This window comes from Tenebrio molitor, chromosome 1 (assembly GCF_963966145.1).
Source record: "Tenebrio molitor chromosome 1, icTenMoli1.1, whole genome shotgun sequence".
Lineage (NCBI taxonomy): Eukaryota > Metazoa > Arthropoda > Insecta > Coleoptera > Tenebrionidae > Tenebrio > Tenebrio molitor.
The window spans coordinates 30,663,296-30,876,180 of record NC_091046.1 but is presented as its reverse complement, the minus strand read 5'-3'; the positions used below and the strand labels follow the sequence as shown (position 1 = coordinate 30,876,180).

The following is a 212,885-nucleotide window of genomic DNA, read 5'->3' as shown; positions in this document are numbered from 1 at the left end:
TAATTACTCAAACGATTTTAATTACACTGTTTCTATACTAACTTGTATCCATAAACTGAGAATAAATACTTGTACAAAAATAATAATCTTAATACTACCTTACAGAACTAATAATAACAACACTGCACAAATAGGCATTGTTCAAAATAATAAGAAACGGACGATGAAATATATTAACAAAAAAAAAGATGACATGATGGAATAATTTAACACTGAAAATAAAAAATATACAAAGTTATCTTAAAAAGAAAAGTGTTACTAGTTATTTTACAACGGTTTCAGTAAAATTAAAGCAAACTTTTTTTATTTAATTATAAAAAATATGATTTGTGCACAACCATTAAAACTAAATGTGTTGTCAATTATTCTTTATGGAACACTGACAACATATTTTGTTACTCGATATATCAGAGCAAAAAAGAATAAAATAAATGCGTAAACAATATTTCGGAAAATAAATAATGTATAAAAATAAATAAACCTTTCTTTAATATATCTGTATAATGCATACAATTTGATAAAAAAAGAACATTGAACGAAAAACACAATACATACATGAAATTAAAACAAAAAGTTTTTGGATAAAGCTCTGATTTGAATTTTAAAGTTACTTTTCTATATACAGTTATATTATCATAAGACTTTTATAACAATTTTAATATACAGATACAGAGCAATTCTTAGATTAAAAAATCTCCAGAATCTGAAAGCATTACAAATGATAATAGTAGAAGTATTCTGTAAAGACTTAAAGTTAGTGAATATGTTTAAATATTGCGCGATTACAGTAACGTAATCAATCCTAATTATTACAAGTTTTAATAACTAAAGAAAAAAATTAGGTACTCATTACAATAAAAAGAATCTCAAGTATGAAAACTACAATAATCAGTCGTTTGACTTAACAAAACTTTCCAAGTATCTTAAAAAAAGACGTAATCCTAGAAAAATTGCTCTTACACAATACATTTTTAGAGATCATTAAATTTCTTCTGTTTCACCATTCACACCACTATGTAGCTTGCACGCAATAAACCCTAGAAGAATGCACCCTGAGGTTTCAAACATACACATACCCACACACATTTCAACAATTGTGAATTAAAAAATACCACGAAAATAAAACCATAAACTATGAAAGTGAACACAATTCCTTTGTTATACATAAAAATATAAAATGGCTCAAGTGAATAAATAGTCAACGTACATTTACATTTATAATTACGCTTAGACTTTATAACTGAAATACAAAATAGAAGTAAAACTTATACATTCATCCCTTCATAATTATTCAAATGGAAATACGACGCTACGATTGTCCTTTAATGAGGGCATTCATTTGTTAAATAAAATGTCATTAGTTCTTTAAAGTGTTACCAAATGAATGCGACTTTCTGAGTTTACATTTCCGCAATTTTTAAATTATGATCATCTTTCATAAAATATGGCGATAACGAAATCCTTAAGAATTTAACAACAAAAACAAATTAAGTAGTGAACTAGAATTGATTACTGATTGGTTCACCTTCCGACTCACTATCCGAATTACCCGAACTAGATGAACCTTCATAGTAGCCAAATTTTTCATCAGGATCATAATAAATTTCCGCACCAGGAAAAATATATCGACTGGGTTTAACTAAATAGAACGAATGTGATGGTAAACGATCTGCAAGACTTTTCTTAATTTTCGGTTGCCAGAAACCTTTCAGATCTGAAGTGTTTGTACTCTCAAAACATGCTGAATTCATTTTGTTGTCACCATTTAAAGTATCATTCGATATGTTACTAAATTGAGAACTAATGTTATTCTCTGATGTATTGTGAAAATTACTCTGATTAATCCTACATGTATTAAAATCATTTAAGTCCGGATTTTCATCCGACGTATCATCATATTTCGTTTCCAAATCGGTAAAATTGGAATTGTCACCAATACCGGAATCTCTGGCTGAATCAACAGACATGTGGCGTTCTTTAACAGTTTTTACATCTAAAGAATTGACAAGTTCTGTATCCAACAGGGATTGCTTATTAATAATTGACGTTTGTTTGTTGTAACTTGCACTACACATACAATTAAATTCTACGTCTTTAGCTACTGTTAAGGAACTACATTTTGTACTAGCATTATATTTGCATATACATGGCTGTCCTTCTTTTTCTAACTTATCTGTACAATTTGGCTCGGTTTTATTTGTAACACTACCTTCAGGAAAACAAAGGTCATTGCTTATACTAGTGGTCGCTTCAAAGCCCGTTTCTTCCAGAGGAAGGAGATGTGATGCCTCTTCTAACATATTTTCATCAAAAACGCCTTCTTTCCAAACTCCGCCAAATCTAAAATATTCGGCACATATTAAAATATAAATTTAAAAAATACACAACTTACAAATGGCACAGATGATTTATAATAACATCGCAATCACCCAATAATTCAACATCAAAATGACAATGTGGTAGAGGTTCTCGATTAATTAAAATTTGTGGAACATGTGCCGGCAATGAACTTGGAATTAGAGCTACTGGTCGAACTTTTAATGAACTTCCTATGACCAACAATAAATCACATTGTGTTTTATCTTCAGCCATCGCTTCGTGGAATGTGTCTGGAAGTCCTTCACCAAAGAACACAATATCTGGTTTCATTATACCTGAAGACACTAGTTGTTTATAATCTATTTCTTCATTGTTTTCTTTATGTTCGTCAGAACAAGGAACAGAAGATTTTCCCGGATGACATTTTTCACATAATGGAATTTTTTGAGCTAACACGATTTCTCGAATAGCATCTGCTGTGACTTTGTGACTACATTTTGTACATGTAGCAGTTGCAAATGAACCATGACATTCAATGACTCTCTCTATATTTGCAACTTTTTCTAGAGTATCTATATTTTGGGTGTAATTACGCAACAATTTACCATATTTCTCCAATATCTTTATAAACCTACAAAAAACAATAACTATGTACTTTATATTTTCTCAATGTATTTTTTAAACATTACTTGTGACAAGGACTTGGTTTGAATTTGCCTGGGTATATATCTCTGGCAAATTTAAAAAATGGTCTGGGATCTTGACTAAAATAACTGATATCAAACATCGCTTGTGGATCTGGAAGATCTGGAAAATCTATTGCCAGTCGAACGTAAATACCATCTCTAGATCGGAAGTCTGGGATTCCACAAGAAACAGACACGCCTGCTCCTGTCAATACGATTATATTTTGAGCACCTGCCAAAGGTAAATGTTAAAAAAGAAACACTTCCCATTTACAAAATCGACAAACCTTTCACTAATCGAACTACGTCGTCCAAAGTATTAACATGTCGCAACTTGTTTCTTCGTGGAGGTTCCGCCAACATATTGATGATTAACTTCCACAGAGTTACTTCTTCAACATATTGAGGTACTTGGTCTAAATCAACACCCAAATCACTTAATAGCGTACGCGGATTGACACCATTTTGCATTTGTTTCTGTATCTATTTAACGCAAGAATGTTATAATTTGCTGTAAATGATATACAAAAACATACCCAAATCATACTTCCTGCCATTGGCTTCCAATCTTGTCCCGAGAGTTCAGATAATCCACTTATTTCACTCACTGTAGAAGCATTGTCGTCGTCGGCTTCGATACTGTCTTGAGATATATCTGCCTGATCCGTTCGTGAGGGTGTCAAAAATATTTCTGAAAGGCTTGATAAACTCTCCGGGACATCGCCTGGGTCTGTGTGTGGTGAAGTTTGATGTGAAGACGTGGGAATAGATTCTAACGTTGATGCTTCATATCCTGAATCGCAGTCTGCTGATATTCCTATAAAATAGATTGATTAAATTATTAAATATGTAGATCAAAAATTTCATCGTTCAATGACATGTATGTACATATACTGTGTTTAATCTTTTATAATTATCAACACTAGCTGATTTTTTAACAAAAAACTTAATAGAAGGCACAATATTAGGAAAAGTACAGGTCGCAAAACCTAGCTTGATACTTGAGATGCGCAGATAGAATGAGAAATCCGACTTGCAAGAAAGATCTAAAATCCTCCCATGGTTTCATTTACAGAGGGTCTCTCCCCACTACTTCCCACAATTTCACTGCGGATCCATTTACCAAGTATCAAGCTACGTTTTGCGACCTGTACATACTTTTTAATTTCACAATTAAAACTGGCAGTAGCTCATGATCAAGGAATTTATGTTGTTTAATATGTAGTCGTAAATTTGTTGATACGAGATGTATACTAGGCTCAAAACTCTAACGTTTTACAATAGGCAATACTAATAACGAGAGGATTAGTATTTGACATCTCCTAGTGAGAAGACGTGCACTTCGTCCAAGAGAGACTACCTAGTACCGTCTGCCCTTGAAGGTATGTTTATTAAAAATAAAATTCCTTAATAAGAAGTAGATACCTACTACTCACATGGTTAAATTTCGATATTTCCATATCAACAAAGGAATCTTGATACCAACAAAGCAATAAATTAAAAGAACGTCCAAAATGCACATTTTTTAAATTAAAAACCCTCCTAAATAAGTGCATAATTAAAGATTGGTAAAGAGGGATTTGAGGATTAATTGAGTAGCCTATGCGGTCTCCCAATCTCACTCCATTAGATTTTTCATTGGCCAGCTACAATTGAGCAACTGAAAGAACTGATTCGGAATGAAATAAGGCCGATCCATCCAAAAACTCACCAAAATGTTCATTCTGTGTTTTAAAAACGTTAGCGTACACCCAAGAAGAAAATGGCAATGCCTTTTTTTGTTGGAAGATTATTCAGATTCAAAAATGTGCATTGTAGACGTTCTTTTAATTCGTTGTTTTAGTTTGCTGATGTCAAAATTAATTTGCTGATACCGAAAATGTCCATCGGAATTTAACCGCCAACGTATTTTGACCTTTAAACATCGTTATTCTCAGGAACCATCACTCCAAAGATGATATACGATACACGGCATAATAAAGTGGTAATGATATAGAGCTTCTAGAAATAAGTGAGAACAGAGTCAATTGCTTTATTGCGCCGTAACAGCTGGGTATCAATACCTAACCATTTTCCCAAGGATATTACATCCATAAAGCAATTGACTCTGTTCTCACTTATTTTTAGAAGCTCTTTATCATTGGGCGAAGACGGGAAGGGCCAGAAAAAGAAAATTATGAAAAAATGTTTCCTTTAGAAGAAAAATGAATTTGCCTGTCCGAGATCTTTTCGAAAAACTCAACGCGAAAGAAAACACGAGCCTCATTTCATACTTTTGGCACGCACTGTATAATAATAAGTGCATCAGACGACCGTAACAAGTGGTTGTATATTGTATTATCCCATTTTGTAAGTACAAAATGGGATAATACAATATACATATAAATTGACTAATTATAAAATTTGGTGACACCAGTCGTTTAAAAGTTGAATATGATATATCCACAAGCTGCTCATCATTCAATAGAAGCGTTAGTCTCGATAATCTACAAACTGGAAAATTATATCCGTAAAGAGTTCTACAGCGGGAGATTCCTTGTTGCATTTCGAAGAGATAAGTACTTAACATCCAACGAGCAAAGCAAACGGGCATAATAAATTTGGATACATTTTAGTGGCATCACTTTCTTCTAATAATTCTGTACAAGAGGGATCAATTCTAAGTAGGTGTAACAGTTGTTACAAAAACTGTTGCATATCACAAACTTTTGCTGCAATGACTATCCTGTTTTTACTTTTATTACTTTCTACTGGGTGCCCCAAAATTCGCGAAACAACTCAGTAGGGAAATGTCAACTTATATTAGAGATTTATTTGAAAAATTAAAAAATTCTATGTCTTTTAGATTTGAAGATATGGGGGCTCAAAAGGTGCAGCTTTGATCTCGTTTATTTTAAATATTAAAGAAAATTTAGACTATTTGTTTTTTACTAGCCAATGCTGTAATAATTCTGAATGATTGTGTGATCAGGTTTGAAATTATTTACTTCATTATTTCCAGCTTTTCCAAGAAGTGATTTTATGTTGGTTGTGCCTCAAATAACGTATGGCAACATGGCTTTGATTTTTCTGTCTTATTTCCATGGATACAACATGTTATGTAGTTACTTTCAGGATGAGGACGGAAGGTTTTCCAACCCTTGGCGTGGGGTGGGTGGCTACCTGCTGCTGCAGACTATTAGGATAATAGAATGTTTTTAAATGTTGCCACATTTAGTGTAACAAATAGGTCCATCCATATCTTCTACAAAAAGGAAGATTGATTTTTTTCATCATTTTTACCTGATATTTTAATCACTATTTAACAACGTACTGCTAAGTTGTTGCGCGAAGTTTGGGGCACCCAGTATAAAAGGATTTCCAAACCACAACGCAATAATACTGCAAATCCATCGATAGTGGGATTGTTACGTTGACATGTGTGAAGATCACAATAGTAATAGATGAACAAGACAGTCTGCGACGAAACCTAACATTTTACTCGCCTTGGAGGTGAGTCACTGTCCAGCGAGTAAGTCAACTGTCTGTCCAGAGTCATTCCAATATCATAGCAGTATGAAACATTTTCTAGTTTTGTGTTATTTACATGGGAAATGTAAATAAATAGCAGTGGGCATTTGTTTTGCAGCTAAATCGCACGATCATACATCATACATACATACATACATACATCATACATCATACATCAAGTTGCTAATGAATTTAGTTCATTGTACAGATTGATGGATTGATCAGACGTACAGTGGCGGCCATTAATTTGGAAACACCAAGATTTTTCTATTGTAAATTGTTTGTCACTTTGACAATGTTACTGACATATCAATTTCGGCTGCGACAGTCTGTTGAATGCGCTCAACGATGACATAAGTGACATGAGTTCATGACATAACGCTTACATTATCAAATATTAGAAATATCCAGTAAACTAGATTAGGCCGGTGTTTCCAAATTAATGGCCGCTAGTGTGCTTATTTGAAATGTGAGTAAATTTTTTCAAGTCATCTGCAAAGAGAAAAATTCTGCTAATGATGAAGTCGTCTTTAATATAGTTAATAAATAACGAAAACAATGGCGGACCGAACTGTGATCCTTGGGACACCTCAAATAATGTTTCTATGTGGTTAGTAAACAAATCACAATTGTATCTATTCTTATTTATACTATCCCTCCGCCATCCGGCGGCACGGCAATTTTGCCGGAGTACATACATTATTACTATCAAGTAATAGTGCAGTGCTTATTATTATTATTTATTACTACTATATCTTCTTTTTTTCTTACTTCTTTTATTGCTTCATTAAAAATATTTCACAACTATAGATACAGTAAGTCGCACTTAACGTGAAGATATTTTCGTTATCTTTAGGTTGTCAACCCAGCCGCTTACGACCTCACAAATTGAGCCAATTCTCGATATTTTGCTTCGCAATAGAAACACCAAAAGAAATTAGTACAAACAGTTGTTCAGAACCCAATTTTAATCTCATGTTGAATTTCAACGCAAAATTCATAACATATAAAGAAAAAAAAACATACATTCAACAAAAATTTAATAAAAACATTAGATCAATTTTTTTTTCATTTACACACTCTTGTATAATGTTTCCCCGTTTGTCTTAGTTTTAGAGATATTAACGTAAAAGGTCCCTATTTTCAGAGGGTGATTTCTTTTTCACATATTATGCATCTGACCAACTAGTTTTTGTGAGGGTTTAAAATTTGTAACGAAGTACAAGAAAATTAACCTAGGTCCCTGGTATAGAGTAAGATCCGGACCTTTATTGTCATTTTTCCACTTGGTAAATTTTTTTTTAAACGTACACCTATGATTCACATTTTTCTAGTAAAATAAAAAATTCCAAAATATATATGAAAATGACAACACACTGTACTCCTTTTACATTCCCAAGGTTAAAATAAATGTAATTTCATAAAATTATATCCTTCAATCTTCACACTATACCGAATTTCTCATCGTTCGTTACTAAAAAAAATTAATAAAAACATAAATATACCTATGGAATAAGCTTAGGTAACTAAAGCTTCATTCTGAAAGTCACTACATCTACGACTAGGCAAATTGAAATAAATTATTTAGTCAATTTCCTTGTTTGTAGAGTTCAGAACTACACGTGATTTTGACACAAAAACAAACTTAACCTCTTCTGATTATTAACTAACAAGTAACCAACAAATTCTTTAATTTATTTTTTGTATTCAAGAAGTCGCATAACATCACAATTATTCAGCAACAAGGAAAACGTTGGTGTTAAACTTATTAAAAAACTTGTGTGAATTTATATTTAAAAAACTACACGAAGGGAAAATTCCCTATTCTGACCTTGAAATAAGGTAAATAAAACCACTAAATTTAAAAAAATGATGGAGAATTTATTTCTTAATTTTTTCCACATAATCTTGACAAAATGATTAACCATGACTGGTAAACGTCTGACATGCAAGTAATTTTTGAAAATTATCAAAAATAAAAGCGTTCAGACTTCAGACATTTCGATCCTATAGCACCACGCCTACAAAATGTCTGCTAATCGCCTTTGTTCTCGTCGCCATATTGGATGAAAAATTTTCCCTAAACAACCAAACATATTTTACAAATTTTACCTTCAGAAATGTCAATCGGGCCGCCTGTTGTTGTGGAAAAACTAGAAAAATCTCCCCCATTGCACAATTCACCTATATTAGACTCTCTTAGATCGAGTTTTATTCTTTTCGCACTGGATTCGTGTTCAGCAACGTCAGGATTGGTATCCATCTTTGACACGAATAAAAATCTTTTCGAGAATCAAGTCGCCGGAAGAAGATCTTGCGCGCGCAGCCAGCGCCTACCCATAATCCTTTGCGTTGCCTGAACATCACTAGCCAGCAGGCAGGCAAATTATTTGTGAAATATTGCAAGTCGTACATAATTTTTTTCGAATTCAACAGTATTTGGAGTTATTGAAAAGCAGTCTCAAACATGCCGAAAAATAAAGGTAAGTTTTTAAGTTTCGCGAAGGACGCGGTCAGTTTGTAACGCATTTTTGAACACTACACGTTTCAGCTTTTTACTCATTGACACTTACTACATATTTTACAATAAATAATTATTGCAATAATTGCACATATCTGAAACTAAAAATATTATTGTAATAATTTCAGTTGATTTACTATATTTAAAGTTATTAATGTCAAGTTCATTAAATGACATTTAATTTTTCATGAACATAAGTTATAAAAATATCTTGCAGGAAAGGGAGGTAAGAACCGTAGAAGGGGTAAAAATGAAAATGAAACAGAAAAACGTGAATTAGTTTTTAAAGAAGATGGCCAAGAATATGCTCAAGTCACAAAAATGTTGGGAAATGGTCGATTAGAAGCTATGTGCTTTGATGGTGTGAAAAGGTTATGTCACATACGAGGGAAACTTAGAAAGAAGGCATGGAACTCTTGACATCAAATTTTTAAGGAACATTTTTTTCTTATTTCAAATTTCAGGTGTGGATTAATCAAGGTGATATTATTCTGATTGGCTTACGAGATTATCAAGATGCAAAGGCAGATGTTATCTTGAAGTACACACCGGATGAAGCCCGTAATCTGAAAACATATGGTGAATTCCCAGAATCTGTAAGGATCAATGAAACAGTTACATTTGTTGAAGAAGGATTTGATGAAGACATTGAATTTGGTGATGATATTAGTTCAGCAGATGAAGCAGATCCAGTTGATGGCGTATGTTTCTTTTATTAATTTGTAGAAATTCATAACACTAGTCTTTTTTAGATCTGATGTCCACATGGGTCAATAATCTTCCATCAAATAATGTCCAGTTGAATTTGTATGATTTCAATTGGTCTCATTCTTAGGTATAATTTGTTTATAACTGTTAACACTAGTGTGACATCCATGTACAATTTTAACAAGTGCTTTTTTGTTATAAATCTGGATTTTGTGCATATTACATATTTATGTATCTCAACATTATAAAAGTACTTGTTGGCATCAATTATATCTTTATTTAAAAGTTCTGTACATTTTATATCTTCATTTTTACAATGTGAGGTTTTATTTTCAAAGAAGCTGCAAAAAATGTAAATGTTGAACAATAAAAAGAAATTGCGATAGAACTGCAACAATTTTATTATTAAGTTTTAGTAGACCTATTGAATTCATTTGTATAAAAGCTGAAGAGTACTCATGACTAATAAATCACTGTTCGGACTGATTTAGGCTGGTCTAGTAGTGGGGGTCGAATTTCTGATTGTACCAGAAACTGAATTATAATTGATTCGAAGTTGTCGACTAAAGGGCGCCGCAAGACAATCCGTTCTACCCTGATAAAGGGCTAGGGCCGCCGCTGCTAATAATAAAACCAGTGCAAAAAAAAAATTAAGCCACTTCTCACTGTACTTGGTACTGAAGGTCAGGATGGTCAGGATACTGCACACTAGACTTTTGATCAGGCAACAGTTTAGTTGGTCGTTAATAACTCATTAAGCAACCAACTAAACTGTCGGCCGATCAAAAGTCTGTAGTGACCTGTGTGAGTAGGCAGGTGAGGCAACGCATCACCAAATACTTTACTAGCCAAAATCTTTTTTGTATTTGTACCTACACTTTTATTTCGTACTTTGAATTGATTATTTTTATCGAAGAATATAACTGTTGCATGTCTTAATTTGATTATTTGGGTTTGGTGCGTTTTGCATTCAGCGCCTTCGCTTCGGACTGACCACTGGTTGTTCTCTGACTGTGGAGCGTAGAGCCCTCAACGGCGTAGACGCAACGCAAAATTTGCCTTCATTTTTCCATCTAAGCTGTCTGCACTGTGTGGTGGTAAGAACTGAATACCATCAACCCGTCATACACTTTTATGGGTTCCAAAAGTGCAGCAACTGGAGGCAAGCGACGTCGTGTCGCGTGTTGTCGGATAGCATGGAACAAATGAGTACGCATTGCATTCAAATCTTTGTTAAATTTCTGCACATTTCCGTCGCGTAGCGCGTGTAGCTTAGTGTGACATGGCGTGGAGCAAGTGGGTTTCCGGTGTAAGCCGATTGCCCCTTACAATGGTTGGTAATTGTTCACTTTAACTACTTCTGTAATTTTCGCGTTTTTTCTGGATAGACAGCCTCAGGGCATCCTCCTAGATCGTGTCCCACCATTCAAACCTTGTGCAAATGCCTTTTTTTCTCTTTTGTTGTGTTTCAAGGTCGCGCCAAGTCTTAGTATAACTGCAAAGGCTAAAGGGTAAGGAAAATTTTCATTTGCACAAGGTTTGACTGGTGGGAAACGATGTAGGAGGACGTCCTGAGGCTGTTTAGTCGGAAAAAACGCGAAAATTCCAGAAGTAGTTAAAGTGAACAATTACCCAATGGTTTATGGCTTGTCCGTAAATAATACCGGATATCGGTCGCATCGGCACGCTCCGAATGTTTGCAGCTTGATGGTCCGTACTTGAAATTTTGTAATGTGTAGAGACCGACCGCAGTGAATCTGACAACTGTAATCTTACCAGCATCAGCAGTGTAAAGGGTACGCAATTCAATTCAAATAAATTAACTGGTAAACTTTATATACAAATTTGCAGAACACCGCTTTATTTCATCACGAGCCGCGCCTGTTTACAAGCAATAACTCCGTAAAAATGGAAACTTCGTTCTCTAGCCTCTAGAATGTCAACTCTATTCATGTCTCTTCAATAACTGAAAGCGATGTTCTCAGAGCCATAAAAAGACTGTAGTCCACATGGACTTGATTTTATTCCTGCCTTTCTGATAAGAGACTGTGCTCATGTTTTCTCGACTCCCTTGTTAATTCTGTTCAATCAAGTTTTCAAAACGTGCACATTTCCTAGTCAGTGGAAAATCTCTCTATAAAAAAGGAGAAAAATCCTAAATACAGCGTGTTTATAAATGTCTGTTATCACGTTGCCTTTGAAAAAAGCTAATTCTCATATATAATATACCAAGGGACAGATATATTGCCGGAAATTTTTTCGAGCAGTCCTGACAGACGAGTGTTTGTCGCAAGAAAATTACACGAGGGCTTCAGCCCGAGGGTAATTTTGAGCGACAAACACGAGTGTTGGACTACAAGAAAAAATTTCTGGCGATATACAGGTGTCCCAGAACTCACGGATCAAATTGAAACTGTATATTCCTTGATGGTAATGAAGGTAAAAAACGTTTAGAAAAATATTCAGGGTGCAACAGCTTTTTAGTTATGAATTAATCAAATTGACCAATAGAGCTCGATCTAATTTTCCCTTTATGAGAAAATTAAGTACCTTCCCTCAATTGCCAAGCAACGTATAATTCGATGAATAATAAAATTATTTTCAATATTTGTCTGGTCAACTTGTCGAAACAGACGTCAAAAGTGACAGCTACTTTTGAAATAACCAAAAATGGGAAATTTCGCCAAAGGCAGGTGAACAAATGTATAGAATCTAAATCAGGGAACGCAAGAAGTTTCTTCTTCCGAAAATGAATGAAATAATATGGTTTGTTATGAGTGAAAATTTCCAGAGCAATTGTAACCTTGAGGGGTATGGGAAATTGACGAGAGGGATATGATGAATTGAACCTTTGTTGATGAAAGGTAAAATGGCGACGTAGCGTCAAGTGAGTAAGTAATATTACTACCTTAAAAATCTTAGTAAAAAGTGAAATATGCAGGGCCTGTGAAGTGAATCGGAATCCCAAGAAATTTATCCTGACTCCTGTGCATACACTCTGCATCTCCAACGTATTAGCGCAGCTATACACGAGCGGGACTTTTCATCATCGAAATGAAAGAAAAGACTTTTAGGAACATTCTTGACATTGCAAAAAGCTGGAGTTACACGTAGTTTTTGAACAATAGATCAAGCACAGTGGCAGTTCTGAAAGAAAGAAGACAAAACTGGATTGAACTAACCTATTTATTTTAGCATCATTATTAGTAAAAATTTAAGGTCAAATTTTATACTTAACTAAATGATGTAGAATGCAACAAATGAAATAAGAAACATGCAAAATAAAAAGAATAATTTATAACAAGTGTTCAAAATGACCACCTTTACCCTTGCCAGTCTAAGCATATTAGGAATAACAGTAGCCAGTGTTTCGTGAATTTGGTCATTTAGTTCTTCTAAAATATTGATAGGTTCGCGGTAAATATAGTTCTTCAAATATACTTCTTCTACCGTCGTCATCAAAGGACTGAAGAACAGCATCTTCGGTCTCTGGCGTTCTAACTTCTCGCGGGGGACCACTAATTGCTTGTCAGGTAGGCACCAAGGACCCAGTGTCTCGAGCACGGTACACCAACCATAGAAATACGTTATAATTTGGATGTGGCAAACGTCGTGGAAAACGTATTGCATATTCCCTTGCATCCTCACTTGCATTGCCCCGGCACTCTTCATAAATTATGAGCATTTCGGCATACTCTGCAGCTGTATACATGATTTCAATACGAAGTTTGACAATTTCGAATCAAATTATAACTTGACGTTGTCAAAATCTTCACAGTTGCCCAAACATTTACTTGAAATTCCATACCATTCTTACTAGAATTATGTTGCTAGGCAATTCAAACCGTTGGCTAAATTTACGTGAAATTCAAATTAACAGCGTCCTTCTGATTGGTCAACTTTAATTATTCATTACAAAAAATCGGTTATACCCTGTCCTTTTTTTTCAACGCTATTGCTTTCAGTTATCACCAAGGAAAACGCACTGTAAGTTTGATCCGCGAGTTCTGGGACACCCTGTATATCTGTCCCGAGGTATATTCGGAAGAGAATCGCCCGAAAAAATTTTTCCCTAGGGCAATTATATCGGAAATTTTCCCTAGGGAAAATTTCCGCTTAATTAAATTGTGATTGGTTGCTATTCAAACAATTCGGAGTTGTGATTTGCCAATATAAATCATGTGACATTTGAGGGCGATTCTCTTCCGAATATACCTCGGGACAGATATATATCGCCAGAAATTTTTTCTTGCAGTCCAACACTCGTGTTTGTCGCTCAAAATTACCCTCGGGCTGAAGCCCTCGTGTAATTTTCTTGCGACAAACACTCGTCTGTCAGGACTGCTCGAAAAAATTTCCGGCAATATATCTGTCCCTTGGTATATTATATATGAGAATCGCCCGAAAATTTTTTTCCCTAGGTCAATTATATCGGAAATTTTCCCTAGGGAAAATTTCGGGTTAATTAAATTGTGATTGGTTGCTATTCAAACAATTCGGAGTTGTGATTTGTCAATATAAATCATGTGACATTTGAGGGCGATTCTCTACAAAATCGTGAACTTGACTAGCAATGCACGTCAAAATAATTATACGTCAAGTAGACAGATTGTGAAAGATGGAATTCGAACAAAATAAATTCATTTTAGAGGTTTATTTTAGGAACGGTATAGATAACGATGGTGTCTGGGCATACTCTGTCGAGCCTTGTCTCGATCAATTCCGTATCAGATTTCCAGATTACCATTGTGACGATCATTGTCTACGTCAGAAAATCAGACGAACTTTAGAACGCATTCAGGAAACTGGGAGCGTCGTAAAAAGCAAGTCTTCAGGTAGGCCACCAGTTGCTCAAGACATTGTGGAAGATATCCGCGAAAGAATTGAAGATAATCCAAACATTTCTTTGCGGAGATTGGCACTTCAGTCTAAATCCACTGATCTGCTCCTCTACTCTCGTTTGCTTTTCTGACCATTCGTATGTTCATCTGGTATTCCTAAGCTCTTCTAGGGTGCTATCATCGCGACCAGATGAATCCTGGTTTTTTTTAGAGATGGTTCCTCCTCTAACCTTCATTCTTTTTCAACCTGGCTTAAGACAGACTTGACAGAAATCAAATATGCCTGAAATGGATAAGTCTATTTCACGTTCACCTACCACTTATACTACGGCTATCACTTTATTGGTAAAAGGGTAAAACATTGATGGCATTGACATTTTGCACTGACATTTTTTGTCAGATTACACTTAACCTCAAATTTATTATAGTACTGGTTACCATTTGTATGAATCTAATTTCATAGCAAACCGCGATCACAGACATTTATAAACACCCTGTAGTAGAGTTAAGCCGGCCTGAGATATGTCATTTGGTGGGGGAAATCTGCGCGGACAAATCACTTAAATTACTCAAAAAACAGCTAAATGGAAACTTTTACTCGTTCACCGGTCACTGAAAAAATCAGCTGATTTTTAATCTGTTGAACACCCCTATTTTACGAAAGATGGACTCGTCCGACTGTTTTCCGTCTTCGCGCACCCCCACCAAATGACATATCTCAGGCCGGCTTAACTCTATACCTAGACCAATAGCGATAATTAACAATTTCTCAAAAATATTTGAACATCTGTTGCATATTATGCTAATTTATAATCATGTTAGCGCAATACTATCGCCTAAACAACATGGGTTCATTAGAAAACGTTAAACCGAGACAAATTTTGTTACCATTTCGCAGTTTCCGTCTGAAACCTTAGATGATCAACGGCAGGTGGACGTGATTCTTCTTTGTAAACTTGAAAACTTTGGGCTTTCTGACTCTCTCATAAGACTGATTGGTTCCTATCTTGTCGGTAGGTTACTCTTTTCGTTGGTGTGGGAGGGCTTAAATCCTGCTTGTTTAAACAAAACTGTGGTGTACCCCAACGCTCAGTCCTAGGTCCTCTATTTTTTAACATGTTTATAAATGATATAGCTGACGTAGATAATCGATGTTTCCACTCTCTTCTACGCTGATAACTTGAAAATCTGCTGCAAAATTGAATCACATCAGGACTGTGTACGTCTGCAAAGTAACCTAGATGCTATTCACTGCTGGTGCACTAAGAATAACCTATTTTTAAATCCACCTAAGTGTTATGTGATGTCATTTACTAGAAAAATACAACAACTCAGCTACAACATCAATGGAACTTACCTCGAAAGACCTCGAGTCATACGTGATCTTGGCGTCATCTTTGACCCTAAACTCTCCTTCAAAAATCACATTGGCACCATTGTATGTTCTGCGTTTAGGTCCTTGAGATTCGTTATACGTAATGGGAGAGAACCACAGGAGAGAACTTAATGACGTTGAAACTTTAAAACTTCTGTATGTCACTTAGGTCAGATCTCAACTTGAATATCCTTCTCTCGTATGGTCCCCCATGTACAATGTTTACATTTCGGAATTGGAAGGTGTTCAGCGGAGATTTTTAAAAAGTGCTCTATACCTGACCGAAGGAACCTATCCTCAGAGAAGTTGTCCTAAAGAAATATTGTTGAATAAGGTTGGTTTAACCTCTCTTATTACAAGAAGAACAGAACATTCGGTCTTGTTTCTGTTTAAAGTTTTACATGTTGTTCAAGAATGTATTTCCCTTCTTCAACAAATTTCTTTAAAAGTTCCAAGGAGGAACGCGAGAAGCTCTAACACTTATTATTTATCAACCTCTCAGACTAATGTCTTGATCAACTCTCCCCTAAATTTTATGCTTCGCAGTTATACCTCCATAGAGAACGAGATTGATATATGTATTTGGTTGCACTTTAGGTCACATAAAAGCATAGGTACTTCCAAAGTTTGCAAGTTTAGATTCCTTTTCAACCTCAATTTTTATTCTTTGCTTTCATTCCTTGTCCTGTAATTGGGTTTTAATCTCTGGTTTTAATCCCGTTGGACATTGTATCAATAATAATTTAAAAGTGGTTTCGATCCGGCAAGGCTGTTGCCTAGTGGTTGACCAAGCAATGGTAAAGTTCGCTAAACGGATTTCCATTATTTTTCCACAGTTGCAACTTTATTATTGGTGTGCTGCTTTTAAAACAAGCCGACTATGCCGAAAATAACAAATTACATATTGGATTTTCCGGCACCTACGTTGAATAGCAAACAAAAAATTTTAATGTAAATTTGGTGTTGGACGATTAATTTTTAAATTATTATTATCAAAATTGACATTTATGGTAACTCTAATCGGTGCGACCTATTTTTTTATAATTTCGCAAAAATTGCAGAACACAAAAAAATGCATTGAAAACCCCCAGTTAGAAATGTTTAAATACAGCCCATTTCTGAACCTTCAATACGCAATAGCAACGGGCTGTCCCAAAAGTTCCAAGCCTCATAAAAGTATTAGTACCTAGGTTATAAAGACCTGCATAAGACATGTCCAATATCTTGTCCTCCAACTATACCTACCATCTACCATCGCTGACCAAAAATTGCTGCTGAGGTTGGTGTTGATAAACGTACCGTTTTATTGGTTAAACAAAAAATCAAACCTATGTCTACATTTACCTTTATTAAAAAGACAATGTTTACACAACTCAAATTTTTAATTTTTGGATCTGTTGTTCTGTCATCTGTGCCCAGCGATAGTAGTGTACAAGTAGTGAGCACAATTTTGGCTAGATTGCCATATCGTAAACCTATCTTTTAATTGTTGTTACTTAGAAATCTGTAACAAAACCCGTGATGATAGCTGGATTTGATCGATGTATTCTTCAGAGATTTTAATGTGTATACCTAAATGTTTTGCCTTATTTATTAATTATTAGGCAAGTATTTACCAATTACTACACACACAATTCAAACTTTTACTCACAAATTTATGGAAAAAGGCAACTCTCAACAATCTAACAACAATTTAAAAATTTATAAAAAACAGTGTTCAGACATTTGACATAGGTTACAGTTGCGGCCGTTGAAAACTCAGACACTTTGACAACGCCAAACTTTTGGCTTTGTAAATGGTATTGAAAGTGATGTTTCTCAAAATGTCACTCAAACATTATCCACATTAATTTATCTCGCAATGGCTCTTATACTCACACCGTCCCTCAGTCTAACACATTTTTGCAAATCAGATAATTGCGGCATTTCAAAAGTTACGCACGATTCTGACCTAATATGTCAAATACTGACACTGACTTTATAATCCTTGATGAAAATCCTGTTTACGCTAATCAAATTTCGGAATTTATACAGAGTGTTTAAATCTTTCCTGTCTGAAATTTCAACGGCCGCAACTGTACATACAAAATGTCAGTAATACGTTTTCTTGGAAACGATTAATTAATTTTATCCCCATTTACAGTAGCCCTCAATACGTGTACGCTTTTTTTTTTAATAGAAAATAGAAGTGTACGTTGCGTCGGTTCAGCTCGAACAGTAGGTAGTCGTTGAATGTTTTTAAACATTGCCGATTTATATTTTTTATTAAATTGCCACTTACCGTTAACCCAGGTAAGTGGTAATTTAATAAAAATTATCTCAATGGCAAGTACCAGTCAAGAACAAAAGGCGGTTCCTGTTAACGTCGATGTTAGAAATTCGGAAAATGTTGATTTTTTGATAAATAATTGCCGGTATTGTAAACCTTCCCTGGACGATTACTGGTAATCGATGAAATCTTGTATGCAACACGGCAGTAAAGTGTCTATCGAACTCATTTGCTTGTCGACTCGGCTCCACCTCGTCTCGTAATCAGCAAACTCGTTCGATAAAGTGTCACTTTACTGACTTGTTACATAAATAGCTATTTTCATTAAGGGTGTCTAAAAAAACTTTTTTGTTGGCCATTTATTCTATTCGTTTTCGTGACTAAATATACAGGGTGGTCCCGATATAACCTGCCAAAAAAATTCTGGGTCATTAGAAGGATCTAACAAGTCCAAAAAACCCCATTTTGTTAGGTCCAAAATAATGGGGATAAATTAACCCCTATCCACACCCATTCGACGCTGCTGACCACAAAAATACGTACCTATAATGTATTCCAACTTTAAAAAAACGATGCTGTATATCTGAATAAAAGTTTGGTTAGGAATTTTGAAAATTTTGAAGGCACAGTGTTGCCATACTTATGTTCCGCTTTTTTGCGAATCGATTGAAACTGTATTACAAGAAATTAATAGAGAACCCAGCATTTTTTTTATTAAAAATAGCAATTGAAAAAAAAATACAAATCAAAATGTAAACATCTGGTGGAGGCTTTAGTCGTTGAATGAGTTTCAAGAACGCTTGCTTTAGTTTAACAAGCAGAAAACGGATAAGTTCTCCAAAATGGAATCACTTTTTTTAAAAGACATCTACACTTCAACCTCCTCCATTATTTCATCTTCAGAATGAAATTAGATTCCGAATCATCTTCTAATGTTTAGCCCACGAATAATTTCGTTCAGATCTCTTTTAAAAAAATGGTTCCATTTTTCTGATTTTCCTCTTTTTGTAGTTCTAGTATCCTCCAGACCCTTTTTTGTAATTATGCAATATATAACAGATCTTCCCACCTATAAATTAATTATACAGTTCAGGATTTCATCGAATACAAATTCATTGTTCTCACATTGAAGATATCCATCCATCAATCTGTTAATAATCGCATCATTACTTAGATCGGGCCTATCTCGTTTAAAATGTGTCTAGCCCTTCAACACACTACGTTTTATCTCGACAAACACAACTTTTGGCACTATGCACTTGTAGTAAACCCTTTAAATTATTACTTTGTGTTGTCTAATTTAAAATAAATTGGAAAAACGTCAAAATGACATTTATTGATAACTTTATTTAAAGTCCATTCACGTTGGATTTTCCCTGCCAAATTGTTGTCATGTTGCAATCCTGCGCCTCCTTTCCTAGTAATTTTTACATTATCGTGTTTTATTCGTGATAGAGCGATTGAGAGCGATTTGACGTCTTTAATTTTGAATGTTAGTTTGACGTGTAAAATAAAGTCACAGATTTTTTAATAAAATTCTATTCCTGGGTGATTTTACCATGGCGAAAAGAAAAAAGGTTAACTTTAAAATTGCGTTAACCTTCCACAACTGACGTAATGTGACGAAACCCGCAAGCTAATACGGACTCAAGAAAAAATAGCTTCAGTTCGAAAATTAATTAGTTAGAATCCTTTAATATTTAATGTATTGTATGTATTAACATGATTATAATCTGTTTACGACCTTTATTGGGCAGTTTTAACAATACAACGTTATTTTAAAGGTAATATGTACTTAATTAGAAATTAAATTAGAAAAAAATCATTAAAAATCAAAATACACCTTTCTTTTGTGGTATGCAATTGCAACAATATATTCTTGAAACGTCACAACCACAATCAAAACGTATAAGTGTCTCTGAATAACTGAAATTTTATTGCCAAATTTGTTCCATCATTTAGATCCATCGCTTCCAATGAAAGAAACTTCACACAATTTCCTGTTCATTTCTATAACTTATTCTGGTTCCTCATCACTCATGTTAGTCGCAGAAGGTTAAGTAAATGTAGTCTTTAAGGGTTTTTTCACTTAATCAACAACGCAAGCAGAAAAATACAACACCAGTAGGTAGGAGTTAGGTATCTATTGTATGTTCCTAATCCTATCATACCGATGAACAACTGACACTATTTTTAGTGCAAATGATTACAAAATGTATGTATTATTACCTATTATCCTCTAAAAAGTTTAAGAACAATATTTGAAAAATGACTGTTTCTTTGCTGACAGCGAATAACATAACCTCTACAGTCTACAAATGACTTGGTTTCTTTATCAGCCCGTATTGGTGACATACACAGCTAAAGCATTTTTGAACTAAAAATCACACCGCCACAATATTGAATTATTTGACCTTGACTAGGAAAATCCAACGTGAATGGACTTTACTTTTTGTTTTAGAATCATCTTGCAACATAGCACTTCAAATTTAGTTACAAAAGATTTACAACCAAAATAAAATGAAATATAACTACTACTTTCCTCAGTACTGCCAATTTAACAAAATTAAAGCATGGCAACCTATCGTTTTTTTAAAGATGGAATAGATTATACCGGGTGATCAAGAAGGACTGTTTAAGTTGGCAGTACAATTAAGAAATTTTTTAACTTCGGTTATTTATAACACTGCAACTGGATATGTTTTGTTGGTTTATTTTACAAATATCTGATATAGGTATAGCATTAACAATAACAAGCCACCAACAACCGGAAGTTACTCCTGTTATACGATTTAAAATACGATCCAGGGTTACCAACTTAAACAGTCTCTCTTGATCACCCCGTATATGCCATTCACGATGTTTTGGCATAAGGGGAGGCCATGGAAAAAGTGCATTTAAGTTGGCAGTAAAGCTATCTGTTGAATTAGGTTATGTTTTTCTAAGTTTGAGGTTATAAACTGCGTCATTGTCAAGTGCATTGTTGTCAGTTTTACTAGTTTGCAATATAACAAAACTCACACATTTTTAATCCAATTTAACAAAACAGGAAACTGACTTGAACAAACTACAGAATAGTAGGGACCGGGACCGAAAGACGAAGTGGCTCCTGTTAATTTATGCACCACTTAGATAACCCACCTATACAGTGTCTTAACCAACCAGTTAGTAACTTCTCAATGAATTCTTCATTTTAACCAAAACATTCCTAGAACTAGATTGTATAAAATCTTGTACCTACTTATTAAGCCTTACTTTATTCGAATCTTTCTACAAAATATTTACACATCCATCGTCTATGACAAAAAAGAACAAAACTATTCAACTTCCATAATTTCATTATAAAATTCTGGATCATCATTACCTGCTTCAAAATCCCAATCAAATTCCGAGTCAGATTCTCCTAATGAAATTATTAAAGGAAAAACGTTTTCAAATGAAAGATTTCACATTAATTTTGCCCAATCTTCCGAAATAAGTTCTTTCCAATATCTACAAAAATATTGGCAAATTTCAGGAATCAATTTATACACAAAAAAAACTTGACTTCATTATAACTTACTGAAAATATGTTCTGCAGTCTAATACAAACACCATCAATACGTCTTAAAGTCGCTTAATTATGATTACGGTAAATTCGGCAATATGTTACGTTCATTTTGATAGGTCCGCATGTCAGGCACTTTCGTGACAGCAGAGATGACAGAAATCAAACATGTATCCAACGTTAAAAAATGAAATCATAGCCTCCCCTTATGCCAAAACATCGTGAATGGTATATAAAGTCTATTCAAAAAACATCTGGACTGTCAAAATCAAAATTGGAGTTGTTAGGTTGGTTAAATCACTAGTTATTTTCATATTGCCCGGTCGGTATCTATGATTTTTTGATTTTTCAAACTAATCATTTGTTTAAATTGACATTGTCAAATAAATTGCAAAATTATTTACGTATATTTTGTAAAAACGTCAAAATGGACAATTCAAAACGAAATATGGTGGCGCGAGAGAAGAGGCCATAACAAATTATTATATTATAAAGCCATACCTTCAACAAAAAAACGATTCTAATTTTAACCCAACTTTAGAGAAACAGCATTTTGCATTGTGAAAATGAAAACCTAATTAAAACTGATTGGTTAACTATGTGGGTATTAGAGATGTTCCACCCAATATATCCTTAGCGGAATCTGACTCAGACAGGTATGGGAGGCGATTTTCAATTTTAGTTATTGTTAGTTTTTACCTGTTTTCAGTTTGTCTGTTTTTTTTTTGTGTTTTTTATAAACTTGATGGTAATCTTGTAGTTTACGTCGCCCAAACTGCGCATCGCTTCGCGCACCGTGCTGAATGTGTTACAGCGTTGCCAGACTTATTTATTTGTATCGAATAAGAGAAAATTCACAATTAACATCATGTGACGGTGATTTTAATTATACAATTATATTCTGTGCAGGAGCCCCTCTACCACCCATTGTTTCTAAACAAAGTTAAAAAAGTACCAAACACAAACTAAACCAGGGAAACAGATCAATTAACAAACGTATTGGAGTCGTACACATCCAACTAAAAGATGCGTTCAATTCTAATTAACATCTGGCAACAATGCAGAGTCTATGGGGCTGCGCGTATGAGATGCGCAGTTTGGGCGACGTAAACTACAAGATTACCAAAACATAACCTAAATATCTTTTGTAACTAGATTTTGATGTGGGTACACTCTAGTGAAAATTTTTTATACCCAAGTACAGTCAAAACAAGCATTTTATTTAAAATGTAATTCTGACAGTCCAGGAGTTTTTTGAATTTACTATACTCAGGAATTAATTGTTGGTGTTCGTAAGTGTGACAGTATCTAAGCAACATAGGTACCTGAATCGTTTATGACAAATCTCAAATCTGACAAACTAAATCAAATTAATGACATTTATTGAAAACGCTGTACCGACACTGTGTGCGTTAATTCACCAGCTTATTTAGGTACAAAAGCTGATTTTGTAGACTGAGATGAATGAGTAATAAATAAAGTGGTGTTCCTCAATGTGTAAATAAATGTAGAGGTAGTGTGTGCAAAATTGTGGAAGAACTGTGTAACAAGAGTATCGTCTTAATTGTGGTTAAATAGCCAAAATAATGTATTGAATAAATTTATTTACACTTTACATATTCGTACTTTCAACTCTAACTGAGAATATCTACTAACTAATGAAAGGTAAACTAGACTAGAACAATTATTTTATAATAAATGTTCTGTGTGCCTTCCGTTGGCATCTAAGCACATTTGAGTACGCTGGTACCAATTTTAATAAACAGAATTCAGCATTTCTGGGTTTTTACGAATCTGGTTCGCGGCGTCTGTTACGCGTTTCTGGAGTTGGCCTCCTGTATTTATTTCAACTTCGTATACCAAATCTTTCGTGTGGTCCCAAAAATTAAAATCCAGAGGGGTTAAATGGAGAATCGGGGACGCCATCGTATTGGAATCAGTCAGAAATCATGGTCAGAACCAACCTCACATAAATACGGATGTAGCTCCACAAAAGTACAACGGGACGGAAGGACTCCTTCAGGAAAACGCTCGCCGTATGGTCGCCTTGCCGGTCTTGAATTACCACGTGTTTCGCCATAGAGTAAATGCAAATCGGCGTATTCTTGTTTTGTGAATTTCATAACCTTTTGGAGGATTCGAAAATTTAAAATTAAACTTGACAAATGTCATAGGTGTTGCAGGTACCGTTGCTAAAGAAATTGCAGCCAAGTAACCAGAATTACCTTTTTAAAACCGATTAACTCATTAGCGTACAGCAAATTTTGACCAAATTTTCAATTATTTTTATCTCGAAAACGAAAAGACTTTTATTAGAAACTTTTTTTGTGTATGAGTTCTACTCATCGTCACCTATTACTGGATTTCTTTTGGCAGGTTATATCGGGACCACCCTGTATAATAAATATAACTAGAGGTCGCCCAGCGGTCGAAATTCGACCGTTTTCATTAAATTTTTAAGTTTGAACGTTACTAAGATTTTTTTTATCAAAGAGTATACCTCTATAATAATCGCATATAATTTTTTTGAATTTTGTTCTATTACGTCAGCTGCGACCGTTTACAAATACGTCATTATGCACTAATTTTCGAGTTATTTGAAAAATACGAACGATAGGAAAAATGAGGTATAGTTTGGCTATGCCATATTTAAACAATAACGCGTTTTTTGACATTTCCTTAGGTTTTTTATTGCTATACTGGCCAGGTTTCACCAAGGCTGCACAGTTAATCTTTTTCTTATCTTATCTTTTTCAAATTATATAAAATTGAAATAAAAAATTAATACAAAAAATGAAAAATGAAATAAAGAACACGTGTTTCGTATTTTTTATACCTATATTTTTTATTGAAACAAAAAAATCGGGCGGTTAAAAAAATTAAATGTTTTCCATTGAACTTAAAATAAAATTTCATCGTTTGCTAAATGCCCGTGGCCGTTATTTCGGAAATATAAAATCTCAAATCATTGAATGATCGAACTCTACTTGCTGCGACGTACAATTGAAAACTGGTTGCCTCAATAAAATTCCAATTTTTACGAATGTTTGTTTTTGAGACTTATTTATTATCATCGCAAATGCAGCTATAATTAGAAATTGACTTCTTTGAATCAAAATTCTCTTATTGATGCCTATTCTTGTTCCATAGACTAATGCTTCCTTTGTATTTAAGTTTCTGATCAGTAAAACGTGCAATTAACTTTCAATACTAACTTATGTGATGGCACACCACTAATAGTCAAAGAATTTTGTATTTCACTCCGAAGAGTTTTTTTTTATGAATAATCTAAATAAATAAACTCCCTCTCCGCATTCGCTCCAAATTCACTCCGCATTTACTCCACTAATTTGTTACAGTGTATGAACGTAAACAATGAATGTTTTGATATCTGTAACACACAGGTGTCCCCGAAAAAGAAGATGAGTCCATAACTCCTTTATTTATCGAAGGATTTTAATGATTTATGCACCATATTAAATGGCTCTAAATAGCCTATACAAATCCCTAATAAATTCACATATAGGTCCAAGGGCTTCAGGGCTAAACTGTCAAAATATTTTTTTCAAATGCTAACACATAATTTTTTTAACACTTCTGATAGAGATTTTTATTCTAAAAAGAACAGTGTATCACAAGTGTACACTTACCTACCCAAAATACAAAAAAAAGTTTTAAAACGCTACTGTCGTCGATGCTTAAACTGCGCTCTGTACGTGCAATCCCAAATGTTATTAGTTGTTACATATTTGTCATTTGTTTTTCCAACTAACTTAATTTGGTTAATTTATTACATTGTAACGCAATGAATTTTGATAGCTTCTCGTGCTCGTCATTTGTTTCAAAATGTAGTGTTATTTTTTTTAAGTTTTTTCTTATATGGGTTACAGATGTCATACATTGTTGTTTTTAGAATAAAAATCTCTATCAGAATTACTAAAAAAAAAGTATGTGTCCGTATTTGAAAAAAAATATTTTGACAGTTTAACCTTGAAGCACATTGGGTTTTACGTGAATTTAGTACGCCATTTTGTAGCTTATTCACAACCATTTAATTTGGTGTATAGATACATAGTTAAAATCGTCCGATAAATAAGGGAGCCATGGATTTGTCTCTTTTTTTGGGGACGCCCTGTATATTATAAATAAATTTTATCTTTCTGCACTCCTTCTCCGCATAAACTTTAACTGTGCCAAATCTCACACTCCTCCGTGCGCGCAATTTGCTTAAAAAGGGGTACAAAGGTTTTCCTTGATTTTATTCGCTTTTTCATTAAAATGTCTCAATTATTATTTATTAAACATTTTTATTTTTTCAAAACTTTTCAAAAAACAAATAATATTTTTATACAGCAATGTTTAGAAAAATAGTGACTTTAAAAATAAGTAATGAAAAACATATGTCACAATTTAAAATAAGAAAGTTAAATATCACCCCACTTAAACTGCTTCTTTAAAAAATAAAAATTGTATGACAGTTCATAGTCCCTTAAACGCCTTTTCATTTGATATACCCCTTGTTGAAATCGGAAAAGTTTGGACTAGAGAATTGCATTAGAGTTTGCATTAGAGAAGCACAATAAAGAGGATATTGATTCTGCTTGTAAATTCGTTCTGTTCGGTAAACAAAACATTGCCACCGTAATAGACACCGGTCGGCAAATGGAAACAGGCAAGTTTAATAATAATGTACGGGAAAATTGTGAAATTATGGAAATTATTAAGAGTCTAATTATTGCGTCTTCTTTTGACATTCGACAGCAGTGCATGGTGCTACCAATATTTGAAAATTTATGTTAGGAACTTAGATAAGACACATCTGATTACAAATTTCAATTTTTGTTTTTCAGAACTCTTTTCATCAGATACCTGACGTAGCATTAATAACGACAAAAATACAAAATGTTAGGTTATGAGAGTAAAAATTAACGGCAAAAACAAATCAAAGTTGGAATTCGGAATAATAATCTAAAAATTAACTAAAGTAAATTCTCAAAGTGCTCCCCATTTTGCTCTAAACATAAATTAACTCTTCTCTCGAACGATTCACCAGCATGTTTAATTTAATTTGAAATGTTAAATTTGATTTGTCACTCATGCGGCCGTCAACACCCGGAAGTTACTCCAGTTGTTCCATTAAAAAATAAAATTCAGCATTACCAACTTAAACAGTCCTTCTTGATCATCCCGTACATAATAATTACAATCTGGCAATAGCGCTAGCAAAATGTGCGTGAAAAACGTATGTGAAATACAATCATTTGCGCATGCGTCAGGTTTGTCGACCTGAACTATACGTATATTTAGTTATTTACCCAAAGTCGTTTTTTCTAATTTTAGTATATAAGTGAATATATAGGTATGTACTAATTATGTGTGCAGTAAGTTTGAATTTTCACAGTACTATAGCAAAATTATGTTATGAAAAATTTTGTTCTTTGCCCAAAAATGGAAAGCCAAAAGAAAATGAATGGACCATTTTATCATGTATTATTCTTGAGGAGATAAATACTTTTGAAGTAGTTGCCCTAGGTACAGGATCAAAATGTATTGGACATGACAAAATGAGTCAGTATGGTGATGTTTTAAATGATTCTCATGCCGAAGTTGTATGTCGAAGAGCTTTCATAAGGTATATATATGAAAGCATATTATCCCAAAGTAGTGACAAGTTTATATTTGATACTGATACCCACACTTTTAAATTGAAAGACAGCATAAAATTTCATTTTTTTTCTACTCATGTACCATGTGGAGATGCTGCAATATTTGCAAAACAAAATGCTGAAGATTTTGGTGATTTAATAAAAGATGAAGATTTTGTGTGTGCACAAAATGTATTAAAGCGAAAAGGAGATACCTTAGATGATATGGGAAAGAAAAAAATTAAATTACAAGAAAATACAAATGATATTTTTAGAACAGGTGCAAAGTGCCTAAAATCAGATATAAAACAAGATTTACATCAAAAGGGTGTAGATTTTCATGTTACAGGAGTAGTTCGAACTAAACCTGGGAGAGGGATTCCAACATTATCAGTTTCATGTAGTGATAAACTAGCAAAATGGTGCCATTTAGGTGTACAAGGAGCATTACTCAGTATTGTGTTAAGCAAACCAATATATTTAAGCAGTGTCACAATTGCTGGTGGTACACCATATAATGAAGTTGCAATGCAACGAGCCCTATTTAACAGATTAGGAGATGTTTCTTTAGAATCACCCTATTGTGTAAATGAAATAGTTTTTGGACAAGCAGATCTGCAATTCCTACATGAGAAGACACATGAGAAAAAGCCATGCTCAAGTAGTATTGCATGGTTCCAAGGAGATAACATCTCAAGGTAATGTATATAAAGTTGTTTTTTTAAATTTGACGTCAAAGTTGGAGTTGGAGAGTCGATTGAGAACGCAAAAGCGTAAATTTAAACAGCTGATCCGTGATCCGAATACTGCAATCGACTCTTCAACGCCTACTTCGACGCCAAATTTTAAAAACCACCCGTTATATTATATACATACAGTTTGTCCACGGATTGTGTTACAATGAAGTATGATTTTTTGAATTTGAATTTCATATTTGGGGATTAAGCCCTGCTTGGCTTGAAACTAATTTTTGTAGAAAGTTTTTTTTTTGTTTACAAATTGCATAATTTTCAGACGGCCACATGAGAAATTGTTTCTGGATATTTTTCGTTACATTTGTTGATCACCTCACGATAAGAAAGATCGCCAGTACCATAATACAGAATTCAGTACTTACGTTCTCTCTTGTAGACTTAACATTATAAGAAGTTTATCAACGCCCGTTCGCAAGGTTACATTTAGATAGTTGCTTCGCAAAAGGACAAAAGTTGCTCGTGCGCGGCTTAAACAGCTAATCCGTAATGCGTAGTGCGTTCACAATCGACTTTTCATTTGTAACATTTCAAATTTATCTAGTGTTTAAGAATACGTGGGAGGACTAGGGCAATTATTTTGCTTTCCAAGAAAAATTGTGGAAACCCCTATTCATTTTTGCTTTGTTTAATAAAAAATGAGCTATACCGGGACATGTTTTTAACTCTGAACATAGTCCATACTTATTCCCTATGTTCAATTTAAAAAAACACAGATCAATGCATTGTGAGTTGCTATGCAACCAACTATACCGAACACCAGAGATTTTGAAGTAATGTTAAAAATTGTTCCGATTGATGGAATTGGTCTATCATGTGTTGCATTGGAAATGTCACGCACATTTCTAATGCTCTGATTGGCATAGAATAACTGCATTATGTGTATTTCTTCTTCAAACAACTTGACCATTTTGTTAATCTGTCAAGTACTTACTTTCGTTACCTTGGTTACGTGATTACATACATGCATTGACCTGTGTTTTCAAAACTGAACATCTATATATACAGTGAGCGGCAAAAGTATGGAATAAATTCCTTAAAAATTAAACAACATTTTTTTCAAAAAAATCTTTGGACAGGTCAATTTTAGTTTATAAAAATACGTATTTTAGTACCAAAGAAAATTCCAAGCGGTCATTTGTTTTCGAGTTATGACGTCATCGAAAGTTTTTTTAAATGGAAACCCCATATTTTTTTTCTTGATTCTGATAACCCTTTTAATTGTCTAAATGACAGTATAAAAATTTTGTTATCTTACATAAGGAAATTTTTGAGAAAAAAAATAATAAAGTTAGAAAAAATAAATTTTATAACGAACAAAAACAAGTCAAAAAATCAAGTAGGTATATCAAACAGTCAAATGTTACTGTCAATTTCATTCGTATGTGTTATTTGTTTTACAAAACGTTTTCGAAAATGACTCATTTAACAGAAACAACGTATAGAAATTTTAATTTTGATTAAGTGCGGGGATAAAATTAGATAAAACTAAAACAGGGGGAATTTCTTCATAAACTTGCTTATTGTCAACAAGCTGGGGGATGGAAATTCGAACATTTAATTCCATAATTTTAAATACTTACTAACACAATTTTTGACTTGTTTTTGTTATAAAATTTATTTTTTCCAACTTTATTATTTTTTTTCTCAAAAATTTCCTTATGTAAGGTAACAAAATTTTTATACTGGCGTTTAGACAATTAAAAGGCCTATCAGAATCAAGAAAAAAAATAGGGGGTTTCCATTTAAAAAAACTATCGATGACGTCATAACTCGAAAGCAAATGACTGCTTGGAATTTTATTTTGTATTAAAATATGTATTTTTATAAACTAAAATTGACCTGTTCAAAGATTTTTTTGAAAAAAGTTTGGTTTAATTTTTAATGAATTTATTCCATACTTTTGCCGCTCACTGTATATATAGAAAACTGAATGTCTGTTTGCATATTTTGTATGCAAATCTACAGTTTTACTCCGATCTTGATGAAATTTTGTACACTTGATCTTCAAAACAAGAAGAAAATTGCTGTCTACTTTAATTTTACAAAAACCAACCCCTACTACCATTTTCAACCCTGTTAAGAAAAAAAGACAGTTTTTTCGAGTTGGAAATACCCTCACCTTCGCCGCTTCACCCCTATTTCATCCTCTGAGTATATCGTCACCTTCGCCGTTTGACACCCACAAAAAGCAACCCCTGTTATCATTTTTAAGCCTGTTAAGCACAAAAAAAGTTTTTTTGAGTTGGAAAGCGCGTTTGCATGATATGTTCAGATGTCATAGTTACATTTGGTTGTGTTTTACCGGAAGATGTCTTAAATGAAGCAGAACAAGCTTCAAATAGCACAATAACGGAAAAATCAAAAGGCAGGTATCTGAAATCAAACGAGACAATCAAAAAATAGGAGGATCTAAATAAGGTTACAACTGAAAATAAAAGTGTTATGTTGGCGTATTTTCATGAATTGGTAAGTGATCATAGTGTTAGTTTCTTATGGTATTGATCTTTTTTTTTATACAGGGCAAGTCACATAAGGCTTATTTCTGAATTTATTTTGTACGCAACCAAAAATACTAATGACGCTGACCACTTGATACCGTTTATAATGAGATTTAATTTAGTAATCAACGTAGGTATATAATTTGGCTAAAAATGTCAAAATGACAGTTAATGAATGTAATTTTTGATTTCATTAATCAGAACAGGATAACGTCATTTTGACATTTTTAGCCAAATTACATACCTACGTTGATTATTAAATTAAATCTCATTATAAACGGTATCAAGTGGTCAGCGTCATTAGTATTTTTGGTTGCGTACAAAATAAATTCAGAAATAAGCCATGTGACTTGCCCTGTATAGTCGAAGAAAAAAGTAGTCTACAGTAAAGTTTTAATTATTCTTCGTAAAAAGACAAACTTCATATTGAAATTACTGCGTTTATCACAATACATGAAAGTAGAAACATAATTTTAAAACATTCTGAAATTTGCGGGCGAAGCCGCGGGTAAAAGCTAATAGGGAATAAGTATGAGCTATGTTCAATGTTAAAAAAATGTCCCGGTATGTAAATGTTTAATTTTAATTTAATAAGTTCATTTTTGCATAATTTACTCTGTCCCCACTACTCTTCCATTTGTCTCTGCGTTTCTCAAACTTCCTAACTCTCTTTTACATCCTATCAAAACAAAATCTAACGTTACAATGGACTATTGTATAGATTATTTCATTCATCATCGTTTTCGACCAATCGTAAGGCTTTATCTTTGGATTATAGTGATAATTCGTCTAGAAGGTTTCTCAGATGTTTTCAATCCTATTGCTAAAGTAATAAAATAAATACTGTTGTCAAATGGTATTTACTATTTAATTCATGAAATAATCAACCGAATTACACTCTAGCTCTTGAAATGATCTGTTTTAACACTCAAGCTCGCAAAAGGTAACCACTCGTGCCACTGACATAATTTCCCTCCAGCTTCGGTGTCGGGAAATTAATACTGTCAAAGTGACACTCGTTGTTACCTAGGAGAGCTTTCGTGTTAAAAATCGATAATTTCAGAGCTCTCGTGGAATTACAACCGATAATTATTATTCACGTCACTATACAAAGTGATTCACATAACTTTACGACCCTAACGAAATTTAAATACAACCAGTAATACGTTATTCAGTGATAACTTGATACCTTTATTTACTATGAAATCTGGACCCTCCTGGCACTATTGACTATCAGTTGACAGTTCCTTTTTGTATAATTCTGAAATAATTTTGTTAAATAAAATGTGCTCCAATGATGAAAGGATCGACATGATAAATGATATTGGTATATGATGAGTCAGTTTCTTAAATAAAAAGAAATATTGTCGATTAGTTATTGCGATTTAAAAATTTTTGTATGTAATTGAAACTTTTATAAGGAATGTCCAAACCTTACGAAACTTCAAAATAATTCATGTTTTTGGAATGAAAAACGTATTGCTGGCTGCATATACATTTCGTTACGGTCGGAAAATTGTGTGAATCAGTCTGTATACATACATAAAATTCTTTTTTCTATTTTGCACCTATAACACAGTCAGTACGACACTCAAACGGGTTTCGAAACGGAGGTCTTTTCGATACTCGTTTCAGGAACATTTACTTAATTTTTAATGTTGGCAGTGACTCACAGTGGGTTGTTGCTACATGGTCACTGCACTTCACGACACTATAAATTCAAAACTTACAATTGTTCGTCTGGTTACCAGCGTTACCAAGCCTTCTATTTGCCAAATATAATTTTCCTAACATTATGTTTTGAACTTTTTTTAAATTTTAGGGGCAAAATAGAAAAAATATTGTATTATACTCGTTTTTAAGCCATTTTGTCGCACTTGTTTTCTTTATAGCACTCGTCGCTGCGCTCCTCGTGCTCTAAAAAACGCGTGCGACAAAATGGTGTCTTATAAAACTCGTATAAGTAATTACTATTATCCACAATCACCTTGTAATTGAAGTTTTATCCATACTTATGAACCGTCTAAAGTACCACTTTATCCACTAGTAGAATAATGAAATTACTTTATTCCACTAGTGGGATAATGAAAAATACAATCTTAGATCAATCACATTTTATTTATATATCGCAAGCCCTTGTCAAACATTCTTCCACCTGTGCTCTTTCCACTCTTTCCAATACTGCAGCTTTCTTCGCCTTGTATCCTCTCGACTCACTCTTCAGATCAGCAGTGAGCTTACTATATTTTCCAATGTCTATGTTTTTATAAACCTTTATATGGATGAAATTGCATACTTCTTCAAATTTAAGAAATACGATAACAGGACTTCCTCATTTATTGTCATTAGTACCCCCAGTTTTTCCTTCTATTCATTAAATTCAAAAAAATACCAATTCATAATGTTCCCTGGACGTCGCAGGCAATAATTGGAGAGTTGCTTCTTCAGCTTCCTCAAGGATTATCTCAGGAACAGATTAACTTTCTTGCATTTTTCACCAACTTCACAAATTTTTACTAAGTGATCCTTTAACCCTTTCTGTCTACTTTTTCTACGACCAAATGAACAATGCAAATATAGCACGTAACTTCTTTAATTAATTTAAACATAAAATTCGAACCTGATAAACCTCAATTGACAAGTGACAACTAGGTTCATTTTGAGTGTCACATGATTTTTGCTTGTATTAAGAAAACCAGAGCGTGATTAAAAAGCCCGTTGCTAACTTCACCTCGTGATTAAAAGGCACGAAGTCACATCTTGGCAAGGTATATTTAATATACCAAGGTGGAGAAGTTCATGATTATAGCCAGAGCGCCAAGATTAGAGGCGCGCCGAGGGTTGTAAGGCGCGAAGGCTATAAGGGACTTGTCTACCGTGGTTTATATACTATGTTTTTCACTACTAGATACGTTAAAACCCTTTCTGATTATAATTATTAATCAAATTATTTTGTCGGATGCGACGGGTCCGAGTTGTCACTTCTTGACAGTTGGTATGAAAATCGTCTACGTTAACCAATGAAATAGACGACAATCTTTCGTTGCTAGGTGACGGTTGTTCCATTATTCACCACTGGTTAATAATGAAAAATTATTTACCTGTCACTGGGCCAACGTACAAAAACGAAACTTTTCAGTGTTCTATGATAACCGATAACGCTAGACTTTATTACTAGTAGTGAAAAAAAGATTATTTAGCGTCATGGAAACATACGCGATAAATGGCGTTTTAAATATAGGGGTAGAAAATCACATAGCTGACATCTGACACTGTCAAAGTACTTGTTGACCGCACGGTATAATCGTTAAAATGGATTTTTGACAAAGAACTGTCTACTTCACACCAATTTGATGTACTGTCGCGAGCAATAAATTTTGGTCGTCACAAATTTAAAAAATTTCTCTGCTTGATTATGCGCATGTCAACAAAGTGTAAAAAAATGACAATTAATGTCATACAACATGATGATAGGTTATGATATTTAAGACTGTTTTACAATGGAACATTTTCGATTGCGTCCAAGAATGACCTTGACGACCAAAATTTATTGCTCGCGACTGTAGGTACGGAAAAGTTGTCGAGGTTCATCAAAATTTCTGAAAAATTAACAAAAAAACTGACTAGGAGCTGTACTGTTTTTCCACTTAATTTTGTGTGTAATAATAAGTTAATTTATAGTATTTAAACGACTGTTAGTTATTGTTTACGAGTATATTGAATTTATTGCATAACGTAAGTTTAGAACAAGTAAAGTAGCACCTGTCATTTTATGCTTTATGTTCTTCATTGGTAGTTGGTAGGTTCAAAGGAGGTATGTAATAGATATGTGCTGCATAACCTTTTTACTGTTTGCTTTGCAATAATTCTGTGGTTCGTATACACATCTATACTCAATTTCATATAAATGTGCATCTAAGCAAGCCATGAAAATCTGATTTTCTGTTGGTAGTAAAGCTAAAGCTAGTGACTTTAACTTTCAAAGTTGCTTGCTCTGCGCGAACCCGATTTGACTAATTTTTTAGTTTTTGTTCATTTTAACATTGCTGATTTCAAAAGCAATGTTACGTCTTTTTACTGATTAAATTAAAGTAATTCTTATTTGTTTTTGTCTTTGTATTTTTACCAAGTAAAGATTTATTGGACATGACCTTCATAAATGTGACTTTTGTAATGTAACTAAATTAAAGGTGCTTTTACAAATGCACAGCTCACTTGATGAACATTTATTTGAAATCAATTATAGTAGGTAAAGCAGGGCTGATCTTAGAATTGAACAATTTGAGAGGCATTTTTTTTGGAATTGTACTGTTCTTTCACTCACCGTTTCAATTATTTTATAAGAACTTTTGTTTAATAGTTGTCGCTAAACAAACAATTGATGAGGTAAAATTTGCCAAGCACCAAGGAAGTTGTATGGATCAATAGGTATAATTTCCTTCCAAAACACCTCATTGTGAAATTTTGAAGAAACGATTTGGAAAAGTCTATTTGGCGACAGGTTGATCTTTTTTTCACAAAGTGACCTTCGCTTGCTGATTTATTAAGAAATTATGAAGCAAGAAATGTGTTATAACATAAGTCTGAAGTAAATGCGTTGCACGAAAATATGTAATCACTTTTTGTTAAAAACGTGACGATTTTGTAATACTTAATGTTTTTTAAGGCAAGTTGAAGTGGTGATCGACGGAAGACGACAAGGAACAACAAAAAAGCAACTTAAAACATCGGGAGGATTAAAAATATGTAAAAGAGATTTCTTTAAATATTTTGTAAACGTAATAAAGCATTTCAAAATCAAATTAGAAAATATTGACCCCTTGGATAAATTAAGTTATAAGGAAGCAAAATTGAACGCAAAAAAGTATCAGAAGGCCTGGACAACGCTTAAGAAATGTTTCAAAAATTGGACCGTGAAAGACGAAAGTTTTCTAGACTTCTATTTGCATATTTGATATGTAGAATGAAAAATAAAACACTGTGAATTGTGTCAAAGAGTTTTATTAAATTCCATAACTATCAAGAGCAATGTAAAAAATCTGTTTATTTTTTTAAATTCAAAGAAGTACCTACCTAACTCAATTTAATTGTATTGTTTCGGTACTTCCGTACAAAAACTGTTATTGTCGGAAATTTTATTTCAAATAACTAAAACTATCATTCGGATGTCAGGTGTCCTCGTGGTTGCATATACTTGAAAATGTCAGTATTTGTTTAATATTTAGAAATAAGAAAGCATTTGCACCTACCCTACCACTCCAATATAGTAGATATTAGCCTACAGTGGTACAGATTATGCTCGAAGTTGAGAATTAACATCTAAAATAAAATGGATTGCAAAATGATGAAAACACAACTTCCCAGTGGAAATTATATGCCTCTAATTGGATGTACAGTATTTGTTTTGTTTATTCTAAAATCAAATTCTTAAACACATTTTTAGTTGGCACATTCCAAATTCGTGGCCGCGCCTTGATTAGGAATGTTCTTGATCATGCCTTTGCTGCAGGATATCGACAGATAGGTGTGTTATTTATTGTTTACATGAATGTGTCTATATAATTAAAATTTAGACACGGCAGCAGTCTATGGGAATGAACAAGATATTGGCACAGCTTTAAAAGAACTACTTCCCAAATATAACTTGAAAAGGGAAGATATTTTTATAACTTCAAAACTATGTGAGTAGTTGAAACTATATTAAACAAGAAAATAGTATCATATATTTTACACAGCACCTAGTGATCAAGGAAATGCTGCATTGAGAGCACTGCAAACTTCAATTAAAAATCTTGATTGTGGTTATCTTGATCTTTTTCTTATCCATTGGCCAGGGGTACATGGTATTCGTGGTAGCCATCCTGACAACCAGAAATTACGTTCATTAAGTTGGGAAACTTTAATAAAAAGTGTTCAACAAGGTTTAGTTCGTGATATAGGTGTTTCAAATTACACCATACCTCATTTGACAGAAATTGTGTCTAAGAATTATAATGTTAAAGTAGCTGTTAATCAAGTTGAATGGCATCCACATTGTCATGAAGAGGATTTAAAGCAATTTTGTCAAAATGAAAAAATCTTGCTTCAAGCGTATTCTTCCTTGGGAGGATCTAGCAATCTAAAATTGCTTTCTGATGCTGTTGTTGTGGATGTTGCTAATAAACTAGAAAAAAGTCCTGCCCAAGTATAAGTACATTATTCATATTTAAACATGAATATAACTGTTTTTAATAGGTTTTATTACGCTGGGCTCTGCAGCAAAATATTGGAATTATACCTAAAGCTAGGTCTAAAGAACACATAGAAGCAAATATTGATCTCAACTTTGTAATTCCTGAAGAAGACATGAACAAACTGAGTAATTTGAGGACAGTAGAAAAGTATGCTTGGGATCCAAAATCAATATCGTAATTTAATTACGACTTTGATGGAAGTTTATTCTTGTTACAAACATTATTTTATATTAAAGGTATTATATGGATTGCTAATAAATGTTCAACATGAAAAGAAAGTTTTAATTCTAGAACAGCAAGTTTATAATTTTAATGGTTCTTATTTAATAATCTTGAGATTGGGACTTGCCACCGCCCTTCCCTCCTGCGGGGGCATTTCCCGTCTTCTTGGGCAAAAGTACAGCCTGAATATTAGGCAATACTCCTCCTTGGGCGATTGTAACACCTGACAACAGCTTGTTTAATTCTTCGTCATTTCTTATGGCCAGCTGAAGATGGCGAGGTATGATCCTTGTCTTCTTGTTATCACGAGCGGCATTTCCTGCCAATTCCAGAACTTCTGCTGCTAAATATTCCATAACGGCTGCTAGATAAACGGGTGCTCCGGCACCAACTCGTTCTGCATAGTTTCCTTTTCTCAATAAACGGTGAATTCTACCAACCGGAAATTGTAACCCCGCTCGGTTAGATCTAGACTTGGCTTTTCCTTTAACTTTACCACCTTTACCACGACCAGACATTTTAACTTCACACTTTTATTTTTGCAGTATCAACACAAATGTTTAATGTTACCACTTGCAACCGTCTTACTAACGAAAGCTCTGGGAATAAATGCGGAACGCGGGAAACGAACAGTGATTATCAACGGTCACCCACCAAAAAAATCAATGCTACCAAAACCATACCCCAACTGATCCGTAAAAACTAAAAATCACTAAAGTAAAGACTTACTAAATTTTACCCCCTCTTCCTAACAAAATTCTGTGATTCTGTACTCTGTGACTACTACAACATTATTGACATTAGAACTACCTAAGTGTAATGTTGGAGCTACAATTCGTTTTCTTTGTTTCAGTTTCATACCTGTGTAGATAATCTTATCTGCTTATTGTGCGTTTTCGCCGTTTTCCGTTATTTCCTTGTGTGATATGAGAGACGCGTATACGCTGTGATTTTATTACATAAAATTTGTGCAAAATTCAGAATTTCTAGCAATGGAGGACTCGTTTGCAGAAAATAAGGATTTGAATGTTGATTTACCAGACAACAATCACGAAAAAGATTCGAAAAATGGATTTGAACAGGATCAGAATGATGCATTGCCAGATGCCTTGGGCAATACTAAGTAAGTTTCATGACTTAAGCCAAATTGAAATTATTTAGTAAAATGTTCCCAATGTATTATAGCATCATTTATGGCAATAACTTCGCTCGTATGACAACAGAAAAATATGCTACACATTATAACATGAGTCATAAATCTCGTGGTTTAGCCCTAATCTTTAATCACGAATTTTTTGATATTGCTAATCTAAAACAAAGAACAGGCACTGATCAAGATCGTAAAAATTTAGATGATGTTCTAAGGAAACTTGGTTTTGAAGTGATTGTTTTTCAAGACTTAAAATATCATGATATTGAACGGCAAATTAAACAAGGTAAATAAATTTAGATTTATTCTATTTTATTTTTATGTATTTATCACATTAACAATAAACATTATTAGAAAAATTAATATGAGTAAGGTATATTTTTGAAAGATAATGCTCTAGAGTTATAGATTACATACTTTTTATCTTGACCAGTAAATTAAGTGTTTATTGACTCAGGTAAATAAGATAACAGATATAGATATATTTTATCAAAATAAATTAAAAGTCTTATACAGGGTTATTCTAAATGATTGTAGTCAAAGTAGGCCATGCCCATGTTATTACATTTTTGCCGCTTTCATGTGAACTGTTAGTTTTGTCGCTGTCACTGTCATTTTTCAGGTGAAAAGTGCGGTGATGAGATTTTTATTTATTTTTGTTAAATTAACGATTGAATCCAGTAATATTGAGTTGTTTTGCACCCAATTTAACTCCCATGTGTGTGTATTCACTTATTCACATCATTTTGATGTTTTTTTTTATGTGGAGCGACATCCATAAATTTTACATTCCGTTTTCACGCCTACTTCGACTACAATCATTTAGAATAACCCTGTATAAAGAGCGATCAAGTTAATTTGTAATCGAATTATCCAACTCCACGCTCCATAAACACAGCTTGCAACACAGGTTACATCTCGACATATCAATCGCAAAAGACATACAGATTCAAAAAATACATGGATGACTCAATTACAAATTAATTTGATCGTTCGATATTATAAACGTGTCAAAAATAAATTACTCCCTAGGATTTAGGGATATTCGTTACTAGGTTGCCATAAATTTGGTTAGGTTGGTGGCTGTGTGGTTTCTGGTGACAAACCGAAGATATCTCAAAAATATAAGGCAGCAAATTCCTGGTCACGGTTGCAAATGGCTAATTTCTCGCTAACTGTGTTTGGTAAATATTGCTAGGGCGGAAGAGGGAATGTCGATCAGATTGTTGCCCAGTGCTATAACATTAATCAAAAAACGGAATTAATGTGATCAAAATATACAACACAAAATACATAATAAACTATAGTTGACTCAAGTTGCAAAAAACCACTTTGCCGTCCTCGATATTATAAATCGCATAATATTCTCGTTATATTAATAGCTATAAAACTGTACTTGTATGGAAAATTTTCGCCATTTTTCAATGTTACTCCAGTTCATCCTTAACATCACCATCACCATTATTGTGAACGGTTGAACGTTTCACCAATGTTCTGAAGATTAACATTCTGGCTAACACTAACATTAACATTACCATTAATACTATTGTGACAGATACATTAAATAAGCGTCACATTGACGTGTGTCCAAAAAAATAGAATTGATTAGAATAACGTTTATTTAAAATCGTTTTATTAAAATTGAAAATACACTGTTTTGTTTTCTTTATTCCTACCACGCAATTCGGCAGGAACGAAATTTGCGAATTTGGGGACCTACTTTTGTAAGTTAGGAATTTTATATTGAATGAATTTAATATTATATATAAATATGTGTGTATTATAAATGTAATACACATTACCTTAAAAGATGAAATTATTTTTATTGAAAGGACATTACTTACGGTGGCCGGCAAAAAAGGTTAGCCATCATTTAAATGTCAGTGTCATTAAAGCATTAATTGCACATTTGGACTTTGACGTGACAGAAAAGTGATGGGTAGTTTTTATTGCCAGCCATTGTACAGATAATTTCAAAATTATAGAGTATACCTAATTTTCTACAGTATGAATTGCACTTACATTTTTTGTCAATGATCAATGTCAATTTTGACAAACAAAATGCCTAATCTAACCGAAAACGCGAAAATGCGCATTCTTTCCAAATTAGAAGAAGGATGGTCGACCCAGAGGTAGCTCGGTATTATAACATCGCGAAGAGCATCGTGCAGGGGATAAAACAGATACTAATATGGTGTTCTAAAATATCAGCGACATTTTATGTTGTCAAACTTACATAACCTATATAAAAAATATGACGCTCAAATTTCAAAAAGGCATGTTTACATGTGGAAAAAACTGTAATAAATCGACTTCTTGATTTTTGAGGTGTACTCGATAATTTTGAAATTAACTGTACATGTACAGTCGGTTGCAAAAAAATCGAGTACATCAAATTTTCTATAGTTTAATTCATCCTTGTTGTCAATTTTGAGGTTAAGGTTACCGAGACAAGCAAAATGTCAAAACTTTTTAATTTCTTACGTCATTTCTTGTGTCACACATAACCTATTTGAAAAAGCATGCCATTAAAAGGCAGAAAAGCCAGATTTACGTGCGTTAAAAATAGGAAAATTCAGTGCTTTTCATTTTTATGATGTACCTACTCGATTTTTTTTACAACCGACTATAAAGGTGTTTTTTTTTTTAAATTTGGCGTTGAAGTAGGCGTTGGAGAGTCGATTGAGAGCGCACCACTCGTGTAAAAGCGTAAGATTTAAACAGCTGATCCGTGATCCGTAACCTGTATAGTGCGTTCACAATCGACAGTTCAACGCCTACTTCGACGCCAAATTAAAAAAAAAATCACCCGTTACTTCTTTTAATGGTATGTTATATTCTTTACTTATTTTTTAGTTGCAAAATATGATCACAGTAACTGTGATTGCTTGTGCATTTCTGTGCTAACGCATGGTGATACTGGAATTCTTTATGCAAAGGACACTCAGTATAAACCGGATATTCTATGGAATAGTTTTTCTGCAGACCGCTGCCCCACTCTAGCTGGTATGTTACTATCTTGCGAAAAATGTTAACGTTATTAGAGCTAAAGTCAAAACGAAAGGGCGGAGCTTATGATGCGCGCTCTCCAATTTACCGCTGACAGAGGCGTATCATACAGTCGTCAGTTTAGGGGCAAAAACAGAAGCAAAACCAAAACTCAATTTTCTTCATTTGATAAAAGAAATTCTACACCGAGGTCATCTACTTTTGTTGTAGAACCTCTAATAGAAGACTAAAAACTATCTTCATCTTCAGAACATTCTCCTAACACCCTCTATAGCGTAAACAAAAGAAAATTTTTGACTCCGCCACTGTCATATACGTAAGCTGGATTCAACTGATCTACATTCGTCTTCTGCGCAAACCACGTGATGTCATGTTTCGTTTTGACTTTACCTCTAATGAGCTTCCGTACAAAAATTTAAAAAAATAACGTGCGAGATTGTTTTGTAGACTGGCCGCACACTATAGACTTTTTGATCGGCCGATAGTTTGTTTTTCTACTGAAGTTTGGAAAACTTTAACATTGTATGTAATACTAATTTGAGTTAGGAAAAGTGAAAAATTTCCTACTAAGGGCGAAAATACATTTCAACACTAAAAGTTCAATTTTGGTCGTTTCCTGGGATACGTAACGTAAAAAGTGGTATTTAATTGAGAGAAAAGCTTAAACGCCTTCACAATTTTTCATTACTAAATTGTTTCTCTATGGTAACGAAAGCAGAACAATTTTGATTTCACTTTTTAATTTAGAAAGAATTAATAGAATATTAAAAATATCCAAATTTTATGTATTTTCCAAACTCCAATAGAAAAAATCATGTGTGCAATACGTAGAAAATCCATTTTTTTCCGTACACGGCATGTTTTTGATCTCGACTAACGTCTCGATCAAAAATCCCATGCCTAATACGGGCAAAAATTACATTTCCCAACTTATTGCACAAATAGCTATTTTTGTTAATAACTTAGGGGGTCATTCACGAAACTCAGATAATTTGCAAATCGTTAACGAAACAGCAAATGCAATGCTTCAACAATATCAGTTATCACGGTTTTGAAGCCTTACCGGGTTTCGTGAATGATCCCCTTAGGAGGTTTTACATACAGAAAAAAAAATGGAGGTGAAGTAATTACCTGTTTATTGTTTAAGGGAAACCAAAAATTTTTTTTATGCAAGCCTGTCAAGGAGATAAATTGGATAGTGGAGTGGTCATGTCAAGGACAGAAACAGATGGTCATTTAGATATTAATTCTTACAGGATTCCAGCACAAGCAGATTTTTTAGTGGTATATTCAACAGTAAAAGGTAATGGTGCTGCCATTTGTTTTACTAATGAGTCGCGTTACTTGTGGTTGAAGATAACATAATCATGATAAAAGATAAATGTATTTTAAAAAAACGTATAACTTGGTATATTCCCTGATGCTTTTAATACAATTTTAATATAAAACTTGAGAGTAAAGGTCTTTTTTTTTAATTATACATATTACAAAAAATATATATGTGCAGTATGGTAATTTGCTTCAATTTAATGTTGCAGGTTATTATTCTTGGCGAAATACCACTCGCGGATCATGGTTTATACAGGCATTATGTGATCAACTGAAACACAGAGGCTTTGAAATGGACTTGGTTACTTTACTAACCTTTGTATCACAACGCGTGGCCTTTGATTTTGAAAGTAACTGTCCTGATTCACCAACAATGCATCAACAGAAGCAAATACCCTGTATAATGAGCATGCTCACGAGATTGATACAGTTTACAAGAGTGAAAGAAGGGTAGGACTTTATGTATTTAAAATTTACTGTAACGCGTATATCACACCCCTTTGGTAACTTTGCAACAATGTATAGTGTTTATATTACGATAGTGGAGTATTTTATATAATTTTCTTGTGTTTATATAGAATTTCGGTTTCATCATGTTCAATATATTTTTTCATATTCTTAACCAACTCATCCTTGCTCAAGAAACAAATATCATATGCCAGTTCATTAAAAAAAAATATGTGATAATGATTACGCAAATTATTGTGTTCTTTAAGACTGCCAAATCTGACTCCTATAATTGAACATAATTTTTAGATTGGAGGGTATTTCAAAAACGATCCAAAAACCAGATAAGTCTAAAGGCATTTTTAAAAGAAAATTTGTTAAGGGTAAATATCCGCACAATATTACTTAAAGCATTCCTAGTTTTTAGTTTAATTTTTAATAGTGTTTATAAGTTTTCTAAATTTGTTGATTTTTTAAACTGTTGGGTTATGACAAGATAATTTTAGATATGTACATTTAAGTAAAAAATATTGAGTTGTATAATAGCAATATTTATGCAGTAGTGTCTCCTAATTAGATACCTCATGCACTCGTATTACAAAATATTAAGTGTGCAATGATTCTTGTATAATTTGTATAGATATATAAATTCACTGTACAATATAATAATTAATTTGAATGTTTGATAATTTCTGGATTGAATGAGAATCTATTTCTTCTTAACTATAATCGCGAAATACTTAGAGCAACTATGTGCATCACTTACTTCATTTCAGTTTGTAAATGAACAAATTAAAAGTGTTTTTGAATTGCTTTCAAAAAATTAAAATGAGGTATGTACTTTAATTGAGACACAGCATCTAAATTTTAATTGTAGTTAAATTTTTAGAAAATTATTTAGTATAGTGGTTGCAATATTATGAAACATGTGCCATTGTCTTTCAAAAGTGTCTTATGAAAGTCAAGTGTGTTATGCAGTATATTTATAAGGATATCAACAATTGATCAACTGTAGCTGTGTATACATTGCCATTTAAAAATATATTCTTGTATTGATTAAAAAGATCCTTATACATGAGTAGTTTGCTGTTTGTATTTTTAAATGTATGGATTTTACATTGATATACACCTTTACGTTTTATAAAAATAGATATGTATATGGAAATAAATTGTCCTGTAATAATTATGCTTCCTATGTTTTTTATTTATGTCCTTGCCACAGAACTATTCATGATATGGCCTTTACTTACATTTTGTCATCAATCCTCTCATGTTATATATGTCATTTCTTTGTCAGTATTTAAACAGTAAACTAAATGCTGGAATTATATATATACAGCCTGAGTCAGCTAAAACAGGTCAGTCGTATAAAACAGAAACTAAAGAATAATTTGAAAATTTTTTGTGGTAAATTTAATGTGTGGTACACTCTCATTGTATGCAATTTTTTTTTAGGATTCTATGATAACCCTGTTAGGAGATATTAATTAAAACAAGACAAGAAAACATTTTTTGTGCAAATTTATATCTTTGTGTTCAGTTAAAAGAAGATTTTCTTTTAATAACGCTAGTGCATTTGTTTTGGTAAAAATTAAACAGATTTGCTCAAAATAATCCCTTATTCTTAAGAATTATTTCAGCAATGTTGCTCATTTATTCAAAACAAAAGACAACAGGATCACTACTTGATTCTTTTGAATGCAAACAACATGGCTAGAATAATTCTTGAGAATAAGGGTTTATTTTGAGCAATCTGTTTAATTTTTACCAAAACAAATGCACTAACATTATTTTAAAAAAAATCTTCTTAAACTGAATATAAAAAGGTAGGTATTTACATAAATTTGTACAACAATTTTTTTCTTGTCTTGTTTTAATTAATATCTCCTAACAGGGTTATCATAGACTCCTAAAAAAATGTGCATAAAATGAGAGTGTACCACACATTAAATTTACCACAAAAAAAAATTCAAATTATTCTTTAGTTTCTGTTTTATACCACTGACCTGTTTTAGCTGACTCATCCTGTATTATAGGCCATATCTAAAATGCGTGTCAGTGGCGGCCGTGGGGTAGAGCATAGAGCGAGAAGAGCGATCGCTCTAGGCGCCAGGTGGTAAGGGGTGGTAAAATCCGATTTTTGAAAATATTTTTATTTTATTACCAGAAACTGAATTATAATTGATTCGAAGTTGTCGACTAAAGGGCGCCGAAAGACAATCTCGCTCTACCCTGATAAAGGGCTAGGGCCGCCGCTGATGCGTGTGTTAATTTTAGCACGTAGCAGAGCTTGTTAAATGAAACGTTTTTTTCTATTTGAGTTTTACGAAACTGCGTTGAAAATTGATTCAAAATATTGAATAAATTAGCCATCAAAATGTATACCCGCTTATGGGTAAGGGCGAAAATTTTCTGTTGTGATAGAAACGGAACCTTGTCAAAAAAGTTACATTGTTATAGAAAAAATTGAAATTCTCATGGTTACAAACAAACAACTGTTGAGAATTTTGCAAAATGTATTACATAGGGAAAAGTTTCATAAATTGGCGAGTTCTTCCACAGGTTAAAATTAACACACGTATTTTGTATACAGTATGGAACAAAATGATTGTCATCTAGTTACCTTTGCATTACCCTTGTGAAAATACGAAATGCCCCTCTACAAAAAAAGGGCTAAGCTCAAAATATACAGTACGTTCGTAAAGTTCGGAATAAATTTGATAAAATTGTATTAATTTCTGAGAAAAATCCTCGAAGAGGTCAACTTTGTTTTTAAAAAGTGCATGTTGTACAGTACGTTATTTAAGGTGACATCTCTAATAAATCGATGTCTTGTCAACGTCTTCTCAACTTTTTGGAAATCTCTCCTGGGTTGCCACCATAACTTCTGACACATCCGTCTCTATCAGCGAAATAATTTTTACTCTGTTAAAATACGACATTGGGGCCATAATTTTGAATGTTTAGAATAAAACTTTGACAATTTTTTTTTGATTGACGTTTTATTGACTGGCCCTAATTAAGCAGGAATTTTTTTTAATTTGTGACAGTAGCGGGAAATTTCAAAATGACGCTGCAAATAAGATTTAATGCCCACGACTGTACAATATTTTCAGAAGTTCTATTGTACGCTGGTACATTTAACCTACAAGTCGCTATTTGTATTTGTCGTTATTTAAGTTAATTCGAAAAGGTGGAAGAGGTCGCTCTTTTCGGGTTGTATATGTTACCGTCAAAATGGTACGTAAATTTATTTTTTAAAATCTTGGTCATCTTGCGGTTATTTTGTGGAAATTTAATAGAAATATGTGAATTGTTGTAGTGAAAATAAATCTGTATAAATATAATTTGCAATAATCTAGTCATACATCGATTAATGTGATTTTTCATAATGTCGGAACATGGTTCATATCTAATGTAATTAAAGAACATTATTTTGTTATATTGTGTTCATAAAACGAAGACGATGAAATAAATTGTGATCTTTTATTGTCTAAAACAGCGAAGAGATGTCCCAGTTTTTTTTAAGGCGTTCTTGGTATAGCATGTTTTCAACATAACCTAAACATGTTTCAGACTGAAGGTACAGCAACAATTCGTACTCGCAAATTTATGACCAACAGATTGTTGTGTCGCAAACAAATGGTTGTAGACGTCTTACATCCAGGTCAACCTTCTGTTAAAAAGACAGATATCAGGGAAAAATTAGCCAAAATGTACAAAGTAAGTATTTCTTTTGTATATTATAAGTATGTATTATTCAGTTGTGTCGTCTTGCTGAGAGAAAAGGTTATTATGTCAAGCCAGAAAGTCATACCTGAAATTAAAACAGGTCAATAACAGCATATCTAAGGGTTAATAACAGAATATCTAATGGTTAATTAACAGGTCTATTTTGTAACTCTCAACGATCATCATTACTAAAGGATCCCTCATTAGTTAGTGATTAATCGGAATATATATTTGCGCAGTAGTGACAGTAAAAAACATAAAAAGTACATGAACTGTCATGAACATATAGGTACTATAAAGTTGGCCGTTGTGCTAATATCCAACCTAAAATTGTAAACTTTTGCCATAACGATGGTTATCGAATTATAATCATAACGATAGGATTTAAGAAATACCAAATATGCTGAAATCGTTGTAGTTCAATAGCGACCAGTGCTTAACGAGCATCACTATCGGACGGATAGTTGTTTAACGATAAGTTACAAAATAGACCTGTAAGTTACATTGAATGAAAACGTCTTTTTCAACACAGAGGAAGACTTCACATTAAAATCAAAGAAGATGCAGAAAAAATATTTCCTTTTTTTTTGAAAAAGTGAAATGATAATTGAATATAAAACTATTCTACCGGGTGATCAAGAAGAACTGTTTAAGTTGGCAGTACAATTAAGAAAATTTTTTAATTTAGTTATTTATAACACTGTAACTGGATATGTTTTGTTGGTTTATTTGACAAATATCTGATATAGGTATAGCATTAACAACGACAAGCCACCAACAACCGGAAGTTACTCCTGTTATACGATTTAAAATACGATCCAGTGTTACCAACTTAAACAGTTCTTCTTGATCATCCCGTATTAACTATGCGCCGTTTTCTGTACATAATTCAACCCTGTATCAAAGTTTAAGCTTCTGAACACCCATGCCTGATACATAACTATTGGGAAAATTTTCATTAAATTTTCTTATTATGTGACCAAAACTGGTCCAACATTGGATTAAATAAATTCTTTGTTCTAAAGGCAACATTTTGAAACAGTAATAAGTTGTTTGTTAAAAAACCAGGCCAATTGTAATAAAATTTATAACATAAAAGTTAAGTCCAAATTTCAACAAAAAATGTTAATTTAAGAATACAGTGTATCAATACTGAGGTTTTAATAACGGAAATAGGGGTTTCAGATGAACCAATAGTAGTTTATTTGACGAGTTCTTGTGTAAATTGGAGTTTTTTGGCACGAGTGGACCAGTTTAAAACGCGACTGAAACGAGTGTTTTAAAGGCCCACAAGTGCCAAAAAAGCCCAATTGACACACGAACGAGTTGAATACAACGTTTTTTTGTTCGACGAGCCCCTTAAAGGCTTCAAATCGCTTAAAATCTTTAAAATTAGCTTGACGTTTCGTTTTGACAAGTGGTGACATTTATCAAAATCCGTTCACATAGGAGAAAATTCCCAAATTCTGACAGTGTCGAACAAAAAAAAAAGTTATACCTCTGAAGTTTTTACGTAAAATAAAAAAAAAATTGTTTCCTCTTGTAAATTCAGTCCGGGGACATACTGTAGATACAGTATACAGTTGGTGCCAGTTGCAACTGTCCAGTTGGAAACGCGTTATGTAGGCTAACCTGATAGTAATTTTTGTTATGACTAGTTGGTGCAACTGTTTGTCATTTAATTGGGATGAAATTTTAACAAACAATTTGAAATTTGTTTTCTCGTTTTGAATATGAACAGAACAAGATCACTTTTGATCAAAGAAATGAAAAAAGCCCTTGTAAATGTCTTTGATGAAATGAAGGTCGCATATCCAGACGCCTCCAATAGAAATTTATAAAATAAAATTAAAATATTTTTTGGTAGTTACAGGGTTATCACTTATTATAAATGATTGTAGTCGAAGCAGGCCATGCCCATGTTATAAAATTTTTGCCGATTTCATGTGAACTGTCAATTTTTGTCGCTGTCATTGTCGTTTTTTGGATTTTTTTTTTAAATTAACGATTGAATCCAAAAATATTGAGTTGTTTTGCAACCAATTCTAAAAATATTCAGTTGTTTTGTTTCCTGTGTGTGAACGCTGTGTACTTATTCACATCATTTTGATGTTTTTTATATGGAGCGGCAGCCATAAATTTTACATTCAGTTTTTACGCCTAGTTGGACTACAATCATTTATAATAACCCTGTATAAATGGTATAGGAATAAATTAGAAAATGTACTCATAGGCGTTTTTTGAGCTTACCTTTATTTATTCTTTATAGCATTAAATTTTTTGTTCTAGGTTACATCTGATGTAGTATTTGTATTTGGTTTCCGTACAAATTTTGGAGGTGGCAAATCAACAGGTTTTGCGTTACTTTATGACACATTAGATTTTGCTAAGAAATTTGAACCAAAACATAGGCTTGCACGTCATGGTTTGTTTGAAAAGAAACAACAAACTCGTAAGCAGCGCAAAGAACGCAAGAATAGAATGAAGAAAGTTCGTGGTACAAAGAAAAGTAAAGTCGGCGCTTCAGCTAAAAAGGTAAAAGTAAAATTTCTTTACTTTGGTCAGGTTTTGATAAAAAGTTGTCTGTAATGCATGCAACTATGTATGTGCAGGCTCATTATAAATGATCGCATTACACGTTGGTGCCATAGCTGAATGTGCCGCAAGCCTAAACATGAGTGTAGGTGGCGCTACCGACGGTAGTGGAAATCTATCTACTAGTTTATCTAACTTTACGAGGCTGGCGGCCAAAATTTGTGTGGGTTTTCAACGCCAACTGTGATGGGACAATAATTTATAATGACCCTGTATTAACTTGAGCGTTTTTCTACACTTTTTTTGTTTCACATCAAAGTGTGTGTTATATTGGAATTCAAATTTGGGTTTAGTTCCTTTCTTAATGGTTTTATTTTATATATACATTATTTTCAGGGTGGAAAGAGATAAATCTCATCTCTATTGTTTCCATTTAGGTATATTTTGGTATTGATTTTTAGCTTGTTGTGTGTTTTTTTTTTTTTTGTAAACAGTTGTGATGCTTCTTCAGGTATAGCATGCCATGCAAGTAACGTGTGTTCAAGAATACGATATTATCAACAAAAGGGGCGGCTATGGAAAGCAAAATTTCTGAAAACGTGTGGCTTAACTTAATAGACTGTCACATGTTCAATTGTCTGAAGTTTTTACACGAACTTCCTTGTTCGTTAGAGTGTAGGATATGATTTCATCGTTGATGTTAAAATGATTGAAATGAAAATTTAATAGACCGCTCGTTCTTAACAACTATGACTGACTGCAAGTCGCAAAACGTAGCTTGATACTTGAGATGTTTTCAAAATTTTGTTTTCTATAGCCTCTTTTTTTGTTGATTGTTTGACACCGTTATTTATTCAGCGAACAAGTAGCGACGTGAATTAAACTATGCTAACTAAAAACACAGTGTTTTTAAAAGGCAGAAAACAACTATAGTATAATTCAAAATAAGTGGCATCGCGGTAGGCGTTGATTCTCTAAAGTGAGCTTTATGTTAAAATTTAGTAAACATGTGAAACCGTCATTACTTTATTCTGAGGTTATGCGTTACATAATTTTAACATGGTTTTCACCCACAGCAGAGATAACCCCCAGACAAATAATACACTTTTCATAAATGAAACAAGGAAATTCCAAATACTTATAACAAGAAAATAAACACAAAACGATTCCAATGATAATATCAAGGCCAAATTAAAAGCGAAGGTTACCAACAGCATCGAAACTAGGGTATTATTAGCAAGAGTCATGCTGCCAACGTAAATTTGAATTTCCAACGCCTACCGCGATGCCACTTATTCTGAATTATAATATACATGAAGTCTGTTTTTTTTTTATAATCAATTGTCAAAGTGTTGTCAGGTTGGCAGAAAATTCGAAACAGTGAATTTTATAAATCACGTTTGGAACATTGATTTTTGAAATTGTCACCGATTGTCACATTTGACAATTTAAATTAAACACGTGTCTCAAACTCATAAACATACAGGTGATTCTGAAATAAGTTTGGCAAAAAATGTGGAGTATCCTTCACACAAATTAATTCTGCGTAAATGACTTTTGGAGGTGAAGTCAGAAGGATGGAAATTACCCTATGTTCTTGTATTTTCAAGGCCTATGAATCGGGAAAATTTGTCCGAATTTGTTCGCTTCATTAGCAACCATTGTTACATCAACTCCACAATAAAGTCATAGGTGCAAGCACACTGTTTTGGTAATGTTTCTATGGAAATGATCGAGAGGAGTTTGTAATTGACGGGCACCTTTTACCTTTCATTATTATTGTTGCTAAACTACCAAGATCATCAGGTAATTACCTTTAACTCAGCAGCGTACTAGCAATTTTGACCAAATTTTCAATCATTTGTATCTCGAAAACGAAAAAACTTTTATAAGAATTTTTTTTTGTCTATAACCTTTTCTCGTTACCACCAATTACCGTTTTTTTTTTCAAACTTATTTCAGAATCACCCTGTATGCAACATAACCTCAATAATGATCTAGGGGAAGTCTAGGGTGAAACTGAGATAGAACTGGACCGAATGTCAGTGATTTTTTTTAATATACAGTTTGGTCTTTTACTGTATTTTGACATTGACAATTGATTATAAAAAAAAACGGACTTTACCTGCTTGACCACATGTTTTATTTGAACGCTCGTTATGTGCTATTAATTTGTGTTTTCAACTGACGTAGAGGATAAAGTCTGATTTTTATTTAATTTGTGTTTTCAACTGACGTAGAGGATAAAGTCTGTTTTTTATAGTTCCAATTTTGGTATGTAGTTGTTTTTTTTTTTTTCATAAAAGATTATTATTAGGACTAACCAGAAAATACGTCGAGTAAAAAATCATCCACCAATATTTTTTTTCTGTAAATCTATTTTCTCTAGAAGCGCCACATTTTAAAATTTCGGACGTAAATGTTAATCGTTGAGAATAACCAAATTTTAAATGTCAATTCAATTATTTATTTGAAAACATTAAATTTAAACAATACAAATTTAATTTATATAAATTCAGTTTGTTGAATCATTTGTTGAATCAAACAAACTGTAAACAAAACAAAAAGTAAAGGAATGTATTCGCATTTACTGTAGTTTCAATTTGGTTGTAGGTCGTAAAATTTTATTGGATATTATGAGCGATTAACGGGCACAATGGTTGGGTTTGAAAAGGTTGGGAAGCGGCGCGTGGCGTTTGCCGTACAATGCAAATATACCAAATGTACAATACAACCCTACTTAAAATATTACCTGCTAGTGGTAAACTAGGATTTATAAGCCCCGCAAGATCTTTAACTTAAAGTACCATAAAATTTTACGACCTACAACCAAATTGAAACTACAGTACGCTAATGTTTACCATCGTAATGCGGCATGGAGAATGCTTAATAATTTAGATAATATTTTGGTTAGAAGGTCGGTTATTTTTGTGTGATTTGAATACTTTAATGAACCTTTATGAATTAAGTTTAATATACCCAAAAAACTGGGAGCAAGCTAGAGCAAATATTAGTAAGAATGATAAATTGTTATTTTTTGTTGAAGTCGTGTGGAAATGTGGGATAGTTCTTTATTAATGAAAAAAAGTTCTTAATTATATATGGCTATTATAAATTATTGTCCTGTCGCAGTTGGCGTTGGTGACATAGTTGAATGTGCCGTAAGCCTCATAACATGAGTGAGTCAAGTATCGCCGACAGGTGGCAATACTGGCGGTAGTGTAAATCTGTCTACTAGTTTATCTAATGTTGCGAGGCGGCGGCACATCCAAAATGTGTGTGGTTTTCAACGCCAACTGCGATGGCACAATAATTTATAATAATCCAGTATACCGGGACATTTTTTTAACTCTGAACATAGTCCATACTTATTCCCTATGTTCAATTTTAAAAAACACAGATCAATGCATCAGCGGCGGCTCGTCAGGGTAGGCAAGGTAGGCACCGCCTACCCAGACTTTGCCAAAGATATAAATTTATTCAAGTTAAAATTTATTAATAAATATAATTTAATAACTCTGAAATGTAATTTTTAATTTTTGTTTGTCTACATTATCGAATGTTGTATCCATTAGCAGCGCGCAATGAATCTCCGCCAATAACTTTGCACTGTCTACCAATACTTTGGCTTGAATCATATGTGCTACGCTATCGTAAGCGAGGGCAGGCGACTGCACGCCTAAGCTAAATTTCATCTGAATTTTGCGAACGTGAGAGATTACCCTCTCTCTCTCTTTTCTCTTTACACTGTGTCAGAGTGAAATTGACGTGAGGGCAAAATATGTCAATATAGCGTTTAGAAGGCAACTGGATCGGTTGCCTTTGAGGCTTTCCCACCGATTCGTTTTCTACCTAGTCTGGGGTGCATGAGTTGTTGCTTCATTTTCTTCAAAATTCAGATGATTTTACAGATGTTATAATAAGTACATTTTCATTTATAAAGAATAGACATTTACAAAAAGTAGGTAACTTGGTATTGTTAACTTGTATAAACCTCGTGACAAATTAATCAAGGAAAGAAATAAAATCAACTTACTTTTCATTAATAAGCAAACTTGTAACTTGTAACTATTAGTATTATTATAAGTTACTTATAAGTTAGTGGTTTTGTAAACATAATTTTTGTGACCAAAAACATTAATTAATATCTACTGGTGGCAAATTATGTACATAGCCCGTTCGTTAGAAACTTTCTGATTTCCCAAAATCGTATTAATATGAAAATTGGTGGCCGACTATAATCGACTGCTCCAAGCTCAAATAAAATATTTTCAAAATGGCGACACTTCCGGAAATACCGGAAATCGACGTCATCTTTGTTTTTTTAAATAGAAAGGCCCCATTTTAATTATAAATTTGGATTCTACGTTAAATTTTGAGTTTAGAACGTCCTTTTGTTAACACTTATCTGTCATCGTTTTTGACCCACGTCATCTTCTTCTCTAAAAAGCAGGGTTACATGGCTTCATTAAAAAAATATATCTCCTGAACCATTGCAAATAAATAATTGTTTTTTTGTTTATCGAATTCCTGAAGGTTTGGTCGATCTTTTGCGCTATTAGTGACGTTTTTTTAATGTTTCATTCGCCGACTGCAATTTTCAAATTTATGTATTGCCGCCTACCCACACGAAGAGGGTACAAGCCGCCACTGCAATGCATTGTGAGTTGCTATGTAACCAACTATACCGAACACCAGAGATTTTGAAATCATGTTAAAAATTGTTCCGATTGATGGAATTGGTCTATCATGTGTTGCATTGGAAATGTCACGCACATTTCTAATGCTCTGATTGGCATAGAATAACTGCATTATGTGTATTTCTTCTTCAAACAACTTGACCATTTTGTTAAACTGAAGTATTTATTTTCGTTACCTTGGTTACGTGATTACATACATGCATTGACCTGTGTTTTTTAAAACTGAACATAGGGAATAAGTATGAGCTATGTTCAATGTTAAAAAAATGTCCCGGTATATGTAATGTTATATCGGGATATCAGAAATTATCTTGGTCAAAGGTGGTCATGAATTTTCAAATAATTTGTGTCAATCATTTTTTGAATGTCAAAATCTGTCAGACAGTTTTACATTAATGCTTTTAATTAAGTAATAACCCACTTGAAATACATTTTGCAATACAAAATTATTTTTTATTTCAAGTTGGGATTCTTTTTTACATTCCATTGATTTATATATTTCTGTTCCAGTAATGGTCCAAGGCGTCGTTCTTCAGCACTTCATTGTGTGGCATGTATATTATATCAAAGATTAGCGTTGGTTTTGTATGTGATACACAATAAACATCTAAGTGCCGAATAAATTGTTATGGAATAACACCTTTCCGTATGCATATTATTTCTAAGTGTTTTTAAATAAATTTAATAGCATCTTGTTCCTTTTCATTTATTTTAACAAATTACATACCAAGATAATTTTATTTTCAAGTAATGTACACAACTACAATAACATAACATTGTAAATATGTATAGTCCAACTATGTATTCAAAGTAGTGTACATTTTTTTTTTAATGAAAAACAAGTATTAGATAATGCATGAAGTACAGTTAATTTCAAAATTATAGAGTTCACCTCAAAAATCAAGAAGTCGATTTATTACAGTTTTTTTCCACACGTAAAGATTCCATTTTTGAAATTTGAACGTCATATCTTTTATATAAGTTAGGTAAGTTTGACAACATAAAGGTAGCGTTTTTAAACTCATCAACTTTTTGCGGGGAATTTCAACATTGGTGGACTGTCAATCATAAGTTTTTTTTGTGTTGTGCAAAAATGTGGTGAATTGGGAAACGGATTTGGTAGAAAACTGATGACTGTGCTGACTGGTGCTGATGTCATGACACCTGAAGTGTAAACATAACCTAAACATTTTTTCATTTTCGGCGATTATTATTATTATATGAATAAATATGTGCGACATTGGTCTTCTTGGGACCATAATATTGGTAAAACGGATTACAATGCCTTTGGAAGATTCATCAGATGATGATTTATTAACTTCCTCTGATGAAGAAATTATTTTAAACAGAAGAAAGACTCATGAAAAAATTAGAGGATACGTGAATAATGTTGCACTTTTCCAGTTTTTCCCTCGCTTTGCTTTGACATTGACAGTTTGACTTCGACAAACTGAGAGCGTTTTTAAATTCATCGATGGATCAATCGGTGGAATCAGTTTTCTACCAAAACGTTGTTATATTACTGTTAGATTTATGTTGAGCTTAAGAAAACACGTTTCTTTATTCACCAAAATTTTCATGTTGGGCTCAACCAAAATTCACCTTTCCCATCTACAATGGGAGTTGGTTGTTTGGTGGACGAATAGTGGGGAAAATGTCAAAATAGTTTGTCGAAGTCAAACTGTCAATGTCAAAGCAAAACGAGGGAAAAACTGGAAAAGTGCAACATTATTCACGTATCCTCTAATTTTTTCATGAGTCTTTCTTCTGTTTAAAATAATTTCTTCATCAGAAGAAGTTAATAAATCATCATCTGATGAATCTTCCAAAGGCATTGTAATCCGTTTTACCAATATTAAGGTCCCAAGAAGACTAATGTCGCACATATTTATTCATATAATAATAATAGTCGCCGAAAATGAAAAAATGTTTAGGTTATGTTTACACTTCAGGTGTCATGACGTCAGCACAGTCATCAGTTTTCCACCAAATCCGTTTCCCTATTCATCACATTTTTGCACAACATAAATGTTCAACACAAAAAAAACTTATGATTGACAGTCCACCAATGTTGAAATTGACCGCAAAAAGTTGATGAATTTAAAAACGCTACCACTATTTTGACATTTCCCCCACTATTCGTCCACCAAACAACCAACTCCCATTATAGATGGGAAAGGTGAATTGCCCAACATGAAATTTTTGGTGAATAAAGAAACGTGTTTTCTTAAGCTCAACATAAATCTAACAGTAATATAACAACGTTTTGGTAGAAAACTGATTCCACCGATTGATCCATCGATGAATTTAAAAACGCTCTCAAACTGTCGCTAATGTTTTATAGCACCATAATATTGTCTGTTTTATTCTCTACACGGTGCTCTTCGCTATGTTACAATACTGGGCTGTGGGCGACCCTCTGGATCGACCACGCTTCTTCTAATTTGGAAAGAATGAGCACTTTCGCGTTTTAGGTTAATTAGGCATTTTGTTTGTCAAAATTGATATTGATCATTGACAAAAAATGTAAGTGCATTTTACACTGTAGAAAATTAGGGTGTACTCAATAATTTTGAAATTAATTATATCAAGGCGATCTACATTTACTAACTTCAGACCGCCTTGATGTATAAATCTGTTTCAAAATCAAAAATCCACCACCTGTTGAATTATGTTGGCAGAAAAAAAGAAATCCCTAGAATAAGTTTCATTTTTCTGGGTTGGCCTAACCACCTAACCTTCCGCCAAAATTTGACCTTCAGTGTGTCACAAATATCAAATTATAAAAATGCCTCGAAAAACAAGGAATCTTTTAACCGCTAAGTTAAAGCGAGCGTTCATTAAGTGCTTCGAAGAATTTAAGAAACGCGATGAACTACGACCAAAACGGCTGTCAACAGTTTTATTTCATAACCCCACGTTTTTCTGACACTTTCAAACACACTAAAAACAAAAGTTGGCGACGTTGTCGGTTGTATTTTCGAGGTAGAATGCAGTGTTGGTGGATTTTTGATTTTGAAACAAATTATAAACTCGGTACAGGTTGCAAAGACACACTTGTCATTTGCAACAGCATTTTTTTCATATTTCTGAACCAAATAAAGGCACAAACGGACCAGAAAGTCATAGTTTGGGTTGAATATTTTCCATATAAGACGTATATAAGTACAGTTTTAAAGTAATTTCAAATGACTAATGCCATAAAAGTGCTGTTGCAAATGACAAGTGTGTCTTTGCAACCTGTACCGAGTTTATTATGTTGTTCACGTTGAGTTGACAATTTCAAGGTCAAATAATTTTATTTTTTGGCTCTGTAATTATGTTTTGTAAATAGTGACATGCAGGTAAACACCGTTCACGTTGGACTAAGCATTGCTAAATCCCATAATGTTGGTTAGCTGCATGTCACTATTTACAAAACATAATTACACAGCCAAAAAATTAAATAATTTGACCTTGCCATGTTCAACTCAACGTGAACAAGGTTTATAAACCTAATATTTTGTTTTACAATACAAAAATTTCCGATAATGCGGAATCTGGAAAAGTGCCCCGAATGCTTGCAGCGTTTCCACGTTGAATGGCAAGAGAAATCCTCTCTAAAAGGAATTCTTTGATTTTGAATCGCCTGATTCCGCAATACGTCGGTTTCCGATGACATTAATGAAATGGATGGCTTTTTGCACCAAGGGCCTAAAGTTTCAAAGGCTAAACCTTTAAATTTATGTAATTTGACAAAATAATCGAACTATGCGTTTGCAAGCCATTTCAGCGGCAAAACCTGAAACTTCTGGTATTTTTAAAACGTAAGTATCTGCAAGTGTATCTATAACAGTGACGTCCCAAACTAAAGGTTTCGTGGTACTCAAGTCATCCCATCTGGGCGTTTTCCATCATCCCCAGACAGTCCGTTTGGTTTGGTTGAAGATAGGAAAGCAGGGAGACAAATAGCGGAAATGCCGCTAATTCCCAGTCCACCAAATTCAATCGGTAAGCCCGACCGCACAGTCAAACTTTTTGATCTGCCGACAGTGTATTTTTTGCTTAATAAATTATTAACAAAAATTAGACTGTCGGCCGATCAAAAGTCTGTAGCAAGTGTGCGGCCAGTCTAAAGTGGACTGACACCATTGTAAATCAGTTAAACGTAAATTAAGTATTCTTTCTAAAGAAGACTTTAGAAGAATCGATTGAATTAACATAATTAGAACATTTCCAAAATGTGAAACGTTTATTTACATTTATGTACAATTGTTTGGACCGTACGACCGTACTCGAGATGTTGGATAAATGACTTATTGACTTGTGACTGTGACTGTTCTACCCTGAGTCCATCTCGGTACTGTGGACTCAAATGTCTCTCATTCACCCATGCAGGGGTGGTTCTCGTTCTGAAAGGAGGGGGGTGGCTCTACGCCCCGACAGTCGGCTTTGTGTAAAAGATTTTCAACTGTAATGATAGTTTTTTCAATGGTGTATTTGAAGCCTCGGTCAAAGATTGGAGAGCCTAAAAGAGATAAACTTCCTTGGTCACAAATTTTAATACCTGGTGCTAAATTCTGAAATTCCTTTCACTTTTAAATCTAAATCTAAAGTTGAATTAACATGAATAGAAGTCAAAGACCGGTTGATAGTAGAATTAATTTTAGTGTGTCTGGAAAATCTACCACTGTTTTGGAACAACTTAGACCGTGGATGCCAATTTCGTCAACTTTCGCATTGCATTTGAAAATATGAGGTGTAGGGTGTAGGTACAAAGATTACAACCCAATCTTAAACTAATACAAACTTGGAAGGAAGTGTTATCTTAGAGAGTACCTACCAATATTAGGAGAAGGTATTGCATGTAACCAAGATCCTGATTCTCTGCATTTCAAAGCCGAGGTTCATGTGGTATGAACTGCTGCTTCGCATCCTACATAGTTTAGTTGCCACTCCAAGAATATAATACAAGGCACAAAAATTGCATAGCGAAATTTAACATTTTAAAACATTTTTACCATGTCGTCGGAATATAGAGAGAGTTGAACATAAATAAATCAATTGAGTTACTATACTACTATAGGTACATGTTACAGACGTATAATAAGCTATTTAGGGAAGAATATAACATATAATTAGTTCTGTAATATTTAAGTTTGAAAGTGGGAACATTTCTAGCAAGGAATTGTGGTAGGTACATAAAAGTTTAGTAATTCAGTCAAATCTAAAACATCAATTAGATTATGTAGAATTTAAAACATAAAACACAGTGCAAAATATTTCCGTTTTACATCTAATGTGACTAGACCGAGATAACACAGACTTACACCATAGCTATGCGAAATGTGTGTAAGAAGCTTCCACCTTTAAATTTAAAACATGTATTGTACTTTTTCCAGTCTGTCAACATGTGTATTGTAATAAGGTGTCCAAATAACTGAACCATATTCTAAAGTAGATCTTACTAGTAACATATTACTGTTATTAAGGTTGATAAGTTTGAAAAATATTTGGCATAACCCTTCACGCAGCCCAATGCTCTATTTGCTTTGCAAATAATAGTGTCGCAATGTAACGTAAATGTTAGGTTACTGTCGAGCAATATACCACAGAGATATATAAAGTAAAGTACTTTATATATCTCTGTGAATATACTCAAATCTCTGACTACGGATTTCAATGGAATGGGACAGTTGTTTAGTATATAAATTGGAATGGTTGGGGAAATTTTGCGACTGAAATTTATGACCTACCATTTGGCTACATTTAGAATCACGTCATTATTTTCACACCAAGTACCTATTTTATTTTTAAATCATTAAGATCTAACTGCAATTCTACCATGTCAGTTTGATACCGGATAATTCTCTATAGTTTTAAGTCATCAGCAAATAAGCAATGAAGGCTTCTAAATTTTAATCCAGTGTCATTTATAAAACATTTAGGTATAACAACAGTGGGCCGATGGTATCGAATAGAAGAAAAACAGTTTCCTGTCTCTACCTGTTGTGTTCTATCGATGAGATAAGAAGTAAACCACAATAATATAGTGCCAGTTACTCCATAGGCTGATAACTTTTGAATTAAAATTGAATGGTTGACTTTATCGAACGCCTTGCTGAAATCTGTATACACTGAATATAGCTCCAAGCCGTCACCTAAGGCATTTTGAATGAAATTGACATAAGAAAATAAGTTTGTTACGGTGGATCGGTTCTGAAAAAAGCCGTGCTGATGACAGGATAATACATTTTTGAAGACTGGGAAAATTCTTTTGCTTAAAATAGATTCAAAAAGTTTGCTTGCAGTTGACAAGATTGAGATTGGGCGATAGTTTTCAATATTAGATAATAAACCTGTTTTATGAACAGGAACAATATAAGCATGCTTCCAAAAATTGGGAAAAACACCCTCATTAAGAGATAAATTAAAAAGAATGTAGAATGGTAGCATCAGGGATTCACAACAATTTTTATAAAACGTGGGAAGTATCCCATCTGGACCAGATCCTTTGTTCTTATCCATTTTTTTGATAGCACACTCAACCTCTTGTACACATGTCTTGGGACAAAAGTAGATTTTATCTAATCCCGTCGGATAAATGACACTTATCCCACTCATTTGAGTGGAATAAGGAACTTCATTACCGGGCGCATTTCATTACTCCACTCAGTGGTATAAGTGACCTTCATTACCCCACTCAGTGGGATAAGTAAGTTATTATTCCACTGAGTGGTGTAATGAAACTGGCGGAAATAAATAAGATTTACCTTTTTTTTAAATTCGGGGCGGTCTTAGATAAAATTTTGTACATAACACGTGGGCTAAAGCATATTACAGGAAACACGTGTGATTACAGATGAACTCGGGCTAACGCCCTCGTCATCTGCAATCTTCACACTCGAATCCTGGAAAATTGCAATTTGGTTTTGCAAGTAATAAATGTGTACGTTTCTTAGAAGCAGTTCATATTAGAGGTAGGTACCTACTTCAATTTTTTTTATATGCTTTTATATGCTTATTCAATGACTTATCAGATTTTTCTGCTACACTGAAAGCTCTATAAGAGAAAAGCAAAAGATTCTCAAAGGAAGAGATAGATTTGGTCGAAAGTGTACAATAATTGTACTGTATGAAGTTTTCGCAGTGAATTATGTTATCAACAAATTAGAAAAACGCCCCGAATTGACCACAGTTCCACCTCATTTGTTGGATGTTAAGAAGTTACACGGAAAACATAGTACTATGTATTTAGAATCTTAAAAATCTAAAAACCACATTATGACTAATAAGGATTTATGTATTTAGATAGGTATATTATGGATAGTGAAAAACTGGACACTGAAAATAAAATAATATTTCATGAATCTGCAATTTGGTGTCAAATGAACCAACCTGTTTTTGTCTGGACAGACAGTCTATAAATTGGGCTGCAATTTCACAAGTAGTTTGCTCTCTTATCTCATATTTATCAGTGCCATTACTGTTATGATTGTCAACTAGATCGGCATAAAAGTTTTTTTCCTGCACTACAAAAAAGAATTAATTCATGTGTTGCTTCTAGTAACGCTAATAATGAAAGATGAATGGTGAAGCAACAAATCTTACTGATTGAAGTATGAAAAACGTGTCAGTTTATTCCTTGTTAATTTCGTCCACTTCTTTAAAACGTGTTAATTATGATTATGGATCTTTACTGAAGTCACGTTGATGCCATTACTTAACTTTATCGTGTAGTTTTGTTTGTCGAATTCAATAATAACGATTTACAAATATGTATATAAATCCACAACTTACTTGTGCTGTTGGTAAGCGCTTCATTGCACTTGTCCAATTGCTCCATTAGTCCAATTGCTTGAAAATATATTACGTATTTTTTTATCCATTCTTTTATATTTTCGAATGCTGGATAGTCGTTAGCATTTAACTAAAAATAATTTTGTTGATGTTTAACAACATGAACATAAATATTTGGCACAAGAACTCTAACGTTTTATGATAGACAATATCGTTATAAAGTTAAACAGCTTAACTAAGAATTAGGAAATGGCCGTAAATAAACAGATCTTTAAGGGTGGGTCTTTACCCTGGGGGCCCTGGAGAAAGAGGGCAGATGGTATGTATAGTTTTCCCATTTATAATTTGGTTTTACTACCAGCCCTGTTGTCAGGGAGTTAAATGCCCCGACAATAGGCAACTACCGCCATAAATCCTAGGACTGTAAAAGAAGGTCTGTTGTCTGACCAGGTTACAATATGTTCACTATTGCCAAAACCACAACCCCAGCCCCTAATAATTGCACTGCCATAAAACCAAATTATAAATGGGAAAACTATACCAGGTAGTCTTTCTTGGACGAAGTGCTCCTCTTCTCACTAGGAGGTGTCAAATACTAATCCCCTCGTTATTAGTATTGCCTATCATAAATCGTTAGAGTTCTGGGAGTACCTACTATACCTACCTACTGTTAGGTATTTCTAATAAATGTGTTGTCTTACCAAATTTAATTGCCTGAGGATGCATACGTAGTACTCACACTATAATGATTCTTTGTTAGATTCATTGTTATATATTTTGAAATTAAAATGATTGTCAAACCTTTTGATTACTATTTTCTTCTTCTATAATAATTCCTAATTTTTTTTTTGCAAAATTTAACACATTTTTTGACCGTTGGACTATTCGATCTACCACTTCAACTTCCTCGGTCCAACAATATTCCTCTTTGAGTTTCAGTTCAAGAGGCGTTTTGCAGTCTTCATCACCGAACTATGAACAAATATAATACAATAGTGGTGTATTTATGTCAATATATGGGGTTCTTACCACAGATACCACAAACAGGAATATTTGAATCAAAATAAGTTTCATATTAACAAATATAATTAATTAAATTTGAAACGGTGATATTTAAAAAAATATGTTTGACAACGTTTGCACAAATATTGTTTTAAACAATTATTGTATTTGTCTCTTTATACGCGTTTGCGGGCATTTGACCTTACATTTTTTAATCATATGTAATTTTATTTGTCAGTGGATGTATAATTTGTAAATTAGCAGTTTTAGTCTTTTTTTGTAGACACTAGATATCTCGTTTCCTGTTATATTTTTGTTTTAAATTAAATCTTAGAATTTATTTAATAAAGGTTTTTCATAACCTTTAAAGTATGGAATTAGGTGTACCCGCATAGAAAATAAGTGAACATCACATTGAGGTATGGATATTATTCAATTGTTTGTATTATCAGCATTTGTATTAATCCATCTACGTTAATGTTAGTCAGATTAATTAAAGGCGGCCTTACACCAAGGCAACAATTGGCAACATGTTGTCAAAACTATTGTACAATACACGTCCGTTAGGGCCTTTACAGCCTCACCAGTATTATTCGACTCGCTCTGCGAGCTCGTCTCACAAAACCTCTCGCTCGGCAGTAAAGGCTATCCTAACGGACTTCTACTGTAAAATACTATAACCGCTACTGGTGCAAACGGCCATTTTAGAGTCGTTAGACAGTTACAAAATGTTCGACAAAATTTTTATGATCGTCTTGGTTAGTGTGTTGCATCCTATGGAAGACAGTTTGAACAATTTATGAAATGAAAATTCAAAAATAATTAAAATAGTTTAATATTGTTGAAGTAGAATTTTATTTATTTTGATGTAATTATGATTTCCTATGTTTTATGTTTATGAAATAAAACTGCACATTTTTCAAAGTCTATCCCATTCAATCATTTCTTTATTTGAAAAGGTGTGCATTGAAAATTATTACTGTTTGACGTTTGTTGAGTGTAATTTACGTCAGCCTACATGGCAACTAATGGCAAGCCACGTGGTAAATTTAATAAACCTATTTTTGCTCTAATTCCGTGATTATTTTGTTTTGTACGATGGGCCGAACTGAAATTGATTTATAAAATACTAATCTAATATCCTAAGTACCTACCAAATTTCACTTAAAAATTCTTACTCAAAAGCTCATTTAACAGGCCCTAAACTTTTTAGCATGTAAATCCCTATAGCCAGCGTTAAAAAAAAAGTTGGCTCCATCCTGGTTCCTAGGGGCGTTTGTCGATTGATAATTGAGATAATTGGCTGCACTTTTATTGTCAAAATTGTCGTTATCTCCGTTTAAATAAAATTGCTAGTTAAGAAAATGTTTCTGGAGTGAAAATAAAATATAATGCGACGTTAAAAGCACTCCGCTACGCGTCGTGCTCTTAAACTCGTCGCGCGTGCTTTAAAGGCTTCCTTATAAACTTGTAACATAATATACTATTATTTTAAAATCTTTGTGATTACAGCATGCGAAATGTATTGAATCTGTCACAGTGACATTTTGATTTTGTCAATATTGTGACAAAATGCCTTGTTTACTCAAACATGGAGTTAACAGATATGGTCCTCACTTACGGGGAAGTTGGTGGAAATTCAACCAGAGCTAACCAACTTTACAGGGGGCGATTTCCCAATCGAAGAATTCCAGTTGCTAGAACTTTCGCAAACACCGTTCAACATTTACGTGAGCATGGTTTTTTTAAACAGCAAGCACATGACCGCGGAAGGACACGAACTCGACGAGTTTTACTCATTGAATCCCAAATTTTAGATGCTGTGGAGGCAGAGCCTGGTGTCAGCACCAGGAGACTTGCACTGCGTTTTGGTGTTTCCCAGTTTGTAATTTTGCGGACTCTAACGTGAACAAAGTCTACATCCTTATCACGTGCAACGAGTTCAAGCATTACAACCAGGAGATAGGTACTCTTCGTCGTCAAGTTTTGTGTAGATGGGTTTTGCAAAAAGTCGATCGAATTTTTTAAATTGTCTGTTGTCAACCGATGAAGCCGGTTTTACGACGGAGGGAATCTTCAATTCCCATAATACCCACATATGGGCAGATGAGAAAATGTTCATTAAATGTGTGGGCAGGAATTGTAGGTGGTCGTTTAATTGGACCTTTTATTTTACATCCTCGTTTAAATGACACAGAGTACTTGCAATTTCTTAACAATACGCTAGAGGACCTTCTAGAAGATGTTACCTTAGATGTACGGTCGATGGACAAATAAAACTGGGACACTGAAAATTTAAGCTATAGGCCGTGCCAAACCCAAATAACCACCACCTGTTGAATTATGTTGGTGAAAACAAAATTACACTAAGTGTATAATGGCAATTTTGATATTACTAGGATGCTAGACCAATCAAATCTAGGTGTACAACGTTGCCGGTTGATTTTTTGGGTAGAATGCAGTGTTGGTGGTTATTTGGCTTTGGCAAAGACTATATGTAAATCACCCTGTTGAATTGTCAATATATTTGTCAGTTTGTATAATGTCATACCAAAGTTAACCTATTTGTGATAAAGCCGTCATTAAACGATGGAAATTTGTAAATTTTGAATTTATGTGATGGTCATTTTTGTCCCAGTTTTATTTGTCCATCGACTGTACGTAGAGCTATGTGGTTTTCTCCACGATGGAGCACCAGCGCATTATCATCGTGAAGTAAGAATGTGGTTAGACAATAATTTCGCAGAAAAGTGGATTTAAATGTTTGCGATTACTTATGGGGACACATGAAGCAATCGGTGTATTCCACTCCTGTGCACACTCAGCAGGAACTAAGAGAGCGTGTGAAACAAATTTTGGAAACCATTCGCAATAGTCCAGACATTAAAAGGGCACAATGCTTCGTAGGGCCCAAGCATGCCTGGATAATAATGGATTGAATTTCGAACATTTGTTATAAATTAAATTTTAACCGTATTTCTGTTGTGTCGATTAAATTAACCTAATCCAAGTCTCCTGCCTGTAGTACTTTACATTACCATAGTTGTTGCTTTTTTAAGTCAGTAGCGTCGAATGCGTTCGGATTGAGGTATTTTTATTCATCTTGTTTGGGATGATAGAAAATTACGGACAGGTTCCCTTAGGCTCATAGATGCATCCATTTTTTTATTTGCTCCTATTTCAAAATCACCCTGTATACAGGGTGCTTAAAAAATGACGAAACAACGCTATACCAGACGATTCAGGGACACCCCCTGAGTACTAGAAAAATGTTTTAAAAAAATTCTACCTCCGGAACCGTTGTGGGCAAGATTCCGTGTCCGGAATAGTACTTTCAGCAAATTTACAGGTATAAAACTTTCCCAAAATGGTGAATGATCGCGATCTTTAATATCTCCTCATTGTCAAATTGGTGATTGCATTGCATCAAAAGCAACCTACAATAATAACACTACCCGACATTTTTGAATTTTTTTTTTATAACTGCTGTGAAAACACCTAATCTGGGGTAATTAAGGTCTGTTGATTCTATAAACGTCAACAGATTTATTCCAGCACGTCTAGATTCCGAGTTAGGAATAACATGTGACAACCCATATGCATTAATGTTATTTTTATTAAAACAGTAAAAAAACTTAAAAACTAATGATAATTCTATTGCAAATTGTTAACAGACTAAGGACGATTAAGTACCAGAACAATCCAATACAAAACAAATTTATTTTTTTCTTTTATGCGGGCTATCATCTTCCTTTTGAAGAATCCAACAAGAATCACCCATCATAGCGGGATACCATATGCCAAACACAACTTAAGCCTACTTAATTTTGCACCTTCTAGTGTACTCTTCATCCTTGTAAGCGAAATGAATTTACAATGAATATATTATTATACACGAGTACATAAAAAATGTTCATAGGTGTCTGGTTCGCAAACGTGACGTGATGGAATATGGAAATCGGGTGTCATATAGTTCTAATAAATGAAAGGTATAAGAAATTCTCATAGTTGGGTCAGTTAGAAAAATCATGTCGGGTAGTGTAATTTAGCGAACTCAGAAAATTTACCTATGTATACTTTTCATCAGGAGCAACTATATAGAAATCATACACTTTTCGCCTGGGACTATAATCGGATTAGATCTGCATTGAGTTTGCCGCGATCTGCATCAATTCTGAAGGCGTCGCCATGCATTTCGGTTTCAATGGCATCGGTAGGTGTAGGTACTATTGCTGTTAGCGCCAAGACGTACCGCATTACGTGTCCAAGTGGTGATTCTGCATGGTAGTGCTAGTCTTGCACATTCTTGAGTGCGGACCGCACCCCAGCAGATTGACTACGCGCCTCGATCAGTGCGGACGCATTATTATTTAAGCTTTTAAGATTAAAAGCTAACAATTGCGATCAAAAAATTTTGGACACTAATGTCATCGTGCATTTTAAAACGTCCCTTATGTATTAATAACCTCAATTATATTTTAAACCGGTGTCAAATTGACAACAATTTCATCTTTCATGTGACAGTTTCAATAAAGCATGGTTTAGAGTAATTTTTTTAAATGTGACAGAAGTTTGATGTCCAAAATTTTACGATCGTAATAGTACTCCTACTTCAGATATGCGCTAAATATAACAAACATTATCGAAACGTAAATAACAAACGATCATAACTTACAACTGTTTACTTATTAACACTAAACGGCAATTTTGCGCTATTTTTGATATTTGACATCTGATCATGATCTGAGATCTGATCTGATATTCATGGACACGCCAACAGGCCCACAACGGGCGGCTCGTCTTTAATTTAATCACAGTGGAACCGGTTAAATTTTGGATAATAATTTCCTTATTTCGCTTTTTTAGAGGCTTTATATTAGTGGGAAATAGTTATTTACATAAAAGTCAGGAAAATCTCACATTACTGAAGAGGAGCTAAATTGAAATTCGAGGCATTTTGTGCCGAGTATTTTAAAGCTCCGAGTCAAGTAAGAGATTTTACTGACGTGTTTTGTATTAAATTTTTCCGGAAATCGTAAAAAAACACGAAAGTTACACATTTTAGAAACTTTTTTAACAAATTCCACAAAAATCAAGTTTGTGAATTTTGGTAACTATAGTTACAAAGTAAAAAACTTCGAAAAAATTTATTTTGCGTCTTGTAAAGTCTTTGTTGCAGTACTAGTCCGGAAAATTCAATTTTCCTGCGCGTAAATAAGCAGGAAAATGTTGTTTCCAAGACTATTTCCGGAAAAATGTATTTATTAAATATTTCGTGTAATTGATAATTAAATCGTAACAAATGTTTCACATGACCTGACATTTGACTCGGTCGAGCCGCCTATGGACACTTCTACTCCTAGGACTTGAAGTAGGTACTTACTTCTACTTCGCTCAGAAAAAAAAGACAATTTAACCGTCTGTATGGAGATACACAAAGGCGCGATTTTCGACCGCTTGAAGATAATAGTGATTTATTAATACATATTAACAATTTTTTTTATTGTATTTTTTATCAGCTTGCCAACAAAACGAGAAATTTACTATTTGTGATACGATTACTTATTTACATAAATTATGGTGACAGGACAATTTTTGCGACTATCATCTGCGATGTCCGGCGGCGTATTAGACATTTATTCATCACTTTCGCTGTTGTATTACACATTTCTTTATGACGCTGTTGCTATCGATTATATTATATGAACGTTCATTTTCTTATCATGCACCAAATAAGCAGCAGAAATTAACGATACAACACCAACCAACAGATGGCGCCATGGTCCCGGATCAGCAAAGTGCGGTCGAAAAAGTGCGACCGAAAAAGAGTTACTTTTCGTCAGCTTGGGAGTACGTAAAATTACCTTTTTCTACAACCGTCAAAAAAACGTGACATTTATGCATCTTTATCAAGTCGCAAAGTATGTCATTTTTAACAAATATTTTAGCATCCAAGGAAAATTTTACAAAAATTAAAAAATCCAAAAATTTTAAAATGCGGTTGTAGAAAAAATAGCGTTTATATTTCGTGCGAAAGATGATTGTTTTGTTAGCGCATTCGAATGAGTTTGAAGTCTCGACCCGACGGTCTCGACCAAAAACTCATTCTCATGCCGCAACAAAAAACAATCATTTTGCGTACTTAATACAAAATAGTTATTTTTATATTAAGTGCGTGAAGAGAGTGTTTTTTGCGCATGAAAAGGTCTTTTACGCCGAGACGAAGGTCGAGGCAGTATAAGCCTTTGAATGCACAAAAACATCTTCACGCACGAAATATAAACAATATTTTTTCTATAATTGATTCAAAAAATTGAAATTAAAAATTCAAATTTTTGAAGGAACTCTGAAGTTTCAATGCAGTGACCATGTTGCTAGGTAACTAATAAAATACAGTGCGTGAAGTGAAACACAGAAATAGTCGTGTGCGTGAAATCGCATTTCACACACTGTTTTGTATGGTTTCTATGGTTTCGATCTTACTAACAATGCAAAAAGAAATACACGTTAGAAAATGACCCACTTCAGGCACCGATAACTATGCGTGAATTTCAATTTTTTGAATCAATAATAGAAAAATAACTATTTTCATTAAGGGTGTCTAAAATAGTTATTTACGAACCAAGTGCGGAAGACGATGTTCCCACATGAGCGCATTTTTTAAAGCACGATCGACGAAGGAGCGAGTGCCTTTAATTAATGCGCGAATGAACGGAAGATGTCTTCACACAAGTGGTTCGTACAATATTTTTTGTACGAAAATTAAATAATTTTTTTTTGTTTTAATACATTAAACATAAACGAACATAAAACCAAGTAGGCAGTGATCTTTGGTTATTGGAAACAATTGCTTCACTTGATATTTCAATTTTTGGAATAATTTGTGAATTTTGTAGGAACAATTTTCAACGATTATAAATCTTTCCGTAATTTTTTAATGGAGGAAAACCCAGGGAAGTTGTATTTTATGAACTAAATTTTATTATTATGAAGACAGATTTTTTTTTGAATGCCTCAAAGGGCCAGTGTTTTTTGCAATTTTTACATTCGAGTCGACCGAGAAGCACTCGTTTCGGAGCGAGCGTTGGATGTTGGAAACGTTGCTTTCAAGGCTATGAGTACAAAAACGTCATTTTTGAGCTTCGTTCAGGACTATAACTTTTGTTTTTCACAGGCGCCCTTGATCATACATTAGTTTTGAAACATGCTACAGATTTCCTACTTGCCCTTTCCATTAGATGTATCGAGCGATCAAATTAATTTATTGATGGATTTGAATCCGTATGTCTTTTGCGATTGATATGTCGAGATCTAACCTATGTTTCAAGCTCTGTTTATGGAGCGTGTAGTTCAAGTAACGACATACGATTTCGGATTCATAGATAACTCGATTACAAATTAATTTGATCGCTCTTTATTTGAAAACATGTTGTGGTAAGATCTTTTTCAAATAAATTTAACCTTTGTTGTTTTGTAATTAGTTTTTTATAGTGGTAGTTTTATTGGGGTGGTAAACCCCAACCGTCAGTCGAATAATAATTCTTTTTGTGTTTTTCGTTATAATCGCGTTATACCGAAAAGATAGCGTGTAATACGAAATTCACATTAACAAATGCCGTGAAAATGAAAACACATTATCTGAAAGTGCCTTAAACAAGGATTACCTACATTACGCAAAAGTAAAATGACTTAAGTATTTATTTTATATAAAAAATTTTTATTGTTAAAGTAGCAACTGAAAATTAAAATTATCCAAAGAGTGCATTCAAAATGTAAGCTTTAATTGTTTCCTTAATTCCTGTTTTAATTGTCCGAATTAACCCATTTGAGAAACCTCTGCAGGACTTCCATCACAAATTTGGCAGCTCGGTCAAAAAATCCCTCCTGTTTAGTAGTTTCTACATCTTGCTCAGGGGAGAAGTCATCTTCTTCAGCTTGTCTTATGCTTCTAGACAATGCTCGTGGATCATCAAAATTTATTTTTCCTAATAAAGCAGATAATTCTTTATCTTGTTGTAAAAATTGGACAAAACTTTTTTTGAGATCCTGTTCCTTTCGAGAATTCTGTGGGGCCTAAAAAAGTTAATTTTCCTAAATAGAATCGACATATATTAGAATAATTTCTGTTTGATTTTTATTTACATTTTATTTGTTAAAATAAATAATTATAACAAATGAGATTTATAAAATAAATAAAAAAATATATAAATCATATTAATGACGAGATTTAAAACATAATACGAACAAAAAAATCAAATAAGTAATAAAACATACCGCTAATGTACATTCCAAAATGATGAGTACCAGGCAAAAGAAGATAATAACTTTGCGAGCCATTGTAAATGAATTTATTCTTATGCTAGATATAACAAAATAAACTATAAAGGGAGATAAATTGTTTATATACTACCTCTAATATGCGCATAACCTGGACGCATAAACCACCATGACCGTGAAGGGTTATATAATCATGAAAAATCACATGTTATATTGTTAGTTACTTGGAATCAAATGAACACTCTTCCGGTGTATTATTAAATGTGTTCGCAAATTGACATTGAAATTGAATGTAATTTGTGATAAATATTGTTCTATATAAATTCATTATGTGTAAATTGGTTTGTACTGTTTGCATTACATAAAATTATATTGCATGGCAGCATGGCTCATATTAACATATAGAAAAATTTGAGTATTATTAACTTAACCCTCCACTACCTGGCGGCACGGCAATTTTGCCGGAGTACATACACTATTACGGATAATACTATACTTGGGCCAACCAACAGATGTAGTAATAAAACCGCCCCCTAGTGCCCGCGTATTTTAAATAGCAGCTTCCAATTGGCTTATTCAAAGCGTGCGCAGATTTTCGAAAGCCTGATGTACATCCACAAAAATTATTGACGGCATCCGGCATCTCATTCGTTTTAACCTCGCTTCGGGAGTTTGATCACGTGTTTATGTTTGTTTGTTTTCCTTAGAATTTTTCGATTTGTATTACAAAATAGTTTTTTTTTCAAGACTTATAAGAATGACAAATGGCAAAGAACCTGCTTCATTGTGAAACAGGCTTCGGCGTATATCGTTCTACGCAACTAGGCCACATCCCCTTTTTTTATTACTATATCTGTTGGTTGGCCCAAGTATATCAACTAATAGTGCAGTGCTTATCAACATAATTACCGGCGTCTCGCCTCCACATTTTGACTTTTTTGTGTTTTATGTTCTGTGTTAATGTTAAGGAATTTCCTCACGATATTTTTTTTTTTATAATAATAATAAATATATTTCCTACAGGAAGCACCCAATTACAGGAAATAATGTGCTGAGAGCACGGTACATACAACTAGATTACAAGCTAATAAGTCATAATAATGATCAACTTTTTAAAGACAACAGTCGGTATTCTACAGCGTCAAGAATTATTTTCAAAGAGTCAAAGTGAATGTCACACCTTGTAGCGAACTGATTAAAGTTGTTACACATTAAAATAATCGGCGACTTAAGCAACACATTTGTTCTGTAGCTTGGAATATAAAACGATATGACAAGAGTATAAAAATATACCTTTTTGAATTTCAACTACCAATTTGTTCTCTAAGGCCAAAATTTTTAAATTTTTAAAAAGTGATTGCGGTACTATTCCCGTTGCTGAAATTATAAGTGGTAAAATCGAAACTTTTTCTAAACACCAAAGATTTCTCATAGCAACGGAGAGTTCTAAATATTTATTAATTTTTGTGTTATATGTCTGTGTTATATTATGTGAATGTGGAACAGCTATATCTAAAAGATATGCTTGCTTTTGTTGTTTATTTAAAATAATAATGTCTGGTCTGTTATGCTGAATATGAATGTCAGTTAAAACTGTACGATCAAAATATAATTTGTAATTGTCATTTTCCAAACAACTTTCTGGTTTATAAATAGTTATTTATTTAACGAGTTCGTGTGTAAATGTGTAAAAACGCGAGTGAAACGAGCGTTTTAAAGGCCCACGAGTGCCAAAAAAAGTCCAATTCACACAAGAACGAGTTGAATACAACGTTTTTTTTTTGTTCGACGACCTCCTTCAAGGCTCCAAATCGCTTAAAATCTTTGAAATTAACTTGACGTTTCATTTTGACAAGTTGTCACATTTATCAAAATCCGTTCACACAGGAGAAAATTCTCAAATTCTGACAGTGTCGAAAAAAAAAAATTTAAAAGACACGAAAGAAAAAGGTAAACACGACAGCCTTAGCTCGAGCTGTTTACGCTTTTCTTGAGTGTTTTAAGCTAATAAGACAACGAATGCAATACAAAATTTTATCCACAACCGATACATTATGAGGTCATAATTCTACTGTTTTGAGACGTCTTATGGGATTAATAAAACACTAATGTTTTATATTATAAGACACTATAGCCTTAAAGTCAGAATAACTTTATTTAGATCTACTTAAGATTTACATTAATATTCACATTAACAGACAAAACATTGGCGTTGTTTCCTTTCCAAAAAGAAAATATTTAGTCTTTTTTTTGTTTCATTGGCGAAGACAGATTAACTGCAATAATAGATGTAACTGTAGTTTCACCAGAAGTTTCGGTGTACTTTCAAAGTTGCCTTTAACATAGAGACATTTGTCTACGACGATGAAGGTACATTCAGTTTCTGCAAGTATTTCCTCTGAAATATTCTGAATCTTGCCAATATTTTCTATTTTTCAAAAATGCAAATTGTAAATGGGGTCAACAAACAAATAAATAGCAATAGCATGACTTCCTGGTATAAATTAATTCATCGTAAAATGACAAACGTCATTTAAAAATGTCAAATAAAAATTTTCGAAAAAAATAAAGAAAAAACGTGATTCTTTGTACAGTGTGGAATAAAATGATTTACATCTAGTGACCTTTGGAATTTTTGCACATGTAAATTTTCCTGTACCGCTATACTTTTTTTTTTTGAAGTGCCGAACTATTAGTTCTGTCAATAAATGTCATCAATCGAATTGACAATTGTTACAATTTACTAAATTGAATTAACAAACGTTGGTGGCCACTTTCAACACTAGCTGTGACTTGCTTTTGTTAGCTCCTTTTTAATTTCAATCTCTACTTTGCATTCATATCATCCCTTCGCAATAAATCACATTTGGAATTTTGGAATATTTTGAGGTTAGGCTTTCTTTTTTTTTGTAGAGCGGCATTTCGTATTTTTACAAGGGTAATGCAAAGGTAACTAGATGTAGGTAAATCATTTTATTCCACACTGTATAATATACCATTCACGATTATTTCAAATTCGGACTATCTATTCAATATTCAATAAACATCTGGACTGTCAAAATCAAAATTACAGTTGTTAGGTTGGTTAAATCACTAGTTATTTTCATATTGCCCAGTTGTTATCTATGATTTTTTAATTTTTCAAACTATTCATTTCTTTAAATTGACATTGTCAAATAAATTGCAAAATTATTTAAGTGTATTTTGTAAAAAGGTTAAAATGGAAAGTTCAAAACGAACTAGGGTCTAGGGTGGTTCTATTGGCGCGAGAGAAGAGGGCCATAAGAAATTATTATGAGGAACCGTAGAGGGATATCCCTCTACGTGAGGAATAAACAAAAAAGTGATAATAACGGGAAGAAATTACAAATTTGTGCCAAAGCCGGTCCAGTATTGTTAACTAAGAATTGGTGTTCGTTCTTGTGATTCAGAAATCAAAATTTTGGAGAGATAAGTGTTAATCAAGTGTTAAATAATAAATGAAACAGATTAGTTTATTTTAGATGATTCTGGTTGTTGTTTAATTTGTTAACTGTTTTCATTTTGTCGCGTGTTTTCTATAAACTTATTAAATTGCTCTAATTCATTTAGTTGCTGCATTTCGCTTCAAGTGTTCGAAGCAATGAATGATTCAAAACATTTTTAGTTCAATGATTAAAAATGAAAACATAACCTAAATATATTTTGTAACTAAATTTTGATGTCGGTACACTCTAGCCAAATTTTTTTATATCCAAGTACAGTCAAAACAAGCATTTTATTTAAAATTTAATTTTGACAGTCCAGGAGTTTTTTGAATTTACTATATGAAAATCTGACATTTTAGTTGGCAGTATTGTGATGTCTTAATAAATCTATTTTAGGTTATAATTCAACCGAACACTGCTCCCAAGTTGTTACATTTTTTAAATAATTGAACGCATTAGGAACAATAATCGTAAAATTGTAATTGAAATGAAACATACATATTTGTAGGGCAGTTCTGGGTAAATTCTTATTAACTAAATTAATGACGGAATTGACAACAATGCGAATATTTAAAAATGAAACGTCATATGACAGGACCTGACGCCAATCTAACAAAAAAATATCGCGGCCTCCTGCGTGTTTAAAATAATCGTGAACGGCATATACACTGTTCTAAACGGTTTAATTTTTCCAACGCCTACTCAGCCCAGGATTTCATTTGAACGCCCGATATAAGCTTTGTTGCGTGTACGCACTTAATAAGGCTTATTGAACATAAAAATAGAAAAAAACAAGTTCCACATAAAGACAAAGACACATCCATAGTGATGTTCTGATATTTTTTTAATGAACACAACTGTACTGTACCTACGTACTTAGTTTATGAAGTCATCATTCTAAATGTATGACTTCACATGTAAAATTAAAGGTCTATTATATACTTTATTTTCGTTGCTGTTTATTCACATCAAGCGGTAATTACCTCTTTATTTTCATAATTTCAAAAGTATATTATATATTTTTCAGTTTTTTATAGCCAAATTTTAATATTGATTTTTAAACAAAAATAGCGACTTTGCCCAAACCTTCAAAAGACAAAAGTTTGCTGTTTCCATCTCGTAAACAAACAAAAAAATAGGGTCATTGTTCACTTTAGGTCCCGGTCGCCTTCGACATTGGGATAGGCCCCAACGTGTTCTACGGCGTCTCCTGATCATCCCCCATACCTTCAAATAACATATCGAAAAGTTACGACAGAAACTGAAAACGAGGTACGAGAATTAACATTTACATTATAGATAAACTCGCAGGCTTGTGCTTGTGGGGAACGAATGCACACCACACTCTACGTATGACACGACTACATAGTTTTAGTGTATTCTACGGCAGAATATTGTTGCCCTGTCTGGAAGAACAGTACACACCTGATTACCTGAACAAAATAGATGCTCAATTAAATACCATACTTCGAATTATAACGAGTACTTTAGAATCTACTTCAATACCGTAGTTACATGTCTTAGCACACATTATTCCGTACGATATTAGGAGAAAATACATCACAAAACGCATTTGGGATACATTTCAAAATTCACCCAACATGTATTATACCCCATACCACAAGACACGGCAAATTTACCACCCTATAGATTAAAATCACGTAAACCACTTTGGAAAGAAGAATTTCTCATGTAACCATTTTCCACATCTGATTATTGGAAAGCAGCCTGGCAAGACGTAGATATTTTCATATACAGGGTGATCCAATTTTTTTTTAAATGATCTAGCAACTTTATTTCTTGTCCGATTTCAATAAGCGATATATCAAATGAAAAGGCGTTTAAGGGACTATGAACTGTCATATAATATTTATTTTTTAAAGAAGCAGTTTAAGTGGGGTGATAATTAACTTTCTTATTTTAAATTGTGACATATGTTTTTCATTACTTATTTTTAAAGTCATTATTTTTTGAAAAGTTTTGAAGAAATAAAAATGTTTCGTAAATAATAATTGAGAAATTTTAATGAAAAAACTCTTGTTGCTTTGTGAGACCTGTCAAATAGAGCATTTGTTACGCAAAGAATTTGACAAGTTGTTAAAATTGCAATTCCTCGTAATCGTGAGTAAAAATGAATACCTTTGAAGAAATGACCGACATGGTACATACAAGCGTATTTTGAGTGTGAAAAAAGTGCACCGGCCGCTATTTGTCTTTACCATCAGCGTTTTCCTAATCGGGCAGTTCCCTACCACATAAAATTTGAACAGTTAGAGACAAATTTTCGCATTTATGGTGCGTTCAAAAAGCCAAAACAACAATATCCAGTTCCCAGACACGAAAACGTAGAACTGGATGTTATGTTGAGCATTGAAGAAAACCCTGACACTTCTATTCGTCAAATAGCGTCTGAACAAGGAACTTCTATGGAACAGTTCAACGTACATATTTAAAAAAAAACAAAGTGAGACCGTACATTCCACAAAAAGTTCATGCCATAGAGGCATAGAAGAAGGAGATCCAGGAATGCACTTTCTCAAATAACGGAGTTTTTAATCGCCATAATCATCGACACTGGGCACGTGAAAACCCCCATATTACTGTCCAAACCCATTTTCAAAGGCGCTTCCTATGGTATGGTATGGTGTGGTTTATTTGGAGATCGATTAGTTGGACCTTTTGTCATCGAAGGGAAGTTAAATGCCCAAAAATATCGTCAAATTTTGCTGTATGTAGAAAATTTTGTTGAAGAATTACCGCTGGCACAGTATAATAGGATGTATTTTCAACAAGAGCAAGCAAGAGCATAATGCAAGAGTAAATGCGAATTTACTTGATACGATATTTGGTGACAGGTGGATTGGTACTTACGGACCAATTTGATGGCCCGCGAGATCACCAGATCTCACCCCTTTAGATTTTTTTCTTTGGGGATATCTACAGAATCTGATACACATTACACGCCCCAACAGTGTAGAAGTTTTGAGAGAGAGAATTGTTAACGCGTGTAGAGAAATATCAGCCGATATTCTTTTGAACTCTGCACTGGAGGTTTCACGGCGATGCCAAGTGTGCATTGAACAACAAGGGATGGCTTTTGAGCAATATTTAGTATAAAATAATTAGTTTGAGAATCGCCCTCAAATGTCACATGATTTATATTGACAAATCACAACTCCGAATTATTTGAATAGCAACCAATCACAATTTAATTAAGCGGAAATTTTCCCTAGGGAAAATTTCCGACATAATTTACCTAGGGAGAAGTTTTTTCGGGCGATTCTCTTTCGAATATACCTCGGGACAGATATATGTATATCGCCAGAAATTTTTTCTTGCAGTCCAACACTCGTATTTGTCGCTCAAAATTACCCTCGGGCTGGCGCCGTCGTGTAATTTTCTTGCTACAAACACTCGTGTGTCAGGACTGCTCGAAAAAATTTCCGGCAATATATCTGTCCCTTGGAATATTATATGTATAGTTTATCTCAATTCTAAATTTCCACCACCTGTTGAATTATGTTGGCAAAATAAAAATATTTCTAAACTGGCGATTCTTAATAACCAAAGTTGGCAATATAATTATTTCACAAACATGATTCGAAAACATTAAAATTAGTTCATAAGTTTATTTTACTTTTAGAATTTGATTTTCCGTCTACTTACTTGCTGCATTTTAAAAAAGGTTTTCGTTCTTTTCCTTTATTCTAAAATTTTGAGTTGTAAAAACGGAAATTGACAGATAACCTAACAAATACAATCTGACGCATTTTTCACCAAACATTGTTGCCGGTTGTATTTCGAACGTAGAATGCAGTGTTGGTGGAAATTTAGAATTGAGACAGACTTTATATGAAAATCGCACGACACTTAAAAATAGCCAATAGAAAAACAGAATTCGGTGTCGTTTCTATAACAATATAGAAATTTCCTGGAAATTTTTTGCACCTAGCTAACCCAACATGAAATTAATAAGTGGAAATTTTTTCAGCCAATCAAAATCATTTATTAAAAATCCAAGAAATTTTGTTGTTGTCTTGGTTATGGCTCGTGAATAAATTTTTCTATTGGTCTTTAATGTACGATTTAAAAATTTATAATTTAAGAAGCATAATGTCCGTGTCGTTGCGATTTTCTTACCGAATATGCCCTCGTGCATTGATTAATATCCGGAAATTTTATTCTCATGCATTTCCAAAACGTAATTAGCCCTCGTGTTCCACTCGGGCTAATTAATACGTTTTAGAAATGCATTCGAAAAAGTTTCCGGAAATAATCAATGCACTAGGGATATTATAAGTGAAAATTTTTACTTGTTCTGTTGTTTTTTGTTTGATAATTTTCACAATATAAATATGATTTTTTAAACTTTATTTTGGATTTCTGTGCTAACCTTTTCTCATGATATAGAAGGTAGCCCCGCTTATCCTGGTGAGGCGCTCCGCAAAAACGAAAAGCGCTAAAGTACAGCTAGAAAGCAATATAATGCAAATACGACTTAAGAAGTATCTTATCGCAACCACCGTCAGTGTACGGTCGGGGCGTTCGCTCAAAAAATCCTGGTTGACGATCACAGGAAGAACGTCTATGTAGAATTCTATAAGAATTACAATATCAACAAGGAGTTCAACAAGATCAGGAACAAGGGGTTGTTTGACTCGTGCAAGCCTGACAATTAAAGGACCCGCTGTTTCCGTACCTCGAATGGAGTTTAGATTTGACATGTAGCATGTCGGTCATTTCTTCAAAGGTATTCACTTTTACTCACGATTACGAGGAAATGCAATTTTAACAACTTGTGAAATTCTTTGCGTCACAAATGCTCTAGTTGACAGGTCTCACAAAGCAATGTTGCTGAGCATAAAATCATGTGATTTTATTCGCTTTTTCATTAAAATGTCTCAATTATTATTTATTAAATTTTTTTATTTCTTCAAAACTTAAAAAAAAACAATATATACAGCAATGTTTAGAAAAATAGTGACTTTAAAAATAAGTAATGAAAAACATGTCACAATTTAAAATAAGAAAGTTAAATATCACCTCACTTAAACTGCTTCTTTAAAAAATAAATATTATATGGCAGTTCATAGTCCCTTAAACGCCTTTTCATTTGATATATCGCTTATTGAAATCGGATAAGAAATAAAGTTGCTAGAGCATTTAAAAAAATTGGATTACCCTGTATAATACAATAAGTGGTATAATTTTTTCCAACAAAATTTGTCATTTAAGGCATGAGTAGCTTTTGCAACGAAAATTAATTTTGTAATTTTCCAAAAGCAAAAGCTACGAATGTCTTAAATGACAAATTTTGCAGAAAAATTAGACCACGAATTGTATTCGACTTGACAATCCACTTGACTTAATAAATTAGACTTTTCATTTTGACATAAATTTTTTCACTTATAATTACACGAGAGCTTTTTTTTTTGTCGAAGTAAACTTGACATTTCAATCCCACCTCCACCCGGCGGCACGGCAATTTTGCCGGAGTACATACACTATTACGGATAATACTATCAAGTAATAGTGCAGTGCTTATTAACATAATTACCGACGTCTCGCTTCCGCATTTTGACTTTGTTTGTATTATGTTCTGTGTCAATGTTAAGGAATTTCCTCACGATATGACATGAGTATAATAATATACCTTTTTGAATTTCAACCACCAATGTGTTCAAAATTTTTAAATTATTAGAAGAATCCTTTTAATTCAATAAACTATTGACAGACTTTTTGTTTATATTTTTTTTTATTCAAACTAAGTATTTTATAATATTCATTTGTTTTTATATCAACCAAATATAATTTAATAGAGATATTTTCACATTTGGTGGCGGAAACAACAGACTGAGAAATGTCACAAATTTGTATTGTCAGTGTCAAATTTCTCAAAGACGTCCGTGATTGCGACAGAAATGCAGCAAATTGGCAATAAGAAAGCTATGCATCGTCGAACTAGAGAAATAATTTGTAATACGTTTGATTATATGAGAATAACTTTTCCTTTTGAAGCACTGACAAAAACTGGTTTCCTTCGAATTTGTTTTTTCAATCTATTTAGCGAAAATTTAAATTTACCTAGACATTCCTTTTTACGGCGTTTATGAGAAATTTGACACTGACAATACATTTTTGTGACATTTCTCAGTCTTTTGTTTTCGCCACCAAATATGAAAATACCTCTATTACAACAGCCCCCCTTAAATTTATTTTTTGTTCGACACTGTCAGAATTTGAGAATTTTCTCCTATGTGAACGGATTTTGATAAATGTCACAACTTGTCAAAACGAAACGTCAAGCTAATTTTGAAGGTTTTAAGCGATTTGGAGCCTTTAAGGGGCTCGTCGAACAAAAAAACGTTGTATTCAACTCGTTCGTGTGTAAATTGGGCCTTTTTTGGCACTCGTGGGCCTTTAAAAAGGCCCAATTTACACACAAACTCGTCAAATAAACTACTATTTTTCTTTATTCTATACAGGGTGTCCCAGAACTGGCTCCCCAGAGAAAACAGGCATGTGCCGACAACAAAAGTGACTCCAAATTGACTAAAATAAATTTTCTGCTAGCTCAAATTACCGAGTTATAAAGTTTTTAATTTCACCAATCCCGGAAGCTCGTCCTCAGGTGTCACTAAAAAAACCCGATCGGTTGCTAAACAACAACAAAAAATCTCTGATATCGCACAAATCAATAAAATGTTTGGGCAACTGGAATTTTGACGTTTACCGATATAAAAATTCGTTAACGTTTATCTGTCATCAACATCAAGACTTGACAATTGCAAAATTCGAAATAAAACAATAAAAATGGCGATTCTAAAAAGAACCATTTATTTAAATAGGTAACAATGTTAAAGCAGATGTTCGAAATGACCACCATTCATTTGTATGCACAATTGTGTTCTACGTAACAAACTTCTTGTAGTAGCGTTACGTTATCATTTCTTCAGTAACTGAAACAAAGCCCCCTGAATTCGAACTCTCAGATCAGCCTCTGAATTTATGGGCCGCCGATAAATGATTCAGATCTGGAGACCTGGCAGGCCAATGATGCGGTCCTCCTCGACCGATCCAGCGCTGTGGATATTGGTTATCCAAAATTTCCCGAACGTTTTTGCTAAAATGTTGGAACCAGTCATTTATGCGATAAGCAAGAGGTACAATTTCAAGTAAATCAGGTAGCTCCCTGCCAATGAACTGAGCATATCTTGCCCCCGTTAATCTTGTGGGGAATTCAAACGGTCCAATCTAGAGCCGGGGATTCGAAATTTTAACAAATGGAAGGATCCACCACGCTTATACTTGCCAAACGATCGCCCAATAGCCCAGTCCACAAATTAACAGAAAACCTATGTTGAAAACCTCTGGGAAATAATTCCCTTGGATTTTCCTCTGCCCAGATATGAAGGTTGTGATAATTGGAACAACCTTACCGGCAAAATAGCGACTCATCAGAAAACAGTATCCGTGACAAGAAGTGTGGAGCATCGTTTTGGTTTATTAACAATAGATAAAACTCTCGCCTAATTGGATAATCCTCTGGGAGAAGATGTTGTACTCCTGTATAGTGGTATGGATGCCTCCTATTATTATCAGCTGGAACTCTCTGCACCGAACTCTTGGATAAACCCATTTCACGAGAAACTGTTCGAATACTCCGGGTGCCGTCTTCCTCAAAGACATTCAATACGGCTTCCTCGTGTTCGACAGTCCTTACATTTCTTGGAGCACCCCCAACTTCTTCTTCGAACTGGCTGCATCTGACCCGTTTCTCGACCTCGAGCGATTAATTTCAGGATTGTTTCATGATCCGGATGACTTTGTATTTGTGGAAATTGTTCACGGTACAACCTTACTGCTTCATGTGCATTGTTCCCACATCGCGCAAAAGTAAGAATCATATCTACGTACTCAGAGGAAGAATACATGTTAAATGATACACTTGAATTAAATATCGCAGCGAAATTGTATAACAAATGTCAAACTGACGTAAACAATCACTCTAATAAATGTAGTGGACCAAATCTAATGGACAGAATTATAGAGGTTTACGGATAAAAAGGAAACCTAGGCAACGCAAAATTGCGATTATTCCACCTTAATGATGCTCAATTCTAAATGGTCAACTTCAGAATGTCTTTTCTCGGTTATGATTTGAGATAGGACTTTTTTTCTTCAAAATACACGTTAATATATTCGCCCTAAGGCTCCCTTTTTTCTCTGGGGAGCCAGTTCTGGGACATCCTGTATTCTTAATGCCGGAATTTTCCAGGCAATAGTTATGTTTGAATTTTGATAGGGGCTTCGTTAAAAAATCGGCGAGCATATCACTCGTTTGTATGTATTTAATTTATATTTCTTTTCTTTGCAATATTTCTCGTATAAAATGATGCCTGATATCTATTGGGCGATTCAAAATGATTGTGGCCGAGTATGGCAACTATGTACGAAAATTTATGTGGCAACTGTGTGGGTGGAGTAGAGTTAGCATTTGTATGACATTTCATAAGCGTGCATTTGATTTTTTAATACCATTGCACATTGATTTGACAATTGTCAAAATTGCGCGCCTATGAACTGTCAAAGAAATGTCAACTCTACCCTACCCACACAGTTGCCAGATAAATTTTCGTACATAGCTGTCATACTTGGCCACAATCATTTTGAATCACTCAATATGTGCTTGGTTCTGGAATGTTGAATTGGGTTTTGTGCGAGGCTCCTTGCACCTTGATTATCGTTCATTATTTGAATTTGTTTATCTATGTCCAACACCTCCTTTAAAAAATCGTCGTAAATAGATGGCTTCTTTTGTTGCATCGGATAAAGCCATATATTCTGCTTCTGTACTCGAGAGTGCTACTGTTTGTTGCTTTCTTGCTTCCCAGCTGACAGAACAATTTGCAAAAATAAAAATACAGAGTCTATTAGAACTGGCGCACCAAAATAATACGGTGAAATCATCATCTTCGGGGAACAATGGGAAAAATATTTAAAAAAATCCATCCTCATTGGATTTTAAAATAAAAGTCATTAAAAACGCTTAATGTTTGCTTCTTCAGAATATTTTGATAAGTATGCTTGTCTTATGTGGACAGTGTTATGAGAGTGCCACAGTTGTTGCTCAGGAGTACGCAGTTCGTTTTCCCAATAGGAAACATCCTAGCAGAAATACTGTAACCTGAAAAATACTATAACCTAAAAACGTCCGTCATTGCACAAACAATGCGGATACCCAACACTGCATATGCATAATTTGAAATGCATCCATAGTTACAAATAAAGCAGGAAAACTAATTTATAGGTATATAACTTAACTACCTAACATCAACAACAGGATTGGTCAGTTTAAATTGCTTCTTTCCTAATCACTATTTAAGAAAGATTTTTTTGAACATTTTTCCTATTATTCCCAGAAGATGATGAATTCACCGTATTATTTTGGTCCGCCAGTTCTGATAGATCCTGTATATGATCCACGAAGGCGATGAAAATGTATAACTGGTTGCGTTTCAATGTTTGTAAGGCCCATTATTACTCGTGAATAACCCTGTACAGTATAAGTCAATTGTGGGTTATTTCTGAAATAGTCTTTGATGCAACCAAAACTACTAATTCATTGTTCTGAGAATTGTCAACCTTGTCTTGACAGTTTTGCTAAAACTTGGTTATGAACGATTGTGACTCAAACAATGAGAAAATGGACATGTTTCTCATGTATGGGGTACCTACGTCGTAAAAATGCCATGGTCGTTGCCGACCTGTATTTACAGAGGTATCCAAATCGCTGACATATTTTTATTTTTTACAACAGGGTTGATGTGTGTTTACTCCAAAATTTTCTTTTTACGTCGTCATTTTGCTGATTAAATTTCCTGCATTGTCATTTTGACATTTGTAGTCAAAAACGCAATTTTGATTCAATTTATTATTTAAATTATCATCAAAGTATCAAGTGGTAAGTGGAATTAGTATTTTTGGTTGCATCTAAGAAAATTTCAGAAATAAGCCACAATTGACTCATACTGTATACAGGATGCCTCAGTTAAGACTTTCAAGACTAATATCTCGGTTATTTGCCAACGGATTTTTATGAAATTTAAAATACTGATATTTTAGACCAAGATTCAATTAGTAATAATAAAATTACCTCAAGTTAAGAAATGTAATTTTAAGCGCAATTATTATAAGATTGTTAAACATTAAAAAATAGGTGTCTACATAAAGAATTAACTAAATCACTTGTCTGATTCAACGAAAAGATTAAATTTTGTTGTTAAAAATTTAATCTAAATTTTGAAGGCATTTGAGCAGTAACCTTTTGAAACAATTGATGAAAAGTTGCCGAGCAACATTTTGTACAATGGCCGGCAGTAAAAACTAGCCATCACTTTTCTGTCACGTCAAAATCCAAATGTGTAATTAATGCTTTAATGACACTGACATTTAAATGAGGGCTAACTTTTTTTGCCGGCCACTGTACATCCCTTAAAATCTATCAAAAGTGGGCGCACTTTATTAGAAAAGTCAAATTGTGTTAATTTATTGAAAATACTCAAAAAATAGACTACAATGGCATAAATTTCAATATTGTTGAAAAAGGAAACAATTTTTGTCAATGGAGAGTGTCGTTCAGCCATTCCATTATGACGGACGGGACAAATCGGAAACATTTATTCAAAAATTCTTTTTTTTTTAAATCAATTAGAACAAGATTTGACAATACTGTTCAATGTGATCCAATGATTCATTTTATTGCTAACTTTTATCGTCTTTATTGTTTACTTGTTTTTTTTTTTTAATTGCAAAGTAGAATGACGGACGGGACATGAATATAATGTTAAAATAAATTCTAAGTGTATTATCTACAAAATATGCGAATTTATTAATAAAGCAAGTAGAATTGATATTACACTGATGTAATTTTTAAATCAATGAAATGTAACAGTCACGTTTAAGAAATGGTGAATGAATAAGTGATTATTGATTTTTTTAAATCATGATGGACGGGACAATAATTACTTTCAATTTTAATAGACTTTATTTTACCAACCATTACAATAAACAAGTACTTTTAAATACAAAACGAACAAAAATAACATTTTATAAACAAAGTTCAAAATTCAAAAATCGTAATAAGAAAACTTTCTGTTTATGAGTAGGTACTTGTCGGTAAAGCGTTTTTAACTTTTTTGAAGGCTTTACTCAATGTTTGAGGACATTTCCACGCACACAACTGAGAACCTGATAATTTCAACTTTTCCTCCTGCTTTCTTCAACTTTTTCCTGAATCTTCTTTTACGAGCCCTCTCAAATATTCTTTTCTTGTTCGATAAAACAGCATTACTCTTCAATGAAACTCTTTCTCCTGCTCTTTCTACTCATTATTAACAAATCAATTTTAAAAAATAGCTAAATTCATTTTTTGTTGAAACGGTTTCATTTATCGTGGAATGGCTCCGTAATAACTTCAATGACACAGTTAGTTTTCTCGTGGAACAACATCCGAATGTAGACTTTACAAAATTTAAGGTTAAGAGAGTCCTCAATTTATTTGAAGAGACAGGAAGCGTACGTGAACTAAATTACCTTGCTAAAATATCCCGATCGTGTTTTAGTCCTTTATGGAACAATTAAAGCATCCAGTATAATAAATTACATCCAAATGTTGTCTTTAACTTTGAAAGTGTTTGTAAGGTTAGCAAGATAAACGTCAAATATGTCACCTGCGCTTCTGTGAAAAGGGATGACCAAAATTCTGCAAAACTGCCCGTTTGTTTCATACGCGTCTACGTTTTTGCATTTGCAGCCACGTTTAACACAGTTTTTTGCTTTTTTCTTGCAAACCAGATGTCTTTCAAGGACGAGTTTTTCCCTACAGCATTTTTTATTGATGATCAATTTTTTATGTAAATCTTAATTGATTCAACATTTTAAAAAGGCATGTAAAAATTACGTTTTTAAGACTTGGGTGATTGCATTAACGGGATTTTATTCTTCACCGTCTAAAATATCTGCATTTTAAATTTCACAAAAATCCGCTGGAAAATAACTGAGTTATTAGGCTCGAAAGTCTTAATTGAGACACGCTGTATATGCATGAAAAACGTATTGCTGGCTGTATTTTGTTAGGGTCGGAAAGTTATGTGAATCAGTGGGTATACTTTCGTATTATGTTCTGTTTCAAACTTATTTATTTAAAAAATGAAACGTGAAAATATACCTTTCAAAAATGTTGAGAATCACTCATAATCTACGCGTGCGCTGAAGTGTACTGTACTATCAAGTGATCATAGACGAACTCCAAACAGCCACAATTGTAAATACGCAACAGAGATAGTGCATGTCGCGCATGTCATTTATAACTTCAATGCGTGGAAGGGAACAGTGGTAAAAAAAAATCATATCAAAGTTGTTGTTCGAAGCGTTAGTATCGGTGTTGGGTTGTTGGGTATATTCAAAGTAAAAGGTTCTCTTATCGAAACAACAACAAATAATTGTGATAGAAGTCAGTTCGAATATGGTTTAAGTGTTCTGTGAGTGCTGTTTCACAATAATTCTGCAGTGACATAGTCAAGGTGTTATAATTCACAATGGCTTTGGGCAACGGGAACACTCCAAATGGGGGTGTTACCCAGGAAAAGGCCCCTGTTGTCAATGGGACCAACATGGAAACATTGCCCAGAGCTGGAAAACAGGTAATTTCCGACAGATGTAGCGAAAGAACCGCAGCAGTTCGCTAGCTTGCATTTTCTGCTGTTAAGTAGTGATGAATGCTTTAATTGCTGCCATAAATGGAACATTACGTAAACTTCATATATGAAGTTTTTTTTGTTTGGAACGGGAAATTTTATGTTACATTAACAAAACAAGACGTTTAAATGGTGGTAGAAATGATCAACAGTACGCTAATTATAATAGTGGATGATGCCGTGTTTCGTGTGTTTGTAAACGCGTCATTTAAATAACATTAAAGTTAACATCTTCCATAAAAATCCTTCAGATCTCTGACAAATAGATATTGCTTATGTTTATATCTAATTAAATTAACGATCAACGTAAATATACAGTTCGCCCATTTTCAAACGGCCAAGGTCATGTACATATATCAATTATATCATGAGTACCACAAATTACTTCAAACATTCAGATACCACAAAATTTTTAAGTTTTTATTTGATGCACCGGCAGATAAGTAAAAATTTTATTACATATCTTGCAATAAGACAATACCAAAAACGAATATTATAACTTATTTATTAGATACTAGAGACTATGTGACACATTTGTTTATAATTAAACTTAAAGTTATGTAAATAGACATAGAGATGGCAGTTAACTGCATAGTATGTATTAGTCATTTTAAATTATTTAATACTTAATAATAATTAATAATTGATTCAAATGCATTTATAAGTAATAAAAAACGAGATTTTTACGTAAGTTAATAAAGCTCACGAGTTATTGATAACAAAAAACATCTGAGTTCCTGATGTTACGATATCGAACGTGAATTGTAAAACTAGGTATGTGCTTATTCGAATAACGAAATTGTAGCATTAATAGAGATTATATTATTCTTTCAGTTTAATTAATAGTTTTATCTACTTTGAGTTACAAATAGGTTCATTATTATACCGAAAACAGTTTAATAATGAAGCATAATTATTATTAAACTGTTTTTGGTAACTTTTAGCATTTGTTATATTGGTAACATCAGTCGTTTGACGTCAGGCGTCAAGGTAACGAATGAAGCTACGCGGTAAATTTAGTAAATATGTATAACCTTACATTTTTGTGAAAAATGTCTATTACCAACCCACGCGAAAGTCCCTAGTCTAATATGAAAGCTTGAGCAGCCGAAATTTCTGGGATTAGTAAAGTAAAGTAGATAAAATATATATGTATTATACTTGTTTAATAAGACGTATTATCACATTCGTTCCATTAAAGCACTTCTCGCTACGTTCGTCGTGCTTTAAACACTACACACTCATGTGATAATAAAGCGTCTTATTAAACTCGTATTATTTGGCGTTACCAACATATTACGGTGCAGTTTTGCTTTAATTTACAGTCGGCGTAAGTTAAATAAGTAATGTCATTGGTTAAACTGTCTTTGGGAGATAGATATTTGGTTCAGATCTGTTCTGTTTTTTTAGGGGGAGGTCAAAACTGAGGTCTCTTTCAAAAATGTGTACATTTGATTTCAAAAAAATTGCGCGCATCTAATATTTCCCCATGTAATGTTAGCTTTGATTCCATGGTTACATTAACATTAAAGTGACAAAAGCCCGAATCATCACTATACTACTAGGAAGGTAGCGTATGAAATTCATGTTGCCTGGAAACAGTTTATAGCGGGCCATTTACACGAGGAAAATTTTACAAAAATCCCTCTCAGCACTTGTACAGATGCGGAAATAAAGTTTCGGGCAGTATTGTCAATGTTATAACAAACTCTAAAACAACTTTTACATTAATAACCTCACTTTTTTACTCTTGTCATGTTTTTGTCTTTTGTCATTTGCATTCAAAAAATTGTGATTTGTGGCATAATAACGGGTAGGCAACATTTCAAAGCGATTATTTAATTACACTCAGTGCAATGAACTCAAAATTCAAAAAATGTCAGCGTGACCGACACAGAGAAGTTTAATTTTTGAATGTCAGTCACCAATCATCATAAGTCATGACACTAAAAGGTGGTTTACAAAGATTTTGTTGAAGTGACAGAAAAATACTGCCCGAAATTTTAATTCCGCAACTGTACGCTATTTTTTTTTAAATCAAGTGTATGTGCCAACTGCTTTGGAAATTATTAATCAAATGCAAAATTAAGGTGAAGATCTCAGCGTATATGCCACTGTCAAAAATGTGTGAAATTAGCGGCCTCAAAAATGTTAACGACAAGAAGTGTCTTTCTTGCTAGTTATTTTTAAAATAATTAGTGTGATCCCGTCTTAACAGTATTCAAAAGCAAAATGTCTAATACAATATGTACTTTATGTTCCGGGTATTCAGTATTATTAAAATATGTGGTTTGCAATTTGATTTCGTAAAATGTATGTGAATGTTATTTATATACAGGGTCATTATAAATGATTGTCCCATCGCAGTAAACATTGGTGACGTAGTTGAACGTGCCGCAAGCCTCATAACACGAGTGAAACTAGTATCACCAATAGGTGGCGCTCCTGCGAGGCTGCGGCACATCCGAAATTTGTTACAAGGTCGCTAAAAAGTATGAATACAGCTAAATATTTTCAGAACGGTTTAGCAGAGTTCGTTGAAATTTGGCATACAGTTAGAAGTATTTAAATTCTATCATCGGAGATTTTTTTCAATTTTTTAACACCATTTATTTTGAAGATGCAAGGCTAACATAATTTTTTTAAATCGCAGTATTGCTAACCAAAGAGGAAATGCTGCTAGTGTTTTGGGAACTGTGGCCAAAAGCTCAGGACTTGAAGTTTTTTATTTGTTTAAAATTTAGTTTACATATCATATAAATATTATACATTTTTACTAATAAACTACTTTAAAGTTCTCCCAGAGCTGCAGCGGTTTTATGGCAGGGTACCATTGTATAAACGTTAACAACACCGACAATAGGTTTAAACCGCAAGTACAACCCCTAATCGTAAATTCGTCCAAGTACTACCCTGTAAACTGACAGGTATAGAACGAAAATGATGATTGACAGGGGTCTGTTTATGTCGCGTATCGGCATCTCAACAGGCGTAATAATTACTATTGCCCTGCCATAAAACCGCTGCAGCTCTGGGAGAACTATAATATGTATGTATTTCTAACTGTATGCCAAATTTCAACGAGCTCTGCTAAACCGTTCTGAAAATATTTAGCTGTATCCATACTTTTTAGCGATCCTCTAGATTCTAGAACTAGATCAGTGTGTGAGACAGTAATCACAGGTAACCTTGAGAGATGACATCGAGGTAAGTTGAGTCAGACGGCTCGGACGTACACATGAATTGTTTTATTTATGTTTTGTTCGACACTGTCAGAACTTGAGAATTTTCTCGTGTGTGAACGGAAGAATAAACCGGCCCTTAAACAGCTGATCTGTGATTCGTAACCTGTATGGTGCGTTCACAATCGACTCTTCAACGCCTACTATGAGGTGAAATTAAAAAAAAAAACGATATTAGGTATACTTCGTCCAGCGAGAGATTGGAAGATTTTAAATTGTAGGCTTGTAACCCAACACTAAAAAATGCACCAGAATACCTTAATTAGAGCATAATTTCAGGGCAAAAATGTTACTGCTTGACGGATATAAGCATTTAAAATTTTACGCTAAGTACACTGGCTGTGCAGAAAAATCGCGTACACCTATTTTTCGCTGTTAAGTCAGTCTAGATTGGTTTTGACGTTTAATTTGTCAGTGTCAAGCAACTGTTACATTTTCCTAATAACAAATACATACATAAAATAGTGACAATCTCACTGACAGTTTATAACCTATTTACAAATATAATGTCAAAATCCACATTTACAAAGCACAAAATACTGGAAAATTTGATTGCTTGATTTTTGAAGTGTACGCGATTTTTCTGCACAGCAGTGTACTATTGCGATCAAAAAATTTTGGACACTAATGTCATCGTGCTGTCCTACATTCTAAAACGACCCTTATGTATTAATAACCTCAATTTTGATTGTGTCAATTTTGAAAATGTGAATGTCAGATTTACCGAGAAAATATTCAAAAAGTTGTAAAAATCAGACAAATGGAATAGAACGAGGTTTTAATTAATAAAAAATATAAAACAAATACCCAAATGTACTCGCATATTAAAAAAATTATATTTTAAACCGGTGTCAAATTGACAACAATTTCATCTTTCATGTGACAGTTTCAATAAAGCATGATTTAGAGTAATTTTTTTAATGTGACAGAAGTTTGATGTCCAAAACTTTATGATCGTAATAGTACCTACTACGTAGAAATTAGTGATTTTTATGTCAACCAATCTTTCGCTGGACAAACTATACTAAGATTTTTTTTTATTACAATAGAAATTTGTCTTATTTTGATAGCACCCCAGTAGGCGGTCCTTTGCTATTGTTCCAAAGAAAATAAATATTTGTATTAGTTTTAAAATAAAAAATATGCGATTTTGAGCAATAGTAGATTACATACCGAGGTGGGAAGTGTTTCATTCCTGTCGAGAGCTAAGATAGTTTACCAAGGCGTAGCCGAGGTGAACTAATGCTCGAGACAGGAGTGAAACACATTACCACCGAGGTTTGTATACTATTTTATTCGGAATCATTACATTTTTAGCAAATAAACAATTAATTTGATGCAGTTTCATTTCTACTATTTTTCGACTTTCAGTAAGTACGCCACTGGAAAAACCTTACAATAGGGCGGAAAGTGGCCTATTACTGACCAAGAGAGGGAAGTAAATATAAAAAGGAATGGTTAACTTTCCGCCCTCGTATAAGGTTACGAAATATGCATATTACAATACGATTCCGAATAAAATTGTTTTTCTAACTTGGCAAAATATTTATAAGGATTTATTAATTATTTATGTTTCATCTTTTATTTATCAACCATCAACGAATTTCACTGGTTTCTTGAAATTAACAAAAGTCCAATCAAAAATCAACCGATTTAAAAAATATAATTATTAATTATAATTACATGTGTACTTTTTTTTTAAATTTGGTGTTTTACAATCCCAATGTAAAAAACTGTTGGAAGAATTGTTAAATTCTAATATTTTATAATATAAATAAGCTTCAGGCCTTTACCTTTAACTAATATAATATGTAGTAACATCATAATATGAATTTCCCTTGCTAAACATGAAATTTTGCCGTAAATGGAGCATTGTGAAGTTTTACTGTAATTTATTGGTGCAATAAAAACCCGTATATTTTTGATCATTTTAATGTCAAAAAATATAAAAAATTGAGAATTCACTTTGATAAGTGTTAATAGAGTGAAACGGTACTTCATTGCCAATACTTTTACGAATTCACTTGTTTGATGGCGATACAGTCTGATGCGTCCATGGACTACAAATTTTTATACTTAATCATTAACATTTTTTGCTTTTACCTGTTTGTTGTAGATGTGTTCGTAAGGTTTTTGTAAACAATTAAAATGTGGGTATCTATCTCAAGAAACATTTAATGCTCTTGTTGATTTAACAGTAGTATACATACAGGGTGTAGAATGGATTTTGGTAGTATCGACTAGCAAAAAAAAAAACTGGTACAGTATGTTACTATAGATACTTCCAAAACTCACATTTTTGATTGAGTTTAGGAAGTGTCTAAAGCAATAGCATGTACCAGTTTTTTTGCTAGTCGATAGTACATAGGCACTTTACGTGTAATAGTGAAAATCCTCTGATATTGGCTCCCCTAATTATTTTCCAACAAAACCTTCAACGCAAAAGTTGTAGAGTAAACAAAATTTTTTACCTAAATCCTTTTCTAATTATTTTAGATAAGAAAAATTAAATATTAAAAATCTACCGATAAAATAGTAATAGCTCCCGACAACAAGGAAGTTCATTTTTTTACAAACGTAACGAGTTTGTTGACTCCTCAGAGAATGAACTCTTTTAACAAAGAAGAAAAAGTTAACTTCGTAAAATGGTATTACTCCGGATTGTCTTTTAGAGACATGCAAGCAACATTTCCTGTATTCTATCCGGAGTGACCAATTCCAAGTTTAAGGATGAACTGGAGTAACATTGAAAAATGGCGAAAATTGCTCAAAATTGGTACAATAGTCTTTCTATCCATGCTAAAGTACTGTGCCAAATTTAAAAAAAATTGATGAAGGAATTTTAAAGTTATTACCTATTAAAGTTTCGGGATATTTTACACGCGTTCTAATGAGAAATCGATTAATGCTCGTATATAAATTTTTCACACATAACGTATCGATATCGTAGAATTTTCTAATGAATTTACAAAAAAAAGTTGGTCGAGGATTTTCCATGTAATCGCTAATTATATGTGAAAAAACACGGTTTTTGAGGTTATGTACCTGTTTTAATTTCAATAAAAAGTGAACAAAATGCATATAATTGACGTCAGTATGCAACATTACACTCACATCGCACGTTTTACTGCAGTTACGTTAAGAACTTTAACAGAAATCAATGAAAATTGAAATTCAGTGTGCTTTTGTTTACTTTCACGTACAGTCTTAGTCAAAAGATTGTAAAATTACATGTACTAATAAGTAATTATAATTAATAAGTAATTAATTTAGATAACACATTGGTAGTTGAAATTCAAAAAGGTATATTATTATACTCATGTCACATCATGAGGAAGTTCCTTAACATTGACACAGAACATAATACACAACAAAGTCAAAATGCGGAGGCGAGACGCCGGTAATTATGTTGATAAGCACTGCACTATTACTTGATAGTAATATCCGTAATAGTGTATGTACTCCGGCAAAATTGCCGTGCCGCCGGGTGGAGGTGGGATACGAAGTAATTATATGCCGTTCACGATTGTTTTAAACACGCAGGAGGCCACGATATTTTTTTGTTAGATTGGCGTCAGGTCCTGTCATATGACTTTTCGTTATTAAATATTCGTCTTGTTGTCAATTCCCTAATTGATTCAGTGTAATTCAATTATAACCTAAAATAGATTTATTATGCCAAATCACAATATTGTCAACTAAAATGTCAGATTTTCATAGACAGTCCGAATTTGAAACAATCGTGAACGGATAATATCTAAATATCAAGAAAATAAACACAAAATTTACTTGCAACTGATTACAATTCGTTTCCAAAAATTAAACACTTTTTTTTCAAATATTGATTCCTCGTAATAAACGTTTCATAGCATTATAAGAATTCCGCAACTTTTTGCTGAGATTGTTACTCCAGTTCATCCTTAACATGTCAAATATCATCCATTGTTATCTTTGGTTGTCACCTCGGTTACACTTCTCAGCTATTGCTATTGTGACAAATCCTTTAATTCTTTTTTCCATTATTGTGTACTTCCGGAAGATGTTAAAAAACAAAACAAATAAGAATTGTGAACCATTTTTACAACTCTACAATTTTTGTATTTGAGGGTTTGTTCTAAAATAATTAGGGGAGCCAATATCCGAGGATTTTTACTTTTACACGTAAGGTACCTATGTACCAAAATCCACTCTACACCCGCTATGTAATTTTTTACAGTTTATTAGGTACTGTTCACAAATAAAAAGTAAGGCTTTAAATTACCTTCTAGGCCCTTTCTGTTTTGTATGGTTGGCAGTGTGATTTAAATTTGGTCATCGTGCTGACAACCAATTGATTTTTGTATGTTTGAGAGTTAGTGTTAAAACGGCTCTACGCGACCAAATGTGGTAGTTGGATACACTTTTCACGTTGTGTGTAGGCCTGTACGGCAAATTTAAAAACAATCTAAAGAGTAAACCAATGTTGGCATTGACCGAGGTTCGCTGTAGAGGCAGTAAATAGATTACACGTCAAAGGGAACGGCTGAAGTTGGTGTGGGCGTATGAATACATTGGGTAGCTACATCCGCACAAGTTAGGGCTCTGAATTTTTTTTTTATTTGTCGGAGGTTTGGTATTGTATCTGTCAGTAAATCTGAACCACTGTAGACTGTATTTACAATTAAAAAAATCTCATTTGAGAAACTTGTTAAACAGTGTCTATTGTTGTATTATAGTGTCTGTTGTAGTTAGAAAATAATATGTAATGAATTAATGATATTGAGAGTATCGTTGCTTATAGTTTGCCATTCCTGGCATGTGTCGTGGACGTACCACGTGGAAACATCGTTTTACCAATGTTCAGCGCCCCATACACGCCCCGGAAAGCCTCAGAGGAAAAACCGTGCAGTCCTGTCCTTAGGTATTTCCGGATTCGGCCTGAATACCCCCTCCGCCATACACGATCCGAAAATGTTGCTTTAGGTTGGTAAAATTTAAAAAACCCTAGGTAGATATTTTTTCATACTATGTTGGTAACTATAAAAAATTATCACATTTATTTGATTCAAGATAAAATTCAATTGCTTTGAATTCAATTCACATTGTTTTATTAGCAGCACGTTTCATTTATTTATTGATTCTTTTTATTTTTACTTAAACATGCTCAGAAAAACAAGACATTTAATAAACACTTAACCTCAAAATTACAATTCTCACTAAATTTTACACTAAACAGCGTTGCCGATAGCAATTATCGAGGAAAATGCGACGTTGGTGGTTTTTTGATTTTTGAATGGACTTTACGACCAAAACGACTGTCAACAGTTTTATTTCATAACCCCACGTTTTTTTGACACTTTCAAACATACTAAAAACAAAAGTTGGCGACGTTGTCGGTTGTATTTTCGAGGTAGAATGCAGTGTTGGTGGATTTTTGATTTTGAAACAAATTATAGTTACAAACATATGTAGTATGAAAAAATATCTATCTAGGGTTTTTTAAATTTTACCAACCTAAAGCAACAGGTGGTGGTTTTTTGATTTTTGAATGGACATAATTTTGAATTTCTAACAGCCCTTTCACAATGGCCTTAACGTTAATGTCAACGTTATTAGATCTAACGTCTAACATATAATTAGTTACATGTATTTCAGTACTTTTTATAAATTATTTCCGTTGGCTAATGTTAGAATGTAACGTTAAGAATCCAGAACATTTCTAGAACTAACGTTAACGCTAACATTATCATGCAACATTAATTTTCATCATAACGTCATTGTGAACGGTCCACAATGAAATACATGTAATTTTGAATTTCTAGATCTAACGTTAACATTAACGTTTTAACATCGACGTAACGTTAACGCCATTGTGAAAGGGCTGTCAACCAAACTGAACTTACGGAAGGTCACACACACTCCGGTCGGCATGATATGTACCGGGATATCAAAAATTATCTTGGTCAAAGGTGGTCATGGATTTTCAAATTGTCGAAGCTTTGTGTCAAATAATTTTTTGAATGTCAAAATCAATTTGCGATAGGACTTCCCATACTTTGCAGTAATGCCGAAGGATTTTTGTGGATGCCTTACAACTTGTGTTGGTGTGTTTTACGAAACTGGCTCTGTGACTCATAAAAAAAGTACTGGTAGGCCAATCGTTCGTACCGAAGAAATCGTCAGTCCGCCAAGTCGGCACAGTTTTCACACACTTTCGGGAAATACGGAAGGCAAGGACTACGAATGTTGGTTCAACATTCGTTAACTCCACATTGACCCAGCTTTGCATGCCGTGTGGAACCACAATTAATATGTACTGTCGCGAGCAAGAAAAACTGGTCGTCAAAATCATGATTTTTTGACACAATGAAAAATGGTCCATTGTAAAACGGTCCTAAATATCACAACCACGGCTTCCTAGATTAATAAGCGTCGAAGCCTCTAATACGGCTGGTCGAGTTCATCAGTTGCAAGCATTTTTACTGTTCCTGAGAGGGCGCCACTATACATTTGTGTATTTGGCTGCTTAACGGCGTACAAATCTCATTTTAAAAAGAATCGTAATTTGTATGTTACATACACTACTTCAAAAAGTAGATTATTGATAGAAAAAAAAAACATTAATACGATTTTTCATTAATTTAATTTAAATAATTTACGTTTTTTGGTAGAGGGCGCTACTATACTTTTGGCTTTTGAAGGAACAGACAGTTCAAGGAACTCGACCAGCAGTATTAGAGGCTTCGACTCTTATTAATCTAGGAAGCCGTGATCACAACCTACCATCATGTTGTATGACATTAATTGACATTGATTAATACATTTTTTTGACATTTTGTTGACATGGGCATAATCAGGAAGGGAATTTTTTCAGATTTGTGACAATCTAACCAAATTTTGCAATGACATTGACGACCAGAATTTTTTGCTCGCGAACTGTACAGTTTGGACGTTCTAAGTTGGCAAAAGTAAATGGTGCGCACTAGTTCGGTTGTGCGGGAGGGAGAAAATTTTGGCGCGGCGTCTTTTGACAATATCTCTGTCAGTGGCGGGTGAAAATTTACATAAGGCAGAATATAGCCTAAGAGAGTCCGTTTCGGCTCAGGGACGCGAGGGTCGCGGTTTCAATTCCGACCCAGGGCGAAATTAAAAAAAAAAAGGTTGGTCCCGGTCTATTGAGTTGGTGGTCATCATGCCCCTCATAGATTTGTAAATCAGTCCTGAGTCCTAGACTGTGCAACAAATTTTAATTTATTTTTATAATTTGTTTAGAAGTATATGATAATTGTATTCAAAACTGTACAAAACTTAATATATCTATATAAACTTCACAGCTAAGCTCCGCCTACAGGTCCTTCTCGCCTGATTTTTATTCTACGTTACGCCACTGGCTCTTGGGATTCTGTATCCAGCTATGACGACTAGACACGAAGCTCCATTCGGTATGCGCCGGAATTTGCCAACTAAGAATGTCCGAGATGTACAGGCTTTAAGTCGGTTTTTTATTTAAAAGCCAAACCGGCTTTTAAATAAAAAACAGGTACTTCTGGCTTCTGTCTTCATGATCCCATTTGATGTTTATGATATTTGACAGCGTTTTATTCTCAATAGATTTTTCACCAAACATAACTTACACAACAGTTTTGGAAAGTTTACGCTAGGGTAGTGGATGAGTTTATCTAGGACTGACCTCGGGCATATCTAGTTTCCTGTATGTAATTATGAAATATAATGTTACAAAGTTGAAATTTTATTGTTAACTCTAAGTTCGTAATTCCAAATTTTATGTTTGTGAATGAAATCCCATAAAATGCAATGGTGTGCCAGGTTTTATGCTAATTTCACAAATTATTTGTTATTTAAGTATATTTGATTACAAGCCTATATAAAAATATCGATGTTCAACTAAAAGATAGCGTTATAAATGTTACAATTTTATCATGCAATAGCTAATATTTAAAAATAACCCGATAACATAATAATTTATGCATATTACTTTCGGTGACATCATTGTAAGCATGTATTAGCATTTTAAAAAGATAAACAGCTATACTTCGTAGTTGGTTCGGTATGCACACATAGATGTCGATGTCAAATTTGCCGTTGTACCGGTTGCAGCGATGTCTTATTAGTCAATAGTTTTCAGTCATAATCGCTCTTTAAATGTTTTAACTATGAAAGTGATCGTACAGTTGGATTAAAAAAAGAACGGGACACGTCAAAAAATTGACACATTTTTTTTTTTGGTTTTTTAATAGTGTGAAACCGTCTTACGAGAGATAGGTTAGAATTTTGGTCAAAATTCAATGACATCTTTTATAATTACTTGATTGGTAGACAATTAATTGACAAATGGACAAAACCAAATTTACATTAGGAAAAGATTCATGTCCCGTTTTTTTTAAATCTAACTGTACTGTACTTGTGTTCTAGTATCAAGAAAAATGCTGAGACTGCAGAAAATGTAAAAAGGTCTTTTTTATTGTTCTGTATTTGGAAAGGTTTGGCCGAAGGGATAATATAACATTGTTCTTACAATTGGCAAATTACTGTCTGTCTACTGTGTGTTGTTGCAGTAGTTATGTATGTATGTGATAGATTTTTTCTTTGAGTTGCATACTTGCATACTTACTGCAATATCGAAAAGGTTAAACAAAAATGTATGTCAAAAATGCGTGGATGTCAATATTGTGAATCGTGTTTAAGTTGTTTAGTTTTAATGCTTGGTCACATTTTTCGATAGGTACCTAAGATTAATAATACCTGCCCATAAATAAATCACATCAAAAATTTAATCTGTACAACTTTTGACTTGTTTTTTCTTTCATATTTAGTAAGTAAATTTCACAGAGTGTGTAACAGACATTTTTCATCAAGTGGCAGTTAACTTTGAAGTGACACCATTTCGTGTTAAATGAACATTGTTCTATAAAATGGAAAAAAGATGGTTACCATATTTAACAGATGTGAGACACATTGAGTATGTAGATATTTAGAATGCACTGTTAACAATCTTACTAATACTATTTTGGGTTTTCAATTTAATATATTCCAAAGTTTATACAGTTTAATTAATTATTATTTCAACAGATTATACAGGATGTTATAAATGATTGTAGTCGAAGTAGGCAATGCCCATGTTATTACATTTTTACCGCTTCCATGTGAACTGTCAGTTTTGTCTCTGTCACTGTCATTTTTTAGGTAAAAAGTGCGGTGATGAGATTTTTATTTATTTTTGTTAAATTAACGAGTGAATCCAGAACTATTGAGTTCTTTTGCACCCAATTTAACTCCCGTGTGTGAACGGTGTGTACTTACTTATTCACATCATTTTGATGTTTTTTTTATGTGGAGCGGCAACCATAAAAATTTTACATTCAGTTTTCACGCCTACTTCGACTACAATCATTTAGAATAACCCTGTATAAAATGAAAATATTCCAGTGTTCTTGATATATGAATGCATAGGATGTAGAATAATTATTTATTTGTACGTGAAAAACGGTGCGAAAACAAGCTTCACTTTTTCACAACGTGCAGAAGGAACTTAATTAACGATTTTTAATAATACATATCTCACAACTGAGTCAGTTTTCCTCCTATGTAGATAGTACTTAACTAAACTAATTGCATTTTTGCGACTTCAGATTTTGTGGTCTTTAATATTAAATGTGATTTACCTCTTCTAAATTATCAAAAATTATGCAAAAATCGATTCGGGAACGTTTAAAGCTAACAATGAATCCAAGAATTGAATTATTCCATGACAACTCTCTTCTCACGTTTATTTAAAAGAAACTTAAATCTTACACACTTAAAACTACCTATGTATTTATATTCATGAGTTAAAATTAAAAATATATGTATCGCAAGAATATTCCGATATGTACAATTGCGGTCAAAAAATTTCGTCCACAACTGTCATTGCACTCAGGTAGGTATGGTATAGTCCTCCAAAGTTGCTAAGAGCTCATAAACTTTTAGGGGTATAACGAGCCATTATAAAAATATTAACTTATCTCATGGTTATTACGGGATTAAGGCCTCTTGCACCGGCCGGTCGTTTTGCCGCCCGGCAGAAAAACCGTCGTAGCCGTTCACACGACGCCGGCCGCTCATGATTCAGCCGTCAACTTTCGTGTCAGTGCCGTACCGACATTGAATCCGAATACATCATTGTGGATTCATCCATTAGTCGCAGAAAGAAATGCAGTTGGGGTCTTTTACCCATTATTTCATATGTTAAGATCCGATGAGAAAAAATTCTAATTTTCATAAAATAAACTACAAATCTCATCCTACGCAGCTCTTTTCTTATTTATATCGTAAAAACTCTTCACAAGTTTTGTCCCATGTTACGAGTCTTTCTTCAATTGCGCTAATTAAAGTTTCATGCACCTATGACAAATGTTACAGCACTGCACAATATGCAGCCGGCGAAGAAAAATCATCATCGTGTGCAAACCTGCATAGATCTGTAAAAGAGCTGCGTGGGATGAGATTTGTAGTTTATTTTATGAAAATTAGATTTTTTTCTCGTCAGATCTTAACGTATGAAATAATGTGTAAAAAACCCCAACTGCATTTCTTTCTGCGACTAATGGATGAATCCACAACGATGTATTCAGATTCAATGTCGGTACGGCACTGACACGAAAGTTGACGGCTGAATCATGAGCGGCCGGCTTCGTGTGAACGGCTACGACGGTTTTTCTGCCGGACGGCAAAGCGACCGGCCGGTGAAATGACCGTCCGTATGCAAGAGGCCTAAAGTCTCATCTAAATAGATGTTAAATATTTTTCACCGGTTTTTCTGCCGGACGGCAAAACAACCAGCCGGTGAAACAACCGTCCGTGTGCAAGAGGCCTAACAAACCGCCCAAGTGAACAGCTGCAGACCCTTTGCGATAGAGAGAGAGGAACCGTTGTTCTTTGCATACCTGATTCTGAAAAAGAAAATGATTAGTAGTTTGAGGGTTGAGCTGCAATAGTCGGCTTAAAATAAGTTAATATTTTTATAATGGCTCCCTTACACTCCTAAAATTTTATGAGCTCTTAGCAACTTTGGAGGACTATATGCTGTAAAGCAGCCTTTAGGAACGAATAACCTCACTTCATATGTTGACATGTGTCAATCAAATTGTGTCTATATTCTTATGGGTGACAGTAAAGTCCATTTCAAAAATCGAAAAACCACCACCTGTTGCTTTAGGTTGGTAAAATTTAAAAAACCCTAGGTAGATATTTCTTCAGACTATGTTGGTAACTATAAATTATGACATTTATTTGATTCAAAATAAAATTCAATTATTTCAATTGCTTTGAATTCCGTTCATATTGTTTTATTAGCAGCACGTTTCATTTATTTATTGATTCTTATTATGTTTACTTAAACATGCCCAGAAAAACAAGACATTTAATAAACACTTAACCTCAAAATTACAATTCTCACCAAATTTTACACTAAACAGCGTTGCCGATAGTAATTATCGAGGAAAATGCAACGTTGGTGGTTTTTTGATTTTTGAATGGACTTTAATAAATTTGCAAACGTCAATCATAATGACAATAAAGGTTAAACTACACGCAATTTTTGTGAAATGAGAGGAAAAGGGTGAACGAAATTTTTTGTCCAGTTATTACAGGTGTCCCATCACTTGTGTCAAGTAGAAAAATGCAAAAATGACTTTAAAACTAAATTATATTTATATGAAAGCATTATAGATGCATAAATACTGTTCACCGCCACAAAAATTGGGTATTACTTTTTTGTTAAAATTAATTACCTAGGTACAATGGCCGGCAAAAAAAATTAGCCATCATTTAAATGTCAGTATCAAAAAAGCATTAATTACACATTTGGATTTTGACGTAACACAAAAGCTAATTTTTTTTGCCGGCCATTGTACTATGACGGACAATAAATTTAGGCCGGCCTGTCATTGGCTTGACATCAAAATGTGAATCTGGCATTATGTTGAACTAACCCATTTACGATTTTTGTCATTCTTGTCATCGTGACAGCGATAATCAAAATTAAAATTGGGAAAAGAGGCGTGCACCAGAGAGAAGTGCTACTACAAATCAGTTATGCTAGTGCGTCATGATCTGTAAGTTACGAAAAGGGCGAAGGAAACGCCAAACAGCTTGAAAATCTTCAGTTTGACAAACTGACACATCAGTCATAATGACAATAAATGGTCGCTTGCATTGACTTTTTTGAAATGTCAGAAATTTGCCGGCCTAAATTTATTGTCCGCCATAGTACGTACAGTCGATGGACAAATACTGAGTGACTATAAATGATTGAAGCAAAATAGTGGATTGGCAACACTGATGCAGTTGATAGTAGGGCAGTCCTGGGTAAATTCTTATTAACAAAATTAATGACGAAACAACGGCTTATAAACTCGGTACAGGTTGCAAAGACACACTTGTCATTTGCAACAGCGCTTTTATGGCATTAATCATTTGAAATTACTTTAAAAACTGTACTTATATGGAAAATATTCAACCCAAACTATGATTTTCTAGTCCCTTTGTGCCTTTATTTGGTTCAGAAATATGAAAAAAATGCTGTTGCAAATGACAAGTGTGTCTTTGCAACCTGTACCGAGTTTAGATGTTTTTTCGTTTCACAATTAATTTTGTTTTCTGGCGGCAAATTTAGTTGGACTTGAATCTCTCAATTCTAGTTACACACAACATGAAAGACGTTATTTCCTTATAAGTTCGATTTCTAGGGAGTAATTTATTTTTGACACAATTATAGACACGTTTTTTACTTTCGGTACGTGGGCAGGTTAATAATATTATTAATACATGCATTCATCTCTTGTAGGCGGCATCAATTTACTGCAGGAACAAGTGTTTCTTATTATAGATCTTCTTTGCTTGAGACTTCAACCATTGTTTCTGGCTGCACATATACGGGTTGAACAATTACAGTTATACTCGTACCTTACTGGCGAATACATTCGTTAATAGCTACGATCCCAATGCACTAATACTAGGACTACACGAAATAAATACAATCATAGTATACTTTTTAAATAAAATGAAATTTCTGAAATCAATTTTTTATGTTATTCCACGTAATGCTGCAGAATTTTTGAAAATAATTTCCACCTCATAATTTAAAAATAAATTACTTTTTAAGATCGAAATACATTATCGTAATTTGTATTAGTGATTATGTTAAAATACAGGATCTCTCAGAACTGGCGGACCAAAATAATACGGTGAATTCATCATCTTCTGGGAATAATAGGAAAAATGTTCAAAAAAAATCTATCTTAAATAGTGATTAGGAAAGAAGCAATTTAAACTGACCAATCCTGTTGTTGATGTTAAGTTACCTATAAATTAGTTTTCCTGCTTTATTTGTAACTATGGATGCATTTCAAATGATGCATATGCATTGTTGGGTATCCGCATTGTTTGTGCACTGACGGACGTTTTTAGGTTATAGTATTTTTCAGGTTATAGTATTTCTCCTAGAAGGTTCCCTATTGGGAAAACGAACTGCGCACTGTCATCACACTGTCCACATAAGACAAGGATATCAAAATATTCTGAAGAAGTAAACATTAAGCGTTTTTAATGACTTTTGTAATTGTCAGAAATAATTTATTATGACATAATATTCAATTATCATGTCTTTGCAACAATCAAATTTGTTTCGATAGTTACTAATACGGGGTGATCAATAAGGACTGTTTAAGTTGGTAACACTGAATCGTATTTTAAATCGTATAACAGGAGTAACTTCCGGTTGTTGGGGGCTTGTCGTTGTTAATGCTATACCTATATCAGATATTTGTCAAATAAACCAACAAAACATATCCAGTTACAGCGTTATAAATAAAAATTTTCTTAATTGTATTGCCAACTTAAACAGTCCTTCTTGATCACCCGGTATAATTTTTAAAGGTAATTTTATATCTACACGCGATTGGTCAATTAAAAACGTTTTTATTTTAAAATCCAATGAGGATGGATTTTTTTAAATATTTTTCCTATTATTTCCAAAAGGTGACGATTTCACCGTATTATTTTGGTCCGCCAGTTCTGAAAGACCCTGTATATAGCATGTCTTATTAATCTCTTAAATGTTGAAGACATTTTTCAGATAAAAAATAATATTAGCATTGAATTTATGTATGTGGGAATGGCAGATCATAATCACTGGGGCAGGTGCTTAACGCTGGTGAAAAAAAAAAAGGGTAATTAGTGCATAAACTCATTAAAAAGTAGCCTAAATTTACAGGTGAACTTGTACATTGCCTATTTTAAAAGGGAAATATTTTTTTGTTTAGTCATGTAATAAATATCATTCAGTAGGCATGTAGGTCAATTATTAATAACATTTGAACTGAATGTGTACTCGTCGAGGATGACTCACGATGATCTTTTTGTACGTTTGTTCTTGACCGCAAACATTTTTACAATCACTGATAAATAATTCATCTCACATACATTAATGGTAAGTGGGCGTGTTTCGCGTGACTGAACTTCCTCACTTGTCATTCTTACATTACTCTTAATCAGTTAGCCACAAATACATGCGATGATACGGAAGAATTAGTAGAAAGTGTGAAACGATTTCTTAATTTGTTTACGTATGCAATTAGTAATTACCTCTGAGACTTGCGCTGACATTCTTTCGCAAAAGCGGAAAAGTTACACGTTTCATGGTACTTCCAGCAGCATTTTAAATGCCGGCAAATTATTCTATTGTTTGATGCAAAATTTCACCTGTTAAACATGGAGGTGCGTTTTTGTTTCCACGTTAAAAATAAGTTTCGTTTTACTTGCAAGTATTGAAACGTTCGTTCTCACATGTTGCGTATGTGCTTGATTTTGCGGGTAAGGCTAATGCCCTTGTTCTCGGTTCTACCAAAACGTAGCTTTCACTTTTATAACTGTCAGTATGTACCAATCATACCATCTCTATCCACGTAACATTTTTCGTGAACCCTGTTCGAGATTTTTTTCGACAATATTCGTGGTACATCTTTTCTTGTATTCCGATATAAGTTTTACGAGTGTTTTATACAATTTATAGAAGTTTATTATGACACCTTGTTCTTATTAGCGTGATTAATAATTAATAAAGTGTTAGCTTTATGAGAAATACAACAACAATTAGTAGGCAGCAATTATGCAGTTAGAAATTATGCACGGATATAAATTATTTAGTTGATTGAGGTAAATTCGAATAAAATTGAGATATTGTACATTTACGTTGACCAATGAATGTTTATATATAGTCTGGGGATCCAGTTTTATAAATAAATTTCCATTACAGTCAGAAGCACAGGTGTGGTGAATTTTTAGAAAATGAAATGTGGTAAACTTCTTCGTACATGGGTGTGAAATTGAACGAACGTCCAGGTCACTCAATAAATTCCCATGTTACCAATCTTTAATTATTATTATAGACTGATTTAGGTTGGTCGCACAAATTATTATTATTCAAGCAACACTGTTTTATTATTTTTCTTTTTTAACGTCTGGTCTTGATTTTTTACAGAGATATTTATTTTATGAACACTCAAATCTCAAAGCTTTTATGAAAATATTCCAGGTTTTCACCGGGATCTTCCTTGTGCTGCCCCACCCTTTATTATATATTCATGGTGTGAATAGCAGCGAAGGTTGCGTATGTAGGAATTCGCGTGTTATCATTTTTATTCATGTGCGCATTTTTGTAGGTATTAAATAATTGCGGCGTTATTTATGACATAACGCTGACGTACTGACCTCAATTAAAGTTCTTAATTAAACCGACCTCATGTATTGATTAAAAATTTTAAAGTTTTAAAATTTTTATTATTAACAACTCATTAGGCTTATTAATTTGGACAGTTTTTTTTTTTTTTATCGTCACCTAAATAATTTAATTTTATTATTATCATTATTCATTCCAGGAGAAGCATTATGCTATAACCTTGTTCAGTGCGAAATTGGTGCATCACTTATAAACTGTGGAAATGGATCGATCCCTTATACCTTCCCGTTCTGACCAGGCCATCCATCTACCTAACCCACCTTCCAAATGTGTCCTATTTTCGCCCATCAAATGATATTACCGAATCTGATCCAATGATTGTATCGGGTGTTTTTTTTTAAATTTCACATCATAGTATGCGATTGTGAACGCACTATACAGGTTACGGATCACGGATCAGTTGTTTAAATCTTACGTTTTACATGAGTGGTGCATTCATAATCGACTCTTTAACTACGAGGTGAAATAGTAATCTGTTGAACTGGGACCTGATAACGCGGATTTAGAACAAGTCTATTTCTGTAGCTGAGTGTACGTTTCAGAATTATACCCCACTTTACCGCTTGACTTTGTCGCATCTCTGTTCCACATTTTGTATTTCAGTCCCTCTTCTGCGCATCCTAGCGGCCATCCAAGATTTGACGAGCTGTATGTATATAAGTAAAAAGTATATCAATTAAGTGTATGTATCTGTAATAAATATCTTAAGTTTAAAAAAAAATATACATATGTATGTATAGTCAAGAGCGAATGCGAAAATACGATAACTGTCATATATTAACAAATAGCGATGGTGTACATGTGTTTCAGCATTAACCCTTAACTACATACTAACCTATCGGATATACAGGGACATTATAAATGATTGTGCTATCGTAGTTGGCGTTGAAAACCCACACAAATTTTGGATGTGCCGCCAGCCTCGCAACGTTACACAAACTAGGAGACAGATTTCCACTACCGCCAGCAGCGCTACCTATCGGCGATACTAGTCCCACTTATATTATGAAGCTTGCGGCACATTCAACTAAGCCACCAACGCCTAGTACGAGTGTACAGTAATTTATAATGACCCTGTATAACAATTAGGTCGATTCTGTATCGCTAGCTAACTACATACATATATTGCTAAAACAAAGTTGATCGTTCCTTAGCAAGTTTTTTTATATACATACAATGTATTCGTATTCTGTAAATTGATTCAATCGCTCAGAATACACATTTTTCATTTTCAATAAGTTGCTATCAAGCTCGCTAAGAAAATAGTTTGCAAGCGATATCGCTACGGGATAGCTTCATAGCGACGAAGTTACCCTATGTCTCACCGGCGGCTAGATATGTTTGCATATATCATGTATAAATTTAGGAAACTAACAACACCTTTTGAAAAAATCTTATTCTTGGACGGATATTCGAAATTTATCGGATTTAACACGGACACCTTTTGACACTGAAAATTAAACAAAAACACTAGGGGCTAGTTTACAGAAGCGAAATTAAGTTAATCATAACAAATGGGAGATTAACTGAACACGTGACCAGATTGAACCAATCGAAGTTGTGCATTCATGGGTTAATCGCACATTAAAATTTAATTCTCTTTCTACAGTGTCCCCGGATAAGTGCAACTGAAAAATCATAGTTGGTCGATGATTTTGAAATTTTGTGTAGGGGCCTAGATGTTGATTCTAAACAACTTTTCTTAATAACTTTTTGTTGTATTTACCAAATAAAAGGCACTTTACAGAAAAAAATAGGTTTTTGAAAATTTACAAGGCATACTTGCCTTTTCAAAACTAAAATTATGTTAAAAATTAGTCTTTAACCAAGCAGGGCTGAACCCCAAAAAATGAAAATTCAAGTCGAGAATTTTTTATCTTTTACAAGAATCGTTTCACCTATCCGGGAACACACTGCATAAACTGGCCCTAGTACTTTCAATATATAAAATTTATTCAGAACACAGTGATCACGATACTAAATATCAGTCTAAGAAAAAAAGCAAAAGCTGCAAAAATAAAATAAAAATTACAGCTCAAAACTGGTCATTCTGGACCTAATTTTTTTGCACACTCTGGGTCAATGGGGCTTTGACTGCATGAAAATTTCTAACATTTCATTAAGTGAGTCCACCCCGCCTTTTGTAGATCTGGATCTTCACATTTGTGGTGATGCGAAGAAGACACCTATATGCCGTTCACGATTATTTTAAACACGCAGGAGGCCGCGATATTTTTTTGTTAGATTGTCGTCAGGTCCTGTCATATGACGTTTCGTTTTTAAATATTCGCATTTATGTCAATTCCATCATTAATTTGGTTAATAAGAATTTACCCAGAACTGCCCTACAAATATGTATGTTTCATTTCAATTACAATTTTACGATTATTGTTCCTAATGCGTTCAATTATTTAAAAAATGTAACAACTTGGGAGCCGTGTTCGGTTGAATTATAACCTAAAATAGATTTATTAAGACAAATCACAATACTGCCAACTAAAATGTCAGATTTTCATAGATAGTCCGAATTTGAAATAATCGTGAATGGTTTATACAGAGTGTCTATAAAAGAACATATATCAAGAGTCCTGTGGAACTCGAATATATTTGATTTTTGCCGCTTTGTCGCATATTGTGGTACCAAATAGAAAAACAGAGGTTATGTAACATCATTAATGACAGGTTCTTTGATTTTTACAATAAAAGCAATTAAACTCCTTCGTGAGGCAGCAATCCATACTCCAACCTTTATAGGATGCAATCGGGTTTTTTTTCTAACAATTTTCTGACAAGTGGAGAGTGGTCTGAAGTGATAACTTCCTGAGGGATTTTTTTTTAGTTTTGATCCATTCGTTGGCGTAAATCTTCAACAATTTCGTCATACACTGGCGGTCTTCCTACAGTTTTACCTTTTTCAATACCTCTAGTTGCCACAAATCTATCCACAATCCTTCTAACATGTGGGCTTCCGCATGTTATCATTTGGAAATTTACCGAAAAATTCTTCCTTGCAAGCGTTTATTAGAATAAACCCACTCTCCATTCTACAGGGTACCATTTCGGTAATATGACATTACAATGAAGGTGTTTTGCTCTAGCGATGAAACCATTGTGGTTCACTGAAAAGATTGCTTATTACTTACTGTAAACGTACGAAAATAAATGATGTCGTACCTTCCTAATTCGTAACTTGTTTTTGATATTCAGAGTTTACACTTATGCGGAAAAACGTTTTAGTTTTGATAAAGACTGTTGAAGAAAATCACAAGCAAGACGACCTAGACGCCGAACTCACAATTGACGCTAACATTTAATTAATAATTTGACATTTGTCATTTGACATCTAATTTGCCGGCTTCAACGGCTTGACATAGTTCGGCCAAAAAAAATATAGAGCCGTACAGTTCCACAGGACTCTTGATATATGTTCTTTTATAGACACTTTGTATATAACGGTCTTATTTTTGTGAGAAATATATAAAACCAACGTGATATATTGCAGTAAAAACTAGGACGGACTTTCTCTCTTATTCTTTATCTTAATTATTGTTTATTCCTTAAAACTAATCCCTCGTCTGAATGACGGTTTTGAATTTATTTGGGGCGTTGAACACTAAGTGTACGTCTGAGAGACGGCTACTCTTATTTGACTCCAAATATTTCACGAAACAAACACTCCACTGTCACCGTTTTTGGGAAACTGGTTCAATGCAAAGAAATCATAAATTACATAAAAGCTCAAAAAACCAACATTGCTAGGGAGGGGCCATTTTGCATATAATGTGATGCAGACGGGTTAAGGTCAAGATGGTTTTGGGTTCGTATAGGAATGAGCCACTGTTGCGCTATACGTTCGTTTTTCACAGCCGCTTGTGATGTGACAAGCATTTTTTTGAAACATACGGTACAAATTTGTAAGTACGAGTGTATTTCTTTAGGTTAAAATTTAAAATAATTTAATTTTTATTCTTTCATTATTCAAATAAAAAAGCAGGCAACAGCATACTTTTACGGTGTCTGAAATGTTTTTTTTTTGTAGAAATTTTGTCTCTTAAGATAACGGATGTTACGCTGTATTGCTTTCATTTTATTTTTGCTCCATTTTTCATAAAGGTCGTTGGCATTACAAGGAATCAACATCTAATTTTGTGAAACTGTGCAAATTTACGTTACACAAGGCGGTGTTTTAGTATACACTAATAAAAAACAAAATAACGTTACGGATTACTTTGTCTGTCACTGATGAAGGTCGAATTAAATTTAATGGTGGTTTGGTCATTGTATGTCCGATTACGTCATCTTTATCTTTCTTTCTTGAATCACCAGTTCAGTCTGAAATTTATTATTATTATACTGAGTACTGTTCGGTGAATAGTTGAATAAAAATAAAGATTCTATGTTACATATCACCGAGGCATCTTTTATATTTGTCAAAATAAGTTTTAATATTTCAAACGATGTATGATGAATTGATGATACATAAAAAACTGGGACAAACATCACAATTGTAATATAAAGTCAAAAATTGCAACTATGCATCGGGGAAATTTTTCTAATGACATTGGCAGAAACATCAAGTTGAAGTTCAGTTCTTTAATGTTGTCTACATTCTCAAGGTTTTTATACCGGGTGCCCCAAAATTCGCGGAACAACGTAGTAGTACGTTGTTAAGTAGTCATTAAGAGATCAGATTGGAGGATTGATTAATTAATTTTTTTTCACGACCTGTATAATTAATAATGAGCAACTTTACTCCCTGATTGTATGGAGTAAAGTGGTTCTTTTTTCCTCTTGGGCAAAAAACCGCAGCCAACTCAAGCTTTTAGTCATCTTTTTTCCCCTTGGGCAAAAAACCATAGCCTATTCAACCTTTTATGGTACATATTTATTTCGAATTAATTTTTTTTTTCACTCGAGGTGCAGTTTGTAGCGCGAAGGCGAAGCCCGAGGGTCCTACAAAGCAACGACGGTAACAATCATGCATTCCCGAGGTGCAGATACTATTATTTGCACGATTCAAAAATTTTAATTGAAAAAAGCCGAAAGGTTAAAAATTATTTTTAACTGTCAACCTGACACATCAATTTAGCTTGACAGTTAGTGATAATTTACAAATTTTCGGCTTTTTATATTAAAATCGGTGAGTCGTGCAAAAAATAGTATATGGACCTCGGGAGTGAATGATTTTTACCCTCAGTGCTTTGTAGAACCCTCGGGCTACGCCCTCGGGCTACAAATTGCACCTCAGGTAAAAATCATCCACTTCACTCCCTCGGTGCATAGTTTAGCATAGAATTCAAAAATAAAATCTAAGTGAGGTAGGTTTCGTTTAAAAAAACATAACTTTAGTGTTTTTATAATATTGTGACACACTGTATATATACCGCAATATTTTCCGATTATGTAGTAGAAGCGTAGCTATCATCTAGAAAAAAGAAAAAGTTGATATCTTTCGCAACTCTGGGACACCTGTATATGGAAAATTTTTAAAAATTAAATGCTTTATCGCGTATTGATATACTCGTATGTACATAAATTATTTGTGTTTTTTATTAATTCTGAATCTTTAAGCGATTTAAAAACGTTGATATAGTTTGTCCAGTGAGAGATTGGTTGACATAAAAATTACTAAATTCTACGAGAGAAAGTAGTATAGTCCAATTTTTACCCTTTTGAGGTGACGTCCCTATTTCCTTCCTCGCTTTCTCTTTATTCAAACGACAGAAACAGAAAAAACAAAAGAAAAGGCACGTTTATTTATTGATGGTCACTTTGAGGTTATTTTATACTCCTGTCAATTTGACAATTTTTAATTTCTTTCTCTTATTACCATGGCTTATTACATTGATTACAAACATAACCTTTCGAAGCAATTGTCAACAAATTTGAAACATTATAGTTATTTATGATCAATTCAAATTTGTTTCTGATGCTAGCTCAAACATACGTGAAGTCACTAGATAATGACGTCATCACAAAAAGGTAAAAATTGGACTATACCTAACGCAAGTAAAATTTGAAAAACATACATATGTATATCCTTCCAGCAGTGACATTTTTGCCCTGAAATTATGGTCTAATTAATGTATTCTAGTGCATTTTGTAGTGTTGGGTTAATTTAATAAAATTTAAAATCTCCCAATCTCGCTGGACGAAGTTTAGCTTTGATTTCAATTTATGTGAACCGTATTTGAATCGGTGCATTAAGGTCAAGGACTGTCGATTCAACCGAGAATAAATATTTTATGAAATGACATAAGAGTTTGCCAGTGTTTATTATCAAATACCTATGTAGGCGTACCTAATGTTTGATTCCAACAGAGCATTTCAACAATTTACCTTATAAACGTTTAACGGTTAAATTTTTATCACGTTTGTTGATACGTTATTCATATTGGTATAAAATTACAAGAATCAAAACGAATATTTTTTTTTTTTGTTAAGAAAAATGTTAAATACATTAATTAAATGAAATCTTGTTTTTCAGTCCAATCACCAAGCACAATTTTTTTTGTTTGCAGTTTTGACTAACTATGTCATCATGCACTAAATACCTAGTTTAATTAGATGAGCTAAAGGTAATGTGTGGTCTTTCAAATTCATTGAGTGTACATCGTCCCTAATTGTAAGGCAATAGGTCTGTTTACTGTAGTCTTCTTATTTGGCTTCAGTGGTACCATGACAGTTGGATAATTGGTTCCACTTGCTACCCGCGACATTTTCGCTTCATTACCAACATCCTCTCTTCGATAAGAGTATAGTGCATTTTATTTGAACAAGTGATTTACCAGCAGTTCTAAAAATATATTAGCCCCAATTTACACAGGTGAAATCCTTTTAACGATTTACTTATATGTTGCGTAAATGAAATCTTATTTATCAATAAGAATTTTGACAGCCGTCTTATATACACATAAAAGTTATAGACAACTTAACAATTTGATGAATAATTTCAATTTTATTTTTTTAATAAAACTAGTTAATAATAAGAGGAACAGCACATACAGATAATTTTAGCTTATTAATTAACCGTGGATTTTTTGATTATTTATCGTTCTCTCTAAAAAATAACTAATGTAAGGTAGTTTGCTGCTACTAAAAATACCTCATTGTACGTGTGAATTAGGATAATATCAAAATTGTTGATGTAGGCTCTAAAATTTAATTCAATTGAACAGACATTGTATGTTTCTAAGGATCACCAATTGAGAATTTCCGTTTTAGGGTTCAGAGCCATGCAAAATTATTGACCCTCTTACAAAGCTCATCACCTCAATTGCATAATGCATCTTAAGAAAATGGAGAACTCCATGGTTGGTGTTAAGTTTAAATTATCACTTAAGGGCGAGAATTAGACATGAAGTCGGGTAAGTTCGGTAATGTTCACAACGAATTTGTATATCGTTTGGCTATCATCGGTAAGGTTGATTGAGCTCATTTTGACAATATAATGTGATGAGATATTTTTATTCATATATGTTTTTAAGCGTTCGGCTTTGGTGTAGTATGTTGCTAGATATTTATTTGGTCGTCGCACACAATGATAACACACTACTTCACTTAATGTATGTATTTATTAGCTACTGTTTATTTACAAATACAAGTTGTCGCTCGGACAGACCTCATGAAACACAGGGAGGTATATAAGGGCTGGTCATAAATGCGCCCGCGGCGCCATCGGCAAACCAGACGATTCGTGGTACGCAACAATATCTACTAAAATTTACTCAATTTTGTTGTTGTATAGGGGATTTTTTTCAAATGTTTCAATTGACCCCGGTTGCCATCAACACTTTTTTGAGTTGTCGCACGTTGTGCCGCCACTAGGTCGATTAAAAAGGTATAAGGGCGCCACTGAATGACAATTTAGAAATACAAACTGAATTGTCCGATGATTTTTGTCAAAAATCAACGATATACCTAAATTTAAGAAATTTTATTCCGTACTTCACACTTGGATTTCTGTTTACCAAACCGTTACAGGAATAAGAGTTGAACAAGACTTTTTTCCAAAAGAGAGTAGGATTAAGCTGATCTAAAAGATTTATCATGAGTCATCGTATATTATCATTGTAATTGAGTCGTTTACAGTCTGGAGTTTTTAGCAATTTGTTATCATAAATTACACAAGCCTGCACTGATTTCGATGTTTGCATAAAATTGACAGTTTTTGAACAATTTCGACCCCCTGATTACGAAAATGATTTTGGTTTTGCGCTATCACGTCTAGTTTTTTCACAAATCGTTTTTTCTTAAAATTGAAATGTTCACCTAGAATGAATGAATTATTTCAAAATTTCGATATTGTAATATCGGACAACAATATGGATATTCGAAATTTCCTTGTTTTATTTGCGAGTGGGACTGCCGGGCACGAGACAAGCATTGGACTCAAAAGAAGTGGTCTTTAAGAACTAGACTTGTACCGGGAAGCAATAATAAAAAATAATTTAGTTGTATCCTAAAAAAGTAGTATTAGGTACCACCAATGCATATCAAACTTTGTTTGATGAAGCAATTTGTAAAGCCTCTTGATAAAAATGGACAATGTTTCAAGTATTAATGTACAAAGTTACCAGATCTCTCCAATGCCAAATGAAAAGAGGTTAGGACCTCAAATAAGATCTTTGTACAAAGGTAATGATTTTCAAAATTGTATGAATGTTGTTGAAAGGAATGCCTGGCTACGAAAATATTGTAAGAATCATGTTTAAAAATTTTCACATCTTGGGATGTAATATGAGTTTGAAAGTGAATTTCCTCTTTTCGCACTTAAATCTTTTTCCTAAAAATCTTGGTGCTGTCAGAGAGGAACAAGGGGAACGTCTTGACCAAGATATAAAACAAATGGAGAGGTGATATCAAGGAAGATGGAGCGTATCAATGATGGTAGACTCTTGCTGGATGTTACAGCGCCATGTACCCAAAAAAAATATACAGCAGGCAATCAATTAAAAGAAGTTTCCTCACAAAGCGTTAAAGATGCCATTCTCATAAGGATTAAAAAAAATAGTTAGATTATTAACCAAGAATTATTATAAACATCTTATTTTCCTAAATAAATTCCTTAATTTTTTTTTGTTAATTGTGAAAAAACCTGACGTGATACAAAAAAATGAATTGTATTTTTGTAATCAGGGCTCCAATGTTATACAAAATCAGTTATCAAAATCAAAACATCGATTAAAAAGTTTGTTTTGCAAATATCTGTATTTAAAAGGTGGAAAATGTGTCTAACTAACCACATACATATTTCACATTGCCGCTGTATGTACAGTCGTTCACCAAAATAAAATAGGACAAATAGTGTTACCTTAGACAGTTTCACAATTCAGATTTGTGCAGTGTAACTGGGACGTATGTCTCAGATTACAACTTGACGATTGATCTACAAAAAGTTAGATTGTGTTTTTAGCACTGTATTTTTATTTATGTTTAATTCGGCAGCACGTACTGATTGATACCCCATCTCTTAATCTTGTGATTACCGCTTTCTGTTGTGGCGTTAAGTTTGGCAAATTTTTGACTCTTTTGTTTTCTAAGAGACGGATTTTGCAAAAATATCGAATTACAGAATCGAAATTTACTTTGTCCCATTTTATTTTGGTCAACGACTGTACATTTGTAGGAATACCGTTACATTTAGTAGGTGTATTTACAAAATAAATTAAAGTTATAATATAACAAGTTAGTGTTCAATTGAAATGTTCATCAAGTTGACTTTGACTTTATTTTTTAAAAGACAACAACATCGTAAATGAAATTGGTTAGACAAAGATAGCGACAAAAATCAAAGCCAATTTGATGAACTTTTCAGTTGAACACGTTTTCTAAAGGGTGTTTTTTTTTAATTTGGCGTCGAAGTAAGCGTTGGAAAGTCGATTGAGATCGCACCACCCCTGTATAGTGCGTTCACAATCGACAGTTCAACGCCTGCTTCGACGCTAAATTAAAAAAAAAACACCCGTTATACTCCTATAACGATTTCATCTCTATGCACCACTAGTTCATAAATCCAAGAACAACAGCTCAGTATAAAACTCTTGATTAATAAATTCTTTTCGTTTTTGATACACGAAATGAAATTTTACACTTATGATAAAGCTTAGTTACGAAGCGTTATCATTAATGCAACAGTTAGTGCTTATTCACAATGGACATAAGAAATACATAAGAGATATCTAAGAATAATTTGTAAATTTGGGCAATTGGAAAATAATTTATTTGTCCATATAACTCAAATATGATTCTTCATGCCTTTTTGTACATCATATCAATAATGCTCACTGAGGTCACTTCTCATAAGTTACGTAAAAATTAATAGTATATCCACTGCATGTATCATGAATTTCTTATGCCTTATGTCAAGCTTATGTCCATTGTGAATAAGCACTAAGTCTTATGTTTTATGTGTAACAGGAACTCGCGTTTTCTGTTGCTTCAGGAGTCTTATTATATGGATTTACTTTCGCAGCGAAGATGAAAAAGCGACAGACATGACTTGGAAAGCATTATAATGTCAAAGAATAAACGTGCTACAGCATTTAAATGCTGGGTAAAATCGGACATGTTAAACGTAATTATTATTTTTTAAATTATTATTCATTTCTACGTGATGCTTAAATAATAATATGTATTTAGAATTTTTCCAAATATGTGTATGACATAGTGTATCAAACTGTATTTCATAACAACATAAAGTATACAGGGTGATTCAGAAATAAGTTTGAAAAAAAAAACTGGTAATTGGTGATGATGAGAAGAAGACATAAAAAAAAATCTTATACAAGTTTTTTCGTTTTCGAGATACAAATGATTGAAAATTTGGTCAAAATTGCTAGTACAGTTAGGGACACGGAATTTCGGGCATCATTTTTCTGTCATTTCAACAAATTGCGATATAAATCACTCTTTATTGTCAACGTGACATTCAAAAGTCAAATTTTGAAATTTATTTTCTGTTCACGATAATCGCATGTCAATCAAAATCGTCGCAAACGGTAAAATTGAGGTTAATAATGTAAAGCCTATTTTACATTTTTTGACGGTATATTGACAGTGATGCCCGAAATTCCTTGTCTCGAACTGTACGCTGCTGAGTTAAAAATATTCTAAAAAATAATCAACTGACATAATTTGTAATCGAGTCATCCATGGATTTGAATCCGTATGTCTTTTGCGATTGATATGTCGAAATCTAACCTGTGTTTCAAGCTGCGTTTTTTGGAGCGTGTAACGAGTAACGACATACTCGTACCTACGATTTCGGATTCATGGATAACTCGATTAGCGATTACAAATTAATTTGATCGCTCTTTATAAGTAATTGAGCAACTACTCTGAGAATTCTAGTCACAAAAATTATTAACATTAATTTTCACATTAATTTTATTTTAAAGTCTGAAATTAAGATTTGGTAGAAGTTTTCGTTTTACTTTTATTTTATTCTTATTCTTAAGAACGTAGTTCACTTACGAAAAGTTGTTCAGACTGATACGCCTTTTTATAATAACAAAGTGTATGTAAGTACATACTACCGAGTTTTAAATTGTTTTTGCAGACGGATCCGAACACAGCATTCCTGAGGGCAGCAAGGGCAAATCAGTTGGATAAAATTCAAGAATACTTGGATTCAGGCACAGTTAGAGATATTAATACGTCAAATGCCGTAAGTATTACACTAACAATATATCTAGTATATTTATTGACAAAAAGAATACATAATAGTGACAAGGATGAAAAATAAATACTGATACTATGTAATAACTTCCAATAAATACACATATATTACATATACAATATTAATTTCAAAAATTGTCGTGTTCTCAAAGTGTTTTACACTTCTTTAGAGGAGACCATGAAATATAGAGGGTGTCCCACCCAAGACTTTCGAGCCTAATATCTCGGTTATTTGTCAACGGATTTTTATGAAATTGAAAATACAGATACAGAAGGTTCAGTTAGTAATAATAAAATTACTTCAAGTTAAAAAATGTAATTTTAACACATGTTTCCTTTATTGAAAATTAAGCGCAACTATTATTAGATTGTTAAACATTAAAAAATAGGTGTCTACACAAAAAATTAACTAAATCGCTCATTTAATTCAACGAAAAGATTAGATTTTGTTGTTAAAATTTTAATCTAAATTATGAAGGTATTTGAGCAGTTACTTTTTGAAACAATTGATGAAAAGTTGCCAAGCAACATTTTGTACATCCCTTAAAATCTGGCAAAAGTGGGCTTATTTACGCGCAGGAAAATTGAATTTTCCGGACTAGTACTGTAAATACTTTACTAGACGCAAAATACATTTTTTCGATGTTTTTTACTTTGTAACTTTAGTTGCCAACAAAATTGACAAACTTGATTTTAGTGGAATTTGTAAAAAAAAAATTCTAAAATTTGTAAATTTCGTCTTTTTTACGATTTCCGGAAAAATTTAATACAAAACACGTCAGTAAAATCTCTTACTCGGAGCTTTAAAATACTCGGCATTTAACTCCTCTTCAGTAATATGCGATTTTCCTGACTTTTATGTAAATAACTATGAAAAAACTCTAAAAATAGACTACAGTGGCAGAAATTTCAGTATTGTTGAAAAAGGAAATAATTTTTGCCTGCGGAGAGTGTCGTAAGAACTTCAATGACACAGTTCGTTTTCTCGTGGAACACTATCCAAATGTAGGCTTTACAAAATTTAAGGTTCAGAGATTTGTCACTTTATTTGAAGAGACAGGAAGCGTACGTGAACTAAATTACCTTGCTAAAATATCCCGATCGTGTTTTAGTGCTTTATGGAAGAATTAAAGCATCCAGTATAATAAATTACGTCCAAATGTTGTCTTTAACTTTGTAAGTGTTTGTAAGGTTAGAAAGATAAACGTCAAATATGTCACCTGCATTTGTGCGAAAAGGAGTGACCAAAATTCGGCGATAGTGCGCGTTTGTTTCATACGCGTCTACGTTTTTGCATCTGCAGGCACGTTTAACACAATTTTTTTCTTTTTTCTAACAAAGCAGACGTCTTTCAAGGACGAGTTTCTCCTTACTGCATTTTTATTTGACGATCAATTTTTTGATATAAATCTTAGTGATTCAACGTTTTAAAAAGGCATGTAAAAATTACGTTTTTAAGACTTGGGTTATTGCATTAATGGTATTTTACTCTTCACCGTCTAAAATATGTGCATTTTAAATTTCACAAAAATCCGTTGGAAAATAACCGAGATATTAGGCTCGAAAGTCTGGGCTGGGACACCTGTATATTAAAAATATCAACATAATTTGAAATGCCATTAATTGCGTTTACAAGATTATCTGACAGAAAGTTCTACAGTTGCTTGCAAAAAAAAAATGGGAACTCTCAAAATAAAATTGACACATTTTTACAATGTGTTCATAGTTCGTTATGAGAGATAGGTTGGAATTATAACCAAAATTCAATAACATTTTGAAAAATTATTTGATAGAAATTGTCAAGTAGACAATTAATTGACAAATGGACAAAACGAAATTTACATTAGAAAAATCCCGTTTTTTTTGCAACTAACTGTATAACAGATTAAATGAAACAAAAAATATATTCCGATTTGCATTGTTAATTTGTTCGGTGACCAATTATTGAGTTAATTCCTTACATCAACCACTTAAAATCTTTTATGAACACAGCAATAACTTTGTTTATTTAAATATTTCAATGGTTGAAAATTGTTGTAAAAAATATTTTTAATTTTAGGTAAATAGCTTGCAAACATATGCTTACAATTTTATGTTTTTTGATATTTGTGACACAGGCTTAATACTTAATAATTGATTTAACAAAATTTTACGCACCTACAGTCATGTTCAGATAAACCTGGGACAACTTTATTTTTCGAGGGTAATGTGGGCTGAACATGAGCAATATTTCCATGGATTTTTTGTTGCCAGAACAAATAGCAGATTTCATTTACATATTTGTCAAAGTTGACAAGTGATTATGCTTTTCAAAGTAATTTTACCGCAAAATGCCTAATGATAATAAAATAACAACTATTGAATGAATTGTTAATTTTAGGCAAAACATTTTTTAAATACAATTATAAATAATTAAATGCTTAAGTCACATTTAAAAAAGAAGTTGTCCCAAATTTATATGAACAAGTGAAATTGAGTTACATTACAGCAGTTGTCCCAGATTTATCTGAACATCACTGTTTATACAGGATGTTTCTGAAATACGTGTGTTAATTTTAACCAGTGGAAGAACACGCCAAATCATGGAACTTTTCTCTATAACATTTTTACGAAAAAGCAATACAAATTTAAAATTTAGAATAAATTAACCATCAAAGTATAACGGGTGTTTTTTTTAAATTTGGCGTCGAAATAGGCGTTGAACTGTCGATTGTGAACGCACTATACCTACAGGTTACGGATCACGGATCAGCTGTTTAAACAAGGGCGTAGCAATGATTTTTTGCTAGGGTGGGCCAGATTTTAAACCACAGACAGATGATAGATAGATATTGCAGATGTATCTTGTTTTTAATGTGTTTTACTTATATTCTGGGGTGGGCCGGGCCCACCTGGCCCCCCCTTTGCTACGCCCTTGTGTTTAAATCTTACGCTTTACACGAGTGGGGCGATCTCAATCGACTCTCCAACGCCTTTTTCGACGCCAAATTTTAAAAAAACACCCTTTATACCCGTCTATGGGTAATGGCGAAAATTTTCTGTTGTCATAGAAACAGAGCTTTATTAAAAAGTTCCATTGTTATAGAAAGAAAGAAATAATCAAAATTTAGGTTCTCATGGTTACAAAAAATAGAAACTAGTTAATCACACAAAATGACTCTTTTGGTAAAAATTGTGGGGCAAAAAATCTTGAAATACTTTTACGAATTTTACAAAATGTTATAGAAAAAAGTTTCATAAATTGGCGAGTTCTTTCATTGGTTAAAATTAACACACGTATTTCAAGAAACAGCCTGTATATAGGTATATCGTGCGATCCATTGAATTTGTTATTAGAGTTGGCGCTGAAACTGTCAACGCATGTCTAATTTTGAACTATCGCGGCAAACGTCACATTTAATGACAATTGTAAATCAGAAAATAGCGACCTAAGGATTCGAAGGATCAAGAAAAAATTACAATGATAATGTTTATTTTATTAAACAATGTTACAACAGATGCTGAAAGTGTTCACCATTTTGTTCTAAGCACAAACGGGCCCTTCGTTTGACTCCACTGATAAACTCCGTCCTCTGATAGATTGCACGTTTTTTGACAGAAGACAGACACAGAAACCGGTTTGGCGGGAATTAATCTGCAGGGATACAACGGTTTTCTACATAACGTGAAACAATTGAGATGGAGAGTTTAGTATTTTTCACTGCTTTATGTTTTGGAACTAGAATTTAAAAACGTGCAATCTATCACCGTACGGAGTATATCATTTTGTAACATTAATTTATACACAAATAAGTGTATCGATTCAAAAAGACCTACGGCTTCAGTTCCAACGCCAACTTTAATAAAAAATTCAATGGTTCGCTCGATATACAGCGTGGTCCCGATATAACCTGCCAAAAAAGTTCTGGGTCATTAGAAGGATCTAAAAAGTCCAAAAAAACCCTCTTCATTAGGTCCAAAATAATGGGGATAAATTAACCCCTATCCACACCCATTCGACGCTGCTGACCATAAAAATACCTAGCTACTCAGGAGTTAATTGTTGGTGTTTGTAAGGATGACAATATCCAAGCAACGTATAGTGAAATTTTTTTAATAAACAATTGTCAATATCAAAATCAAGTAAAAAACCACTCTGTACCACCCTAAAATGTGCGCATATGGACCAGCTGTATAACAATTTGACACCAAATCATAGTTAAGGTTATGTTCACTTCACCTCCCGGACCTTTCTTCCGCGAATTCATTTTCAAAACAAATTTGATGAGAAATCAGCAGAAATCTTTTTCGAATTTGAAATAAACTCTCGCTCGTCAGGGCACAGGCTCAGCTATACAGGGTGGACCATCGTATAGCATTTTCTCAATAAACCATATTTCTAATCATCCTAGAAATTTGAATTTTGCGGTCAGTGATCTACACTGAAAGTACTACAACATGGATTTTTTATTTTTTCAAACAGACGCTCCAAATGGCGTCAGGACGCTAAAACATGAAAAAATTAGAATTATTAATTTTTTTTTATCGACTCCCTGGATTGAAAATACCACAGAGAACTCATTTCTGATATTAAAAATTATGAAGGAAGCATTGATTTCAAATTAATTGACGTAATAATTTTTGGTACCAAAATGTGAGTAATTTATGACGACGACCCTCGATGGGTCATATTCCTGATTGACAATGGTCACTTACCGCAAACAACCAGCTGTAAATCATAACTGGCGGTGCGGTCCTGGATTTGTAAGCTATTGGAGACCCTTGTAAATCAAACTTTACCACCGTTTGATGATTTCCATCATTTTAAAATACTACCATAAATATGCTACTACTTTGCTCGTAGATGTTAAATGTCAATTTATTCAGTTATTATCCTGATTTAAATGCCAAATTTTGTATAACCATAATCGACATTGCCCTGTGGATGAGATTGTAAGAAAAAAGTCCGGATTGCTTTATTACTTTGATAATAAAATGCTATCAAAATCAACTTTCACATCAATTTTGTTTTCTAAAAAATAATTATGCCATGTTGTAGTATCAAAATTGAAGATCATTTCCTCCAATTTTCATATTTTTTTGACCATTTTAAATAGGTTAAATTTAAAAAGTGCCATACGATGGTCCATCCTGTATTTCAAAAATGTTGACACTCAGTGTGACTAATCGTATGTTAATGAAAATCACTGTTTGGCTCATACCAACATGACAACGTTTTGACAATTGTTTATTAAAAAATTTCAATTACAGGTACCTGAATCGTTTATGACTAATCTCAAATCTGACAAACTAAATCAAATTAATGACATTTATTGAAAACGCTGTACACTGTGTACGTTAATTCAGCTTATTTAGGTACAAAAACTGATTTTGTAGACTGAGAGAAATGAGTAATAAATAAAGTGGTGTTCCTCAATGTGTAAATAAATGTAGAGGTAGTGTGTGCAAAATTGTGGAAGAACTGTGTAATAAGAGTATTGTCTTAATTGTGGTTAAATAGCCAAAATAATGTATTGAAAAAATTTATTTACACTTTTTCAACTCTAACTGAGAATTAGTGCGATTCTGTTTCAAAATTTAGCAATATTGTAATTGAACGACATTGATTTTGCATAAATGCAACCAATCAGCAGCTTCATATCATAGCAACTACAACATTGTTATATAGCAATATTGGTAAATTTTATAACAGAATCGCACCAATTATCTACTAACTAAACTAGACCTAGACTAGAAAAATTATTTTATAATAAATGTTCTGTGTGCCTTCCGTTGGCATTTAAGCACATTTGAGTACGCCGGTACCAATTTTCATAAACAGAATTCAGCATTTCTGCGTTTTTACGAATCTGGTTCGCGGCGTCTGTTACGCGTTTCTGGAGTTGGCCTTTTGTATTTATTTCAACTTCGTATACCAAATCTTTCGTGTGGCCCCAAAAATTAAAATCCAGAGGGGTTAAATGGAGGATCGGGGACGCCATCGTATTGGAATCACTGAATCAGTCAGAACCAACCTCACATAAATGCAGATGTAGCTCCATAAAAGTACAACGGGACGGAAGGACTCCTTCAGGAAAACGCTAGCCGTATGGTCGCCTTGCCGGTCTTGAATTACCACGTGTTTCGCCATAGAGTAAATGCAAATCGGCGTATTCTTGTTTTGTGAATTTCATAACTTTTTGAAAGATTTGCAAATTAAACTTGACAAATGTCATAGGTCTTAGAGGTACCGTTGCTAAGAAATTGCAGCCAAGTAACCAGAATTACCTTTTTAAAACCGATTAACTCATTAACGTACAGCAAATTTTGAGCAAATATTCAATTATTTTTTATCTCGAAAACGAAAAGACTTTCATTAGAAACATTTTTTGTGGATGAGTTGTACTCATCGTCACCTATTACTGGATTTCTTCTGGCAGGTTATAACGGGACCACCCTGTATACAGTGTGATTCAAAACGAACGCACCAACTATTAGCAGTTGTACAGAATACAGGGAGAAGAATATAAAAAAATTGGAATTTTTTTTTCCCAGCTTCAATTAAAAGTTACAGCGTGTTAAATTTAGAAAATTTTAATCAAAAATGTTGAAAAAAATCTTTTCTTGTTCCAATTAGGTACATTAGACGGAGTATTCGTTCAATTGCAATAACATTCACTAATTAAATTAGTTTTCTTTTAGTCCGTTTGCCTTTTTAAAAACCGAAATTTAAAATTTTTGTTACACAATTTTTTAATAGTTAATTAATCATGTGCTTGTATATGTCAACAAAAAAAATCAAAATTTCGAAAAATAAGAAAAAACAAAAAAGCATCAGGAGAACATTTGTATTTTTTTTTGACGTTCCTTTCACTACTTTATACGATTACAAGTAGTTGGTGCGGTCGTTTTGATGCACCCTGTATACAGTGAGCGGCAAAAGTATGGAATAAATTCATTAAAAATTAAACATATTTTTTTTTAATTCTTTGGCTAGCGTGACACGGTACTAAATTTCACAGAAAATTTAGAACACCGTGTCATACACAATTACCAAATAAATGTACTACTAAATTTTTGCAGAAATTTACCACTACGTGTTCTAAATGCAACTAAAAATGTACGAAAATTTGGGCAGAAATCACAAATTGAAACAGTTGTGCCAGAACGCATGCGCTACCTTTGAAACTTTGAATCCGTTGATTTCTATTGGGTCTTTCGCATAACTGGCCATAACGCTCAGCTGATGCGTGTACCAATTTGTGGCTTCTGCGCACATTTCCTGACGTTTTTACTGAAAATTTTAGAATATGTTGCAAACAGACTATGTACTTGTCAGTTTCTGATAAATTCACTACTAAATTTTCTGTGACACGGTTCTAAATTTCACAGAAAATTTTAAGTACATACTTACTAACACAGTTTTTGATTTGTTTTCGTTCGTTATAAAATTTATTTTTTCCAACTATTTTTTTTCTCAAAAATTTCCTTATGTAAGATAACAAAATTTTTATACTGTCGTTTAGACAATTAAAAGAGCTATCAGATCAAGAAAAAAAAAATAGGGGGGTTTCCATTTAAAAAAAGTATCGATGACATCATCACTCGAAAACAAATGACTGCTTGGAATTTTCTTGGGTACTTGAACATGTATTTTTATAAACTAAAATTGACCTGTCCAAAGATTTTTTGGAAAAAATTTTTGTTTAATTTTTAACGAATTTATTCCATATTTTTGCCGCTCACTGTATATTACATTTTGTATATGAATTATGTACATATCGTTTTGAATTTCATTTATTTATTTTGATAATATACCATTATAAACAGGAACAGAATAATAAATCAATAGAATCAGCACACAACCTACAAATTAGTTAATATAAATCGTAATTAAGTTAATTGGTAACATTTTCTTCAATATTGTTGTATTCAGCCTAATTACATAATATCGGCCATATGGTAACTTCAAAAATATTCGGTTGTGGTAAATGAATTGAAATGAAATCATTAATTGGCATGGCTGTTTTCTAAGATTGAATTTAATTTAAAATAATTATTGTGTTGGTGAGAATTTATCTTTAGGAAACTATGAAGTTATATTATGATGCTGTGCTTTCAACATGTTGGCGTGTCGCTTTTGTTAAGAAAACAACAGAGAGGGTTTGAGAACCTATATCTGGAGTTCATTGTTGGTGTTTCAGAATGGTCTAAATGCTCTACATCTTGCGGCAAAAGATGGACACGTGGAAATCGCTAGAGAGTTATTAAAACGAGGTGCTATCGTTGATGCTGCCACAAAAAAGGGGAATACTGCTTTGCATATAGCTTCATTAGGTGAGGTTAAATCTATCAGTTGTTCATTTTGCCAGGAGATGTTTTTTTTTTCAATTGTTACCCATTCTAAATTATTTTCATTTTTTTTTTTTTTGAATAACGTACCATGATTTTACGGTTGAACATAACGAATTTAAAAAAGACAGGAAGTTGCGCTCTGGTTGTCGCGGTAATTGCAGTATTCTCATAGCTAAATATAAAAGTATCGAACTTGCATTCTTTGTAATTGTATTTTTATTAATTTCATGAGTTTATTTTCTAGCTGGACAAGAAGAAATCGTAAGACTATTGGTTCAGCATAATGCTTCTCTTAATGTACAATCACAGAATGGATTTACTCCCCTTTACATGGCTGCTCAAGAAAACCACGATGGATGCGTTAAATATTTGCTATCAAAAGGAGCTAATCAAACTTTAGCGACAGAGGTTGGTGATTTAAACAGTCGTGACAACTAATTAATTAATCATCCTAAGATATAATTTTTTGTTTTTATTTAGTAATTTATGTAACTTGGAAAATTTTGACGTTCAATGTTTTTATTTTCTCACTGTAAATGTCAGGAAAAATAATGTGAAAAACATTCATTTCGAACAATGCCCACACAAGTACAAAATTGACAAACGTATACGGCAAATCGCTAGTACTTATGTAATATTCTTTTTAATATACCTGAATCATAATCCCTGTTTTTGACACAAAAATGCGTGCGAAAAAGGGCCTTTAAAACACCTAGGGTCGGTTTATAGAAAGAGAATTAAACATTTAATTCGAATTCAATTTTAATGCGCGATTAACCATGAATCCGAAATTTCCATTGGTTCAATCAGATCACGTGTTCCGTTAATCTCGCATTTGATTACGATTAACTTAATTTCGCTTGTCGACTGGCCCTAAAGCTTTAAAGGTTGCTTAGGTAACAACAAATGCACCTACACTTTGAACAATGATAAATACACATTTATACACAATTTATAACAAATATAGTTACGTGGCAATGAAACAACAACAATTGACCATTTCTATATCAACGATTAATGACACAGATTACTTCGGAAAAGGTATTTCATTACTTTTTTTGTTATACTTTTCAGATTGTAGTGCAGGTATTATAAAAAATAGCGTATGATAGATGTTTATAAGGGCCTTTAAAGCACTTGCGACGTTAAAAGCACTTCGCTACGCGTCGTGCTCTTAAACTCGGCGCGCGTGCTGTAAAGGTTCATAATATACTATTTAAGTCAAATCACGCATATTATAACCAGGTTGTTATTTTTGTCATTCATTAATAAGTAACATTTTATTTTGGGATTTGAACCACCAGTTGATCTTACCGCATACATAGCTATTTTTAAAACCCCTAATGTTTATGTTGAAATCATTACTAGCAGAGCAGTAAAGTTAGGTTTTTCATCACTGGAAATCATCGAGTAAACGTTATTAAGCATCGTTCGGCAAGAACATAAAGAATATTAAAAATTTTATGATGTATTCGATTTTATTGATTAACAAAGTGTTTCACAATAAATGACAAATTGTTTTATTTTATAGGACGGATTCACACCTCTAGCCGTGGCAATGCAGCAAGGTCACGACAAAGTTGTTGCTGTTTTGCTCGAAAATGACACAAGGGGAAAAGTGAGGTTGCCAGCTTTACACATTGCAGCTAAGAAAGATGATGTTAAAGCTGCCGCATTGTTATTACAAGTAATCCCTAATGAAATTTGCCATATTCTGGTTTCATTTAACATGTGACTAACGTTTTAGAACGAACATAATCCGGACATAACGTCTAAAAGCGGTTTTACACCACTGCATATAGCGGCTCATTACGGAAACGATAAAGTAGCATCGTTATTATATGACAAGGGAGCTGATGTTAATTACGCAGCGAAACATAATATCACCCCGTTACACGTAGCTAGCAAATGGGGTAAAATTAACATGGTCACTTTATTGGTGGCTAAAGGTGCTGATATTCAAGCAAAAACGCGAGATGGACTCACTCCTTTACACTGTGCCGCTCGGTCTGGTCACGATTTAGTGGTAGATATGTTGTTAGAAAATGGCGCACCTATGCATGCTAAAACGAAGGTAAATGCTTTGTATAAAATTAATTTACACCTGAAGATCATGTTTTCGTTTTGTAGAATGGATTAGCGCCTCTTCACATGGCAGCTCAGGGTGAACACGTTGACGCAGCTAGAATTTTGTTGTATCACGGTGCTCCAGTAGATGAAGTGACCGTTGACTATCTGACTGCCCTTCATGTAGCAGCCCACTGTGGACACGTTAGAGTAGCAAAATTACTACTGGACCGCGGTGCCGATCCAAACGCTAGAGCTTTGAACGGTTTTACACCTTTACACATTGCTTGCAAGAAAAATAGAATCAAAATGGTGGAACTTCTGTTGAAACACGGTGCAAGTAAGTTATTATATTATTGATTGAAAGAAATTAATGCTGATTCGAATAAATGAAAACAGGTATAGGTGCTACAACGGAGAGTGGCTTAACACCTCTCCATGTTGCCAGTTTTATGGGGTGCATGAACATTGTGATCTACTTACTCCAACATGATGCTAGTCCAGACATTCCAACTGTACGAGGGGAAACTCCTCTACATTTAGCGGCTAGAGCTAATCAGGTAAAGAAAGCAGTAATGTATAAAGTGCATCATTCTTTGTTTTGGAATCGTAACAAATAGTGTCAAGAGCGAAATAAACGTTATACAAATCGTATAACTGTTGATTACATAATTCGTCAACGTACGTTCTGAGAATTATTATTACCCACAGTTATTCTCTTTAAGTAAGTGGCTTTCAACCGGGAATTATTTTACCAATACGATAATTAATTTGCAAATAATAATTGCTGAAGATATGTGATCGATCACTAATCAGGATTTTTTTTTATTGTTATTTTTGCCTTGATATGATAGTTGTCTGGTAACTTACCTGATGACGTTTGTAATTTATATTTTAATTTTAGACCGATATTATTCGCATATTGTTAAGAAATGGTGCAGCTGTTGACGCTAAAGCCAGAGAAGAACAAACACCTCTCCATGTAGCGTCCAGACTTGGAAATGTTGATATCGTTATGTTACTTCTGCAACATGGTGCTCAGCCTCACGCCACGACAAAAGATCTGTACACGCCGTTGCACATAGCAGCAAAAGAAGGACAAGAAGAAGTAATTGTACTAAAATAAAATTTGGGCGGGATAAAATCGGTTTTTTTTATATGTAGGTTGCCTCTGTTTTGCTTGACAACGGCGCTGATCTGACTGCAACAACAAAAAAAGGCTTCACTCCGTTACATTTGGCTGCCAAGTATGGGCACTTAAACGTAGCGAGATTACTGTTACAAAGAGATGCTCCCGCTGATGCACAAGGGAAAAATGGAGTTACACCTCTACACGTAGCCGCTCATTATGATCATCAGCCTGTTGCTTTGTTGTTGTTGGATAAAGGTGCTTCTCCACATGCAGTCGCGAAGAACGGTCATACGCCGTTACACATTGCTGCTCGTAAAAATCAGGTATTGAGTAAATAAATCTAATGAGTTTAAAACATAAAAAATATTTTTAATCAGATGGACATTGCCACAACATTGTTGGAATATGGCGCTCAAGCAGATGCTGAATCTAAAGCTGGTTTTACACCGCTACATCTAAGTGCTCAAGAGGGTCATTCAGATATGTCTTCTTTGTTGCTGGAACATCAAGCCGATCCTAATCACGCAGCAAAGGTAAGTGAAAATACTCCAATTAAACGAAAGTACATATCTTCTGCTTCGGTATTCCTTCTAAAGTGTGTCTTAAATGCTGCTTAACCGTTGTTTGTCCAGAATGGATTAACACCGTTGCATCTGTGCGCTCAAGAAGATAGAGCGGCCGTTGCCCACTTATTACTGAGAGCAGGCGCACAAAAAGATGTACAAACTAAAGCTGGATACACTCCACTTCACGTAGCTTGCCACCATGGTCACGTAAATATGGTGCGGTTGCTCATAGAACAAGGTGCTGAGGTGAATCCAATAACTAGCGCTGGGTACACACCCCTGCACCAAGCAGCTCAACAGGGCCACGTTTTAGTTATTAATTTGCTGTTGAAAAACAAAGCAAATCCGAATGCAGTGACAAATGTAAGTAACATTAAGTCACATTGTGCGTTGAAAGTACATATTTATGACGTACTTTTGATTTTAGAACGGACAAACTGCTTTAGGTATTGCAAATAAATTAGGATACATCAGCGTAGTTGAAGAGCTGAAAGTTGTTACTGAAACTAATATTACGACGACGACAACAGTAAATATTGAAGAAAAGTACAAAGTAATGGCCCCTGAAGCAATGCAGGAAACGTTCATGTCAGATTCTGAAGATGAAGGAGGTTAGTAATTTTTGCTTTCTGTTTGTTGTTGTTGGCTTTCTGTTATATATACCTATTCAGTTATTTGCTCTTGTTAAAACGTTTCATAACGCAGGAAATTAACAATGTATTTATTTTAGATTAAAAGCATTGTCGTGTTTTTAGTTAATGTTAATCTGGTTTTGCAAAAGTTTATTGACAAGACCTTGAATTTTCATTACCTAATTAGAAGCAAATATTTTCTTTTGTATACATGTTTATCAGATATTTTTTTTTTTTTTTTTTTGTCTTAATCGACTGAAATCTTTACAAACGTGATCTTAATATCAAAGGAATAATGGAACTTTTGCATTACCTGTTTTGTTTTTCATTTTCAAGCTCTCATTTTGGTTATTTTGCCAGTAGTATTTACTCGTAATTAATGTTCATTTACTAAACTAAACGATATTGTGGCAAAGTTGGTATTTTTTTCGGGTGGGTATATATTAATTGAGGGTCATGTGAATATGGGAAATACAAAAAGGCGTAAAGGCGCTAAGGGTGGTGGTGGTTGTTGCATGCAGGCGGAGTGGACGAACCGCCCATGGCTTACGGTCGACCAACGCATGCTCAGCACGTCTATCTACCCTTCTACCAGGGACACATGACCTACACACGTAAGTCCCTATCTATCTAACACATTGTAGCTTCTTATAGCTTACGTTTTAACTGTGGATATGGTAGTTATTGTTGTCCTTGTTGTTTCTGTTGGTATTGTCTTATATTATCACTTATTATTATTCAATAATGAGTTGTATGATTCATGATAAGAAACCATGCAATTACTCTTCAGTTCCTTTTCCTCAAAATATTGATATCGTTTCACTTTGGGGAAATGTTGACTGAAATGATAGTTAGCGCAGAAACCGTACGTAAAAGTCTTTCAACTTATAAATATGTACTACAGTGTGTCCCCGGATAGGTGAAACGACTCTTGTAGAAGATAAAAAATTCTCGATTTAAATTTTCATTTTCTGGGGTTCAGCCCTATTTGGTTAAAGACTAATTTCTAATATAATTTTAGTTTTGAAAAATCAAGTATGCAACATGAGACGTGCGTAAAATTGATATTTATGTGAAGTCCAATTCACTACCAACAAATTTTCGTTTATGAAATTTTGATGCAACATATTTTCCTTTTTTTCTCGGAAATTGAGATAGAAATATTGGCGCAACCGTTGTGCGAGACACTTCTCTCACTCGACCCGACAGTGTTTAACCCCACCACTTTTCGTCACACAAAATGGTTGCGAATCAGAATTTCAGAACCCTCCCATAAAAAGTTTCACTTCAAAAAACTAACAGAATAAATAAAAAAATTTATAGATTACCATTTGAAAAATAAAAGTTGCCCATTGTCCATGAACGGGTAGATGGTATAAAAAGTATAATATGCTCACTCAGGTTTGTACTGTTTTAGAGCCATTTTATTTCCTGTATATTTTTTTTCATTTGGGTCATCAATAGCAAAGTTATAGCGTGGGCCGTTTTCTTTAAGACAACCTGTATGTAAGTGTATATTCTTAGAGTTTTGTGCAGACCTACAAGCAAAACGGCGAGCCGTTGTCCTATTGAACAGGAATGGTTCCGAAAAATATACTGATATCCATAAAAAACAGAAATACTGAGAAACTCTTCACCAATTTTACTAACATTTTCACAAAAGCTATATTGTTTTGCGGTTAACAATTGATGAAAGTTTCATGAAAAAATAATGTTAACAAAAGGCGTTAATAATGAGTAGCTACACCGCGGTTCCTGGTACAGTCATTTATTCGACGAGTCATTCTCCCTAGGAGATGGTCTATGTAAGCCTGAGATTTTTCATCCCAAGCTTCTGTAATGTCTCATCGAAATTGCACCAAGCTCCTTGGAGCCGTCAGGAAAATATTCAACTGAACGCCAATCATGTTCTAGACATGTTCAATTTACGATAAATCTGGGAAACGAGAAGGCCACGGCAACACTGTTACGTTAGCGTCTATAGGAATGTTGTGGTCATCATTGCGAATGAGGGTTCGTGTTGTTTTGCTGAAAGATAGGGTTATTTTACCTCTGAAGATTGCAACCTGGCGTCACACCTCGGTAACGTAGTGACCAACATTTAAATTGCCAAGAATGAAAATCAAAGAGGACTTACTGCCCTGGCATGCAGTCCGCTAATCCAGGACTCCCTGGGTAAGGGCACTGTGGCCTTCAAGAGCGAACTGCAAGTTTCGTCATTCTCTACAGCGGCGTCTCACCTTTTTTCGGCCCTCGTGGCTCATTTACCGAAAACGCGATACATCACTGAACGCCATCTAATGCTATTCTTGCATCTAGTTACTATACTGGTTCCACCATTCTAGTCTGCGAGTACGACTTTTTCCAGTCAAGGGTAGGGTTAATATTCGCTGGTAAGAATTTGAACTAAACGATCTTATCTTTCGATCGACAATATAGAGATCCACGTCCTATAGCCTCCCCCCAGTCGTTGCCAAAACTTCTGGTTGCTGGAAATCTGTTCCTTAAAGCAATAACTCTTAGGTGACAATCTTCTTGACCGGAGAAACCTTCATATTCTCATCATTTAGTTCTCACAGTGATAATATTAATAAAAATGGTCAACAGGTTCTAGGTGTTTCATTTTTTATGGAAGTCAGTATGCAGGGTGTTTCTAAAATACGTGTGTTAATTTTAACCAGTGAAAGAACTCGCCAATTTATGAAACTTTTCTCTATAACATTTTGTAAAATTCGTAAGAATATTCCAAGATTTTTTGCCCCACAATTTTTACCAAACGAGTCATTGTGTGTTATTAACTAGTTTTCTATTTTTTGTAACCATGAGAATCTAAATTTTGATTATTTACTTTTTTCTATAACAATGGAACTTTTTAACAAAGCACTGTTTCTATCACAACAGAAAATTTTCGCCCTTACCCATTGCAGAGCCCATAGGCGGGTATACACTTTGATGATTAATTTATTCCAAATTTTAAATCAATTTGTATTGCTTTTTCGTAAAAATTTTTATAGAGAAAAGTTCCATGATTTGGCGCGTTCTACCACTGGTTAAAATTAACACACGTATTTCAGAAATACCCTGTATAATGTTATATGAACAAAAAGTTATGGATTCAAAAATAGGTACTCATATATGTACTACTTTGTGTATTGGACGTGTATAGGATATGGGGTGTGAAAAAGCGGCAAAAGGTAGCACATACTTAAATGGACTGTAAGTAATAATTTTGTCGGCGCGTCGCTTCTTATTCTTGGTATTTATTTTTTGCCCTTCATAAAGAAATAGGTAAAGCACTTAGTGTTTACAAGAAATGGTAGGTAGGCAAAAAATTAATTAAGGTACATTGAATTATGAGTTTGTAAGAAAAATAAAATAATTCCAAAAATATTACATTTTGTAAGAATTCACCCCCATAGTTAATTGTTTTTGCATTGCTACTGGTGACAGTGTTCTGCCCAGATTTTGATTCCTGAATGTGTTGTTCATCCATTGTGTCAAATCCACAAATTTTAATAACAGCATAATTTTAAACATATATAATAAATAAAGTAAAACAATAACCTATAATCTCAGAGCTATGAAATTTTAAAAAATCTCGCAAAAGTGTAGTCAACTCGGAACAATTTTTTATTTAATTTTCATAAAATGTATTAGTTTAGTTTAAGGTGTTCTTTTTATAAGGAATTTAATCCATGTTAAATTAATCGCTAATGTGATCTTTTCCTTTGATTGTGTTTTTTTTTTCAAGAATTCGTGCCAACAACTCAATTTATAGGTTTCATCAAGTCTAGGCCCTCTGATTATGTTTAATAATATTTTGGTCAAAGATTTCGTGAATGTTTCACATATCATTATCCATGACGCAATACCACAATGCGATAAGTAGTCAGTTTTATTAAAAACATTTTCTAATCAAGTTGCTTGTTAAACAGTTCAATAAGATATACAGTCGCAAGTTTCAACTACAAGGTAAATTCATTTATAGAGTGTCGTAAATGTACCTACAATAATTGATACGCTGAATTTGGGGTTTAATAATTTTTTCTTTGATTGTATTTTTTTTTAATTTTTTATATTTTTTATTTCTAAAATTTTATATCGCTTCGAGTTTCTCGCGATTACTTATTATGTATTGTGTTAGAAGCATTGAAAATTAAGAATCACATAATTTTTGTTTTTTTTCCTTGCCCGTTATCATTCTTGTTAAATACATAATTAGTAAATTATATTTGTTTTCCGATATTATTTGCAAATCGTTATTCGCATGTTATTTTATAATTATCATATTCGATTATTATTTTTTCTGTTATACTCCAATAATCATTTGTTATTTTAATTGAAGTTTACATTCTTATAAGAAACACAAGTAGGTACTCGTAAGGTAGTGTTAATGCATCGCTGTTTATCTATACCTATTGGAGATAGGTGTATTGTTAGTTTTAGTTCAGTTAAAGAAATTAGTTTTTATGGAATTTGCTGTGTAAATTTGGAATTTCACTAGTTTTCGTTTTTAATGGATCAAACGGAAAGGTCGAAAAATTATTGGAAAAAATTTCTTAAAAAAAAAAGTTGACCTGAAGGGTAAAGAAAATATGGATTTACATTATTCCAAAGTTTTGGCAGTCACTGTATCAGTGGCGGCTTGTAACCTCTTCGTGTGGGTAGGCGGCAATACATAAATTTGAAAATTGCAGTCGGCGAATGAAACATTAAAAAAATGTCACTAATAGCGCAAAAGATCGACCAAACCTTCAGGAATTCGATAAACAAAAAACAATTATTTATTTGCGATGGTTCAGGAGATATATATATTTTTTAATGAAGCCATGTAACCCTGCTTTTTAGAGAAGAAGATGACGTGGGTCAAAAACGATGACAGATAAGTGTTAACAAAAGGACGTTCTAAACTCAAAATTTAACGTAGAATCCAAATTTATAATTAAAATGGGGCCTTTCTATTAAAAAAAAACAAAGATGACGTCGATTTCCGGAAGTGTCGCCATTTTGAAAATATTTTATTTGAGCTTGGAGCAGTCGATTATAGTCGCCCACCAATTTTCATATTAATACGATTTTGGGAAATCAGAAAGTTTCTAACGAACGGGCTATGTACATAATTTGACACCAGGAGATATTAATTAATGTTTTTGGTCACAAAAATTATATGTTTACAAAACTACTATTCAGTAACTTATAATAATACTAATAGTTACAAGTTTGCTTATTAATGAAAAGTAAGTTGATTTTATTTCTTTCCTTGATTAAATTTGTCACAGGGTTTATACAAGTTAACAATACCAAGTTACCTACCTACTTTTTGTAAATGTCTATCCTTCATAAATGAAAATTCACTTATTATAACACCTGTAAAATCATCTGAATTTTGAAGAAAATGAAGCAACAACTCATGCGCCCCAGACTAGGTAGAAAACGAATCGGTGCGAAAGCCGCAAAGGCAACCGATCCAGTTGCCTTCTAAACGCTATATTGACATATTCTGCCCTCACGTCAATTTCACTCTGACACAGTGTAAAGAGAAAAGAGAGAGAGAGGGTAATCTCTCACGTTCGCAAAATTCAGATGAAATTTAGCTTAGGCGTGCAGTCGCCTGCCCTCGCTTACGATAGCGTAGCACACATGATTCAAGCCAAAGTATTGGTAGACAGTGCAAAGTTATTAGCGGAGATTCATTCGCTCATTGCGCGCTGCCAATGGATAAAATATTCGATAATGTAGACAAACAAAAATTAAAAATTACATTTATTAATAAATTTTAACTTGAATAAATTTATATCTTTGGCAAAGTCTGGGTAGGCGGCGCCTACCTTGCCTACCCTGACGAGCCGCCACTGCACTGTATGTAAGTTTATTGCACGAGAACAGCGAGGGAAATAATTACACGAGGGATGAAAACGCACTTCAGTCTCGTGGTATATCGGGTGTGTCAAAAGGACGAACAGGCGTTTTAGTATTAATAGCATAGCATACCATAACATAGACCCCGATTTTGTAGCAAAAACTGTTCTGCAGCTTTCGGTTAAAGAAAAACCTCTCAGAAAGAGAAAATGAACATGGCAGCAACGCAATAAGTAACTAAAAATATGTAGTTGTCATGGCAACTTTTTTTTTCTCTCAGTCGTTGGTCAAAACGCCTAATAACATTCACACTGGGATGCCTTCCGTTAAGAAAACGCATAGTGTGTGTCTGTGCAGCTAAATGTCTCGATATTTTCTGTGGCACCAAGAGCTAAATATATGTTACAATATTCATCAGCGGTAAAACTCATTTTGAAAACTGTCACAATTTCATTGACATTTATTTTATGAAGGTGTTTTTTTTTTCGTTTCCATGATATGTTAGCAATGTTGCTGCGTTTGAAAACTACTCCCCCACACCGAATTTCATCATATTTAACACTGACGAAGAAACGGATTTCAAATGTATTCGTGAAAGGAATTTTTGGATCTGTACCTTTGAAAGTTGACACATATAATTATGTGCCCACATCAATAACAGGATCATTTAGTTTTACAGGTAGTTTAGTTGTAACTTCCAAAAGCTCTTGCACGTTAACGAAAGGCCAAAGCAAAAAAAAAAATCTTCATATTCCATGATCTGCATTCAGTTATGCGCTATACATCCGCATGAGGAGAGAAATGCCATGTAAATGCCATACAAAAGTTGAGTACGCCACTGATACCTCTTTAGGAAGAAACAATGCAACGCAAAAAAGGTGCAAAAAGTTTTTGGTTTTTATTCATAGTATTCTTACGCGTTTTTGTGGCTTTTGTATATTTAAAGTGTTACAGTTAATTTCAACATTATAGAGTAAACCTCAAAAATCAAGAAATCGATTTATTACAGTTTTTCCCCATGTAAAGATGCCTTTTTGAAATTTGAACGTCAAATTTTTTATGTAGGATCGACCACCCTTCTTCTAATTTGAAAAGAATGAGTACTTTCACGTTTTCGGTTAGATTTTGTTTCTCAATTGACATTGACCATTGATAAGAAATGTAAGTGCATTTCACACTGTAGAAAATTAGGTGTACTCTATAATTTTGAAATTAACTGTACATATTTCATTGATAGTAAGGTTTTGTGACTTTCTGTTTTTAAAGCGTTTTTGCGGCTGTTAATGTTTTGATTTATAAGAGCTTCCAGAAGCGTCTTGTTCGGGATGGAATTAAGTTAAATTGGACTTTATGAATTTAAAATGTTTAACCACATTTTCGATTTATTCACTTATGGAAAATAAATACTATGATTTACATATTATGATGCTAATTCTATATCACCCTATATATTCCTTGCAAAAATAAGTTGAGTAAAACTGAACACAGATGTTGTGTTGATCTAATTTGCTTAAGATAAATAATAATCTGTAGCATTCTACGTATGTACTTCCCTCTAAATGCATTTTTCTTCATAAACGGAACCCTAAACCCATTGCATGCTTATTGTGTGTTCCATTCATTGACTGAAAGTTATTCAAGAAAAATATCAAAAAGTTTCAGGCGAAAATTTTAGATGTTTTGATATTCAAGTAATCTTTGCATGATCTGTATACAGAGTGATTCTGAAATAAGTTTGAAAAAAAAAAATGTGGAGTATTCGTGACACCAAAATAATTCTGCGTAAGTGACTTTTGGGAGTGAAATCAAAAGGATGGAAATTACCCCATATCCTTGTATTTTCGACGCCTATTAATAGGGAAAATTTGTCCGAATTTGTTAACTTCATTAGCAACCATTGTTACATCAACTCCACAATAAAGTCGTAGGTGCAATCACACTGCTTTGTAAATGTTTCTATAGAAATGATCGAAAAGAGTAATGTCACGTTAGCGACTGACGGGCACTTTTTATCTTTGCTTACTACTACTACGGGGTCATTATAAATGTTTGTCACAACTAGTGGGCGTAGCGGCGCACCTAAAGTATAGCACACAGCCACCTACGATGGGACAATCATTTATAATAACCCTGTACTACATAGCAATTTTGACGAAATTCTTAATCATTTGTATCTCGAAAACGAAAAAACTTTTATAAGATTTTTTTTGTCTACGACTATGATCACCAATTACCGGTTTTTTTCCAAACTTATTTTAGAATCACCCAGTATTGTATTTTATGTAATATAATTCTTTTATTGATTATATTCGTTGTATTGATTAAAAGGGATCGTAGTTGCCACCTTTGTAAATCAATTTGCTTCATTTGTTACATATGTATACATTTCATTGTCTAAGAGAATATTTTTATTTCTTATACATTTCATTGTATACAATTTTTAATTGTTTAAATAACTTTTCCTATTGTAAACAAAATGGAAAAGAGTAACTAAATGGGGGGTAACAATTTCTTCTGAAAAATGTGAATGTTTATGTATTTCATCAGCTTCTAAAAAATTGTAATCACCACATTCTGTTATTTAGGTGATGATCCAATACTTGGTGATCAGCAACAATACAAGTACATGACAGTTGATGATATGAAATCACTTGGAGACGATTCGATGCGAATGGATGTGACACACGACGAAAAAAATGAGTATAGGAATTCTATGGGTAAGCAACTACAACTGAAATGTAGCATTCATCTTTAATTATTTTTATGTAGCTCCGTCACATATTAGTAACGAGCTTATAATTACTCCTGCTGCTGTAAAGGAATATTATGCGACTAATACATGTTCAGTGCCTGATAATGTGGACATCAACCGCCAACCAATTACTGTTGGGTAAGTTAAACACAATTAACAGACACAAATTTAAGCTTATGTTTTGAATAGTCCATTATTTTTCTAATTCGAATTTGTTTTTAATAAACGCATTGTGCTTATTTTAAACAAAAAGTGTGCTAAAACTTTATTGAAAGCTTCGAAATGTCTCAATAACAATAAAATGTTGAGTTGTCTTTTAAAATCACAATGAGATCAAGACAGTTTGATTTTAAAGCTTCTGTGTTAATATACGAAATTAAATGATCACATATTTCAAGTTATAATTTAAAACAATTAAAGCCATTTAAAATAACAATTAAAATTTTATCAGTTAAAACAAAACTTCAATTCCAAATGTTGCGAGCGAAGGATTTTTATTCTAGATTATACTGTTACTAGTTTTTTAACACTATGCATACTCAAATTAACTTTTTTCAATTTTTAAATGAATTTCTTATAGTGTAAAATTTGTGCCGCGTAATAATAAATGTCTGTTCGTGGATCATAATCACCGCTGGTATATGAAGTGGTATCCAGAGTGTTTTCTATCGACCATCTTTCTCCTGCATGATTATTATTTTGCATTTTGTACAAGAATGTCTAGTCCATTCCCACTTTGAATGCCTCTTCCCATGAATGCAAACTGTCTTGATATCTGCCGACATCTCCAGTATCTACTAGTATGCTAGTGTGACCTAGTAGTTAGTGTGTATGTATTTAAAGCTTATGCAGACAAGAGTGGTCCAATCTAGAATATTCCTTTCAACTTCTGGGTCCCAAAAGTCAAGGATCGGGTCTATGCAGAGAAAGGTACCTTTTAAATGGTACTAACAGTACCAAATTAATGCACTGAATGCAGCACCACACTAACATGTGTGAGCATTTTTCCCTTCTTTTTTATGGTACAACTATTTATCAGATTTTTTCGAAGGGATCATTTTAACATATTCACGTCTGTTCAAAAAAATTTCTAGTTATATTGTATGTATATAGTTAAGATACCATGTATATAACATTCAAATTCATCGAGTGCTTTTTTATGGGAGTGATTAGTTGCTTTGGTTAATTATTTATATTTTATTGAGAAACTTGCTAAAAATCAAATCAAATGCTCTGCATATAACCGAATCTCAATAAAATATCTTCAAGCAGAAAACTAACTGTGTTTGTTGTCATGTTTATGTCTTCAGTGTACCTAGTTGGAAAAAGTAAGTTATTTGTACAGTGTAAATATTTGTGCTTCACTTAATACGTAGCGTAGAATCTTATTAACTTGCGTTTTGTGATAAATACCTATTTTCTTGTCTAATTATTGTTTCACGAAAACGGAGTTAAATTCTAAAAGTATTATTGAGTTGCACTTTTTTTGATTAAAATTTGCAGTCATCGAACTTCATTTTTATCACTATCGGCATGTTTTTGGGTTCATTAAAATTGGTTTTAACAGTTTGTAACAGTGAATGCAGTATATTATCAAGTCTTGTTTTATTAAAAAAAAGGTTATAAACTCGGTAAGGGGAAAATCATTGCTAAACATTAATTTTACGTCCACAGCTTCTTGGTGTCTTTCTTGGTGGACGCAAGAGGGGGCGCAATGAGAGGATGTCGACACTCAGGCGTGCGAGTTATTGTACCTCCTCGTTGTGCCTCAAGTCCAACAAGGATCACTTGTCGATATGTTCGCCCCCAAAGAACGCCTCATCCTCCACCTTTAATGGAGGGAGAAGCATTGGCTAGCAGGCTTTTGGAACTTGGCCCTGTCGGTGCCAAATTTTTAGGGTAATGGTCTAATGGTTCAAAGCGTAAGCAAAACACGATTCGACAATTATTATTTCAGACCAGTTATTATCGAAGTACCACATTTCGCATCTTTAAGGGGTAAACAACGTGAAATTGTAGTTCTTCGCTCAGACAACGGTGAAACTTGGAAAGAACATACTTTAGAGGCTAACGAAGAGGCGATTCAGGATGTTTTAAATCACAGTTTCGATGGAGAAGGTTTTCTTTATTACATATTTTTAGTACGACGTTTCTATTGTTTGTTAATTATTTTTAGAGTTGAGTCAAATTGACGATCTTCATACAAACCGAATTACAAGAATTTTAACGAACGATTTTCCACATTATTTTGCTGTCGTGTCTAGAATTAGACAAGAAGTTCACGCGATAGGTCCAGATGGCGGTACTGTCTCTAGTAGCGCCGTTCCTCTTGTTCAAGCAGTCTTCCCGCCCAGTGCATTGACAAAAAAAATTCGCGTCGGCCTTCAAGTAAGTGTTATTTATAATTAACATATCATGATCTAAAATTTCTAACGGAGTAAATGAATTTTACATTTTAATCCTATTAGGTGGAGTTTTGTAAGCAGAGATCGACCACTTGCGGCGAATCGTACTCGCCAGACAAAAACGGTGTTCACCTGCTTCAAAAAGACATCATTTTTAATGACAACATAAATTCATATACATAGTAACACTTTTGATTTCGATTATTTGCATTGCTACTCTCCAGCTGAAGCAACCGGCTACCGCGGCTTGATGAAAATACTGCTGTAATAATTAATATGTAGTAAAAATATTATGTGACTATTGCAGTTTTAGAATTGTAATCTTTAGCAAAAGTACCATGAATATATGTTTAATTTTATTTTAATACATTTTTTTTATTTCAGGCGCAAGCTATCGAATCCGAATTAGTTTCTAAGTTGTTAGGACATAGCGTGGCAGTTTCGCCGATCGTAACAGTCGAACCAAGAAGACGCAAGTTCCACAAAGCTATCACCTTAAGTATGCCAGCTCCTAGGGCACATTCTCAAGGAATGATCAATCAGTATTCTGGATCCGCACCAACATTGCGACTATTGTGTTCCATAACAGGTATGTTTTGTACTCTGGTATCTGTATGATAATGATCATAAATGACGTTTGTGAACGTAGTGCTCATCTAACTTCATCCATGTTTTTCTTAAACGCACAGAGTGTCTGCTATATGTCATAAAGAAATTGTCGCTTAGAGCCGTTTGCACTGATTGACTTCATAAACGAACGCGGGACTGAAGCTCACTTTATAAATCGAATATACTTTTTCATTAAATGCTTCAGTAGGAGCTCTGCAACTGGTGCTAAAGCTTACATATTTCTTTATTATAAGAGTAATTGTGTAATAGCTGAGACACTGATCGATACAATAAGTGCCACCTAAATAATCACAGAACATTGAAAATAATTAGCCAATCAGCTAATTTTGAAAGAGAATTTTGTTGAATTTGACTTGATTATTAATTATTATGGTAATAGTACCATAGTATTATTTAGGTAATTTCGATTAAAAAATATTCGATCGATATTTTCTACATACATACAGATCGCTAAAAACTATGAAAATAGTGAAATATTTTGAAAACGATTAAGCAGAATTCCTTGGGACTTGGTCTTCACCCTAATCTTTGGCAGAGGAAATCAAGTCCGATTATTTGTGACTTTATTCAGTTTACTATAGATACATTCTTCTGAATTTAAAAAAAGGACGTGATTGAAGCATGATGTCCTAAAGAAGTGCTTTCGAATAATATACAAGTGAGTTCGAGCATAATGCCTACGGGACCTGGTCTTGTTGTAAACAATAGGTTTGCGCATATACAGAGCCGGGGGTCGTATACGCGCACGAGAGAAATTACGACTTCTAATTAAATAAAGTTCTCGAAATTTTATATGTATACCTAACTAATTATTGATAAGGTATATTTGAGAATTTTTTTTTTTTTTTTTGTTAATAAATAAGGCCGTAACAGTTTTGTTAGTTTTCTCATATTAACTGTTAATTTACCTATAAAGTTGCACTAAATAAATGTCTACCTGCTAGCGCATCAAACCCTGGTGGCACAATTACAAATTTTGACTTGGTTAGCTAAATGTAAAAGCACCTTTAATTTAGTTACATTATAAAAGTCACATTTATGACAGATCCATTATACAGTGTGTCCTCGGATAGGTGAAACAGAAAATTAGATTTTCGTCGCTTGCTTAGATGCGCATTTATGTGAAATTGAGCATATACTCAATTTTCATGGCTTGCTTAGATGCGCATTTATATGAAATTGAGTATTGAATTAAATTTTAACGCAAAAATGGTTTTTACTTCAGAACATTAAAGATTCATCATTGAATCTTACTTTCATAATGGTATTTTCAGTAAGGGAGAATGGACATACAGGTCGCTAAAAAGTATGGATAAAGCTAAATATTTTCAGAACGATTTAGCAGAGCTCGTTGAAATTTGGCACACAGTTAAAATGTTTAAGTTTTAGAGGTATTTTCATATTTGGTGACGGAAACAAAAGACTGAGAAGTGTCACAAAATTGTATTGTCAGTGTCAAATTTCTCATAAACGCCGTAAAAAGGAATGTCTAGGTAAATTTAAATTTTCGCTAAATAGACTGAAAAAATAAATTCTAAGGAAGCCAATGTTTGTCAGTGGCTCTAAAGGAAAAGTTATTCTCATATAATCAAACGTATTACAAATTATTTCTCTAGTTCGACGATGAATAACTTTCTTATTGCCAATTTGCTGCATTTCTATCGAAATCACGAACGTCTTTGAGAAATTTGACACTGACAATACAAATTTGTGACATTTCTGTCTTTTGTTTCCGCCATCAAATATGAAAATATCTCTATCATCTGAGATTTTTTTCAATTTTCTAACTTCATTCATTTTGAAGATACAAATTTAATACTTTTGAAAAGAGTTTTTTTTGTGAATTCAGTGATGTAACACATGCCCACATCGCCGCCATTTTGTAAATCTTTTTAGCATAAAGAATTATGTAATTATTCACTTGTAATTACATGAGTGCTTCGAAATTATCGATTTGTAATACGAAAGTTGATTAGCAACTACGAGTGTCATTTTCTGACGTTTTAATCTGTTTTAATTTGTCAAAAAACGAAAAACGATACTAAAGTCCTTTAAAATGGTTGCAAGTTGCACGTCAGAAGCTGATAAAATTGAAGCAGACGGAATTCAAAAAACGTCTTTTTGCTAGCTTATTCCTTGCTTCTGTTTCAATAAATTATCATATCCCAACAACTTTATTACAAAACTGGGTTGAATATTTTCATAAGAATAAAAATTAATAGGGGGTTGAAAAATTAAGCATGTAAAACCCTACGGCCAGTCTTCGGTTAGTAATGTACAGCTTTTCTAACCTCTTAAAGGTTAGAAATTGAGCGATTACTCGTGTACCCATCAACCGGTCAGTAATGATGAAAAGAGGAGTCAGTAATGAAACCCATAACTGACCTGTGGTGGCGCTACTGTAGCACCAATCGCGAAAATCTCTGTACGTTTGTCTGATATCGTAATTTGCTTTTCTCAGGTAAGAGATTGAGTGTCAATTTGTGTGCGGATTCCCGCAATTCTGGGGAGGGTACACTCTATTTCACTATCGCACATTTTGTTTGTTAAAAAATGTGAGCAAATGTCAATTTGGTTTGACTTTTATAAACTAAAATTTAATACAATCTCAATCGTGCGCGCCTACTAAGTTTTAATATTTTGCCAAAATAAACGATAATATTACGGAGGTTGGTTTTTATTTATTTTTTATTATAATGTTGCTTGTTTTATTAAATGATTGATTATGAATAAAATAGTATACAAACCTGGGCGAAAGTCCATTCTTGTGTCTCGAGAACTAGTTCACCTCGAGGGCAAGCCTCTCGGTAAACTATTGTTCTCTCGACAGGAATGGAACACTTTCCTCCTCGGTATGTAATATACTATAATTTAACGTGTCAGAAAAAAGGCAAATCATGATTCGTGTTTAACAATTCATCATTAAGGTTTATCTTTCAGGAACCACTGATAATTTGGAAAAAGTATGTTCAACTGTTAAAAGTCAAAAGTTCACAAATTTCTCTTTTGTTAACAAAATAAATTATGTTAAACATGTACAATAACATTAATATTGAAATTAAGAGACGCAAAAGTTCATTTGAACATATTAAATAACCAGTGTTACAGGTAGGCCTTATTTTGGGGTCAGTCTTATCACTTCTCAATATAGATACACTTTAGAGTAGATACAATTGGGTAAGTCTTGTTACTCATCGTGTGATGTTGTTTAAAAACATGTATGTTTTATAATAATGATATTTAAAGTAACTCCGAACACTTTAAAGCATGTTTCAAACATAATTAAATGTGTCAGTGTTGTGTCTTTACTGTTGCAAACTATTATTTTGACATTTCTGCTTCAATAGGAACTAAATCAGGTAAATTTAGTTCCAGTACTTTAATTAAGCTTTTCAATTTGTTTTGTTTTATTTCACACATCAGTTTTCACGATCATTTTAATTTAATGTATGTAGAATATCTTACTCGTACGTAATACCGAAAAATTTAGTTTCATCTGACAACATTTCAGTTCGGAAAAAAAGATCATAAAGTTCATCGTGATCAGTTTGGTCAAATTTTGTTGCAGCAAGGGAAACATTTTTATATTTCATCATTTTTGACAACCAATAATAATTCTTTTGAATGTAGATTTTTTGAATAAGTTGGTCAACTTTATAAGCATTTAACATTTAATTTAGTTACTGTTTCGATCTCACATTAAACGTGTTTGTGTTGCAATATTTAAATTTGGTTAGAGCATCTGATTGGCTCATTTAATATATTGGATTGATAATTATGATAATTGAATATGCAGGGGGTCAAAACAAGGCAGTTTGGGAAGACGTCACTGGCTCAACCCCATTGTCGTTTGTGAAAGACTGCGTGTCATTTACGACCACCGTATCGGCACGCTTCTGGCTGATGGATTGCAGAAATGTGTCCGACGCGGCCAGAATGGCAACAGATTTATACACACAGGTGGTGCCCACATTTAATAACAAGTTCGTTGTGAAAAACGCAAATATTTGTTGCAGGCGACGCACGCACCTTTCATGGCAAAGTTCGTTGTTTTCGCCAAAAGAGTCAACCTTTTTGAATCCAGAATTCGCGTATTCTGCATGACCGACGACAAAGAAGACAAGACATTGGAACACCAGGAACATTTCGTCGAGATTGCGAAAAGTAGAGACGTGGAAGTGCTAGAGAACAAGGAAGTGTTTATGGAGTTTGCCGGTAATCTAGTGCCGGTTTTACAATCCGGCGAGCAACCCAGATTAGGATTTAAGGCATTCAGGGAGAATCGACTTGCTTTTACCATGCGCCTTAGAGATCCTGTAAGTTTCAATCCCGCTGTTGGAACTTTTCTGACGTACTTTTGATTAGGATGAGCAACCGCTGGGACGCATTATTTTCATGAGTGATTCCAAAGTGGCGAAAGGGGAGCCAACTCAGACTCCGCTCTGCACTCTCAATCTTGTTTTACCCAAGGAGATACGTCCAGATCGCGACTCGCAATCAGATTTACTCTCTCTAGACATTGATAACAGTTTCTTACACCACGGTGGCATAAGTAAGTATATATTTTTATATAAAAAAATCTTATGCACATTAGTTACTACACGGACAACAACAAATTGAAACTTACATTTTTCATAGATCTTGTTATTTGTTTTTCATAAAAAATCATCTAAAGTGAGCAGTAACTTTTGTAAGGACTATCTAAGTCCGAATGTATCTAGAATACGATAGATTTGATGCAAGGACGTTAATTATGATACAAAAAATTGTGCTAGGTAAACCGGATACGATTCATCGGGCCGACTTCAGACTGTCGGACATTTGTAATCTTTTGGATGAAGATTGGATAAAGCTTGCGGCCGAACTAGATGTCGCTCCGTCAGATATTGCCTTGATACAAGAGGAATACCCGAGCAATAATCCCCAACAAGCTATGATAATGTTCCGGTTGTGGTTAAGACAAAAGGCCAATAAAGCCACAGGTAATTAATTAGTCCTAATTTGCGTTTGTAAAGTGCCATTTATTTTAGGAAACAAATTGGAATTGGCGTTGAAAAAAATTGGACGGTCGGATATTGTGGCCAAGTGTATTTGCAACGTCGAACTTGTTACCGATGACATGGAGAAAGCTCTCGCCAAAGTGCGTTTAGATCAATCGGGCTTCGATACGCTCAAAGATGAACTCGGTTCTTCACGAGATGCTTCACTGAGACGCGATACGAGTTTGAATAAGTACATCAAAGGAAGTCAGGAGGAGCTCGATAAGAGCGATAGGAGCAGTATGTATTTTTTTAATATACGCGTGTTTTTCGTCCAAGTTTACGTTAAAATTGCCCATAATTTAGATCAATTATTTTGAACGTATTTTTTTGTAGGCGACTTTCACAATCAAAATTCGACCGACAAGGACCTAACAGACACGATCAGCGATTATAATTCGTTCAAGAAAGATAGAAAATTGGAAGAATCGATAGAAAATAAATTAGATAACAGAATTGCATCTCCCAATGCTAATCAAGAAGTAATGGAGGAGATAACTCAACAACTGAACAACCTTCAGTCAACACCTAAATTGAAAATTGATAGGAATGCGAACACACCCCCGCCGAGTCCTGCAGAATTGCATTTCAATAAAGAAGCGAATTTTGCAGATCAGCTACAACCATCGAAAGGTACTTTAAATGTGTAATTGTGCTTTTTTTAATTATGTTTGCTAACAATCGTATCAGATTCAGTATGAACTAGAACAATTGCGATTACGTTACCGTTATTTATTGTTTAATCTGCAATAAGTAACGAACTGTACATAGTGTAATCTAATATAAGTTGTACATTATTTCACAATAACACAAGTAGTCATGCCCATTTTAATATTTCGCTTTTTTTAATTCTGCATTCTCGCGAGGTGTAATGTATTTTTGCACATGTGGGTTTCTTAGCTTTAGACTCTAGCACTTTCTTTTTTTTAATTTGCATACACATACTTAACTCTAGCACATAGCGAATAGCCTCTCAGTTTCTTAGTAGACTGTATTTTTAATTATTCCAAAAGGAACCAACCAACCTCAAGAAGAATTTCTAACTTCCACTCCTTTGAAAATGAACGATTCCGGTGATACAACTGTAGATCCTATAGCCATTCTTAAAATGAACGTAAATGATACTTTAACATTTTTACATCAGGAACGTAATGATTTTTTACCAGAAGAAGATATTATAATACCGAGTCGAAAAGACGATCATATTTCAAAAAAAATCGATCTTGACAGCATTAATTTAAAGTCTCTGAAAAAAACAGACGATATTAAAAATGTTGTACAGAACGAAGTCGAGGACGTAATTAAAAAGGCTGAAGATGTTGTTAACGATTTGAAAGGTGACGCGGAAGTTGCCAAGACAAAAATTGACAAAACTAAAGATACCATTGAGGAAAAGACGGACAGTCTCAAAGAAACAGCTGACAGTTTATTTGACGATTCTAAGAATGTAAAGGAAGATTCTCTGGACAATTTGGAAAGTTTGAAGGATGATTCAGTTTCAAATGCACAAGAAAAAAGTGAGGAAGCATTTAAGTTTCTCGAAAATGAAGTCAGCAGCCCTTCGATTGCAGTGAGAGATAATTTAAGAGACACTGCTGCTTTTGTCCAACGGGAAATCGACACGATTGTAAATGACGATGATCCGGTTCAGTTCGATAATTTCTGTAAAGATGAACGTTCAAAAAGTCCCACGAAAAGTTCCATACCTGTAGCCAAACCTAGGCAAAAAATTGAAAAAGAAAAAGATATAGATCTTTTGTTTTCTTATGACGGAAGAGATTCAGTGTCACCAACTGACGACGATTTATTGAGTAAAATACCCATAAAAGGCGGAAAAGTGAAAACGATAAAAAAACATTCAAAAGATCCGCTAAAAGAGTTCGTTAAACTTTCTCAAGATGTAAATTGGGACGACAGCGATGACAATATAACGGAAAAATTTGTAAAAAACGTAACCGATCCTATAGTAAGGACAACAGCAACGAGAATAACGAACGAACCCATTTCTGAGAAAATAAAAACTAAAATTCCTGTGCTTCACACGGAAACGCTGTCTCCGACTGAAATAACCGAACGATACGACGTATCTCCGAAAAGTAAAATTCCCATATTAAAAACAGAAACAACTAGAATAACCTCACCAGAAACGACATACGTCGAACGAACGATAATATCACCGACTCAAGTTGTTGAAACTACGGTAGTATCTCCCGGTTCGAAAGTTTCGACAAAGAGTAGTACTATCGATTCGGATTCGGACGAAGATAGTCCGAGAACTCCACCTTTGAAAGGAATTTTGAAGAAGACTAGCATCAGAACTGTCGGCAGTTCAAGTGGTTCTGACGTGGCGCTTCACGAAGAAGGTGCGGAATTGAGTGAAAGTGAAACAGGTATGTTGGTCTTTGTTAGAAGCTTGCTGCTAAATTAGTTCCTTCTAGATTTTAATACATATTTTTGGCTTCATGATTATAGGTCAATTTTATTTCGATTATTGTAATAATTTATGATAATATAATAGAAGACATTTGCAATGTATTACAAGGAAGTAGTTAACAGTATAAAATTTATAAATTACAGTTTGTAAGCTTATTCGATTTCTTTTATAAATTTTGTTCGAAAATAACAGATTTAAAAGTTAAACATACCTACTTACATAATTCTCGAATGTTAAAGATTTTTAAATCAGTTGGTGAGTGTTATTTAACTAACGTAATTAAGTTACAATCGATTAAAAATGCTACATGGTGATGCTGTTCAGCCATTAAAGAAGACATTGGCAGTATTCGTTTGATTTGAATTTGAAACATATTTTGTCTTATTTTTCCAATTTCCCGAAAATTCTTCATAAAAATTTTTTATTGTTCCAACAGCCTAATCTAATGTTCAAATGTGTTGAATCAAAAATCGGGTGTTTTTTTTTAATTTCACCTCGTAGGTAGTAGGAGTTGGAGAGTCGACTGTGAACGTGTAAAACATAAGATTTAAACAGCTGATCGGTGATCCGTACCCTGTATAGTGCGTTCATAATTGTCTCTTCAACGTCTACTATGAGGTGAAATTTAAAAAAACACCCGATATAATTTCTTGTAATCATTATACATAACCTCAAAAAAGCCCAAACTAAAAATTAGGTATAGCTCAATTGACTAATAGAACATTTGAGGTAAAGGTCTTATTCTGAGAAAGTTTCATTCCAACATAATATTGTGATAATCCAACAAAAAGTTTTGAAAACTTAAGTTATTTCAAACATTTGTTCAAATGGAACAAAAAGCATGTCAAACTCTTTGAAAGAAGAATTTTTTGTCGACACTTAACGTTTATTGGAAAATATGTTGCTAGAATCTGTCCTTTTTGAATAAAAAATATTTTTTAATTCTAAGTTTACAACCCGTACTAATACACTGACCGGCACAAAAAACGACTCACTTTGAATTTTATTAATATAATTAATTCATTGTCTTTGAAATTTTTTTTGATATGTTGTATTGATAAGTGTTATTTAAGTTATTCTTTGGCAAAGAATATCTGGCAAACAAAACATTAAACGCAGTAAATAAAATTTTAATGAAAAAAAAAGTAATTTTTTAGAAAAAAAATTATATTGTGAAAAATTACCAAAATTTGAACAGCATTTTTAGTATCTCGTATTATCAAATTAAATCTTTTAACACGTAAATCAACCCACAAAAACACAACATGGAAGTAGCGCAAATTTTCTATTGCTAATAATCAAACAAAACAATTCGGATGCCATGGTGACCATAGCACTCCCGATCATTGAAAATATCCCAATTTAACTATAATAAAGAAAAATAAGCACAAATATAATTTCAAGATCATTTATTAAAGAAATCATAATGAGTCGTTTTTTGTGCCGGTCAGTGTATTTTGTTTTAAAAATGAAACAAAAATGTACTCGCTTAATTCTTCTTTAGAAGTTACGTTATAAATAGTGAGTAGGCCGTAGAATGTTTTTCTTTAAATTTTCGGTAGTTGCCTGAAGTTCTTAGACTTCCTTATTAAACTTTGTTGTCAATTTCTGACGTTGATTGTAAATGTTTAATCTTATTAGAAAACATGACGGCCGATCCATTTTTTCTTGAAAAATTTAACGACGTGGAAATTGTTCTTTTTATGCAAAATAATAAGTAATTGTTCGCTTCACAAGGCATTGAAATTGCTGTTATTTTTTCAAATTGTTATTAATGTTGCCATAATTAAAGGCGATCAGTTATATCTATCTATACATGTCACAGTGTAGAAAAGTATGTAATTGAGTTATCTCGTTCACTTGTTGTTTGCATTAACAGTCTAACAAATAATTCAAACTAAAATTGGTCACTCAAAATAATAATGTGCCACAGAAAGCATCTTGTAAAATGAATTACAAATGGCGTTGCACTTGTCGCATGACTAGCCTAGATGTTTGCATAACTTCTGTTTAAATAATGTCTTTTGTTTACTGTCTAACCATTAAAATTAACATTAATTCTTGTAACTCCTAACACCTCAAACGATTTCCCTTGACGTTCTAGCCTCATTGTCGAACGTTTAATGTTAATTTCGATGGTTTCGATAATAAAGTTCATTAACTTTGTGTTGTTACCTAGCATCAAAAAATTCCTTAGCGACCTGGCATGTTCTTTCCCCTCTTGTGTGGTCGGTTGTTGCATTGGCAACCAGCATGATCGTGTTGGCACTGCTCGCACAGTACTGACTGACTCACGGTATGCAACAATTGCATTTTATTCATCGATACACTGCAGAACACACTGTCATATTCATTACATGAGAAAAAAGATCACGACAATCACCGTGTCATTCATGATTTCGTCAAATACATTTCAGTTTTTATGTTTTTATAAGTAATTAGAATCAATTTTTCAGTTTTAAACAAGCATTTAGTAGGTAAGTCCTCAAAAATTGGAAATGTTCTCGTCATTAGATGATACAAAATTTCAATTGTTTCGTGTATTGTTGTCAATGGCAATGAGTATTAAAATGAGGCATGATTTATTGTTATTACGTTGACACCTACAGACCTGCTTGCATTTAACATTCTAAGTCTCTGTATGCAAAGAACGAACTGCTTGTTAAAAGTTTTACTGCTTCTTGACCGATCTTTATTAAGATAATGCTTGCAGCTTGGAAAGCTTTGTGAATTCTGCTTTATTTACCCTATTTTTAGTTCTTTTCGTACAGAAATTGTTAGCATGACAATAAATAATATGTTTCTTATACATTTACACAATTTGATTATTTTACGTAACAATTTATGGGTTAAGGTCTACATTATTAACATTTTAGTTTAATAAATATCTGAACAGCCGATTTTTTTTTTTTTTCATTGCTGCAGTTGTTTTCTATATAAATGTTCACTTTGCAGGTAATTTCTATTTTGAATTTTAATAATAAAACTTTGTGTCAGCATTTATTTAAACATTTGATTTAAACTCAATTTGATTAAGGGCTACGTGTTGAAGTGAATGTATTATTTTGAAAACACAACTGTGACAAAAGTATTATCAAATTAGAATATTTATAGATTAACACTGAGTTAATGTGAATAGAGTTAATTAAGAAATTAGTAAAACAATAGAATAGAATTCCATAAAAATTAAGAAGTACATTTAGTACCCAAAATATTTTGATATTTATGTTCTTACAAAATTTGATGGTACATTTGGAACAACTTAGCAGTACTAGATGTAAGTAATTTAACAATAATCCATAAATTGATCGATAGTAAATACAATATAAACTAATGTAAAGCGTATGTTCGTCTAACTTAATTTGATTATTATCACAGAGGATTTGTACCAACAAGATCAACCGCACTATACTGAAACAATAACAGAAGAGATCGACCCAATAACTGGAGCAAAGTGAGCACTTGTTAAATTTCATATGTATTTTCTAAATGACACTTTCGTGTAATGATTTTAGAATTATGCGAACCGTTCGAACCGTAAGTCAAACCATCACATCGTCAGGGGGAAGAAATGATGAAGAAATGCGCCAATCAATGCAAAACGTTTTGGATCAATTCATGTCGGAGGAGAGAAACCCTCATTAAATGCGAATTTACCCTCATTTAAGGGTAATTTAAGTACTACACTGATACTTAAGTGACAGTTTAAAAATATTATATTCATATTATTTGACCCGGTGTTTATATCTTATTTTTATAGTAATATGATATTTTTATTGATCTGTAAATCAAGATTTTTAATTACGTGTAAAGAATTCCAGTATTGTAATTTTTATCATTTTGAAATGACCAATTTTAAAGTTGTGAATCTGTAATAAACTAGTAATTAACTTATAAAACTTGCGATGATTATTATTAAAGTGTTCTAAACATTAATGAAACGTTTTCAATTTCAAAGATTGTATAAGAATAAAATATTATGCATTTCTGCTTTAAGTAGTTACAAAACCAGTTAAATTCCAGTTATGTAAATTATTTTAGCCTTTGAACTAGTGCCTAGCTTGATGAAATTTTTACTTGAAACGTTTGATTCATTGGTTTCAAATAAAAATTTGATTGAAAACTTGTTTTCGTTATCTTCATAGCAGAGCTGTTTAACTTGAGGTACTAAAGCGTTTCCGCCACAGTTGATTACTTGTGAGATTTTATCATAATTATACATAATAGATTTTTAATATATTTAATATAAATATGCTTATTCGGAATAAAATTAAATCATGTAGAAAAGGTTGCTTCTGTATTAATTATATTTATTTCAAAAATAAATGTGTGGGTTACATTCATTTATCCTCTACTGTTATTTACAAATTTATATATTTACAAAAATTTTGTAAGACGAAGGGAGTCGATTGCCAACAAAGAACGACAGTCACGTTCAAGCGAACGTCGTTGGTCAAGTTAATCCCAAAATAAGTAATCAATCAATCATGTTATAAACTTAAAAACAATTTGCATAAATATGGTATTGATAGAAAAAAAAAGACCCAAATTATTTGATAAATTTATTGTTATAAAAATTTGACAAAACGCGATAGTTTTTGTAGATAATTGCTTAACGAATATTTATATATTTTATTTTCCCCCAAAACCACCCATCAAATTACCTAAATTACCTAAACCTCCACCAGCTCCAGCTTGAAGTTGTCTCATCATATTTTGCAAGCCTGGCATGCCTCCCATTTGATGTAAAACTCTTGGATCCATCATTTTTGCCATCTGTTGATTTAGTTTAGCCATTTGTGCGGGATTTACATTCTTAGCCATGTCACCACCCTTAAAAAGACCCTTGATACCTCCCATTTTCTTTACAACGGCAGCAAATTTTGTGTATTGTGTTATAAGTTCTTTCACTTCTCGTTCTGTCACACCAGAACCTTGAGCTACCCTAACAATCCTCCCATTTTGTTTAGAGAAAATTTTGGCACCGTCTCTACTGTCGAGTTCATCATCATTCATGCTGTCCATTATTGTCATTAATTTTTTTAAACGAGACATTGATTCTTGTTCACTTCCTTTAGACATGAAATCTTGACTGAATCCTGGGATCATTCCCTAAATGAATAAGATAAAATAAAAATGTCATAATTAGTATAAAAAATGCACCATAATTTGGGAAAATGGTCCCATTTTCATTATATTTTGAAACTGTTCGTACATGTCCCTAAGTGTAAACTGTCCATGTTTAATTTTTTCTAACAGTTCCTCATTATCTTCTAGTTTTAGTTCATTTACTTTCTCAATAAGCCCGTCAATGTCGCCCATTCCTAATAATTTGCTCACAAATGGTTTAGTTTTAAAGGGTTCTAGATCATCTATGTGTTCCCCAGTGCCAATAAATATTACAGGACTGTTTGTTGCTGCCACCCTAATATTTATTACATGGAGATTTGAATACATTTTTGTCACTTTACTTACGCACTAAGAGCTCCACCACCTTTAGCATGACCATCTAATTTTGTAATGATAACAGACCCTACATCAACTTTTTCTTTAAACGCTTTTGCTTGAGCTTCACATGCTTGACCTATAGTGGCATCCATGACGAAGATAATATTATCTGGTTTCTAGAACCGGAAACAAATAACGAAGAAAATATTATTCAAATCATAACTTACAACAGCATTAGAAACTGCCAACATTTCTTCAAATAATGACTCTTCTTGCTTATGTCTTCCACTAGTATCTACAATGATTATTTCAAAACCCTCTTTTTTGAACATGTCAACACCGTCTTGTGCAATTACAACAGGATCAACTTCTGTGTAACTAAAAATTTAATTTAAAAAATGAACGATACATTTAAGTCAACAAATACACCTTCCATAAAATGGAATTCTTGCTTTTGTGCAGTTCTGTTTAACTTGATCATATGCACCAGCTCTAAAAGTGTCAGCACACACAAGACAAGATTTCCAGTTCTTTTTCTGATAATGATACGCCAATTTTGTACATGTTGTTGTTTTACCAGAACCTTGTAGGCCTACAAACATTATTACATTGGGCTTTCCTTTTGTTGGCAAAAACTGTTTGACACCAGGATCAACCAGCTACAAAAATATTGGAAATATTTTGTAATAAAACAAAATTCATGTTACTTTAACAAGTTCTTGGAAGACAGCCTTTTGAATCATTCTGCGCTTATTTAAGCCTCCTGCCATTTCGTCAAAATCAATAACAGCTCTTACATTTTCTCTCAATTTTTTTACAAGACGTATATTAACATCAGCTTCAAGTAAAGCAGCGCATATCTCTTTGAGCATGCCATTGAGAACCTAGAAAAAGCACACTTATAATTATAACCTGTACACCATCTGTTACAATTCACCTCTTCATTAATAATAGTAGCTTTGCTTAAGGAATGCAAAGCAGTCGTAATTTTACGACCTAAGTCCGCCAAAACCATTGTGAATGTTTATTACGACAATCAGTACTATTTTATAATAAACAACTGTTTATATAGTTTTTGTCACCACATTCGAGAATTTTGACAAGAAACAATAACAATGTGACAACTGACAATTAGTGACGTGTCAGGGTTGCTACAGGGACAGACCAAAAAATTTATGTACTAGGTTCAGGGAAATTTTACTACTAGATTTGGCAAATCTGTACAAAATATGGCGCAAAAATTTAAAACAATACATCATAAAAAAAACTTATTGTTTAAACGAAACATAAATTATTCAATAAAAATTCTCAAAAATAACACGAACCTAAAGAGATATGGAACACAGTGAAATAAACTTATAACTAAAATAAGGAACATAAAAAAATATCTGCTTGAAGTTAAGAAACTTGCAAGTCAAAAAAATCATTTTATTTTTGAATTTATATAATATTAATACTTTCTATTACAAAGATGACAGAAATATTTTATTTTAAAATTATTTTAAGCAGTGACTACGATATGAAGTCCAAATACGGCGTGATTAAACTTTAATGCGCATAAAACATGATGGTTGTAAAACTTCACGCAGCCCTTGTAGATATCTTTTACAAGAATGAATACTTTTGTGTTGAAAACTGCACTTGAACTATTATAGAAATAATTTTTAATCGATGAAGAAACGGGGTCGGAAAAAATGTGTAGCTCTGCTTACCCAGGTTTATTTCCTGTAGAAATTAAGAACTGTGGATGAATAAAACAATTGCCATTTTATCCCAATATGCTTATTGTAGCAAAATGTATAATTATCTACAGAGTTATAAATAATTACATTTAGGCAATGCCAACGTCTTCAGTCACATCACAATATAAAATCACATTCTTGTAAATGCTATTACTTATGTACAATAAAATTACACCCGCGATAACAATAATAGAAATAAATCAATAAATAAACACAAAGTATTAATATAACAATCTAAACAAGTATTAAGATAATTAACACACAAAAACGATTTTTTTTAAGTTTCACAACAGGATCTCTTAAATACTGAATTCTTTGGAAAATATAATAACTTATTTTGGAATTTTGTCAAGAAAATCCATTTCAACTATCTTGTCAATTTTCTCTAAAATCATGTTTAATTTCTTGTCAGACTGTCTGTCATTCAAAGAATGGTCACTTGTAGTTATTTTACTGCATTCCGTTCTGTGTCGGTTGGAACATAAACTCAACGTTTTAAAAAAACTGTGCAGATCTTTAAGTTGATTAATACTGTTCATTGTTAACAATAACTCATTTCTTTTCATCGGTAGAGTTTCTATTTGTGTGTCAGTAAACTTCTTATCCATGAGATTTGCAATTCTAACCACATGTGGAATGAATGATACACCTGGAGAAGGATGTAATCTTTCTAGATCGTCTCCAACAAACGCCCAACGGTACCTAATAATTATACATTTTATTTTGTTTGTCATCATAATATGTGGACTATTTCTATTACTCACATCTGAAATTGAGGTAAAGACACTGCAGGTAATAATAATGCTAAATCTAGCAACTTAGCTGTAGCCAACTGTAATCTTAACCAATGAGGATGACCTAACGCATGCAAACCGTTGTTGCTATTCGTTGACCAACTTGCATCGAGAGTTGACAATAACTTTATATGGTAACTATAAAAAAAGTGTACATAATTTACGAGAAACAAAAACTACTACAAGTACCATCGAAATGATAAAAAAGTGTTGGAAGTTTATATTCTACTGACAAAAGCACGTTAGAAAGATATGTGAAAGTGCATGCTTGGTTAGTTACAAATTCAAACTTTTTAATTTACCTGTTGCCTGTCCTGTACATCGAACCCCAGCATGATGCAAACAAACAAAGTTTTGTTAGACAATACCAACAACATTTCTAAAAACTACTAAATCCCTCATTAGTTACCAATACTAACACTAACATTCCACCAATCAAAAAATATCCCATTGAAAAACTACCATACACGCCTTACAACAACTACCATCTTAAACAATTAGTACCACTCCTATATACAAATGGACTAAATAACCGGCAGGTTATTCAGAAGCAGTGACAGCATTTAGAATTACATACCAAAATATAAAATGTGTAACATTATTTACTTTCTAAATTTTATTTTATTTATATATTTCAGTTATTATTAAAAGTAAATCTCACCTGAACTCTTCTGTGTCAGTGAGTAACTCTTGTTCAATTTGTAAAAAAACTTGCAACATTTCGCTGATAATAATTGGCCAAAGAGATGTAATATGAATTGGACTCATTCTGATCAAAATTACGCGGAAACAAAGAAACACTTGTGCTTGTACGCCTGGTACGTTCAGTCTTAAGCTACTTGTCAGTTGTTCTAAAAAAAATGTATAGTCTGAAATAATAAAATGTCTTCTGCTACTTCAAAAGTGCTCCCAAAAATTTGAACATGTAGGATATAGGAAGTAAATCAAAACTAAATTTACAAAATTACTTACGACGACTTATGTCTCAAAATTTTTGGAAGCACCTCAAAATTCATTTTAGGCAGTCGTAATTCTTCGGTTCAACAGAATGACCAAAGTGTTGAAAATATTATGTTTATGAATTTTTAGTTTCCAGTTTAAAACGGTTAACGTTATACCGTGAGATCATTTAAATTTATAATTAAGGTAGGCTATTACTTTAAAATTAGATTGGCAACACTGTTGACAATTTGATTTGAATTGTCAAAGTGACGGTTCAAAATTTAATACAAAATATGAAACGGCGAGTTAACAGTTACCGGGACATTTTTTTAACATTGAACATAGCCCATACTTATTCCCTATGTTCAGTTTTAAAAAACACAGGTCAATTCATGTATGTAATCATGTAACCAAGGCAACGAAAATAAATACTTGACAGTTTAACAAAATGGTCAAGTTGTTTGAAGAAGAAATACACATAATGCAGTTATTCTATGCCAATCAGAGCATTAGAAATGTGCGTGACATTTCCAATGCAACACATGATAGACCAATTCCAACAATCGGAACAATTTTTAACATTATTTCAAAATCTTTGGTGTTCGGTATAGTTGGTTGCATAGCAACTCACAATGCATTGATCTGCTTTTTAAAACTGAACATAGGGAATAAGTATGGACTATGTTCAGAGTTAAAAAAATGTCCCGGTATATCCAAACCGGGGGAGAACATTTTTAATACTTTCTTGATTGTCAGTAAAACGATTGAACATGAAAACCCTAAACGTCAACAGCGTTGTCAATCTAACTTAAGTCATAGCCAAGGAGGTTAAAGTAAGAGGAGGGAAAGCGCCCTATGCTGGTAATGCATTGAAAGTGATGCCAATCGTTCCTTCTCCAGCAACCTTTTATGACCGCGAACGTCCTTGAACGGCCCACCGTGTACCGCATGGCTTTGACGCCAGTGGCGTTCCTTTAACCCCCGCATCCCGCAACAAGGTGTTAAGCCTTTTTATGTTACAACAAATGTTCCAGTGCGCCCCGTCATGTACTTATAGTTTTTTCTGAATTATAAATTTACTTCTTTTGTTACAAATTACAATAAATGCATTTGTGCGCCCCGTCTTTTATACGCCACTGGGACCATCCCCACCAACCACCCTTGTTTAACAACCTTTTATGGCTCTGCACGATTTGGCGGGTGGCATCACTTTTTCAAACTGGCTTTCCCTCCTCTTACTTTAACCTCCTTGGCTATGGCCTACCTACCTTAATAATTATAAATTTAAATGATCTCACGGTATTACACCGCTCACAATTATTATAATTATAACGGTCTAAAATGGTTTATATAATTTAATTACCTTGTATATCTGGCATATACTTGGCATATTGGTCCATTTCACTACAAAATATCACATACGCCAGTCTTTTTAATAATTGGGCTCTTTGTTCATATTCCTGTTCTCTCGATGAAAAGATACTTAAACTACCACTCTGCGTTAAAGAAACCCGACCTATAACAATTTATTAAAACAAGACTGTTTTTACTAATCTATCGTTCATAGTTACTCATCAAATCTCTAAAAGTTGTATTGTCATGTGTCATTAAATTATCCACAATAACTTTCCAATATTTTATGCACGAATAGTCCATTTGAAATAAAGAATTATCTAGAAGTAATTCAAACACATCCTTTTTCCATGCTTTTCTTGTATATTGGTAACTGCTGAGACCCGCCAATAACTTAGAACACGCGTGGAAACTGGGCATATTTTTGGTTGTATGCGTCTTAAGGTATGGAACAATGTTATACATTAACGACGTTAAAATCGTAACGACTTTATCTTTCTCGGAAGAACCAAAACAGATGTCTAAAATGGGAGCTAAAATTTCAGACAAAACCTGAAACACGAAACAAAGTCATTGGAACTCTCGTATTTATGATGTAAGTTAACACACTAGTTGAGCCTGAACGCTGTGGCTATTTCCGACAACAATATCAGAACTAGCACCGCTTAGACTGCTCGCTTCTGGAGTTAATTCTTCGTCGTGTTCTTTCACGGCTAGATTTCTCCTTAACCAAGTTGTTTGTTCTAAACATGAACCGCATACTTGGGATACGCATTCAATTAACTAAAAACAAAATAGCCAATTTTGATTGAAACATGATCTGCTGATCATACTTTAGCCGTGACATCTTGTAGGTCCTTTTGATCTTTTCTTTCTTCTAACGGGCAACATTTAATCATTAATTCGTGCAAAAGGGCAGCTAAAAGAAATTGTGCAGGAGGAGTTAATGAACAACCTTCTCTTATCAAAGCAAGTAGAGAAGACCACGCTTCACTTAATTGGGTCGGAGAGGCGTTGCGCATGTAACTGCAATTTTGGATAACAGACGAAGATATTTAATATGAATGCTTAATCTCTTACCAGTAAAATAATTCTAAAACGGAGACATCCAAACAAATGTCAGCACTGAGACCTTCAGTCGGAGGAGGGTTTTTTATCACAGCAGTTACAGTTTGTACTAAATTATCAAGTGGAATGACTCTTATGGCCGATATGAGATAAACCAAGTTATTTTGGCCAGCATTAGGTTCGGGCAAAACCTGAAACATTTGAGCAACATTATGTAATATTTAGATTACATTTAAAAAAATCTGAAGGATCAAAGACGAAATGCATGTTAACAACTTTACCGTTTTGATATTCGTAAAGAGGTTTCTCCTTTCATACCATGCGACCGCTATTGCTGCCAAAAAGCTTGTTCCGTGATTCACAGAGATAGGACTAAGAAACTCTAGAAGTTGTTGTTTTACAACTTTTGAATTCCCGTAGACTCCATTGTTGTCATTTTCCAAATTAACTATGGTTTGCCACAATTTCGCTACACTGGAAATGATTCTAGGCATGTGGCTTAAAATTGTTTTTCTTGCATTTTGATAATGATCTGAATTTTGTTTTGTTGTTGAATTAATGTCTAAACCCACAGGAGCGAAAAACGCGCTAACGAGATTATTGAAGATTTCCCCTGGATTAGATATAGGAGTGCTCGCACTGATAGGTACATTTAACTGATTTACAGTTTGTGAGGAATCCAACAAACAATAATGACACAAAATCGTGAGTGATTCGAGTTGGGTTACGGCATAATCAGAGCACAGTTCCCCATCAACTTCACATTGTGTATATTTATTAGCTATCTCTTCAATGTTGTTGCAAATTTGGTGAATGACACTTATTGAAATTTGTTTAATGTTTTCTCCAAAATAGGGCAAACAGGATGTTATCATATTCAACCACTTTTCATGTAAATTTTTCATATTTTTATGACGCAGTGCGCTCATTACGGCTGATAGAAAAATGTTTTGTTGTGGAATTAGTATTGTGGGTGTGTAGTTCAAATGTTCGCCAGTAGAAGGAGTCGTTGATTCCTGAGAAGACCCACTAACTGGTTTTACTGTTGAAAAAACGTGGTATTCCAAAATGATTAATGAATTGATCAACCTGCAACACATTATTTTCATTGTAGTTTAAAAAATATACGTACATACATACCTTAGGAGCTGAATTTGATAAGCTTCAACGTGTTCACCTACTTTGTGATTTGCATCATATAATTGAAAATTATTGAATAACAACACCTCTTCAGCGAAAGTCATTTCTTCATCAAAATTCCTTACGGAAGTCAACAGACAATGAAGCATGATTTTTTGAAGCTTGCATTTAATCAACATATCGGCAATATAACTTGAAAATCCTTTCGAATTCTCATTGACCATTGTTATTAGATTTTTTACAATAACATCCAAGATTTCTAAACTTTCCAACTGAATTTTTAGGTTATTGTTTAATTCTTGGGGTGTGACGTGAAGATCTTCCAAAAAAGGGTAAAAAGTTCTCGCGTAATTTAAACATATTGCGATAACAACATCCAAAAACATGTAACCTCTATAAAAATTGAGATACTCTGAATTCAACTCCCCTGAAAAACTGTAACCCAGAAGAGATTTTCTATGCCGAGCTAGCAAATTTAGTATGTCATTGTTTTTCAAGTTCTTAATGCCACTGGTGGCCAAACATTTAATAAATAATTGTGAGTTACACAAGATGCAATTTTTAAGTGTTTGTAAAGCGTAAAGTATTTGATTAGAATCAAACACGTCATAATATAGGCATATATGTGAATGTATTGGATATAAAACACAATTTTTGGACGAGTGCACTGTAATTTTAGACCTCAAATCCAAATCGGTCGGTCTATGTGGAACGTGAACATTATTGTCCACCAAGTTACATACTTTATCTATGATGTCATTAATAATTTCTGTAACTATCACGTTGTCGTTTCTTTTAAAAAATTCTTCCGCGCTAGTGCTAATTTCTAATTCAGCATTCAGATTATCGGAATCTGAAATGCAGTACGACCAACTGTGCACTAGTGAATTTTCCATATCATCGTTTCGACCCCCACAACATTTTTCATCAAAACTTTGAGATTTTGGAATTTTGACGGCGTTTCCATTTAAACTCTCATCCTTAATTCCATCCGAAATTGGTTCAATGCTTTCCAATAATTTGTTTGAAGAATTAGACAAGATATCCAACTGTGTTTTGCTCTTTATGAAAGAATCGTATCCCGAATCTCTATCCGTACTGCCCTCTGGTGGAAAAGACTTAAATTCATTACTAACCGGGGTGCAATCGTTACTGGAGGACAGACTTTCACTCGATGATCGATGTGAACTGCTCAAGTCAATTTTGGAATACGATCCATTAAGTCCATCCGGATAAATCTCCTTCGAGCTTAACGGGTTAATTATAACTTTCATATTTCCCTTGGCAGTTTTATCGAGCTTCGGTGTGAGTTGTACGTTTTTGTAGTCTTTATTCTTTCGTGTAACTATGTTTAAATCATCCATAACACTAGTTGTCGTGTTAACGACAGTGGGGGAATATTTTTTTCCACCTTTCGAAAAAGTAAACCATTTTCTCTTTGTGGGCTTTTGATCTTGATCAGTGGTCAAATGATACATGATATTTCCATTTTGGCTGCTTACGGCGTAAATTTTCTTAGTTTGATATTCCTCAACTTTTTGATTGTCTTGAGTTGTTATCTCGCTTTGAACATCTGAATCGTTAATATTTACGTGCCTGATCGATACTCGAGCAGTATTCGGAGCCAATAACTTCACCAAAATTGGGTTTATAATTCTCGGAATGTCGCCATGAAGGAGGCTGTGCGTCAAAAATGATTCCGCCAACAACTGCAAATTTGGTTTCTCCGTATTTTGAAGGTTATCCAAAATTTTTAGGAGGGATCTTAAAATAAAAATTGCTTCATTATTTTTTTTTTATTTCATTAGCATAAGTTCTTATTAAGTGTTATTTGTTATTTTGTTTCTAGTGATACTAGTGGACCTCAACTAATTTGTATCGTATTAAACAGGGAATATAAAATATGAAAACAAAGTTTTAAAAAAGCTATTTTGTTTTCGAGAAGTTAATTTCTAACTATTTACTGCTACTCTTCTGAGCAATTTTTAGTGAAATAATTCCCCTTATGGAAAATTTTGTTGATCGCGTTAGACAAGAATTAAGAATTAAAAATACTCAATGGCTGTGTATGTGAAAAGAAGATAAAAATCTTTGCATAAATATACTCACCGATCGAAATTTCTTATATTCGTCATGTTGGGAGGAAGTTTAATATTTAAATCTCTTCCTAAATGCCATAATAAGAAAAACTGTTTCACATATTCCGTAGTTATATTTCCACTTGACAGGTATCTGCTAATTACTTGTTCCACGAAACATTTATTGTCGAATGTGTTATGTATTTGATATAAAAGTGTTACACACAACAGCAACTGTTTCTGGTTATTTAAAATTCCTAATAAATTCCATAAAATTTGGGACATTTCCTTAAAAAAAGAATATTTTACAGTTTCAATAAATACATAATTATTATATTTTAGAAATACTATGCTGCAGTTACTAAGTGAAACTTTATGTTTATCTTACCTCAACGATGACAGTATTCTCTTCAATAAAATACACATATTCGTTTTCTAAAATACCAGTAATGACAATGTTAGTGTTGCAGTCGTCTTTTTTCAGAAAATTTTGATTTCTGGCCAGACTAAAAATTTCTAACAACGTATTCATAGCTGTTATTTGAATTTCTCTTGATGAATCTTTACAGCAAGCTGCAGCAACTAGAGCTTGGAGCCACTCTGGTAATGACTGCTTAACGTCATTGCTAATTAAATTTGGGAATGCTGAAAATTCTAAGAGAACGTTTGAAGCAACGTTCATAGCAGACTCGTATTCACTCGAAGCATTTTCAGGTGCTATATTCGTCGCTGTTAAAATTTCGTTTTTCGTTATTATATTATTAAAATCAATTGTCGTAAACTCACTTTTTCTGTGTAAACATTCTTCTAAAAGTTTAATCAAACGATTCGTTCTTTCATCTTTATCACATACTAATTTTTCTAACAATATATCCATGCTGATGTCAGGTAATATTTTCGACACAATAAAAGTAACGTAAAATTTCTTATATTCGTCCAGACAGCTGATAAAATATTTATTTTCGATTTTAGCAGTTTTTATTGTGACTGATTCCACTTCAGATTTTTGAGGTTCTGGTTGGTCGTTTGTTACACTATCAGTGCTGTTTAAATCTGCAGGTTCATTTTTATTGAGATCATATAATTTAGAGCTAGACTTTGATTTTTTGTTTTTTGATTTCTTTTCACTTTTAGGGCTAGTCTTATCCTTTTTCTTTAACATCTGATTACTGTAAGACCGCTCTCGGCTAGAATCATCAATAGTTAATTCGTTTTTACTATAGTTTTCGTTAATCTTTGAATCAGATTTGCTTTTCTCTAACGCAGTCCTAGGTTCTTCATTTACATTTTTATTTTCTGCCACAACTGATGGCTCTATTGACTTCTCGATTGACTCGAGAAAGACACCTGAACCATCTAAATCAACCTCCATTTCTTTAATTTGGGTTACAGTTATCGGTTGAATTTTGCTTAATATTTTTGTACACAACAACAAGCTCTGCTCCACTTCATGTTGATTAACAACATCGATGTTTGATTTCATAGTTGTAATTATTTTATTAAACAAATTTGGTAAAATATTTGATGTAGTTTCTGCATATGATTCAATTGGTATAACGTCAAGTAAAAAGTCTGTAAGTATGCAAATTTCCAAAATATGTGGAGGTCCTGCTCCAATCTCATTCACCTGACATCTGTCTCTGGTCTTATAATTTCTTATATTAGCTACAGAATTGGCATATAATTTCTCTATATATGACCAAATATAATAATTCTGAAGAGTGTTGAACAGAAGATTAGCATTCTTAACTAGTTCTTGACATTTCTTCGTAACGAACTGTTTGTTTAATATTGTTTCGTTTGCATTCTTCAAACTCGTTATATCACCGTTGAACGACACACACCTTACAGAGCTATTCTTTTGTTTCTGCTGTTGTAAACATGATAAGTATAGTGTTCGAAATACATCGTATAAGATGCTGTCTAAAATTACTGGCCCGATTTGCGGTTTGTCGAATAAAGAGGTCAGTAATCTGTACGGCCTGATATCTAGAGGTACCTCTGCACTACTTTTTTTCAAAATGATCCTTATAGCATCATTAAGCAAATCATATGCGATAGTACTATGAACGTCCGAAATGTTACTATTATCATTTTCTGGTCGGGCATGGGATGGTTTTGTTTCGCTTTCTACAAGCCACGAATAAAGACGCCTAAAAATTGAAACATTAACATATACCATACTAACTCATTTGAAAATAACAAACGCTTCAGTAACAAAGAAAATAAAAAAGAAAAATTGTGACCATTTAGCGGAGTAGCGTCGATTTGTACTATGAAAGGCAGGGTTAGTATTTCGATAAATTATCTCTGTTCTACGCACTTTGTACGGTGCGATCAATTAAAAAATAAATCGAGTCGGCGTGTTACCTATGGCAACCATGCTATAGCATAGGCTCCAAAGCAAACTCGATTTATTTTTTAAATGATCGCTCGGTATTATGTTTGTTATCACGTTTTCTTGATTGAATATTATGCACCGACAAATCAAGAAAGAAATTTGTTATAAACAAAACATGGTCTGCATATAAAAATATACTATACATATTTGCATATTTCGCTACAATTGTTTCATTTCTTTATTGTTACGTAACACAAATCGCCTTGACAACTGTTGGAAGGGAGACATATGCAACAGTTGTGTCTGAGGTTTCCAAAAAGAACATATTTACTTTTTGTTTACAGAAATATTAAATTAGAGATATTTTCATATTTGATGGCGGAAACAAAAGACTGAGAAATGTCACAAATTTGTATTGTCAGTGTCAAATTTCTCAAAGACGTTCGTGATTTCGACAGAAATGCAGCAAACTGGCAATAAGAAAGTTATTCATCGTCGAACTAGAGACAAAATTTGTAATACGTTTGATTATATGAGAATAACTTTTCCTTTTGAACCACTGACAAAAACTGGTTCCCTTGGAATGTATTTTTTCAATCAATTTAGCGAAAGTTTCAATTTACCTCAACATGCCTTTTTACGGAGTTTATGACAAATTTGACACTGACAATACATTTTTGTGACATTTCTCAGTCTTTTGTTTCCGCCACCAAATATGAAAATACCTCTAGCTTAGCAACATCGTAAAATGACGACTTGTAGGAATAAAAGGTACAGTCGATGGACAAATAAAACTGGGACAAAAATGACAATCAGATAAGTCAAAATTTACAAATTTGCATCGTTTAATTACGGCTTTATCACAAATAGGTTAACTTTGGTATGACATATTGTATAGACACTGACAAATATATTGACACTTCAATGGTCTGATTTACATAGATTAAATTTTAAGTGTCCCAGTTTTATTTGTCCACCGACCGTACTTACATATAAATTTTTTGCAAATTCTAATCTTATTCTGACAATTTTTTTCAGTTAACAGTTGTAGCAAAATTGTTGTTTATATCACGTGCCGAAAACAATTACATGTACTATTGGGGACACAGAAAACTGGGCAGATGTGTCATTCAGTTGTAAAAATTTCTAAACCATACCTTAGCTACTACTCATAACCAAGCTTAAGTTAATTTGACAGTTTTTTTGAAAATATCAATCATAATGACAGTAAAGGTGCATTTACATTGACACTTTTTGAAATGACAATAGCAGACTGCCCAGGATTCCATGTCCCTCATTGTACTCGTGCAGATTCCGCACTCGGCCTTCATCTCGTGCGTTACATTCTGTACTTGCACGTAATGGGTTGCTTTCGGCACTTATTATAAAAATAACTATTAAATCTTAAATCCTACACACGTTTCATTTCAGATACATTTTTGTAATTACAATTTTACGAGTATTAATTTTAGAAATTCTGGCCTCTCGTAAATGTGAACTTGTAACTTCAATAAAATAATGTTTTTTTTTTTTTAAACTACAACGTTAAACCCACGCTTCTTACAAACAAATAAAATAGTATGCACACGTGTTCTCTTTAGTATATTCAATAATTTTACTGTTATGGTGATGGCAACCTTGTTTGGAAGCTATATATAACTTTCATTTGTTGATCAACATACCTATTTAGTGACATATCTCGCCTTAAAATTGTGGATAATGCAGCTGTTACTAGTCGGACCATATCTGCATATAACAGCTGATTATTATGCATCGGAAAGCATACCATTAATAAATCCAAAGCTGATCTTTGAACCAACACACTCGAATCCTGCACAGCAGCACATAAACCGCAAACCTTAAAATAACTACATTAACAAATAAAATTCACACTTGCCACATAAAACTTACCATGAGATCTATATCGTGCCCCATCAAATAAAGTTGATCATCCATTGGTAATTTCCTACTATAGTGGGCCAAAACGTAACTAATTGCCGGTAACCTTACGGGACTATTATTAGTGACGCATTGCCATATACAAGTGTAAAAATATTTTGAACCAACACCATCGCAAATATTTTCCAAAAGAGAATTAGTCCTAAAAACAGTCTATTAACTTTAACCATTACATAAATTTACAATTTTAATGTTAATTTTAACTAACACGTTCTCATATTTATTTACATCTTCAACACGTATGATTTAAATGGCTGCATCAAAAGTAAAGAGACATACTTTCATTGATCATACCTGTCAAAATGATCTGAACCCGTTTCTAGTCCTGGCAAAACACCACTAAGAAATCCACTGAGAGCAGGACGTAGCCTCTCTCGTAAAGGTACAAAATGTGATTCGTAAATCGTTAATAATGTTGGTCTTATATTCATTGCGGCATGGCCCAATAAAGGAAACAACCCTGTCAAAAATAAATGTATTACAATTAACTGTAAATATAGGTAATTAAAGAAATTATTTAAAAAGCTTTCTTAACACACTGCAATAAAGAATTGACAGCAGTAATTAGAAAACTCGATTTCAAGTCATGGTCGCAAATAGGTGGTGCAGCGCAAATGTGTAGCTATCTTTGTCGTACACATTAATTACCAATATGCGTCATCTTTCTCTCTTGCGACGTTACCATGACAACAATAAGTGCGACCGTCGCAAGTCAACTTGAAATCAGGCCCTAAATCACAACGATTGTTATAATCCCAATCTACGTGAATCGACATTACTAATCGACGGAACTTTAAATTCAAATGAATTTACCTAATATGTAAATAAAATAATGTTTAAGCAGGATTATTTTAACAATTCACTTCAGGTATCTCTGCAACTTTTAAATGAATAAGTGGGCAGAAATTGTTTTGAAATAAATCTCTGTGATATATCCTGTTCATAACAATGGAAATATTACACTAAATTGTAAAGGTGATTCATAAATAAGTACATACATTGATAATAATTATAATACCATATGTTTTATTGTTTTGTTTGAATAGTTTATACAGGGTGTCCCAAAAAAAAAGACGAGTCCATAGCTCCCTTATTTATCGGAGGATTTTAATTATCTATACACCAAATTAAATGGTTGTTAATAGGCTACAAAACGGCTTAATAAATTCACGTATAGCTCCAAGGGCTTCAAGACTAAACTGTCAAAATATTTTTTTTCAAATGGGATTACGTACTTTTTTTTAGTAATTCTGATAGAGATTTTAATTCTGAAAACAACAATGTATCACAAGTATAACTTCACATAAAAAAAAATAACACTAACTTTTGAAACAAATGACGAGCACAAAGCGAAAAGCTATCAAAATGCATTGCGTTACAATGTTAATAACCAAATTAAGGTAGCTGGAAAAACAAATGACAAATAATAACATGTGGGATTGCGCAGATATGCCGCCAATGTTTAGCGCAAAATGGAACATAGACGATAGTAGCAATTTTTTACATTTTTTTTGGTGAATTTTTGGTATTTAAGTGTATACTTGTGATACATTGTTGTTTTCAGAATAAAAATCTCTATCAGAATTACTAAAAAAAGATATGTAATCCCATTTGAAAAAAAATATTTTGACAGTTTACCCTTGAAGCCCATGGGGCTATACTTGAATTTATTAGGCCATTTTATAGCCTATTAACAACCATTTAATTTTGTGTCCAGATAATTAAAATCTTCCGATAAATAACGGAGTTATGGACTCGTCTTCTTTTTTGGGGACACACTGTACTTAGAAATCAAATACAAATAGAGACCACATCTAGCGAAATTTTTGGTTAATATACTCAGGGGTTGATATTAAAAATAAAACACAGTCGTGTTCGGATATTTTATGTAGAATATTTAATCATCAATAGCCAAAGATAAAGCGGCAGCAACGACTTTGAATTTTTGCAGCTTGTACTCAGTTCATATCTCTGAGCAATAAAACAAAGAAGTGTTATCAACCTTACAAACACAATACTGCTTTATAGATACAAACTACACCAAACAAACACAAACAAAGTGTCTGATTATTTCATTCATATAGTGCAACAGAAAAATTAATTTAAAGTTCTTAACGCCTAAACTGGAGACTCTTCGCGTATAAATGGTAATTCCTTTATTAGTATTTCACACTTGCATCAAAAGATTTTAACCACGAGAATACAGGATTATTTTTGTATTGTGAGTTACCTACATATTTCAGAATACTTAAAATTTGGATGCTTACATGTAATAAATAAAGATGATAAACGATTTATTAATTGAACTATCTGTTAAAGATACCTCTCAATTAAAGTGTAAATTGCATTGTTGCATTGCATCTGTAACTGCAATATATTTAACTCTTTTGGGTTTTTTCCCAATTCTTATTTGTTTTGTTTTTTAACATCTTCCGGAAGTATACAATAATGGAAAAAAGAATTAAAGGATTTGTCAAAATAGCAATAGCTGGGAATGGGAAGTGTAATCGAGGTGACAACCAATATGACAATGGATGATATTTGACATGTCAAACTTGTCAAACTTGTAATTGGTCGCTCCGGATAGAATACATGAAATGTTGCTTGCATGTCTCTAAAAGACAATCCGGAGTAATACCATTTTACGAAGTTAACTTTTTCTTCTTTGTTAAAAGAGTTCATTCTGTGAGGAATCAGCAAACTCGTTACGTTTGTCAAAAAATGAACTTCGTTGTTGTCGGGAGTCATGGCTATTACTATTTTATCGGTAGATTTTTAATATTTAATTTTTCTTGTCTAACAGAACTAGAAGGTGTTAGAAAATAATTAGAAAAGGATGTAGGTACATTTTTTTTTACTCTACAACTTTTGCGTTTAAGGTTTTGTTGGAAAATAATTAGAGGGGCCAATATCAGACGATTTTCACTATTGCACGTAAAGTGTCTACCGTGAGTTTTATATTTTACTGATTATTTTTTCATGTTTATAACTTCCAATAGGTCATCAGCATTTTTGATCACATGTTCAAATCTATCCAATTGTATCATTATTAGTGAGAATAATCTAAGTACATTATCCAAGTGAGAATAATTATAGTTCGTATTTTGTTTTAATTTTTCTTTAGTGACAACGTATTTTTCAATTTGACAGTAAGTGTCATCAATTGTTGAAAATGAACGAAAAACGATTCAGTGCGATAATATAATTTTTTTTTGTATTTTTGATTTTGTACTCATGAAAAAATAATCCTCCGAATACCCCTCGAGAGTGAGAATAAATTGAAAATAATTCTCCAGATTCTTTCTCAAATTTGTTGCCAGATGGCAACAAGTTTTCGAAAATCTGTCGAATTATTTTCAATTTATTCTCACTCTCTTGTGATATAATTCATGTATCACGTGGTCATGAATGATCCAATGAAAACGCGTAAAGTCCTTAGTTGCATGGCTATCACAGCGATAATAAAAAACAAAAAAATTATCTTATTTACTTTCGTCGTTACGATTTTTGATTGAAATAAATTTGTCAGTTTGACAAATAAATGAATAATTTTGCATTTCATTCATTATATTGTCTCATCGAATATAACACGTGGTATGATTAATCATCGATAATAATCATACCACTAGTTATATTATAGCCGAACATAGGATCATGGATCTGTAAGTTTGGTTGCCCATTTCAAATGAATTGACTTGTCCATTTTAGAACTGAACATAGCCATTTTACATTGTATGTTCAGCGAAATAAAAAACGCAGTGTATGTACCAAAATCCATTCTACACCCTGTAAGTAATTTTTTTTCTTTTGTCCTTACAATAATATGTACAAGATCGGGCGTTGTATACGCGCACGCAAGAAATCACGCCTTCTAATTAAATAAAATTGTCGAAATTTTATATTTTAATACAGGGTGTTTTCGAAGTTGAGGCGTTCCTTGTAATATGAGATACTATACATTATTCATAAGAATTTTAGGGCCTAAATCTTCTTAGTAAAATTTTTGTATTATACTACCAAGGCCAACGTAACATTTTATCCGCCCTGCCCATTACATTTTCTTAGTTACCAATCAAATAGGTTGTTAAGACAATCTTATTTACACAGAAAAAAATTTTTGACATTCGAATTGTCTTAATGACATTTTATTTTTTAAAACCTAAAACATTAACTGTGGGCTTGACAGCAAAATTCTAACCTTAACTTTTTTACGTGGCAAATGTGATGAAAAATTATACAGATTGAATCCGGCTTTGATTCTCATTGGTCAATTTATGTGGGCGGAGCAGATAAAAAGTTTTAACGGCAATACTACAGGGTTATTCTAAATGATTGTAGTCGAAGTAGGCGTGAAAACTGAATGTAAAATTTATGGTTGCCGCTCCACATAAAAAAAAACATAAAAATGATATGAATAAGTGAGTACACAACAACTCAATATTTGTGGATTCAATTGTTAATTTAACAAAAATAAATAAAAAGCTCATCACCGCACTTTTCACCTAAAACATGACAGTGACAGCGACAAAACTGACAGTTCACATGAAAGCGGTAAAAATGTAATAACATTGGCATGGCCTATTTCGACTACAATCATTTAGAATAACCCTGTATAACGGAGATAATTGATTGTATATTTTTATTGTTTTCTAACATTTTAAGCCCGGTCTTGTCTATTTCTTCGCTGTAGGTACTAGATTAATAACTGACGTGGTGTCTTTCTGGAGATCGCTCTGCGTACTCTCTAGACGCCGCAGCTGCATTCTAATAACGTGATAACATTACCTATACATTAGCAACATATCCGTAAGCTCATTATTTTCGTAACGATAAAGCCATTCCGACTAATTAGATGACAACTCTGACAGTATTTTTGATTAACGTCCATGCTCATTTGATATTTTTTTGTCAATTCTAATTTCTAACAAATCAGCGTAAATTTGAGCAGGACCGGTTTCGAAAATTTCAAAAAAATTAACTTATTGTATCTTCATTGCCGTACACATTTTACTAAGGTGATTTTGGCTAAAACTCTTTAGAACAACGCATACTATCACATGTTAAAAGGAACGCCTCAACTTCGAAAATACCCTGTATACAGTCGAATACAAAAAAAAGTAGACACGAAGTTTTCGGCATTAGAAAAGCCACATTTATAAAATAAAATAATCTATTTTTGTGTACTTTTTTTGCATTCGACTGTACCTAACAATTATTGAAAGGGATATTTGAGGATTTTTAAAATTTGTTTTGTTAATAAATAAGGCCGTAACAGTTTTGTTAGTTTTCTGATATTAACTCTTAATTCTGTGGCTTGATGCTAAAAGGGCCAATGTCAAAATTGTGACATTGAGAAAATTACAATTGGGATTGGTCTTTTAGCCTTAGCTGATGTGGTTGAGATCATAGTGACATTGGCTACCATTACATTTATATCTCTGCTATTGTTTGAATTTGATACTGGCCTTTTAGCATATGAAAAAGAGCAAGAAAAAAATCTAATGTATGATTAACTCAAAACAGCAAAATACTGACATTGGCCCTTTTAGCATCAAGCATAGAATTTACCTATAAAGTTTTTGCGCTAAATGAATCTGTACCTGCTAGCGCATCAAACCCTGGTGGCACAATTACAAATTTTGACTTGGTTAGCTAAATAATTCGCTTTTTTATTTAAACGCGTGATTTATGGCCCAAATGGTATAATTTGCCAACAAAAGGACCATTCACTAGTAGCCGACCGTTTTGAGCCTCTTATTTACAGTTTTGCCATAAAATTGACAATTCCCATTGTCACCTAAATTTACAACAGCACAAGTAGCAGGTCATAAATAAAAATGATTTTCAATGTTAAAACAAAGACTAAGGATGATAAAGACCGAACACTTCTGTCGGTCTCTTTGATGTTTCACCGAAGCATTGTATGACCTTGAATCCTTGTCCCTTTAAATCAGGGTACAATTTGTGCGGGAAATTTGAATGACAGAATAATCAAACCCGGTTGCACCAAAATAATAACATTTAGAATTGAAAAAATATCGTTTTCGTAATGAGAAAAAAATTAAAAAATTTCATCCTCTGAATAGGCTGTTGGAATCGCCATTGTCAAGAGACTTTTTTTGTTTGTAATATTTACAAACATTTCATTATGAAAATGTGCACTGCACACACGATATGAGTACGAAGGTCCTTGTGACTTTTGCACAACAAATCAGCACGCCCACAAAGGTTAATCCATTGCTTGCACCTTCAAAAATTAATAGGTAGGTAATTTATAAATAATCACGATTTATATAGCACTTTTGAAGAAATACCAACGTATATTGTCTCATCACTCGGAAAGTGAAAAAACTTTGTCACTTGAACAAGAGTAATATTTATTTGTACATCCTTTGTAGGAACAAACGTTTCCGCCCCTTTTAGATTTTTTGCTCGATGGATTCATAATGTCAACACCTTAGCTTTTAACAAATAGGTAATATAAAGTAGCACGGCTGTTCATATCTATCTAGTTCGACACATTAAAAACTTTGGTTTTTGGTTATGTTTTCCTCCCAGACCGCGTGTTTGTTCGGAAAATGGACCAATTGCAAGCGTTGATCTTGGTTGAATTCACGATAACGTAGGAAAATACCCGATTTCAACCGAGAGGACATTTAAACGGGGGTACATCTCCCATCTTTGTCAAGAAACACGACTTTTCTTTCTAGTGAGCCCTCTTTATATAGTTACTCTTTGGTTAAAATGTAAAATTGCGTTTAATTCAAAATTTAATTGGTGTTTTTTTTTCGCTGATTTCGTAAATAATTATAGGAAGTGAATCTGGGTAAGTTAGCATAAAAATCAGAATTTAACTTTTTGGTAAAATTTACTTTATCAAACAATTATGAAATGTACCTTACCAATACCCAGGTAAGTGTGAAAAATTTCGACAATTTTATTTAATTATACGTGTATACGACGCCCCACCCTGTATAGGTTTTCGAATAAATAACGAACCACTGAATTCTATTCTATTCTATAGAAACAAAACTGAATTCATGAATTCATTTAGTGTGAAAAAGAACCATATTGATGCTCATGCCTGAGGTTTCTTCCCTATTGAAAAAAGAACGAAAAGGATTTTGCGCGTAAACTGGCAATACTTTTTTATTATAACGTTATAATATGCTGTGGATGTACTGTCGCGAGCAATAAATTTTGGTGGTCCAGGTCATTCTTTGACGCAACGGAAAGTGCTTTAATGTGCATAACCTTTAATAAATTCTATTTGTCTTGTCTTGTCAAGATCTTGTCAACTTTTTGAAAATCCCAACTGGGTTGCCACCCTAGCTTCTGACACATCCATCTCTATCAGCGAAATAATTTTTACTCTGTTAAAATACGATATTGGGGCCATAATTTTGAATGTTTAGAATAACTTTGAAAAAAATGTTTTCATTGACGTTTTATTGACATTGGCCCTAATTAAGGAGGCGAAATTTTTAATTTGTGACAGTAGCGGGAAATTTCAAAATGACCTTGACGATCAACATTTCATAATCGCGACTGTAGATACAAGTTATATCGGGTGTGTCAAAAAGGACGGACACCAAAGAAGGTACACAATTTAGGCTAATCATGAAACATAAGATTTTTTTTTTTGCTTTTGGCCTTTCGTTAACGCGCAAGAGCTTTTGCAGGTTACAACTAAACTACCTGTAAAACTAAATGATCCTGTTATTGATGTGGGACATAATTGTATGAGCCAACTTTCAAAGGTGCCCTCAACAGATATCCAAAAATTTCTTTCACGAATACGTTTGAATTCCGTTTCTTCGTCAATGTTAAATTTGATGTAATTTAGTGTAAGGGAGTAGTTTTCAAACCAGGCAACATTGCTAACATATCATAACAACGAAAAAAAAAACATCTTTATGAAATAAATGTCAATGAAATTGTGACAGTTTTCAAATTGTTTTCAAAATACGTTTCACCGCATTTAGCTCTTGGTGCCGCAGAAAATAAAGCTACATTTAACTACAAGGTCATATACCATGCGTTTTCCTAACGAAAAACACCCCTGTATGAATGTTATTAGGCGTTTTGATCAACAATTGACAGAAAAAAAAAATGTAACCATGACAACTACATACGGTATTTTTAATTAAACCTATTGCGTTGCTGCCATTTTCATTTTCAGTATCTGAGAATTTTTTCTTCAACTGAAAGCTGCAGAACAGTTTTTGATACAAAATCGTGGTCTACGTTATGCTATGCTGTGGTACTAAAACGCCTGTCCGTTCTTTTTGACACACCCGATATACGGGGTGATCAAGAAGGACTGTTTGAGATGGTGACACTGAATTTTATTTTTAAATGGTACAAGTGGAGTAACTTCCGGTTGTTGATGGCTTCACACTGATAGTCGCATCATTGACAAATAAAATTTGACATTTCAAATTAAATTAGACATGCTGGTGAATCGTTCGAGAGAAGAGTTATAGTATTGCCGTTGTAACTTTTTATCTGCTCCGCCCACTAAAATTGACCAATCAGAATCAAAGCCAGATTCAATCTGTACAACTTTTCATCACATTTGCCACGTAAAAAAGTTAAGGTTAGAATTTTGCTGTCAAGTCCACAATTATTGTTTTAGGTTCTAAAAAATAAAATGTCATTAAGACAATTCGAATAGATTGAAAAAACAAATTCTGAGGAAACCAATTTTTGTCAGTGCTTCAAAAGGAAAAGTTATTCTCATATAATCAAACGTATTACAAATTATTTCTCTAGTTCGATGATGAATAACTGTCTTATTGCTAATTTGCTGCATTTCTGTCGAAATCACGAACGTCTCTGAGAAATTTGACACTGACAATACAAATTTGTGACATTTCTCAGTCTTTTGTTTCCGCCACCAAACATGAAAATATCTCTACTTCCATGTTGTTTTTGCGGGTTGATTTACGTGTTAAAAGAAAATGCTGTTCAAATTTTTGCAATTTTTGTATTTTATTTATATTAGGTATACGATATTTTAAATTACTGAGCAATAGTGTCTACGTTGTATAAGCTGATAGTCCATAACATAATAAGCGTACATAAATAGAAAAGTGATTTTTAGATGTGAAAAGTTTGGGTATCACTGCATTAGGCAATTACTTAAGTAAGCCGAACTACTTTTATTAATTGTTGTTTTAATTTTAATGATAAGTAAATAAAATATTTAAAGAAGGACCCAAGAGGGAAAAACATTGGATTTTTAGTTTTCAATATCAAGTGATTTAAGCACATGTTGATATTGCACCATATTTGATACAACTGATAAACTTTATTTATCAATGTATAAAGAATATTAATCTTTTTCTTGATATCCACATTTCATTATAAATTTTTTAACACGACCCACTTCTAGCAAATGGTCGTTAATCCGCGCAAAGTATATGTATAATTATTGACATGTACTATGGCGGACAATAAATTTAGGCCAGCAAATTTCTGACATTTCAAAAAAATCAATGCGAGCGACCATTTATTGTCATTAAGACTGATGTGTCAGTTTGTCAAACTGAAGGTTTTCAAGCTGTTTGGCGTTTCCTTCGCCCTTTTCGTAACTTACAGATCATGACGCACTAGCATAACTGATTTGTAGTAGCACTTCTCTCTCGTGCACGCTTCTTTTCCCAATTTTAATTTTGATTATCGCTGTCACGATGACAAGAATGACAAAAATCGAAAATGGGGTTAGTTGGACATAATGCCAGCCTCACATTTTGATGTCAAGCCAATGACAGACAATACAGTCGAACCTGGATAATTCGAAGTCAAGGGAAAAGCCAAAACAGTTCAACTTATCGAAAATTCGAGTCACCGAAATTAAGAAAACGAGTACCTACTCAATATGTACCTACTATTGCGGCCAAAAAATTTCGTCCACCCTTTTCCTGTCATTTCACAAAAATTGGGTGTAGTTTAACCTTTATTGTCATTATGATTGACGTTTGCAAATTAAAGTTTGACATTTATTACTGTCACCCATAAGAACATTGACACAATATGTCAACATGTGAAGTGAAGTTATGCGTTCCTAAAGGCTGCTTTAGAGTATACGTGAGTGGAATGACAGTTGTGGACGAAATTTTTTGTCCGCCATAGTAATTCTAAATAAGTTTGTATTACAAAATTTGTAGTAGGTAATAAATAAGGTAAAGTAATACATAACTGCTTTACCCTTTTTTCTTGATATGTTGCAATCCTTTAATGAAGTTTTTTTTTTATCTTGCTTAATTCTTTATTATTGTGGACAGGGAGCTTGGTGATATACCAAACTCAACTGCAATGTCTTTTTTTTTCCACTTCTTGAATTACCAATAGTTTTGAGTTATCTTTTGTCGCCTTCCATTATAGAAAATAAAACCAACTGAATGTGGCAAGTTAACCACCTAAAGTAAAGATTTGTTTTTCAGCTAGAGTTTCACGTGATGTGTATTATATTTTTAAACAAACTGTTGTTATAAAATCCAAATACATATTGTGGCCCTCTTACATCATCAATTTGGCGAATTCGAGTTATTGAAATAAAATACCATAAAATATGGTTGTGAGCTGCAACACAACGCTTCGACATATAAAAAAAAATTCAACTTATCAAAATTTGATCTGGAATGTTGATTGAGTTCAAGTTATCTAGGTTTGACTGTACTATTAAACTTCTTAATGTGTATGTACACATTTCAAACATAGCCACCGGCAATTTAGAAAAAAGTAAGAAATACCTCTACATTTTGTATAATCAGAAACTATATAAATATTGAACAAGTCCATAAAAGAAAACACATAGTGATAACAAATGATAACAAAACTTTTATGATATAAAATTTTATCAGGAAACAAAAATATTTATTCAAAAAATATTTTAGCAAGAAATTTAAATATATGACCTTTGCATTTAGAGGATGATATTCATTAGTTTTTGTTACTACAAATATATCATAAAAAAATAAATACCTGCACTGTAAATGAAAAGCTCTTGAGAGAGTCTGTTTGTCCCCATACATCGAAAAATTATGTCATATGTTTCCAAAGCTTTAAGATGTACTCCAGATGGTAATGCTGGATGCATACACTGTGCAAGACGTTTACTAATTTTAATTCTTCGTGGAATTATTGGAAATTTTGTATAACTTAATAAAACCTGAAAGTCAAATATGGAGTGTTTATGAATAATCACTAAACACATTTATACCTTATTTAATTTTCCCAATGCTGATATTAAATCGGCCCATTCGGATGTATATTCAAAATTTTTTAAAGCTTTGTCAATAGCTGCAACATACATCCTATATTTTGCATCTTTCATTAATTCATACTCCTCCATTGCTGTACTTGTCATTTTTCTTGAAAAATACTCAAATAAGGTTTGTATAAACAAGAAATTTTTACAATTCCATAAAGACAACAATATTCACATTTAGAATTATTAGTAATTGACATTTGACATTTATAAATCAACTACATCGTTATTATTATTATTATTCTATTTATAGAAGAACTCAAAATGTAATCACTGAACAATCAGCAACTTTCCTTCTTAAATCAATTTTGCTTCCTTCTTGTAACTGTTAATAATCAAGAAGAAGAGGTTAGGTTCGTAATTATTTTACAATTTTAATCTACAATTCACACCAAATTTAACTCAATTTCACCACAATTTATAACAAACTAGGAAAGTACATACTATCAGTAACGTTCTCGCACTAAAATATTTCGTGTTAATATTTATTTCGGTACAATTGACATTTCACATCAACAGCGAAATACTGGCGCAACACACTTTGCCAAATGGAAAATGTGGCATGCGCATTGAGACAAAAACTCTGACGTTTGGAAATAAGTCACAGATTTACAGTAAACAATACATTTTATAATACACCGTGTAAAATATATATTCTATATTCGAACATAACAAACTGTTACAACTGGATCTGATAACAACAATTATTTCCATTGGCATTATTGGTCATGGTGATTCTTAAAAAAATATATTTTCGCCATATGTCTTTAAGGGATCGGACTGTATAAACTGTGGTTCAGTATGGGTTCAATTTTCTGTCAAATTAATATGACATTGATATCGTCATAATTTTTTGTATTGCAATATTTGCAAATTGCAATACAACCTGTGTGAGTTGTCTAACTCGTCATTGTAATATTATTTTGTGACTGTAATTAAACAAAGAGTGGTAACAAATCACAAATGCATATTATTATGTACGTTTCTGTTATGACATATGTTTTCTAGATAACTGCCAGACTGTAACCATAAAATGGATGAACAGAATATTCCGATTGATATTAATAACAGTAAGCTTTTGGATTGGTTAGTAAGTCGTAGACATGTTAATAAAGATTGGCAAAACAGTATTCTACAAGTGCGAGAGAAAATTAATAATGCTATACAGGACATGCCTGCTCATGAAGGAATAATCAAATTGTTATCAGGTCAGCACATCAACTACTTTCATTGTTTGAAGATAATTGAAATTTTGAAAGAAACTGAAGCAGATACAAAAAATTTATTTGGAAGATATGGTTCCCAGAGAATGAAAGATTGGCAACATATTGTAGCCTCATATCAAAAAGATAACATTTATTTGGCTGAAGCAGCACAGATGCTTATTAGAAATGTGAATTATGAAATTCCCAGTTTGAGGAAACAGGTGGCAAAACTTGAACAATCTAAAACAGATGCTGAGAAAAAAATCAAAGATTATTCAAAAAATGAGGCATTAGCTGTAAAGGAATTTAACATGCTGTGTGAACAATTGGGAATAGCTGGAAAAAATATCAAAAATGAACTTTTACAACTTCTTGATGAACTACCAACAATTTATGATATTGCAGCAGAAAAAATAAAAATTGTTAAGCCTGCAATTGAACTTTATCAAGAGTTTAATAAATTTTTATCAGGCAAAGAAATTGCTATTGAGGTATTGCCATTATTAAAGTATGTTGTGGAAAATGGAAATACAACAACTTACCAATATACTTACGGGGAAAAACCACTTACAATTGAATTAGATACAAGAGAACATGAAAATAAAAATATTTTAGAAGATATTGATGATGAACAAATTGACTTTGGAAATGGTAATGAAATTGATTTTGGAGACATCAATGTTGAAAATAATGATTTTGATTTTGGAGAATCAAAAATTGACTGGGGCACTCCCAGCACTGACGAAGAATTTGAAATTGTTAGCCATATGGATGTTGAAATTTCTTTAGAAGAGTCGGGAATTGTGGTTGAAAAATCAGGAATGGATGGTGGTATAGCTAGAGGCACAGATGCTTTAACTGTATTAGATAATCCAAAAACGCGAGATCAGATTATAAATGAACTCATGGAGTTAGATGCTTTTCTTAAAATACGTTTGTTTGAATTATCAAGTGAATCTGACATTTTAGCAATGTCTCAGATGCAAAATGCACCTGCTTCATTGCAAATGCAAACTGTAGAGTCAATTTCTAGTATGAATGATTGTGTAAACGTTGCACTTTCTGAACTCGTAAATAAAAGGATTTTACATTTGCATAATATCAAACATTCTCATAAATATGTGGACATTTTAACATCCAACTTGAAACAAAAACTAACCATAGCAGAGAGGATGAAGCATAACATCAACTTGTTGCAAGATCAGATTAAGAAGAATCAAAGTGAAATTAAAAGTTTTGAGCCGATTATCCAACTACTGATTAATAAAACTAAGGAGTTGCAAAAGGATGTGCAGGAGGACATTTCCAAGAGATATAAGGGTCGAATTGTAAATATTGTTGGGGGTATTAATATGTTGTAATATCTAACTTTATTGTTTTTATTAACAACGTTGTAAATAAAATAATTCATTGATATTGTCTTTTTAAATCGGTTCGATTAGGACTACTGCGTTAGTGTATTATTTATTACGGTTATTAAATTTTAGACGTCATTTTTCTGCGACAAAAAAATTGTTTTGTGTGCAACCGTACGCGAAATGAGCACTTCGCGTGCCTAGAGCAGGCCGCGAAATTGAATTTCGCAGCCGTTGCCTTGACGACGGCCGTAAAAGTAAAAGTCATTTCTATATTAAACTTAATATTTATTTATTATCACAATTACAACATATCTATCTCTGTATTTGCGGTGTGATCTTACAAAATCTGGATTGGGTACAGTTAAAGTTTGATTTATGCCAGTTTTTGTGTCAGGAACGGCCGCTATTAGTACAAAATTTTCATCCGGTTTGAAGTTCCCGCCAATTTCAAATGGAGTGGTCACCTCAAGAATGACGAGTCGGTAGTCGGTAAAAAAGATCCCAATTATCGATCTAAATATAGAACCATATTTCCAGGATTAAAATAACCTAAAAAGGAGCAGATGATATAACTTATCATAAGAGAATTTAACATTTACCTGCCACAATAAATAAATTCCAGTAAATAGGTAAGCCAATGCAACATTATCCGACACGGTTTTCACATTCTTCTTGTTACATCAGCCTCAAAGTCACTGTAACATTTTTTATATTGCTGTTTCGATTTTTCAGGTTTTAAATGCGACACTGCACAATTTATAATATTTTTTTAACTCTGGATGAGTACACGGAACAAGAGCTGCATATTTGCGGTATAGTCTTACAAATTCTGGATTGGTGACAGTAAAAGTTCCTTTTATGCCAGTTTTTGTGTCAGGAACGGCCACTATTAATAAAGAATGTTCATCCTTGATGTCATCGATAGACATTTTGGTTAGTTCGTCTCTTCGCATGGCTCCTGATATTCCCATGATTAAAATGACCTAAAAAAGGGCAGATTATACAGCAAATTGATCTGGTCTCGTGTCAATACCTTAGACTTTTTCGCCTGATAACCAACTGGCTTTTTTTCAAAAAAGGTACCAATTTCAGAAACTTCGTAACACCAATGCCATCCCGTATGTTCAGCGTGAGCTTCAACATTGAATATGTGCTCCATAAAGTTGAACTTTTCACAGTTTTTGATTTTTCCATTAAATAAGCCAAAACAACATTCTCCGACACCGTTTGCACAATATTTTTATTACACCGTTTGGACTTTTCTGGTATTAAATTGGACACTGCACAATCTGCAATATTTTTTAACTCCGGGGAAGTAGACGGAACAAAAACGTAATTTTCTTGCGACATTTTTCCAATTTTTCTCAAAATGAATTGTTTTATTTATGTCGTTTCCATAGGGACATGGCGACATGTAGGCCGACTTTATTTTTATTGACAGTGAAGGAAATTTTACTTGTTCATTTTATAATTACAAATTTTCGGGTTGCACACAAAATGTTGTGTACATCTTGGCTACGAAATCCTTTGACAACCTCGAGATTGTCTTGTCTCGGCCGCAAAGCGGCCTTGACGACAATTTTTCTCTCGGTTCGTCAAAGTAGGATTTCGCAGCCTTGCTATACAAATAACTATTAAATCATGCTTTATTGAAATTGTGACATGAAATGGTTGTCAAATGTGTCTACAATTGTTTGCCACCCGTTTAAAGTCTATAATAACAGTTTTTATTTATTTATTTTATATTTTTTGCTAATAAAAACTTCGTTCTTCTGTTCCATTTGTCTGATTTTTAAAACTTCTTGAATATTTTGTCAGCAAATCTGACATTCACATTTTCAAAACGTACACAAAAGTCAAAATTAATAGCTATTTATTAATACATAAGCGTCGTTTTAGAAATTTAGAATGTAATGTACTATGGCGGACAATAAATTTAGGCCGGCAAATTTCTGACATTTCAAAAAAGTCAATGCAAGCGACCATTTATTGTCATTATGACTGATGTGTCAGTTTGTCAAACTGAAGGTTTTCAAGTTGTTTGGCGTTTCCTTCGCCTTTTTCGTAACTTACAGATCATGACGCACTAGCGTAACTGATTTGTAGTAGCACTTCTCTGTGGTGCACGCTTCTTAACCCAATTTTAATTTTGATTATCGCTGTCACGATGACAAGAATGACAAAAATCGAAAATGGGGTTAGTTGAACATAATGCCAGCTTCACATTTTGATGTCAACTCAACGACAGGCCGGCCTAAATTTATTGTCCGCCATAGTACATACCTAAAGTTGACTCAAGTTGCAAAAAACCACTTTGCCTTTGCAACAGCACTTTTATGGCATTAGTCATTCGAAATTACTTTAAAACTGTACTTATATGGAAAATATTCAGTCCAAACTATGACTTTTTGGTCCCTTTGTGCCTTTATTTAGTTCAAAAATATTGAAAAAATGCTGTTGCAAATGACAACTGGTTTTTTGCAACTTGAGTCAACTATATGACACCACAGCACGATGAGCCGATGAGCGTGACACCAGAGAATACAGTGACACTATAGCGTTCTAGTAATTTATTTCATACTGGAAGTCTCTTGTGCATCATAATTTTAATTAAAAAATCACATTATTCTGTGAAAATAGCATCACCTTTTTCGTTTTCCTGTGGCAACGGCCGTTGCAATTGTTTTTTTAGATTGAATATTTTTTGACTTTTTCACTTTTCAATGTCAGATTTGATGGATAAAAATAAAACAGTCCTGTAGGTGTTGCTTAGTGACACTTTCCAGCTCTGATACTGTAACAGCCCTTTCACAATGGCGTTAACGTTACGTCGATGTTAAAACGTTAATGTTAACGTTAGATCTAATTACACGTATTTCAGTACTTTTTATAAATTATTTCCGTTGGCTAATGTTAGAATGTAACGTTAAGAATCCAGAACATTTCTAGAACTAACGTTAACGCTAACAATATCACGCAACATTAATTTTCATCATAACGTCATTGTGAACGGTCCACAATGAAATACATGTAATTTTGAATTTCTAGATCTAACGTTAGCATTAACGTTTTAACATCGACGTAACGTTAACGCCATTGTGTATGGGCCTTTATAAAGGCCCATTCACAATGGCGTTAACGTTACGTTGATGTTAAAACGTTAATGTATGCTTGTTTTACACGGTCAAAGAAATTGACGAATAAATTTATAAATTAATCCATGAATAAATTAAAAATGTGAAAGTGTTTTACACGATCAAAGTTTTGCGCACAATAAACTAGGGACTTTTGCACCGCCAATGTGTTGCCAACCTTATCCACTAAACTTGTCGAGGTGACAATGTTATGACAATGCTATATTATTATTTACATTACCTTACCTTTCAATATCAAAACAAATAAACACTATAATATAAACGATGACAATAATACGCCGGTTGCCGAAACGATACCCTCACATGTGACTTGACAGTTTTCACACTAAAGTTGGTACAAGTTTATAAACCGCAATGTAACTAGAATTCTCCAAAAAATTCACGAAAAATTAGAGCTGGTTCTATTTTGACAATTTATTCATCAATTTATTGACGACAATTTTGTGTATTACACGCCACAATAAATTCAAGGTCAAAAAATTCATCAATTTTCAAGCATTTTAACGTTAGATCTAGAAATTCAAAATGACATGTATTTCAGTATAGACCGTTCACAATGGCGTTATGATGAAAGTTAATGTTACATGATATTGTTAACGTTAACGTTTGACCCAGAAATGTTCTGGATTCTTAACGTTACATTCAAACATTTTCCAACGGAAATAATTTTAAAAAAATACTACAATATGTACATGTAATTAGATCTAACATTAACATTAACGTTTTAACACCGACGTAACGTTCACGTCATTGTGAAAGGGCTGTAACTCACCTACCGGACTCAAATTGATGAATGATGCAATCGAACATCTACCGGACAGTATAAAATAAAAAATTAAATGATCACAATCGTACCGTCACCGTACATTACCGTTGAATGATGAGATACCAGATATAAATAGCAAGGGTCTATAAATTACAAATTGTAATTTATAGACCCTTATTACAATACAGGACAGGTCACATAAGGGTTATTTCTGAATTTATTTTGTACGCAACCAAAAATACTAATGACGCTGGCCACCTGATACCGTTTATCATGTGATTTAATTTAGTAATCAACGTAGGTAGGTATTATATGTAATTTGATGAAAAATGTCAAAATGACAGTTGATGAATTTAATTTGTGATTTCATTAATCAGAACAGGATAACGTCATTTTGACATTTTTAGCCAAATTACATACCTACGTTAATTACTAAATTAAATCACATTATACACGGTATCCAGTGGTCAGCGTCATTAGTATTTTTGGCTGCCTACAAAATAAATTCAGAAATAAGCCTTATGTGACTTGCCCTGTATATGGATAATAAAATTCCAATGGAGACATGAAAGTGTAGATACTTTTAAAAAAAGTAATAAAAGCAGATCCGTAAACCAGTCCTAGACTGTGTAACAAATTTTTAATAGTTTGCCAGTGCCGATTTATCAGAGACGTACGGTCGGTGGACAAATAAAACTGGGACACTTAAAATTTAATCTATGTAAGTAAATCAGACCATTGAATTGTCAATATACCGGGTGAGCAAGAAGGACTGTTTAAGTTGGCAGTACAATTAAGAAAAAAATTTTATTCGTTTATTTATAACACTGCAACTGGATATGTTTTGTTGGTTTATTTGACAAATATCTGATATAGGATAGGTATAGCATTAACAACGACAAGCCACCAACAACCGGAAGTTACTCCTGTTATACGATTTAAAATATGATCCAGTGTTACCAACTTAAACAGTTCTTCTTGATCACCCCGTATTTGTCAGTGTTGTGTTGGCTGGTACATTAGATGTACGGTCGGTGGACAAATAAAACTGGGACACTTAAAATTTAATCTATGTAAATCAGACCATTGAAGTGTCAATATATTTGTCAGTGTCTATATAATATGTTATACCAAAGTTAACCTATTTGTGATAAAGCCGCAATTAAACGATGCAAATTTGTAAATTTTGACTTATGTGATTGTCATTTTTGTCCCAGTTTTATTTGTCCATCGACTGTACATAACTTTTAATGCAACTTAAACGTTAGTAAAATTGTGATTATTGTGAATGTGAACATGCCTTTATAAAAGGTTAACGACATAACAATATAAAGCATTATTTGCTCTGACATATGTCAAAAGTAACAGAAAAGAAAACAAGTTCGAGGTTGTTTTTAAAGAGAAAAAAGTTAAACATGACAACAATTTTATAAGTATGTAAAATAATGTTTTTGGTTAAACTAACCGCAACGAAAAGCAGACGTAAAAGGATTGCTCCAATTATATGATTAATTATTCTATACGGCACAGCCTATCTAATCTCAAAGATTATTGTTAACATTAACAGTCTTAAATTATCGTTGGAATGTTTATCTGATTATATTTTCCTTATAACTTGCCATTATCTTACCGCAAACTACAATTGTTTTTAAAGTGGTTGAGTCAAAATGTCAGGAGGAGGAAATAAGAAGAAGCCCACAAAAATTCAGGGTTGGGAGGAAGCAGGATCTGAATTCTATCAAGAAAGTTATCCAACAGATGCAGAATTCGACGCTTTCCAAAGAGATCCGAATCCAAAACATTTAGCAACTTTGTTACCTAGCAAGCAGACAAGAGCTGGTTCGTATAGTATATTTTTTTTCTACTACTTGAACTGACTGCTGTTACAGCTGCAACCATTAGAATTCGCACAAATGATACGAGAACAATCAGACGTCAGACATCTTCTCGATCTCGAAGAGAGTCGACTGTCCACCGTGGAACAGCAACTACTGCTGATGTGCAAGTGTCGATGTTACCTGATCTGTCAGAAAATTTATCCAATGAACAAACAACATGGGAAGAAATTATGCAAATCAAGTCAATGCCTGTGCCCATGTCACAAAAAAAAGAAATGAAAGCAAAAATTTTGGTAAGTTCCTGAAAAATGGTTTGAATATTTTAAATGAAAGTTGTTCATTTTTTTAAATACATAGTGGGTTTTATATTGTTTTGCAGTAATTATTGTATTAAACTTTCAATTTAGTTCAAATTGTTGACAGATTAATTTTGATAATCCATGATTAAAAGTATTATGTGATGATGAACAATGTTCGGACAGATTTAGGCGATTCTAGTAGTGGGGGTCGAATTTCATGAATGTGCGGCACAGCACTTGCAGGGCGTCGGGCGCAATATAATTTCACGATTTAATAATGGTTTGTCTATTTTTTGAAGTACTGCTAGACTCGACAGATTACCTGGTGTACGCTTTGAATATTGTTCCATTATTATTTGAGAATGTATTATTTAATTTACATTATCAAATTTTCTCAAATAAATTCGCAAAACACTTGGGACGCCACCGGGCATTGCGTTCATCTCACGCTGAATAAAAACGAAACAAAAACCATACAGTCGACCTGTTCAGTAAAAAACACCATCACAAGTCGAATTAACTAGCATTATTCCGTGCGCTCACGTCAACTGTGAGCGATTAGTACTTGGACTACTTGGTTAATTATTTTCATGCAATATATTACGAACTGATTCTCCGCTTCCTACTTAACGCCTATTTGAATCCGATCTCTGGTGATGAAACATAAATCATGAATGTTTTTTTTTTTAACACACCAGGTTCTCGCTTTTGAACAATAGATAGAAAATGTGATTTACTGAATTTACATACATCCATCATTCTTGACTTAAAAAAGTATTTTGAAAATTAAATTTAATGCAGTTGCAAAAAGATGCAAAATTATAACATTACTCACTTTTATTTATTGTTTTACTGATTACTGTTATCTGAAGTTGACTTATTTAGGACACACATTATGTCGAAATGTACTTATTATTTACAAACTTTTTGATAAGAGGATTATGATTCATCTTTCATTTCCTGTGCTTAAAACACAATTTAACAAATCCTTCAAGACAATGGGCAATTTTTATTACTGAGTCACTTGATATGTGGAAACTATAAAATTTTTTTGATAAAGTCGGTTCTTAATTTTGGCTTCTTTTCCCTTTGTACTTGAAAAAAAAAATTATCAAAGAGAAATTGCAACAATTGGTGGTAACAAATATGGTGCGATGGACATATGTAATTAAATTATAATCATTTAACGTCATGATTACATTGTGATAGGTTGACACATTAACATTTAACTTAAAGAACTTATTAGGAAACATGAGGATTAACGTAACGTCAAACCTATTTTCAATTACAGAATGAACCAAATTTGCGACTGCAGGGTTACGAGCAGCTCAACTGGAAGCGAAGGAAGATATGGAGACACTTTGTAACACAACTCAAAGAATTTAATGCCAAGTTGGAACTGTGGAAAGGCGACTTAAAACGCATAGAAGGTCATTTTGGAACTGGTGTAGTAGCATATTTTCTATTTTTAAAGTATCTTCAATTTTTAAATTTATTTATGTTCTTCATAATATTTGTATTTATTGCGTTGCCAACTATTCTGTTAGTCGATCCAAGCGATTGTGGTTCACAAAACATAACTGTCGGTGACATCATACAAGGCACCGGTTTCATGGAGTGCAGTTTGTTTTTCTACGGATATTACCCAAATAGCACGTTTACTTACGAAGTTGATAGTACAGTAATGTTTTATGATCTTCCGTTAGCGTATGTATGTGTTACTATAATTTATTTCGGAGTATCGTTAATATCAATTGTGAAAGCCGCAGCATATGGGTTTAAAGAAAGACTCATTGAGGGTGAAGGTCAATTTTACCAATATTGTAATCTTATTTTTGGAGGTTGGGACTTTTGTATTCACAATGACAAATCTGCTGCCATAAAACATAGAGCCATTTTTAATGAGATTAAAGCGTGTTTAGAAATCGAACGACTGAAAGAGATGAAATTGAACAGAACGAAAAATGAGAAAACAACATTGATTATTATTAGAATAATTGTACATATTTTAGTCTTAGGTATATTAGCAGCCAGTGGTTGTGCGATCTATTATGTATTTCAATTTTCAATAGAAAAAGATAGCGAAGATTATTTTAAAAGTTTGGTATATGAATTTTTACCATCAGTGACTATAGTATGTTTGAATGTTTTGGTACCATTTTTATTAAAATATTTAATTACTTTTGAAAAATACAATCCGACATTTGTGATAAGAATGACTTTAGCTCGGACTGTCTTATTGCGTTTAGCTTCAATTTTCACATTATACGCTTCATTAGCTATAGGCGTAATTGGTAAACAACCATGCTGGGAAACCTTTGTCGGACAACAAATTTACAAACTAGTATTAACAGATTTTGCAGTCCATTTAGTTTTGACATTTTTTGTTAATTTTCCTAGAGCGCTTCTCGCGCGACACATTAAAAATAATTTTATCAAACTAATCGGTGAACAAAGTTTTGATTTACCGAAACATGTTCTTGATGTTGTATATTTGCAAACGTTATGTTGGTTGGGTTGCTTCTACGCACCTTTACTTTCATTAATATCCACAGTAATATTCATTTTTATGTTTCAAATAAAAAAATTTGCATGCTTGGTTAATAGTAATCCCAGTTCGACTATATATCGTGCTTCCCGATCCAATTCAATGTTCATGATAGTTTTGTTGGTGTCTTTTCTTTGTGCAGTGGTGCCCATAGCGTATTCTTTTTCTGAAGTGCAACCATCTTCAGCCTGCGGACCTTTCCAAGATTTACATTCTGTCTGGTATCGCGTTGAAGTAACATTTTCTTCAGCTCCCGTTGAGCTTACAAATGCCATATCTTTCCTAACTACTGCAGGTTTTGCCGTGCCAGTTTTTCTTGTCCTGTTTCTTTTGCTGTACTACTTTAGAGCAGTAAATTCAGCAAATAGACAAATGGTTGTTGTTTTGAAAAATCAGCTGGTTTTAGAAGGACACGATAAACAATTTTTATTGGAAAGACTGAGCAAGTTTATTAAACAGCAACAGGAATATCAGAAGCGTTTAAGACCTGTTGATGTTTTACATGATGGTGATACTAATATATCTAGCAACTGATTCCTCATAGTCTGCAATTTTTTTTTTTTTTTTTTTTAATTAAATGAGATTTTCAACTATGTAATATATTAAGTATTAAAAAAGGTAAAAATTATTTATTAATTGTAACATGGATTTTTTGTTTGGTGTATCAATGTATAGTTTCTTTTATCACATATATTTATTACTTTTAAACCAGTATTTAACACATAAAATCATAACATTGTATATCATTTTCAACCACGGGATTTGTGTACATTTACGATATAAATGTCTAACTAAAAATGCCAATTTGTTTTCCTCGAGGTATTTGCAAAATTGCAAAATAAATATGTAAAACATTAATAAATATACTGTGTTCGTTGTTCAACAATAGTCCATTGTATGCTTTTAAGTGCTGCCGAATCAAGGATTAGTTTCAAAATGTCGAATTGTTACAAACTTACTTACAATTTTTACGTGACGTTTCCTTTTAATTTTTATACAGGCTGTCCCCAAAAAAGAAGACGAGTCCATAACTCCCTTATTTATCGCAGGATTTTAATGATTTATACACCAAATTAAATGGTTATGAATAGGCTAGAAAAGGGCCTAATAAATTCCCGTATAGCCCTAAAGGCTTCAAGGCTAAACTGTCAAAATATTTTTTTCAAATGCGAACATATACTTTTTTTAGTAATTCTGAAAGACTTTTAATCTGAAAACAACAATGTATGGATCACAAATATACACTTACATACCAGAAATACAAAAGAAGCGCTATCGTCTATGCTCCATTTTTCACTAAACATTGGCGCCAAATCCGCACAATCCCATATGTTATTATTTGTCATTTGTTTTCCAGCTAACTTAATTTGGTTAGCTTGTATTACATTGTAATGCAAGGCATTTTGCTGCTTCTTGCTTGGTGCTCGTCATTTGTTTCAAAAGTTAATGTTATTTTTTTATGTAAACTTATACTTGTGATACATTGTTGTTTTCAGACTAAAAATCTCTACCAGAATTATTAAAAAATAGTATATACCTAGGCTTGTAGCTCTTGGAGTTATACGTGCATTTAGTAGGCCATTTTGTAGCCTATTCAGAACCATTTAATTTGGTGTAGGTATAGATAATTAAAGTCCTCCGATAAATATGGGAGGTATGGACTCATTTTTGTTTTTTTGGGATACCTGTATTTTAATGACATTTTTATACATGCTGTAAAGGTGTTTTTTTTTAATTTGGCGTCGAAGTAGGTGTTGGAGAGTCGATTGAGATAGCACCACTCATGTAAAAGCGTAAGATTTAAACAGCTGATCCGTAACCTGTATAGTGCGTTCACAATCGACACTTCAACGCCAAATTTAAAAAACACCCGTTACATGGGGCATTGTTTGATGTGAACCAAAAAATTACATATTACTTCAACGTACACATTTTACCTTCCTTACAGAAGTTTATCTTAGAAGAATGTGATTTCATCAGGTAAAATTGTTTTCTAAATGAACCTAGTACAGTCAGCACTTGGACATAAAAATTTGAACATAACATTTTGGTGCATTTCATTACATTCTACCACGTTACTTCTCGTATTCGTTGCATTTAACTAGATCTGAAGTGGCATGAACAATATTTACAATTTCACTCCTTATAAGTCTACAATTTATTTGTAAGTACCAAAAAGTACATTACATAGTTTTTAACCGATAAATGGAACTGAAATTTATTGTATTTTTACGGCACATTTGTGATATTCTCATGGTATTTATTCTGTTTCATTTGTTATTTGTACAAACAATAACATCATTGGTTACCTCATAATATGTAGTCGTTTTTTTTGTATCTCATAGTAGCGTCCAGTAATATAGTGCGCGATACATATTTAAAAAGTGTACAAATTAGAAGTAGGTTTTACTAAGAGCTAGCACATTCAGAAAGTTCGATTCTGAACTAAAATGATGGTTAAGATTTTTGTTTTTCTTAAGACTTTCATCATTCTCTTTTAATTATACAGAGTCATTATAAAATATTGTATAGTTTGTCCAGCGAGGGATTGGTTGACATAAAAATCACTAAATTCTACGTAGAGAAAGTAGTACCTAGCGCACGTAAAATTTGAAATATATCCTTCAATCAGTAACATTTTTGCTCTAATTATTGTATTCTATTCTAGTGCATTTTGTAGTGTTGGGTTACAAGTTTACAATTTAAAATCTCCCAATCTCTCGCTGGACGAAGTTTACCATCGTAGTAGGCGTCGGTGGCTTAGTTGAATGTGCCGTAAGCTTCATAACATGAGTGAAACTAGTATCGCCGATAGGTGGCGCTCCTGGCGGTAGTGGAAATCTGTCTACTAGTTTGTCTACGCTTGCGAGGCTGGCAGGACATCCAAAATTTGTGTGGGTTTTCAACGCCAACTACGATGGTACAATATTTTATAATGACCCTGTATAATATAAGTACGTATGTAACATTAAATGGTTATTATGCTGCTATTCAATGCCAAAATAAACCTGCCAATAATTTTTATTTTATGAGTGTTTATTATTCGAATTAGCTATTTGTGATGTGGCAAACAAAGAAATCTTTACTTTTATAGTAATGTAAATGATTTATGCAGACGCATTTATTTGTGTACTAAAAATTTAAGTAAGTGTAATTTTGTATGTATACGAATTCATAAGTATTAAAATTATGTTCTAGTCTATAGTTGTTTTTTGCTTTTATTTATGTAATATATCAGTACATAATAAAATTGATTTTAAAAAGTAAAAACATAATTTATTCTTTAGAGACCCAACATCACATTGATTTTAATTATTTTAAACAAGAAAACTTATACTAACCAGCAAACGGCAAGAGTTTACGCATCTACTGTAATTTTGCGATGCCATTCTTTTTTAAATATACAGACACTACATAGACCATCAAATAAATACATAGTACACATGGTGGTCTAGGCTTGACTACAAATGCAACTAATTAAATTCTTGTTATGTCCAAACAATATAGACTCTATTTAGATTCTGGAGGTAAAGTAACCTTCCTTGCTAAGATGACGTAGGTCATGTTCATTCTTTAGTGGTACAAACACTTTTATTGTGCCTATGCCCTATACTGTTCGATCACATCAAGGAGTAGCACATGCAGTTGGAGACCTATTTATTTTATGGTACTGTAAACTGCAATATGAGGTGGGTAAGCTGTTGCCACTTCCATGTATCAAGTAAGTTAGAATGCTAACGTTTTTCCCGAGGTTTTTCCTTTAAATTTTGAAATTGAAGCCTAAACTTTGAAAATTTGTTAAAATGATGAATTAGTGTGTTTTAATGAGAGTACAACTTTATCATGTTTATTAACTTTGTTTTTACATGAGACTAAAAAGCACGGGGTTATTATATAGTTGATTCAAGTTGCAAAAAACCACTTTGCCTTTGCAACAGCATTTTTATGGCATTAGTCATTTGAAATTATGTACTTTAAAACTGTACTTATATGGAAAATATTCAATCCAAATGATGATTTTCTGATCTCTTTGTGCCTTCATTTGGTTCAAAAATATTGAAAACATGCGGTCGCAAATGACGTGATTTTTTGCAACTTGAGTCAACTATAATATAACATCGTAGGTGGCTGTGCGAGTGTGCCCAATGCTTTAGGTGCGCCTCTACGCCAACTATACCGGGTATCAACCACCAAACCTGGCCATAGGCACATTACACATATTAAAATAATATATGAGTTGCTATGAAATATATTATTGTGTAATGTCATATTGACAGCTACAATTATCATCCGTACAAACAATGCCATCAGGAAACTTTAGATGTAGGTAACCTAGAAAGTAGAAATACTTTTGAAATTTGGAAAAGGGAAGATCGATCCCAGAGCAGTATTATGCTCAATTATTGGGCAAATTTGACGAAACAATAATATGTTTCATAGCAACTCATATATTATTTTAATATGTGTAATGTGCCTATGGCCAGGTTTGGTGGTTGATACCCGGTATGTTAGAATAGTAATATTTATAATAACCCTGTATAAGTAAAAAATGATTTATTGATAACATCAATTCTTTTTTCTTCTAGTTACATTTGTAGTGGTTTTAAGTTAATCTTTTTTGACCAAGTAGTTATTTCATTCAATGGCAAAAGTAATTAGAAACAAAATAAACAAATTGAAAGCTTCTACATTAAAATTATTTACATTTTATTACTACACATGTATAAAAAGTTGCTTTATTAACATTTACCTTTTGTTTAAACTCCTATCACTGTAATTAATTTATTAAAAAAATATTTAAACCAAGTCTGCAACTGAAACGTCACACTGACTTTTGTTATTTTCATAATGAAAAAGCAACAGTAGGCACTTAATGGTACATTTTGTAAAATTTACTGTTACCCATCCCAACATTATTCTTGTGTGATTGGACTGTGTAACTAAAAACAAATAGTTTTTTTATAGTTGAAAAGAGAAGCAAATACTTACAGCTTCAGCTATTTCAATCCACTCTAATGCTTGAACTATTTTATCATTTTGACTAGGAATTTTATCCCAATTCCAATAATTGAGTGATTTGAATTTATTAACAACATGAAATTTTCTTTCTTCATTCTCATAAAGAGGAGCAATACTTTCATGCAACACCACTCCAATATATCCCGCAGGCAAATTAACTGATGTCCCTCTTAACGGGATTCCTCGAAATGACCCTCTAAAAGCTAGAAGAAACACCCAGATGTAATATCCTAAATTGCACAATCCCTCCACTTACTGTCATCTTTTTCCAGTTTTACAGCACCATCAAAAAAATACGACACATTTGCGTCACAGTCTGCCAGTATTTTGCATGGAATGCTTTGAACTTTTGAATTACTTGAATTGTTAACAAGATAATTTTTCGTGTTTTCTATGTGAATAATCATTTTTTTTTTCAAGTTTTGATTATGTAATACTTAGTTTCGTGCAATGTTTTACTTTTGCGGTATAATTATTCACGATGATATTTTCTCAATTATATTTAATATAACCTCAAGCTAACCACACATTCACATACAAAATTTAAAAGTTTGAAAATCAACTACCATAACATATTGTTTTTTTAGTTATTCTAGGGACTTTGCCACCACTTCTTCAGAGACTTCGTTAGTTGGCATGTGGGCAAACATATTTAAATTTAAAATTGTGTTTTACGTAAGAAGAACATATAATGGTATTAAAAGTGTTGTGTTATTTAAGCTGATTAAAATTGTTTCATAATTATTTGTAATTTATTTTTGTTTCTTAGTCAGAGACGGAGCAGGGTCTTTTACTTTAAAATTTGAAATTTTACCTGATTCCCTCCATTTCCAAATAGGTAACCAATCAACTTTACTTTTGTACTTCTTTGTCGTACTCATTGTAGCTTCCACCTATAATACCCATTATTAAACAGAGAAGAGTAGCAGCTTGTATGCGTGAAAATTGAGGTTAGTTTGTTTCAACCGCGTGTGTTGTTTGTGAGGGCACGTCTATTGTGTCTGCAAACACGTGGTAATTTGTTATAGTGTGTTAACTCTAAAACAGATTTCATAATGGGAAAACCAGGTAAATTTTGTAATTTGTTGGTTATGTGAATATGTAATTAAAAGCGTACTTGTAGGATTTTCACCAGGTGGTCGTGGAGGAGCCGGCCGTGGAGGTGGCGGTGGTTTTGGAGGTCGCGGCGGTGGCCGAGGAGGTAATCGAGGTGGATTTGGAGGCGGCGGACGAGGCGGAGGTCGCCCCAGTTTTGGAGGTGGAGGACGTGGTGGACGAGGAGGAGGTGGTCGTGGAGGCGGTGGTCGTGGAGGCGGTGGTCGTGGAGGAGGTGGCCGTGGTGGCGGCAGGGGCGGTTTCAAAGGAGGCAAGACGGTTGTAATAGAACCGCATCGACATGATGGAGTCTTTATTGCACGAGGTAAAGAGGATGCACTTGTTACATTAAATCTTGTACCTGGATCTGAAGTTTATGGAGAAAAACGAATATCCGTTGAGGTAATATTACATTGCAGAGAATTCTGTTAATATGTCACTAAGTAACATTTTTTTACAGAATGATGGAAATAAAGTTGAATACAGAGTATGGAATCCTTTCCGTAGCAAACTTGCAGCTGCTATATTGGGTGGAGTAGATCAAATTCACATGTCACCAGGAAGCAAAGTTTTATATTTGGGAGCTGCTTCAGGAACAACTGTTTCACATGTTTCTGATGTTGTTGGTCCTGAAGGTTTAGTATATGCTGTTGAATTTTCACATAGGTCAGGCCGTGACTTAATAAATGTTGCCAAAAAACGAACAAACATTATTCCAATAATAGAAGATGCTAGACATCCACATAAGTATAGGATGTTAGTTGGAATGGTTGACACCGTTTTTGCTGATGTTGCACAGCCTGATCAAGCCAGGATAGTTGCACTTAATGCACAACATTTTTTGAAAAATGGAGGTCACTTTGTTATATCAATAAAAGCTTCATGTATTGATTCAACAGCACAACCAGAAGCTGTGTTTGCTGCAGAAGTTAAAAGATTACAAGCAGATCAACTTAAACCTCAAGAGCAAATTACATTGGAGCCTTATGAGAGAGACCATGCTGTGGTGGTAGGAGTATTTAGACCACCTCCAAAGAAACAGTGAAGTTTCAGTTGCATAAATAGGAAGACATTAATGGTCAACGTGTTTTTCCTTATTTTTTTAAAATAAAACTGATTAAAAATGTAATCAATTATGTAGGGACAAAGTTATGAAAATTGTATGTATGAAGCCTTTATATTTTTAAACAGTTTGTCTCATTATATTAAAGAGTAGCATTAAATAGGAAAAGTAATTAGCATTTGTTTTCTTTTTGGTCCCTGTATATTAAGTGTAGAGGTAAAGTCAAAATGAAACATGACAGGGTGGAGCTTAGGATGCGCGCTCTCCAATTTACCGCTGGCAAGGGCGTATCATACAATCGTCAGCTTAGGGGCAAAAACTTAACCTAAACTCAATTTTCTTCATCATAGAGATCCTACACCGAGGTCATCTACTTTTATTGTAGAACCTCTAATAGAATAATGAAAACTATCTTCATCTTCAGAACATTCCCTTAACACCTGTATGGTGTAAACAAAAGAAAAATGTTTTTTTTATTTTTGACTCCGCCACTGTCATATACAGGGCGTTTGAAAATTGCTAGTACAAAAAAAAAACTGTGGCATCTAGAAGCCCTAAGAAAACCAAAAAAACCAATTTTTAATTTTTCTAAACAAAAGGGATAAAGTAACCCTATCCCAGCATATTTTACGCCTCAGGCGGGGCAGTATTTTTTAAACCTTGGTAACCAAGCGTGATAGTGAAGGACTATACAACAATATGAAAAATAAATATTTTTTTGCAAGATTTTGGCAACTAACAATGGTACTAACAATTTTAACCCAATTTTTAGTAATTTTTATCTCGAAAACTAGAGGACTTTTATTAAAAAAATTTTTTGCCGTTGACTTTAACTCACCATCACCAATTACCAGTATTTTTTTGTACACCCTGTATTTTAGATTAATGATTTTATTTCAAATAAAACAAAACTTTACACTTCAAAACCAACACTTTATTCTTCGGCTGCGTGTTACAGAGTGTATCAAAAAGTCTAAAACTATAACATTTTATGCAAGAGCTCGATAATTAGATATGACATTTACGACCCAGCTGGGGCTCGATCCTTAATCGCCCAGCTGCTTGCTCTTGACCCTATCGGGGTTAAAACAAAAATCCCACGCCTTAACTTAAGTCCATAAAATGTTCGACAATAAATTATATAAAAACTAATAATTAACCACAGTAAATAAATTCTAAACATTAACAAAAAGGGTCCTTCTGTCTCGGCTGATGCTGCCATCCGACGATATTGGCGGAAATGCTCACATATACGTAAGCTGGATTCAACTGATCTACAGCTTGCCCATTGTAGCTTAAGCTGTGAGGGATGCGTAAAGTTGAATAAAGAGATCCTGGATCCTGGAAGCAGCAAAGAAATGCGACAAAATCAGTGTTAGGCCACTGCGTATCCGACTCTCACAGCCAGTGTTGCCAGACCTATCGAGTGACATTTCGGTAGATCAACTCGGAACTTTTCGGTAGGTTTCGTAAAAAATCGGTAGATTTTTTTATTTCTCGGCACTGGACGTATTCCTTGTAATAAAACGATTGAATTTTACATAAATAAAAGCTACGCTCTTTCACACCCTCATCATGGCGTAATTTAAACAGAACACAAAAAAAAAATAGGGCATTTAACGGAGTTTTGGTGATGGATCACCCCTTCGATTGCAGAAATAACGGCACATCAACCAGTCCAAAACAAAACGCCTTCCAGATTGAAAAAACTAAAAAGCAATATTTCTATGAAGTATAACGTTGGAAAAACTTGAAAGAACTTCACGGTTTTTACGTAAACAAAATCGCTGTTTTCCATTTAATCCTAGAAATATTGTCATAAAACAATACATATACAGTGTGGAATAAAATGATTTACATTTAAAATAAATTAATAAATTGTGAAACACAATTGGCAAAAGGAGAAAAGCAAAAAAAAGAACAACAAAACAGCTACAGTCATATAATTCTAAAGAAATACGTTCAAGTCCGTAACATGTAGAAAATAACTAAACATAAATAAAAGCTAGACACTTTCACACCCTCGACAACAGAACACAAAGAAAGCGGGGTAATTAACGGGATCACCCTTTCGACTCCAGGAATAACGGCACATCAACCAGTCACCAGTCCAAAACAAAACGCCTTAGATGTTCTCTTATGCAAATGAAGTTAAAAATGTTAGATTATGAACATTTTTTTGAGTAACTTTTCGGTAGATTTGAGGTTTAAATCGGTAGATCGGTAGATTTTATGCGAATTCGGTAGATCTACCGAAAATTCGGTAGATCTGGCAACACTGCTCACAGCTCAAGCTGCAGTTGGGAAGCTGTACATTCGTCTTCTGCGCAAACCATGTGATGTCATGTTTCGTTTTGACTTTACCTCTACATAACTACATACATACTATAAGTGGGTGTAAGTGGGAAGAAAGCAAAATAGAAAGAGTGAGCGAGTTCAAGTACCTGGGCTACACCTTCAACGAGAGGAGAGAGCCACAGTCAAGGCGCCAGTGAGAGAGGTAATGGTATCTAGGGTAATGAGGAAGGCGAACAAGGTTACAAGCACAGATTACTCATATAAGCAGATAGTGCACTTGACCAGCAATGCATTGATTGTAGCGGTTCAAGATTCTTGCCGCGGTAGCTTTCGTTTGGTTCGCGCGAATTTAAAATGTGACCCGATCGACGCGGAATTCTAAAATTGTAAATAAAGCAAATAAGAGTTCTAATCAATTCTATTGATGTTATGTCCATAAAAATGATACAAAAAATAAAACTAGAATAAAATATTAACGTAATATGTTTTTCAGAAAGAAAAAATAATAAAAAAAAGGAATACAATTCAAACAAATCAATTATTCTAAATAAAACAATCAAAATGGAAACGGGCTAACGGCTAACAAATACAGACTTAATGTGGCATGAAATAAGTTTAAATTTTGTGGTAGTGAATTTAAACCACAGATTTATTTATACCAATTAATTGTAAGTTATTATTAGGCTTTGGTTCTAAAGATATTATGTTATAGTCAATTATAACTATTATATTAAGTATATATTTCTATATTTTCTGGGTTAGGCCGTTTTATCTTTTACACTACCTCAAATAAATGCTTCACAAAGTCACAAATGCGATACATTCAATAACTTTCTGTTTTTAAGTGTTGGGCAATTGATGTTGCGGTTGTAATAGTTTAATGCATAATAAATTCTCATGTGGACATACAGTTTTAGAGAATAATCTAAGGGAAAATTCTTCTTTATCGTATTTATTTACAAAACCAACTAAACAGGTTTTTAAATTCGTGCGAACCAAAACAGAGACTTGCGCACTGAAACTGGAAACAATTCGAGGTCCGAGTGCACTATCTGTTTATATGAGTAATCTGTGGTTACAAGGTAGTTCGATGGCGAGAATGCATTTACCGCACAGCCAAAGCACTGGCACCACGACTGGCACAGCTGCGCCGGCGCGTGATCAGAAATTGCAGCGGTCTGGGGCCGTGCAAAATAATATTTCTTTTCGATATAAGGACGCTGTCACATCATTTTTCAGGTCAGGTCAGGTGTAGTCGGCGTTTTAATTTTCAATATTTAAAATCCGCGTTTAAACAGTTGGGGCGGAGCGTGCTTTGGCTATGCGCTAAATACATTCTCGCAGTTGGATGTGTGTAGGGAATACGAGAGGGAAAGTGGGGAGGTGAGTTCAGGAATCAGGAGGTGAATGATGATGTACGAGAGCATGGTAGAGAGCGTGCTGGCTGATGTACGGAGCAGAGATCTGGGGATGGAAGGAACAGGAGGAGGTGGAGAGAGTGCAAGAGAAATATTTGAGATGGGTGCTAGGAGAGGACAGAGAAACACCGGGGTACATAGTGAGGGAAGAGTGCAAGAGGAGCAAGCTGAGAGTGAAACATGAGTGAAAGCGGCAAAGTTCGTAGACAGAATCGGCGGAAGGGAAGAGTGCAGGATACTGTATGAGTGCTATGGGGAAAAGAAAAAGAGCGCGGATGCGAAAGAGAGAAAGAAGTACTGCAGGAGGAACGAGTATGCCAGCGAGGAAGTGGAAAGAATGAGAACGGAAGGAAGATCGGTATAATAATTGTTCACTTTAACTACTTCTGGAATTTTCGCGTTTTTTCTGGCTAGACAGCGTCAGGGCGCCCTCCTAGATCGTGTTCCACCATTCAAACCTTGTACAAATGACTTTTTTTTCTCTCTTGTTGTGTTTCAAGGTCGCGCCAAGTCTTAGTATAACTAGAGGGTAAGGAAAATTTTCATTTGCACAAGGTTTGACTGGTGGGAAACGATGTAGGAGGACGTCCTGAGGCTGTCTAGCCAGAAAGAACGCGAAAATTCCAGAAGTAGTTAAAGTGAACAATTACCGGAAGATCGATGAGCGCGGAGCTGAGCGAGAGGGACAAAGATACGGACAAGCAAGGGAGAAGGGAGAGAATGCAGGTACAACAGGGAGTATGAGAGATGCCAGATGCATGACAGAGGATGTTCCGGTGTACCTGGAGAGAGAGTGTACCAGGTATTGGACGGAAGGAGAGGAGAGAAGGTGCAGAACGTGCCGCGAGGACGATCGAGCACATGTGGAGCCGATGCGACGAAATGAGAGAGAGGGAGGGAAAGGAGCGGCGAGAAACACTGAGCGAAGACGGAAGGGAGATAGGATGGATGAAAGAGGTGTGTAAGAGGAGAGAAAGGATAGAGAAAAAGAGGGGTGGGAATAGGAATTGAAAAGGTTATGTTGGGAAATTTTTGGAATTGCCATTTTTTGTTCAGTTATGTTTATGTAAATAGTTTAAAAGTGCAAGGAATCTGAAAGCCCGTAGGGCAAAAAAGTTTAGGTGGGTTGTTCTGGTGTCTTTAAGGGTAGATACAGATCTACCGTTATCTCATATTATATGTACTTGTAAATTATAACTTACTTTTATCTAAACATAAAATAACAGTTAGGACAACCTTTCATTCAAATTTAAAGTCTGTAAAAGTGTAAGTCTTTATTTTAGATCACGTTTTCGTGAATACACACCGTAAGTTCGTAAGACACCGTAAGGTAAAGTAAATGGCTCTTGGAATGTTACGTAAGCTCAGCTTCCCATTATTGTACATAAGCATATCTTACTTTATATGTAGTAAGATATAAACATTCTTGTAAGCCACATTTGCGAATAGTTCAGGCCTTACAGATTTGAAATATCTTACTCTTCAAACAGGAATGAACAAATTGCTGATTGGCTTTATCATACATTTGTTTGTTCGAGTTGCGGGAAAGCCTCGTCAGTCGTCATCATCTTTAGTATGGCCGAAAGTTATAGTTTGGAGAAGAGAAATTGGAACCTTAGCTTCTTCACTTGCAATGGGTTTAGGGTAGGTTGTAAAGATTATAATACATATTGAAGATTTACGATAGTGATAAGTTTTTGCCTGCCGACGTACTAGTTCCAATTTGTCGTTCCCAAACTACCTATACTGCATGTTTCTGAAGTTTTATTCTCCATAGCTAGGTACTGTTACGTTTAAAAAAAAATTCCTAATCACACCAAATTGAATAGTCCGTGCAAACCCAAGCATTTCCCCCGACAACTCCTTACGGAAAGCGCCCGCGCGTTCGAAAAGGAAATTTTTTTGCGGGACTAAAGAGGTACGCGAGTTCCGTTGAGAAGTCGAGAAGCCGTAGGTTCAGAGGGTGAAGGTTGATGCGGTCAAATAGGGGTGTCATTTCCGGTGCAGTTCCAGTCATGTAGGAACCACCCCGCTCCTCACGGACGGATAGAGATCGCGCCGCCAAGAGGTTCCCTTGTGGGACAAATCGCCCTGTGCGGATCGAAATCACTCTCCCCTTTCGGCCTCCTAAGAAATTTAGCTCAACATTTTCTCCCCTTTCGGGTGCAAGCGGTATCTCAAATTAAAACGCACGTGTACGCGAACAGGTCGACGGAAAGCGAACGGTGGCAGCTCCACCCCCGCGACGGATCTCCTCCAGGTCCCCAAAATCGCCAGATTTTCTAACACGAGGTTCTCTGGCTGGTCCACGTCCTCCCCTTCGTCGGAGCGGAGCCTGTGCAAGGAGGGTCACAGAATCAAGGAGTGGTACTCTGGTGCAGACCCCATCCAGTCGTCCCCGCCGCCTCCAGAAGGACAGCACTCGCCAGCAGTTAAACAGCCATTTTTTTTTTCTTTTCTCGATCTTTTTTACACGGCGAGGCCTTGTCCCGCGAAAAGACCGATAAGTTCTTTGTCATATTCCACTATCTTTTTATACTCATAAATTAGGTATTTATTTGGTTTCAAATTCAACTCATTGTAATTAAGTCATTTTCGTACAAATCGTTAGCCCATTTATAACTTTATTGTAAAAATTTATCATCATTACACGAACCTTGTTTAATTTTATTATACAGGTGTCCCAGAGTTGCGAAAAAGCTCCATAACTTGTTTGTTATTAAAGATATCAACTTTTACTTTTTTCTAGATGATAGCTACGCTTCTACTGCACATTCGGAAAATATTGCGGTATATATACAGTGTGTCCCAATATTATAAAAACACTAAAGTTACGTTTTTTTAAACGGAACCTACCCAGTTTGATTTTATTTTTGAATCCTTTGCCAAATTATGAATCAAATTTATACAGGTCGTTTTTACTGATCTGCCATCGTTTTTGATCAGTGGCGCTTTTTTTACCTTCGAAAATTCGTACCACATAAATTAAAATCATTGTCGCTGTTTGATTTCTCAATGTTTGCCGCATTTGCTGAGTGTTTACTGAACAACCTGCTCAGTTGCATATGACAAATGCGATTGTTTAAACATAACAAACTAAAAATGTCAAAAACTAATTTTTTTCAAATGGCACCCCATATTTATTATTACACTGGTCGAAAGTTTTTTTGACAAGCTTTTAAACAATATAAGGTTTGTATAGTCGAATTTGAAAATCTAGGATGCTATCCTAAAATCGCTAAATTTGGTGCAATTTTTCCGTTAAAAAGACAATACAAAAATCTAGTAGGCCTAACAAAAGATAATCACACGATATGGTCACGCCATAAAGATGAATCAACCAACAAAACCACAAAATTCTAGTGATTTTTAGTGATTTTAAGATAGCACCCTAGATTTTCACATTCGACTGTATACAAACCCACGACCCGATGTATTATGTATTAACCGGCCTGTTCAAAAGTGTAATTTGAGTGATCCCCGTAGAGCGCTAGTGTACGGGCGCTTTTTGTGAATATTATTCATCTTAAGTTTTGTCACCGAAAGTTTTTCTCTTTCAAATGACATTCGAATTTAAAATCAAACATACAAACATACGATTAGATATATTCAGTATTTTAATTTATGTGCAACTATTTGGAAGGTACGAATTTTCGAAGGGACCCCTGCAATTCGGAATTCTGGTAAAAAAAGCGCCACTGATCAAAAACGATGGAAGATAAGTAAAAACGACTTGTGTATACCGGGTGATTCAGATTGGTATTCGCGCCCCTATATCTTTTTTATTTTAAGAAAAAAGTATAGCAAATCGCTTATGAAACTACAATAGATGACGCTATCAAATCTTCCCTACGATGACACATGTCCAAGTTAAGACAGTCAACTTTTTTTTTTAATAGTACATTATACATTTCTTAGTCTATTCTTGTAAAGCTTTTTTTTCTACATTTGAATGTGTAAAAAATGGTGACACTTGCAATAGGAAAAAAAAATATGATTTAATTGATTCGAAAGTGTTATTTTCTAAAAAGAGCTAGTTAGTCATGGAGACAATTGAATTTTGACATTAATAGCGTCAATTATTAAAGTACCTACATTTAAATAAATAGCTATGTTATAACCTACATTTAAATAAATAACTATGATATAACATCTGGCTTCGAAACCTAACGTCTTCCTGACTATACTGCTTTGAATGCATACACGATGAAAATATTAGTTGACTTTTGATAGTGCATAAATGACATGATGAGTCTTGGGAATCGTATTCGAATTATTCGAATATTTGAATAGGTGACTATGTAAAATTCGAATAAGTGTAAATTCTAATATTCGAATAAAGTAAATTCAGGATGGATCGGGTATTTCACTGTCAAATAATTTTATTTTTTGGCTATGTAATTCTCAAAATAGTGAGATGCAGGGAACCAACATAACGCGAATTTAGCATAGTAAATTCAGTATGGATTTGGTATTTCGTCCGAGTCTCAGTTTTCTGGCCGAGGCGCACCCGAGGCTTGAAAACAAACAAGGTCAAATCATTTTATTTTTTGGCTACGTGGTTGTAAATAGTGACATGCAGGGAACCAACATAATGCGAATTTACAAATGTTTGGCTTACTAGCTCTTTTTAGAAAATAACGCTTTCGAATAAATTAAATCATATTTTATTATTTTTCTCGATTTTTTTCTGATGTAAGTGTCAACTTTTTTTACACATTCAAATATAGAAAAAAAAAGCTTTACAAGAATAGGCTAAGAAATGTATAGTGTACAAACATAACTTTAGTGTTTTTATAATATTGGGACACACTGTACCGGGTGTCCCATCACTTGTGTCCCGTAGGAAAATTACTTTAAAACTAAATTATATTTATATGAAGGTATTATAGATGCATAAATACTGTTCACCGCCACAAAAATTGGGTATTACTTTTTTGTTAAAATTAATTACCTAGGTACAGCAGGCAAAAAACTATCACTTTAAAAATTAAATTTTGTTCAATGCAGTTCAAATTTAGTATACGTTTTGAAAAAATGGTAGAGCAATAAAATCCGTGATTAGAATTTAATTAAAATGTTTTGATGTAAAGATATTTGGTTAAATTAATTTGGGCCGTTCTACTTTATGAAAATTTATTGCAGACGAAGATTTATGAGGGGTTCCAGTGTGTTTGACGCCATAACACAGGCAGGTACCGCTGGAACCCTCTTGAATGGTCTTCGTACCATAAATTGCGGACAAGAATAATACCCACAAACTTAACTTTGTCTTCCATAAATTTTTATAAAGTAGAAGGACCCAAATTAAATTAACCAAATATCTTTACATCAAAACATTTTAATTAAATTCTAATTACGGATTTTATTTCTCTATAACTATTTCATAACGTATACTAAATTTGAACTGCATCGAACAAAATTTAATTTTTAAAGTGATAGTTTTTTGCTTGCTGTACCTAGGTAATTAATTTTAACAAAAAAGTAATATCCAATTTTTGTGGCGGCGAACAGTATTTATGCATCTATAATACCTTCATATAAATATAATTTAGTTTTAAAGTCATTTTCCTACGGGACACAAGTGATGGGACACCCGGTATATATACCGCAATATTTTCCGAATATGCAATAGAAGCATAGCTATCATCTAGAAAAAAGAAAAAGTTGATATCTTTAATAATAAAGTTATGGAACTTTTTCGCAACTCTGGGACACCTGTATATGTCAATAATTTTTCATTTCTACATTTTATTATAATTATCTTTAATTTTATTTTTATTATAGCGAGGTCTTGAGTAATTGGGCCAGAGTAAAAATAAATAACGTAACAGTACCTTTTATCTTTTTTTTGATCATATTGTAGATATTTACCATAAATACGTATTAGCCTTCATAGCACTTACCCAAAAATATATTTGTCACATGTATTTGCCACTTTCCTGTATGACTCCTTATGTACCGGGTGAGATGAGTTTTATCGTCAGTGCGAAAACATCCACTTCTAATCAATTTAAAATTCTCAAAAAATTCAGGAATTATTGTGTATCACTCTAGAACAGTCTGTAAAAATTTCAAAATTTTTAATAAAACAGGTAAAGATTTTGTTTTTAATTCAATAACTGCTACATTAATTTACATAATTTTTCACTGAGAGTTCTTTCAAACATTCAGGAAAAATTTGGTGTCATTGAAATCATGAAAACATCACCGGATTTTGAAATAATACCCTTTAGAGACTTAAGAATGACTAGAAAAGTGGTCAACAAATGTTCCCAACAGTGAGATATTTATTTATGACACTGCAGTTGTAAATCTTGGTCATTTTTCGCTCTTACTGTTAAAATTGGAATAATTCAAAAACGAATAATTTTCTTTTGATGCGAATTTCGTAAATGTGTTCTTTGAATTAATTGTGAATTATGAGCGTGTACGAAAAAAAAATTTTTTTAGGTCAAAATCGATTTTTTAAATTTTATGGCTCTGAATTTAGTGATAAGTGAAAATTGATTACACACATTTGAAGTCTTATGTCAAGGGAATGTAACCTTAAAGTTTCTTAATTTTTACTAATTTTTTAATAGGGTTAATCGTGCTGACGATAAAACTCATCTCACCCGGTACTATGGCGGACAAAAATGTTTGGCCGTCATTGTCTGTCAATTCAAAAAAAAATAATTGTAATCCGTACTTTATTGGCATCATGATTACCGTCTTGATTATGAACGTTATTTTTTGGGTGGTAAATTTCAAAACTCAAAATTATTTTGTCATTTCTACTACACAGAAAGTTTACCTCAGGTTATCTATGTACGATTGCTCTAATTTTGTTCATTCATATCGGATTTTTGGAATATCTGAGCTTCAAACAGTTTAAATTGATTGTCAAAATGACAACAATCGAAAGTAGGGTTACGATTCCTAAATGTTTAATTTACACTTTACTTGAATGTCAAGAAAGTGACGGCCAAAATTTTTTGGCCGCCATAGCACAGGCCACAGTAATAATAATATAATGTATTATATGTATGTGACGACAAGTCGATTTTGCTTCAAAAATTGTTATCCTGTGACGTGCAATTTGTTTAAATAACATCATTGGCTTTTACGTAACGACTCATCACTAATTTTTTTAAATGACCATCCACTTTTTTCTTTCTGACAGACCTTTCTACTACCCAAACCACAGAATAGAATCAATTGTTTCTATTCTGTGCCCAAACGATGAATGACAAATGGTTTTATTTTAAAAATTTAATTTATTTTAAAATTAGTTCAATTATTGCGTCAAATTACATATTTAAAGGTTTAGCCTTTGAAACCTTAGGCCCTTGGTGCAAAGAAGCCATCGATTTCATTAATGTCATCGGAGAGCGACTTATTGCGGAATCAGGCGATTCAAAATCAAAGAAATTCCTTTTCGAGAGGATTTCCCTTACTATTCAACGTGGAAACGCTGCAAGCATTCGGGGTATTTTTCCAGATTCCGCATTATTATCGGAAATTTTTGTATTGTAAACCAAAAATGTAATGTGCTTAAGTTGATTAATTAAATTTTAAAAATTTATTTTTTAATGTAATTTTTTTATGGGTTTATTTAAAATCGAAGGTTTACTTTAAGAGACCAAACAATTTAGAAGATCTACAGCAGAGAATTCGCGCTGAAATGGAACAAATAAGCCCCGACATTATTGAGCGCAGTGTACAAAGTGTCGGTGAGTGCCAAATGCTTATCGGGGAGCAATTTCAACATTTGCATTAAATTTTATTGTTAACCTTAGGTGTTTGTTTTTGTTTGAGGTCAATAAAAAAAGTTCACATAGGACGTAATTGGTTTTGCGTAGTTTCCAACGGCGTCTTTTACCCTCTTCCTGACGTATATTGTATCCAATTTGGTCATAACTCCCTTCAACTGGCAAACTGCTTCGAGATGACGATCCCATGATGTGGAAGCTGCAGATTCTCCTAGATTTTCTTCTGGTTCTTCGTCTTCTCCTTTTGTCTATAGGCCTGATTACGCTTTGTAGCAGCGATAAAATCAAGTATAAGAATTGAAACTCCAATTGCTAAATTCTAGGATTTTACAGGCATTCACTGTTGTACAGTCAACAAAGTTTATGAACAAAGGCCACCACCTCTTATTCTATAATTTGCAACCGCGTTATCAACCGATCAATCCCTCCCATATGGTGGTTGTAATCACTTAGCATTAGCGTTTTTGGAACTTACGTTATAATTTTTTATTTTATTAAATCAGGCTATAACATGAAATCATTTAGGTGAAAAAATTAAAACCAATGGAGACAAACGAAAGATTTTAATACAACAAATAAAGAAATCTGAAAAACACCCATTATTAAAATTATGCCCATTAGAAATAAACATTAGATCTATTTTTAACTTACCCGACCAAAGGTGGGTAAGTTATTGTGATCGGTCCAAAATTTCGAATTGTTAATTTCATCAGATCTTTACGTTTTGAGGTCCCCTGAACACGTTTATGAAGTTTTTAGAATGATGTCTATCTGTGCGTCTGTCTATCCCACTTTTCGTTCTCCCACGATTACTCAAAAATGCTTTGACCGATTGCTTTCAAATTTGACCAACACAAACTTACCCGTGGTCTCTCGAGTTGAAAAGCTTTTGATGTCAATCGGACCACGAGGGGTGGAAGAGGATGCGGGTAGGTCGAAAAAATAATAAGGGAACATGGAAATTTGACTTTACCGTTTGAAAGGGCATGTGTTTTATGTCGGAAACGATGTTTACCATTTGCGGATTTTTCCAATATGGCGGACTTATAAGTTATTTAGAGCTAAAGTCAAAACGAAATATGACAGGGCGGAGCTTAGGATGCGCGCTCGCTGAGAAGAGGCGTATCATACAGTCGTCAGTTTAGGGGCAAAACTTAACCAAAACTCAATTTTCTTCACCTGATGAAAGACATTCTACACCGAGGTCATCTACTTTTGCTGTAAAACCTCTAACAGAATAATAAAAACTATCTTCATCTTCATAACATTCCTCCAACACCCTCTTATAGCGTAAATAAAAGAAAATTTTTGATTCCGCCACTGTCATATACGTAAGCTGGATTCAACTGCTCTACATTCGTCTTCTGCGCAAACCACGTGATGTCATATTTCGTTTTGACTTTAGCTCTACGTCTTCATAGATCGACGGCGATAACTGCTGAACTTTTAACAAAATAATCTCGGATCTTGCCATTGGAAATAACTCTGTAATAGTGACTATCGACTACGAGGGGTGGAAGAGGGTGGGGGTTGCTCGAAAAAATAATGAGGTGACATGGAAATTTGACATTACCAGTTGAAAGGGCATGTGTTTTTATGTGGGAAATGCGTAGAGGGAAATGATATTTACTATTTGCGAGAATTAGAAAACGACTTATGTGGGTTAACACGGACAAGGTAGGTATCTCGGGTCAATTCAGATTGGTTTAAATTGATGTCGGGTAAGTTACTAGGCCGGGTCTTCGACTCGGCTCCATCCCAATTTTTTATCTTACAAAGTGAACGGGAACGGTCTGTTAGGGGTATGTGTATACGCTAAACGGTAGGTAGTAGTGTGCCGGGAGAATCTCATAACCTTTTGCCAAGCAACGTATGATCTGTGCATTCTGTTGCCACCACCGGCCATCTCAACAGGATGCGTCCGATCAACGGTCCCGCCGTGTCAAGTGCCAAAGGTGTCCCACCCAAACCTAGTTCGGTCGTCAGGAATATAGAGACCATTTCATCTAAGAAGTACATGATGACTCATCGAAATCTGACCGTAGGACGCTAGTCAGCTGATGATCAGTGGCGTAGAAACATTCGATTAGCTAAGGAGTCGATATAGTTCAATTAATTTATGTGATTAAAATTCTACCAAATTAATAATTCAATAATGAATGTCATAGTATGATACAGAGAGAACGAAATAACAAAAACAAAACACTTCTGAACGCTAACGGGGTTAAGTTAGAAATAACAACGAGCGCATGGACTGCAGATGGTTGATGGGTCTGTGCGCCGCTGGACTCAAACCTCCCCTAAAAATTTGAACATGAACTCGTCCGACAACAACGTGTTCGTGCGCATTATGTACTTCTTAGATGAAATGATCTCTACCATGGTATCTGCCAGAGGTTTTACACATTGATGGCACTGATTTCATAGCCCAGGTTGCCCAAACCTGCCATCACCCAGTTACCTATACACCCGGTAACTGTAACTCTATCACCGCCTAATCACAAGCCTAATTCACTACACCATTCCAGAGGCCATAAATTATTATTAACCTGCCGTCACTCTCTTGTGTCTCGAACACCGTTCGGTTCCAGCTGCCAAGCTGTCTTGTTTGTGCTAAAAATTTCCCCCCGGGCCAAGGACCTTTTCGAACATAATTTATGAGCTACATGTTTGGGCAGAAGATAGTTTTACTGTTGCGTTTTTAAAATTCGTTTGCACGTTCAACTTTCAACTCCTTAGAAAAAAAAATCGTATTCTACTGCAAATTAGAGTTTCTAGAGCATCGATCACCATCCATTTTTACGGATGTCTTCTTCCTTCTAAGACTTTAATTTTGAAAATACGTAATAATCTAATCCAAGTCAGGAGAATATGCATTATGCTTGATAATCGAAATTTGAAGGGGACTTTATTGAATTTTTGAAGGGCAAGAAGCAGGTGCCATTGTCTTGAAAAAAACAACGCACTTTTAGAAAGCTTTCCACAATTTTGGTTCAAAATTTTGTTAACAGAGAACAGTAATAATCTCCCGTCCTTGATTTTCCTCGTTTCAGATAATCAGTGAGAATA

At 33.5% G+C, this 212,885-nt stretch overlaps 15 protein-coding genes and 5 long non-coding RNA genes across 34 annotated transcripts; 10 read left to right on the top strand and 10 right to left on the bottom strand.

Annotated features, from left to right (window-relative positions):
• Window positions 1-466: 466 nt before the first annotated feature.
• Window positions 467-8,778, bottom strand: Sirt1 (Sirtuin 1). The gene is made up of 6 exons (XM_069055556.1): window positions 8,628-8,778; window positions 3,542-3,822; window positions 3,293-3,488; window positions 3,009-3,237; window positions 2,393-2,950; window positions 467-2,340 (listed from the first exon to the last, which is right to left on the bottom strand). Exons 1-6 carry the CDS (start codon window positions 8,776-8,778, stop codon window positions 1,500-1,502), a joined length of 2,256 nt encoding a protein of 751 aa, XP_068911657.1. The 3' UTR covers window positions 467-1,499.
• A 79-nt stretch (window positions 8,779-8,857) lies between these two features.
• Window positions 8,858-10,132, top strand: eIF1A (eukaryotic translation initiation factor 1A). The gene is made up of 4 exons (XM_069055808.1): window positions 8,858-8,998; window positions 9,254-9,441; window positions 9,501-9,737; window positions 9,789-10,132. Exons 1-4 carry the CDS (start codon window positions 8,983-8,985, stop codon window positions 9,792-9,794), a joined length of 447 nt encoding a protein of 148 aa, XP_068911909.1. The 5' UTR covers window positions 8,858-8,982; the 3' UTR covers window positions 9,795-10,132.
• A 2,784-nt stretch (window positions 10,133-12,916) lies between these two features.
• On the bottom strand, window positions 12,917-16,869 carry LOC138136624 (uncharacterized). The gene is made up of 2 exons (XR_011161372.1): window positions 14,903-16,869; window positions 12,917-14,847 (listed from the first exon to the last, which is right to left on the bottom strand). It is a non-coding gene; the product is annotated as an uncharacterized lncRNA (long non-coding RNA).
• Window positions 16,870-26,604: 9,735 nt separating this feature from the next.
• Adat1 (Adenosine deaminase, tRNA-specific 1) lies at window positions 26,605-35,669 on the top strand. 3 transcript variants are annotated; one of them, XR_011156504.1, is made up of 3 exons: window positions 26,605-28,119; window positions 28,436-28,592; window positions 35,035-35,285. XR_011156504.1 is itself a non-coding variant. In XM_069036709.1 (2 exons), exons 1-2 carry the CDS (start codon window positions 27,149-27,151, stop codon window positions 28,482-28,484), a joined length of 1,020 nt encoding a protein of 339 aa, XP_068892810.1. In that variant the 5' UTR covers window positions 26,605-27,148; the 3' UTR covers window positions 28,485-28,825. The 3 variants fall into 3 exon arrangements, 2 of the variants coding, with proteins under 2 accessions (XP_068892810.1, XP_068892809.1); XM_069036709.1 differs by lacking the exon at window positions 35,035-35,285 and having other exon boundaries at window positions 28,436-28,825; XM_069036708.1 differs by lacking the exons at window positions 28,436-28,592; window positions 35,035-35,285 and adding an exon at window positions 35,341-35,669 and having other exon boundaries at window positions 26,612-28,119.
• A 174-nt stretch (window positions 35,670-35,843) lies between these two features.
• LOC138122446 (uncharacterized oxidoreductase YtbE-like) lies at window positions 35,844-37,739 on the top strand. The gene is made up of 5 exons (XM_069036713.1): window positions 35,844-36,064; window positions 36,118-36,198; window positions 36,248-36,355; window positions 36,410-36,858; window positions 36,909-37,739. Exons 1-5 carry the CDS (start codon window positions 36,004-36,006, stop codon window positions 37,083-37,085), a joined length of 876 nt encoding a protein of 291 aa, XP_068892814.1. The 5' UTR covers window positions 35,844-36,003; the 3' UTR covers window positions 37,086-37,739.
• On the bottom strand, window positions 37,176-37,825 carry LOC138122447 (histone H2A-like). The gene has a single exon (XM_069036714.1). It carries the CDS (start codon window positions 37,645-37,647, stop codon window positions 37,231-37,233), a length of 417 nt encoding a protein of 138 aa, XP_068892815.1. The 5' UTR covers window positions 37,648-37,825; the 3' UTR covers window positions 37,176-37,230.
• Window positions 37,826-37,953: 128 nt separating this feature from the next.
• On the top strand, window positions 37,954-44,250 carry LOC138122444 (caspase-1-like). Of its 2 annotated transcripts, XM_069036710.1 has the most exons (6): window positions 37,959-38,252; window positions 38,315-38,565; window positions 41,136-41,285; window positions 42,436-42,591; window positions 42,827-43,067; window positions 43,374-44,250. In XM_069036710.1, the coding sequence occupies exons 1-6, from the start codon at window positions 38,122-38,124 to the stop codon at window positions 43,471-43,473; spliced, it is 1,029 nt and encodes a 342-aa protein (XP_068892811.1). In that variant the 5' UTR covers window positions 37,959-38,121; the 3' UTR covers window positions 43,474-44,250. The 2 variants fall into 2 exon arrangements, with proteins under 2 accessions (XP_068892812.1, XP_068892811.1); XM_069036711.1 differs by lacking the exon at window positions 41,136-41,285 and having other exon boundaries at window positions 37,954-38,252.
• LOC138122452 (uncharacterized) lies at window positions 38,697-40,444 on the bottom strand. The gene is made up of 2 exons (XR_011156507.1): window positions 40,124-40,444; window positions 38,697-39,515 (listed from the first exon to the last, which is right to left on the bottom strand). It is a non-coding gene; the product is annotated as an uncharacterized lncRNA (long non-coding RNA).
• Window positions 44,251-46,145: 1,895 nt separating the features above from the next.
• RpS24 (ribosomal protein S24) lies at window positions 46,146-130,673 on the top strand. Of its 3 annotated transcripts, XM_069036717.1 has the most exons (5): window positions 46,146-46,304; window positions 46,641-46,787; window positions 49,086-49,331; window positions 49,728-49,768; window positions 54,542-54,726. In XM_069036717.1, the coding sequence occupies exons 1-4, from the start codon at window positions 46,302-46,304 to the stop codon at window positions 49,740-49,742; spliced, it is 411 nt and encodes a 136-aa protein (XP_068892818.1). In that variant the 5' UTR covers window positions 46,146-46,301; the 3' UTR covers window positions 49,743-49,768; window positions 54,542-54,726. The 3 variants fall into 3 exon arrangements, with proteins under 3 accessions (XP_068892818.1, XP_068892820.1, XP_068892819.1); XM_069036719.1 differs by lacking the exons at window positions 49,728-49,768; window positions 54,542-54,726 and adding an exon at window positions 130,664-130,673; XM_069036718.1 differs by lacking the exon at window positions 49,728-49,768.
• LOC138122142 (uncharacterized) lies at window positions 61,179-62,975 on the bottom strand. The gene is made up of 6 exons (XM_069036288.1): window positions 62,840-62,975; window positions 62,612-62,782; window positions 62,512-62,550; window positions 61,811-61,940; window positions 61,409-61,542; window positions 61,179-61,354 (listed from the first exon to the last, which is right to left on the bottom strand). Exons 1-6 carry the CDS (start codon window positions 62,882-62,884, stop codon window positions 61,331-61,333), a joined length of 543 nt encoding a protein of 180 aa, XP_068892389.1. The 5' UTR covers window positions 62,885-62,975; the 3' UTR covers window positions 61,179-61,330.
• On the bottom strand, window positions 70,509-71,543 carry LOC138135042 (uncharacterized). Its single transcript, XR_011160859.1, has 2 exons — window positions 71,087-71,543; window positions 70,509-70,885 (listed from the first exon to the last, which is right to left on the bottom strand). It is a non-coding gene; the product is annotated as an uncharacterized lncRNA (long non-coding RNA).
• Window positions 86,947-154,203, top strand: LOC138122437 (ankyrin-3-like). 6 transcript variants are annotated; one of them, XM_069036699.1, is made up of 30 exons: window positions 86,947-87,260; window positions 117,892-117,999; window positions 126,194-126,326; window positions 126,589-126,752; window positions 127,876-128,031; window positions 128,092-128,418; window positions 128,475-128,751; window positions 128,811-128,971; window positions 129,316-129,519; window positions 129,576-129,866; window positions 129,921-130,076; window positions 130,176-130,472; window positions 130,537-130,720; window positions 131,263-131,355; window positions 139,186-139,317; window positions 139,370-139,490; window positions 140,196-140,282; window positions 141,027-141,251; window positions 141,310-141,470; window positions 141,529-141,740; window positions 142,142-142,346; window positions 146,184-146,347; window positions 146,404-146,703; window positions 146,753-146,939; window positions 147,163-147,369; window positions 147,418-147,666; window positions 147,763-148,059; window positions 148,440-149,816; window positions 152,040-152,156; window positions 153,239-153,305. In XM_069036699.1, the coding sequence occupies exons 1-29, from the start codon at window positions 87,156-87,158 to the stop codon at window positions 152,144-152,146; spliced, it is 6,687 nt and encodes a 2,228-aa protein (XP_068892800.1). In that variant the 5' UTR covers window positions 86,947-87,155; the 3' UTR covers window positions 152,147-152,156; window positions 153,239-153,305. The 6 variants fall into 6 exon arrangements, with proteins under 6 accessions (XP_068892800.1, XP_068892802.1, XP_068892797.1 ...); XM_069036696.1 differs by lacking the exon at window positions 152,040-152,156 and adding an exon at window positions 153,376-154,203 and having other exon boundaries at window positions 86,948-87,260; window positions 153,239-153,314; XM_069036701.1 differs by lacking the exons at window positions 148,440-149,816; window positions 152,040-152,156 and adding an exon at window positions 153,376-154,203 and having other exon boundaries at window positions 153,239-153,314.
• Window positions 154,204-154,409: 206 nt separating this feature from the next.
• Srp54k (signal recognition particle 54k) lies at window positions 154,410-156,458 on the bottom strand. Its single transcript, XM_069036706.1, has 7 exons — window positions 156,246-156,458; window positions 156,016-156,192; window positions 155,738-155,967; window positions 155,536-155,686; window positions 155,336-155,484; window positions 155,024-155,285; window positions 154,410-154,972 (listed from the first exon to the last, which is right to left on the bottom strand). Exons 1-7 carry the CDS (start codon window positions 156,321-156,323, stop codon window positions 154,493-154,495), a joined length of 1,527 nt encoding a protein of 508 aa, XP_068892807.1. The 5' UTR covers window positions 156,324-156,458; the 3' UTR covers window positions 154,410-154,492.
• Window positions 156,459-157,074: 616 nt separating this feature from the next.
• On the bottom strand, window positions 157,075-180,546 carry LOC138122436 (protein dopey-1 homolog). 4 transcript variants are annotated; one of them, XM_069036692.1, is made up of 19 exons: window positions 180,445-180,546; window positions 179,953-180,103; window positions 179,715-179,901; window positions 169,020-169,185; window positions 168,678-168,867; window positions 168,449-168,624; window positions 164,814-166,578; window positions 164,457-164,713; window positions 162,348-164,111; window positions 161,489-162,296; window positions 161,220-161,398; window positions 160,973-161,165; window positions 160,749-160,922; window positions 160,358-160,691; window positions 160,150-160,302; window positions 158,506-158,695; window positions 158,147-158,158; window positions 157,815-157,982; window positions 157,075-157,752 (listed from the first exon to the last, which is right to left on the bottom strand). In XM_069036692.1, the coding sequence occupies exons 2-19, from the start codon at window positions 180,097-180,099 to the stop codon at window positions 157,383-157,385; spliced, it is 7,233 nt and encodes a 2,410-aa protein (XP_068892793.1). In that variant the 5' UTR covers window positions 180,100-180,103; window positions 180,445-180,546; the 3' UTR covers window positions 157,075-157,382. The 4 variants fall into 4 exon arrangements, 3 of the variants coding, with proteins under 3 accessions (XP_068892793.1, XP_068892795.1, XP_068892794.1); XM_069036694.1 differs by having other exon boundaries at window positions 164,814-165,154; window positions 165,212-166,578; window positions 179,953-180,516; XM_069036693.1 differs by lacking the exon at window positions 158,147-158,158 and having other exon boundaries at window positions 179,953-180,516.
• Window positions 180,547-180,702: 156 nt separating this feature from the next.
• LOC138122441 (CDK5 regulatory subunit-associated protein 3) lies at window positions 180,703-182,619 on the top strand. Its single transcript, XM_069036705.1, has 2 exons — window positions 180,703-180,949; window positions 181,009-182,619. The coding sequence occupies exon 2, from the start codon at window positions 181,034-181,036 to the stop codon at window positions 182,564-182,566; it is 1,533 nt and encodes a 510-aa protein (XP_068892806.1). The 5' UTR covers window positions 180,703-180,949; window positions 181,009-181,033; the 3' UTR covers window positions 182,567-182,619.
• Window positions 182,620-182,973: 354 nt separating this feature from the next.
• On the bottom strand, window positions 182,974-183,732 carry LOC138122450 (uncharacterized). Its single transcript, XR_011156505.1, has 3 exons — window positions 183,597-183,732; window positions 183,163-183,546; window positions 182,974-183,112 (listed from the first exon to the last, which is right to left on the bottom strand). It is a non-coding gene; the product is annotated as an uncharacterized lncRNA (long non-coding RNA).
• On the top strand, window positions 183,055-184,343 carry LOC138122451 (uncharacterized). The gene is made up of 2 exons (XR_011156506.1): window positions 183,055-183,192; window positions 183,296-184,343. It is a non-coding gene; the product is annotated as an uncharacterized lncRNA (long non-coding RNA).
• Window positions 184,344-187,778: 3,435 nt separating this feature from the next.
• LOC138122438 (transmembrane channel-like protein 7) lies at window positions 187,779-194,371 on the top strand. Of its 2 annotated transcripts, XM_069036703.1 has the most exons (4): window positions 187,779-187,917; window positions 188,139-188,323; window positions 188,374-188,615; window positions 189,913-194,371. In XM_069036703.1, exons 2-4 carry the CDS (start codon window positions 188,152-188,154, stop codon window positions 191,701-191,703), a joined length of 2,205 nt encoding a protein of 734 aa, XP_068892804.1. In that variant the 5' UTR covers window positions 187,779-187,917; window positions 188,139-188,151; the 3' UTR covers window positions 191,704-194,371. The 2 variants fall into 2 exon arrangements, with proteins under 2 accessions (XP_068892804.1, XP_068892803.1); XM_069036702.1 differs by having other exon boundaries at window positions 187,818-188,323.
• A 1,337-nt stretch (window positions 194,372-195,708) lies between these two features.
• Window positions 195,709-196,932, bottom strand: LOC138122449 (ribonuclease H2 subunit C). The gene is made up of 3 exons (XM_069036720.1): window positions 196,445-196,932; window positions 196,159-196,391; window positions 195,709-196,109 (listed from the first exon to the last, which is right to left on the bottom strand). The coding sequence occupies exons 1-3, from the start codon at window positions 196,593-196,595 to the stop codon at window positions 196,083-196,085; spliced, it is 411 nt and encodes a 136-aa protein (XP_068892821.1). The 5' UTR covers window positions 196,596-196,932; the 3' UTR covers window positions 195,709-196,082.
• Window positions 196,933-197,095: 163 nt separating this feature from the next.
• Window positions 197,096-198,521, top strand: Fib (rRNA 2'-O-methyltransferase fibrillarin). Its single transcript, XM_069036712.1, has 3 exons — window positions 197,096-197,256; window positions 197,312-197,685; window positions 197,744-198,521. Exons 1-3 carry the CDS (start codon window positions 197,244-197,246, stop codon window positions 198,326-198,328), a joined length of 972 nt encoding a protein of 323 aa, XP_068892813.1. The 5' UTR covers window positions 197,096-197,243; the 3' UTR covers window positions 198,329-198,521.
• Window positions 198,522-212,885: the final 14,364 nt, after the last annotated feature.

What these genes read in the sequence shown, in the direction of transcription:
- eIF1A (XM_069055808.1), top strand. An exon ending in GAGGGAAACTTAGAAAGAAG is followed by an intron (nt 9,442 to 9,500) that starts GCATGGAACTCT and finishes TTCAAATTTCAG; the next exon opens with GTGTGGATTAATCAAGGTGA.
- LOC138122436 (XM_069036692.1), bottom strand. Translation starts at nt 180,099, where the DNA reads ATGACAAGTACAGCAATGGAGGAGTATGAATTAATGAAAGATGCAAAA. An exon ending in GGCACGATATAGATCTCATG is followed by an intron (nt 168,625 to 168,677) that starts GTAAGTTTTATG and finishes AGTTATTTTAAG; the next exon opens with GTTTGCGGTTTATGTGCTGC. An exon ending in TATCAAATTCAGCTCCTAAG is followed by an intron (nt 162,297 to 162,347) that starts GTATGTATGTAC and finishes AATGTGTTGCAG; the next exon opens with GTTGATCAATTCATTAATCA.
- LOC138122449 (XM_069036720.1), bottom strand. Translation starts at nt 196,595, where the DNA reads ATGATTATTCACATAGAAAACACGAAAAATTATCTTGTTAACAATTCA. An exon ending in AAAACTGGAAAAAGATGACA is followed by an intron (nt 196,392 to 196,444) that starts GTAAGTGGAGGG and finishes TGTTTCTTCTAG; the next exon opens with CTTTTAGAGGGTCATTTCGA. An exon ending in GGATTGAAATAGCTGAAGCT is followed by an intron (nt 196,110 to 196,158) that starts GTAAGTATTTGC and finishes ATTTGTTTTTAG; the next exon opens with TTACACAGTCCAATCACACA.
- RpS24 (XM_069036717.1), top strand. An exon ending in AATTAGCCAAAATGTACAAA is followed by an intron (nt 46,788 to 49,085) that starts GTAAGTATTTCT and finishes TTTTTGTTCTAG; the next exon opens with GTTACATCTGATGTAGTATT.
- LOC138122444 (XM_069036710.1), top strand. Translation starts at nt 38,122, where the DNA reads ATGGAGGACTCGTTTGCAGAAAATAAGGATTTGAATGTTGATTTACCA. An exon ending in CCGCTGCCCCACTCTAGCTG is followed by an intron (nt 41,286 to 42,435) that starts GTATGTTACTAT and finishes TTATTGTTTAAG; the next exon opens with GGAAACCAAAAATTTTTTTT. An exon ending in TTTACAAGAGTGAAAGAAGG is followed by an intron (nt 43,068 to 43,373) that starts GTAGGACTTTAT and finishes CATAATTTTTAG; the next exon opens with ATTGGAGGGTATTTCAAAAA.
- LOC138122447 (XM_069036714.1), bottom strand. Translation starts at nt 37,647, where the DNA reads ATGTCTGGTCGTGGTAAAGGTGGTAAAGTTAAAGGAAAAGCCAAGTCT.
- LOC138122438 (XM_069036703.1), top strand. Translation starts at nt 188,152, where the DNA reads ATGTCAGGAGGAGGAAATAAGAAGAAGCCCACAAAAATTCAGGGTTGG. An exon ending in TAGCAAGCAGACAAGAGCTG is followed by an intron (nt 188,324 to 188,373) that starts GTTCGTATAGTA and finishes CTGCTGTTACAG; the next exon opens with CTGCAACCATTAGAATTCGC. An exon ending in AAATGAAAGCAAAAATTTTG is followed by an intron (nt 188,616 to 189,912) that starts GTAAGTTCCTGA and finishes TTTCAATTACAG; the next exon opens with AATGAACCAAATTTGCGACT.
- Adat1 (XM_069036708.1), top strand. Translation starts at nt 27,149, where the DNA reads ATGTGTGCAGTAAGTTTGAATTTTCACAGTACTATAGCAAAATTATGT. An exon ending in CAAGGAGATAACATCTCAAG is followed by an intron (nt 28,120 to 35,340) that starts GTAATGTATATA and finishes ATGTTTTTTAAG; the next exon opens with GCAAGTTGAAGTGGTGATCG.
- Sirt1 (XM_069055556.1), bottom strand. Translation starts at nt 8,778, where the DNA reads ATGGATACCAATCCTGACGTTGCTGAACACGAATCCAGTGCGAAAAGA. An exon ending in TGGCAGGAAGTATGATTTGG is followed by an intron (nt 3,489 to 3,541) that starts GTATGTTTTTGT and finishes TGCGTTAAATAG; the next exon opens with ATACAGAAACAAATGCAAAA. An exon ending in AAACCAAGTCCTTGTCACAA is followed by an intron (nt 2,951 to 3,008) that starts GTAATGTTTAAA and finishes TGTTTTTTGTAG; the next exon opens with GTTTATAAAGATATTGGAGA.
- Fib (XM_069036712.1), top strand. An exon ending in AAAAACGAATATCCGTTGAG is followed by an intron (nt 197,686 to 197,743) that starts GTAATATTACAT and finishes ATTTTTTTACAG; the next exon opens with AATGATGGAAATAAAGTTGA.
- Srp54k (XM_069036706.1), bottom strand. Translation starts at nt 156,323, where the DNA reads ATGGTTTTGGCGGACTTAGGTCGTAAAATTACGACTGCTTTGCATTCC. An exon ending in TGGCAGTTTCTAATGCTGTT is followed by an intron (nt 155,485 to 155,535) that starts GTAAGTTATGAT and finishes TTCCGGTTCTAG; the next exon opens with AAACCAGATAATATTATCTT. An exon ending in GACCATTTTCCCAAATTATG is followed by an intron (nt 154,973 to 155,023) that starts GTGCATTTTTTA and finishes TTATTCATTTAG; the next exon opens with GGAATGATCCCAGGATTCAG.
- LOC138122142 (XM_069036288.1), bottom strand. Translation starts at nt 62,884, where the DNA reads ATGAAACTTATTTTGATTCAAATATTCCTGTTTGTGGTATCTGTG. An exon ending in AAGAAAATAGTAATCAAAAG is followed by an intron (nt 62,551 to 62,611) that starts GTTTGACAATCA and finishes GAATCATTATAG; the next exon opens with TGTGAGTACTACGTATGCAT. An exon ending in TCCTCAGGCAATTAAATTTG is followed by an intron (nt 61,941 to 62,511) that starts GTAAGACAACAC and finishes AATTATTTTTAG; the next exon opens with TTAAATGCTAACGACTATCC.
- LOC138122441 (XM_069036705.1), top strand. Translation starts at nt 181,034, where the DNA reads ATGGATGAACAGAATATTCCGATTGATATTAATAACAGTAAGCTTTTG.
- LOC138122446 (XM_069036713.1), top strand. Translation starts at nt 36,004, where the DNA reads ATGGATTGCAAAATGATGAAAACACAACTTCCCAGTGGAAATTATATG. An exon ending in TGCAGGATATCGACAGATAG is followed by an intron (nt 36,199 to 36,247) that starts GTGTGTTATTTA and finishes ATTAAAATTTAG; the next exon opens with ACACGGCAGCAGTCTATGGG. An exon ending in TAGAAAAAAGTCCTGCCCAA is followed by an intron (nt 36,859 to 36,908) that starts GTATAAGTACAT and finishes TGTTTTTAATAG; the next exon opens with GTTTTATTACGCTGGGCTCT.
- LOC138122437 (XM_069036696.1), top strand. Translation starts at nt 87,156, where the DNA reads ATGGCTTTGGGCAACGGGAACACTCCAAATGGGGGTGTTACCCAGGAA. An exon ending in GGGACACATGACCTACACAC is followed by an intron (nt 131,356 to 139,185) that starts GTAAGTCCCTAT and finishes TCTGTTATTTAG; the next exon opens with GTGATGATCCAATACTTGGT. An exon ending in TCAGCTACAACCATCGAAAG is followed by an intron (nt 148,060 to 148,439) that starts GTACTTTAAATG and finishes TTATTCCAAAAG; the next exon opens with GAACCAACCAACCTCAAGAA.